The sequence below is a fragment of the Pipra filicauda genome, unplaced genomic scaffold, assembly GCF_003945595.2.
Source record: "Pipra filicauda isolate LSUMZ 115617 unplaced genomic scaffold, ASM394559v2 scaffold50_size3627746_pilon, whole genome shotgun sequence".
NCBI lineage: Eukaryota > Metazoa > Chordata > Aves > Passeriformes > Pipridae > Pipra > Pipra filicauda.
In genome coordinates, this window is record NW_024104654.1 from 1,106,623 (window position 1) to 1,394,980 (window position 288,358).

The following is a 288,358-nucleotide window of genomic DNA, read 5'->3' on the forward strand; positions in this document are numbered from 1 at the left end:
ACACTTGAATGGTCTTTCTCAAATGCACTGTGAACATTTAAAGACATCATCCCTACCAGCTCTTCTATAGCCCCTCTCTTGCTGGCCCCTTGAAGTTTATAAAGCAATGCATTTATAAAGATGGTGAGGAATCATACAAAGAAAGTATTTCACATCACAGCAGTTCCAGGGATTTGAGGATTCTCCAGTCCTTAAAGGCTCCATACAGAGTTTGGATGATTGAATTATATGATTTTAACTATATTACCTTAGAATTGAACTAAATTGATGTAATTATGGAGTCTAATGTGTAAGTGGTTGTATTAACTAACACTTATTTACTTACACAGGTATTAAGCCACTGTTCCCAGTATAACTGTTTCCCCTTACTTCAGTTTTTATACACAAGTATAGTCTTATCTTTTCCTAAAGCAGTTCAGTTGATAGAAAAGCTCCAGGTAGCTAATACCCGAGTAATGGAACAATGGGGATACTCAGACCTCTTAATACCGGTAAAGACTTCTCAGAGATGCAATTTCCTGCATCCTCTCCTCAGCTCTCTGTGGGACACCCAGTTAATCTGGGCTTTGTCAGTTTCCCAAACCCCGTTTTTCTTCTTTTAAGACGATGATCAGAATGAGCTGAAAGCGAGCAGGCTTTCCTTCACTATGAAGGCCATGGTTGCCCCAGCTATGGCTGAATTACATCTATTCATCATTACAGGGCAAGACAAGCCTTGCCATCAGCCCTCCCTCCCCCAGCTGATCCCAATTTCCCTATCAATTAGCAACCATTAGCTCCCCAGATAAGATAAAGGCGGGACAGGACAACGGGCAGGCCTAACCTTTCTAGGGCTATGATTATGGAGAGCTTTGTCTGTTCCCCCTTCAGCACGTACCAGGGCTTCAGGGGCAGCCCCGCGCCCGGCCGCGGCCAGGACCCGTCGGCTAAGCAGCCTAGCTGGAAGCAGAGCAAGAGCGGCGGCATCAGCCCGTTCCTCGGGGGGCCCCTCACGCCGCTGCCCTCCGAGTACCTGGACAGCTACCGGCGGGCGCAGCTGCAGGCGCTGCTCTCGCAGGTGAGCCCCGGGCTGGCGCCGCTGCCGCGCCGGGCCAGCACGAAGGAGGCTGCGGTGCAGGTGAGCCTGCGGGCCGACAAGGCCGTGCAGTGCTCGCTGGGGCCACGCACGCTGCCGCCCGCCCGCGCCTTCGGTTCCGCCGCCCTACGCGCCCCGGGGCGCCTCGCCGTCTACTCGCCCGCGCCCGACCGCCGCCCCTTCGCGCTGCCCGAGGCCAGGGCGTCCCCGAAGAAGGCAGCGCCGTCGGTAGCGCCGGCCCAGGAGACACCCACGGCGGCGGACAGCAGAGAGAAGCAGGAGAAGGGCCCGGCGGGGGCTGCGCTGCCGCCGCGCCGGGAGCCGACGGGGACGCGGCGGAAGGAGAACGCGGCTCCCGGGCAGCAAGCGACTTTCCAGGTGCGCGGAGATAGGGCTTGGCGCTGCCCACGGGGGGCCAACCCTGAAGAAGGGGGGCCAGAAATCCCCTCTTGAGCAGCACGGTGGTCCCCGGACAGGCTTTGTCTCCCCAGCAGCAGCAGAGAGCCTCCAGCCTCTGAAAACCCACAGGGGTGTATCATAGGACCACAAAACGGTTTGGGTTGGAAGGGCCTTAAAGATTACCCAGTTCCAGCCCCCTTGCCGTGGGCAGGGATGCCACCCACTAGATCATGTTGTTCAGAGCCTCATCCAACATGGCTTTGAACGCTTCCAGCAATGGGGCGTCCATGACTTTTATGGGCAGCCTGTTTCAGTGTCTCCCCACCCTCAGGGAGTATAACAAGGGAGCTGAGCTGGATGTTCTCAAGGTGCTGGAGGATGCTCAGTATACTCTGTCTCTGCAGTTCTTGGAGCAGAAGTATGGCTATTTCCACTGCAAAGACTGCAAGACCAGATGGGAGAGTGCTTATGTGTGGTGCATTTCTGGAAGCAACAAGGTAGTTAACAAAGTCATTTTCTTTTGTTCCTGAAACTTGTAAGAATGGCACCAGATCTGGTGTTTTGGTGCAAATTTAGGTACCTGTACTTAACACCTTGAATAAGTTGCTACAGTAACTGAAAACTTGCCTTCTTTTCAGGTGTACTTCAAGCAGCTGTGTCGAAAATGCCAAAAGGGTTTCAATCCTTATCGAGTGGAAGCAATCCAGTGCCAGGTAAGTTAACATATGGCAGGATGCAGTTGTTATATGCTCTAATAGTTAACAGTTGTTGAACTTGATATTGACTTTATCTGGAAGAAAAACTTGATTTCATCAAAATACTAGGAAATGGTATTTGGAAAAAGTGTGATGGGTACGCCTCCCTCCTCCTGTGGATGGCTTACATGAACAATTTTCTGATCATACAGTATTATGGCTCCCGACAGATAGGGTAGGGTTTTGTTCTTCTAGGTGAGAAGGTTCTTACAGCTTAATTCCGCAGGGTTTTTACCACAAGAGCTCTTAAGTCTATCAGTCCAAATGTGTTACTATGATTAAGGAAAACTAAATGTCAGTCTGTTAGCACAGGCATGAAGTAAGACCTTTAATCCACTTCCAATAACATGTCTTGTTTCTTAAGATCTGTTCAAGGACTCGTTGCTCCTGCCCTCAGAAGAAAAGACACATTGATCTCAAGAGACCACATCGCCAAGAACTTTGTGGCCGCTGCAAAGGGAAGAGGCTATCCTGTGATAACACTTACAGCTTCAAATACATTGTCTGATCTGTGTACCCTCTTCTGTTTTGTGCTTTGCACTTTGTCAGTCTTTTGCAGTGTTTTGACTTAAGGCTTTTGACCTGGCATTGGATAATGGACAAAGACATTTGTATTATTTATAAAGTATGTAACTTCACTGTATATATGCTGTAAATAAAGTTGAAGAAAAGTTTGCACTAGTTTGATACCCCTTACCCCTTAGTTTCATCTTGTGTAGATGAAAGAGGAAAATATATCTGGAAGGAAAAAACCTATTTGATTTCCTGAAAAAAGTAGACTTTGTTTTTAGTCTGCCTTGAAGGAGTGTTAAGATTTAAAGCTGCAAGAGCAAGTTTTTCCTTCAGTCACTCAAACTGAACTAGGATGGAACATGCAAATGTTCTGGAGTGTAAAGTCTGGTGTGTCTTCCCACTGCCTCTGTCAAATGTATATTCAAAAAAATCACAGCTGTTTGATAATCAAAGACTATCTGCTGGAAGACTATGTCTGTAAGATAACAAGGGAAAAACCTCTTGAGTGGGAGCATCTGTGAGGGAGTGTAACAAATTGTCTAGACTTGATGAGTCTCCAGAGTAGTAGAACAAGTCCCAGTGCTCCTGGTTTAAACACAGGCTCATGCCTCAGAAGCTTCCCAGTCATGTAAGGTGTCTCCAGGGTAGGTGGCTTAAATATAACTGAAGAAAGTACCTGAATGTGCTTTCAGGGAGACAAAATGCAGTGAACCAGAAGAATCCTGTTTAAAGTACTGGTGTGGTAGAAGCACAGTGGAGTATTGTTGCAGTTCATGCTGTCTTAGGATATTAGCGAGGCTTTGTTGGGAATAGTCTGATTTCTCCTCTACCTAAAGTTTAGAAATGATGCTAAAAAGCTAGATGGTTACATCATGGGTTATTTTGTATGTATCTGTGAAGAATCAGGATACTTCAGGGAGGAAGGAACTTCTGAAGGTCTTCACTGTCAGTGGAAGATTAATGAAACTGCTTTTGTCACTGTGCTTTTCAAAGTTGAGTTGTAACTACAGCCTGACAAAAAAAATCCTTATATTTCTGGCTGTTTTCTGTCAGTACAGTGAATGGTTTTGGCATAAACGGTGAGAAAGGTGTCTTTTGGGGGCTGCTGATCATGGATACCCTCTGCAACAGTATGGATTTAGACAAGAACATAATTTCACAACAAGCACATACTCTGTTGTGATTATATATGACTTTTATGTTTTAGTTAAATGGATGTACTAATCCAAATTTCAAAGTTACTTCACAAAAACGGTAAGTGTATTTACAGTGTGAATAAGTTACACAGTCAGAATAAAAGTATCTCAGGTGTGCAACAGATTTACATGCATACATTTAACACTGGACAGCAGTTAAATGTAAGAAAAAAACCATATAGTTATGACTTTTATATATACATTACAAATAAAATAAGACATCTCTTTAAAGAAACTTAACATGAGAACTTGCATTTCACGTTAATATTTTCACTTTTTATACTCAAAATTTATATTAAATAAAAATATGCATGCTTAACAATCAAATCAAAAAGATTTGACTCTGTGATGGGACTTTCTCCTATAAAATGGCAAGTTAAATTAGATCAACCATCCTTTAATAGTATAAATATATTCATAAAAGCAACCTTCTAGTAAAAAGCAGCCAAGGTCCTTAAAAAAAAAAAAAAATCTACCAAGACCATTCATGATCCTTGGGGGGGCCTAAGAACAGACCTCTGCAATATGATCCAGTACCTTCAGAGACAGTAGCCTAGTAACATTAGGAAATGTACTTCATAGCAGCTTGTTGTTTTAAGATACAGTAATCATATTCAAATTACAGTGTACATTAAACTGTAGTCCATTTACAATTTGTTTCATATACACAGGCTCTCAGCTTTTGACCAACAAGTTTGCAAGATTCCGTGGCCAGCTTCATTCTGCCCATCTTTCACTCAACTAAATAAGAGAAAAAAGGAAAAAATGTACAAGGGTTTGTTTTGTTTTTTTTTTTTTTTTAACAAAAAATACTATTTTGTGAAGGAAACATTGCACTTTTACCAACCTAAAATTAATTTGCTATAAAGGAAGTATTGTTCATGTAATAGGCTTTGGTATGCAATGGAAGTCACTTCTTCAGTAGTGAGTTGCAGTTGCTCAGTGAAATGCTAACTGATTTTTGTGCAACACAGAACAGAGGATGTTTTCCTGGGTGCTCTATGCTACCTCTGTCCTTACAGTATTGCTACACATTTGAAGTTCAGCCCATCGCTTTTTAGAAGAAATCCTAAATGTAACAAGAGCGAGTACAGTTTGACCAAACCTTTGTAAGGCTGAGAAGACATTGAGCCACCTCACTCCCACAGGGCAGCATTCCCAGCTTGAAAGAGGACACAAGGGTCCTGTCAGAGACTTGTGCCAGAAACGCTGGAGTCTGGAAGAAAAGTATTGATGACCCGGTAACTCTGAGCTCTGCGAATCATGTCGCGGATCTCTATGTTCAGTTCCATTAATTTGGTACAGATTTCAGTCAGGCTCTGGTTGGAGCCCACCAGTGCATAGGTGCCTGTCTGGCCCAAGGTTTGGTGGCGGAAGTAAATGTTCAGCAGTGTCTGGACTTCATCGTCAGAGCTACTTCCAAAGATATCATTGGGCCACAAAATCCTGCAATGAAACAGGAAAAGAACATGTGTATCACTATGGGTTTATCAACACAGACAGAAGCTATGTGATAGAGATCTCTAAAAGGAGAATGGACTTGCACGCGCTTATAAAACAAAAGCAACTCACTGTTTTACACTACTGTTAGTCAGCCTCTGGTATCAGGCACTGAAATCACATAAAAGCCCAATTCCTATCATCTAAAAAAATGCTTAAGAGAACTCATTCAAATAAGTGGAAGTGAAACTGGACTGAACGTTAGCTGATGTCAGGACATGCACCTGTAAGGAATTACCTCTATAAAAAGATTCTTAAAAGCCTCACAGGACTTTTGATCTACACAATGTAATTAAACATCTTAATAGTAGCAAGCATACATGTTTGATAGCTACTGGTGACACACCCCTGCAAAAGTTAATATCAATGCCCCCATGTACCTTGTTGAAACATATTAATTAACTATGCTGAATCAGTGCATTACATTTAGTATAAATTTAGGATGATAATAAATGCATAATTTTCTAATAACATGAAAGTCTAACGTGAACCATGTAGCAAAACTTGCCTGCATTCTCTTATTTGTCGGATGGCTTTAACAAGTTCATTGTTCTTCAAGCACTCCAGCATGGACTGAATAGCTGCTTCAGTAGAATTGAATGAGGGCTCAGATTCTGTTGTCAGAGGCTCAGCTGCGATTGCAGCAGTAGCATCCTTCAGATTTTTCTTCAGTTCACTCAGTTCTCTTGACATATTTAACAGCTGTTCCAAGGAGAAAGATGAGAGATGGGTATTTTCATTTTCCATAGGCCCCAAAAGGAGTAGATATTTCAAGTATGTTCTTACTACTACATTGAATGCACACATGGAAAAGACCTCATTTTAACACAAGGACATTTCTTGATCTCTGTACATTTTATGGGGAAAACACAAACTACAGATCTTTAAACTTTGTGCTTCCTTTAACCTTATGCTGTAGTTTTGGCTTGCTACAATGCAAGAGCACATCTAAACAAGCTTTTATTCTTCACCTCTTCCAATTTTTTTCATATCATAGCAGAAAACTTTAAGAAATCATACTTCTCCTGGAAGATGTTATTTACAAAACATATGCAGGATCCGATATGATTAACAGATGGACAGGAATTGTATAACCCTTTGTCAGGCTGAAAAGTTAATATGCAACAAGATTAATAAATAATTAATAAGTTAATTAATTTCTAAGGATCTACTTCTTCATGCTCACACATGCTAAAAATAACCAGTGTCACATGTACTAACAACGGAACCTCCTTTAAATAATAGCCTATGGCTCCAGCAAAATATGCAAATTTCATGGTGAAACAGCTCCTCATACAATTGTTCCCCAGTTCCACAGGCTGCATTATTTATAAAAATCCCACAAAGTCATAACTGTGTAATACAGTTACAGAAATCAATTATAAGGAACACAAAATATTCTAAAACTTAAGACTATTCTAGTAGTAGTGGGCTAGATGCCTACTGTCCTGTCTTCTCTTAAAAGTGAACAGCCCAGTCACATTCTGAGCCAGCCTTCAGAATAGTTCCTTAAGATACAGTAAGCATTCAAATTCTTTGTACTACTCCAGCACATAAACCAAACCATTTCCATTTATAGACCATCTCTAAACTACTAAAATCTGTCATAAATACATAGCTTCAAATTTTACTTCACAAAGCAAAATACAGTAACTTATTCTACTCAATAGTTTAAAATACATAAACCTTACTAAGAGAAAAATACATATGGAATGGCAAGTTAAGTCTTTCCTTAAATTATGATCATTCAACTTAAAGTTATCACCTCAAAGGTATTTCAAAGTATTTCATATTTTAAGCAATTGCTGAAAATAAAGCTGACAAACAGTATTGTTCTTGTGACATTTTTTTTAAAGTAGGATACATAGATTTATCTAAAAACAAAAGGCTATTTGGGTCAAAAGTGAGAGTGTGCTGTGTCAAAAATATTTGAAGAAAAAAGCTTGTAAACATAACAGAATTAGAAAGACATGACATTAATGTACTAAGCTGATTATGTATGCCTGCAGACATAATAGTGAAATAGTGTAATCTTTGGTGCTAAGTTCATAGAAGGAAAAATAAGAACATGAAAATAAAGTGGAATTTTCAGTATAAGACTTTGTAATTTGTTACATACCTCTGGCATGGAACTCACTTCGTGCACTTGTCCAATAAGTTTACAGTAGGACTGAAAAAGCAACAGCAGCTGGAAGTGCAGTTTATATAATCTCTGACAGAGTTCCAATTGCTAAGGAAAGATTTGTAGGAGAAGAAATAATTAATAAATATTAGTGAGTTTAGGTAATTTTGGATAACTAACAAAACACATGGATATAGTTCTGTTCTTAAAAACCATTATTTCACTGAAGTATGATCCTATACTATTTCAGAAAATAAGTAATGATTTTTCTTCTGCAGGTAAGTCAAATATGACATTGAAAATCAAAATTATGATGACTAGCTCTCATGTAGCACATGTCAGCATCAGTCTTAAAACATATTTGTTAGCTTCACTGTCTCCAGTTTGCAGCTGGAAAGCAGAGGCAGAATACAGAGGAAGTGACTTTGCTGCCTAGAACATGAAACTCTAAAACTTGAGATATGGACGAAGACCTCTTCTCAGGGATGGAAATCCAAGAGAGAAGCCATAAAATACTTGTCCAAGAGGGTCAAAGCTCCTGCCTGCTTCTCTGATGAGAGAGGAAGAGTAGCAATAAATCCAGCTAGGAGTGAGAAGGAGGAAAGGCCAGCTCTGGAACTTAAAACTCTGCTCATGGATTTTCCACCATCTTAAAGAAACTATACAACAGATGGATGGAGTTTAATGTGTAAGAGGATATTTGGCTTCTATGATGTATTATCCCAGATTATGTAGATACTGCTCTATGAATATTCACTTGTTTCTTCCAGTGTAATGTGCAGCACAACACAAAGGGTGTCAGACACATCGAAGAGTCAAGTTAACATGGTTGTGGTCCCAGTATTCTTGTGTGTATTAGGAAGGGGAATCTCATAGTTCCACAGCTGGATCATGCTGAAGAAGGGAGGAACATTTAATCTTTGGCAAATTATGAAGGAAGTGAAAAATCTGCAAGTACAAGTCCTGACCTTGTACTGACTCTTTGGCAGGAAAGCTTTACAGGTTTCAAACCATATTTGATTTGTCTGCTGTTACAGACAGAGTGATCAAGGATGGGCTCAATGCTCTTTCCATCTGTTTGGAGCAACTAGAGCAAAGTTTCATGCCAAACATGGTAGAAAAGAAGAAGCTATTAATGACTTTGCTTCTTTAAAGCACTTCTTATATGCTTAGCTACCAGCATGTACTACAACTCTTTGATGAACTGAGGTCTGTGCAAATGCCAGCACAAATTCTAATAAAGTTCTTTAAGAACATTTTAAATGTTGATTTGACTGAGGTGTTTATTTACATATGGTTCAATATTTAAGTGCCATGTTTTTTATTAACAAGCCAAAATTATAACCATAGCCTTTGCATTTCAGTTCCCAAAATTTCTGTATCAGCCAGAAAAGGCTGAGGTCAAAAGCAAATTGCAGCTTTGTTCATCAGAGTGAGGAGGTCACCAGGTACCCATCTCAGGTAGTGTTCAAGGCCAGGTTGAATGGAGCTTTGAGCTACCTGGTCTAGTGGAAGATGTCCCTGCCCATGGCAGAGGGATTGGAACTATGTGATCTTTTAAGTGCCTTCCAACTCAAACCATTCTATGATCCCACCAGATCTGATACAACAAAGACCCACAGGAGCTGAAAGAGGGCCCAGCAGATTCATGGTGAGAAAAAAAGTGGAGTGGAACAGATGTGCTAGGACAGAACTGGCTTGTGGACAGGGACAAAACCTATCAGTGGCCAAGAGAACAAAGAGATAGGGCCTGAGGGACACTGCCAGTGAGTGAAATAAACCTGCCCAGAGGCCATTCTCTGTAACTGAGGGCACAGAGCACTGCCAAGTTTGCATTTGTGTGGCTAACCATTCTCCTCCCAAAATAAAGACTGACTGTTTAGATATAACGTCCTGGCTTCTGTCTTTCCTTGAAATGTGCTCCGGCATGTCAGGGGCTGGCTGGTGGCCCAGCTAGGGAAGTGCTAACTGCTCACCCTGAGTGCCAGCCCAGGGACACACACTTCCTCCCTCATCCTGTTTAGTTTACAGGTAGGGACACAGCCTCAGGTTCTCCATCAGAGATCAAATTCATTCTATTCAAATTTTGGAGACCTAGCAACATTACATAGCAGTTACATCCATGTACACTTGAAGTTGTCAGGGAGTTAAAAATTAATTGAAAACCAGGACACATTGTTAAAAAAAAATAATCTCATGATAGCTTGGCATGTAACACCTGGGTTTTTTCAGTCCTTGGAGAACAATAATTCAGTTTCACCCTTCTGGTTGCTAACCTGAATGAAGACAAACTAAGGTCAAATTGATGATTCTAGTTTGACTCACTCAACATTTAGTTACCGTATCAAGCAGCTCAATTTTTGTTCTTCCTGAACAAGTATTTGAAACCAACAGTGGTGAAACTGTTCATCAACATATAAACAAAACCCGTTTGAAACATAACTGCCAACTATAAATTGTAGTTTTCCATTAGGAAAAAATGAAAATTATTAATTTAAAGTAAGAAAAAAATGTTGTTTTCCAATCCGGCATATTACATCCATTCAAAGGCTTGATTTTTAAAAATGTATGTAAATGACCATTTGAAACAGCATTATGAAGGTGCCAGAATTTTAGCACGATATTTTCAGATTTCACAAAACACGTTAGTAAATTATTTTTGTCACTGCATTTAGAACCACGTATTCTATAGGAAAACTATAACAAAAAAGGAAAGCATGCTTAGAAGTAAAACAGTAAGATTGGGGTGTATTAGTCCATCTATAGATGGACAAAAAATATGAAAGAACTTCAACTTACTGCAAGAGATTCCATTTGCTACACAGCAAGCATGGCACAGGAGAAAAGGAAAGGAAAGAAAGTATAATGTCAGTGTAATGCATGCAATAGGAAGCACAGCCCATCTGTAATAGCATAACTTGTCAGCAGTATTAGCAATGCTTGCCTCAACCTGATAATTGGTTGGAAATATCACATACAACATGCACAGCATTCTTAATAAAATCAAGCTTTAATTCTAATTGTAAATTCCAGTCTAAATATCCTCAGTTAGATCTTCAGATTTATTAGTTTGAACGTATCCCACTAAATAGCTCAGGAACTTACAGTGAAATTGTGCTACAAAACTCTTGAAATAATACTTTTATTTATTTAAATTTTCTTTCTTTTTTATTAAAAAGAGCTCATATTGCAAAGTACTAAAAAAATTAGGAAGGGTTTTCAAGTCATGAATAAAACTGACCTTTGGTATTTGTAAAAAATTTCTTATTTATAAAAACTTCTATTTTTTGGACTTAATAGATCTAAGGAAATTTGCAGGGTAAGCTTTGTGACTGCTGGGCCTATTACTTGGCACATTACAGGGGAAACATTTTGCATATAACTTTTAAATTATGACTATCATAAGGAAAAAAATCCATGGAAAATGCCAGTTTTGTTTAACTACATGGCAATGCCACAAGTTGAGACAGCTTTTGTTCCTTCCTCTCATCAGTAATGATTCACTGGTTTGTAATTCTGGAGCTACTAAAATGTCAGTGTAAGTCCTGTCGCAATAGTAATAAAAATTCTAATTGACCTACATTAACATTTCAAAGATTAGGGGACTAAGTACTCTCTTCCAAAAAAAAGTGTTCCTCTTTTCTTTGCCAAGAGCTAACATTTCCACTCTGTGTACATCTTATGCAGTTTTCCTTATTTTGTAAATATTGCAATCTCATATTTTACATGAACAGAGTCATCACGTAAATGCTGTAAGTAACAAACACAACATCTGCCCAGCTACAGTCTGATGTCAGTGCATATGCACAGAATGTTAATAAACATCTGGAATTCTTATTAAAATTATTTACCTTACCATCCATACAAAGGCAGAAAACAAGAAATATGAAATAATGCTAACTTTGAGGAGCCTAACAAAGTGTTTCAGCCTGTCTTCTTTCCATTGGCCTTATTATTAAAAGGTATATGAAAAGTATTGTCCCAAATGCTTTTCTGTAAAATCATGACAAACTAAGCTTTAAGGTCTTATGATGTTTAATTTTATGCCTTTAACATTGCTTGAATAGTTTTTACTCCTACTTAGTACTCTTCAAAAAAACCTCTTTCTATCTTGGCTTCCATGCAGTTCACGTAAATGAAGCTTTATGAAGCTAAATTCAAGATAAGAAGAGGACAAGAGCAGACAGATCACTGTGTTCCAGTAAATTCACAGGTGTGCTGGCTTGAGTTTTTCAAATGTCTCCTCTGTACTACTTCCAAATCCAGGCAGGCCAAAAAATGGGCAAGGAAAAACCCAGCAGCAAGGGCTCAGGAGGAATGCTCACAGCCTTTACAGTTTAATCCCTATAGTAAGGGAAGTGTTGTAGATTAGTTGATAGACTTTACAGAAATAATGGTTTTGGCAGCTGAAAATACCAAATGTTTAGAGTATTTGGATCATTTGCACAGTTCTTTATGCAGCTAGTAAATGCAGCATCTAAGAAGGACACATTCCTTAGCAGCAATGCTTTGATTTAGTTTTTTATTCCTAGAATTGCTGTTTTGTACTGTTAGCAGACCAGGAATAGAGCAAAACACTAATTTTTAGATCACAGATCTTCTTGCTTTTTCAAGGAATCATTTTTAGATACTGAAAGGAAAAGACAGTTACATAATTATTCCTTAAGACATTAACACTTTGATGGCAACACAGTCTTCAGTCATTTATTGGCACAAGAGTGCCAGCATATTAAAGTAACTACTGTGACCAAGTGTCCAAACTGCAAGTGCATTTTCTTAGGTTATCCTATTTGACTTGGCATGTCAGCAGACAGAACCTTTTCTCATGATCTAGGAAACTGAGTATATACACAAACTTGTATATATATCAGAGATAGAACAGCATATGCTGTGCATTCTTAAATATCCACTGGACTTGAAGGATAACAGAAACTATTCTATCTGGAGAAATCAATAAGCAGCTGTGTTCCTCCTTTGGAAAAGCAACCTACCTTGGCCCATTTCACCTCATTGTCAATCCATGGAACTGTCAAACAGTAGTCAATAATTGATTATTGATTATTAAGAATTTATAGCTGAACAATGGACTCACTGTGTCTTGAGCTGTACTGTATCTAACTCACTCCAGATGACTATGGTGCCAAGAGGTACACCTCCAGTCTTATTGGTGGCTTAGAGTGATTGAACCTTTAGCCCCAGGGAAACTCATAACAACAGGTACATTCTGACTTTTTGGAGCAAATTTTTATGGATTACAGGATGTTTTAAATATCCATTAACAGTTTGAGTTCGCAAAGCCCACATCCATTAGTTTGTGGTGAACTTTGGGATGAGGAAGGTTTGAGAAAGGTGTATACTGACTTTAGGGGCCTCTGGTGGTCTAGTGGTTGGAGTGCCTGACTCTCACTGCTGCGACCTGGGTTCGATTCCCAGCCCCCTGGGCAGGTGGAGCTCGTCAGCCTTGGTAGGCAATCCACCTAAGAGAAGGTCACTCTAAACAAACCTACATCCTGGGGACCTCACTGCCACTGTCCAAGCTTTGCTCGGCCCCGGCAGATGAACCTCAGGACTAAAGGGTGGGTTCAGTTCAGCGCACGCTGTGTCTCACCTAAAAATCCACTGCGCAGGCTGGAAGGGTTAATGACCTTTCCCAAAATCTTCGCTCGCGAAGACTGGCCATTATATATTATATATATATATATTATATATATACTGACTTTGGACTTCTAGAGTAAACAGAACATCTCATTAGGAGATAAATACTTATTTGATTAGCAGTGTTAATTGACAAGAAAAAGAAGATCTTCCAGTATCTCTTTTCCAAAAAAGCAAACAAAGAAACAAACAAACGCAGTTTTTGACTAGATTAAAAAAATCCCTGCTTAATAAGGCTGAAGTATGTACGAATAACTGTACTTATCTAAGACTGTTACACCTGGACAGATAGCACAATAGTAGGTGCAGTTATCTTTCTCCATAAATTGATTCCTATGTCACTGACACTCTGTTTTTCAAAGTAGCATCAAAGCTTAAAAATCACACACATCCAAATCATCTAATATATTGCAATAATAAGCAGGGGAAAGACATTCTGGAACATTAAACTTTTACCCAAATTTCATACAAGTTGCTAGCTCTAGCAGCTGACCTAGAAAACTTCTATTTCAAGCTTCTTTAATGCCAGAATAAGCAATTTTTGCCTTTGCCCGTTTTCAGTAACAGCAACAACGGTCAACAAATCATATGCAATTATTTTGAAATAAGATCTGATTAGAGAAACTGGTGCCAAATCACTTACCAGCATCAGCAGCCCTTTGTGATGCAACTACTTGTGATAATGCTGAATTTGGTCTCATGTCTGTCTCATCTGTAGAAGGGACTATTTTAATCTCAAGCTTTCTACCTTCTGTAGAGTAATGTGTTGCTTTTTCTTCCTTACAATTACTTCTGAACCTTTTCCAGAAGTGGCCTGGTTGTGTGCTTAGCTATGCAATTTTTTTTTTAGGCCAGAAGTTTTCGGAAGACTTTCAGGCTCTAGACTAAACCTCAATGAGTTTAAGAGTTTAGGCAGGTCCCCTTGTGACTACAACTGCAAGACAGATTTTTCCCCCCCCTACAATTATTTGATTCTTTAGCCTTTCATGTCGAGGGAGAAGTGGAGAGAAAAGATAAGAAAACAAATACTTGCCACTCTGTGATTAATTTTTCCTTGTCCCTTCCTAATCACATTTCCTCAGTTTCTCTGGCCTCTTCCTCCCATTACACTTTCATTGAATAAACAGATAGTTCCTTTGGGAAAAGCTGCTTCAATTGACATGTTAATGAGTAGGGGAAGAAAAGAAATATGCCTGCTGATCAAAGACCTACCATCCTCTCAAATTCCAAAGAATAATGTATTTTGGGCTGAAGGAATAATGCTGGGGAGAAACCAGGAACTCCTGAAGGAATGAGAAACCCTTCTTTTCAGTCTGTCTGATAAGCAGTATAAATATTAACTCTGGCTTCACAAAACACACAATTCTACAAAAGAGAATGCCTAGTTAAAAAAACCCACACAAGTGGAGTATGACATTTACTGACTTTTAGATGTGTTTAGGCCAGATATATGAGGTCAGTTCACAGTTTGTTCCTTCTCCTCAGCATTCTTTCTCCTCTACTTTTTCAAAAAAGAAAAAATGTGTGTGATTTTATGGGTTTCCAAAAGAGGGATGTAGAGGATAAATTAAGCTGTCTCCAGCAAGATATGTAACACTGGAGTCTGAAGTCACTGTTCAGGGTATTGTGCATCAGAGGGAAGAGAATGCCCATTCATATTCCAATAATGATGAATACTCTATCACCCTCTCCCGATGTGCTTGCAGGAGAGGTAGTAGCATGTATTCCAGGTCTCTCTTTTTTAGATTTGAGAATAGTTCCCTTTTAACTTCCCTGTACACCATTACAATTACAGAACAGACAGTATCTTATTTAAATGCATTGGAAGGTGTCTAACTTCTGCTGGTGCCAATGCTTAGCAGGGGGGAGGAAGATTGAACAGTTTTTCCACTGCCGGTGATTGCAGCCATAGGATTTATTAGCAAATTAGATTTGCTAATAAGGTCAAAGAAGCCAAAATGCAGGTGCGGTAAGGATTCAGGATTCTTGGGAAATGGCATAAAAAAAATAAAAATCAAGGAAGTTCAAATACATAGAGATGGGAAAGAGAGGTTAAGATAAAGACAGAAGAAAATAAAGTTTACTGGAGAAGAAGACAGACAAACTGAAACCAACATAAGAACAAAAGAAGGTATTTGAAAAACATGGTTACAACAGGCAAGTCTGTATTCTGAAAATGTCATAATTATCTTTTATAAGTTAAAATACATGGAAAGAGGATATATCACTTTTCTTTACATGTTGTTGCTGCTTCCTGGTCTTGGCTAATTTTCTTCAGACCCCTCTTTTCCCTATCCCTTCATTCTTTTTTCTCCAAAAGGAAAAAACTACATAAAATAACATTTCTCAATTCATTATACATCACCAAGATATCATCTGTTTCCTATACTTAGTATATCAAATAACGGTAATGACTGCTGATGGTAGTGATTTCTGAAATATAGATTTCTTAACTGGAACCAACAAATATAAACAAACAAACAAATATTCACATACATGGGTGTATGAATTTTTTGTTAAAAATTGATAAAGAGATATTTTGCCTTAGCTCTAAATACTTATCTACAGCATAAATCATTTCACTGGCCATTTCACAGTCATATTTCATAACTACTAATCTAAGTGTATTTCAACCAGGCAAGTCTTGCTGTTGAGCAGACTTGAGTCTGTAACAGCTGTAGATAAAATGGGAGTAATATAGAAGGACAGTACACCAGGAATGATTTTCAGAGACACTCCACTGTGGAAAACTGCTCCTGCAACATCTTTCTAAAAGGGAGAGCACACCCTACCCAGGCAGGGTTAGCTTTGCTTCCTTGTCTAGATGAGGAAGGCAGAAGTACCTCCTCTGAGTATTTCCCATTTCCTATGGCCAGAACTGAGGCAGCAACAATAACTTCAAGCCTCAAGTGTAAAAACTGGATTATGCCCAAGCCCAGCACAGAGTCAAGGAGGAAGTACAGCAGGCTCCTGTGGGTTCCAGGACAAGATATATCACACATGTCACTTTACAAGAGAGAAATAATACTGGCCATTCATTACCTTCTCTTCTGAGTCCCCTGGCTGGCAGGTAATAACTCCATCTCGTGAGCCTCCAGCAAACGTTGCTTTGCAGTTTGCAAGCCACTGTTTTGAGAGAGAAATTAAAGAAGATATGAATAAGACCTACTATTTGATTCAAAGAAAGATAAGCAGTATTTTAGTTTCAAAGCACAGCATGTAAACAAAAGTTTGCAATTGCAATTTTTATTACCACAGACTGCAACAATTTGCTTTGACTGTAATTTAAAAAGTGTAGTCGTGATTTCTATTACTATTTCAGTTGCATAAACTAAGAAAATTAATTAATGAATGAACAGGAGAGAGACTAGGAATATTAAAGATACCAATGTTTCTAATATTAGGGGATACAATAGCTATTTTTTTAGTTCTGGTCCATATGTTCAGGAGGAAACTTTCCATAAATCCAGTATCTGAAACATGTTTTTGTACTGAATGTTAGTCTAAATAGATGTGAGTGGATGTGCAGTTCCCTGACATAGCATAAGTATACAAACATACAAAACCAAGAACATAACATAATTCAGCATACCGAGAGTGTTGCCTCTTTCCTGTTGTTATATGTGTCCAGATACTCCTGCAGCTCTAAAACACTGAACTTCAGCTTTTCAAGAAGGCCACAAGAGAGCAGCTGGAGAAATGAAATCAAAAGGTCTAGTAAATGTTACTATAAAAGAACAAAAATATTAGCATAGTAGAAAGTATAGTAAAGATATTGCAAAAGAACACTTAGATTTACAGATACTAATACTGAAAAATATTTATATTTATGCAAAACCCTAAATAAATAGAATAGTAAGTTGAAAAGTGAATAGCAAAAGTTGCACCTATGATAATGTGGAATTGAAATTTTGTTCTGTGTTTAATGGATTTGCAGAGGACTTCCCTATGGGTCCAGTAGGCACCTGTTTTATATTGGGTTTTGACACACAGTCTCAACCCATCATAACTATCTATGATTCTATGATTTTATATTACTCATCTGTCAGTACTTACCTAATAAAATAATGTGGAAGATAAATGGAAATATGGTTCAGAACAGGAGATAAAACATATAGATAGGAGGGGTGAGTTCCTTTTGACATATCTGTTCAGGAGTTGCTCAAAAGTGAAGCAGCCAGTAAAATAACACACTGCAATGAAGCACATGCCTTTTGAAAGGAATATACTCACTGTTTCTGCATCTACAAAAAGGGTGGGACATTCTGAACATGATGTTAACATCTGAGAAGACCTCACAAACTTGGAGCCTATTCCTCGCAGGTTATCTCCCAAGTAACTAGCTGCATCACAGGTTAGGAAGCAGAATCTTTTCTGAATATTCTGGAAAGCAAAATACAGTTTATTGTATTATTTACTCAACTATGAGCTTCTTTCCTCTGTAAACGAATGGCTTGGTTGTTATTCTTTGCACAATAATGTACAAAAGAGACTATCTCCCTGTGGAGAACTGAATGTCTGCTCTAGGATACTGACTAATAGTTATTATATTGGAGACAGTGTACAGCTGGGCAGCTGTGAAACTAATTACAGAGTTCATCACAATCTACTACTGAAATACATTCTTTCTTGTACAGATGAATCAAACTTTATAAAGCCTTTTACCCACAGGTAGCGTTTTTTCCTTGTCTATGCAGAGTTAACAGAGTTGATCAGCACATTACTTTATCTGTCCATTCCAGGCATTGTTTTGTTAATATTCCATGTCAAGTGGCTAATCACATAACATAATGGACGTTCTAATGCCAAACAGTAGCATGGAAAAATCAGAAAAAAACGTTTGTTTTTCCCTGTGGGAAAAAACTTCTTAGTAAAACTTCACTGCTTCTTGGGAGTACTCTAGAAATACTGCATTGCATCCGGGAATTGTTCTTCTCAGATTTTTTTGGTGTTTTGAGTTCTAAACCAGTCTAGCCTTCCAGAAACATTCTAATGCTTTTCAGTGACTAATATATGAAGTGAATAATAAATAAAAATAATGTATTAATCTTGCAGGAACTGAAATAATGATATTGATAAATACACAGCAGGTTTCACTGCCCAAATATATCTCAGTGAATCCTAGTGCTCAGCAGGTGGGAGTAACATAAAAGCATTTTTAAAAATAAAAGTATGCAACATGTCTATTTGATTCATTCGAAGTTACCATAGGCATTTTTCTGAGGAATGTAAGTTAGGACCCATACTATCATAAGCATGCCTCACTGAAGAGGAGCACTTCCCAAATACCAATCTGGATGATAGACACAGATAACAGATGCCTGTTACTGCTCCTGCACTGGTGCACTGAAGTTAAGTATCTAAAATCAGGTGAGTTGAATTCAGACTTTATTGATAATGGAAGCTGTTGGATTGAATGACTTTTTAAAAAATGCTAGATAAGCCCTCACATTGTACATAGACTGTGCACTATCAGTGATTTATAAAATGGTCAAAGTTCCTCTACTGACCAATTTCATAATTTGTGAATCTCTCTTGAAAGCATCTGAACTGCCCATCAGAACACAGTCAAGATCAGATAGACTGATACTGCTCTTACTATGTGTTTCTACCACCTCACTTCAACACAGAAACAAAGTGCTATACACCTCACTTGGCACATGGTACAGATTCTCTGTTGCACTGAGTCTGTAGTAGAGGCAAGGGTTTAACCAGATAAATGATTATTTTTATAAGCAACTATCAGAATCATCTGAATCATGGGGCTTGGTGACAGTTGGAGATTTACTGAAAAGAGTCAGTCCAAGTCTTAGTGAAACTGTTGCTGATAACCCTTTTGGCAAAGGAAAGAGATCTACATTTGATACTAACCAAGAGAAAAGAGATATCTCAGAACATAGAAATGAAAGGAAATTTGGTAAAACAGATTACAAAAGAGAATCCAAGAAACACTCTTTGAAAGGGACCTGTGGAGAACATCTGATCCAACCTTCAACTGAAAGTGGAACTATTGCTGACCCCAGATCGTGTCAGCCATGCTTTTGACTAGCTGAGTCCTGAAACCTCCAAGCTCAGAGCTTTCTCAAGGCTCTGGGTAGCCTGTTTAGGTGCTGCAATGCCCTTCTGAGTAATTGAGTTTATAAATCTGAGGCAGTGAAGGAGACAGATTACAGAAATAATACAAATAATTTCAATGCATTCAGAATTTGCATGAAAGAGCCCCTTAGAAATAACTTAATGGAGAAAGAAGATAATGAGAGGTAGCGATTCCTTTAGGAAAAAAAATGAAGGCATAAGCACATTCTATACCACTAAAAGATAGAAATATAAATTACAACATACAACTGGCTATATCATAAATATTTCATTTGGGCAAATACTCGTGCAAAAAAAGTACCACAAAAAATGAAACTGCACTGAATTGCTATCTCGGATATCAAAAGTAGTATGGTGATGTAGGCAGAATTATCAGAGAGGGAGATGCCAAATAAACTAGCAAGAGAAAGGACAAATATCAAGAAGTAATCTAGAAATAATTAAGAGGAAGGCCAAGGAATCACAATGGAGAGAAACAGCTACTAACAGATGCTACTGAAAAGACTAATGTGTTTCATGCCTCCTTTTGCCTTATTGCTTCCAGAAAGGGCATCTGTGTACAGGTAGCAATGAGACATCTATGAAAAAGCAGGTGAGAACAGATCTTGCTAGATCTTTTACATCTTTGCAGATTAGGGAAATTAATGCTATGACAGTTATAATACTGGGTAAAGAGGTATAGGAGCCATAACAAATATCTTTGAGAACTCACAGAACACAGCATTATTTATAAAAATAATTTCCTCAGCATAAAAATAATTTAAGTCATGGCTTCATCAAAAGCTGACCAGTCTACTATTTAGATTCAAGACATAATATTCTTTCCTTTCTCCTGTCCTTTTCAGATATTCATAAAAGCAACAATCAATCTACAGCTATGATGATAATGGTCTTGAACAGTGTTTTAAAGTATTTCATGTGAAATTTTGAGGGTCTGTACTTTGCTATCTATGTATAGTATTTCAAATATATTTGTTTTGCAATTACATGGACTAACAGTTCTATAGTAAATTATCATCTCAGCTATGTCCTTCTGGGGTGGAAGATTACAGATTACAGGGGTGGAAATCTATCAAGCAAAGTCTGAATATTCATAAAATATTCTAGGAAAGGGGATTACTGTGAATAATAATGCCAACTGCCAGCATATCATGAATAGGTATACGCCTGCATTCAGTCGCTGTGCTTTGTGTCTATGTAAATAATAACAAAATATTCTCAGATAGTTTTCTTCTTAACCTCAGGTTTCCTCTTCTGGGAAGAGGACTTTCCATAACAGAAGGTCTCAATTGTGGAAACTGCTTGCTAGATCTCCAGTCTACTTGGAACTGTCTGGTCTGCTGGAAGACATTTAATTTAAGGCAATACAAAGAGGCAGCTGCAAAGATAATCCAGAGATCTCTGACCTATGACTTGTTTACAGGAAAAGTACTTCAATAATTTCAGGAATTTTAAACAAGTTTAGCGTGTTGTGGGCAAACATCCAAGATACCATTAACTTGATGCAGACTGAAATGTAGGTGCCCTGGAAAATGCAGTTCTTTCACTTCACCAAGTATTTAGTTGACAAGCTCCTCCAAACAAGGATTTTGTTTCACAGTTAAATATTTTGCAAGCCTAGCACACACTGGGCTTGTTTCTGAAACTTCCTGTTGGTGAGGGTCACAAGTCAAAGCTAGTGAATGAGTAGCAAAGTTTGATGATGCAAACACAATACAGTTCCAGACAAGCTGAGATCTTACAAAAAAAATATGGGAAAATAGTACTCCTATGTTTTAGCCCTGAAAAGAAGAACAAAGCTATTTTTATAAACTAAAAATACAGCTGTGACCCCAGCTAAAAATGGTGGCTTGTTGATATTATTAACACGTTTTTCTTTCTCTTCCAATATCAAGTGAAGAAAATGAATAGGGAAGATTCTGAATACAGGGCAAGCACAAGAGCAAATGTAGTGTGTGCATACTAGGATTTCAAGTTAAACAGGTACTCTTCAAGTAATGTTTAGGTCTTTCATTACGCAGTATTATTTGTTTAGTCTTCAGAAGTGTGACACCAGTTCCTTTTCACTTCTTCAAAGAGAAGAAAAAGGAACAAATAACTCTCAGAACACTTAAACAGGGCAATTAACCTCTAGGACTGAGGTAAGGGCAGAAAAGCTGACATCATGAAGAAACATAGGACTAACATGAAAGTCAGCAGTGGGTTTTATTCCTTCCAAATGATTATTTATCAGTGTTTAAAAGAATGCTTATAAAACACTCATATTTACAGTGGTGTAATGTTTAAAGGAGGACAATGTGCAGCTAGTAAAGACATTCAACTCCAGTGGAGCATAGAGGAAACATGATGAAGAGATTCTTAGTGTATGATACTTCTTTCTTATAAGGACAATCTTAGAGATATCAAAATATCTTGCAACTGTACATTAATTAACAGTGTAATAATTGTATTAATTGTTCATTGTTCATTCAGTCGCATACTCTGAGATCATGGGTACTTAAACTCTGCACAAAATTACCTGGCTGCTATGTATGCTGCTGGAGCATGCTAAACATCCTGCAGCTGCAGGAGAAACCATTAAAAAGGCTTTAAAACTAATTATGGGTAAAACCAGACAGTCACTCTTAGAACATCTTGTGCATTTGACTCCTTTTTTCTCATTATCTTTTTGCAAGATTGTTATCTTTGCAAGCATACAGTTTTAGAAAGGAGAAATGTATTTGTAGTCTTCAGACTCAATCTCTGGAATTTATGTTATATGATGGCAGCTGGATATTTCTATTCAGATGAGTAGGTACAAAACATTTCACAGGGGCATGTGCAGATTTCAAGAGTTGGAGATAAAAGAACAGATTAACAATACTTTGAGATTAAAAAGGTTATTTCCTTGTCTCTTGCATTTATTGTTTCAGACTATTTGTAAAGTACTGAAGAAAACACTCTTTAAAGTGGATCCATATTCTATAATGTTACCTCCAAACTTGGAAGTATGAGATATATACTCTTTTTATGACAAAACAGGTCATAGAAGACAGTTCTGCATGAAAATGTAGTATGCCAATTCCACAGTATGCAAAATTACTATCTAGTAGTTCATTACTGGTACTGTTTTCAAGAACTACTAATTGCCACACACAGTTTAAACATTTTGATTTTGTATCTTAAACTTGTTTTCTCACCTTAAACAGGGAAGAGAACACATGAAATGTATAAACTGCACAGGAACCATCAGAGTCGCACATGAGCTGGTTGATATGGCTACGCCAGGCTTCTTCTGCATCATCACATGCTGCTGGCTGAAATGCAGCCAGGATGGCAGAAAAAAATGGTGAGGGAGGAGGGGAGGTGTTTCGGTCAACATCTCCAAAACTGAAGGATTAAAAAAAAAAGGTGATAAAAGGAGAATACCAAGAAGGTGGCAGATAAACTATGCTATAACAGAGACATATAATCACAGGACCAATTATATCACCTTTCTAAAAATATTCATGAACTTTCAAATTACTTTTGAAGGTTGACAAGATGTTGGTTACAATGAGGAAAACTCCAAATCAGAATCCCTATTTTCAGGCCATTGTCATCTATTTTCCTCCATCCCAGAACACCTAAATTGTTTTATTGTACCGTCATTTGGAGGAAGAAGGCTGAAACTTCACAGGAGTGAAGTTTCCTCTCATCTCCTCTCCCCCCCTTGTTCCCCTCTCCCCCTCTCATCTCCTTAAATACAGGCTAATTGCAGTCTAACTCAACATCCAAAATGTGATAGATATGTCATGGAAAAAATCCTGATGCCTATAACATATACTGAGGTCTAGTCACACCCACCAGCAGCCTTAAGAGTATATAGTTGAGATCTTTGACAACACTCAGACTTCCTTTCATGAGAAATCAGAAGGATGAATACCTGCCTGATCTGTTGAACAGGTAGTTAAGTCACATCTCCATTACTGTAAATCTTTAAAAATCCTTCTTTTTATTTTGATTAAATATATTACATACATAATGACTAACTGCATCATAAATTTGTTTTTCCTAGAAGCACAAGCTTGGGTTTGATTTTGGTTTTTTTTTCAGTTGTGTGATAATTATGCAGGTAATTAGGGCATTGTCTTCTCATTGCTCCAAAATCATGAGAATTTTATAACTCCTGTGGCCAGAACAGTCATTCCATTAACCATCACCTTGTTACCACTTTTGTTGTACAGTGTAAAAGAACTTGCATGAATAATAGCATATACAAGTACCTAGCAAACTGTTCCAGCCTGCCAACTTTCTCTTCAGTTTCTGTCATATCCAGACTAAGACTATCACTGCATTCAAATGCTCCAGGAAGTTCATTTGTAGACCCTGAAAGGTCATCCTCATGGACTGGTATATCTTGTTCTTCATGTACAGCTTCAGCCTAGGGGAGTGAATGATGATGTCTTAGAAAACAGCAAATTAGTAAGTTAATTCCACTAATAAATAGAAGCATTTTATGAAAAAAACTCACCTGACAACATGTTAAACTGCACAGATATAAAGCCAAAAATTATAAATTACATGAATCAAGTTACACTTCTTGAACAATGCTCTATTTGCTTAACTCACTGTCTTGGATAAATATTATTTTTAAGGCATTTCTTCAACTTGTCTAGCAAAGAATTTCAGATTTCAATGCATTTGGCAACATAGCAGGGAAGTAATTTTTCAGGAAAAACAATAGGGTTCTTTTTACTGTCAGACTGTCCTTGTCACTTAACACTTGATGGTGTCCAAGAGGGTATTAAAGCCTCTCAAAATTGATTTGAAACAACTGAAAACAATCACCATCTGGAAGACTATATGAATGTTTAGAATTGAGAATTAATTTTAATACATCATTTACATTCAAGAAGAATCCAAAACATTTTACATTAAAAGGACTATGCTTCTCTCATTTCCTTCCGTTTTCTTCTATTAGCACCTATAGCTCCTGATTTCATTTTGAAACATTCCAATTTCTCTTGCATTTTTAGTTTGAACAAATTTTGTTTCAGTTTTAATCTTTTGGCTTTTGCCTGCATCATCCATAGCATCCTGCAAAGCAGTTCCTTTAGGGATGACTGCAGTGAATAGCTCAAATGTTTGGGCACATATGCATGTACATACATGTGTTGGCAATTGGTAGAGAGGGAAATCTGTGGCAAGTGGAATTAAAGGAGAAAAGTGGCCCTCTTCAGTTTACCAAATCTGCTTGGATCCCAGATAAAATCTGGGGATTTGCATTTCTAAAAATTAAACAAGACTTATATCAGAAAAGACAGGATCAGAAATTAAGTAGAAGAATGCTTTTTTGGTTTGCTTTATTTTCTAAGCAAAAGAGAGAGGAACAGTCCTGAGTTCAGGGTGAATGAAATCAATTAGCGCACCAGCCATCTTGAAAACAGAAATAAAAGCTATATGGCTGAATTATCAGAATAGGAACCAGATCAGCTGCTAAGAAGTGTAAATGTTTCATGCTTCTTCAAGAAGTAATTAGTATTAACCACTTTCAAATATTAAATATTAGCTTGAAAGAATCATTGGTTTCTTCACTGCAATGACAGTGTTTGTATGAGGAAAATACATTTTGAGAGGATAGGGTAGGGCAGGAAGAAAGAGGAAGCAAACACCTTTCACCCACTGGAGTCCAATATGATGCCCCAAAAGCAAAATAAAAAAGTAGATTCTGAATATTCATGCAGGACTGTAGTATACTTCCAGAAATCTGTAAGTTGAGATAACTTGAAAAATACATAACAGAGCACCATCTGAATCTTTGTATCCCTCATAGCATTATCCATTTGTCTTCTAACAGCTTTTAAGTATTATATTAATTATTGTGATCACTATCTTTAATAGCAAATAAGTTTAACTGATTCCATGCTTTTAACAATATCTGGATTTTAGCACTCAAACATTTGAGAAGAGGCCTATATAATCAGCCTGTTTCTCTCATTTGCTGCATCTATTTAAAGGTTGAGGTGATATTTTTGTTTTTGCTTATGATGCAACAACTAAACATTTTTGTACAGTGCTAAAGAAGTAACAAAAATTTTCCTCTGCACTGCTGACATACCATCACCTCTCTGAAAAGAAGAACTCAGAAGAAAAGAGAAACAGGAAAGTGCTCAGGTTTTGTGTTATCAAATTATGTAAAAATTATTTAGGTGTAAATTTCAAGTTTTCTGACTAAAAACTGGATAACTTATTCCTCAGAATAAATATAAACCCAGACATTTTAATTTTGTTTATATTGACTCCAATGTGTTTAGAGTAAAAATACAGAAGTGTGCACACTAGTAGAAAATAAGTTTGAGGCAAAAAACCACTAAGAAGGCAATCTGTGTTTATCAATTCAAACAACTTTGTAAGACTAGTAACCTGGGTTATGTTTTTCACCAATATCTAAACCTATACGAGGACTAGCTGAATTTGCCTGTCAACCCCACAAGAAACTACTGTGATTTTACATTCTTCACTCATTTTTTCTAAAGTTTTTCATTTTTTGGATGAACATTGGCCCATGGGCCATTAAAGAAATTTTGACAGTAAAGATTCTAAACCCTCAGGCATATATGAGACTCCTGAACTGTGATTTGCAATTCTTAATGTATGTACCAACAGCTACTGCAGCTGGAGATTAGCTGCAGTCACCACCTGCAAACATATCTGTTCTGACTGCTGCTTCCTGAACTGAAATTCTGCCAACTTGTGCTGTTTATGGTTGTTACTTGTCTACTTGTTTTGACAAACAATGAGTTTACCTTCTCCAAAACCACTACTTTCAGAAGTTTCCCTCCTTTCCTATCCTTACCCTCCTTCTGTCCTTTCTTCTTCCTGCAGAGGTTTCTGACACAAACAATTTGTTCAATACTCAGCACAGTTCCAATCTCCTTTTCTATGACCTCTTTAATAAAGTTTCCATTACTTCTGTTATATGCAGTGCTAGCAATACTGTATCAATTTTTTTGTGTGGCTGCATTTGGAGGGGACCAAGGGCAAGAAGTGGAATGACAGCCAATGATTACACAAGACATATTCTTCTCCTGCTCATACACTGCTCTTTCTGCAGAATTTAGACATGACAGAGAAGCTTTACTGACATAAGGCAACAGTATCATAAAGTCACTAATTCACACACAGACCTCACCCCAGATTATATTTCTGGAGGGACACTGAGAAGGGTAGGTTCACCTGGTCTCTCACAAGCAAGTATTATCAAACAAAAAATTAAAGAAGCCATCACCATATTGATAATAATTTACCAGCCTTACTCTGTGTTCATCTTCTGATACAATTCTATGAAATAAACTGTGCTGAACATGGTTGTCATATGCTTGCAAATCCTGCCTTCCCCCCCCGGATAGCTTAATATTGCAGTCATGAATTTAAAATTTCTGAGTGTCTGCCAAAAGGCAAGTACTGAATCCAGTGTACACAACTGTACAATAGGTCCCCACATACAAAAAATGTCAGAGAATACACGCATACACCCACCACATGAGTTGGCATATCATTCTTTTAAATCAGCATGAACGAAAGAATATTCCCTTGGGGCTGTAACTTGTAGCCAGTTCATGAATTTGTCTTCCAATGAGCTTGTACTATTTCGGTGCATATGTAGCACAATATACTTAAGAAACAATAAATAAAATCTTTTAATGAAGAAAGTATAAGTAGAAAGGAAACAGTATGAAAGTGCAAGACTGCCTGAATGTATTGTACTATGATATTTACAGAGGAAGCCAGAATGTATTTGATTTCACAGATCAAATCCTTTATGAAAGTATAAGCAAAAATAATTTGTAAAAGTTTTATATAAAATACAGTCCAGTTGGAAAAGAAAGAAAAAGATGTATTCACCTTAGCTCCTTCAGACACTTGGAGATTATTCATATCAGGCAAAGACACTTCAAAGCTCGATGTTCCTATATTAAAATGATGAGGGTCTGCTGAGGTTGTGTCACATGATGTAGAAAGTGAGTCAATATGATTTGCATCCTCAGATGGGGAAAGATTTATAATCTGTTTAAAAGACAACAGAAGCATGGAAGAACTAAGTATACAGCTACCCTACCACACACTGCTTTCATGAACATGTAAAGGAGACACTGTCTTAAAGAGCAGTGATGATGGCTCTCAGCCTGTACACAGACACAACGCTTTCGATGTTTCTGGCACAAAAATTTTATTTAAAACATCCCTGAAGTGAACAAAGAAAATCTGACACTGTTTACCAACCTGGAGTCTTGTTCTATTTCTTTAAGCATTAAATACATCAGAAAGATTACTGTTGGCCAATTGTGCAAAATTGTCATATAGTAAAAAAGGGGCAAATAATAAGATATGTTTCCTGTGTTTCAAACTTTGCATTAAAATTCCTGTTTACCTTTGCAAATAAGTGAAAATGCACCCACCAATTTCAGCTGATTAGGTTGCCCCTGGGCAGAGGAAACTAAAAGCCCATCTCATTTAAAAACACAACTCCTTTTTTTGTTCTTAAATTTCAAGTTTGCAACTTACTAGGTCTGAGTTCTCCAAGATTTGGCTGGTGGTCAGGTCCTCCTCCTCTGATGACTCATCGGAGTCCTCATGGTTCATTTTGTTCAGGCTGGGCGTGCTCCCCGAGAGCTGGCTCTCTTCCAGCAGCTGCATGTCACACTTGTCCAGGCTGTCCAGGGACCGTCTGCGCACTCCCCAGTTGAAGTTGTCCATGCTTTCACCCTGAAATCAGATATAGGGTCAGCTTTCTTGATTTAAAACTGATCATATACAAAGACCTAATCAAAGTTAGCTCCAGAAATACTTTTATGCAAAAATATAATAAAAACTTGATATAAGCATTATTTTTTTGATCACCTGGAGATAAGAGCAGAAGCGTGGAAATGGTAGTTAAATGAGCATTCACTCTTTTCAGTATTAGATGTTTTTCATGCACTTGCTAATTTAAGAATTTGGTTTTGTAAGTCCATATATACACTCCTCAATACCAGTAGAGCAATGACAGGCAAAAGAAAAGTTTGGAAGCAATTTTAGGGGATTTTTCCATGGTGTTTAAAAGTATTAGGAGCACAGTTCAAAACAATGGTTCAGTTGCAAAACTTATGTTATAGATTTTAGATTATTTGCATTATATACATAACCATAATGGTGAGTAGATTTGAACAAGCCCCTCCTTTACACGTAAAATGTGACACCTAAAGCAGCACACCTTTTAAACTTTTATTATAGGGCCGTATTGCTTATTTTTGTAACTTGAATATATTTGAATTATTCGAAACTATATTTTGAGAGCAGCCTGATAAGCATTGCCTGAGATGGCACATTTTAAAAAGGACACAGTCAAATCGACCAACCATTTTATACTGACTTTCAGTTCTGATCCCACATGCAGTTACATAAAGCTGAGTGCATTAAGCAAATTGTATAACCATTTGTAAGGCTGGTGAACTGATCACTTGATTTCTTTCATGTACAAAAATGACAATTAGTTTTCCACCATTTTTCCATTTTTTTACTTTAGATATTTTCCAGTGGACTGTATGCCTTTTTCCTAATTCTCACTCCCTTCCTATGTCTGGGCAGGTTCCTCTCCAGCAAATGCAGGACCACATCCACAACTGCTCCTGCCACAGACCCACAGAGGCAAAAGGGGCCTCACACATCAAGAAAGGTCTCCCCAAAAGTATACAGCTGCAGTTTTGGGTACTTTATCTAGGTGAAAGCCCTCAATCCAGCATTAAAATGGGAAGGAAATTTATAGAGAAAAATGTTTCTTTTTAAGGTTCAGGGCTGACTGTTTAAAACAAGACTCTCTGTAAGTTGCAACAGTCTTAAACAAGCAAGTCAATTGGTGAAAATTCAAGCTGATAGTGATCTTCTAAATATCAATTTGACAAAAATATAGTTCTGCCTAAAAAACAATCACTGATTATGAGTATTTCCTGGGCTTCTGCAGATCAAAATTATGTGCAATCATAGAGAATGAGGTCTCAGCTGAGTGAGGTCCCTTAAGCAGAGTTGTAATTTTAAACACTTGAGTAACCCCCATTCAGGAGTACTCAGACATTTACTGAATGAGGACCAAACTGCATAAAGTGCAATGAATTACACTGCAATCTTACCTCCTTAACAATCAACAAACTTCCACAAATTGATCTTACTTTTCATCATTACCCTTTAATGCAATGGATCGTGGAATATGAATTGAGGGAGAGGGGAAGTTCAGTTTTGTGACACTAAGCTCACTGTTCACGAACAAACATGATAAAAACAGAAAAAAATATTTTTAAGGAAAAAGGCAACCCAGAAATCCAAGAACTGTAATTCAAAAGAACATTTATAACTAAGGAATGCACTATAATCAAGAACATGAAATTGTCATGAAGCCTGACATATTATTGGAAGAACCCTGTGTTTTCATCCTGGTATCATATGGTAGTTTTGTGTGGAAAGAGAGCAGAACACATCTAAGATTTAAGAAGTTAGGTCTCTTTAAACCATAAAAATGACTGTTCAGTTCCAAGCTATTTATTTTAACAAGTTCTTTGGTTGTCCATCCTACCCCACAATGGCTGTAGGATACATGCAGCAATGAGACATCCTCCACAAACACATCAGTTACAGAATTAACAAATGACAAAATGACACAAATAAGCAAGCAAGAAAAGATGACGGTCATCACACCCTGATCCTCATGATGCCTAGTAAAGCTATCGGTAAACATTGCAACCAATGTCCGGGGGAATATGTCCTGTTGCAGTTTTATTCTGTGATGTCTTAAAGAAGGAAGCCAGCAAAAAGAAGAAAAATGAAAAGGGACACTTCCAGGGCATGCAGTTAGAAGGGGCAGTGAATTAAAAGTGAGGGAAAAATAGAGATGAAACAGTGTAACTCAAATACCTATGGTATTTGGATTAGCATAAGTTTGCTACAGGGGCACTTATAATCATAATGAATTTAAACAAGAGGTCAACATGTGTCTATGAAGATGGAGTTGTTGTTTTTGGAGTCTGTGAAAGCAATCTTTCTTTCATAGTTAACAAGAGCAAAGATGTATTTGAGAAGCTGTTGATTTTTATCTACAGCAGGAGGAAAGCTATCTCCTATCTGGAAAGTCACCAGTGATAAACATCAATTCAGAGGAATACAGCCACATGTTATAAATGTGTCTGGCCAGCAGTGAGCAAGTACCACACAGAACTTCTCACAATCGACACCCTCTGGTAAAGGATCAGATGTGCCCTTTGCAGCTGCTTTAAACTTTACCACAACCCAGTGGAAAAGAGAGACAGCAGCGCAATAAAAAGGGAAGTAATCCTATGTGGGGAACAGCAGTAAAGATCCTCTGTAGAGCCAGTAAGAATCATGCAAAACCTCTTTCACACAAGTTTTCATCCTTACCATGTTGACAAAGTATGCAAAGTTAGTGGAATCGCTCAGATATTGTAGGGTATAGGCATAAGTGTTGTGGAATTGCATAGTAAGGCAGTATTTCCATATGGATACAGCTTTTAGAGCACAGGCAGTTTGAGGCAGACACTTTTTGGGGGCTGTGTTTGCAAAATAACTGATGTACAGACTATCAGAAACCAATATGCAAATTACTGTGGTTGCTGATTTTTTTTTATAATTTGTACAACTCATTAGAATTCTCTATCATTTTAGTTCTCTCTATACATTGATAAACTGCAACTTTAGGTCCCAAACTGGCAACCGGTGATGTGCCTTTTCAGTTTTCTTAAGAAAGTAAATGAGTCCAGCAAAGTTGGTAGGATCACACAGAGGAATTAAATTCAGCTGTAGAAACTAATTCACTTATTCAGTTAAATTCAGTCTGGCATGCACTTTTTTAAGAGGTCTCAGGCATCAGCTTTAGCAAGATGCTAGCAGAAGACAATATACCACAACTGAAAAGCTAGAAATTATATATAATTTGCCCATAGGAACAAAAGGCCCAAACTTTACTCTATTATAAATAATGAAGTTTCTACATATTAATCATGCACAAAGATACCAAAAGGAGAAATGGCTCAATTTGAAAAATACTGATACTAGAAGTAAGATATTTTAAAACTTGTGAAGACTGCTGAACATGTCAAAAGCAAACTTAAAATGAAGCAGAATTTTTGAAAAAACCCTCAAAAATATTTCTAATACAAGACAAAAAATGAAGCACCTGTCAGAAATGCAAGCACACCCCACCCCTCCACGCACACACTGAAGGGGGGAGGTAACAGCAAAACTATGATGTTATTCTACAATACAAATTTGCAAGAAGGCATAACATATGCTGGCACATCTGAGTTCAAGTAGCATTCTTACCTGAAGTTCCTGGGTAGCAGATATAACAGACAGAAAAACAAATAGAAAGAATCTATGTAAAATTACTGTAATAAAGACATCATAGACAAACATTTGCCTACAATTGTAACATATTATCACAGAAACTTCAACTCTTCAGCCTATCTTTTAAGTTTGAAAATAACTATTACTTGCTTTCACATCTTTATCAAATTTCAAACAGGTACATCTTGTGGTCTGGGGATGATTTTTTTGATGTTGCTCTTGCTAGCTTAAGGAAGTAGACTCTTGAACCAGGTCTGAATTGGCTAAAGTATCTATTTAATTTAAAAAAACTAGTAAGTCAGTCTGGACTAAACTGTGGAACGCAAGGCTTCAGATCCATGGCAATTTAAAACCTGTATCAAGTAAAAGGCTACATTTTTCATTTTACTTCATATAAAACTAGAGAAGCTTAGTATCTGTTTCATGACCAATTTAAGACAATTAGGATATCAATTAATTTAGGCCTCAGTCTTGAAATTAGCCACATGTATAAAAGAAATCTTTACAGCGTCACAATCCATGAAGGTAAATTCATTTTGGTAGGAATTCTTCTGCACAATATGCTCTCTGTATGGTTTTAACTGGTGAAGAGAAAGAAGAAATTCCTGAATTTCAGTAGACAAAAAATTATCAAGTTATATTCAGTCAAAATTGCAGTGTCAAATCCTTGTAGTATCTTGAAAGCATTTAAGACACAACAATTACTGCAGCCAGTATATTTTTGACAAAAAACCTGGCGTTGTTTTATCATTTATCATTTTTTGAGCATCAGAGATCCTTCATATTATTTGCCTAATGTATTTTCAATCATTGCTGCCAGCTACCCTTTTATTTTTTTTAGCAAACTCATGGGCAGCTGTGAGCCAAAATTACTATATTTTGATACAGAAATTCAAGACTTGGAAAAATAAGGACTTAGTGACATTTTTTTCCATTCCCTCATCTTTCTCTTCATTGGAAAAGAAAAAGTTCAGATGTACATGAGTTCACACCTGAGGGGTCTGTTTACCTTAAAATTATTTTACTACTGGAATACAAATAGGTAGAAAAATTACTATTTCTACTTGTACACTTGTTCTTCTCAGGGCTAAGAGCAATGCCTGAGAGAATTCTTGTTAACACTGAGTTCAGATTATGACAAGACAATTTATTAAACTGTTCAGTTTGCCGAACATCTGCACCTTAAGTCCTTCAAAAGAGCTAACAATTTCTGAAATTTTAAATACCAACAAAAATGTTAGATTTGTTTGGCAATGGATATTAATTTTTGGGCTTTCCCAACCAAACAGAAAGAAATTAAAGGGTGTACCCCAAAAATTCAGCAGTTCTTCAACTTTTTCCCTTCAGCAGTTTCAGCTCAAGGTGAGCGGATAGGCTTCACCTGTCAAGACTTGATCTGGGCCCTCAGAATTTTGTTTAGCTCCTGCAGGAAATGATGAAATCCCAGACATCTAAGCAGAATGGAAGGTATAGCTCTCTAAACATTAGTGATTTCATCAGCAGTTGCAGGAATAACAGCAGCCTGAAGGCCTGAGTTAGTGTTTTAGAGGGTTACTTATGAACCAACTGATTTGGAATAATTTCATTTTATAGGTTTTTAATAAGCAAACATATTTTTGTTAACAATTTAGATCTTTATAAATTGTATTTAAAATAAATTCACTTAAAAGTAAATTCACTGAAAAGGTACTAGAACAGAGGCTTTATTTTCCAGTAACAGTGTTGCAGTGTTTCCTAAAGTAGATTCAGAAAGGAAGGGTGTGGTAGCCTTTTACTGTTATGCTACTTAAATAAACACTAAGTGAACATTATAAACAGTCCGAACTCAAAATTAAGTTTATAGTTAAACAGTTAAAGTTTTATGTTACAAGAAGAGTAGTGTTTAGTAGAAAGAGTATAAAAGTGTTTTAATAAAAAAGCTGTTTCAAAGAAAATATACTGTACCTCCCCATCTTCCAGCTCAACATCTAGGAAATCAAAGTCCCTAAAGACTCTGAATTGTTGTTCACTGTTTGAATCATCCATGTTCTCCTGCTCCCTTGTTCCGTCTTCTGAAGACACCAAGCTCGTCTGGTGCTCCATCAGATCCAAATCACCACAGGAAGAAAAAATCACCTACAATTTAAAGGATTTCTCTTGTAACAAACTGTTCCCTCTGGTTGTTTCTTCGTAAAAGCTGTAATTGGTTATTCAGAAGTCTTCTTTCCAGTACACACCTAATTCCTTCACTGAGTATTTTTAGAACACTCTTTATTATTTATGTTGGACAGGTGCCTTCAGATTAAACTTGTACAAAGAAACAACTTCATACTGTGGGAACACATCCAAGAATATTACAGCTACCTCTTAATGGCTGCAGACTGATGTTGCCTGGATGTTTGTATACATACATAGGAACAAAATTCAGAGAACTTAGCAGAGAAAATACTGTCAAGGGCATGACAGTAAGTTCATAAAAAAACCCCTCTAGTTAAAAAGATGTTCAAAATATGTCAAGATTAGAAAATACAACAAGTTCTAATTTTTTCTTTCCTACTAAATATACTTATATCTTCAATTTAGTTGCAAAAATTAAACAGTTGCTGTCTTGCAGAAATGAAGGACCTGTTCTCCATAATAAAGTGACATACACCATTTTCAAAAGCATTCAGAAATTTTCCTTTCTCTGTAGAAAATATTTAATAACTATTTTAAGAGCTTCCCACTATGGATGATCTATTGTCCATTTCCTGGCACCAGATAATATTAATTTTTAAAGAGTAACATCAGAACTGCCGTGTAATGGAAAAATCAGACACATACACACCCTCCCCCCATTTCATTTCTTTAATTTATTTTTTTACTTTGTAAAGGTTCTAGATTTGTAATACCAGAGGTCATTACTTTATTCCCACTGAGATGGCATAACTAAAACCTATAGCATCACAGATCTCTCACAGGAAACCCACACATAGCTCTGACAGTAAGTCTGCTTTAAGTGAGAGGGCCATTCACTCACTGGTCCAAATGCTGAGAAACGCAGCCTGGGCCAGTACAAAGGACAGTGATAGTAATGTAACATGAAAACTAAGCAAATGTGGTCAGCAACTCCGGGAAACACAGTTCTTTACTTTTAAAGTAATGAAACACGATGAAACAAAGAAATGGTCAATACAAGGCTACTTACTGAAGGGTTTTTACTCAGCCCAACTTCCTGACCACACAGGGAAAGGACATGCACCAGCTTTTCCTTTGTTCTTTTCTAGAAAACAAGGTGTTTCTCAAGTGAGCATTTTTTTAACCACTCATTCTCCTGGTGGCTAGAAACATACATTAGCAATTTTTAATTAGGAGGAACCAACCAACCAAAGAATTAGTCATTAAGTGCTCAAAGGATTGCTCTCAGAGCAACTATGCATCAAGGAAACAAAAATAGCTGTTAATGATTTTGCTGTTTATTATATTTAAATTAGTCAATGAATTCCATTGAGCATAATAAGGAAATGTTGGATCATATGCATCACTTTAAAAAGACAGTTCAGAAGCTTAAAATTAAGCACATGCATAATTTTCTTTTGGTCACTGCTATATAACCTGGTGTATTAAAAAAAGAAAAGAGTAATAACTACATTTATTCTGCATGGTTTTATTCCAGCTGGCAGATAACCAAAATCAGTAAGGTAATCAAAGATCACTTTTAGGAAAATTGGGTTTTTTACTCAATTTCTCAAGAAAGGAACACTTTCAAAGTTATACATGCTATCTATCTGCTCTCCTTGCTAATATCTGAACTCATTTGTCATTTTTAGTTAAATCGGAGCTAGACTTAACAGGCCTTAAAAAGATACATTTCCTGCAAGTTGAAAGAAAAACAGACATAACTCAGTCCATTTTTGAGTCCAAGAAAGCACACACAGTCAGATATTGTGCTGCCTCTCCCAGCCAGCCAGGAGCACTGCACAGGGCACAAGTATTTAGGAACCTAAGTGTGTGTTAATTCAGCTGCTGTAAATGCAACTTGTTAATGAACAGTGGGATACGTACCTGAGAGTATTGAGGTCTCTTCCAGCTCACAGGAACAAGGACATTGGAGTTAGATCCTGATGAGGTTGAAGAAGTGCTTCGGGTGACAGCCATTGCCCTGGGTTTACCATCTCGTCCAGAAGAACTCTGCAGCTCATCATACCGTCTTCCAATAATTGGAGTCTTAAATAGAGATTAATATTCCCTAGTACTATGCCTCAGGATGAATTTACAAGGGCCATATTGCTTCAGTTGGAGGAAAAGATTACTCTGAAGATTATATACAAGGATAAAACAAGGAGTGCACCAAATTTCATGTCACTTGATATGTTTGTTATTTTCCACTGTGAACGTCTGAGTAACAACTGCCATATTTAGTAGCTACTGCTTATATTCATGGATGGATAATACTCAAAGCAACTGTCACACTAGTTTCTGACATAAGAGCACATAAAACCCCCAGAAAGCATATGAAATTTACTGGAAATCCACATTTCTTGCACATGCTTTTTAATATTTTTTTCCCACGAGTGCTGAACACTTTGGCTCTTTTCCAACAAATACTGAAATTCTCTCTTGGATTGACTGTTGGATGCTCAGTATGTTCTAGAACTGTACCTACATGAACAGCACATAGTACCAGATGCCTTTTTATGTTTATATTTCTTTTTAATCTCAATAGCTCACTATTATCTATATAAAATAAATCTATAATGCTGAAAAAATTCCTACAGCTTCATAACAACAAGTGAGTTGCCCATTAAAGTCAATAGGACCATTCAGTTCTAAAAAGTTATCAGGTGCACAGGATTTGCAGGATAAAGACTGCTGTAAGAGTCCAGTCAGAAGTCAGGCAGTAGTTCCTCAAAGGACATTCTCTGTCTTTAACAGTTACAGAGAACACTGGCATCCAAGTATAAAATGTTTGCAAGGGAAATTTATACATATGGCATGCATATATATATTACAGTTGGCATAACTCAACACAGCTTTTCACCAGATAGTTTTAAATGCAACTAGTAATTCCTTAACAAAAAAAAAAATATAGTAAACATTTGAAAAGAGCCCTCCAACATGGGTCACTAAATATGTCACTTAAAATCAAAAATAATTGAAGAGACTTTCAGTTTGGTAATTTTCCTTTCCTAATTTTTCAGCTTTCTTAAGGAGTTGCAACACATGTTTTAGGATTATCAAATAACTCAATTAAGGTGTTAAGTAGCAAAATTACATGAAGTACCTCTGAAATATCAAAATGAAACTCTAGAGTCTTCCCTGGTAGCTCCTTGGAGGCACTGTTCCACACTCGATGTATTTCCATTTTTGAAAGATCACTATGTTGATAGGAAGGTAGAACTAAACTGGCAGAACGAGAAACTACCAATTTCAGGATATTCAAGGCTTCTCTCCAGTGAATACTCTAGAAATAGGTATATTTAATCAGCAAACAGAAAGTAAGATTCACACATATTCAAGATTGTTTACATTTTACAGTCATATTTTTTACCACATAATAAAAAAATTGAATTGGAATATTCCTGTTCTTTCTTTGTCTTGGCCAGTGACAAGGTACATACTTGCAGAATAATTTCAACAGCAGAGACCAAGACTTGCCCAAGGTGTCACTGTTAGGGAAGTGGCTTGCAGCCTGAGACACCTGTGGGCAAGGTCAACTTGGCAAAGGATTTAAAATCTCCTACCTGAATGCCTTAATCAGTATGAATAAATATAAGGGCCATTGCAGAATCCCCATTTAATAAAAAAGCTGACTTGATACAGGTTCTTTACAACTGTGAATTCCTAGTAGAAACATGTATTTTTCACTTGTCAGGAATTAGGTAATGGAGGTCTTTGAAGGGAAGTGCTTTTGCCTCATCTCCCTCATGCTAATAATTAAAGACTGCTCATCCAGGCTCTTTGTGGTATTAATCTTGCTGCAAGGTTCTGCAGCTGAAGCTTAGCCCTTCCCACACAGTGAACATATAGCTGGGCATCTTATCTGGGAATGCACAGTCTATGAGGCATCAGGATGTCTGTAAACTAGGTCCCACACTAGACAGTTGCAGCCCTCCCTGCTAATCTAGTCTTAAATTCTTATAAAGAAAATCAACTTATGATAGTAAATATGGCTAAGTTCCTATATTAAAATAATAAAAAATACTGTATTTACCTGTACATATTTTTCAATGGTTTTTAGCACTTCCACATTAAACTGTTTCACAGGAATAGCTGACATGTCCATATAACTAAGAAGACTGTAGATCATCTGTAAGAGGGACTGTTGCATACTAGGAAGGCCCTTTTCTAGTAGCTGTTACAAAAAAGAGAAAAGTGAATGTAACTAAATTTTGAGACATTTCTTCTTATGGAAAAAGCTACTAATTTCATGAATACCATTTGTACTGTTAATCTCTCTTCACTCACTGATTTTGCAATGCCATTTTGCAATCATTTCACAACTCATAATGATACAGGTGTGAAGTAAAAAAAAGCTTAAGTTGGAAAAAATGCTAGCCTGTTACATTTTATATATGCCTGCCCTAACTTATCCACAAAACATATTCAGCAGTTAAGTAAACTGGTAGGTAAAATTTACACTGTAATTTGGGAAGGACATCCAATAAAAACAGGAGAGTGTATTTTTATGTCTACATTTGCTGAAAGTCAGTGAGAAAAAAGAAAACATGCTGAAGAAACAAAACTACTACTATTCAGACATCAATAAATATTTATCCAAATATACTTCACTGCCAGTGCTCACCAGCTTAAACTTCCAAAGAAACATCTTCTTTTAAGGAGGAGATGGAGTTTCTGGGCTCTCTTATTGTAGAGACTAATACAAAGAAGGGCTTCATCTAAATCCCGGAATTTTGAGACACCTAGGTGCAGATCCTGTAGTACTACAATGAACCTTGGAAGTGCAGCTGTGCTTATATATATATAAATATGACATATACATGACATATATATGACATATATACATATACATACATATATACATATACATGACAGTAATTTCGGACATGTACGGACATCCGTATACGTGTGAAATGTCTCATTTGAAAATTTCCTGGAAGGCAGCATGTTCTTTCACTGGTGACAGGTACTGTCCCACCCCCCCAAATTTCAGAGGCAATCAAATGTTATTGCTGGAAGTTACCAGAAACTCAGTACTAGATACCATCCTTCATTCAGGCCAGCAAAAAAAGTTCTTCTAACATTGGCTACTATAATTATTAGGATCAAGAAAACAATTACTTATAAAAACTCTGTGCTGCATTATGTCTTCCATCAGAGAAAAATTTCAACTGTTATCCAAGTGGACTTTAGCAGTTTTTTAGATATCCTTGCTGGTCTGAATGACAAGGCTCCTCCTGTTATTGAATGAGAACACTTCATGCCAGTCAAAATGGAATGATCAGGTAGGACATGCCTATCTTATCCCACTGTGTATTTTCTGATTTCTTTCATCAGTAAAGCGAGTGATTCATAAAACAAAGTGGGCAAGTTCCATTAGCAGCACAATAAATGGAACTCACTACGCTTTATCTATTCATCTACAAAATGACAGCATGAATTTTTAAATTAAAGACACTAAATGGCAACATGCTTCAGCCCTTAAACACCTTCAGCCCTTCAGTACCTTTATTGAGAGAGAAAATGTGCGTAGCAAATCTTTTTCAAAACAGGGTTATAGACTTTTTCTTGCCTTCTATTAGGATCAGACAGAAAGAAATATTTTTGTTCTCTGACAGAGGCTACTGCATCAGACAATCTCTTCTGGGATAGCAAAAGGAATTCTTGGGAAATAATGGAGGTTTTGTGCCTCTTGCTGGTTAGAAAGCTGTTGCAGGAACTTTATCTCTATAAGTTTTTAATTATGTTAGTCAAACAAACATTTTGAGGAAATAAAGAAGGATTTTGTCTGATATTCAAGTCACCAGTGGGATAGGGCCTGATCTAGGGAATGCTTCCCCTTGCAATGTTTTAGTCTCTAGTGATTCCTTGGTTTTGAACAGGTTATGAATGCTCATGTTTCTATCACAAACTATCTTATATCTAACAAGGAGGAGGTGGAAAAATCTACCATGAGCATATTACTATGCACTGTGGTTTCTTGTCCCTTGTTCTATATTAATAGCATTAGCTATTTAAGTCCAAGCACGGCCCTGGACTTAATGAGTCACTAGTTTAAAAAGTGACCTATGCCAATTCAGATATGCTCCTAGAATGAGTGTGCTTTCATGATAAAAGGTTGAATTTTAAAAATTAATATACAAAAATCTAACATAAAAAAGTAAGCTTTCAGTAATATGTTTGTATGCTGATTTTGGTAGTGGAGGTTCAAAGTTCTACTGCACCATTAAATAGTGATTTTTCCTCATCTGTAGATTGAGATCACTCCCATATTTTTCTAGAATAAATTATCATTTTTCATGAATGGATCATATGTAAAACTGAGTAAAGAGCACTGCTTGTCACTGCAAGGTTTGGATAATAACACAGTTGAAATGTCTTATTTTATGCTTGAATCATACTCCTTGATTACAAGCAATTACCTGCCACCAAATAGGTTAAATGCAAACTTTTATTTGAATGGCAATAATTGAAACTTCTAACTTCTGCCAAGAGCATTTGTTTTCATAGCCTTAACGTGTGGTACCATGTTTTCTTCTGAAGGTACACCTGTGTGTTCAGAGGGGTCGCTGTTGCAACACAGATTTCCTTTGTTATTCTTAATCACTGCATGTCTTGCAATTTCCCTCCTGCCCAAGCATTGGGGACTGAACCAGGATTGTTAAAGCCCGAGTTTGTGTAACCAATGGCTATAACATTCAACTGCAGATTGCCCAGAGGGGCTGTTAACCTATTTGGCTTTACCTATTGACAGTATATCCCACAGCTAGTTTAGAGAAGACAGGGACACCTTGTTTATCCTGGTTTGGGGGTTAACTAAGATGAAAAGATGAAACATTCTGAATGCTGAAAAAAAATTTTTTTCAGGGCCATAACAGGCTGAACAAGATGGTTTCTTCTTGTCTCCTGCTACTTCACCAGATTGGCAGCTACTCTACGCCCATATGAATGTTCTTCAGACATGACTCAACAGCGATGCAGTCAATGTAAACACAGAAAAAGGAAGTCATGCTTACTACTCTGTCATCCTGCTGCTGATGGTGCTATGTGAGGAATGTCTTAATTATGGTCAAAAACCTGCCTGACTTGTTGTTAATACAGTAGAGTGGTGCCAGTCTACAGGAAGGGGGAACTGCACAGAAGGAGTCTCCACATGTAAGCCCAAACCCGTTTTAAAGGGAGCAAGATCACGAGCAATGGCCTTTGCGGAGATGTTGCAGCAGTAGTGACTGTACGTAGAGCATGGAAGGAAAACAGAGAGGCAAACACTTTCCTAAGGCTGGGAAAGCAAAGGAGAAAGAATTTAAACACTTTAATTTTTATAGCAATTCTTTATTAGGAATATAAGCTTCTGCTGTGAAGGAGAGACTTGGCTCTAGAGGATGGAAAGAGCTAATAGTTCTTCAGAGTCTTTGAACTTGAAAACAGATTGAAAAACCTCAAGGTCCTGTTTTAGTCTCCTTCAGAAGAGTCATGGCTTTCATTATTAGTTACGATTATCATAACTATCATATATGATTGTTAACTTAGAGCCTCCATGTGCAAACCAGGTGAGGAAATGCAGCTTGAGGTAGCAGAGCCTAGTTTGCTCTGAAGTCTTAAGTGATTGTGGGAGCACAGCCTGGCCTTTCAGGCTCTTGAAAAATCTGTCAATAGCCAGTATTAGAGACACCTGAGGAGTTTTTGTAGACCCTTTGGCAGAGGGGGGAAAAAAATCTGCTCCAAAAAATAAAGCTGCTCTAAATAAGCTAGTTAATTTATGTAGAGAGATGGGTGTCAGACTCTTTTCCAGAGTAACAAGTGACAGTATGAGAGGAAATGACCTCAAGTTGCACCAGGGGAGGTTTAGATTGGATATTAGGAAAAATTCCTTAACAAAAAGGATTGCCAAGCATCAGAACCGGCTGACCAGGGAAGTGATGGCATTGACATCCCTGCAAATTTTAAAAAAACGTGTGGATGTGGCACTTGGAGACATGGTTTAGTGGTGGACTTGGCAGTGTTAGGTTTGAGGTTGAACTTGATGATCTTAAAGGTCTTTTCCATCCTAAATGGTTCTGTGATTCTATGAATACAGAACTGTCTTCTCCCTGGATGGGAGGGGAGACTGAAGGCATCTCACTCAGTGGGGAAGTGATAAATCCGAGAACCCTACAAGAAAATGCTGTCCTGATACTGATCTGACACAAGAGGCAGAATATCAAGAAGCCTTATGCTGAAAGCTGAACTGAGCCTTGGATCCCCAGGAACAACACTGTATCAGCTCTATACTCCATGCATGAAAAATGTTAGGAGTAAGCAATGAACACAGAAGAAAACCTTGGCAGCAAGATGATACCATTCAGTATTAGAGGAATGAATATAAATTTGTATCAAGAACCAGATCCTTATATAGCAGATGATATCTTATTATGCTGGTAAAACCCTTGTGGAATTAGTCCTTCCCTTATTCTTAGTGGGATCTAAATAAATGTCCAGTTTCCTCTTGCTTTCACAGTGGAAAATCCAACTGGCTGATGAAGTAAGATGCTTTAAGATGCATCAGCTTTTGTTTTAGTGTTCAATATTGATTTTTTATAGCAATTATGTCTGTTAATTTCTGCTTTTTATTTTTAATTATAAAATAACAGCAGCAGAGAGCCCCCAGAAATCTGCTGGCAGACTTCATCTCTTTGGGCTGTCAGGCAACAGAAGAGTTAAAACAGTAAAAAGTTTTCAAAAACTTACCTCAGCCAAATATGTAACCATACTCAAAGTAATATCAGCAAATGCTTCATGAAGGTAACGGCAAACCACATTTACCCAGGTAGCACAGTCCCTTGTATAGCTGTGTGTTTTATAAAGGGTCATGACATGTGCAAGATTTGATAGCTTGGGGTTCTTCTCCTCCAAACAAACCTAATTAAATATAAATGTCAAAACATATTGAGAACAAGGCAACTGCATTTCCAGTTTTGAGGATGTACAAAACAGTAAATGATTTTGATACCTGAGCAATCCTTTCAGCTATATCTTTACAAAACTGGTTTGGGCCATCAAAATGCTGAATTAAATGGGGCAGGAGACACAAAACATTCAGTGGAAATCCTAGAACAGGAAAATACAGAACAAAATGTGTATTTTGGACAGCAAGAGCCACAGTGATCTTTAAATCTGGTCACAATTTTGATATTACATTAATTATAAACTCACACAGACTCTGTCAAGTTGTTCACACCACTGGCCATTCCACATTTGTCTTAAAGGAGCCTTAATTTGAAAATCCAGTACATCATTTACAATACTGTTGTAAAGTATGAAACTATTTCTGCAAACACTACTGCACATTCCTGTTAGAGATCATGTTTATCTTTTCCACTTAACTGGCTTATTGACAGTCTTAACTAGCGGCATTTTCATTACTGCTGCTAAAACACAAGAAGAAAATCACTGAGTATTGATCAATAAACAACTGTTTTGGTCAGGCTGCCAGGCTCAGCTTCCATTGTTTTATATTGTTCAAGGTAATAATAATAATGATGAATCAAAATTCTGATGTAACAGGTCAGCTAAGACTACTCAACGGGGTGCTTTTGAAGCTGGGTGATGGTTCCTGCAACCAAGTGCTGGCTGCTGTCAATAGCATAAGTACTGTCTGGAACTGTAGTTGATGAACTACAGGCAGCAGCTGTAACAGTGAGCTGTAACAAAAACTGCTCTGGTTCAGGTGGGAGCTCAGAAGTCAAGTAATTGTATCTAGACACCATCTGTTTTTTGAAAAGAAAGAATCTGATCTATGAAAATAATTTTCTAACCATTCATTCCCTCTTGTTCTACACAACTAAACAAGTTGCCTAAATTAGGACCACAGTTTCCCTAGTCTGCCTCTGTACTCAGGGAAAAGAAAAGATACCACCAGATGGTACTGTCACAGCCTATGTGTGAATTGCCCAACAAAGTCTGGAACACAGGCACCACACAGGTGCTTAGAGATGGGCAGGCTGTTCATGGCATTCATCCCTTTATTCTGTGTCTAAGCTTGTTATGACTTAGTTGTTAAGCCTGGACAGTTGTCTTAATATCTGTGTTTCTGACTGAAAGACAGGAGTAAAAATCTGGAAAAATGCAGAAACTCTCTTCAAGACATATATTTAAAGGAAGTGGTCACAACCTCAGCTAAGTAACTGGGAATTTAAAAGTGTTAACTTTATAACCCAGGCCTCTCTCCTCACTCACTATTGTGCTATTGTAGTTTATCTAGACAGTGTACAACAGTTTTAGATATTGGTATTTCTAGGGAAAATTCCATGAAGCGCTAATTTAAAATCAAGTAATTTGACACAGTCTGAAAATAATTCAAGAGAAAAAGTGAGCAAAATAGGCTATAGAAAATTGGACAGTATCTCCTTACATGTGTTTACTTTGTCAGCACTCAGAAACTTTATATACTGCTAAGCCCTAGAAATGAAATGTTAAATAATACATGATTGCTCTCCTCCAAAACCTTATTGTGCAATACAGTCACTTTTTAGAAACATGTTATTGTGGTTACGAAATTTCAAAAAAAGCCCACCCAGCTCAAAGCAAAAGTATATTATGCTATATTAAAAGAGAAAGAAAAATGCCATTTTTGGTTTTGTTCAGACAGCCAAATGAGATCTGTCACCAAATGTCAATGCAACATAAACTGAAAGAGAGGAAAGCATGCTGGTTTTACCTATAGCTTGAGAGGAATCCACCATGGATATTCGAGATACTGGAGTCAGCAAGCTAAAGAGCTGTAGCGTGAGATCAGTGGTAGTAAGGGAGGTGAATCCTTTCAAGAGTAGCTGCTGAAGTCCTGAGAAGTCTGCCCACTTCAGCTGCCCCTGCAACTTCTCTAACTTCTCCCGGTTTTCAGCTTTATCTAGTGGCAAATGAGCCAGAAGTTTATTCAGTAACCGCAATGCCATCAGGTACTCAAACTCAAAATCCGACTCCATCAAAGCCACAGCAACCCAGAAGATGGTGGCCAGTAGGTTGGTTGGATTGTTAATATGGGATGGATCAGTAAGACTGTCCTTTAGAGAGGATGAACTTCTTGTTTTAGAGGACAGGCCTTGTTGTGTGCATGCCTGAATTCTGTCTAGTGTGGCACTGCGTGGTGGGTCTGAGGACTTGTCCACATCTCCAAATTTTTTGGGTACAGAGAAGCTCCTCTGGTGTCTGCTTCGTTCAGCAGTGGCTGTGTTGCCACTTGCAGGATTCACATTCAGCTGTCCTGTGCTCTTCCGATTTGCAGTCAGTTTGGTGTTTGATGTTAAATCTGGTGAAGATGAACTGAAACCAAGATATATAACATACATTACAATGTGTGAATGCACAGCTTGCTCATATTGGATGCAAGCTAAGTATTTATCAAACTGTAAATAAACATTTAAACAGGAAAAGTAAAACACCACACTGTCTGCTGCAGCCTGTCTTTTTTTTCAGAAGTGCCCACAGATATGACAGAAATAAGGTTCTCATGGCACTGCACCAAACCAGAGTAGAATAGCCTACAGTTTAAATAGACAAGAACAACATGGGGATAAGAAATACAGAGCTGTGAAGTGACTTGTGGAAATGCCCATACAATGGGACAGTGGCAGAACTGAAAATAACTTTGGTCTTTAAAATGCCCTCATCAGTGAAGCAAGCCCTGAACTTGGCATGTCTTGGCAGGCAAAATGCACAATTGCTTACTGGTTAATGTGAGAACTGTGGACAGAAAAAACAGCATATCTTAAAAAATACACCAGATTATCCTCAAGAAACCTATCATGTGACTGCCTGCCAGTACAGGTCCTTCAGAAACCTTGCTGTCATTGCATCCTCTCCTGCCTGTATCCTGAGATTTCTTCAAGGTAGTTCACAGAAAGTGTAGGTGTTTCAATTTCAATGACTAATGCCTCCTCATGGATTACCAGGTGATGATCCAGACAATACCTATCAATGATCTGTACAGATGAACACGTTGTGCTGATACATGCAAGGGAAGTTTGTTCTCCGGGAACAGCTAATTCCTGACTCTACTATGAGCCCCTGCTGTCTATAGTAATTGAAGAGAATCTAATTATGGAATCAAGTGTCAGGGTAAAGTATATTGCATCCCACTGCTTACTGGAGTGTTTTCTATTCTCTGTTCCATCTTATTCTTTCCTGAAATGTGCACTAAAGAAAGATAAATAGCTCTTAGTTTAGAAAGCAGAAGCATATTTCCCCCTCTTTACTCTGTCACGAGGCACTACTTGTGTTCTGGCATTACACAGCACCCTGCCTACCATCGTCAAAAAACACAGCCCCTGTATTTTTGTGCTGCATGTAAAGCATGGTAACTTATGGACATTTTTTAAAAAAGTTACCTATTTTGTTGTTACTATTAATTACCCTCACTACTGTCAACAGCCATATTACAGAAGGAGCCTGCAATATTCCTCCATATACAAAGGTCGTCTTTCAGGCCATGGGTTTCAGAAAGATGGTCTACACATCCAGCAAAATCCACGTATACATGGGACAAAATTCTCCCTAGTTTTATTGAGGAGAAGAAACCATGATCATTTACTTCTTGGGGAAAATTTCATCTGAGAATGACAGATTATATGAAACCAGTATTACAAAAACCATGTTCCTTTCCAGATATGTTTTCGGGTATATGATACAAAGGTGCAAAAATACAATATTTTTAAAGGATGTTAAAGTAGGTTATAGCTAAGTGGCAGCAAGGCAGAATTTATAATACATTGTAAAGTTCCATTAGTTGTATCAACATTATTTCAACTATGGCAAAATTTGGCTGAATGTGCTCATATCTAGCTCTCTGTAGGTTACAAATGAGCTCAGTCTTATCAAAATTATTTTTTCCTGTTAGGCTGCATAACTGCACACTTAATATCATGAGATATTGAAAAAAAATTAGTTAGAACAGCCTCTTACCGTGATAACACCGTCAAAAGATCACTGTTCTTCAAACAGTCAGACAGATTATCCACTGCAGCTTCCAAAGTAAGTAGTGCCTCCATTACATACCCCTATCAATGCATGAGATTAACCATTACAACAAAGACATTCAAAAAAGTAACATTTAAAAATCTTCAGTTCATAAAAGGAATAGGCACCTACTGAAACCCCATAATTTCTCTTGAAAAAGAACAACATTCACATCAAAGCCACTGCCCTGAACATTAAAATGTCACTACAAATGTGTTTTATTTTCTGCCTCTAAATGCTCTATGAAGGTATGCAAGAAGAGCACATATCTCATCAGGGTATTGGCAATGGCCCACCAAACCTCTGACTTGCAGGTTAGTGATTTACACTCTACACAAGCAATTGTGACAGAATATTACTGTCATCTTGTGGCAGTTTCATTACCTAAGTAAAATATGAAGGTGATGTCAGTCTATTTCTTACTAAGAGCAAGTATTTTTCTTTATTAAGTCTTGAATCTTGCAATAAACAGTCTCTGATGGTAAAATTTCAGTCTGTTTAGCTAAACTGAATGAACATCACAGTTCAGTGAAAGGTGAAAGGTCTGTATCAAACTAAGTCAGTGCAGGCTCTGTATTATTACAGATGGGGTGGATTTCTTTATTTCAAAAGATGTTAACATTTAAGGAATGAGATGGTGTCTACTTCATCTCGTCAGATTAGATCAGCAGGTAGATGATGGATTCCTTAAGCTCAAATTAATAGCGTTGAAAGGGAAAAATGGTCATCATGAAGATTTCAGTTTGAGTGACAAATACTAGATATTTTCTAGCTGTTCTCTTTAGAGGTATGTAAGACTGTAACAGCCTGACGAAGGTTTAGGTAATGCACATGTGAATTCAGTAAACTCAGAGGTAACCTTTTCTAAGGCCACATTATACTCTTCATCATTCGACTCCAGAACACCCTTGCTAAAATGCTAATTTTAAATTAAGTATACATTGAATCAACAGTACTAAGAAGCATTATGTACATATGCATACCTGAATCTCATCTCCATGCTCTCCAATAACTTCCACCAATCTTGACAGGAGGTCAGACAACGCATGTGCAGAAAGGGGCTGCTTTAGGGCCCTGAATATCTGGAAAGAGCGACCTGCATAATGTCTGGAAGAGCTTGAAAGAGCTGTTTGTAAAGCAACTTCACTCAGATGCTGCTCCAAATGAAAACCTAAGCAAAAGAATAGGATGTCAATTTTTTTTTTATGACAGACTTTGCTGTGGGTCATAAACAGCTGAACCTACTCTGTGAGGAGGATATGCATGTTAGCATATCCCGCAAACCCTGTGAGAAATGGAGGTGCAGAAATGTCTGTGTTTTGGAGAATTTCTCACTGCTTACATTTATTTCACACAGAATGTAAGAAAATGAACTGCAAAACAAAATTCTGAGTCTAAAATTAGTAATCTGATTTATTTTTTTTTACAGTTCATGGACAAACTTTCAAGCCAATCACTAATCTTGCTGGCAGAAAGAGAGTAACTTCTGAAGACTCCCAAACTGAAAGCAAAGTTATATTAGGAGTCTTTCTATTAGCTTCAGAAGGCTTTGGATAAGATCTTTAATATAAATACTGATGCTGCATTCTGCTTTGATCTTTGAAGATATTTAATTAGCAACTGTGTTGGTTTTCAAAATACAATCAGTGCATTTCCTAAGTTCTAAAAACATAATAAGTGAAAACTAAACTTTTATTGCCTGAAGAACTTTACTGAAGTACATTTACTGAGTAGCTGTGATGTATTTACCAACAGATAAATACATAGAGGAGATTTTATCTGGCAGAATCAATCAAAAGGCTTTCTACCAACAGCCTTGAAGAAGTACTCAATTTAACATTTAGCCACAGTTTAATCTAACATGAATTTTTTTAAAGTAATTCTTTCATATGTTATGCATCCTTGTTAAGACATATGTGTTCTGTTTCTGCATAAGCAGATCTACTAAGTCACAGAATAAATATTAAGTGTGACCGTGAGGGAATATTTCTTTAGTTATAAAAGCAAAAAGATTTACTACCTGACTTGGAATCTTTAAATACAGATACAACATGGCGCAGAAAATTAGTGAGCTGTTCAGCACTCTTGGTGTTCTGATTTTTGGGAGTGATATCTTCATGGCACCAAAGTGGACCAAATGCCCTTAAAGAAATACATAACAAAGTGCAAGATTTCTTTGAGTTATCTGAAATAAATGTAATCGGTTAAAAGATATAATCTGTAAAGGCAGTTAGATATTTACAGGGTCATGACCTGGAAAACATGCAACTGAACAGAATTTTAAATACAAGTAAATAAATACTCCTACGCTGTATTTTACAAAGTCTCTCTCTTAAATATAAGCTATACCATTTAGAGAGCAGGATAAACAAATCCCTGTTCTTTAATTTAACAGTGTGTGCCTAGAATCTGCTGGCTGTAGTTGGTAGTTAATACTAGTCTCACTATGGCCTTTCACTATGCCCTGTACATTTTCTATCTTCTTTTATAATAATAAAACTGTCTTCTTCCACTAGTTCATTGCTGAACATAATAATATCAGTCAATTAAACACTTCATTTCTGTCGGACAAGATTCTTTTCTGCTTTTCCTGACACTGAAGTGTTTTTAAGTACCCACCTACTAAAATTAGTATCAATAACAGAGGAATGGGAGTTTGTAATTACTATATAAGCTCAGTAATTTTCCTTAGAGTCTTTTAAGTTGTTACATGAAAGTATGCATTTCGAGTACAAACATATCCTCTGCTTATCTCCATTACCTGGTTGTCAGGAACTCAATTAATTTGTTTGCTTTCTCATCTGATTCAGCAGCAGTGTCCATGTCCTCAACTTCTTGTGTAATCTGTGGCAGATTTCCACTACTGCCTCCCAGACTGATACTGGAAGAGGTGGAGCTGGAGCTCAAGCCGGAGTCTGGCACCGGAGATGACTGGTATTCCCGCAGAAAGTCAAAGCCACCTGCCAGCCAAAAGGGAGGAGATAAAGATGGAATGCACTGTTGGGCCAGTGTTACAGATTAAAGTGTCTGCCAAGCAACTATTTTCAGAGTCAGCAACAGAAACGTTCTACTGGGAAATGGGGAAAACCTGCGGAATACAACAACCTCAAACGCTGATGGGAGTGAAAATGGTACTGTGTTTTTAAAGGTGTAGAACTCAACATAAAATGAAAAATATTTAAGTTTTTTACATTCAGAAGTGTTACTTTTTGTAAAGTGAATTTAGAAGTTGGCAAAGTGCATATAAAGATCAGCTCAATTTTCTGGACTGGTCTGATGAAGAAAAAAAACTCTGCAAGGTGGAATTATTAGGACAATTATGTTGCCCTAATTTTACAAATGTAATGGAAACCAAGACACAAATGTTTAAGGCTTCTGTTCACCTTTAGTAACTGTAACCACTGGACTACTCATACTAAATTTTTTCTACATTAGGATTAACCATCTGAGTAAGTGTTCTGCTAGATCAAAACCTTGACACACAGTTTCAGAGCTGAAATTAGAAACTAAGGTTAGACTGCTAGTCATCTTAGGCTGTATCTACAACAGAAAAAAAGGCCTTGTGAGAAGAATGAGAGCAGGACAAAACCCATTGCAGATCATGACACTCTTAATTTAGTTGCCTGACATACCTCAGCTTAAGTATTTTCAATTAGGATTCTTTGCTATAGCTACTCAGCCACACTTTCACTCTTTATATTAGTTGCTCAAAAGAGAGTCCAAAGACCAAGTTTTGACACTTTCTTGGACTTAAGAGGCCCATACTCAGGGTACCAATTATGTTTTTCAGACACAGGAATAAAAACAGTTTTTCATTTTGGCATAAAAGCAGTAATATAATTTTAATGTAAGAATTTTATTCTGTATTTAATAATCCACAGACATGCACTGGAAAAGAAATCTACCTAACTTGAGACAGGAAATTCGTGTGAGGTAATTTTGCATAGACGTTATTCAGAATGAAACCTCTTTGGCAAAACATTCATTAATCTGAAGTACCTATCCTGTCTACACATCATTTTAAAATAACTTCGTTGTGTCTCAGAAAAAAAAAGTTATCACATAATATTCTTTATAAAGCCAAATTACTTATTACTTATATTCCTAAAGAACCATGGAAATGCCACTTATTTGATAATATTTCCTTTTCATTTTTCAGTGTATGGTGAAGCTCCTCACTCTCTCCCAGACAAGTAATCCTACATCCATAACTCTATATTGGCTCTATGACCCTTCAAATTTCAATAGTACACTTGCCTTTGGTATTATTATGACAACAACAAATCTAGCTAGCAGCTTTCTACAGACTGTTCCCAACCAACCCCTTAAAAAAAGGTAAATTGGTAAAAGTTAACAGAACACTGATCTCAGCAGAAGTCTGAAGTAAGCCTCCTAATCTAGAAACAGATTTCAGGACAGAAATTAAGTTTATCTGTGATACAAAGGAGGGTGTGTATCATGTTAAATTTAACTTAATGGAAAATCTGAGCTGCATATCCCTGTCTCTTTCTGTGTTGGAATTATTTACTAATTTCTTTAGAAGGTTGAGGAATGATTGCCCTCATTTAAAGTAGTCTTGGCTCCCTGAGGGGGGAGTCGAGAAGTTATTAGGCCTATTCATTTTAAAATACTACATTATATATTATGCCTTACATTAGATAAATTTCCTGCTATCATGAAAAGTTATCTAATAATAAATAGCATTCACATGGAGTTAATATTACTGTTCGTATTTTCCACTTTACTACTTCGATTTATCAAAACTGTTGTATTTTAGAAAAGTAATCCTACTTTCAAAAACCTGACAGTATAATGCAATGTTCTCTTATTTTTCTTGCTTTGTTACCTGTGTAAAGATATTCAGGTAAGTATGCCGGTTGTACTGTCAGAGTCTTGGTCTCATTCATCTCTCTGGTCTGAAGCAGCACTGATGCAATGGCTTGATAGTTGTTATTGCAAGATAATGCAATCAAAAGGTGAAGCAGTAACTTTTTACTGTGTTCAAAGACCTCCGGGCGGTAATGGTCAAGGCCTAAATGAAAAGGTTACAGCAACCTCTGAATATGAAGTAATAATAAACAAGTTCACATTCCAGAAATAGTGAAAATTACAAGGCAAGTCCATGACAACAGTACAAACAAACAAAAGATGTAGTATTTTCAGACACAGTTACTATTGTTGTTACTTGTGTATAATCAGTTTCCAGACTGAGGTCCCATACAGGAGGTACAAACAATGAGTGGCAATACAACTTTATACATTCTGTCTCGGTGCAGTGTTAATTTGCCAGGTTTGGCAAACCTCTAAAGGTAAGGAATTAATGATGGTGATTGTAATTACATTGCTTACCACAGTATGTGGCTTTCTTGCACAGACATCAGGTTTAGAATGAGTGCAAACTGTAAGAGGTAGATACTGATTTATTAAGAAAGGAACTGACAGACAAATCACTTAAAAATGAATTTCAGCTACCAGTGAGTAGCATGAGATATTAGCCCCTAGCAGAGGGTGCAGAACTGAAACTGAAGGTTAGCACTGAAAGACTGATCTGGTTTACACTACTGCTGTTTGTAAGATTTTAAAACAGCCTGAATAATTCACAAATTACAAATATGAGGGAAACTTGTATGTTTGTAAAATGAAGTTTGTAAAATAAACTGCATTCTATTGTAGTAAACTCTTTTTGATTCTCTTTCAGTACCTTCCAAGATATTTAAAGTACTTTTTTCTGTTTAGGAGTAGTTTAAGTGCTGAAAAGTTATTTTTTTAACTTCTTCAGCTCCTCTCTTCTCAGGATATATTCCTCTTTAAAAAGCAGCTCCTTCATTACTTTATTTTTCAAGTCAGGTGTTTTCTAATATACTCCAGTCATGCTGGTTCTTGCTGGCCTGCAAAAATAGTTGCTCATGCTGCCTGAACAGCGTGCCTTTGGCTCCTAAGGGCAGTTCTTTGGAGGTCCTGTGATTCTTGGTCTCTTACTCCTCTGCCCATAGCCTCTACAAAAAAAAAATGCAGGCATCCTCTCCATCCTCTTTTTCAGCTTCTTCAGGTTTCTGCTCCTATTCTCCTTTCTCCATTTCCTTCCACCTACCAGGAGACAATGAACTCATCCTACCCTAAAATACATCAGAAAGGATGTAAAAAGTTCTTCTAGTTGAAGATAAATTCTATATTGGCAACACTTGTGACTGAAATCCTATGAAACCCCAGGGCTGTATGAAAGTCTTGGCACAGATCTTCTAACTATAAGAGAAGGACAGTTCAGTCTTTGTGCTTGTCCAGTGCTGGGCCCTTCTTTACTTTGGAAGCGTTCCTGAGAGGGTAAACTTCTGTGACGTGGAAACATTTCCATGGGGAAAAAGTCTAGCTGCTCAACTCATTTCACATTGGTTGCAAAAGAGATTTTATACAGCAGTGATTTTCATGCCCTTCTGACATAGGCAGGTTCACACCAGCACTATGCCTCTCCACTATCACTACTACAAACCATCTGTTAGGCTATTAAACACACATAAATTGCAAAATTCTTTCATTTAAGTATTTTCTCATTCCAATAAATGAAAGGATATTGGCTCTCCAGCTAGCCACTATACTAGTTTCCAGTTTCCTTTTTAGTCAGAGGTATCTGTCTGTCTATTGACATACCAACAGGACAGAAATACTTGATTTTCAATCACAGTCATACCTTTGGCTAACATATAACATAACATCCTTAAAACATCACAAGAACTCTACTACAAAACATAGAAGAATTTTCCACAGGAGGTTTAACAGCTCTAGAGAAATTTACTTTAAAGCCTTTAAGCTGTGATCTCACTCTAGTCACCACTAAACCAGTTACACTTAGTTACCAGTTATATTTAGCTTTAATTTCACATTTTAGAATTGAGAGTTCTTAATGAAGAGGTTGTTTCAAATGCTATTTATAAATTTCTATTTGTTTCTTATTAAAAAAATGTAATGTTGAAACCTTATTGCGCAAACAAATAACTAAAGACATTTTTATAATGGATTACTAGTGTCTTAACTATTTTTGCATATGTTTGTTTGCATGGCTCCCTGATGGCTCCTTAAAGCTGCCTTAACTAAAGTGGTCATGCTGCTGCATGACCACTTCTGTCTTGTTATTCCTGTATTCTTGTGAGAATTTCTAACTGTAAGCACCAGTTTTCTCACACTTGTTACAAATCACATTAAAGATGTTTGATCAGTTAATGGTTATTGATTTGATCCATAAACTTGATCCAGTTTTCTTTCAGCTCCCTCTTACACTTGGAAAGTTCACAGACACATAAAAAAAGAAGGAAAAAATTGTTATGGGCAGCCACAAAATAAATTTAAATTTTAAGTGAAGAATATATGCGAAATATCCTATTGAAACTGACTCTGAAAGTCCCATCCAACACAGTCCTGGTTATTAGTCCTGCATTTAATCAGTAGTTTGTGAAATAAATATACTGATATAAAAAAATCCTATTTCATAAAAAAATTCAAACAGAACAGTTAGTGACAGAGTAGCATAAAAGGAGAATGAATTATCTTCTTCAACTTACACTGTTACTGTGCTGTAACCTCCCAGTTTAATCTCTTTTTGTCTGCTGAACAGCAGACTCTTTCCAGACTGACCATGAATAGACTTAGTGGTAACTATGCTGTCTGAATGAGAAGTGAACTGCGATCTCAGCTGTAATAAATTTATTTCACAACTGTCTGGCTGTGGGTTTTTGTGAACACTATTATTTATCAACTGTGAAAGTTAAGGAATGGCTTTATAATGCTAAATACTCTTGCGTGCTAAAAAATTAGACCACTCACTTTTCGTAATGTTAAACAGGAGAACAGGAAAGCTAACACCTTCCAGCTGAACTGTGTTACAATCAGGAGCAGACACAGCAGTGGGGAAAAAGCAGTGCCTCTATGCTCAGGTACATAAGAGATAAAGTATTCCATTAGCAATGCAATTAATAAAGCTTGCTTTCCAGCGGTCTGTGTCCTACTCCACTACCTCTGCAGTACAGTAATCTTGGATCTCTTACAGAGTATTTTTGCAAAGGCAAGAGACAGCACCAATGTGTGTAGTCCAGGCCTAAGGCATATGTAGACTGCTATCACAAACCAAACTGTACTAGGGCCTGAGTTTCACCTGCTATGTGTTTTTAGAGATATTTTAGGAAGTCAATCATTTTTGAATTTCTACACATCTCTCAAATTTGGGTGAAATTGGCCAAAATATTCAAAAGCTTCAAAGTTTTGAGACTAATTCATGTACCATAATTCCCTTGGGCTTTTTTTAAGTGGAGGGGGAGGTCATAATCAAAACATGTAAGAAACACAGCTCTATAGCTTCAGCAAAACTAAAGGAAAAGGATGGGAGTACATTTATACTTTGTTTCTTGTTCTGTTGGTTTTACCTAAAAAGAGAGCATGTAGCAACAAAGGGAGGTGAAGAGCCCAATCTTCTCTCACACTGTGATCCACTACCATCTCAGTCATGAAGATGACAGCAATATTGCACCTAGAAATTAAATCACATTATCAGTTTCAAATGTCTTGGAAATGGGAAAGCAGTACAATGATGCCTATTTCTGAAGAAATAAACAATCTCTAAATTTTCAAATTTATTGCATTTCTTCCCAACATGATTAATGCTGAAGCACCTTAGTTATGGTATTAAGCAGATAAGTACCCATTACTGAAAAAACCCCTATTATTGTCAATGCAAATTATGTAAAAAAGGAATTTCAGAATACACATAGCCTACTTAGAATAAAAGATCAAAGCCCTATGAATAACAGGCACAAAGGCTTTGGAGAGAGAAATTTTCCTTTCCGTTTTAGTTGTTTCTTCAGTCTGATTCTTACCAGCAATGTCCTACATTGTAAATAGGCTTTCTGGTAGAAATCTGGTAGAGTTGAGAGCTTTCATTGCAAGTTAGTTTTTGCACTGGAAATCAGCAGAAATTTAATGTATGATTTTCAGATGTTCTGAGTGGTGGGACAGTTGAATTGGTGTTGGTCAACTAGTAAGAGGAAGCATCACACTGTGTGAAATGTCAGAATGAGAAACTGCTCACCTATGAAGGGGGCCCCGGGGTGTGATAGTTTCTGGGAGGTAATCCACAAGTGGTGCCCAACATCCTCCATTGTAAGGCATAGGCAGGGGATGTGGCTGTTTGGTTTCCACAATATTCAATAACCAGCTTGTATATGGAGAAACAGGATCGTCTGCATGGAAAATCATTAAAACAGAGTGTATAAAACCCAAGTCTGGTCATCCATTTTTGAGAAATACTAAAATAGATTTTATGCTAACGTATCAGTTCAGCTGTTTGGAATAATGTGATAAGATGCCATGACGTTTGCAAATTCCTGTGTTCAATAACAAGTGATGCATTTTTAATCCCTCTTTCATGCTGATGGAAATTAAAGAGATTCTAAGCAGACAGCACTGAATGGTAGGAGCGGCAGCTGAATGCCTGCTGTCCCTTAGTAGCTTTGGATCCAGATCACAAAGCACCAAGCAACGGACTTTCTCTTCAAAAATGAGAGAAAAGTTCAGCCAACAAAGCTGCTGTCAGAAGCCATCTGCTGCAAGGAGCAGAGTACCAGTGACACATTCTTGCAACTCCTCGCCAGTGCCCTGCTGAGCAATGCTACAAAGGCAAAGTTAAATGTCCTGAATTAGCAAAGAGGCATAAGGAATGCAAAAAACATCTTCAGGGCAATTTTGTTTCAACAGGGAAGAATTATCTCTTGAATTTCTCATATTTAACTTTGCTTCACTATGACAGCTGCTGTTTGTTAATGAGCATTAGGGTTTTTTCTTCCACCTGCTTATCTGCAATGATGTGGGTCAAGTAAGTTATGTCCAACAATTTCTGTCTTCTCTCAGCTGCACAGTTTTGTTAATCTCTTCTGTGTTTTGTTCCCTCTCACTCCTTTTGATTTTCCCACTGGTCAGTTTTTATTTCTGAGGTCTAGCAGTTTGCAATACACTGCTGTGGAAAGTAACTTTTCCAGGTCTGTTCTTGACATACACCCAAACGTTGCCTTTTATGAATTTTTAATTAGTGTTATTTTTTGCTCTGCTTTGTTTGTTTTTGTTTGGGGTTTTGTGGGCTTCTGTTTGCTTGTTTGTTTTGGTTTTATTTTGTTTCCCTTTTGTATTTTAGGTAGATTTGAAACTCTCAGCACTTTCTTCTTTTTTTTTTTAACAGCATGCATCTGATGCTTGTCAGCTTTCCCACGGGAAAAGAAATTGTTTTGATGCCTACAAAAGTATCAGAGCTAGCTATTTCTAATGCACATCAATTCTTAGTTTTGAAAAAACATCTTCAGCCCAGATCTTCAGGAGACCTTTAATGCAGTAGCTGCTCCTCCAATTATTTCTAAAATGCAACTTTATAATTACCATTCTTCAGTGCTGGTCTTTCAAGGAACATTTTAGGCCTTTATGATTTAGACCTCTACTTAGATCCTCATCTGGAGGATGATTGCTTAGTTACAGATAAAGAATAAACCAACCTAATAATGTATCAAAGTACAGCATTTTTGCATATTCATCTTCTAAGAATTAACCAGATAATGTTTGCCAGATGCTTTTCACAGGCACAACTTATTTAAGTGTTTAACAGCATAGTGCTTCATGAAGTTCATACTGAGACTTAGATCCTCACTCATGTTTTCACAGGTTTATGTACAGACTGAAAAAGGAACAAAGAAGCACTTTGAAGTTTAACATGCAATCCTTATCCAAACAAAATGTTTTCTGTGCTGCAGAGTTATGTTCCCTGTTTATATCCTCAGCAATACGTGTATGTTCAAGTAGACTGGAGAAAAGAGAGAAGCCATACAAGCAACTCCTTTGCAGCTTAATGGAATTTGCATTATGTATCTTGTAGAATGATGAATGGTATAAGAATTGCTCTTTCTTATTAGAATTTTATATACATGTCAGCAGCTAAGTAAAATGCATTTTATTTTACATCTAGGTATTCATATATTTGCTAAAGGAACCCCTAGGCGAAGCACACTTTGCATAAATATTCATGGTACTATGAAGCTTGCATGTACATGCAGGAAAAAAACAGTTGGGCACTGGTTTGAGGAGACATTCCAAAAGAGCAAAGAAAATTTCAGTATTTTTTAACCTTTTATTACTCTAAGCTCTTGTCAAAACCACCAACTTTTGAAGGTTGTTCTGATAGTATAAATATTGTTCTGTTTTGAAAGATTGTTAATGCAGATCAGATTAGCACCAGTGTTCCAGTTAACATCTGGCGAAGAATTTTTAGTAGCTGCAGCACTAGAAACCCACAAAAAACCCAAGACAAGTGTACTAAGACCTACTGAGTTTAAGATGTTACAGACTTTTTTGTGTATTTAAATACTCAAGTTTGTACATACACAATATTTTGTAAATATTGTGCTTCATAATTATGAATAATAGTTTCTAATATACATTTAATTATCCCATTGTATTGTATTTGACAGTGTTTGCATATTTTGCAGAAGAGTATTGCCAAAAATTACTTAGATTAAAGCATATTTAAAATCTTTACTTCTTATGTCAAAATACTGTTCCAAAATGCTGTCTGTAGCACCAAACCAAGATATTATGGCCTATATATTATTTGACCTGGCTTTAACAAGCCAGAGATGAAAGTCAATAACAAGGTCTTGCCTTATTTACATTCGGTTAGGGCCTAACTGAAATCTCTAAATTGCCTTCTTTACAATTCAATCAAAAAATGAAGCCAAGCAATCCAACTCATAAATTTTACACTGTTGTTCAATAGTTGACACTGTTTTTCTTTGGAATATCTGCTGAGCACCAAGTGTCTATTTATAGTCCATTTTGCAGAAATACATATAGAACAACAAGAGTGCTCAGGAGCCCTATCTCAATCTGTTCACTAGTACACATTTGCACAGTGTAGCCAGAAACTAGTTGCAGAGGGCATATAAAAGCTAAAGAGGAGATAAGATCTCATATTTGGAAATTCCTGAATCTCTTTTCATGCTCTTGTAACAGCACTTGATTTGGAGGGATATACTGGCAAATGACACAATTCAAAGCACTTGATATAATGCTCTTAGTTGGCTTTGCCGTGTACAAAAGGCTCAATGTGCTACTGTCCAGAGGATTCTTTGCTGCTGCCTTTTGTGAAGTTCTCTGGCCTTCAAATAGGTTTGACTGAGCCCAGATTAAACAAAGTAAACTAATTAAATGAGGTGTGAAGGTAAAATAAGGACACTCCCTGTATGGTAAAGCTACATTTGTTACATTTCTATTTATAAAGAATTTAAACAGAGAGCCTCCGCCAGACATCAGAATGTTTTCCTCTCCCACCAAAACACCAGAAATTTCATCAAATTGAATAATAAAACTTACTTTTGTCATCATCGTAAGATCCTCCGGAGCTATTACTGTACCTTGATTCTAGTCGGGTATGTGCTCTGATTACATTACTGAACCTTCAAATACAAGGAAAAAATCTTCATTATAAACATAGACTGACATCAAACATCTGGACTATATGCTTACTCTAAAAACAGAAAAAGCATTTCCTTAAGTATGCACTTTTATACAGGAGTTGACAGCTGCGCTTTTACACAAGAGTAGATAGCAATGTGAATACAATGCTGTTTCTTTCCACGAAAGATTTTGCAGTCAGTTTCTGAGAAGTTCTAACAGCTTTTAAAATTTAGCAAAGGGAAATTCTTATGCTGCAAACACGTGGTTTTCTTGAAGCAAGAAACTGCTAAGGCTGAACTGAATCCACAGCTAGTATTTTGTCACAGATCATGTTCATGGGTAAAATTCTCCCAACTTGCTAAAGCAGTAACTGACTGGATAGTCCAAAGCCAAACCCACACCAGGTATCAAGCAGGAAAAGCTTCAGTAGATCCCCTTCCCACAGGAGAATCCAGCAACTGCCAGAGCAGACCTAATAGAGAAGTTAAGGGCTATGAGAGCCAGAACAAACTGCTCACAGCTGTCCTCAAATCTGCCACAGATCTTTTACTTTTTGCCAGCTAACTTTTATTTGTGATCTCCTTTGACTTCCTCCACCTTGTGCTGTCAGGGTAACTAGGCCTGAAGTGGAGCGAGAGGAGCCATACTGAGGTCTCCACACACTAGTGATGATCTAAAAACATCACCACTTCTGCAAAGCTAGGAAACTAATTACAAATAACCATATGTCAAATGAAACAAAACTGAAGGTTTTCTAGACAACATTCAATTCAATTTTTTACCAATGTGCATACATCTTAGTGCAGGGTATTTCACTATACATCGATGTATTACACTGTTTCTGAAGCACGTCTGTCTCGTAAGGACACAATAAATTCCTTGTGTGAGTTACAAAAATGCATAATTAGGCATCTTAATACACGATATTCTATCTATGACCTTCATTATTTCATATGTCTTGATGCATGAAGTCAATATTAATGGACATTCTAAGACTGACACATTGTTTTTGAAATGCAGATGCACTTACAGCTTCCAGTTTCTTTGGTAACATAAATATCAGCAATGAATTCAGGTAAATTATTTTCCATTTTTTTCTGAGGTGTCTTTCAGCAGGAACCAGAATGCCAGAACTTTGTAATTTTCCTTTCATTTTTATCATATGGTCTCTGATAAATCTGAATGCTAAGAACGTTTTTGGAGTCACATTTAAAACTTACATAAGACAAGAAACCCTGAAAACACAGTTAGATTGAAAGTACAGTAGGAGATGTTTGCTCAACTTGCCTGAAAATCAACTAAATAAAAATCTAACTTAAAACTATATAGCCATAAAATTTAGCTAAAGAATAATAAAAAAATAATTCAGAGGAAAAATGTTTTTATTTTCCTTTCTAGTGCATATGCTGAAAACATCATTCACAGTAAAATCTGCTTTATTATCAATTTGAAACCTTACTTAGTACTGAGTGCTATTTTTTACTGACATTTAAATTAGCAGACACATAAAACTAACCTGACAAAATGCTACTCATGTTTGTAACATGTAAAAGGCAAGTAATTAAAAAGGTTCTGAAGTATAGAAAGGTTTGCCCACATAATTGTCTCTGTGCTCGGAGCCTATGGAAGGTGAGTTGGACCACTGAAGTGATACTAGTGACTATTAGCAACAACAGATTAATGTAATACTAATGCACTTACTGATGAATGCTATTATAAGCCGTTCGAAGTTCTCTTACAAAACTAAGAGGGTTTCTGTGAGAGAAACAATATATATGTCTGTGCTCGAGGATCTGACGACCCTTAGGCTTTGCATTTATTCATTCATCATTTTTCAGTATGTATCATAAGAAGCCAAAGTCTAAATTGAATATATGATTTCTAAGCAAAGTATTTTACATAGCTTTCCTCTGTAAGATATTTTATCCAGACAAAAGAGGTGTCCTTGTGGTCATGGATACAAAACTGCAAACTAAATTTTATTCACTGTCCATGAAATCGAAAGGTGTGATCAAAACTGATTTTTCATAAAGATTTGAGCAGTCACTATTTGATACACACTTTTGATTTTCTTTTTCCTTTGTAGATAATCCCTAAAAACCCATGATCTACTTAGCATGATTCAATCAATGTAGGTTCAACAGTTGTTTCTTTACAATGTATTATTAAACAACAGTCAGGAACTAGAATCCTGTGAATAGGTTTTTTAAAAAAACTTATACATACTAGGATGTATCACCATTTAGGATCAGCTTGAGCATCACAGTTACTCACAATACAATGCAGACTTTTATTCAACATCTCACCCTTAGCCTAGGAAAACACATACATTTTGGAGAAAAAAACAAACCCAAACCACAAACCTTTCATCAGTCTCTTTCACCATTCTGTTCTCCTCCGCATCAGGAAAACTATCTTGGCCAGCTACAACAGTGTTACTGCTAGAGGTGGTTCCTGTGTATGAGATGTCAGTAAGAACACCTGTTACACACAGCGGACATTATTTGCAAAGCAATAAAAGACCATAACTTAAAGGGTTTTTTAGCAGCTACAGTCAAAGTGATCATCCTGCAAGTACTTGCACATATGAATGAACACTGTCACCTCTACAAACTAGGACCTGCTTGCATGGCTGAATGGTGTAAAGTTTATATGCTTTGAGGAGTAGATTAACGTAGTAATGTTCTTCCGCTCCTTAAACTATGCTCATTCCAAAGTGACATAACCTATTGTTTTTCAAGAATTTGGCAAAAACTAACAAGGGTAAATATGGGGTTGGTTCTTAAGCATATTTGGCTACTGCAGAGCGTAACAGAAAACACATTGAGGTCATACCAGAAGCTGCAGCTGAGGCTTTGTTGCTGGCAGCAAAACGGTAAAATGGAGGATTATCGCAGTGTTGGACTATCGGGTTCACTGGGTCGGTTTGCTGCAGCTCAAAAAGAAGCTCTTCCATTGTCTGAATAGTGTTATTGCGACACAGATATATAGCAACCTTTTTTATCTAGAGAAAAAGACAACAGTTATTAAATTCTGACTAAAGTGAATTTCCAAAGAAACCAATAAATGTTACACTGCAGTACTGAAAGGATCCAGAATGCAAGTGTTGCTCCTGGACAGATATCAAAACCACATACAGTTCACACAGAAATAAAGCTTTTCACCTTGACATCAACATCATTTTTCCAGCAGAGTCAATCTGTGATCTAATTACCTCAAAGTTTTTGCTTACCATTCACAATGAGCTGTTTAGGTATATAACTATATAACATACACATCTACAAAACTATAGCTGTAGCCACAAACAATAAGCCAGGCTCTAAGTAGCTACTTATATCTGTAAGCAAAGTAATAGCAAATGGAAGAAAGGCAGAGCAATTATGTACACAGACTTCATGTATCTGGATTTGAAAAATCTGAGAGTATCATTAACAGAAATTCTGGAAATTTCTATAAATCTTTTAACAAGACCTCAAAAGTTATTGTATGCATTGCAACAATAAGGGCTGTTGAGATACTGAGATCAAAATAGGCTGAATTCTTGAGGAAGAAAACCCTGATGGCTATTAAAAGCAGACACTCTCTCCAACTCAAACCCATTTGATTCACTAAGTGCTGGAGCTCGTGGACCATATGGGGAAGCATCCCTCTGTGCTTGCCTGCTTGTTTTTAAAGATGGTCCTAAATAGATGCTTATAGGGGAGCTAAAATACTGGACTGAACTGCCTGTTGGCCTCACCAAGTATAACTGTTCTTATACTCTTAAATACTTCCATTAAAATAACTTCCTAATTGCTTAATTTTCCTCTTTCTCTCTCTCTTTTTTTTTTTTTTTTTTTGCCTAAACTAGAGAAAATGCACATATTCCATGTCTCTTTTACTCTACTGTGCTAAAAATTTCCCAGGGACTTTCTAGATACAAATCCATCTCCTTTCTGAGGCTCATTTCTGGTTGGGTTCACAGTGCCCTTTTCAGCTTCTCTCACCCCTGAAGGGGTCACACTAAGTCTTTGCTGAAGAAGTTTCTGAACTATAAATATTCTAAGAAATCTTTCAGTACATAATGTGAAAGAATGGACTGCTCAGCAATTTGTACTGGGGCACTGGGAAAAAATTCTTAAAGGAAACATAAGAGACAAAGCAATTAATTTAGTTGATGAAGAAAAAGATTAAAAATAAAGTGAGTCAGGCATGCTTTTGGCTTGAACCCATACAGGCAGAACAGATGGCTGAAGGCACAAAGCAGCTGGTGACTGCCTTGGGGTACAGGGGGCTCCAAAAGGAGATGGGTAAACTGGCAATCTTGCAACTCTGTGGTCTTTTGAGCCCAGGTGACCTGCATAAACTGTCCAAATGATCTTTATTTGCTAGCATTATCTAGCAATCTGTATCTGTTATCTAATGGATAACATGGTAATGGAAGACACAAGTTTATGGTATCAGCAGTCTTGTGTAGTTAGCAGACTTAGGTATGATTTCTTATCTGTAAACTCCAGGGCATTAGCAAAACATTGAGCAGATGTGTGTGATAAGCCCAGTGTATTTTCCTACTCCAGACAAAGCTATCAGTGAAGGGGTGACTCATAGGCACAGTCAGGCTTCCTACGGAAGCTGAAATTTTTTTCAGATTTTGCAAAATATGAGAATCAGACTTTTAACTCAACATCACAAAACACGGACTAACTGTGTGGCAGAAAACACAGGAACCTTGTCACCTGCCGCCATCAATGAAGACCTGAGTGTCTTGTTAACAGCCACTGGAAGCCTGGGAGGGAGGCCAGAAAAGTCCCACAGGCAAAACAGGAGATGCTGAGCAGATGAAGCTGGATATGCCAAAACAGATTGCTCTACTGTCCTGGAGGAGGACAGAGCTGTGAGAGCCAAGATGTTGAGGCAAGGAAAGAATTTGAAGAAAGAAGTGCTCTGGGTAGGAGGGGGTTTGAGGTTGGCTGCTCAGAGCTGTGGGATGGCAACAGTTTTGGAAAAAGGAGGTGCTGAAAGCTTTGGGTTGGCAAGTATCTAGAGGGGAGGATAACGTATGTGAGGGGCTCCTGGGCAAGACACGACAGGGTTAGCAGGCACCAGCCTGCTATTTAGGAGTCAGGCTACAAATTTAGGTGTTAGACATACACTCAGCACAGGACTACTCCTTCCTCTTAGAAAACTGCCCCTATTCCTTTTGTAAGCTGACAGAAATTTAACAACCCTCATTTTGTGTCTTATCTCTGTGCTTTCCACTTGTTCTCTGCCAACACAGCTCCTCCTGATGGAGACTACCTTTGGGCCTAATGCCAAGTCTGTCACAGAGTGTAGGATCAGTCAGGTTGGAAAGAACCTGGGAGGTCTCTCGTCTAACCTCCTGTTCAAAGCATGGTCAACACTGAATGGAGAGCCTCTGTCACAACTGATGGAAAGATCTTAATTACCCTCAAGATATTTGGGATCAATCCCTTTGTCTTCCTCTCATACAAACCTTGAGCTTGTTCTTACATCAACTCCACTGTCAAATTTTTCCTCTTTTGATTAGTGAGGTATATACATACACTGATTTGAGACTATAGAACAGTAAACTCTACAAATAAAAGGAAACAAACAGGATGCCTATGGTACAATAACAACATCTTGAAAATTTGTATGGGCTTCCATATTTTCTTTATTTCATTATGTATAGCAGTCATCTTAAGCACTTTAAGCAAACTATTATTTCAGCAACTCTAAATGAAGTATGTTTATGAGGATTTTTAGACAAGTTTCATCCCATTAATAGAATTTTGAATGTAATTCAGGGAAATCAATAGAAAGAGGCTAACTTATAAAACAGCATATTGTAATTGTGCTGGAAAATTTACTAAATTTAGATTCTGTTTCACCCAGCAACTGAGCAATAGGGAACATGGGAATGGAACCATCCTGCTTTTCTCAGACAGCCCTCATTTTATTTTAACTGGAATAACAACAATATCCAACACAGTTTGAGTTGCATATTACAGGAACCATTATATAATTTATGACAGCCATCCAAAGGCAGAAGTTGATATGGTAAGGAGCTTATAAAGGTTAACTATCTTCTTTCTCTTCAGATGTCCCACAGAAAGCCTTACTTGGTTACAGGAGAACAGAATGCATCACTTTCTTAAAATTGCATGCTTTTCTGAAAGAACAGCTAAATATTTACAACAAATAAGCTAATAAGACCATAGCATGTTATGTCCCATTCATGATACAACATTCATTGTTTAATAGACTTTCAAAATTTAACTAATAGCTTTGTAAACTAATTGATTACTGAGAAAAAATATAAGCATTTAGTATTTTTACTTCTCTTCATTTTCCATGCAAGTTATTTAATCACAGAAACAGCCATTCTGTCTTTTTAATAAAAAATTAAATATATATATACAAATTGCATATTTTTATGAAAGTCTGTAATGGAAAAATATCTCTAATATTTTTCTCAATTCATTCGGGCAATTTATGACCCCCGTCTCTGCTACTGTCCCCATACACTGACATGCAAAGTTGCTCTTTGCTTGGAAGAAGCCCAGTTCCTACTTGACATAAGGTGTGCTCCACTGCTGAAGACTGAGATTTGAAGTACTCAATTCCTGTCTTTAATTTCAGTTTTTTGGCTCTTTTATTCCTGACATTTAATTTTGTACAATGTGCTAAGCAATATGTTAATATTTCTTATTTTTGATACATAAATCAATTTTCTGCAGGTGATAGTTGTTTTCTTTATTAAAATCTACATAAACAACAGCAAACAAAATAAAGTGCAAACACTTACATAAGGTAAGAGGATGGTATCACTGCTAACACCACACAAACTAATGAGAAACTGCAGCGTTATCCTAAGGTTGTTACTCCATTTTTCATTGTTGGCCAAAGCATTCCAGACATTTTCCATCTCCGGTCCGGGAATTTCATCTCCATACTGTAAAGAATCATAAGCATACATTTCTTGAAATACACAGACTTCCAGACTAAAGCATGCTCTTTTAGAGCATTTTCTAATGCAAAACCTACAGTCAAATGATGTAAAAAGTTACAAAACATTATTTTCAAAATCTATCTGACAGACTTCAGAGTATAAATTCTATTTAATAGCATTTAGGTTCCGATCCACAGAAGGACTTAAATCACAAAAAAAAAGAAAAAAAAATTCTTAAGGAATATAAATTCAAAAAGTGAAAACCAAGCAGTTTATTAAGTTTCATCTTTAGAGTTGTCAAGTAACCAAAGTTCTGCATGTTTGTGCTAAGTGCTTCAGTCTTCACAGTAGTTGACAATTGGGAACCTCTCCTCCCAGTAAATCCTATCAGAATTAAGCATTTAATGGGCTTTTGCTTTCACATTGGAAATGAACAGTTTTTACTCTCTTTTGCAATACACAGTTATAGAAATTACTCCCTTTTGTCCAGTCTATCAAATATTTAGTGCACACATCCAGTTATGTGGGAGTCTAGAATTGAAGCTGTTCTGTTTCCTATGTAAAATTTTTGCCTCCCACTTTGAGAAGTCTGTTTTAACCACTGCCCAGGCTGACATTCTACTAGCAGAGGAGATGCAATCTCCAGGTCATGCTATCCTACTGAAAATGATACAATACATATTAGCTACATCTACACTGTCACTGATATCTACATCTACTGTCATCTACACTGACACTTCCAGGTGCCAGTCCCTTTGTCACAGCCTCAAAACCAGGTCAAACCATATGGTTTGAAGCAAGCATACTTAATCACTCTGGAACCAAGACTTTGTGTGGTTTTGGAAGCAATTTACTCCAAGGACTGCTGCTGACAGGCAGTCAGGATGGGACTGCATCACACTTGTTTTCAACCCATAAAACTCCACTAACAATATCCTAGAGACTCCATACCATCAGATTATTCAAAGCCACTATCGTGCCCTGCATATGCAATGGATACCAAAAAAATATGCTGGTGGGCTGAAGCGCAGTCCCCACATTACTTCAGATGTGGTCATATGACAAAACACACACAAAATAATTGTTATGTTTTCCTTAGAGGCCCTCAGCATGAGGCAAGATTCAGAATCAACTGCTATGTAGTGTGGAACAGTCTGCTTGAGAGAGGATTAACCCTGAGCAGGTTAGGAAATATGAACCACTCTGTCTCATATGACATAGGTACCAGGCATTTCTTTCTAGAGTTTATGTATTTAGCAGTTTAGATGCATCTACTAAATCTGGTAGAAGCAGTGCCAGAGAAGGCATTGCACACTAGTAGGGCAGCCTGCAACTCACCAAAGAGAAGGTAAAAATGGATTCTCAGTATCTTCTCCAACAGCTCCTTGGAGGCATTTTACATTAAAAAGTTACTGGACAAAAGGTCCCTGGTCCTTTATCAGGACCTGTGATGTAAAATACTTTCCGTTATGCAAAAAAAATGCTTTAACCAGCACTTTAGAAATTTATACTCATTTTACCCTTTTCCCTTTTCTAAAAAACATGTAAGTGTTTCCTAGAAAGTACAAGAGTTTCAGTAGGACAAATTCCAGGTGCTTATTCTCACCCCCAAATAAACTTTCATCTGCTGCCTTACACATTAACCCAGGAGGTGATATATGAGGGAACTGAACTTAGAACCCCCATTAGTACTCCTTAATGCTCTCACTATTAAGGTGGGCTTTTTTCAAAGGATGAAACACTCTTTGTCCATGTTTAGAAAGAGAACAGTTTTAGCATTGTCCTTAATAAAACTCTTCCAGTGCAAAATTATTGGTATTGGAGGAAAGGGTTTTACAGGTTGGTTTCTTAGTTTGATTTGCTTTTTTTACCTTGGCTGTCATATACATGAGATTATTAAGGACTAGTGAGGTGGCCTCAGGTGAGCCCCAGCCATTGCCTTTTAGTCCGCCTGTGACTGCTATTTCCCCATCCTTGTCCTTCAGTTCATCTTCTGGAGTGGTAGGACTCGAACCAGGGAGGAGCAGTCTGTTGTCTACAAGTTCAATATTATGAAGCCATGGTAGCAGATACGCAAGCATGATCTGTCTTCCATTTGGATGTGTAGTTGGAAATCGCTGGCTTACCTCTAAAATAGTAAGAGTTGAAAAGGACAACATATTAATTTAAGGAGGAAATCTTAAAAACACTGTTTAAATCACATTTCTGATGTTTGTAAGACTACCTGATGTTTTTTACCTTGCACACCACTAGCATACAAAACCATGTATTTGAGCTTCCTGAAGAGAAACATTGCTTTAATATTCCACAACAGCAAGCAACTGGTCAGGTCTTCTGTCCAAAATAACTAACATAGTCTAAGCTTAGACACAGAAAGTCACCCCTTTTTACTGTGCCATATTATGTATTAAGTGAAGTGGATGTCAATAAAAAGGAAAAAGGGTAATTAAATTACTGGTGGTTATTCTAGAATTCCAAGAACTTCTAGAGAATTAGAATTAACGTACAAAAGTGTTCTGCAGAATTGCAGATGTCCCATTGGCCTCCAGGTTTCCAATCTATAGTTTAAATATTAAGGCATTTATTATACCAAGTTTACAAAAGCCATCTTGCATATATTGGGGTCTTATTTCCTATGGGAAGGCCTATAAAATTCAGTTGGCTGTCAGTCCAGGAGTGCTTGTATACAGCACTTTTATACAGTATATAAAAAAAGAACTGACACTGTAAGGTAAAGGGATTTGGAAAATCTGGGATAAGAAATACAGCTTCCTGCCAAAGTGAACCACATTATCTCTCTTTACCAGAATTCTTCTGTAAAATCAGTACAGTAAACATTTCCTTTCTTTAACTGCTGCCTGGATTTTAAAAATCTTGAAGACACATACTGTTGTATACAGAAAGGGTCTCGGATTGTATAGGAGAGTTTTTTTAAATGATACGGTCACTACAGCAACATGAATAGATGATAACAGTACTAATGAACAACATTTGCTTAAGGATAAATGAGCCATCAGAATTTCCTTACATCAGCTATTTATAACTCATGGTATCTTGGGCACTGAGAAATGGATGATGTGTCTTTACCCTCCCTCCAGCCCCTACAGACTTAGTAAAAAAAACATAAATGGATTTTAAGAGCCAGTAAGAATTCCCATGATTACAGACATTTTTGTTCTGTTACTTAAAAACTAGAGTCATACATTAGATTAATGAAAACAGACAGATATGTCTCAAAACATCATTGTTCCCAGGAATGGTCTCAGAGTGGGCATATTCTGAATTGTGCTCTTGTAGGTCTCATTCTTTAACATTTTTCTCAGTAACTCTGAAAAAAGGTATTTCTGATAAAATTAAAATAATGCTGAGACATGCTTATATGGCAAATAACAGAAGGTAGAGATCACTTAAGAGTCATTCAAATAATTGGTAAAACTGGACACAGGCAATCAATCTGCCCAAAATTAAAGTCATGTTTATATAAAATGAAGAATTATATCCTCACAAGCATCATCTCTATAAATGCATGCATAAGAGGAATCACGAGAACCCATTATAGTAGAGTTTGCCAATGTCATTTTAACTCATTCAGGGCACCTGTAATTTCAAAATTACCCTAAGATCTCATAAGTGGAACAGAATCCCCAAACAGGGTTTCTGTATTTTGCATAAGTACTTCTAGGAAATATATATTGTATTCCTAAATCTGAACCAGAATAAAAACAGGTCAAGTTACATTTATAAACAGAACTGTGGTTCAACATGGTAGCGGTATATCATTTGTACAAACGTGTAAAGCAGATAATATGTCAAATAAATACAGGTACCTGAAAAAAGTGGAAGGGTAAGTTCAGGATACATCCTTGCTAGTTCATATGAAAGAAGGGCAAGTGAGACACTGTAAAGAGGTGGCAGTGGACCATGCGTCCCATACAAGATACTGCCTGGTCTTTGCTCAGCTACCTTTTTTGAATAAACGAAAAGCTTTGATTCAAGGATCTATAAAAGACAAAAAAAAAAAAAAAGGAAATGAGACAAAACTTCATTAATTCACAAAATGTCAGCATTTCAAGTTTAGCTATCAGAGAACATTCTATATGCTTCACAGTATACTCTCCAAATATGAAAGACACCATAACATTCATTTTTATATAAATATTCCCATAAGTATTTATAGCCAAGACAAAACTGATTGTTTATTTTCAAAACAAAACTAAAATGCAAATAAACAGTGCTTTATAAGAATTTCTCAAAACAACCTCCAAAGATAGGAGGACAAAAAAAGTAGCTGATACGTGCCTGCATAAGTTGCATGGAAATTTCATAAATCTCTCTGTTGGTGTCAGATGCCTTGAACAGCACCAAGTTTAAAAGCGTCACTATATCAAAAGGATAGTTCCTAGAAGAATAAACAGTACATTTTTGTGAATGTTGGTGAGGAATGCAGATTATATTCACTCTACTTTACTATGGAATATGGTCTAAAGAAAATGTCATCTTTCTTTTCTCTGTTCTACCATCAGAATATGTGAAAGGGAGCTGTTATGAATACATGCTGCTTGATCAAAGGGCCATCTGGAGAATGGGAAGAAAGAAAGGATTATTTGTAATTACCTTAGACTAATGCTTAGGAATGCATTGAGTTATCCGCAGTGAGAAAGGCAATACCTGTGTCTATAACTGTCAATTTATTTTAATTTATGACATAAACTGTTAACAGAACAGGCCAACACCCATGAAATAAAACGGGTAGCATGAAAACTTCCAGTGATAAAGTACTTCTCTAGACAAGCTGCAATTAAAACAATCCCTCTGGACAAAAGACGATATCTCTGACATGAATATTTTGAGGTGTTAGACAATTCTATCAAAATTGTTTCCAAACATTAAACATGAACTGATTGAAAAAGTCTGCTATCTATAAAGTCAACTTCAATGGTAGGGTTAAACATATCAAAGTGTTAACTTAATGAAAATATTGACAGAAGAAGAATTCCCATGTCACAGCATCTGGATTTTCACTAAAATAATTTTCCTTTTTCTCCTGTTGATTCGTAAATGCACCTGATTCCATTGTGAACCATCAATTTCTCATCCTAGATGTCAGCTCCTGGATGGCTGCAGAATGCCTACTTGGACTTTTTAATATGGCAGATACGTGTGTGGCATGGGACATTCTTGGTAATTCCAAACTAGCTGCAATCCATGCTCTACACCTGTCTCTTTGACCTTCAACTAAGTTTAAAAAGTAAATTTAAAAAAAGAAAAGAAGGGAAGTAGTTTTTATGTAGAAAGTCAGACAGGCATCATCAATGAGATACATTACTGCTCATTTTACTAGTAGTTTACATTTTGATAGATGATAGAGGAAGAACTATTAACAGCTTTCAAATATTAATAAAAATTCTCAACTTGCTTCTATAGAAATAGGACTTTCCCTTCAAGCTAAATCATGCAAATCATACTCTCAATTTTTACTGTAATATGGGAAATTACAGTAATATTTTATTGTAAGTATGGGAAAGATTAATTTTAGGACACAGTGGCATAAGTAACACAATGTGAGGAAAAAAGACTGGCTTAAAACCTGATATTTTTCTGTGTTTCTAAAATAAAAAGCATCCCCTAACATAATTGAATTTGCAAACACAAAAATCCATTCATATTTTAAAAATCTCAGTATAATGCAGTCTCTAGTCTATTTGCTCTTGTAAGAACAGAAGAATTCTGCAGATAATTCTAAAATATTTGATTTGTTTTGATTTGCTATGTGCCAAGTATTTCTGTATTGAACTATGATGATCAGATATCTTGCCAAATTATTTTTGTAGAGAGTAAATTTTCAGACGTATTTTAATTAGATGCAAATTACTGCATTATTGAATTTCTCTATAAATTTTGTCTTAAAAAAATTAAAAAAGGATAGATTTTTATGAAGGCCTGACACAAAAGCAATATTTCTATTCATGTCTTCTTGTAGCTCGTGCTTGTTCTGCATTTGCAGTAATGATACCAGCTGACAGAAAAGTAACTAAACAAATCAACTGAAAGTCAGAAAAAGAACATGACTTTGTAGATAACAAGAAGTCAAAATAATGACTTTAAAGCTATTAACATTTAAAACATTTTTTTCCTTTTATAAATTAAATTAAAAACCATGCCAAATCTTTTGAAACCAGATTTACGACCTTGGCCTTATTAGCCACCAGCGTGCTTGTAACAAATGTGGATAGAGCCTTTCCCAAATCTTTGTTTGTGAAGCCTAGCCATTGGGGGGGGGGGGGGGGGATGAAGATTTATGACCTACATTCATGTGGCTATTTTCTATCTTCCTGAGCAAAACAGCATCAAAACAACACAGATTTCAAATGTATATACAGTAAGAACATCTTCTACCAAACACATCACTTTGTTTTCAGACTCATGAAAATAAAGTGTTACAGTCCCCAAGAATTGTTTGAGAAGATATAACATAAGAGTATGACCAAGAAGCCTTTACAACAGAAGCTGAACCTCCAGTTTTCTTTACATTTGAAAGCATAGATTAATAGATTAATTAATACCTGCTTCCACACACAGTTGCAATGGCTTTGAAACATCCAGAGGCAAGCTGGTACGATCCCGTATAACATCGATCTATAGCCCAGTTGAAGAGATTGATTTGATCAGGATTCAGTTCTAGCAGGAGGACTACAACTTCACAACCAAGCTGATGAACCTGAGCAAATGTTGAAACATGATTAATGGGCTCAGATATGCTCATTCTCTAAATTGTTTAGAGTGACATAGGCAAAATGGGGACAACTGAGAATTCAAACACATAAAAAGAAATCACAAAATTTGTAATAAATTTATTTTAGGGCAGAGTTGAAATGTGACTCAGGTTTCAATACTCCTCACTTGAAATAAAATTCTATGTACAAAGATTACATGAATGAAATAAATTTTCCAAAATTAATATAAAGTTTCCAAAGTACAGCACAGAAAAAAGCAGAGTCTTTGGAAAATCTACGACATTTGATAGGTGTTCTTGGGCAACTTACACTTATATTGATTAACTGACTTAACCGACTTCCTAATTCCTGAGAATTTCACAGTGACACGCCTTCATATTTATTCTTCTTTTGACTAATGCAGAAGCAAGGTAGACAAAGAAAGATACCTTTTGCAAGCCCGGGGGTACGAAACTTGTACGTTTAATCCAACTACACCATACAATCTAACAACTCTCCATAAGGACCTTGTGTCACTTTATCCTACTACCATCACTGCTACAAACACAATACAAGTAAGGTTTGGATTGTATAGGATAGTACTGGAACACTAAACACTAATGCCTATTAATATTTTGTCACTAAGTGTAGCTATGTACTTGTAAAGACTGCAAATGATCCTCATTGTTAATGGACAAGGTAGGATCCTGCTCATCTAAATCTGAACTAGTTGTACAGGCAATGTGGTTTAGTTACAATCCTTCATTACAGGGATTAATCATGAACTGATTAGCTTAGGGGAAAGAAATTTGACCTATTTATCCTAATCAACTACCTATACTAACCTATATCCTCTAGCTGCTTCACACACATTTAGGTTTTGCTGTTTGCCTTTTTTAGCAATCACAGTCGTGTGCTGGTATGAGACTTTTAGGGAGAACAGCAGATCAAAGTGCAAGATACCGCAAAGAGAAAGATTGTTCTCTCTCTCTCCACTTGATGTAAATCTCCAATCTACTCCTTGTTAATCAAAAAGACAGTTCGATTAGATATAAATGCAGAATTATGACTGTGTAGTTACTAAGTCAAAGCCCATCTTCACAGAAATGGAGGAGAAAATGGCAAGAATAATCTATTACATGTTCTTTAAAAAGAAAAAAAACACCTTTCCTTTTCTGAATAATTTTTTCATCACTTATTTGCAAGACCTAACCCACACAGCTTTCACTAAGATTTGTTTCATCAGCATCTATGTTACCAAGCAGTAACAGATTTTTAGAATGCATACAGTCATAGTTCTTACAGTCACAAACTCTTTAGTCACCCAGTACAGACATTAAAGTTATTCATCAGTGTTGTATTTTGGTGAGTACTTACACGTAAATCTTGACAAGCCAGAATGTTATCAAGCCATTTGTAAAGATATCCATCAGGGGAAAGACCAACATTATCAAACACAGGTCCACAGCAGAGCACTGCTGACATGGCCTAGAAACAAACGAAACTTTAGTTGCCCAAAAAAGTAACATAATGCACCTTTCAGAATTATTTTAGCTCAGATCCAGGCTGACAGGACTGCCACTTGTTTTCCATTTTGAGGGAACTATAGTGAAAATGGTAACAGATGACTTTGCTAGAATCCAATAATTATGTTGCTATAGGTGGTATTGGATTCAAGATCACGCTCAGTTTAAGCATTTTGGAGGGAATACTATTGCCCAGCTTCCCAAGATACATTTTGTCATTTTACCCAGTCTTCACAAATCAAGCTACAAAAGCAGTTAAAATATACTCAGATGTTTCAATATGTTTCTGCAAAAATTAAAACTGTTTTACAGGAAGTGAGGCAGCTTATATAAGTACATAAGCTATTTCTTTCCCAGCTTATTTATGCCGGGGAGTTACAACTAGTTTTGTCACAAAAGTATATCATTACTGGACATGTCACCAGGCAAGTATGGGAGAAAGTCCTGAGACGTACACTGGTATAGATTCAGTATGCTGAGATACTGAATTTGGTACTACATTTAATTTCAGAGCCTAAGATCCTCTTGCTGAATCTGATAATCTGTTAATGAACAGCTAAGTAAAATTTGAAAATGCCTTCTGGTTTTGAAAATAGTTAGCCTTGAAAAGTGTTGACAAAGAAAAAAATAGATAACTTCAGTGTTATACTCTATGATACCACTGTACATACACATATGAGCGTACAAGTTTGCATTGAATATGCCAATTCAAATTTCTGTGAAATAAAAGGAAATAAACCCCACAACTGCTTGCATTTTGACTGAAAAACTGCTGTTACCGATTTGGACAGCGAAACTTTATTACCTTTAATGCACAATACTGGTATCTTGTAATCTGATGATTTCTATCACTGTAACGGTCCAGTGGTGTGAACATAATACTGAAAGGCCCTGCCCACTGACTGAATAAGATGAACAGGTGATGCCTCAAGCTCTGCTGAGGGAAGAGAAATCTCCTGTGGTGAACTAAGTGAACAGAAACAGAAACAGTTGTGACTTGTTAATATTGAATATACATTCATGTGGCATAATGATATCAAATGAATATCAAATTTCTACAAAAAGGGAGGTTTTTTATATGTTCAATATACACTTACTCCAAAGTATCCAAGCTCCTTTAAAAATCTAATGAAGGGAGTAAGATGCATCTTATTTCTAAGAGCCTTCAGTTCTGAATTAATGGGTAGTTATACAAACATGTACATCTGACTTTAGAAAAGCGTGCAAGAATCTAATTATAAAATCAGCGGTTTCACTGCCTTTGCATTCCTTTCATGGTAAATATTTACTTGTTTTTTCCAATCCTTTAAATGCAAGCCTAAACAATACATACATCTTATTCTAATACACTAATAGGTAGGGACAATAAATAGAAGAAACCTGGTGCCTGCTTACGACAAAGATGTGGTATATGTTCTGAACAGCCAAATTACCTGAGCAAGTGAAAAAATATCTATGAATTCTTAACCACATGGAGGAAAAAAAAGAGAATTCTTTTAAAGAATAGTTTTAAGTCCCCTCAGCAAAACATGATGTCAGAGGCCCTGCTATGTTTATTGAAGAGACTGGCAAACTGCTACTAGCCAATTATTTTTCACGTGGAAACTGTGGTGGAGGCCAATAAAGTTTAACTAAACAATACTTATGCAAATCAGCATGAACAACGGCTAAAAGTGATAGATCTTGACATGATAAACATTTGTTTGCTAGGAGCTGTTATGGCTTTGTTAGTTATTGATACATTTTAAAGCTGTCTTGTTAGTAGAAATATATCTCTGAATTACTGAAATGCACTAAGTTCTTACTGTAGTCTCTCAAAGCATACAACATGACTTTCATTGTGGAAAATTCATACAACACGCAGTCATCGGTCATGCGCCTTGTAGAACGTCAGAATGAATGCAAAGAGGAAGGGCTTTAAAAAATAAGGGCTCGTGGCAAAGTAACTACTAAAGAAAACTGTATTGGTAATGAACATCATGTAGAAGAGAAATAAAGAAATTCAGTATTCTGTTTGCTGTTGGTAGCTAAGAACTTGACATCATTCAGTTCAAAGAGATTATTTTAGAGAGTAACAGGGATGAAATTTTTTCTTTATTTTGTTCAACTATTATATATTTTCTATGCAACTATACAACTTTGAAAAAATTTACATATTGGAAACTTACATGAAAGCATTTGTACATTATTTATTCCCTCACTTTCCTCTTTTGAATTCCTTTGTATTTGTTGCTACCAATGCTGCTATGTCTTGTCATAGATGATCTGGACATAATGATCTTAGACAGACTGAGTAAGCTGCAGACCTCATCGTTCAGTAATTACATGGAGGCCATTAAAGCAGAGGTGGTTTTTTCTTCTTTGCTAATGGAATTACATTATATTTCTGAAGTGATCTTGCAATATATAAAAAGCATGAATTCAACAGTAGAAATCTTGGTGATACAACTGGACTCAGGTAACATGGTCTCAACACCTTGTGCAAGTTTTTCACTACATTTAATACTGTACATTTTCTGCACCTACCTATATTCTTCAATGCCTGTCAGAGTTTATAAAGTCTGGCAATCAAGTCAGAGGGAAGAAAATAAGGCCTTATTTCAAAGAAATCTGGAGTCATTAAGGGTCACAGACAATTTCTTAGCTGGGCTTTTAAAGAGTTGATTATTATAACTGACTATTACAAGCTTCATCAAGCTTTACTGTTCTTGTTTTTTTTAATTTAACTCTTAGTAGACTTTTGAACACATTTTTGTCTACATTTTCCTTAACATTCGTTACATGACAATTCACAAGCAGTAAAAAAGCATAGAAAAAAAGAAGAAATAAAAAATTACTTCTACAATATCTATATTAAATGCAATTTTATAGTATGTTGAGACAATTCAGCACCATACCTGGAACACACTGAATCAAGTTGGCAATCATTGCACTGAAATGTGCTCTCATATCCTTAAGGATTTCAACTTCTTTATCATTTTCAGCCTCCAAAAGCATGCGAGTCAGATCAACGTACTCTAAGAACAAGGCTCCAAGGGCTAACGTATCTCTTTCTAAGGCTCCATTTGTACTAGCATAAAGGAAAGTTGTACATTAATATAGAGTAACAGTGTAGTTATACTACAGTTTTTTGAAGAAATGCAGAATAATCTTTCCGTATCTGACAGACTACACAATTCTTCAAAGAACATACCAACATAATCTCAGTGTGGAAAACAGTGAAAATTATTTCACTTAAAAGATCAATATTTTTGATGAGTGATAGTCCTACCTGTCACTTATAACACCAGCATCAGCAAGTAGTTCAAAAATTCGCAGTAACTGCAGTCTTAGTAGATCTCGGCGTTCTCGACGTTTCTTGTTCTTGGAAATTAAAATAACAACCATTTTTATATGCCTAGGTGTATACACTAAAAATTAGCAGCTTCAGAAATATCAGTACAGTAGTGAGATTTAGGAATTCCAGTTCAAGAATTTTCTTCCTGAAGGAGTTCGTGTGCTTTTGGATATTTCACCAAAACACTCTGCTTAATGCACCAACAAAGAACTGAGTACAATCAATATTTTGTCTTTGGAACGATTATTGAAAAAAATTGTTAACATCTACCTTAGTATTTACTGAAAATGTGGAAATGAAATAATGAAATACTGGATAAAAAATAACTAATATTCAAGGTTCATATGCCAAAACCCATGCTATCTTCAGGTAACAGGGATGCTGATGCTAACTTAATGTCATCTAGTTTCAGTGCTGAAAGCACTGTAAAGTGCAGAACGTGTATCCACACCCCAGGGAGATATTTTAGCCATTAGCCATGCTTGAAATGGAAATGCTGCAGTGACATGATCACCCATATTCAAGTTAGCTCCTAGCAGACACCACTCCAGTAGACTCTTGGGTATGTTGACTGCAGAGGTTATACACACAGTTAATGTACTCCTCCCATAGGACAGGACTGCATGATTGTTAACTGGTTCATTGTATCTCTTTGTCTTCTAGAAAGCTGTCCTTTCTGTCTTCTATCTTGCATGGAAAGATGTGAATGCAACAAGGCCTGTTCTTTGCTGAAAGGCTACATTGACTTGTTTGCATCCTGCATCTCCAGTAAGCAAAAAAAAACACATGAAGGTCAAAAAGCTGCTATTGCACTCAAAGAAATTTGCAACCGGAACAAGAAAAACTCAGACAAAGCTCAGATTTTCCTCTTCAAAACATAAGAATGAGTCAGATCAGAGGCTTATCTCATGTAGGGCTCTGGCTCTGCCTATGGCCAGCAGTAGATGCACGGGAGAAGAAAACGATGCTTTCCCTGGTATTCTGACCCGGAACTTGCAGTCTGCAGCATCCTAGCCAATGGTTTCATTCAAATCATTATGCCATTTGATTTGTCCTATTCAGAGCCCTGTTTTTATCTTGTTACACCTTAAAGGTTCCAGGAAGCACATGTAGGGATAAAAGCAGTTTTACTGTAACAGTATTTACCCGACACAGATGCCTCCTGCAATAGTGTCAGAGGCGATCTGGCAAGCTCCTTGCCAGCGCCCACAGAGCGGAACTTGTGTAATGTTCATTTTGGTTTACCCCTGCAGTTCTTGGCCATGCTGGTAATTCTCTTCCTAGTCATAGCATATGTCAGTTCAAGGACATTATTTCTGGTGTGTTGGATACCTGCCTGTTGACATGGAGACAGGCCATGTTCTCTACAGTTACATGACCCATACACTCACTCCTGGGTTTACTGGTGACACTGTTTGCAGGAAGGTGGCCCATTTCTTCACATTAGGAACTACACAGGAATTAACACTGTAGCCTCTTGTTCTCATATTCCTCTGTTTTGTATCTCAACTCTGCTACGAAATGTGCTTTTAGCCCAGCTCTGTTACTGAAAGTGAATTTCTAACATAATTAAGTTTCATATCATAAGGTTTCATATTTGACAGGAAATTTTAACTCAGAATGGAGTTCTACATTGTACATTTTATAGAATTTAAATTAACTAAGTTTTAATGGAATTATTTTAAATTATACAATTAATAAAATTCTTGTTGCACACAGAACTTAACTTGTTATTTAGTACAAAAGAGTATATTTGTATTTCAAACAGATAGAATTACTATTTTTAAATGGATTTGTCAGTTTAAACAAACTAGTACATTTCATTTTTGCAACTAACCTCTGGCCTTCTTTCTAGGGCTTCTTTCATTAGTGGGTGAAGTTCTTCTACTAATTCCCTAAATTAAAAAACAAAAATATTTGTTAAAAAAATTTAGTGTACTTTCAAAAGATTCAATATTTTATTCAATATATAAAAACAAATGTCTAAAGTGCAAATAAAAATTTGAATATGTTTAAATTACAACAAAAATAAAGCATTTTGATTAGAGACAAATAATTGAGAATATGATAAAAGGGGAAGTACCTGAAAACAAGGGAATTTGTTCTTCCAAATCCTAATACAAGTGATTCTGTTATTTCTATGCTTTCAAGTCTCATCAAAGGAACTAATTGCTTCAGTAAGACTCCAACAGATGGAGTTCCAATAGCCTAAAATATATTTAGAAATTACTGAAATTTAATTGTCAGGATATCAATAATAAGTAAATACAATTTTTATTTTTTTTACAAACATACATTGTCCAAGAATCAATATGTATTTTAAAAACATGTTGAAATGATTTTACTATTATGGATATCAATACAGCAGTCTAACTGGATGTCTGCCTCTTCATAATCATCTCAATAAGGCCTAACAAATTAATACATCTGGGAAATCTCTTTGCTTTAGTTCAGATTATTGTAATTTACTTAATTGTTGCTTCATTAAAATATTCCAGTAATTGCATTTGAGGAGCTACTGCTCTTCTCAAGTTGCTACTACTTGAAACTGTGTTTCATATATTATTCCTTCTGACAGGCATATGTCCAACAGGAATACAATTTTCATTCCGAAATCTGCCTTACTGCTTCATGATATAAATTTACAAATTGGAGTGCTCTACAAGGAAAGAAAGGGGATGACAAACTAAAGTTGACTTCAAACACATGTCCAGACCTTCTATATTTTGAATATATATCACCCAGAATGTGAAAAAAGAGTAATATTTTGAAAATGCCATGGCTTTTGCCAAATATTTATTCATACATCATGTCATACAGATGTTTTAATTCTTAATTATATGTTAAGTAGTTTACATATATCAAAATAAAATATTCCCCTAACTAAAACACTTCCATTAGGATATGATTTTGCATGGAGATGCAGTTTAAAATTCTCCTAAATAAATAATTTGTTTGAAGCAGGATGCATCACCTTATTATCATAGTTCACTGTTCCATCAGGAGTGGTAGCCATGATCTCTGGTGTTGAAGCACGCAAGTGTCCCGGGCTCATAATACTGGGCTTTGCTACTCCAAAACAGAGAATAAGGTAGTTTCTCCACAAAGTAACATAGTTGTCTCCACTGCTTGCTGTGCTTGTTTTCTTTGCATTAACAGGAATACTAGAATTTAAAAATAAATTAAAAATACTAGAATAATTTCCTAGTCTTAATTGTACAGTATTTTAAAATATTTTAAAAGGGAATAAAACATGCTATGTATCTACCAGCTTCAAATAAACATGAGAAATCAATGGGAGAAACATGGGAGAAATCAGTGAAGGTAGAAAACTAGAGTTTTCCACCTGATAAGTTACAATTATGAAACTCAAAACTGTGTGGTACTAATCTCTGGGTGGCAACTTGCAGGACTTGTTGACTTATACTGACACATGAGACTAAAAAACCTTGTATTAAAATCACACAGCCCATAAAAATGAAAGTTAAATGCAGACTGCCACTTACTTTGGATCCACAAGAGGCATTATCAGTTGTAGCCTCGTGAAAGCGTATGGCCAAGCATAGCTGAGAGCTGTAGGACAATGTTTTGGTAGATTCTCCTGCCTAAGAAAACTGAAGAGGCAGAGAACCCAAGGGTCTTTAACAGACTGTGCAAATATCCAGACATGGGAAGGACTTTTCACATCATAATGGCTATTTACTAGCACAGCATTCCACTCCACCAGCCACTGTAAATCCACACTGTGTGTTAACGGGATTGTTGTCTATGGAGAGAAAAGATAAATTACCACTCCTTGCCAAACTAGGTACATATGCAACACATTTGTTTTACTTCATTATTAATGTGCAGAATGAAAGCACAACATTCAAACCTTTGCTATAGAAATTGCAACAACTGAGCTCAGGTGCTGCTATTTTAGATTAATTTCCTAATCCATGCATTACAGAGTCAGAATGCCTCTTGTTTGCTCAGTTTCTGTTTTTAGCTGCAGAGTGGCCCAACCTCACCACCAGTTTAATGTCCCCTTCTGTGCTGGTTTTGGCTTGGGTAGAGTTAACTTTCTTCACAGTGGCTAGTATGGGGCTATGTTTTGGATCTGTGCTGAACACAGGGTTGATAACACAGAGATGTTTTTGCTATTGTATTGCTCACACAGAGCCAAGGCCCTTTCTGCTTTCCCTACTGCCATGCCGGTGAGGAAGCTGGGGGTGCATGGGAGGTTGGGAGGAGACACAGCCGAGACAGATGACCCCAACCAGAATGTCCAAAGGGATATTCCAGACCATATGACACTATGCTCGGTATATAAAGTGAGGGGAAGTAGAAGGAACGGGGGGACGTTTGGAGTGATGGCATTTGTCTTCTCATGTAACCATTATGCATGATGGGGCCTTGCTTCCCTGGGGATGTCTGAACACCTGCCTGACCATGGGAAGCAGTGAATTAATTCTTTGTTTTGCTTTGCTTGTGTGCGTGGCTTCTGCTTTTCCTATTAAACTCTCTTTACCTCAACCCACCAGTTTTCTAGCTTTTACTCCTTCTGATTCTCTCCCTCATTCTGCTGTTGGGGGAGCAAGTAAGTGACTGCATGGAGCCTGGCTGCTGGCTGGGGTTAAACCACCAACAGTCCTTTTTCGCATCCAGTGTGGGGCTCTAACCCACGACCCTGAAAAGGGCACTCACGTGGCAAGGACCATTTGTTGCTTTAAACCTAATCAGGCTGAAAAGAGCCCCAGAGTGTTTCTGCTCTTTAGAAGAGAGATAGAGAGATAATCTCTAATAGAGCAGGCAAAAAAAGTTGTCTTACATTCCAGTTTTCTACTGATACTTTTTCATGCAAAATGCTTAATTTCTGCCACTTCTAGTGCATGTTAGACACATGAGGCCCATGGGAGAAAGAAAGCAGAGATTCAGCCCAGCTGGGAATTGCTTCAGAGCTTAGACTCAGGTTTGCAAGTAGAGAACACACAAGGAAGCTAAAGTTTATTCCCTTCTCATACAATAGCAGTGAGTGACTTCCAAGTGCCTCAAGGATTTGGTGGTGCTGGCAATAAGACTTTTTCAACAGGTCCAGAATCCAGGTAGTTTTGATTATAAATTTCGTTTATTGTTGTACGTATTAACATCTATATCCATAGTACCACTATTTTCATGGAACAGATTGTCTGGGACATTGTGGAGCCTTGGAGCTCTTGGGTAGATGGCTGGAGCCTTAAAGCTGTATGATTTCTCAGTTTTACTTCTGGTATTTCGTGTCTGATATTTGTTATGTAAACACTAGCAGTAACAATAGAGTAGTACTTACTGAATCCGAAACAGCCACATGAATAAAACTTTCAAGAATAGAAGAACTCAACTGATCCATGACATCAATCATAGGTCTGTCATCATCCTGCATAGCACAGAGAACACAAGTTAACTGCTTCTTGTTTTTCTGGTACATGAAACAGAACCATCTAAAAATTATGACATGAATCTAAAATAGCTAAAAATATTCACTGGCAATGATAGGTATATTTTTTCTTTTCCATATTAATCTCAGAACCATGTCCAGGCTGTGGTTTGAAATGAAGTTAATTTGCAGCTATAGCTCACTGCTTAGCGAACAAAAGCACATATCAGAAAATCCCAAATGACTTTGGATAACTGGTATCAAAAGACTGAAAAATTAGCTTACTGTTTATTGAAGCATTCCTTTGCCATGAACGCACATATTTGTGTTCTTAGGCATTTAGATGGCTCACTGGGCTGTGACTGCCCGTACACAACATGATTGTCCATATTTCTATATCCATAAAAAAGACTTATAGGTCTTTACTATAGAAGGAAAATGTATGTGAATAAAGTCAAATGTGTCTTGTGCTGTGTTTTTTACAAAATGGTATGCTACAGGAATGAGTTTAATTTCCAATATAAATTTATAATCCTGACAATACAAAAATGATCCCTGCAGTAAAAAAGATTTTACAGTGTATTTTACGTTCACATCACGCCAAGAGAAAACATTAAGTGGCTGTACATTTTTCCGTTCAAATTCTTAAACAGGGCATATGTCATTAATGCTACATTGTTGAGTACACAGAAAGGTTTGCAGTGTTCAGGCAAATAGAAACAGTAAGATGAGATCAAATGCTTTATTAAGTGCATAGCTGCTACACTGCAGCAATCATGTTAAAAGCAACTATAACAGCAGTTTTGAATTTATCTTTGGAAAATTTTAATTCAAAGTTCCAGTCGAAAAAAATCATACCTCTGCTTGGCCAAGGGCCAGGAATAAAGAGCGGATTTCTCTGAGGATTAAAACAGCCAGTTTACGTGTAGCAACCTGGAAACTACACAGTAGAACCAGTGCAAATCCTTCGACTGCATGCAGTACGTTAGAATAGGGGCTTCTTTCAGACTGTATCCTGTGGCTGGATCCATTTGGTATCAACTGTAGAACAGTGCAAGAGAAAAAATGCAGTGGTGGTGTTTGAAAACCAGGTCTCCAAGCAATATTCTATTTAACTAGGACATATAAAGAAACAAAATGCACAGGTCACGTAAATACTGGACTAGAAAATTGACAGTACACTCTCAAACAACCAAGTTTTGTTGCTTTACGTTACCTTGTTCCACAAAAGCAATGTATGAGTCAAGTCCGTTGACTAAACACTTCCCTCTAATTTTCAATTAATCTACACACTTCTTCCATCCTCCACTAGAAAGTGAATTAATAAGTCAGACTGTGAACACTTCATACTTTTTCTACTCCAGATAGCAGGTCCTCAGGTCCTTGTTTGATACTGTAGCAGCCAACACCTTAGGTGGGTGGCTTCTAGAACCTAATCCCATCAGTGAAGTGTAACCATATTTAATGAAAAGTATGTGAGGATTTATCTTTTCTACATTTTTTGGTACTGTTATTATTACCTATTAATTAACGGTCCTCTGTGACATAAAGCAGACCTCATGCTTGCCCAAAGGAATGCATTTACAATATGATTAGTTTAGCAGATAAGACGACTAAAAATCATTTCTCATAATGAAAATATTTATGGGACAGTGCAGATGGGAGGAGCAGGAGAAAAGCTGTTCAGTTCCCAGAAATATTTGTAACAAATGGAGACAGTAGGCTATTGTAACAATCAGGTTCTTTGATGTTTCTGATTCAACCAAATGAAATGGCTATGAAAAAAGAAGATCTATTTCCCTCTTCACAGCATTCCCACTAGCATTATCAATCTGTTTCAGTCCTGGGAAAATGTCCTTCTGCTGTAACTACATACACATATTTCACTTGATGTGCTTTTGTTGATGTGCATATTTTAGTTTGACATGCATTCTCTTATGTTGCTCAACAACATCTGCTGTATTACACGAGGATGTAGCTGTCCTCCAAAGACATGTGAACTAATTACCTAAAAAATTTTTACACAGTAAATTCTTCTCAGGTGAGTAAATACAAAACACACAAACCACAGCAATATAAAGGAATATAATTTCTGCCTTCAATTAATATAAATGTTAGGATACAGATGTCTTGATTTCGTACCTCTCCAGACCTGGTTTTTGCCTGTTCAGAAGCTTTTCCTGGAGTGTGTATTACAAGCTTCCATTGTGTAAGCAATTGTAGCAGCAACTTCAGTGAAGTATCAAGAAGGGTATGATGCATATCATTCACTTCGCGTAGCAGAAAATTAGTAAAACCAAAGAGTACATCCTCCCGCCAGTCAACAAAGTCAACAAGTAGACCCTGAAGAGAATTCTGTGCAATGTGTCGAAGTTCATCATCCATATGGATAGACAGTCTGTAAGTAAAAGTAAATGCCAGATAACAACAAATCTAAGAAGTGTTTATCATAGCACGAAGCATATGTTTCTCAGTAACATAACACTGATAGAAGACTCCCACTGACAATGTAAATTCCAATGATGCTATCATAGTTTCATTATTAGTGACCACAATTAACATCCTTGACTTGTTTTTATATTGTAATTCATGCTATAACAGTGCCTGAAGATATTCAAGGATCCAAAAGAAGTGTGGTCCACTCCTAAAATATAGTATCTCTAAAGTACATGCTTTGGCGACTTTGCTGTCTCCTCAAACCAAGTAAATTTTTTATTTACTCACTTATAAAATAACTTCTATTTAGTTATGATAGCAAAAGGCTTACAAATTAGTATATTATTTCATAATGTATGTATTTATTTGTTAAATTTAAATATAAAAATAAAAGAATCGCAACACCTCAGCTGCCTAACAGTTAAAATGAATCTTTAGCCCAGAGGCAAATCTTTACTGAAAGCAAATCTTCAAGAGAATTAAAAAGAAGCATTTGAATTTAAAAAACTGCTTTATATTGTAAATAAATTAGGATAGGCAAAAGGGAAAAACAGCCTCAGGACTTTCTATACTTTTAGAAACACGCTAAACACCCCCAAAGTTCTTCCTAAAGATGGTGACATTTCTGGTCCCATTTTAAAATTTTATTTCCTTCTGTATTTTCATCATGTTGAAGTTCTTTCCAACATGAATTCTTTATACTTTCTTCTGATACAGAAATCATAAAATCACTTCTGTGTTGGTAGTTGGCAGAATAAAGTAAATTCAGATTAGCATGTTCTGCATGTTTTGGTTCATTGCCTTTATGATGTATTTTGTTTTAATTACCCATGAGACTGTAATTTTCTGTAGTGTGTTAGAACTCATTTTTAAAGTATTTTATCTACATTTAATCTACATAGTTGAAAATGAGGACTCATTATAACAAAATGGACAGAAAGCTAGGAAAAAAAAACAAAATAGCAAATGGAGTGGAACCGAATTCCATTCAGTTGGAAGAGTATGATGAGATGTGGTTCGTAGAAAATTTGATTCATTATAGCTGCCTAATTTGGAGGCAGGGGACATTTCACTGAAGTGAAATGAAAACAACTGCCATGAAACTTCACCCCTGGAGAATATGACTCCAAAAATAACTGTTATGCTTTAATAACCATGTGACTTTCTATATAAATTTAGAAACAAAGTATTTTGTTGTGCTAAGAAAGGATCGTTTTTGTCTCCTCTTCAGAACGCCAAAACCAGACAACCAAGCAAAACTTTTGAGACTACGATTAAGTTGTCCTTGAAATGACTTCCACAATGACACAAAGTTATAACAGAAAAGAGGATACAAAAGATATACATCTCCTAAACCCAAATTACAGCATTAACTAATGAGATGAAATTCAAAGTGAGCATAAGAATGCATCTATGTATTACCACTACATGACAGGCAGACGAGGAAGCAAGTACAAGTTTGTTTGTTTGCACTTGAGTCAGTTAAATTTAAGACCTACTTGAGAGTTTGTAATGAACGGTTGCAGTGGGCAGTGAAAGGGCAAAAGATACAGTATATACTTGACATCTGCTCTATGGTTTATAATTTGAATATAGCTGTCCTGGAAGAAAGTCTAACTGCTCCTTCTGGAAACTGCCAAAAGACACATGTGTTGTAAGGATGAAAAACTTAAACCAAACTGTGAATAGAAGAACGGATTAACCCAAAGATGTTACTTTATCTTTAGTGAAAAGAAAATATTTAACAGCTTTTAAATCCCAACAACACAGTCCCACTAGCAGAACAGTTTCTAAGGTTCTTTTGAAAAACAGAGAGGAACTGAAACCTCACCTCTTCAAAGTTTTTTATCCCTGCATTGAATTTAGTCTCTGACCCAGAAAAGACACAATATTGTAATGCAGTGTTCTCTAGAACAGCAAAGACTTACTTCCTGGGCCTACTTTTTCATAACTGGGAGAAGCAGTCAGTCTGGACTCAAATAAACATGTGGCAGTATATAAAATGTAGAAACAGCTCTGGTGCTGGAGCATTCTGGTGACTTACATTAAGACTAGGCCAAGTATTAATTCCTTAAACACTTTATTACTTTCTTCTCTGAAGGTATGTTTTTATAGACAAGTTTTCAGTTCATGGAGTACCAGGCTAAACAGATCTAATTTTTTCAACTCACTGATCTTTTTTTCCCCTTATTCTCTGGTCAGTCTCTTCTTCAACTACAGTGCCCCAGCTTGTACACTGTTCTCCAAATCAGGCATCCTTGATAGGCATTAGATCAGAAGAACTTTTACAAATCTCTTATAGACTTATTCCTATTTATATATGTGAATGAGGTTTGTCCTTTCATAAGAACTTCGCTTCTTTGTATCTGTTCAGTTTTTGATCCTGCTCAGCAATACTGAGACCTTACTCAATTATGTGAACACCACTCCTGAATCATCAACTATTTTTAATTGCTTTCCAACCTATTATGTACCTACTTATTTAACCAAAATTGTGTTTCCCTTGCTTATACATAACAATCTGATTTAAAACAGTATCAATGTCTCAAAGATGTTGTAGCATGAGTACATGTAGAAGAGGAGAAGACTCTCAAAGGTCCCCTTGTTAGGGAAAGGCTGAGCACATAATTGCTTCTGAAGTTGCTCTAGAGATGCTTTCCTCAGTTTCTCTTGATGTCTCACTTCTTCTCACAGAGGCAGATAACTCAGCAAACTTACTGCTTGCATTGTCCCAGCACGACAACTACCCAAGAAATGCTTAGAATCATGACTGATCTTTTCTGCATGAAGTTTGATGAGAGAATAAAGACCAGTGTTATATTGACAGTTGTGAGACTTAAGGGGGGAGCACTAATTTATAACGAAATCCACATTAGTCTCCAAACCTTCTTAAGAGAAGTAACAGGTCTGACCTGGACAATTCTCTGAGATTGAAGAGCTGTGACCTGAATAGTTATGTGCTTTCTGCCAGTTCAGTTAAAGCCATTAATAAGGATAGAACGCTAGTTAAAATATCGGATTAAAGGAAAACATGTCCTTCTAAATTTCCCTTAAGCAGAATTGATGCAACTGTGTAAATGGTATCTATATAATTTGATAATGTGATGATTTAAAACAACATCCAACTGATTTACACCAAACAATGTAAACACAAGGAAATCAAGCTGCACTGCAGCACAGCTACCATTGGCTGATGATTTGGCTTGTTTGGCCATTTGTGCTCTCTACTACTAGCAGAATTAATTGTTTCACTGCTTTAGCACATCCCTGGGAGTTGATTGCTCAAGGAGCAGAAAAAACTCCTTTTGCATGTAACCCTCTGGCTCCCGCATCTGCCATTCCTCACAGATGTTAGAAAAGCAAGAACAGGGTGGCAAAGATTGCTTTGCCACAGTTACCTGAGAGCAATATACTGCAAAGGTCTAATGGTTCAATTTAATATCACAATCCACTTACATAAATAACACAAGCTGGAACCTTGGATACTTGAACTGAAGTATCAGAGTCTTGGATACTTGAACTGAAATTTAACAGACTGACAGTACCTGTTATCATAATTATTTGCCATAAGTCACTCATTTGATGTCCTGAAACCTAACTGGAATCGTGTTGTAGGCTACCTTATTCCGTGAAGTCCATCTACACAAATTAAATGAAAGGAGATCATATTTAAACTTATCTTTTTCTTTATGTCTAATAATAATAATAATAATAATAATAATAATAATAATAATAATTTAAAAACTTTTTTTTGTAAGATACCACATCTGGTATCTGTTTTACCAAAGATGGGGGGATCATAAAACTAAACAGGTATCTCCATGTTTTTCCACTAAAAAGAAAAGATGTTCTCTCTTCTTAATCAGAATGCTGTGATGGTTAGAAAAAGGTAATAAATTGTGACTACAATGAAGAACAGTGAATATCATGTAACCTATGTACTGACGGAAAAGAGTTTTGGATGACATACTGACTCTTTTATAAAAATAGAAGTCTATAATATAAACACAAAAATTGTAAAAACATGCTAGGACTCCTATGTCTTATTCATTAAGAGCTATTTACTTTTTACAAACATATGGTTTTGTCTAAGAAACAGTTTATAAATTCTGTGGCTTGGTTTTTCATATCGTTCCCCTTAATGCTTGAACAGCTTACCTTGCCAGCAAGTCGATCAACTCGAGTTTTGACATTCCATCAGGAAGCAATCGAGGAATAGCAGCAACACATGTTCTGAACAGATCGATTTTTGGTTTTCTTTCACCACTGAAAAATTAAAACGGAATTTTAACTAATCTTAAGAAAGAACTATGTTAAATGAAACACCTCCAGTTTATCAGAAAAGGACTGGGCATAATGAAATTCCAGAGGCCTACTAAGAACATCTGGATGGAAAGCTAGACACTATAATGAAATAAGAAGGAAACAAGAATACATTTTTCTTTTGAATGAATGGTTTTGATTTTGACATTTTTCATGCATTGTATCTATACAGTACTTGAAAAATCAATTATTAATGATTCATTTGTTTCTTTCTGAGAGGAACTGGAAGATATATAAAGAATGGCAGTATAATGTAGGAAGATTCCTCCATCAAGATCAGCATTTATACGATGAAAGCTTCGGATGAGGCAATGAGGAAAGAGTTGGGGTGTTCTCCATCATAGTGCAGCTGTATTACACTGGTTGTATAAATCAAATACCAGATATGTAACAAGTTCAAATAACATGACTGAAGATCCAGACAGTTGCCCCCAATAGGGCACAGACCTATGGAAAACCATCACAATACATTATTACACTGAAAAAGGTACACAATTTAGAGGTAGGTATGGCCAGAGAGTTTCTGTTGATCACTGCCAGAGACAGCAGCCCTTTGGCAACTCTTATCAGCTAAAACATGTTTTAGCTGCCCCAAGACTGTTCTAGTCTGTGGAATGGCTCAACTGCTTCCTAACAGCCTGGGAAAGTCATTGAGCCTAAAGTTCAGCATGAACCAAACACTAGGTTGGAAGTCTACAAGTCTTCTAAAAGTAGCTCAAGTTTCAGCTGTTGATTATTTTCAAAACAGACGCAGTTGTTTTCTGACTAGTTTCCTACGCTTTTTGGGTAAGTATGCAGATCAAATTTGTCCTTCAGATAGACTCCAAAATACGGATTTTTTTATTTGCTCATTTTTATCTCAATGATCTATTATTTGATCATGGAGCATAGAGGAAATTACCAAAGTGTAACAGCATTTCAAACTGTGCAGTCTTTCCCACAATATTATTACTTATTAGTCTGTAATATGCTTTGGAGGGATCAAAACCAGCAAGGTCCTATTTAGGGATCATACTATTAACAGGCAGAGAAAGACTGTTCCTCTTTTAATATGCTTCTGATAAAACTAGAAAAGGATGAGGGTGAAAAGAGAGACACCAGGCATTGTAAACTCCATAACACCACACTGAAATAGAGCGACAAAACAAAACATGAACTTCGTTTTCCTGTACACCAGTCCGCTGCCCTGATTACTAAACTACTCTATTCCTCCATCCAACAGAGGACATTGCATTTGCATACGTTACTTCTGTGTTCAGTCACAGAGAAAATCTGGATTCAATACAGTCTAAAATAAGATTTATGGAGTAACATTGACCATTCACTGAAACAATGGGCACTGAAAAGGCATAAACTGACATTAGACTTACTTAATTCAAAGACTAAATACAGTTTTGTAGTGAATACCATTCTGTCTCTTAACACCCTATAGACTTATCTGCTTGGATATATACTACATTAATAAAATGTTGATATTGTTTTAATCAACTGTCTTAAATTGTACAGTTAGGGAAACTATTTTCATAATGAATTACCTCTGTCTCACTGTATCTATATTCCAACAGATAGAACTTGAAAGGTGTCAGCAACTGACTGGAAAAAGAGTAAAATACAACATCTCACTGAGAATTTGGTTACAAACAAAACCCTTTCAACTACTATTGTTAATGCAAATACTATTTGGATTAATAACTAGTGCAAAAACTACATATTTATAGTTGTAAATATTAAAGTGCCATTGGTAGTTTTATCTGCAGGCAAATCAAGTAGTCCTTGCTGACTTGAAATGGAAAATGAACTTTGCAGGGTTTTCTTACTATCAGTCTCCAGCCAGGGTAAACAGTTTGTGCATTTCAAATGGAGACTTGTAAAATAATAGTCTGAGAGGAAACTCTTCTGAAGGCAAATAAGTAATTATTTATAAATACAAAATTTGTGGGTGTTCTGTGGCTTATCAGCTGCTCAAAAGAGTGGCAGGGGAAGATCCAAATCTGAGGCTCAAGTTCCCAGCTTATCATCTGAGCTACCAGGCACAGCATGCGAAGTGTCTGGCAAGGGGGGTCTCACAGAGCCCTGCCATCATCTCCGGCTGACTGAGGATACAACAGGACGAGCTCTGGATGAACACAGTGACAGCAGTCCTCACCTGGACACGTGTGTTTCCATACCAGCAGTACTGGATTTTAGTCAGGTATTGTCAGCAAAAACCTTTGAAGTACTTCCAAGGACAGGTTTGTATATTAGAAAAATGGATGTCCTATTCTGACTAGACGTTGGAAAGTAATTATAACAAGTACTGAAATTCATATTCCAGTGCAGGATGCAAAGGATGCTCCATACTCAAGATTTTAGTAAGACTTTCCATTTATTATTTCAACAATAAATGCTTAAAAGATCAGTCATTAAATATGGTAGCAAGTCTAACACTGCCAAAGAAAATTCCACGATCTGTATATTTTAAAATGTGATGTCTATTAATTGCCTAGCTACTTCCCTCTGATTCCTATTTTGTTTGTTATTAAAAATACCACTATGATATTCAGTTTATACATGAACTATATGTAACAATGACAAAAGCAGTAACTTTATAATGTACATAAATGTAGTGTGGTATCTGTGAATTAAAGCCCATAAGAATTCAAAATAAATATGTAAATCTAATGAAGCACGGAGTTCTGAGAATAAAATGGTAAGCAATTACACAAAAACAATATGTTGGCTTTTCCACGTATCCACAATACAGGTTTTGAAAGAATCATTTTAAATGCTGATAGTAACAGCTAATGATGTTCTTGTGAGTTCACATAATTTTAGATTGACTGATAATTAAGCATCTCAGATATTTTTTTCCTTGGAAGAACAAGTAAAAATGTGTTATAATGTGGTTTGCCTTTCAAATGTATATATTAAATCAGAGATCATCTGGATATAAAGTACAACACAAAATACAGAAACTTACACATATAGATCTTCCAACCTTTATATTTCTGACAATAGTTACTACCAAACCATAAGACTTTCTGAAATTTAAAACTCTTTTAAATTTATTTGTTCACTGACTCTAAAAATAAACAGTACTTTGGTGATGCTGAGAAACCATCAAAAGCATATTTATAGCTAAGGTTAAGCAGACTTCTTATCTAAGTGCTCAAGGTTTTACTATGCAATTATCTTTTGAGAATAAAATGTGAGTTTCAAAACTCACTTTCTCTGCCACAAAAGCCTGGATACCTGAAATGGTTATGAAAACTGGCTGTGAGTACTGAAAAGGATGCGGGGTAGGACTATAAGAAAAATATGAAATATTATTGGATAGTAATATTAGCATTGACTATAAATAAATAAGACTACACTGGTAACACAGCTTACAGCCTCATCTAAAGTCACTGCAAAAAACAAGGGCAGAGGAATGATATTAAAACACAAAGACTCTATCAGTTCTAAGAGGTAGTTGAATTTGGCCAGTCATTGCAGTCTGTCTATCACTCCCAATATTCTTAACAAGTTGATTTTTTGGCAGTAAATAAAAAAACAATCTCAAAGTGACCAGTGTTCTTGTCATTGCAGGGTCTTCTCACAGTTGAGAACTCTACAATCTGTGCTTTGCACGTGTCAAATGATGTCTCTGTGTCACTAGAACTCTCTCCAGGAAACTTCCTTCATTAACAATTTTAGATAAGGGTGTAAAATGCTGCTGTTCAAAACAGCTTGAAACGTACTGGTTTGATTCCAGTGGGGTACTGCTTAAATCCAAGACTTCTCAAAGAATTACTTGGGCTTTTAATTAAGATTTGATTTTGATTACAGGTATGAATAATAATGGGAATTTTGAAAGATTATTATTAATAAGGATTTATGGAATTTTTTGCATTTATTTTGAAGTTCAGTGATGCAAATATACCCTGAGACAGTGTTCTGAAGCATAGACTGCCAGGTTTTCCACTTGAGCTTTCAATTTCTACCATGCCATAGGACTCACACATTATTTTGCCTACATCAAGAACATCTGTTCAATTCCAAACATTGCAACAGGCAAAGAAGCACAATCAACTTGTCATAAACACTTTTTCAAAGTACACACTAACTAAGCTAAATGTTCCAGTTTCTTGCTTATTCTCTGATGACTCATGATAGACAGCAATAAAGTTCCAAAATTACATCTCAATAGTTCATAGGATTTACTGTTCCTTAGCACTCACGTAATCATGTCTTCAGGTTCTTTGTTAAGCATCTGTATGTTGGTGAGCATCATGCACCGACCCACTTCCTTGTCAAGGTGTCTGAGTATGTTGTCCACGGCTTTCCTTACTTGAGAATAATATAATGACATACCTGAAATTATATGCATTTTTGTATAATTTGGGATATTTATAGGTACATGTATTTCAAAAAACAAAGCTGCTTACTCATGCTGTGCTGCATGAAGTAAGATCAATGTTTTCCTCATGAGATAGCATATTCCACTAGGAATTATATTCTGATTCAAACACAGAATATGTTGCCTGCTCCAAAAGGAATGCTTACGTATTATACATGGAAACTAGAATATTGTATCATAAACAGCAAAAAATGGCTGATACAAACTAAGAATTTAACAGTGCAAACATTTGTTATCAAATACTACGTTGCGCATTTCAACAGCAGTGGGTCTTACATTGCTTATTTCTTGATATTACTACAATAATCTAGCACAGTACAACACAGGTCTTTGCCACTTGTTTAGACTTGGTTTCATTCACATAATTTTGGGGACTTAATGAAGTGTGAAGTTGAGCAGCCAAATTGTGTTTTTTGACAACAGAAACAGGGCATGATACAGAGGCTCTTCTCCTACAGAACAGGGTTCCCTCTACACATTGCCTACGAAGGAAGCTCAGATAACAGTGCTAATAACTTAGGCACTTCAGTACAACTTTATTTTGAATTTAAAAGTTTTGCCCTTTTGAAAGTTTCACTTTGCGTGAGATACTGCATGTAAAATGAGGATATCAAGGGAATCTTTAACGGTTTTCAAAGCTGGTACATTTTCTGAGCACAGGCACTGTTTCTAACAGGATGAATATCCACGAATAAACAAATGTGGGAGGCGTGTCCAAGGCACAGGGTATGTGCCGGGGCAGAGGAGCCCAGGGGAGCATGCGCCGACATAGGTAACCTCATTGGTCAAGAAGTCACATGGTGTTAAAGGATAAAACAGCGCGGATTTTAAAATAAAGGCTCTTTGTCTCACCACCTCACGAGGAGCTGTTTTTCCTTATTATATAAGGACTTTGCGTCCCCTACAATTCAACGATGAAAGAAGCTAATCCTTAACTATCTGTGTATTTAATCCATCCCAGAACACCGCATTGCTACCACTTGTGGAGCATGACTGAGGACTTTTCAGAAAAATTTAAGAAGAGCAGCATTTGTCAAACTAAACCATACATTTCAATAGAAGGCACAATAAAATAAATGCTTACAATAAAGAAATCAATGGAATACTTAAAAATAATAAACTATTCTGCTCAAGCGCTGAAGACTTTTTCACATCCATTCTCATCCAAGTTTCTACTTTGTCCATTATCTTACTGACCTATCATTTTAGCTTCTTCCTCTGTAAGAGTTTTGCTCAAGTATGTTTTCTTCACTCTGAGAGTGTTTCCGGAGGGAAGGACAGCTCCAGTCACTGGCATTGGAGGTTCACCATCTTTTTGCTGCAAGCTATCAGCAATCACCAAGAAAGCTCTCAGACCGATATTCATTCTCTGTAAAGTTCAGAAGATGGATGAGTATCATAATCAAATAATCACATTCTATTCATATTCTTCATTCACTTTGAAATTTTGAGTATGCACTTGCCAGCATTTTTTTTCTGTATCTTCACTACATTACCTAGTCTAATATACTTCACAAAAAATGCCCATGAAATACATAGTGAATTCATATCTCCACTATGAGTAGTGCTCTCCCCTCTTAGAACTTTATTTCTAACTATTTGCATTAGTACATTATGTTTTTATCTTCAGGATAAAACACACGAATATGATCTGAGATTTAGTAATGCGCTGTAAGTGGACCTTCAGTTAAACACAATGTCCTACGTGGTCCACTATGAAAAAAGATCAGTAATTGTCTTGAAAGGCCTCTGGGTTGATCATACTGAGAGAAAAGTCTGTAATGATGCTCAGTGTCAAACTACAACGCGAAAACATCAGTAAGATGAGTCTAAGTGACCTGAATGCCTTCTGGGAATTCACCAGAGGAAAACTTTCAGGCTTTGCATTGCAATGACTAAAAGACAGAATGTTTTCCATTTTTCAGGAATATGTTCCAAAAACTCAAAGGCTGTTCTACTGACAGTCTCCCAGAGACATGTTTACATAAATTATGGGCTTTTTTTTGAAGAATGCTAAAATCAACGTACATAAAAAGTGGCTCTATAGTTTCACTATTTTCAGATTTACAATGTTGTTGAGAAAAAGTAAAATTTCAGATGTTGATTCATGAAGGAGCTAAGGACTATGTCCACCCCCTATCAGCTTGAGTATATGCAATGCTAGCACACAATGTCCTTTGCAGGACCCTCCTCAGTCAATAATGCAGGTGACTGATTCAGAGCATGGCGGGTACTACCTGCTCAAAAATTCTGTTTCATTTTTGTCTATTCTACTGCGGAAAGATGAAAGCTGTGCTCAAAGTAAAGCCTGTTTTTCACTTTTGCTGCTTTTGACAGTGAAAGGTTTAATCTACTTTTCCACATTTTTTGTATCAAATATAATTTTGGTAAGGTAACTCATTCTATTTTAACACCTTAGTGAATAGATATGACTGTTTAATATTGCAAGATTAATACTGACATGTGTTATGAGATGATCACAAATTATTTTTATTTTTCATGTGTTTATTCCTAATTTTCAAATGAAATATTTTCAAAATTTTAAGTAAATGCATTATTTTTAAGAGAATTTTTAATTCTTTTATTATTTATTTATATATATATTTTTTTTTTAAGTTTTTCAAATTTCTGTTTACTTTCTCTAGGAAAAGCACTAGGAAGCTGACTCATGACACCAGCTCCAGTGGAGCTTTCCTGGCCAGAGTGGTAAACTTTATTAGAATGTTTTCTTTTTTTGTCATCTTCAATTCTTCTTGCACCATGTACTCTTTTTCAGTAAAACTGTTTTGAAAAACATTGGAATTCTTACAGAAAAATTACTGTTATATTGAAATAGTTTAAGCCATTGTATGTAATAGCAGCAGAGTGATATGGACATCAATATGTTTATTTATTTATTTATTTGTTTATATTTTTATACAGTTGCTCTACTTCACATTTGATATTCTTCACTGAGAAAACATGGGATAGGCATAAACAATGTGACATTTTACAGGTAAAAGTCCACAGATGTATTTCAGCAATGAATCAAATTCAAGATTTGGCCTGAAAAATGGACAAAGGTGAAAGCATGCTTAGAATGGAACCAGGAAGTACATGTAGCACAACACAATACATATTAACTCAGAAAAAGAAAAAAGAGCAGATGTACATCATACCTCAGGGTTGAGACTGAAAGCTTTTGCTGGTTTTCCAACACAAAGGAAGTCAAAGATAATTTCTTTCATTGCAAAATCTAAACGCTCCTAAAACAGTAAAAATACTGCAAATCATTAGCTGCCCACTTCTGCTACTTATTTTATTTAAGGCAAAAGAATGCTGAAAGCCAGTTTAATCAGGATTTATTTAAATATATGAAAAAACAGATTATCAGAAGTATGTAGAACATATTATCAGATCTAAGCTTTTAACACTGCTTTATGTTGACAAAGTAAAAAATTTCTAGCATTTAAATAGGAAATTATCCATTTCAGAAATAAGGCTTTTAATTATTTCATTTAAGCTGTGGTAATTATGGTACTAACACAGTATTTTACATAAAAGGAACTTGTTCACAGATGGTACAGTTCAGGGAAGATTTTAAGCATCTGTTTGATTCATTCCTATTCAGAGACTTTTAAGTATGTGCTTAAGTGCTCTGCTCAATGGGAATGTTTTCTGAATCTTAGTCATAAAAGAGATGAAGCTTCCAGCACTACAGGTTAGTTTATTTTAGCGATTCCCATCTGAACCGATGAAAACTAAATGCTGAACTTCATCTGACTTACTGCTTGGAAAGCAGTGCAACTTATTGTCCTATACAGTAGGAATGATTCGGTACCAAGATAAAACATGGCTTACTATTTTGAACTTTACTGACAGTCAGAGCCTGTCAACAAATGCATTTTCTGACTTACTGGAAATTAAAGAAACTGACAAAAATTACATTTGAGTTGAAGTGAACTGATTTTTATTTATTCTCAGTAGAACTTGCTGTTCAAAAGAAGTTTGCCCCAGCTCAGTCTATAATTTCATCATTGCCTAGATGAAAGATACTGACAACAGTGTTGCAAAAAATTCAGCCATTAGAAGAAAATTAGAAAATTCAGTCATCATTTGTTAATTTGTTACTGGGAAAAGAAGTTGTTCAATATATGGAAAGATATATGCAATGGTTCTCCCATACCTGTGCAATAAACTGTATTATCTTCACAAAAATGTTTAGAGGCATATCTCTTGGCACAACACCACGGGACCCTTTTGGGAAAAGTGTTGTGACAATAGTAATAAGTCGACTGCAAAAGAAAAAAAACAATTAGACGTTTCTGGACCTTGCAGACCTTCACTTACCATGACACTCCATTTAGAATGACCAGAAAGTATTTCCTTTGAAATGAAAATGTAATGGAGTATCTTGTTCTGATCCTTTGCTACAAATTCAATGTCATTATTTTATTTCATTACTACATTACAAGGAACAATAATCAGTCAATGGCCACTACAAAAATATTTTTAACTTTCCCCAGGCAAAGACTGATTTTTAGTTTTTCTAAAAGCAGAAACCCTTTATACAGTAATTTTAATAGGTGGCAGAATAACTGACAGCGCCACAAGAGGGAATATTTTGTTGTGTACAATCGAGTTTCTCATTTCACAACACAAATAGGTTCAATTCAAAGGAATTCAGGAGAACTATAAAATCTCTTCACTGGCAACATCCACTCTACAAGGGATTTTCATCACAAATAAAGCATTTTACCTTTGGGTAGCTGTGTTGCTTTCACATTTAATTCTGATCATGTAAACCCACAGTAGTCTGTACAGAGATTCCAGTGCAACTCGAGCCATTTTGGGGTCCTTGTTCTAGAGAAATATATAACATAAGAATAAACTTCAGGAACAGATTAGAAAGGAAGTCCCACACTTAACAGATGTTAAGGTTCAGAGTTTTGATAATTAAACTACAAAAAAGATACACCCTAACAGCTGCTCAGTGTTCCATTTCTGTAGCTGCAGGATGCTTATGCATCTGACCTACTTTTCCTGTTACTACTTAAGTTGTTGAAAAACCCAAGTATCAAGTTAGTTAAATTAGACACATGCTGCAATCTAAAATCTCAGTTTGAAACCCACCTCAATTTGACTCTGAAAACCTCATATTCATTAGATTCCATCAATTCAAAAGCTGTTGCCCTATAGTGGAGACCTGGCATGAAGAACACAGCAGATAAAGAAATGTACCATACATATTCAAATGTGAAAGGATAAAAATCTGAGGATGCTTAGGCTGGCCTAATTAACATGGCATCTAGGACCAGCTGGACTGAATTGGATTATCTAATTTTGGAAACTTCTGAACTAGTACAAGACTTATCTTTGGGTTTTTTCGGTCGTATGCCATTTTCTGTTTCTGTGGCAGTTTTAAGGGCTTTCTGTGTAGTGACAAGTTTATGCAGTCCAATCAGATGGTCTCCCACATGCTGGGCCATCTGCTGGGTTAAACTTTGAAGGAGTTCAGTACACTTTGACCCGAGATAAGATTTGCCTGGCCCACAGTGCAAATCTCCATGGCAAAGATCTGAGATACTGTCTGCATACAAATGTTGAGTCATAGATCAAAGACTGTGGTTTGATCAAAGAACCTGCAAATGATGCCGTCAGTAATTATTGAATGTGTATTGGTCTGGGTTCTGCAAAATTGAGGGAAGGCAATTTGCCAGTGATATGGGAGATAACTTCAACTTTCAGCATGGCATCTGTCACAAGTCTAGGAATAGAAACACTTTCCTTGGGTTGCAATTCCCATTTAACTCCTTGACAACACATTTTATGCAATAAAGCTTTATGTGGACAGAAAACTGAATATCATTTTTGTTTATTTTAGCAGCATACAATGGTTGTCACACATGATTAGAATAAGTGGTAAGAAGAATGCTGAAGTTTACTTGGTTCATCAATCTTTGCAGAATATCCAAATTGTAACATCTGTTACAATCAATTTTTTTATTAACCTCTTTCCTTTCAATCCATTTTTCATCAAGTATAATCATGTCAGTCCTTGTAAACTTCAGACCTAAAAATTTGATTTCTTCAACAGGTGGTAAAGTACATTTATCAAAGTTTATTTTTACCCCAATGCTTTCAAGAACACAGCAGACTGTGGCTAACTGAGATAAGGTAACAAGAGGTTATGTAGCAGAGGAGGAAGTTATCTCTGTTAGCAAATGTCCAAACATTCTTGCGATGAGATAGTTCAGCTGTGACGGCAGTTGAGAAGAGATGCAAGAGAAAAGGGCTGAGACCACTATCATTGGAGTTTTCCAAAAATAGTAGACTAGTTTTCCATCAGGAACAGTAAGTGGCGTAGAAGAAGTAGGATTAAGAGGAATTATAAAAAGTCCAAGAAACATCCAGGGAAATCATGGGCATGTCCATGAGCAAAATCTTTCCAAGTTCACAGTGGTACTCTGGAAATTCCCAGTACTTTGGAGAGCATGCAGCGTGTCACCCTTTGGAAAACAAAGTGAAGTCCACCACCAATTCAGTCTCTTTAATATTTCAAGATTTTTGTCAACAAGAAAAACCCAGCCAGTAACCCTATTAGGAGTATTTGGCCTAATGTATCTGACATCTTCTTCACTTTCCCAACAGGACAGATTGGCATTGGATGTGGTTCCTTTACCACTGCTGGCAGTGCCAAACTCACTGCTGGTGCCGAAGAATTTGTCAAAGCTGAGGTAGGCCTTTTGAGCACAGTAGCACTTGGTGACTGAGCTCTACCAGGATCTGCTCTCTTTCTTGACTGATAAGTGCTGCTGGCTTTTATCCATTGCTGTTGCTCTTCTAGAAATTTCTTTCTCAATGCTTCTGCCTCTTCTGCTGTGATGGGCGGAGGAGCAACTGGAGTTCTAGGCGTGAGGCCAATTTTCTTTAATTCATCCACCTCTGTTGTCCAATAATATGATGTTAAATCTGGCCCATTCAGACCGAAGGGATATTGTTTTGGTACCCATGGATTCATCCCTGACATAGGCATTGTTTGACCCATTCTTTGTAAAGTAAGTTCTGCACTCTTGGCTGAAATTGTACTGAAGCTTTCTCCTTGTCCCAGGAGGTTTGGAGACAAGGAACTATTGTTCCCTCTGAACAATTTTGCTTCTAAATGAAACACAGAGCTTTGACTCTCTCCTATACAGAATTCTTGTCTTGAACAGTTTTTTGCAAATAAAGTTTAGTTAACAATAAACATTCAATTTCAAAAACGGGATACTTATTAACTTTTACACCACTTTCAACAGTATAATAGGAAATGTCCTTTGGCCAGAATGCGGCCATGGTCAAATATTTCCATGTTCCGGCAGAAATCTCCTTTATAAATTCAAGAGAAAAGTTTACAGAGAAATCTCTGTAAAATCAGAGATTTGCTAGTTTATATTAAAATCAGAAATATTATTAGAATATAAAACTTCTATCTTTCCCAGTGTATGCTTGACCTTATTTTGGGAAGGAGATTGTGCTCTGTGGAGTGTAGAGGCTCCTGAGAAACCTGATACATTATGTAGTTTGAGGCAGCCCACACATCATGAAGTTCTATATATTGTGTTGGTGTGCACAACTGTCCTTCTAACAGAGGTATTTCTAGCTCTTCCTCCAGCAATGTGAGTTTGGCTTGGGTTTTGAGATGCCAAACTTCACTGTCTGATGAAGTGATTGCTTCAATGACTGGGGGATCTCTTTATGCAGAGAAAGAGCGGCCAACCATTTTCTTAATTTAGCCACGTATTCAGCTACCTTACCTTCTCCCCAAACTAGAGATTGAATGTGCCCCCACATTAATCTATGAGCCGTATAAATAGAAGTATATCAAAGAATTACATGTTGCAAGACAAATTCCAATTTTATTTCCAATCAGTAAAGTAGGAGCAACTTTATTTATATTTTCGGTAATTGTTTCAATAATTTGTCAGGATCTCCTTGAATTTCAGAAAAATCTATATTTCCAGCTGGCTCCTCAGAAATCTTACAGCTGTAGCTGCCTTTTCTGAAGCTTTTACAACTGCATAAACCCCCCAAAATTAATTTCAATAACAACATGTTTATTCTGAATCAATTTGCAAATAAGATTCTAATACATCTTCACCAAAAGTAAGGAATTCAGGGACAGGTGGAAAGAAATCTTCAGGCAGACTGAACATTTTGAAGAGCTATTCTAACAGTTGGATCCATATGAAGAGAGTCAATATAAATTGTTTCATTAAGACAGAGAGGAAGTACAGCAAGAAAGCAACAGCAATAAAGGATGTAATATAGACCTTTCTGAAAAGCTTGTGAATTCAACTTTTGGAGAACAGATATTTGACTCTGAGCTGAGAAAGTGGCTGCATGTTCTACCTGAGCTGTTTGCAGAACCCTCGTAACCACTAGTTCAACAAGTCAAAAGTTTGGAGGCCCTTGATTTGACCTAACCACTTCACTATGCTTCTTATATTGCTCTTTTCAGGTAAGAACAGGGCCATCCTTCCACACAGATGCATTTTTAGCATGGTACGGGACATGAGTTTTTGCACAAAATAGTTTAGGGTTTCTGTAATGCAACTTCACAGAGTGAAACAGCAATGAATCAATGTCCTACAAGTAATACCATTTTGAAAAAGTAATAAGTTCTTTGTTTTGAATGCTTTTGTGAAAAAAAGAAAATTACTATTGGTTCAGTTTAGGTATGCCACTCAAGCTAATAACTTTCATCAGCAATCTTGTCTGTTTTCATTGCTGTTTGACTTGAGCTTAGTTTGAGTTAGAGAAATAATAGAAATTCAAACTAGGCCCAAGAATATCTTTTTGCTATTGAAAAAATCTGAACAGCTAAGAAACTTGTCCTGTAAGGAATAAAATTATGTATAGAATCACGTAATAGCAATAATTCAGCATATTTACCTAAAAAGGATTTGCAAGAGATCAATAGTGCATACTGAAGTTTTAATGCAATATTAAAAACCAAAAGATACTAACCTTCAGATTGGATAGGCAGTTGTTGAGGAAAATATGCCATCTGTTTAAAAAGAACTGCTTCTGACTGACACAAAGCAGGCATGTTACCAAAGGGTACAAAGCCTAAACAGGAAATGGATGTCAATACAGTGTTATTTGCGTGTCTACGCAACACAAAAGTAACTTATGAGAGCTACTGTAAACCCGAAGTTCTAACTCCTCCATTTTGTGCAATACAAGTTACCCAACATTAACACATTGGTAAGTAGCACAATTTAAAAGGAACCTTCTCTATTAAAAAGCTATTTTTTTAAAAGAGAAGGAAACTTCTCTATTAAAACAGCTACACATATGTTTTATGGATGAACTAAAACCAACCAAATGTGTACTTATGGTAGTATAATAAATCCAAAGATAAGGCACAATTTTACAGCCTCTCAAGGCTAAGTTTTGTCACTTAACTGAGAAATGATAGCATGGAAATAACTAAACTCTATTATTATAACAGGTGTCTCGCCCTCACAGAAACCAACCCACTACAAGGACTCAGAGAGATTGTTGGAAGTTATGAATTCTCAGATGCCTATTACTCCTCAAAATCTGCAGGCACGATATGTACTGAGAGACATGTCAAACACCCTAAAGAATTGTGTTAAAATACAGGGAATGCCTGGGTCTGCTGGGAGTTAGAATCATAGAATCATAGAATCGATTGGGTTGGAAAAGACCTCCGAGATCATCGAAATGTGATCTTGTGAAGGGAAAAATAAAAATAAGCAAAGCAAAACACAGAAGGTCAAATACTGGAACCCAGTCTCTTTGTCAACACTTATTTTGACACTGATATTGTAAATGTTACACTAAAAAATAAGCTAAAATGCACCCATTTATTTTGAAACTGACTTTGCTATTTCAACAAGACTTTAAGATTTTAGCTGTCATGCTAATATATCCAGTCAGGACTTAAAAGTTATTAGTCAAAACCAAGGTAGCTTCATTTTTGAGATCAATGACTCTCAAAATTAACTCTAAAATTCTAACTTCAGCCACAGCTCAAAGTATAAACACATCATAAATCCCAGCTTTTGTTCCTGTAATATGTTACATAAATTGTTTATAGCTAGGTTAGACCTGATTTCTTGAGCAAATGACAAATGTACATTAATTTTTATTTTTATAATCTTCACATCCAAAATACATATGGGAGAGGATAACTGAAGTCTTCTCATAGAAGACTTTCTTATCATACAGTTGAGTACTTGATGGGATCCTAGAGTTCAGTAACATCCCAAGAGTGTTACAACCCATCCTAAGGAAGAGTCCTAGGAGGGAAGGTACAAACCATCTCCTGGAATTTCCTAATTCTCTCCCAAGAGAACACCAATGACTAGCTCATGCGAGATACTTTTGGACAGTGAATGAAGCAAGATGAATGCCCCCATCCTGCCTGTATAGTGAGCGCATCGATTCACAAAACACTGATCTTGGTCCTGGTTCAGACTTTAAAGAGTGTGCTTTCTTCCTGGAAGCCTGGAAATATGCACGGCAGTTATTTCTGTCAACTGTTTGCCTTTCCCCTCCTCCTCCTCCTCCTCGCAATGTTTGTATTTCTAATCACACCCTCACAAGAATCTATTCTGTCACTTTTAACTATGTAGCCTTCAGTGTGGTATGTGTAGACAAGCAATCAAATGCAAAGCCCCAGCTGTGCAATCATTTCTCAAGCATGTAGTATCAACTTTGGCAAGTATGGCCATCAGTTTGACAAGTTCTACTTAGTGTAAAAACTGTACAGCAAAGCTCCAGCCTGCTGCAGTCTCAACAATGTTTTACTAACTCCGCAGAGTGGAACAGAGCCACACAAACACAAGCAGAGTGAGATCAGAAATCCATCTCAAAACTTCCACTAATTCAAATTGGATCAGGACTGTGCCCCAGGGATGCTCTGACTCTCCCCTGGGAATGCTGTAACAGGCACAGAGATCAAGCACAGTCCTGCAGTCCTCCCAGCAGATTCGCTAGTGCTAGTGACCAGAATTTGCTGAGGGAACTGGGAACAGGGAAGCCTTTTTGACTTTCCCAAAGAATGAGGGAGGACAAATGACAACTTTCTTCACTTGAAAGGTCCAACACTTCAAAATGGATTAGCTAATACCACATTGCTGACATGCGCTGACCCAGTTGGAGAGACAGACTGCTTAAGGCGGCCAGCATCAAACTGACTCAGATCCTCATTTAATTCAGATTAACTCATGATTCCAAAAATACACTGCAGTGCCACTTTTCATCTTACAGGAAAAAAATGAAATAGGGAGCTGCACAGTAGCCAAGTTATGGATTTAAAAGGGCATATGTCATACATTTTTCCTTTCCTATAATGTATTATTTAAGCCCCGTGAAAGGGTTGTTCCCACATGCCTCATTTATTGCTGCTTGACAAGAAGTGACCTCTATTCTTCCTCCTCTTTTCCTAATGTTTACACATACTAAGTATGAGAAAACCTAACCATTTAATAATCACAGAGCCAGAAGCCGAAAACATCTCTTTGATTCAGACTAATTTAGATCATATTCTGAATAAAATAAATACAGTTATTTTCCGTGAACACAATAACCTTCCCTGCAAATAGAAATGTATCAGTCATAGCCAAATGCAGAAAAAAAGTTTTGCAATTTCCCAAGAGTCTTGCTAAGAAATATTTATGATAAAGAATTTTGAGCTCTGCTTCTCTAGGGTTACTAACCAAAGAGTGCTTCTTTCGTGATGAAAGTTCAAGCGTTGTATCATACAGGCTTTCAACAAAGTTCCTCAGACAGGGGACATTCACTTCATTTTTAACAGCCTGAAAGAAAATTTCATGTTAATAAAATATTATTTCTCAAGCTTTTTAATCTAATTTAGAGAAATTATGGAAACAACAAGAAAAATAAACTCACAGCAGCTACGGGGACAAGAATTTCGACAAACAGTCCTGCCAGTGCATGCTTGATATCTTTGTCTTTAACTTCAAGGAAATAATGTGCACATTCCTAAAACAAAACAAACAAGAAACATAAATTGCACATCAACTGGAATAAAGACCTCTAAATGTTTGCTGAATGCACATCAAGAGTCAGTGACTATTTTTATCCTGCAAATCCCACTGAAAACATTTGCCTATTAACTTCTAAATCTGCATTCTGTAGCAAGCGGGAAGTGGGATATAAGTCACGATCAAGGATCTGTTACTTTAATCCAGAAACTCTCCACTGACTCCAGCTGTGCCTGGTGGTTTTTTGGGGCTGGAAATGGAGTTGGAAGGCCAGGGTCTGGCCTTATGCCTTCCCCGTGTATATCTTCAAGGAGCAGGACTACTAGACAACATGGACTGCTTTACACAATGCTTTGACAGGCCAAGAGGAATGTAATTCTCCGGTAAGATACTCAAGGCAAGTAACAATCTTACTTGTAAATATTTTTGGATAAATTTCATTGATGAGATTCTTGCATATTAAGGGTCAATATAGAACAGTGCTATGTGAGAGAAGAACCACTACAATTTCCAGCCTGCAATTGGGGCTTAAGACAGAAAGTAAAAATATAAACACATAGCAAACTACTATCCACACAGCTGTGTTTCTCAGGAAGTGAAGGAGGGGAGATAAGCATCCACCCACTTGTGTGTTTCTGAACAACTTCTCTGAGGATGACAAATCCTATTGCTCCAGTTACTTCTCCGGGTCCAAGGACCAAACAGCCACTGACTTTACAAGGAAGGTCCTCACTGACCTTTTTTCCTGAATATGCGTGCAGAGTGGTTTACACCTTAGATTATGCATCTTTTTTCCTGTGTGCAATCAGGAATATACACAACTTAGCTTTAATCGCTCAAACCAGCGTTCCTGCACTGCTTATGCACTCTTTGGGGGAAGACAGGCTCTTCTGGAGCTCACTCCTGAAATTAGCTCACCCTTTGCAAGTGTCTCTTCCTACTACAGCAGCACAGGTGGGACAGAGATTTTAGATGAAACACTGCATGTAGATATTGAAACTAACAGACAAACTGCTCAAAGAATCAAAATGTATTTCACCAAAATGAGTAAAACTGGTTTTCCCCCCCATACACACTGCATCTTATGTCACACAGCAATACATATAAGAATTAATTTAGTGCTGAGATATTGTGGTAGAGGGAGGTAGAGATCATTTGCATCCAAATTTTCAGTTCTACTATGCGGGAGTTTTACCAGAGATCTCGACAGCAGTGATCACTAGATCCCAGCAGTGCTGTGTCATAAAGCTGTACCACAAACTCATTCACTCATATTAGTCATGTGCACTGAACACACACTAATTTGATATTTTGCCAGCTCTGGATAACTCACTTTAAGTCGACACATACTAATATGTGTCTATATAATTAAGAGTAAAGGAAGAAGAAAAATGACCCGTTTCTGTGGTGTTAAGTATGTTTTAAATATGTTATTAAATATGGTTTAAAATATATTGCAAAGCTGAAATAGAATGTGTTTCCAGTTCAGGCTTTAAAGAAATGGTTCAATGTGTCTGTATGCCTGTGTATTAGTATTCCACTGTCAAATCCTTACTCATGGGCATCTAACATTGATTTTTTTCTCCATCTACTCTATCAATAAGGTGATCTTTACATGGAGGTTTACATAAAACATGTATTTTACTGGAGTGGCTACAAACTCTGCAACCATGAGAGTGATCCTGAATAAAAACAGGAGAATAGAAAGGTTAAGCTAAATAAACCTGCTAATGGGAACAGAACCAATTGTACATTACCAGCGAGAATGCTGCAACATGAAATAGTTTCTTGCCTTTTACAAAATTATGTAATCTCTTAATTTAAAGCATTCATTATAACCAAACTATGCTCTGTACTAGTGACTCTCAAACCAGGAGGATACAGAATGTACCCTACAGGAAGCAGGGTGAAGGTGTGGTGGAAGCAGACAACACATCCAAGGGAAATTCCATCCAGCTTTTGCCTCAATTCTTTGTCTCTTGCTCAGTGTTTTTCTCCATCAGAAATTTCTCTCTTTTCTGGCAACTACATCAATGTTGGCAGATTCCTTCTGGAGGCAGTGAGCAGCTAGGGAGACATAGCTAGGCAGGGACACAGGGCAAGGGGCAGCTGTGGGATGGCAGGGTGGAAGGTCTGGGATCTACAGAACAAAATCACTTTTAGCTGGAGGGCAAGATGTAGGGACTAGAGTCATATGACTGATGAAAAGTGGTATGGAATGACACACTCCAGAGACTGGAGACTGGAGCACTGAGGTTCAGAACGAGTAGAAAGTAGCTGCACATACATTTATGTGGGAATGACATATGGAAGATCTCCTGGAACATTACAGGAAAGCTAAAGGCTAGCCCATTCAAAAAGGTCTGGAAACCACAATTATATACTTAAGAATTTTACCTGCATAAACTGAAGAGAAGCTTCAAAGTCCTCCACAGGATACATCTTAATGCGAAAGAATTTCATTCCCATTATAAGACTGATAATGCTTTGAACGACGTACGGGCTTTGTTCTTTATGCCGCAACTCTTTTAACTCTGCCATAAATTTCTTCTTTACAGCAGGAAATCTATGAATTCAGATTGGTTAGTTCCAAAAAGTTCAAAATTAGTATTTGAAATGTATTGTAAGGCATATGAATTGGGAAAAACCTAAAGGAGATTTAAACACGGGTTGTAAAATACCATTTCACTCAGTATGTGAATAGATTTCTTTTTGTTTAGTTTTCTTTCACTTCTAGTAAACTCATAAGATGAAGCATCTCAGTCCCTTCAGAGAACCACCTCATCTAAATTGTTTTATTACCATGCACCTCTTTTATATGAGAGCTAATAATATCATTACAAATAACCCCCTCACATATTTTTCAAAAATCCATGATGAAAGATAATTTTCTAGCAAATACATGTAATGCTTTCAAAAGAAAATGTTTAAATTATAACCATGAAAACATTCAGATAAGCAGCTTCTCAGTTCAGGTTTTTTATCTAACAGCCATTACAGTAACACTTATGCATTAATAACTACAACAGCTTTGGACGGAGGAGACTACGATAATTTTAATCTCCCCCACAAATCTATTGAAGGTGTCTTTTGAGACATACTGTCCATAAAAATAACATACAGAAAGATCATCCAACAGGACCTCCTCTCCTTTTTGAGAGGAAATCAAAAGAATGTCATTTTCATGGGCAGGTGTAGTTTGTAGTAACCTTTTGTTATCACCTTTGATAGACAACATAAGTGAATTGAAAGAAACAGGTTGGCAGGAAGAAAACCTTTAGTGGCAGAAACATCTTAGCAAGGCCCTTCAGAACCGGAGAAGAAAGGCAGTATTTATGGAGATCATGTATATTTTGACAGTCAAACTGAGGCTTTGGATCCAGATGCCACTTTTGCATTTGACCCAGATAATTTAGAAGCTCAGGTAAGGCCTTACCCGAAATTATATGATTTCCGGAAATTCAAACTATTTTGTCTACATCAAGCTAAGCTGACTGGTTTTGTAGAGCAGACTCTCTCTCAGCAACACCAAAAAGTCAGGAGACAGGTAGCATTATGTCGGGGCAGTAAATTCTATCCTTTGCTTAGTTTGTGGCGTAAGAGTATGATGAGAGGCTATATTGGGTACACAAGCTTCTGAATTTGTCTGTTTCCAGATCCAAAAAGTGTTTTATGTCATCTGTTTTAAGAAGGATGAAGGGTTCAGAAGCAGTTACATTAAGTTCTAGGCCTAAATAATGGCAGAGAGACTTAGAATTGTTTCTATGTAGGAGGATAGCCATTTATAGGTTTGCTCAGCTAAAGAAAAAATAGTATATATAAAAAAAATTAATTAAAATAGCTGTCTTCAGCCCTTTGGGCTTTCCACAGACGTCATTGCTGAGATAAGAAAAATAATGCTGCTGTAGTCAAGTTGAATTTATTCAGTATCACTGGACTAGATGCAGAAAGCCTCTGATTCCCTAGAGGTCAATGCTACAGAACACCTAGACAAATAGAGGGCCAATGAACTGAAATAACTTATTCATACAGTATTTTTAAAGAAAGTGAGAAAATCAGAATATTCACATGCTAAGCAAGTAGAACTTGTCAGATTCATGGGGGAAATAAGATATTCCATTTTGCTTACTTTGCTTGAGCTAGAACACCTATTACTTCTGCATACAAATCTGCAACAATGTGCATATTTCCAGTGTTAGGACCAAGGTACCTAGCAAGAGACAAAGAAAGAATTCTCAGCTGAGAAAGCATGCTGTTTGAACCACAAATATTAAAAAAATAAGCAAGCATTTTTTTTCATAGAATTTTTGTACGAAAAAGAGCCTTACCCTTCTTTGTACTTAAAGTGCTTGAAAGCCAAGTTAATAACATCATTTACCAAACTGTCTATTACAGGATGAAGTGGAATCTGAAAACACAAAATAAAACATAACAAGGACATATATGTTACACTTCAATACCTCAGAGTATTACTCATGGGTATCATCCATACAGAAATATGGTATCAGCTGAAATAGGATGTAGCTAGAAAAATAGCTGGAATAAGCCAGCCACTTGATGTTTATTTAATATGGAAGAGAAATACTTTAGCTCTTAAGACTTGGCAAAGTAAAGTCTGTACAAGCACAGAGTACTATGTCCTGCAGGTGCAAGAAAGACAGCAATGAACAAGCGTGCAGAATGTACTTCATGTTTTTATTATACTTTTAAAAATGTAAATAGAAAGAAGAATCCCAAAACTCACTTTACATTGGAAATTACATTGGTAAATTCCATCATTTATTAGTTAATGGATAATTTAAAAACTCATACCTGTTTCAAAACTTCTATTAATACTAAAGAAAAAATAAAATCAATAGCCAGATCTCTTCTCTCCATTAAATAGTCCCTCTGCTGTTCATCACTGCAAAATCAAACCAAGAAACACAATATTTCAGAGATGTGTCATAGTACATATTATATACCTTCTTCAGTTACACAAATACAGATAACAGGGGATTGTGTTCTACTTTTTAAATTGCAGTCCAGCATTTCAGAAAGTAATGTACTGTTGTGCTCTTAAAATCTGAGATAAACAGACCAAATCTAACTTGCTTCAAATGCTTAAATATCACTATCCATTTCCTCCCTCTTTTTTCCTGTTTAAGATCTACACAAAAAAACCCAAATCAAAACACAACTAAGGAAATGTGTGTATGTATGGCCAGTCTTCGCGAGCGAAGATTTGGGAAAGGTCATTACCCTTCGAGCCTGCGCAGTGGATTTTTTAGGTGAGACACAGTGTGCGCTGAACTGAGCCCACCCTTTAATCCTGAGGTTCATCTGCCGGGGCCGAGCGAGCTTGGATGGTGGCAGCGAGGTCCTCAGGACGTAGGTTTGTTAAGAGTGACCTTCTCTTAGATGGATGGCCTTACAGGGCTGACGAGATCCATCTGCCCGGGGGAGTTTCCCTTGACCGGGTATCGAACCCGGGCCGTGGTGGTGAGAGTGCTGCATCCTAACCACTAGACCACCAGGGGTCCCCTGGTGGTATGTATGGATATGGATTCTGTATTCTAACAAATGGATTTAATCTCAAATTCCTTGCTGATCCCACCATTTAGACTATTCTTAATTACACTTTGGTGGCAAATGTAATAAATTACATTGTGCTATCAAATTCATATTTAGAATTGTGATGAATTTTGGAAAATGCCTTAAAAGCACTGACGGAGAATTCATAACCAAACTCCATTCTCTTTTAAAAACTGTTCCAATGTTAATTTTTTAACTTTGGCAACACTTGTCAAATGTTCAAACACATTCTTCGTGTAGAATGACACAGAGGAATAAAAGTCTAAGGTGAGTAGCCTGCAATACAAGAACAAAAAAATACCCATTTGGATCACCCGATCAGAGTTTCAAGGTATATTGAAAAGATAACATGAAACATACGTTTTGTAAAAATGTACTTTTTGAAAAATTAAACATTAAAGGAACAGTTCTGGAGTCCATTTGAAGCATTTAACACTGATTTCAGTGAGATTTTTGTGTAAATTCAGCACAATTCTTATAAACATTAAGAATTTCAGTGATTTCAATTGTACTCACGCACTCATAATAAAATATTTAAGAGTACTACTTGATTGATGATGAAATAAATTATTTGCATTTTGGCTTTCTTGGTTTCATATTAACTGGAGACAGGACTGGTAATAATATTGTTTCTGCAACACTACCAATTGACATACTGGCCTTGTTCCACTGCTAAACTGACTTTCAACTAAATTTTAGGTGGAGTTCCTGAAGACATCTATTTATGAGCAGGTAGTCCGGCAACTAGCTGAGAGAAAGAAGGAATTCAAGGCAAGTATTCATCTCATCCAAAAGTAGACATCTAATTGATGAATCATGTCTTCATACTGCCTACTTCTACTGACATAAAGGGTCTGAAAGATTCTGATTCAGGTTCATATCTAAAACTAGCTCCTACTCCTTCATTCCAGCAAGTATCGCTTTCTGTAGTTACTGGATTATAACGTAACCCTAATGCGAAGAATTGCCTATGCATTTCCAAATACCAGGCCTGACAGTGTTGATTCTCCTGCTGCTTCATTAAAGTGTGTTAATGTACTACCAAAGTATTCAGAAAAACTGTAAGTCTGAAGAATATATCTGTACCAAACTACTAGACCTCAATATAACCAAGACCAATCTAGTGCCTTATCACTGATGAACTACTGATATCTTTATTTTTATGTGCTTGTTTCTTTAAAGAGTTAGGTCAATGTTGTTAAAAACTCTTTGACTGATTCTCAAGGTTTTGGATTGAGGATAGGTGCATATGAAATTTCTATGTCCAAGCAGAACACTATATTAAAAAAGTTCTTTCAAGTGTCATAGAATTACTGCCTCATCACGTAAGTAAAGAAGACACATCAATATTTACATGACATTAAAGCTTTCAAAACAGCAGCAAGACAAACGTAACAGCAATGCTGTGCTTGAACTATCAGGAATATAACTTTAAAGACACAATTATTGCATCCATCAAGAAGCCAAGAGAAGAGTTCCAGGAACAAGCAGAAAAAAAGATACAACAACTTTAAGACAACTGTTACCTCACAGAAGCCAATTTTACCTTAGAATTTATAAATTATGTATGTATGCAGATTCAAAATCATACCTTTTGGATTTAGTGCTTGTTCTTGGTCTGTACTCATGAGATTCATCTTCTATGCCATTCTGTCTTTTATACCAATCAAACAAAGTGCGCAGGATAGAGGGTAGACAATATTCTGAAAGTGAGCTCATTGAGCTTATAACCTATGGGGAAAACATAACAAATCAACAAATCAAATACTGTTGAAGTTTCCCCTCCTCCTTAAAAAAAGTACTAATTCAATGGTTATATATGTTCTTTCTTGTCTTCATCTAATTTTTGAGAACTATGGGACAAGCAGTGACACAATATTCTGCATTTTCTATCTTTAAAAGACATGCAGATGTGGCACATAGGACATGGTTTAGTGGTGGACTTGGTAGTGTTGGGATTGTGGTTGAATTTGATGATCTCAAAGGTCTTTTCCAACCTGAGGGACTCTAGTATTCTATAAAACATAAGCAGAAATACAACAGTGGAGTCTATATAGGTAGTGTCTTTATATTGATGATATTAAAATCCATTCAAATTGAGTATCATATCTTACTACATACCAGAACTATCTAGTTCTTCAAGGGGGTTATTTTGATTTGTTCCATAATGCTGATTTGAGTTTGAGCATATTTTAAGGAAAGAAAAAGCAATGAATCAGAAGCACTGTCTTTGGGGGTTGTATCTGACTGCTGGATGCCCCTCCTGAAACTCAGAACATATAAGCTCTGCAATAATTTTAATCAACTGACCATACAGATGCATCCGTCTTACTCTTAGGCTCACACACCTGAAAACTTAGACTTCTCTTTTATATACAGGAAAATATTTACAGTTTCTTGTGTCTTTGTGTGCACAAATAAACAAAACATAGTTTAAAATTATTCCTTAGAAGTTCCTGATTAAACAGCTCTAGTGGCATACTGGAAAAGATTACTGCTCACTCAGTATTAACTGTGTCACCAATTACAGAAATGTTATTGAACATATTATTACTGAACTATTTCTTGAACTTCCTATTACTGGAAACCATAAAGCTACAAAACATGAGAAGATAGAAAAAACACTCCATTATTATACAAGAGGATATTATATGTACTGCAACAGAATGTTCACAGCCACAGTATTTGTGGACATTCTAAGAAAATAGAAACCAATTATTTAAAATAGGAAGAAATTACTGATCTAGAGATTTACCACCACCTCATGATCATGCAGGGCTTGATCCTGTGAAGTGCTGAGCATCAGGAGTGAAGAGTGTGTACTTCATGTCAAGCACACAGATTATGTCAACTATGTCAGGTTTATCTACCTGCTTAAACTTAAACCAGCACGTTTCAGTGCTTGTGGAAAAACAACAGCATTTAATGTCCCATGTAAGACCAAGCTTGTGCGAACACTGTGACTAAGACAAGAGTAAAACTGCAGACCGAGTATCTTACACACAATTTCCAAGTATTACGATAGATTTAAATGAGAACTTTTGTGGATAACAGTTAGTCTAGATTAATAACTCTGACCTCTTTAGAGGTTTTCAGCCTTAGGATTTAACTAACTCACACTGACATTGTGGTCTAAAGCTAATGAGACACTTTGAGAATGAAGTATTATTGCTCAGGTATTATGGCCTAAAATTAAACATGGTTCATCAGAAAGCTGTCACAACTGCTCCTGTAAAATTAAAAGTTTCTATAAAAACATGGTGTTATGAAAGCTTTCAATCCAGTGTTTGCAATACATTCTATTACCTGAAATATGAAACAAGCTGCTGTGGAAGATGGCACTAAGGCACTGCTTGCAGCAGTGACAGGAGACCTTTCACAACAAATTACTACAGCACTTCAGGCTCAATTATACCAAAGCCTTCTACCCTAAGGCTTCAGATAAATACTCAGAAGACATGAATGACCTGGTGTCAGGGCAAAGCATTCATTACCAACTCACTTCTCTATTGTTTTCCAAAACTTTTTCTGAAGCTGACAGAACACTGGTTGTTAATTATGAGATGGAATGAAAAAGGGTTTACTAGGGAAGACAAGAACAGAATCAAAGAATCATAGAATGGTTTGGGTTGGAAGGGACATTAAAGATGATCTAGTTCCAACCCCCTGCCATGGGCAGGGACACCTTCCACTAAACCAGTTTGATGAAAGCCTTGTCCAACCTGGCCTTGAACACTTCCAGGGATGGGGCATCCACAACTTCTCCGGGCAATCTTTTGCAGTGTTTCACCAGCATCATAATAAAAAATATCTTCCTTCTATTTAGTCTGAACCGAGTCTCTTTTAGTTTAAAATTCTTACCCTTTGTCCTATTGCAACAGGCCCTACTAAAAAGTCTGTCTCCAAATAGACCTAAATATCTTGAAAGAAATCACGATATGTAACTACAAATGAAAAGTTGTTTCAGTCATGACTTATTTATCACTGCTGTTCTTTAAATCCCAGCTATACAATTTCACTAGAAAAAGTCAAAGGGATTCCTGTTAAATCTTTTCTGCTGAATTTACAGTGCGTGTCTTTAGTAGGGATAAAAGGTCAATATAATTTTGTTTTGGTTTTTTTTTTTTTTTTTTTTTTATCTTTCTGTCATTGCACTTTTAAGACAGGAAGGAAGGGTGGACTGGGCAAAGACCTGGCTCTCAGGGAACAGGAAGGGAGGGAAGTCTAACCAGCTTGCCAGCATGCCTGTTTCTCAACCCTTTCATTTTCTGGAAGTAAGTCCAGGAGTGAGATGAATTCTAGCTCTGTGCTGCTCCTGAAAGGGAGTGCACAGATGTACAAATATCTCCTTGTTGGACAAATGATCATGTTCTTCCATCATAAATGAACTACCTACTGTATACCTTAAGGATAAGAAAGCTGCACAAGTAGGGAGCTGTTTAAAACCTGTGTTCACAGAGCATTAAATATACTTTATGCAAATGCTTAATATTTATTTTGGACTAAAATGCAAGAGGAAATTCAATGAAATTCTGCCCAGATAGTTTGCTACAATTTATACACTTTCATAAAAGTCTAGCTATATTATCAAAATACAAATATAAGAAATGTTTCTGCTAACAGCAGATAGATGTGATTACCCTTTTCATTTCACTTATGAATTTATACATGCTTTAACAGCAAATATATTCAAAATTGCATCCAATTCTCAAGAGTATCACTAATTTCTTGGCTCTGCATTTTTTTCATATACCATATATGTCAGTGCGTATGTTGAATGGGCATTTTCTTGCCATTTTAATAATGCAGAATTGCAGTACTTCAATTTTGCATAGGGTTGGTTTATTTTTTCTAAATCTGTTACTCGAACAGTGTCTGCATATTTTGTCTTCAAATTCCTGTTGTGTAGATTCTAAATAATTGACTTTACTTCTAAATAATTGATTTTACACCTTCTATCAATGCTACTGAAAGCAGAATTTGGTAAACACTCTTTTAGCTACGTTTAGGATACCCATAGACATGCAATAATGTCTTCCCTTCTTTCAATATTTGTAACACTTCATGCATATCTGTAGCAAAGCCCCAGAACTACAAACGATATGGATTCAAGGAAAATAACAGCTGTAGTTAAATCCTTGCTCCTTCAAATCAACAGCAAAACTCTTACGGACCACAGTAAGATCAGGATTTCATATATGCAAGATACGAAATTGCAGACATAAAGTTAACAATTCCTGTTCCATATATTCCAGACTAGAGGAGAGGGAAGGTGGAGAGATGAACTGCTTTAAGCTCTAATCAAAGCAGCTAATGCACTAATTCTGTTGGACCGTTTGAGACAAAAAATTTTTTTCTGCTAATGAGAGGTTTCTAGACAAGCTAACTAATTCAAAAATCTGTAAAACGACATATTAGCAGCAAGTAGTGCAGTTGTGTTTGTGAAGATCTCCTTTCATTCACATCTTTGTTATAAGCATGTTTTGGGACAGTGCTATAAAGCTAAATCTCTCTGGAAATGGTTAAAACTGATAACTATTCAAGTTGGGCTAGTTTTTATTTATGACCTTGGCTTTGTTAGTAAAAAAGAAACAGGATTTTTTAGTATTGTAATTTTGTAGATGGTTAATTTCACCTAGCTTGCTTATACATTATCAATGTTTATAGCTATTTTACTGCCAGCATAACATTATACGTGAAAATCCATTTATTTTTAGTGGGCAGTAAGTTCAGTTCTGAAGGTACTACCTTTAATTTTGCCTTCAGATGTACTTTTTTACACAGTACTTGAACCCAAACCTCTTATCAGGAGCCAACGGTTGTTTCACGACCCCATCACCACCATCTTATCCTTCCTCTACCATGTGCCCTTTGCTGGTGAAGAAGGACAACGTGTAAAACTCAGGGAAAGACAAAACACAAAAGGAACCAATCACAGTGCTATGGCAATGATGATGATACCAGTATTCACTTACTGTATCTAACAAATATAATATTGGATAAGAATAATTATCAGCCTATCATTAATCACATTTAGGTTGTTATGAAAAAGGAAAAAATTAATCATTAGTATGCTGCTTATTGTCTATTTATATTTACATTTTCCACTTTTTTATTCTTATTCGTTTTTAGTTTCCTTTTTTTACCTTTATCTATTTTTGTTGGTTTTGTCTCCTAAAAGTATATAAAACATTAAATGAAGTATATAAAACATTAAATGCTTTTGCTTTCCAATCTGTATTCTCCAACCTAGTGCACTTCTAGAAAGAGAACAGTATAACTGAAACAAGGACAAGTTTTTGTGCAGTTTATGCTGAAACTCCTTCAACAGGCACCTCATAGAGATAGCTTCATATAAAAAGTAAGCCTTGTTGTTAAGTTTTCACTTCCGTGGCCAAAATGTCACATTTATTCTGTAATTTTATATGGAAAACTGTCTGTAGCTCAGTCCAAGATTACACAGTGCCCTTTTTCTGCCTCCAGTGTTGTTCGTGAACATTTATATACTGTGGTAAGAACAGAAGATGCATTAGTAGAGGCTGAGAAAAGAGTAATAAAAGTGTTTCCTTAGGTGAGGATAAGCCTCTTGGAGAATTATGAGTTTTTGCACCCTAGCTTTTGATCTTTTCATGTACTGCAATTTTATGGTTTCCTGTAATAGGAAGTTTAAGTCATAGTTCACTAGTACAATGTTTAATAACATTTCTCTAATTGGGAACACAGAGTATGCTAATGCTGGAGCAGTAATGGTCTTTGCCAATAGGCAACTAGAGTTGTCTAATCCAGAACTTTTAAAACATGATTTTAAACATACTGTAAGATTACTTAAAAACATATGCCAAAACCTACATAATGTCCTGTATCTATTTTCTTTATATACATGCACACCTAAAAAGGAAAATACAGTCAGTATAAGGAATCCAGTTTGTTAGGCTAATGGTGAAACACTCTGCAAGTCAGGATAAGTACAATCACTTCATACATTGCTCAAGATACTATTATGAGTTTGAGGAGGGTGATGCAATTGGCAGTCAGACGTACTGTCTGCCTCACAGGAGCCACTGACCACACCTATGTGGAGAGAAACAGCTCTGCTTTTGCACAGACTCTTGATGTTGGATCCATCAACACCATCAAAACTAGCACTTCTAAAAGGGTGTTGGAGAATGCGCAGGAAAAAGCACTGGTTCTCAGAGAGACACAGATAGAGCTATTTAGGGGTAGTAAGCAATGCTTTCATGACCATCTTTTGGGGGATTCAGTGTTAAACAATGCTGATTACAGTTCCAGTCTGCATACTGTGAGTTAGTGTAAAGGGTTTTTTTGGGCTGGTCTTTCCACCTCTGAAGCTGACTTGCAAAAAGCAAATTTTAAATCAGGTCATGCCTTACCTTTGATGCTTTTTAATCTACAGTTAAAAGAGGCAGCTCAGATATTTTAAAGTGACAAGTGGCTAGTAACCTACTCACTTCAGCATTACCTATCAATTTCACTCAAACTGAATAGAGATAATTTTGATAACAGCAAGATTAGAAAATTAGGTTCCTCTGACAGTGTGTCACTTTTTATAACTTAAAATTGTAAGTAAAAATTATTAGACACCCCTTGAGAATGTTTGTTCATGGGGATTCTCTCTGTTTTCCTCCTTCATTTCTGTAGTAAAAATGTCAGGAATGTCATGTGTGGCCTTTTTTTGTTTTGCTAGATGACTTAATGTGTTTCAGGAATAAATACCAAAGCTTTTCATACCTTACCTGGAAGGGAAAAGTAAGGGATTATCAACCTGGTCTTCCTGCATCCCATAGACTCTTTAAATATTTGAGTATCATGTGAAATCATGATCTTCCAGGTTTCCTAAGTAGTCCATACCTTAATTTTCAATATCAGTAAAATTATTCTTATTTTCATGACAACTTTATCATACTGACATATTATGATTTGAAAAATGGCTTTATAATGAGATGTACTTACTAATCTACTGAGTGAAATATGTCAAGCAACGAAAGACTTTTTCCTCTATTTTCTTATCTCTACTCCAGCTCAGCTCTATCCAACTACTACCATGCATCACAAAATTTTGTATGATTGTATGAATTTAGCCAAACTAAAATTATTTTGGTAAGGATGAACCATGTTCTCGTAAATGGGCTCATAAGCCAGGTTCAGGTCCCATCTGCCAATCACAGGTGTACATCAATCTCAGGAGCACTATAACATCTCAAAATGATAATGCTTTTTAAGTGGAAAACATGAATGGGAAACATGAAAACGGAAACATTGCCAACAATCTGGGCTGAGGCTGACAAATGATTTTGAAAATTTCAGTTTAAATAGTTTGTTTTGAAAATTTCAAGGAACTGAAAGGAAGGTTTTCTGACAAGACTTCTAAGGCAATCTCAGCTCTGTACTTTTCTATCAACTCTCCCCACAGGTAGGACTCTAGATACGCAGATAGAGATACATGAATGACCTACATAACAGAATTTACCTTTGTTTTCTGACTACATCTGTTTTTTTTTCCCCCAGCACTCAGAGTAAATTGCTATAGTAGTAAATACACAGTTGTTTCACTCTAGGAAGCATTTGCTGTTCTCATTAAATGATTTTGACTAAATTATTCAATTTTCTGTCTATTTACCAATAAGCAGGAGAAGCATCAGTCTTCCAATTCTTCCTTGTAAAGGGCCACAACTTGCTTAACCATGAATATTTAATCAAATCATGGCTGCCCATTATGTGTTTGTTTAATACACTGCAGGAACAGTATCAAAAGGTTTGCATCTGGGTGGCTTAATTTGTTTTACCTTCCCATTTGCATGTGACACTCTTCCCACAGGAAGAAAAAAACCTATAAAATTAAGGTCAGAATACCACAAAGAATTTCATTAGGCAGGTACGGAGTACTCACAAAGCAACCTCCTTCAGCTGGTTCCCCTGGGTTTCTCTGCGGTCAGCAAGGCAGACAGGGAGCTCCCAAGTACAGAGCAGAAGTGTTGCCTCCTCTGTTTATCTCCTGCTCTGAACAGCCGTCCAAGCAGGCTACCTCGCCCGAAAAAGCAGCTACAGAACAATCTAGAATGTGTCACTTTGTCAAGCTAAAATTACGAAGTGAATCTTAGTGAATGCCAGTGGAATCTCAAAAGGCATCTTTGCTTCTGGTGTAATGTCCCAGAACACCGAATAAATGTTCATCTGAGGTTCTGAAGTTCTACTTATACCTATCTCCTCTCCCAAAGTTAAGTTAATCAATATGGTACCTGCAGCTTATGCCATTAGTTACAGCTGCTTTCAGAGTTGTCACTATTGCTGGTGCTTTTGCTCTGTCTTTCTGTCCTGTGTTTCTGGCCTTGCTGGTGGCACAGTGCTGTGGGCAGATGTGGAATCAGCAGCAATGGTGACAGCAATGACAGCTGAGGCAGGAATGGAGGAGCAGCAAATAACTTTTATTGTTTATGATACACCTATGGTTTATCATTCCTCTTCATTGGGAGTGAGTTTTGTGAGTTTTGGCATCCTTTACGCAATTTAAATTCTTTACCACCTATCTTTCTTTATTTCAAAATAGGTTACTTATGTGGGAATTATTTCTAGGTGGTTTTTTTTTAAAGAAAGACAGTTGGCGAAAATTAATTGCTTTATACCATTATTAAGAAGTGTGTATATTGCTGTTGGTTTTATTTTTATATTTTTCCCATTTACCTTACATAATAAACGTATTATAATCTAATGACAGATATAAATTTCATTTTATTAATTACAATTTTATTGTTCTACTAAATGAAATCTAATTAATTATATAAGTTCTATTTTATTTTTAATACTTTTTCATAATAACTATAAGAGAAACCCCATTAAAAAAAAGATTGAGGGCCGTGCACCTGTTTCAAAAACCAGATATTCTGAAAATATAAAAAGTTTGCTTCAAAATGTCCATTGGGGAAACAGCCAGGAAATAATACATGTACCTAATACACTGTAAAAAGCGAGAAGTTCTATGGCAGAAAAATGTTGATCTTAAAAACAGTGGAAAAATCCTTCCAATTTAAACCCAAGAATGGTTAGGCAAAGCATTTGTCATTCTACTAAAGTACATTGAGACATATTGCTTTTGCAGTATGCAACCACAGAATAAAGACACTAGAATGCCTTCCAAGCATTTATCTTTTAGCCTGAGGAATGGAAATAATATAATTTTAAGTGTCTTACTTGATCAAACTGGGGATCTTCTCCTCGTTGCAGAGATTTGGTCAGTGGCTTCTCCTAAAAGAAAATATATTAAATACGTATTACTTTAGATCAATACTTTAGATCAATAGATCTACTATTATTTTTCTGTTAGATTTTTTTACTCACATAGTGTGTCTCCTGATCTCATCCAGGAGATACTATTTGTTTCATATGCAAAGGAGACCTCTGCATATGTATCGGCCAATACTGACACTGTGTCTTTAGTGACTTTGGTGTCTTTTCACAAAAGAGAAGGATTGACCACATATTACATCTGAGTTGCTGCTCACACTGATGATAAATTCTTTCAATATTATAAAAAGCATCTAGTATTTCCTCTAATACATAACCAAGGGGGTCTATTTAGTTACATGATATACCTTCTTGTTATAATACTACCAGGCTACACAAACATGTCCATAGATATAGTGCATCATTTAGAGCATACTGAAAGAAAGGTGATTTTAGAAGAATCAAAGACCATAGAATTCATCTTTGAGGAAGACAATTGTGGAAAAATTATTACTCATTAAAAAAAAAGGCATTTTTGGAATGGAAGCAAATTTTCCAGACGTTCTCAGAGTAAGTGGGAAAGCCAAAGAGAACTGCCCAGCTCAGAAAGAGTCATCGTGTGTGAACATCCATTCACCTTTATGGCTCTTTTGTCAAGCAGGCTGAATTCCTGAGACACGTAGAAGTACACAGGCCAGTATTCTAGATACACACAACAATACACAAAACATGAATCTCCCAAACCACAATGAAAATAAACAATACATGAGGGCAGATGACAGTCTGAAAAACACATCACTTGTCACCATCACAATTCTGTACTGAATTACACCACTGTTGCTAGTGTCTGAAATGTGCCAGTGCTTTATTCTTCTGTAAATCATGAATCTTTCTTCTCCTACAGCTGAAAGACTGAGGCTATCCCACCAGCTCAGAATGAGATTTCTGTTCAGCTTTTAGCAAACTATTAACACTCATCAGTATCCACTAATGTATCAGGCCAAATACCATCACTGCCAGGGCATATGAGATGCAAACCAAAGAAATCTGTAAAGCTGCTGAGATATGGGAATGGAGAGACCTTAGGTAGACCAAAGATTTCTATTATTTAATGTTTTTCTCTGAAGAAAATGTTGCCCAGTTTAATCTGCTGACTGATTTTGAAATTAATTATGCTGATCCACTTGTAATGCCAGCTGGCAAGGAGGCCAAGTGTGGGGTGACTGCAGTATCCCCTGACTACCTACCAAATACAAAAATCAACAAAATGTTTTCTACTGAGTCACTGATTTATCCAGAACAGCCATCAATATTTTTCATTGTTTTCTCAAATATCTAAAGTGACTCCTCCAGGTTACATTACGGGCACAACAGCTATTAATTACAACTTCATGACAACTTACTGGTGATGAAAAGATGCAGTAAAACTTTGCAGCCCAGAGAAAAACAAAGGACACTACCCTACCCACAGTCCTCCTCCTCCAGACAATCAGATATGTCCCATGGGAGGACAATACTTCTTTTGTCTGTTGCTGTACACTGAAAAGGACAGCAGATAATCGTTCAAAAATAGCAGTCAACTTATTTAAAAGAAAAAGATTCTTACATTTCCGTGAGTCCTGAACAAATTAGCATATTAAGAATTAGTGCAGTTTAGGGAAAAAACCAACAAGCCTTTTTTTTTTTAATTATGAAATTTCTGATTCTGTTACAGAAGACTTGTGTTACCATGGCAAAGCTTCTTAAGGTCTGTTTCAACAAAAAGGGCTTCAGTATGTAGAAGCTTTGTGTTTCCATGCCCAACACTGCAATGTTTGGCTTTCAGAGTGTGGTGTTTTAGGCAGAAACGAGGTATGGGATTCCTCATCACATGCTATCTGTAAGAGGGACACAAGAAAATGAGACAAACCATGCTCTGGGAACCCAGATCTGAAACTGCAATCCTGAAAATGTCCTTATCACCTGCAACCTATCTCTGGAAGCACACACACCTCCCAGTTTCTGATGACAATGCTCCCCATGGAATGTGCTTCTGAGTTAGTGAAGATCCCTTGATTTTGACAAGGTAAAACAAGTCATCTCTTGCCCTCTTACAGCGGACTACACCAGGGCTTCCAAACTATGGTAAAGTGACCTAAAGAAACCATTCACAGGCCATGCAGCAGTCTTGGTTGCAGCAGAAGGCAGTCCTGGGACAGAGAACTGCCAAGGATATCTACCAAAAGCCATGAAGGCTTCTGCTGCCATTACTTCTCAATGTTTCCAGTCTAAAGCTTCAACTGAGGCCTTTTCTTCCCCTCTGTCCCATCCTGCACCTACTCACACTCTTGCCCGGCAGCAGCTGCTGCTGCAGCTGTCTCTGCCTCTTCTTTGTCCCCCTGTTCAGATTGCTGCTGTTGCTGGATCTTCCTCGACTCTTTCCAAGTACGGTGTTGCCGCTGACACTGCCTGCAGCCACTGCAGTGATGGCTCAGTCTGGATGGACCCAAGCTGACCCCATGAAGACAAGTATCTTTGCACAATATCCCCCTCCCTCCACCCAGTTCTGGTAGCAGGGTGCACATGCCAAAGCCACTCATTGTACCCCTGCATTGAATGGCAACAACCACAGAAAATTTTATTTAGGGCTTGGAGGTTTGAGAAAACTCAAAGTAGTGGTTATTACTATTTACTTTATTACTAGTGATGAGTGCTGAACAGATAATGAACTGAATAAAAATGAAGGGCCAGATACAAATGTGGGTTTTGTTGTCTAAGGACTCCTAAAACATAAAAGGATGACTGCTTGCATCATGACAGTAATGAGCGACCATGTCAGGAAGACACTGCCGAGTAAATTCAAAGACTGCTTGCAGGTGCTTATCCTTTAAAACCAGCAATTTTTCTTCATGCAATAGATAATATCTTTTCAACTATTGTAAACAACTTGCCTATTCTATATCACGTGGTTCTAATATCCTTACGAATCTTACCATTTTCTTTTATGCAGTATTTTCAACATTGCTGTTACAGCAGCTACTAGATAAGATATAATTATTCTCATGGTAGACTTCTTCACTATATGCCAAGCGTTCAGGACTTGTAAAGACAAGGTTAATATGTATAATAAAGTGAAACAGCCTCTGAGCAAGAGATTCCATAGTAGTCTATTTACTCTAGAGATACATTAATTTTAAAGTTTTTAAAAATTCTTAAAACTGTTTTCTAGCCTCAAGGAACTATTTAGTTTTATTAATTTTACTGCCCAGCCAATTTGGAAATGGCAAAGAGGCCATTTTATATTACCCATTAACTTTTTTGAGTCTCTGTAGCTAAACTACATCTTGGATGAATAGGTAGGCTGAATTTGGAGCCAAAGCCTACAACCAAAAAACATGAAAAAAAAAATTTGATCAATGTAAAAGAGCCTATAGCTTTCTGAACTACAAAAAAAATCAGAAAATTTCAGATGAATGGACTCTCAATAATAACATTTCCATTTTTAATCACTAAGTTAAACATCCTTATTTCTTGTTTGAAGTGCTGCCTACAATTGTATACTCTGTATTTGTTCATGCTGGAAATTCCCATGATTGAAACACATTAGAGATAAGTGGTAAAGATCAGCAAAGACAGCTTTGGATTTAATATTTGAAATTACTGTTTTTCAATAAAACCATCAAAAAGTTTTGTGTTGTCAGTGCTTACAAAACAAAATGCTCACCTAAAAATTAATTTCCTATATTCTATGGATAGAATATAATAAAATAGAATATGTTATATATGCAATGAAAAATGTATATTTTATCCTATTTGCACGCATCAACTAAATATAATATTTATAATTTACCTAAAAACCCCCTATTATTCAAACCTTCTATTCACACAGACACACTAAAACATTTCTCCAAAGACTGTCAGTTACTTTTAGTGGTTAATATATTAATGCTTTTTCAGGGCTGTTACACAAACATAATTGGGTAAATTTATACAGGAATAGCCACCTGTCACAGAACTGAGTGTTCATGGAACACATGTTTCAGGGAAACATAAAAACAGAAGGATGTTGTAGCGCCTATTAAGCTTCACTACGTCACCATGTTATAATGATATATAATAGCCCTTAAAGCTATTTCTAATCTCAGCAATCATTAGGCATATTACTCTTAGTGAACTGTGACAGGCTACTGTCACTGTACTACTGATTGAGATAAAACCCATCGGTCTGTTAGGTTTTTTTAAAGCATAGAGGATGAAAGAACCTTTTTATACAAATTTTAACTTTTGCACTGCATGCTAAAAAGCAGCCACACGTACTCTACTGAGTAGTCTGCTGGGGTGGAAGACATCGAAAAGAAGGAGCAGAAGAATGGACCTTTTCACACAAAATGGAGCAGATATAGACCACATTCCACTGCTACACCACAATATTTACAAAATGAATGTAAGCACAATCTTAAGAATCAAAAAATCCCCAAGTGTACTTCTTTCCTGCTTACAATGAATCACCACATAAGCCCCTCCACCCCAAATGAAAATCTTTGTCTTACACACTTTTCAGCAGGAAAGAAAACTGGTGATTATAGGAAAAGGTCTGCTCAAAAATATGCAATTTTTTTTTTTGGCCATTGATTATTTTGTATATACAAAAATCACAAAACATACCGCTCTCAATCTTGTGCTCACATGATGTGTAAACCATGTTCTGTACCATCTAGGAGAAAATGCAATGATGCCAATTCGCATCTAAAGGCTGGGCATGCAAAACTTCATTCCACAGAGGTGCACCTACCCTTCAGGTGCAGCTGACCTGCCAGCCAGCTGCCTCTGAAATGAACAGTTTGTCTGTCTGGTCCTGGCCTCCTCTCCAGGTGTGTGTCCTGCCTCTGCCCTCCCAGAATGGATCTGTGCTGATCCTGCATTGAGCAGGTTCATGAAACTGAACTTGTGAGTATTTATATCAGTTTTGCCATTTCAAAAATGAATAGAGAACAGCCTATGGTCCCATAAAAAAAAAGCTCTTGCACTGAAAATAGCTCTGAATTTCTTTGGAAATAATTTTCATCTCTTATATACCTTTTTACTACCTGGGAATTCCTACCACCATCCCACGAAGCCTAGTTAATTTATACCTAAGCAATGAAGAGAGTCAAGCTTTTGGTGTTTGTAGGAAAGGATAATCTATTTGCTCTGATAGTCTCCCAAACATCTCCCACCTGGAACTTCTATGAAACAGGCAATTAGTGTCCTCTTTTCATTAACAGTTCTTCGCAAGTCAGCAGGTCCTCATGCATAAATGCGTAAATTGTCTGTTCAGTGGATGACAACAGAATCTTTGATTTCTCTTGTTGCTCTGCTCATCATCAATTAGCTGTTAGGCACTTCTTTTAAGAAACTGCATGAGTGAGCATGGTACACAGATAATAAAATAAAGAGAAAAGGAGATTTCCCTTATTAACCTCTGAAATTCTACACATACAGCAACAGGAGATTCTAAACGCAAACATAATAGAAAATATATAATAATATAGCTTCAAGAAAACAACTTTGCATAAGACAAAATTATAGACTCACAAATGTTAACAAAAACTCTGATGGACTTCATTTAACTTAATTGAAAATTTGGCAAAAAGTAATGTTAATTGTACATAGTATTTTATTTGGAGGAAATAAGCATACTTGAGTGGCTATGAAAAACATGTAAAAATATGCTATATTTTAAAAAAAAATTATTTTAGCAAACTCAGGTCAAAAACCCACTTGTCATTATAGTTAATGCACAAAAATAATGAAAGGTGCATGTTTAGAAGACAGGCTCAGTATTATCAGCCTTTTTTTAATTCATGTAATTGCTCTGGTTTTTTTGTAATGGCTCTTCTGTTTCGTTCATGTGGAAAAGAATGTACCCAGTACTGCTGGACTGTAAGAAAACATCAGTTCAGCTTCAAACACAGGTTTTCACTCACTGGCTCTTTGGCAAGAATCTGATTCGGTGATAGCTTATGTCATCACATCAGGTATTACAGGCTAATTTTTGTCTGATTACCACATTCTCTGCAAAAGGCATCTTTTACCTATGCTGTCTACCAAGAAACACTCACGAGAGTGTTAATTCTGAAGTAACTGATATATCAGGAAAAAAGGGCCAAACAGGCCAAAAAAATAGCAAATTGGTTTTCAGAAGCAATACTCCATAGAAGTAAATTTCAAGCAGCCTGAAGAGACAAGCAGACCCACTGAATCAGAGATTGCTATTAGATGCATAGTGCGAAATTTGTCACTGTAACTTTCCCAAAATAACACGCGAAAAAAGAAAACTCACAAAAAAAGAAAACAAAAGTTTTCTTTCTTTCATTTGCCTTGAGCAAACAACTCAAGGGCTCTGACATTCTTACCTGAGCAGTAAAAAAAATTCCCAGGTATGTCCTCAACTCAATGTTGACAATAAAGAGTCACAAACTTTAAACAGAGGTTAAGTGCTGTTACAGATATACAGGTAACAGCAACAAAACCTATCATATCAACCCAAAACAAACAAAAAAAACCCCAAAACCCCAAACAACAAACCTACTACTCTCAGCATTTATATCTTCTCTAATATTTTCTGTTACAAAGTAAAGTTCTTTATTGCAGATAGAAAGTAAAACAGTTTCTTTTACTATGGCATTTTAAACCCCCAAAAAGCTGATGGCTACTAGTGGATCAGTTCCAAAAGAAATATTTTAAATACATGCTTTTGTAAAACCTGTAAAGTTGAAAAGAGTACTAAGTTTACTGAAATGTGAGGTAGATTCTAGCACAACTGAGAAAGGAAATTTTGTTGACTGTTTGTTTTCAGAGCTTTGTTCTAATAGGAATGCCTTTTCAAAATTTTAACTGTGAACACATTAAAATCCTCTGTCTGAGCACAGGTAAGTTGTAAGGTGGGCTAGTATCATAACACTGTCCCTTGGTTTTCTCTGATTTTATTTACTCCAATACTACAGTGTACAGAAACAGAGGTGAATTTTACAACTGCTAAGTTTGATAAATTTAAAAAGAGCATCTAAAAACAATGTGTGGACACTTAATGTTGATAATAATTCAATCACAGACTTGTATTAGCAGATTGCGTGATTCTGACTTTAAAAATTCCAATATAAGAGAATAAAATTTTTTTAATTGGAACCTAATTTGTTGGGACAGGGAATATATTAAGTTTTAGTGGCATTTGTATTTAAGATCAAAATTCATGAAGGACCACGATGTACAGCTTGGAAAAGGAATATGAATTTAATTTAATGGATTAACTAAAACAGGGTTAATGGAATTTTAGGTACAGGATTGAGTTTTTTTAGTAGTCCCAAGTCCAAATAATGATTTACATGGGTTAAGTTCAACACTATCAATATTCCCAATTTCTACACTGATAATCAATTACTAGAGGTTCAGTGATTTACATGCCTAAAAGAGTTATTGGCTAAAGTGGTATTTGATTGTAAATCTGAATATTCAAAAAAATCCTAAACCATTTTTAGTTGCTCACTGCTAAACTGAACTGGTATTAATGAAATGAAAAAGGCCAGTTATAGGAAGCAGCAGCAATAGCGGAGCTGAAAAACAACACAGCTATTAAATTGCAATGCCTGACTGCAGCAAGACAGATATACACACATAAAAACATTCTTTTTTTTGCTTATATGATGCATTTTCTTCAAGGTGAGCAAGATTTATAGGATTTCCTTCTCCAAACCTTTTGGAAGTAAATACAGATTTCTTCTTCTGTTCTTTGTGCTGAGAGCCATTACAATGTATTTTCATAAAAATGCTCCTCCATAATAGAAATAAGAACATGCTCCAAATACAGACATCAAAATGAAGGTATGCTCCATAAAACCACTATTTCCACCTTGCTCTCAATATGAAGTCAGGAAGAAGGCTTTCTGGAGTCATATTCTAATAATTAATGAAACTTTATATAAAATCTAAGTCAAGAATGGTGTCCTAGGATGCAGCATGAGAGTCCAAGATCTTTCATTTATGAGTCTGTTGGGCTGGAATAAACATGATGCTCTGAAAAAGCACTTGATACAGTGATTTCCATGTAACAATAAAAACAATAGACAATGCAGATCTAGACTTCCAAGTCCATGTTAAGACTTCTGCCTGAAACTGCTATTCAAAGTCCTGTTTCAACTGTTTTTTAAGGTGGTTCAGGTACGTGATCAACATCAGTCAATACATATATATTAAAAAAAAAATACGAGGATATGCATATAATAATTACTTCTGTGAAGAGAAGGTTTTTGTGACAGCAGACTGCTGTGAAATAAAAACACTGGAAGATACAGTGGTGAATTAAATAGAATTAGGGAAGAAAGTCACTGCAGTCAAAAGTGTGTAACTTGAATAGTGCTGTTCCCTCTCTTTCATCTCTGACACTACTTTTGAGAGCTGGCAAAGAGGGTGAAAGGATGCTCTTCCCTGACCTTAATATACTCTGGTCATTTGGCACATCTTTGTTTCCCAAAAGAGAGAAGTTAACTGACACCTCAGTCCTATATGCAAAGAGTTTTACACCAACTGATTTATGAGGAGCCAAGCTACTTCTTTTATGCAAGAGGACATAAATGGTAGAAAAATGCAGGAAGCTTTTCTTTCCTGCAGTGAATGGGGAAAGTACATCTTCCCTCTTGAGCTCAACTGATTCCCTGAGTTATTATGAGAGTGCTGTCCTCACTTTCAGTCAGACTTCCTGCCCATAGTGAGAGCAATGCTACGAGGACGTAGAGGATCTCCATGTTCCAAGCAGTGGATGAGATTCCTTCTTTTAATGTATTTTTATGTGGGTGGAATCGGCTTGGCAAGGCCCATGGCAGGGCAGCACTGTGGGAGAAGGAGACCAGCTCAGCTGCAGCGGGGACTGATGGCCCCAAAACCTGGGAATGGGTCCTGGGCTGTGGGGCAGGGGTGGGTGAGAGTCAGAGGAGGCCATTACTGCTTATTAGTGTCCAAAGGACCCTGACCACTGGTTATCCACTCAGAATAACGTGACCTAATTTAATCAAAGCTATAGGAAGCCCTTATGATTTGCATAAATTTAGAGTTGTAATTGCAGAGCTGCTCTAGGCATAGTGGAGAGCTCTGTAAACAGAAACCACACTTCTTTCAAGCCTCAGACAGCCAAGGGTAATAAATGACAGCACATGACTCTGGCCATGGTTTGCTGTCTGGCAGTCAGTGCTGCTTTAATGTCAGGTAGCTACTTACACCAACTACGCATCTATTTTCATAGAATAGACCAAGAAATTAAGAAAGTGCATTTTTAAAGTGAACTTGAGAACTACTGCCAGCAGTTTTCTTTAAAATTCCTGTATTTGTGGCTTTATTGGCTATATGTTTATCTCAAAAACTGTAACTGTACCATAACAGACATATTCCCAGGTAACTTGATGTGAAGCCTTTTCCTCCTGTTACTGGTACCGATTTGATAGACTTTCAAGGAGGACGCTGGGTGCCCTTGCAGAGCTAACATCAGCTTTCACTGCTCTTTTGGCTACAAGAATGTTGGCCATAAAAACCATAGTTTCTGCCTGTACTGATTGCCCATCTAGTGAAACAAGATCTTATTGCGTGGATTTCCATACTGGGAAGGTCGTTAGGTGAAGTATTTAAGTTTTACTCATATTTGTCATGTCACCAGATATGAAGGGTCAAATATGGAATAATTCTAGCTGTCTGATGTGTAAACTGTACCATGTCAGACTCAGGCCCAGAGAAGAGAACATAAATTAAAAAACATACAGCACTCCTGATGAAGCAGTGCCTCATTGACTTCAAATGTGACTCTGAAAGCATGCAAAGGATGAAGCTGTGTGAAGCTATCAAAAGATACCCTGTTAATTAATTGTTTCTTATCTGGCAAGAATGCTACCAAAGTGTATACATGATTTTCTTCTGTCCTTCATGATGATGATAAGACTGGCCTGAAATGACTGTAATACGACTTTCATTTTCTGGAAAGTGGAATTAACCAATATCCTTAAATGACACAAAAATGTGATTAACGGCATGTGGTAGATTCTCTGCTGTATTTTGCAAGCACTGGCCAATGTGTGATCTAGTGTGACAGCCTCAGTGACCTTGGATTGAATCTGTCTTCCAGTGTTAAATCCTCTTAGTGATTTGAACCATCACATGCGCCACTGACTATCCTCCAACTATATCCATGCAGTAATGAGGCCCAGGGACAGTGAGCATCCTGGAGAGTCTTGCCATTGAAATGAGCTCTGCAGCCTCCAATTGCATTCTGCCCACATGCTCAGCTGTGGAAACCCTGAGATCACTGAGAAAGTGCCTGCTGACATTGCCTGACTCTGAAATGTATGAAGGTGTTTTTATGGACCTGTATCTAACTGCAGTGTCTATGCAAAAATATGTCCTTTTCCTTTCTGCCTTGCTAAAATGGCATGAAGTTTCCCTCTCAATCTCATATGGATGCTGGAATCAGACCACACTGAATCCTGTCTCTATTCTCTTGCACTCCTCGTGATTACTTCTGAAACCCTGCATTTGTCTCTTCCTCTAACTCTTTTTCTCAACTGCATCTTTCATACTTTTTCCCTCAACGTCTGTGTTTGAATTCTACGATACATCCTCCTGAACTACACAGGGGCCACTGCTTCGATCACACAAACTTTTCTAGGTCTTACTGGAAGATACCTGTCCTGAAGTTCAAGATTAGCCACCCTAGCTCTATACTGTTCAGTGCCTGACTTCTGCTACAGGTCTCAGCCTGAGATACATAATGAGGTAACTGGAGGAGGATATTATTTCTGAGGTGATGAGTGGAAATGGAAGTAAAGGATCATTATCATTGGACTTGTCTTTGTTATATTTGATTGCCCTTCATCTTTAGTACAGAAGGTTGATTTTTCCTCTGTTTTTCTGCCTTCACATCCTTTGACTTCATGAGTAGAGCTTGCTTATTTCATGGATAGTATCTCCCAGGCTTAGCTGTTTTTCTGTCTGCTGGGGAAAAGAACACACTGACCTGACCCAGCTTGAGCTTCATTATCACTGGTGGACTGGACTATCCTTGGAAAGCCAGTGAACTCCCAAGATAAGTTGATTAGTGAAAGAGGAAAGAGTGATGACTGAGATTGTTCTTTTTAACTGATTTCTAAAAACAGAGAAGTTGGTTGCTGGAAAGTCTGAGTAAAAAGAAATGAAGGGGACAATCACAAAGAAATTAAACTTAGAATCATAGAATCACCAAATGGTTTGGGTTGGAAGGCCCCTTTAAGATCTAGTTTCAACCCCCTTGCCATGGGCAGGGACACCTTTGACTAAATTGGGTTGCTTTAGCTTGGCCTTGAATACTTTCAGGGATTGAGCGTTCACAACTTCTCTGGGCAACAAGAAGTCCTCAGACACGGCTAGGAGCTGAATAAAACACTGAGACCAACTATCAGTCTAAAAAGTAGACCCAGGATCAAGTCAGTGACCTGCAGGAAAGAAACTCTGCTGACCTGACGCTTACTGGGAGCACTAGGAGATAGACCTCCTCCTGAGATGAATTACTGTTCTTGGTCCTTCAGACTATCCTATGACCGACTGACATAGATATGCCCATTCAACAAGCCACTTAATGCATCCACTGTAACAGATCTGTAAGGCTCCATAAAATAAAAGTTGTAAGTTCAGGTTACATATGGAGTACTTACAGTAAGATGTTGTGCAGATGCTTTCACTTTCTTATGAATAGGTGAGAAGACAGTCCTCAGCATGGTATAATAATTTAATAAAGAATTTAATAAAGAAGCATTAAATTAAAGAACTATGCGACACAAGATACAGAGCCACAGCATCATGAACCATGAGGTCCTTAAAGCTGGGATGGACTGCCACATGCTTCACAGAATTTTGACTACCACAAACACTAGTGGAATAATTAGATTTTAATCCTTGAGTGAGACAGAGGTAGACAGGGATATATGACAATGGGAAGCTGGCATGCTGGTAGCTTTTATAGAGGAAGGTCCTAGGGATGATAGTTTTTGTATGAGAAAAGAGAACAGCATTTTCAATATATACTTTCAGAAAGTTCTTCTCAATTTTTCTGGGCATAGATAAACTGAGTGAAGAGTTAGAACAGAGCTAGACAGTTTGCCTTTCCTCTTTTCCATGAAATTACTTGTTCCTTATAATAACTACTGTACGTGCACAGTGAAAAAACAGGGGTCTGAAGTACCCATGTATGCCAAACTATTCATTAGGTCTTCAAACATAAAAAATGTGTAATGGTAACGTGTCTCAGGTGACATCTCATGTGATGCAGCTGGAATTTTAGTTCATGTAAAACAGAAAATCCTACATTACAGCTGTGGGATAAAACTGCTTGGTATTATCATAGCCTACATAAATCTTACTAGTTATCACAGCCCAGTAGTCCTCAGAGAAAAGAAAACCCTTCTACTTCCTTTTCTTCCAAGTCTGTCCTTAGCATATTTCTTCTCTTGCCCAAAAAAATTTAAGCCTAGACTAAAGCTAATCAGACACCAGCGCCATTACATGTGTTGGTTGGTCAATCTTTCCAATTTGCATATTTTTTCTCTTTCAGAGGCTTCTTAACCACCTGCTGGGCTGTTACAACAGCCCTGTTTTGAAACAGATCTATATTTTAACATCATCGAGCTTCTACGAAATAGAAGTAATAAATACACTAGTATCAACCACATCACCACTTTCAGAGTTTTTTTCAATGCTGAGATGAAACCTACCTAATAAAAGGAGAAAATTATAGGCAGAATACATGAACATGCTTATGGTCCTAATCCTATAATCAGTAAATTCTGTCCTTGAGTTCAGTATTCAGACAGATCCTGAATTTAGATAAGCTCAGTAAAAGAAGATGCTTGCAGGAGAAAAGCATAATGAAAGTTTACCAACAGCTAAATTAACCATTAACCACTGTCAATGCCTGTAGCTCACTATGTTTTATCAATGTCTACAGCTGTGGCTAAGTACTGCTGAAAGCCGTATTTAAAGATCAGCCTGCTCAGTATGCACAGGATGAATTACTACCCAAAGTGATAATCAACACTCCTAAAAAGGAAACTATTTTCTGGGTTTTCTCCTCACATTGCTATGAAATATATTCTTTCATTTGAATTGGCAAGAATATTTCCCTGTCTTCTCCTTTCTAGCTTCATTGTAAGGTCATCACTGCTTGAAAAAAATCAGCAGTAATAAAATATCAAATTATGTTTGGAAGTGAAGCAATGCAGAGAAGATTTAAAATGTAAAGTGATAAAAATCAGATATGAATTAAATAAGCTGTGAAAAAAGGTCTGCAGAAAAAAATCTTAATATTTGTAACAAAGAAGAACAATTATCTACAGAAAAGAATCAGGAAACTATTAAAGGTTATCAGAAAGAAATTATTTACATTTCATTTATGTGAATTTAATTTTATAAGCTGGACAAGCCATTTTAATGAAGTCTGCTGTCAAATGCTTTTAATTTGGATTAATATAATGACGATCTGGGTACAGTAGTTAATCATTAAAAATTAGCCCCATGATTGTGAATTTAATGCAATTATTGAATCATTTGCTTAATATCAGAGATCTTAAAAGGGGAAAAAATTTGCCTGAAATTCCAAAAAGAAATAGTCTCCAGACAAAGTAAAAAAAAAAAAAAAAAAGAAAAATCAAATCTGGAAACAAAAGTTTTCCATTTTTACTTATTAAAGATTTAGCAGTGCATAGTTGACATTAGATTTATGTCTAGAAAATACTTTAACTGAGGAGTGCATTTTTATGATGATCACTGCCAGATCCAGTAACCAAAATATCAAATGATACTCGGTTGACAGCCAAGACAGCAGTAGGAGTAGGTGACATTGCTCTCTGCTTTCTCTGCCACTGGCATCTTGTTATTCCAGCTGAGATTTCATGGGGCTGCAGGAGGGGGTGGGTGCTGTGCCCTTCACTGATGCCCCAGAAAACAGCAAAAACTTCTAGTGCCTTGCTAGCATCTGCAACTCATGCTGGGACGCAAACATGGTTTTTCAACATAGTTGTCAGAACATGGTAATTTACAGTCAGGTTCTGTGTACATCACAAAAGAAAGAGATGGATATATCATACAGGCATATGGAACCCAAAGAAACTGAGAGAAAAATTCATAAAAACAACAGTAATGATAATCAGAAAGGATAAGCAGGCAAAATAGAAGTATCTAGGTAAAAAATATATCAGTAAGTCTTTAATTTAATCATAGTAACTTCAGAGCTTCAATGTGAGCTAGACTTTGTGATAAAAGACAATGATATTATAAGCAGATCATTTTAGCTTCTCTAAAAGATATCGTAAGTATTCATCACTCATTATAAAACTGTCATATCTTCTAATGACTTAGAGAATTCAAACTAGAAACAATCCAGTGTTGAGCACTTTGCAAGTGTGACTTTCTTTGAAGTATATTTGAGTTTAATTGGACCAGAACCTTCAAAGAGTTCACTGTTGGACTACCTATTGTGAAAAAAGGCCAAAAGGTAGCTCTTGGCACCATCAGTTTATAAACTTCGTCTCCCAAATCCCTGGAACTTCCTGGTCACAATTCTAATCAGTAGAGTAGAAATGTGGGAACAATGATGCTAAACATCCAACAGCTACCACACAAAAAGGTGGACTTAAATTCTTAGCCAGTATTCCAGAATAATTTTTGCAATTTTCTCTTGTCACTTCTTTCATTACAACCTAATTATTTCAGATCATTTTGACTGAATGTCTACAGAATCCTGCCTACTCATTTGTCACAGTGACCCTCAAAGAACAGCATGCCATGACTTGTAAGTCATATTAGTATTAATGAGATGTGAATATATAATTGAATTATTGTTAGTGTCTCGTGGTCAGACTCCCGTAAAAAATAAGTTCTGAAAATGATGACCAGAAGAAGGTGACATTCTGGCCTTTGGTCATATTTTTACATTCTATGTTGAATCTCCCAAATAAAATTTCACTGAACAACCTCTAGAATAAGATCAACATTCAGATATTCATAGTTTCTCCAAGTGACAAAAATAACATCTTACCATACAGCAACTCAAAATCATCCTAACACAAGGTGAAATGGGAATAAATCAGGGTCATCAGTTCATATCTATGCCTGAAATCTTACATGAAAATGTAGAGATTAGTGTTTAAGAGTAACAGAGAAGCTTCAAGGAAACTATGTCCTCAGTCCTGGTCTTTCTGTTGTTTTTCTGATCTTGCCAAGCCATTCTACATATATTTTGTTTTAAAATTTTAAAGACGTTCACTGTGCGTCACATGAAGACTGGATGATAATGAATAGCTCCTGGTACTTTATTTTTTTAAAGGACCTACACTATGATTGTCAGTTTATGCTACTTTTTGTGACTGGGAGGGGACTCATCAAAGAAGAAAAAAATGGATTTTTTACCAAAATATTCCTTAGTGTTAGCTTTCTTTGTGTTATTTCCAAATTATGTAAGATAGTCCTGTCATCACGTATCTACCTAATGTTTCAGAAGAAAGCCTGGTAAAACTTTCCAAGCATCAAATGCTTCTGAATCTAAATCAAAGCTAAACAGATGCCATCAGAATCAAGAAGATCTTAATTTTGCTCTTCAAAATATACAAACCTGAAAGTGAGGAACTGAACTAAACATTCTACACTGGGCTTTGCAACAAAAACATTATAAGGTTTTATAAAAATTCCCCTAGAGCACAGAAATAAAGGTTTCTGGTTATTTTTAGGTTTTGGTTTTGTTTGTTTTACCTCATCAGAACTAAAATATAAGTTATAGAAGTATTCTTCCTTAATCAAAAAACCAAGAATGTATATAAAATGTAGTCTCAAGTTAAAACAGCAAAATACCAGAAGTTCAGCTACATAAGACAAACCGCAACAGACATACCTGTGTGTCAAATTTGCCTAAAATACAAATAACAATGGCTCTCTCACTGTGCAAGACCTTGTAATGTAGCTGCTTTTTCAAATGCTCCATGCCTTTTCATATATGGAAAATAGGTGCTATAGCACTTTGTTAGATTATAAAATCTACTACTATCAGAACTAAAATAGGAGCCAGCAGTGCTATTAATTTTCATGTTTTAGCTGAAAACCCATAATACTCAGAAATACTTGTATAATGTTTCAGCATTTTCTAATCTATTTTGACTCAAGGAACCACTCTCCCAGCTGTGAAATCTATGCTGGCTGACACCCCTTCTGTCTCTCAATTTCATTAACATGTGCCCATATTGCAAACAGAAATCAAATATTAATTCCTTCTCATGTCACCCCTTTGGCATATCTTGCATACCTCTGCCCTCTCCCACAATGTTCTAATTGCCATAGCAGCATATCTTACAGTTTGAGAAACACTATCAAACTCCAACGCAGATTACAAGCAAAATATTCTTCATTGCACAGTAAGCAAGCCTGATTTTAAAAAAAATTCAAAGCACTGTACATATATACTTGTATTTTCTTTTTACTCACAAGAGGTTCTGCCATGATGATGCGAATCTTGCGTTCAGCCAGGGTAGTAAAGTTAACAAACAAGCTCTTCAGGACATATTCGCCTGGTTTGCTGTCTGGGTCAACATTGATAGGCAACATGGCTGGAGGTCCTTTTTCTCTCTGTGTACCAGAAACAGGTGGGACAGGTGGCTTGATATATCCGTTACCAACTGGAGAAGCTGAAATGCAGAAAAGACACATTTACTTTTGGGTAATTCAACATGTCTTAACATTTCCAGAGCACCTCAATAGCCCTCTATACTATCAAAGTATAAAATTGGAGATTAGTTGCTAATCAAAGGAACACACAATACATAAATACAACTTGCATGGTACCATAGGTAAAATCTAACTGGAAGAGGAAATAAAAGATGAAATCTTATGTATTAAAATGGAGTGGTGCTTACTACACAGTCCATGTTCAATCCTCTTTTTTTTTTTTTTCCCCCCATGGTAAGACTTGCTGGTACTTTACTATTTGAATAACATCCTCATTTCTTATCCTTTGCTTGCAGGTCAGATCAGTAACTCAGTTGTTAAGTAACAAGAATTTATTCTTAATTGCTACTCAAACCAGCCAACCCTTGCAAAAGTCAGGAGTCTGGTCTTTTGATGATGGTGAGTTGTAAAGGGCCTCATTCTCTTATTATTTATACCGAGATTAGTCAAGAATGACTCCTTAAAAAACAATACACATGTCATCAGTATAAATCTTAAATGAAGAGTCAGACATGGAACGTATTCCACGGCCAAAAAATATTCATTATGTGTTAGTTTTCCTGAAAGTACTGAACCCTACAGTTCCATCTGGCACTTTTGAGATCACATCTGTTGTATTGTGTCCAGTTTTGTGCTCTCCCATACAAGAATGACATTTCTGCTATTTCGAAGCAAGGCCAAGGGAAGACCATGAAGTGCTGGGGCTTAAGCACTTGCTAGATTAGCACAGGCTGAGAGTGCTGGACTGGTTCAACCTTAAGAAGAGAAGGCTAAGGGTTGATCTTATTGCAGTCTTCAGCTATCTATTGGAGTATAGCAAATATGCCAATGGAGTATAGCAAATATGCCAATGGAGTATAGCAAATATGCCAAGGAACCAGCCTCTTCTTTGAGCATGGTGACAGGACAACAGGCAACAGACCCTAGTTTGAATGTGGGAAATTTCAATTAGATAGATGGAAAAATCTTCCACTGTCAGGGGGTGATTGAAGATTGATACACGTTGTCCACAGATACAGCAGAAACTTCACTCTTGGATACACCTGAAACCTGACTAGCGAAGGCCCTAAGAAACATTCTCTAGTTCGCAAGCGAGCAGAGGTTGGACTAATTATCTGCCAGGGATACCTTCCAATCTAAATTATCCTGTGAGCCTGCGAATTCCCCAGTATCAAGATATTGCGTACTAGACTGAGCTCTACTTACTGTTTTTCTGGGAACTGAAGGAAAAATAAATTGAAACAATACAAAACAAAATCTTGTTAATCCACATATTGCCATTTTACATATAAAATTGCCAACCCCAAATCGTCAGGCTCAGCTCTCATTGGCAATAAAAGTCTTCAGGCAGGTACTGGTAGCATCCTCTCTCTGTTAGCTTTGCCAGAAACTTCAAAGTAGCACTGTCAAGAGCAGCCACCATCCACTCCGAATGTAATACAAGTGTCACAATGCCCGTGAGTACTGCTAGTGACTGGGACAGAGGTGTTTTAACTCAATACAATCCATGGAAATATTGTGAACTAATACCATTATAGCATTTCCCCATAGCATTGCATTCCAGAGTGTTACATTATATGTCGCATCCAAGTTGAAAAGAAAGAAAGAACTACAATGATTGTTGCCTCACATCTAATGCCTTTAGCCTTTCCTTTGAGGAACAGAATTGCAACTACTATTGAATGTAATTGTCAATTATTGACACGTGACTGTAATAAATGAGATTATTGCTCTTTCCTAAGTACTTTAACACTTCATGGCTGAAAAAAAACCAAAACAAACCCAAACCTCCAAAAGACTACTGTTTAAGAGTATTCAAGATGTAGCAAAATCAGACCCCAAAATCATGCATGGAAAAATAAAAAAAGATGCACTGGAGAAAAGAGAACATATTTTACTTTAGGAGAATCACTTTATAAGTTCACTATATAACTGAAGATCAAAATGCTTTTCTTCATGTATCTATTATTCTGCAATTGTAACACATCCATATTTTTCTTTGAAAATAACCCCCAATTGACAACTCTTCTAGATTCGTTTCCGGCAAAGTTTCATTTGATTTTTTTAGGGCAAAAGAATAATCATGGAATCTTCTTGGCATTATGACTCTTTGCAAAAATTAAAGTGTATAAAACAGTCATACATTTATATCACACAAAACTGGTTCTAAAAATACACTGTTGTTCTGAATAATAACCTACTTCAAAGTACTGAAAAAGAGCCACAAGAGAAGAGTGTAAATTCCACTGTTCTTCGGTCACCACCCAGGCTCTCCTAAAATTTAAGCATGAAGACAGTGGGATGCAAAGGATCAGATGCAAATTTTTATGGACTATTGAATACACTAGGCAATGGAAATATCTCCATTGAGATATTTATAAATAGCTTTAGGAAGGAGTCAGACAATATTTTTACAATTACAAATATATTTGCCAAATGTGTGGTTTTGACTGGCTCACATCTATCCATGAAATCAGTTTGATTGCCAAGTGCTCAGTCAGGAAATTTTTTTTTGTGAGCAGTGAAACCAATCTTCTTAAGGATTTGTGTCCTTTGTGCAGTAAAAGCCCTGTCCTCCCCTCTGTCCTCATCCCAGCCGTTCCCAAGCTCCCTCCCAAGTGCTGTGCCCGGGTTGGGCAGGCAGGCTGCTCGCCAGCCAGCCTCTGCCAAGCACAACACACCCAGGCTGGGCTGCCTGCTGCTCTGATGGCCAGGCAGCAATCCCAGACTCCCTCTTGAAGGAATCTTCAGGAATCTAATCAAACACAAACTTGTCTTCTGTTCCTTAGGCAATTTTGGTTTAAACTGTCTCTAAGTTCAAAATTTGCTATGAAGGGTCACATAGGAGGGATGGAAGGAAGGAAGGCAGGCAGGCAGGCGGTGTGTGAGGTCATGTACACTATTTCACATCCTTATGAATAAGTTTAAGAAACCTTAGGCACCCTACCTGGGAGCTGCCACCCTTATCTTCAATCACTGCGACATTCAGCCAGGATTTTGAGACTGAAATTTAAATCCATATAGTCATTGCTAGTAGGAGGCCTTTTAACAATGACTTTTCAGATTTGTGACACGGTTTGATCTAATTTTTTTTTTCCAGACATCTAATTGAAAAATCACTTATTTGCATACCGTAATAGAGAAATGGAATTATCTGTGAGATTTGCCAGTGCACCACAAATTTTTATTCTGGCTCTTCTCCGAAATATAGGACTGTACAGCCTTTCACTCAAATATAGAAAAAGCATATCCTGGGGGTTAACATCTATCATTGCTACAGCAATTACGGCAGCTAGAGAAATGACTGACATATGACACCGACTTAGTTCAAAATTTTAGAAGACCATTTTGTAGCTGTTAACTGCATTTATGCATCTTCAGCGTGAAAATCAACATTTCCAACAGTATGAAGGTTTTGAGTTGATTGTGAGTTGGTCATGAAATATTATATACAGGTTTGGCTTTCTAATGCATCTTTTCAGCTCCATTTTCTCAAGCATTTGCATATGCTTGATATTTGCATTGCAAATATGTGACAAGACTATCATTGACACCTATATTGATAATGTATGAGCTTTAACAGAATATAGTTTTTATTCCTAGACTGAGAGCCCTATAGAACTCACTAAAAAAAAAAAAGTTGCCTCTGAGACATAAAACTGCAAATCAAGGACTCAAAATTTAAGAAATAGCTGCATTAAAGTCATCCCTGATTGGTCCCCTTATGTTGACACATAATAATGTGGGCCTTAAAAAAAAGCAAAAAAAAAGGATGCGCCCAGTTTTGCCATCTATGCCAGTGAAACACTGCCCCATTAAACAGGCATAATTTTTAACATGAGAAATCACCACATATAGTTTGCATGGGTTTGTGCAGAAGATGTGTGGGGCGGGGTGGGTGGAAAGAATGAGTTATACTTGATTCGAGACACTGATTGCCTTGACAGATTTAGATTTTACTACCTGATTTCAAAATAATAAATGTTATTCAAACAGAGGTGCCAGAACAGACCACAGAAGCACTTAGTTTGAAAGTGTACATATTGTAGGGTACTGCTTACCACACAAGTACTGCACTAAGCTAAACCCTTCACCTAGAAAAAAGTAGCTCATTTCCCAGGAGAATGAGTCGTGAAGCACATGCAGGAAACCATGATAAACCTGATGCCCGAGGACTCTGCAATAGCAGGGAATCTACAGACCAATTTTAGAAAGTTGTATACATATTAAAAGCTCCTATCCTAGGAAAATCTCTAACAAAGATTTAACTATGCTTGATCAACTATAAGATATCTGTACCATTTCGGGGTGAAATTCTGTCTGAAACACATTTTCTTGTTTCCAATGTTCCCTATTTTTCTACTATATGTGCAATAAGCAGTATTTTGAATTATACTCTTTTCCTAAAGAATATTTTCATTTAGTTCAGGTTATAATCATATTATTTTCTCAATGTTATGTGTTTTTAAAAATTAAAAACAAGGAATAAATATCAAAGTAGCAATGCAATATCACACATGGTTGTTGTCACAACTATATACTATTGCTGCAGAAAGGTTTATTGACATAAAATCTCTGCTGAATTTTTCCACGTATTGATCATTTCACGATCCAAGAAACAGCTGTAAAAATGTAGGGTAGTTTTAGTGTACACACATGGTCAAAAGCTGATAACGGGGATGATAAACAGAGTCTCTGCTATGATCTGCACTATAAATATTTTTCTTAAAGCTGTAAGAGGAACCAAAACAACGATATTATCATAATGCACAAGCCAAGAGTCTGTGCTAAACTGGATACAACTTCAGCCATACACAGTTAGTGAATTTTCAGTATCTTTAAAAGCAGGAAAAACAGAGGCTGCATTTTTTTTAGTAAACTATGTCAAACTTACACTTTAGCAACAATGAACAAACTAATAACACAAATGCAAACATCTATTTGCAGTATTTTCATACCTACCGAGCCCCTTTATAAAGCTGATCACACTGGATTTTCTCCAACATGCTACTGTAATATCCATGAGCCTGTGAATACCTGAAATGTTCCACTCCTTTAGTTAGAAAAGTTAGAATCCTTTTCTAACTAAAATCAAAAAATAAACGAGCTGCTTCATAATCCTATTGAGAAAGACATTTCTTTCCATTTCTCAGTTTTGTTTTTCAACAGACAAAAGCTGAAGACCTACAATGTGTGAGCTAGAGCAGGCCTCCTGATCAGCTCAGCCTTTCCATAACCAAAGGGGTAATTTTTAGCTTCAGCATATGATGATGACCACTCACAGAGTGGCTACATGTCTATATTTATCCACAAGTACATACTATGCTGACAGATTAGTGAAACTACTTCAGGCACTCCAAGAACATGAGACAGGATAATGGAGTTCGACATAAACAAATCACGCATATCAAACACACGTATTATCACACAATTCAAGCTGAAACCAATTAGTATAGAAATGCAAAGCACACATAGAACAGAGGATGGGTTTTGTTTTGTAACTAAAGTCTTTTGGCCAAAAGTACGCACAGTTAAAATTCCTTGTGATAAAACCAACTCAGTATCTCTTCTTTTCCCATGTCAAGGATATGAGAAACCACATAACCTTAAGTATAAATATATATCTGCTGCATTGACTCTTCAGAAAATTTGCTTTGTTTTAAAACTGCAATTATAATATTAAAAGGAGAACAGATTATTAAATAAAGCATGAAGAATTTGATTTACAAGGATATGGTTAAGTGCCACAAAAGGTGGTTTTTTCCACCTTTGAAAAAGAATATTTCCAATAAATTCAAAACTGACAGACAGAGAATAAAAGAGGAAATTTTTGCTGAAAATAAAAATCTAGCAGATCCATTTTTATCTTGGTGAAATACACAGTAAGATTCCCAAGGAAAATGTTATTCCAGCATACTAGTAAGATGCAATAATAGCACTAATTTAGTGTAAGCATTATTTTCATAATTAAATTGCTACTAACGTCTGCTCTTTTTTGTGTTTCTGATTCCTTCTTAGGAGGATTTAATAGTAAAACATGAAGACAAGGAAGAATTCAGTGCACATCTGAGTCCCACATTCAGACTATTTGGAAAGTAAAAGTGTAAATTATTGTGCTATTGGTGTTGGCCTCACTCTTTACAGGGAATGAATTTCATGCAATATAAATATTTGCCTATATGTTTTGTTTACTGCTTCTTTTTCATTGTTTATTAAAAGAGTTGATACACCAGGAAGTAAATATGCCCCTTTTAAGATACTTCTCCCTGTTCTACAACTAAGTGGAAGGAGGTTATAGCAATGTGGGGGTCACCCTCGTCTCCCAGGCAACTAGCAACAGGTCAGGAGGACATGGCCTCAAGCTGTGCCAGGAGCGGTTCAGGCTGGACATCAGCAGGAATTTCTTCACAGAAAGGGTTGTTAAACACTGGAATGGACTGCCCAGGGAGGTGGTGGAGTCACTAGAAACAACTGGACATGGCACTTGGTGCCATGATCTAGTTGACTTGATGGTGTTTGGTCATAGGTTGAACTCAGTGATCTTAGACATCCAAACTAAATGATTCTCTGACTCTGTGATTCTGTTCTCAACTGCATGCTTATCTCAATACAGTTTAAACTAATTATTAAAAAGAATGCAAGAAAGTCTGATTGTGTGGCCTATAGTGATTTCTAAGGTCCATATACAAGCTGCTGTACGAATCTACCACAAGCAACAGCACTGCAGACAGAGATTTCCTTTTCTAGTGCTAGAAATCATTTATGCTTCCAGCTGTAGTGAGGCTGGCACGCATTCACTCAGGGATGGAGAGATCTGTAATAACGTTTTGCATGTGCATGTCCCAGGTAGAGAGTATCAACTGTGGAGCTTTGAAACTACACTTAACTGAATGTACTACTGCAAAGCTTCCTCTATTTTAATAAAAAATGTAAAATAAGCAGTAAACAAAACGCACAGGCAAATACCCATATTGCATGAAACTGATTCCCTGTGAAGGCTCATTTCCCTCAAGGTGAGGGAATTCTTTGAGTGAAAAATTCCCTCAATGACAGCAATATGTAAACACGGACAATAGATACAGGTACGTACAGATAAGAAGAACATATGAGACAGTCTATATGAAAAAAAGCTCAAACATATTTTCCCTCTTAGTAGAACAAGGTTGTTTCCAAAAATTGGAAATCTCAGCAAACATGTATTTGAAAACTCCAGACATTGAAGACTCTGTCTAAAACTGTTCAAGGAACTATTGGGAGAAGACAGTTATTCGGTGCAGCTGTCTTGACACAAGAACACGACATAAAACTATCCCACCTCACGCTGACTATCAAAAGCCTATGCAGTAAAAATACAAGATTCTTTGAGAAGAGTTACTTGGTTGACCAATCGGACAGATGGTCTGCAATGCAACAAAGATGAAACCCAAACGATTACATGCAAAACAAAAGTCTGGAAGTCCCTATGCCAGAGGAAATACTATCTAGTCTAAAAGACAAAATGGAAGAGGCAGTGAGGTCAGTGGGGAAAAGTACAAAAGAAGTTCAAGACTCTGGAGCTGTTTTGCGCAGCTCATTTTCTGAAAACAAGTGCAAAGGAATAACAGATTTGGGAGGACATCCAATAAAGTGTTGAGATGACCTCAGCTCTCCTAAATGGATACCTTAAATACTTGATTATGCTGAAACTATAAGGGAGAAAAGGCTAATTTATAAATTTCAGAGTCCTTAATTTCTTTAAAGACACATGCCTCAGGAGAGTCCTTAGTGTATGGGGAAGAGAAAGGAAGGAGATATTTTCAGTGATAAAGATACTCCAGGACTTGGTCACTGATTTAACTGAGATTAGACCAGCATTTTAAATTATTTCTGTCTGAAGACTTAGTGAAAAAATGCTGTTGCCAGGTTTAGATATATTTATTTCACTCTTTTCAGAATACTTGTGGAACTACAGAACACAATTCCAAATCCTGTAGACTTGGTTGAGCAATCTTTGTCCAAACTTTCTGTTTCTTTTACATTAACAAGAGAGTGCAGATTTTATGTGAATTCAAGGAACAGCAAAGTCAAAAAACAGGAGACAAATAACTTAGTGCATCCACTAAGAAGTGGCAGAGTTGCCAATAAAGTATAAACTTTGGCCAACCCAACTACTCTATCCAACTTTTTGTGTGTGTGTGCAAGTGCACATGCTTGCTATTCTTCAATTAATTTTCGGTATCTTCAGGGATGCTATAAAAAAGTAAGCCTAAAACAGACCGTGTGGTATCCTCAGTGAGACTGAACATTTCAGATCATAATGCTAAGTAACTCCTTGTAGTAAACCCATTCAGCCCTCCCCCAAATCCAGGGGTGGACAACAATTTGCCTAAGAACACGTACCAGATGTGGTCATTTCTTCCCAATCAGATCCAATCCTCTGCAGGATAGAAACAAAATGCAGCATCCATAAAAATAAGCATATGGCCACTTAGTAGGCCTTATGGATGCTAAAATACCACTTGTATGGTATGCTCTCCTCCGCACGTCTATAAGGAGTTCAAATGTTCATTCCACTCAGGTGCTTAAGAAGCAGCCGTCTTCTGAGCAGAACACCTTTAGGAAATAACCAGTTTAATACAGATATCTTTGCCCAAGCTTAGAGAAACATCAGAACAGTCCTTACACAAACTGACGGGTCTTATCTAAGATGGATGTGGTGAAGTGCCTGTTAGATTTGAAGCCAAGGATCTTGTTCAGCCTGGTACCTTGGAAAGGGTAAAACTGTTGGTTTGGCTTTATTAGTCACTAGCAACCTTCTGGCCCTGACATCCCAGCTGCTGGCAGGTAGGTTTGTAATCCTCAGAGACACACTGCAATTCTGTGCAGTAAAATGATGTGAGAGCCTGTAGAGGAAAGCAGTGAGTGGAACACATTTTCTCCTCTTGCATATGCAAGGGATTCAAGAATGACGACTGCCAAAACAAACAAATAAACAGGAAATCCTGTCATATGTGTCCATCCACTGTCTAAAGGCCTTTTCACTGACTTGGCAAAGCTCCTAGTAACTATGATCCTGTAAGATGTAGACCTTCCCTCTCTCTTTCTCCTAAGTGGCAGGTCAGGGGTTGAGCAGCTTAACAATGTTCCCCAGGTTCTTATCTCAGAACTTTGCAAGACATCTGAGTGAGGTAGGAAAGCAATTGTCCTTACTGCCCATTCTCTTTGCTTACCATTTATTTTTCTACTCCTTTTCCTCTAAATCATTATTTTCTTGTTTACATATATCACTGTGCTGAGGATCTAGGGGAATCTAGGCATGTAACATAAAGATTTTTAGCTGCACCAATTCTAGAATTTGCTTGGTTTATTATGAAATTAAAACCTGAAAAAGCTAAATGACATGGAAAATCTTGTGGAAAATCTAAAACAATTTTCACATTTGAGTGCTTCATTTAGGGGTGACTTCTTACTAAAGGAAATATCTGTGTTGCTTCTGATGGGATGCAAATCAAACAAAAATACCTTTTGGTTTCCGTGTTTTATATGGTAATGACATGCTGCCTCTTTGAAGGCTGACTTGAGATTAACAATATACTTCCAAAAGATTTCAAAATCCTGGTATCCTTTCTATGTAACTTCAGAAGGTTTTTTTGGTTTGGTTGTTTGTTTTTTTTTTTTCCTGGTCTTTTCCAGTTATTCCAAAAGTAAAAACTTCAAATAAGGGTGAAAAGACAATTTCAGTTGAATAGATGGTTTTTGGTTTAAAAAAAAAAAACAACAAAAAAACAACAAAACAAAACAGAGAAAAGGTTTATTTCTGAAACTACATTGGAATTTTTTTTTGTTCAAATAGAGCTTAAAAACCATTTTACTTTAAATAAAGACATTCATACTCTTCCTTTACACTTTTTCAGGTACTACGGGCAAAGGCTACCTCCGGTTTGGTTTTGTTGGATCAGAAAATAGCTTCCTATAAAATTTTTAGACAGATGTTTTGTTGCATTTGCTTTTTCTTTCAGAGACAGGGAGATGGAGGTATTCTTGTCATTTTGTGGTTGATGGGTGTTAGCAGAAGTATTTTTAGGGAACTTGGAAAAGTGCCAAGGATGCACAAGGCTAAAAGAGTCTAAAGGAGAAGGAATAGTTACTTACAGAAGAGGGACTGACTAGGAAGCAGGGAGGATGTGATCTGCATCTTCCTTCCCTACTGTGCTGATTTTGGTTGGGGTAGAGTTAATTTTCTCCACAGTAGCTGATATGAGGCCGTGTTTTGGATTTTTGCTGGAAACAGTGTTGATAACACAGGGATGTTTTAGATGTTGCTGAGCAGCACTTACACAGAGCCAAGGCCTTTTCTGCTTCTCACCCCACCAGCAAGTGGGCTGGGGGTGCACAAGAAGTTAGGAGGGGACACAGCTGGGTCAGCTGACTCCAAGTGACCCAAGGGATATCCCAGACCATGTGGTGTCATGCTCCGCATACAAAGCTGGAGGAAGAAGGAGAAAGGGGGGTACATTCAGAGTGATGCTCTCTGTCTTCTCAAGTCACTGTTAGGTAGAATGGAGACCCATTTTCCTGGGGATGGCTGAACACCTGCCTGCCCACAGGAGTGAGCAAGTGGCTGGGTGGTGCTTAGTTGCCAGCTGGGTTTAAGCCATGACATCTATACATTTTCTCTTTGATGCAATATACTTTTCCTTTTCTCCTTAAATGTTTTCCAATAAAACTGTCAGAGTCCGGATAAGATGGAATTTTAAAAATATATTTAAACTGTTTATTTTTTACTATAAAAAGACATTAAATGTTTGCATCTTCCTATTCAATTTCAATAGATGTTAGAACTGGAAACTATCTCTGAATTTTTGTTGTCTGTTTGTTCACACTTGCTCTTGCAAACCACTAACATGTTGGTTCATGCTGTTAAAAACTCCTGTCTTTCACTGGAACGAAAACAGCATATCCAATTGTGGATGATGTGTCTTCTGTGCAATGTACACAAGTGTATGAAAACCTGAGCATGTTGTAATGCACATGTGCAAACAAGTATATTTTACTACTGATGCACAAAAAGAAACAGACTGTAGCACATTTACCTCTGAAATTGCATGGTCTGAACAGTTCTAGCGACATAACACTGTTCAGTGTCTAAGAGTTGATTTCCTAGAGTTTTGCTTATTTCATGCCATAATAAAGGCGTTGTGTCTAGTTATGTTTCAATGTGCAGTACTAAGAAAAATCCTCAAAACTGTAGTTGTTTTCCTGACCTCATCTTCTGATACACCTGATCTACTCTATGGCTGCCTTTTAGGGAAAGTTACAAATTTAGCCACCTACAGACCAAATATCAAATTTAATCTAACCATCCAGTCTCCGGGTAGAGTAAACGAAAAGAGACTGACGTTTCCAGGTGATCCATCATACTCTTCTTAGATTCTTAGTTTACGACAGAAAAAATCACTTTCTAGAGGTGCCTATTACTCATCAGTGATTACTGAAGGGGAACCAACAACAAAGATATACAGCTGAGTTATAAGTGATGACTTTCACTTTTAAATCTGTAGACTATTCAAAAGCACCTCATACGCACTAAACTGCATTGTGGTGCATTTCAGCTGTTGCTGGCTACAATTCTTACCCTTGCTTGTGTGGTTGGAAAATGGCACAACACCAGGAATAAACCAAGCCACAAGCTGGATCTGTGAACTGGCAAGTTAAACCTTCACAAACCAAGAAGACTTTAACCAAAATGTTGTGAAGCTTTCTGGGATGAAACCACAAGAGAGATTTCTGTGAATAAAGACTAACATGAGATAGACATTCATTCATGTTTCCCTCTGCAGTGGAGCATACAAAATAACATCTATACCAAGAAAAATGAGAGAAAAAATTTTGCAGCCAAAATCTGGATTAATAATTATCAGTATTGATCCCCTACTCTATGTCTGATTGAATCATTATTGTCATTACATAATACTGGCTGCAGCAGCACATTGTCTACCTTCTATACTAAATGTTATTTGGCCTCTTCGTTTAGCCGTCTTTTATTAGCCACAGACTATTATGATATGGTACAATCTAATAACCCTTTATTACATTACATTAACAATTCTTTGAAAGTGGGTTCATTTGTGTCTTAGCCATAAGCCTAAATGCAAATGTAAATGTTTGCCGCTTCACTAGACTGAGAGTCCGGGACATAAATACTTCCTGTGGTGATTCTGAACACAAGACAATGACTTTTACCATCCATATGAGCTCAGCAAAGGTTTTTGAAAGTTTGGCTCGAGTACAGCTGCCCACTGAAAAACTTTCCCTTGAACAGGTAAGCAGAGTTCATGGAATTTAGCTGCTGTCCAAGGGACCTTCTGCATGATGAAACAGTTGCAAATACCTAACACAGCACAGACAGGACGTCACTCTCATGCTGGTCAAAAGGCCATGACAGAAAACTTCTTCCATATATTGAAATGTCTAAATGTTTTGGAATAAATGACTGCCAGAAATATGTTATTAAATTTGGAGGGGAACAGGCACCTATAGAGATGAACTCAGCATTATTTTGAAAATAAAGAAAGAACCCTAGGGTTAACATTGGATTTTTCAAATAAACAGTTTAAACCCTGTGAAAACAGAGTAACTAATTAAAAAAAAACCAAAGAACCTAATTACATCTGAAAATAATGAAAAAGACTCCTTTTTAGGGTATTCAAAGGGAAATTCAGTATTTCTGAGGGCTGGGATAATATTGTATCAGATTTTCTCAAGTGTCAGCAAGGGCAATCCAGGCAACCAGAGCACAGTTGGCCTGATAATCGTTCAGGAATGGTTGCATTTGACTAATAAAGAACCAAAGTATAATAATACAGTGTCATAAGCATAGGTTTATGGAAAGCAGATTTTATTAAATTAACTGTATTTTTTTACAAGATTATAAATTTGGCTAACAAGGTTGAAAGTGTAGTCTTATATTTCTGCTTGGCAATTGGGTTAGCATCTTACCAAATTGTAAAATGAGAACCAAAAGATCAATGTTCACAACAAAAAAAGATTAAAATGTAGGTTACAGGTACTTCTCAATTTGGATTAAGGGATAATCATATCCTAATGAATGTACTTCTAGTGGAGGTACAAAGAGTAGTTCTTGGTCCTGTATTATTTATCCTTATTGCTAATGAGATAAAACAAAAAGAAAAACACAAATTAAGAGTGATAGAAAAAACAGCAGAGGTCCTTCTACTCTGTTTCAATAGCATTTTGAGAATTAAATGCAAGCAAATGATATACAAGATATTAATTCTAACCTATGGAGAATTGCACAGACAGAGACAAGGCCACACAGACAGAATAAGGCTTTCTATTCCTGGGAAACACTGATTATGAAAAAAGGCCTGAGACCAGGATGACTAATGTGTTGAAAACAGGCTGCTATTCTTGTGACCTGAAGAGCTATGGAGAGCCTTTTCAAGCAGTATAAATGAAAGCAAAAGCAGGAAAGCTCTACTGCTTCACTGTCAGTGTCTCTGCAACCACTGCGGGAGGATCAGTCCTGTTCTGACGTCTGCAACTTGAGAAAAGATGCTGATGAATTAGAGGACATTCAGGAAAGATAACTATAACTAATGACTGCCTTCAGTTTTCATATTTTAAAGAAAGAGTACATTGTCTTAAAGTTTAGGTTAGTTTGACCATGAGAAAGTTACATAGTCATATCCTCTAATGGCAGGAATTTGCACTTATTGCACCTACAAGGGCATCTATTTGTAAAACATATTTACATGGAGCCACTCAACCCAAAACACCTTTTTTAAACAACAAAAGGACTCAGGCACTTCTGAGGTGATTCATTACAATAAATACATCTCAAGCAGCCCATCTGAACTGTACCCTGAAAATACACATATTTTTCTTCACTGGCTATCAGAAAAGCCAGGTTTGCCTATGTCAGGTGTAATATAAACATTAAGAATGCCTGAAAGTTAGGTGAGATGACTTCCATGCCCTTTAAGCATGAATACTGGAAATAGAAATTTGCTAAGAGACAGTTTTTCATTCAGTAACATTCAATGTCTGCAATTTTAAACTAGACAAACACTTTGAAGAAGTTAAACACAAAGGGAGGGAAATTAACCGACAGAATGCTATTAAGTCTGGTGCTGATTCTTCCATTATTGGAAATTTTAAATTACCATTTTTTTAAAGACATGCTTTGTCTCAAACAGAAATTAATTCACAGAAGCCATAAAGCCTGTTCTATGAGAAGCACAGATTGGATGACATAATGTTTTTCTGGTTGTATAATTTATGACTTGTTGAATGTATTAGTAGAAAACATAGTGCTGAGAACAATCTGTCATTGGTAAAAGTACAATACAGATGTTTTAAGAAGGATTCTTCTTTCTCTAGTCTTGATAATACTAAGAAGCAGAAGTCTGAATGCCTATCAGTACTTGATTTCTCTTTGTACATACAGGTAAAAATATAAATTGTGTGATCAGAATATCTTTGTGATACATGTAATAATCTCCTGCCCTGGTGGTTCGCTTGTTGAACATGATTTGCCAAAACAGAAGCTGATTGTAAGGGTTGTTTTGCAGAATATACCTCAAGAGAACATGAAAGTAAAGGCAACTTATTGGGATGATTCAGTTTTCATATTTTAAAGAAAGAGTACATCGCTGGAATAATTTATAAATATGACTTACAAGTTAAAGTGATAACCATGCAAACTAGTGGTTTGCCTTAAGAGAATGCTTATATAGAAAAGTGAAGCTCTCTGAAGGTGCAGTGATGTGCAGGGATGGAGCCCTGTGGAACTCTCCACTAGTGACAGGTCACCAGTCTGATGTTACCCCACCATCCACTATTACCCTCTGTGCTCAACCCGTGAGCCAATTGCTCACTCAGCACATGATGTGTTTATCCAACTGTGTGCTGGACATTTTGTCCAGAAGGATCCTGTGAGAGACAGTATTGAAAGCATTACTGATATCCAAAAAGATATCATCAACTGGCTTCCCTTGATCAACTACGAGGGTTACCTTGTCATAAAGGAAATCAAGTTTGATAAGCAGGACTTTCATGATGCTGTCCTGGCTGAAGGACAGCATTGCCCTTCAGCTTTTTTTCAATACCTCCCAGAATAATCTTCTCCATAACTTTACCAGGCACTGAAGTGAGACTGACAGGCCTGTACTTTACAGGGTTCTCCTTCTTGCCCTTCTTGAAAATTGGAACAATGTTCGCCAGCTTCCAGTCAGCTGAGACCTCTCTGGATTCCCAAGACCACTCAAAAATCACCTAGAGAGGTTTTGCAATGACATCAGCCAGCTCTTTGAGGATTCTAGAATGAATCCCATAAGGTCCCATATATCCCATATATCCGTAGGGATCCAGCTGGAGCAGCAGATCCCACACAATTTCAGGGTCATCTGGGAGCTGATCATTCTCACAGTCTTGGTCCTCCAGCTCAGGGCACTGAGATCCCCTTGGTCTGTCAGCCATGTTGAAGACAGAGGCAAAGAAAGTGTTGAACACCTCTGCCTTGTCTTTGTCTCTGTTTGTGAGGTGATAATCCTCATCCCGTAAAGGCCAATGATATTTCTATACTGCCTGTTGCCATTAATATATTTGAAAAAACTCTTTTTATTGCCCCCCACACTTCTGGCCGGCTTCAACTCCAGTTGAGCTTTGGCCACATGCATTTTCTCCCTACAGCAGCAAGCAGCATCTCTGAATTCTTCCCATGTCACTTGACCTTAATTCTACTGCAAGTATATTCAGAGGCACACGAAGGTAGACTATCCTGAGAATCTGGAAAAGGCTAAAGTGCATGTTACAGATCACCAACAAATGCCTGGTATTCTGCTACAGAACCAAGCTGAATAAATACAAAAATTCAAGTCTTCTTTGTATAGTAGCACAGTACGAAATAAAATTGTGTAAGAAAATTGTATATTGTATAAGAAAGGATGTGGTAATGCATTACAGAATTTTGTATTCCAACTATCGGACATAATTCTTTCATTCTTTCCTTGTGGCATCTAAGAAATTCACCAAATGCAGTCAATTATCCTGCCTCTGTCCCAAAAGGAACTTTACAACACTAAGTTGAGCCTTCAAGAGGGGCAGCAGAGCTCAGAAGAAAACCACATATTTCTAGCATTAAACAAATAAGTCAGAATTATTCTGTTAGAACCCCCCAATTTTCACTGAACAAAGAAATTAAAACAAGAAAAATATTGACCTAAAAATGCACATTTGGTTTTGTTGATAAGTACGCAGTCAAACAGAGAATTCAAAGTGAAGAGGGTAGGCAATGTGTGCCAACGCTGTTCCATAAACTGTGATCTTACCAAAAATTGCATTAGTTACAAGCATCAGATGTTGTTATGGGACATCACTGTGCATCAAACACAATGACAAGCTATATTAGCATAATGGGTTATTATTCCCTGATCCATGTGATCAGTACTCCATGACAACCCAATGATAATGAACGTCTTTGTCAGTTAGAAAGCATGTACAGAACTATATGAAGCACAAACCTCAGGCACCTGAAATGGTACATAAGGCTGTTAATATATTAAGAATTTAAACACCAGCATTGCCATTTCTTTCCATATACACACAGAAATTTTCCCCATGTTCTCAGCCAACCCTCGCCTTTGTGGGGACATTGCATTTTGAGGACAGTTTCACTCAGGGCTCATCAACTGAGAAGTTGGATGCTTAAACCCAGCCTGTGGAACAGACACCATAAAAATGATCCAAATGATTGGGTAAATCAGGGAGCAGCTCACAACAGGATCAGGCTCCACAACAGCCAACCTGGGTTCAACACTGCCTTAGAAACATCCTCACAGGGACCTCACATTGTTGGGCTGTTCAAAGCAGAGCAGAGAAGCAGCTCCTGTCCTTTTCAACTGCTTTTTATGTAGCAGCTTAACGGCTAAAAAACTCACCTAGAATGTGGTAATTTTGGGTTAAATCCTTAATTAAACTTCAAGGTTTTGAACTCCCATCTCCCACCTTCTTGGGGAGCACTCTTCTTTTCTGGCTACTGGCCAGAATGGTAAGGTTTACCCACATCCTGCTTGTTCGAGATCTGATAAATTTAAAGATAGAATTCAATGTGCTTTAAATTAGAGATGAAATGTAACAGCAAGCATAGCTCTAGCTCAGTTGTTGCTACTTACTTAACCAATGAATGGGAACTACTAAAAACAATGTTGTAGTGAAATTATAATAAAAAGTAATATTGAAAGTAAAAGTATCTGGGCAAGGAAATGCCTATATTGGCATTTCCTTTTGTTCTCGTCACTGTGTGTTAGACAGGCTTCACAAATTCCTCCAAATCAGATCCTTCAGATATTTCTACCTATTTTCTGCCTGAGTCATGTTAAATAACTTATATAATATTTATCCTCATCCTAGGCTTTTTTTGAATCCTAGTTTATTGTCTCACAAAGCAGAGCAGTAGACAGGACAAGGATCAGCCTCCAAAGCAAGAATCCCCAGTAAAAGATATCCTGGGTTGGGCACAGAGTATCCTTATGATACTAAATGCCACTAAGTAAAAGCTGCACAAAAAACATATGAACTTTTAAATGCTATCAAGTGTACCCAGTCCGGACCAGTCAGGATCAAGCTATTAAACAAAATAAGTCAGTCTTTCTAAAAAGATGCCAGCATAACGACCAATAAAATGAATGTCCACTGAACACTGATTTTCTTCTACTACATTCTAACCAACAATAAATGCTGCACTTGTAACAGTAATATTTGTTGCTGTTTATTGGTGTTGTTAACATCTTTTAACAAGATAAATGAAAATGTGAAAGGATTACAGTTAATCAGATTACTCTGGAGACTCCAGGGTATGTTAAACGTGACCCTCACAAATACTAGGCACTTAAACAGAACCAGATGGATGGATGCTGTCTCCTGCAGCCAGGCCCAGGCCACTGGCTCCTTTGGTGGAGGCACAGTGAAAAGATCGGGACTTCACACACTGTTCATGGACCCACACTGGTAGATTTTACGTGTTGGGCAGATGAACATTTGACTTTAAGACATGACAGAAAATTAAACCCTCCCGAGGAAGTGGAAGGACAGAAGAGAAAAGTCACTGTTTAAAGAAGCATGATTACCTTGTTAATATGTTTAGACAAATCTCAGGCATGTCTGTGAGCTACTGGCTCATAACACTTGATTTATGTACTAAAATCTGAATGCTCTTGGCCACCTTAGCTGCTCAGTAGACCTAAGCTATTCTGAATTACTTAGACTTGACCAACACAAGAGCACAGAGATCCAACCAAATGAGCTGTTCCGTGGCAGCTGTCTATCAAAAAGGTAAAACAATTAATGAATTAATTTAAAATATATCCTTAAAGGTAAAGCTGGATAACCATCCTGAAATGCTGCAATCTATAGAGTAATCTTTTATTCAGTATTACAGAACAGATGATGTCACAGAAGTGAGTTACATAACATGAAATTGCAAACACTGGGCACAAGGACTGATAAAAAATTGTATTATGTGTTGTTTTTTTAAAAAAACTTTATAATGCATTTTGATTTTGTGAGTCTGGAAAAAGAAATCAAAGATAACTTTCTTTTCCTGAAAAAAGGATTGCCTAAAACTTTACGTGGAATAACTAATACGGTAATTTCAAAATACAGTTCATATGTTTTTAAAAACCACGCATTAAATCAGTCTAACTCCAATTCTACTGATGTAAACAGTTAAATACTCTCTAGTCTTCACTGAAAAAGCCTTAAGACAATGCTCAGCTTTCTGAAAATGCTGCTCAATATATCTTACTTAAATTATCAATGCAGATATTCATCACTGTGCCAGTTCTTCTATAGGTTATGGAAAATCATAGCTATAATTTGAATCCACAATGCACGTGATTGTATGATTCAAAACAAAAAAAAAGAGATTGAAAAAGATTGTCATGGATCACACTGACACTTGTGTCAAAAGAAGTTTAATTCCTGAAGACCATTTTCTGTATTAATTAGAAAGACATAATTATTTATTGTTACACACACACATGTAACAATAATTTATAGATTTGAACCTTCCAGCAAAATGTTTCAAACTCTGCTTCTATAAAGTGGATAAACACATCCAACCTAATAAATGTAAACTATATCTACTTGAAATGTCTTTTCTGGATTTAATATTATAAAACTGAAAACTTTACAACAAAAAGTCATGCCCCAAAGGCATAATGCAAATGCAATCTTTAAAATGCATGCTATTTCAGTCAGGCAGGCTTTAGGAGAATTTACAATAAGGTTGAAATCTGGTATGTAAAAGTGGCAACTGTGCAAAAGGATCTGAGAAGTATTATACACCTCTTTGTACTTAATTGAGAAAAATGCTTGATTAAAATCAGTGGCAGCAAGTTTGAAGAAACTATCTCATGACTTTGCAGGCATAGGTTCCTTTTTGTAACAAGAAAATTACTGCAGAAATAAATAACAGACTTTATGGTGATCTAAAAAGAATAGCAGTAATATTAGAGAGAAGGCCCTTCTAAGTATCTATTACTAGCATAAGCACCTGATAAATTTAAAAAAATGTCTAACTTGCCAGCAGTGTGATGCTTCCATGTTACTCCTTGATGGACTACTGTTTGTCCTTAAATAAATGAAAAACCCTTACTTGTAAATCCCATTCTCAGAGCTCTGTTGTAGCAGACAGACCCCCAAAATTTCCACTTTGGGCAAAACAGAGCTGGGAATTGGCCCAGAAGCAGCTATGCATGGACCTTCTGTCACTGCAGCTGCAGTGAGAAGCCCTGTTTGTCCCTTTCCAGTGAAGAGAAGAGCTGGCCCTTACATGACAGCTTAAGAATGTAGCCAGTCTTGGTTTTTTATGTTTCCGAAATAAATTCTGTCTTGAAAGACATTTACAGATTCACATGGTAACTACATTTTCAGATTTTTACTCTAAATAATTCCTTATTTCGTTTGATTATTATTTTTTTCTCTTTTTTGTTTGAAAATACTTGCACACTTCAGTGTAAGGATGAACATAAATGTCACTAAATGCTATGTACCTTCTTTCAAATCCCTAATGAGAATATAAAATTAACGCTAGAGTCCATCCCTTCTTAGCTCAACCAGGTACAACTGCTTAGCTCAATCTAATGTGGTAAGAGACAATCAGCAAGGGTACTTTAATATTTACAGTGCCTCATGCCAATTTTTAATGCATTCCTCATAAAACTATTACGCTTGAATGCATGCTGAGTGACACTCAAATATTCCCTAATACCCAAATACATGGTTTGTTTCTTCATTCATTTGAGAACTCTATCAAAAGCCCCCAGTTTTGTCTGATACCCTCCCTTGGGAGTTGCTAAGATAGATTAACTTTTATTAGTATCTTATGCACTGCCTGCTGTATTCGACAAGTGCAGAGGAAGTTACCTGCTACTGCATTACAAGTAATAATTAATAGAATAATAATCTGTCAGGAGTATTTCTTTGTACATCTATATGCTTTCCACTCTGCTGCACTACCTCACTGGACTCAAGCTTTCAGGAGCAAGGTAATATAGAGGACGTATGATAAATCTGATGCCAAATGAACCAACTGTTGACCCAGTTACCTTAACAGCATGCACAAGTCACTTGCTGTTCTCCTCACCTGATAACATTTAACACTTTCTGTCACCTAATCCAAGCACTAGGTAAAGGAACGCATACTCTGTGATGAAAAGATGTGCTATAAAGCAAGGATGTAGGATGGAAATCAGGTCTTCTGCACTGCATTCTGCTCTTGGGAGGGGATTTCTCTGTCTCTCACCTCCCCATCTGCCCAGCTGCTCTTATTCCTCCATCTCTACAATCTGGTGTCTCCTCATGGCTGTGTCTTCCCCACCTCAGGCCCTCTATTCCAGCTCCAGATTCCCATGCAGTTTGCCCAGTTAAACATGGCTAATCTCAATCTTCAGCCTTCTCAACTGCATCCCATCCCTCCTCCCAGTCCTGTCCCTTCACCCCCCCATTCTCCAGTCTCCCCTTGGTTCCATCTCATACCAGTCACTCTCAATTTCACTCCCACTGTCTGGGAAGTATCAGTTCCTCTACTTCTGATTCCTTCTCCCCCGTCTTGTCCCTTCATTCCCGCTGGCTCTTTGCTGGGCTTTTATTGCACATTCACTCCTCTCTGCCCTTGTTTTCTTTGTGCAGTCACTGTACAGAGGCAGCTGGCTGTAAGGTGTCTGTCCTCCACCCATTCCCAACGTCCCCTTCAAGAGAATTTTTAACATGGACAAACAGGGGGCTTTTTGCATTTTCTCATTCTTAGAGAGGGTAAAACCATTTCTGCAGAGAATTCGAAAATTCACCTTCAGGGACATTAAGTTTAGAAGTGCTTTAGCTCAAACTGCAGAGCTCAGGAAAAATTATTTGCAACAAAGAAGAGAGGTTTTACATAAAAAAAGTAGGCACAGCAACATACAAACATATTCATTAACAAATATTATTTTTTCTATATTTTTAAATAAAATTCCAAGTTATCTACATTAACAATTAACTTTTAAATTTAATTAAAACAGTAATTCCAATTGTGTCAGTAATTTCACTTGCCATGGAAATCTGCAGCTCCCTGTAACACTCATTTCTATCCGTCCTCTCTCCCTTACTGCTTAAATAAATGACAGACAAATGAGTAAAAACAATAAACATTTTTAATTTCACATTCCCTTGGAAAATATTTTCATCTTTGCTTTTATGACAAATTTGTTAAAGATTCACTATGGACACACTAAGACTTTGATTAATTTACTACAAACCCTGATGACTTTTGTATTTCAAAAAGTGATACACTCCAACTTCTGATTCCTAGAGAATCCGAACTGCTCTCAATCAAACACTCATCCCAGGAAAGCATACATTGCTCTGCCGCATCTTCCTGCCTATGAGCTATAGAACAAAAATCAAAATAACCACCTAGCTTTGGTTCAGATGGCACACAGACAAAGGGTGGGGTGAGGTTATTTGTTTCAAACATCTGCCTTCAAAGAAGAAGAATCATAGCTAAGTAATTTTCTCCTCATTTAAGACATCACTAGCAACAAATATGCATGCTGTGGAATTCAAAATAATCCTGTGATATTTCCATATTAAAATTACTACTTACTGTCAATTAAAAATCTCTATATATGATAACTGGTTGAGTCATGATTTATAATGCGTCTGCCACTTGGCTACCAAGAAGGTGAAGGAAAAAAGGTTCTTCCATTAAAGAAATAGAAGACAGGGCTTCATTTCCAGATCTAACACAGGTCCTGTGTAATCTTGGGTTTTTCAGTTAATTTCTCTGTTTCAATTTGCCCAGGAATAACACAAAAGCAATCTTACATATTCAGGCAATAATGCTGTAAGAATTTAAGTCTGTAAAGCTTCCAAATGGGAAGCACTATATGAATATTACTATAATGTAGACCATTGTGAACAAGTTATTTGCAGCAGTTTCCCTGCACCTGAATTAATGAGTATCAACCTGTATCTTGTGAATCTATTTTAAAATATGCAACACTATGAGTTTTGTGTGCAATCCTCTCAAAGGTGTGACTAAAGCTTGTTTCAAAGCTGGGGTATTTACAAAGGCTATCACAGCAAGGATTTTCTTATGACTAAGACGACAGCTTATGCTGCCATTTTTCATTATCTGAACTTCCCCCTTCACTACCTCACAGCCTCAACTTACAAATTCTGTAGAAGAATTCTACCCTTCTCTAAATTGTTCTGAATTTGGTTAATGTTCAAAAAAAGGCAGGTAGACTGAATAAGCTTTGCCTCCATTGGAATGCTGACTAAAACCAATTCCAGTTACAAGGGAATGGATTGCCAAACCTGATGTCAGGTAGCTTACACTACTTTCAACATGTTACATCTCAGTAGTATGCATGGAATAAACCTCATTCTGAAAACCATATAACAACACGTTACTGTGAGTATATGCAGAAAGCTACTCTGCAAACTTCTGAAGGAAGAACTGTGGCAAGAACTCTATCCGGGTAACCTTCTGACTAAAAAATGTTAGTATAAAGATCACCCAATTATAGGAGAATTCCTGCAAAACAATACCTTTGGCAGACTTCTGTGCTGAGCCATGTACTACTTAAGAATTCAAGGGAATTAGTCTTTCAAAGTCAAGTGTTTCAAAATAAAACTAAAACTCTGCAACTTCACAATTATAAATAAAGCAAGATCTGTTGCATTCTTTTGATCAGTCCTTGTCTAATACCAATCAATCTAACATCTCTGCATTTTGGCCATACACAAATCATGATTTCTCACCCCATCACTGACTACTGAAAAACCACAGCAGCCTCTCAATTTGTATACATTAGCACTACATGTGATGACAGCAAATTTCTGAAAGCACAGAAAGTACCCAGGATAAAGACTGTATAGCATGTCTCTCAAAAGGGCCCCTCTATTTTTTCATGTGTGAAACTTTTCTGCTAAGGCTCCAATCACCTAATTAAGCTCTTTATCAGCAACGCATTTCCCTGGAGGCACGTGATACTGTCACTAGAGTGATCCCACAGTATTTGCAAAACAACACTCAGATTTCTCTTCAAACGTGGCTTGAAGAGCACCCCAAAATCTCCCTTCTTAAACATTAGAGAGCTGAACCTCTCAGGTGGCTCTGTATCTTATATATAGTGCTCTCTCAGCTGAGAGCAAACTATGAAGCCAGTATTTCTCAAATGTGTTTCACTCAGCTGCTTGTTTTAGCAAGCTCTGCTGTCTGCTGTGAATAGAAAAACTACACCATCTCTCAGTTTTGAATGTGACTATAATTAGCAAAACATAGAACATAAATATGTAAGGAATTGTCAGGTTTCTCAGTAGTTCCTGCAAAGAAGACAGTCTGTGCTCCTGAACTCTGGACTTGAACAAGTTCTATCTTTCCCCTTATAAGAAGTTCCATATCAAGGGACACTCCAGCACCTGGCAGAGAGAGGTCAGAGAGACCTTGTTGGTGAAGGTAGAGCCAAAAATGTCACTTAGTACTTCAGTCCGCTGTCACTAAATTTCCTGCCCCATTCAGCAATGGGTCCACATTTCTCTTGTTCAACCATTTACCACTAATGAAACAAGAGAAACTCTTCTTGTTGACTTTGATATCCCTTGCAAATCCCATCTCCAGCTGAGCTTTGAATTTCCAAGCACTGTCCCTGCATGCCTGGGCAATGTCTATAAATTCCTCCTTTGTAGCCAACTCACACTTCTGCCTCTGATATACTGCCTTTTTTGCACCACAGCCCAGATAAGCCCTGATAAGCCAAGCCAGCCTCCTCCTATGTCTGCTTGTTTCCCTTAGTATTGATGAGTCCCATTCTTGTGCTTGCTTCGAAGATATCGACCTCAAAGACCTGTCAGTTTTCCTGAGTTCCTTTGCCTTTAAAAGTTGCCCCCCATGGGATCCCACCTAATAGCTTCTGAAACCTCACAAACTGAAATCTGCTCTCCTGAAGTCCAGGGTCTATACTCTGCCACTCTCTTTCCCCACTCTTATCAGGATTTTGAGCTCCAATCAGGTCTTCCATGTTAATGGATAACAGACCCAGCTACACTTCACCGATTTGGTCCATTATTAATCAAGAAGTTACTTCCAACACCCTCAAGAAATTCTGACTCCGTGCATCCTACTATTTTGCACTTCCAGCAGACAACAGGAAGTTTAAGTCCCCCATGTGAACTAACATCAACAATTCATGAACTTCCTCAAGTTGTCTGAAGAAGGCTTCCTACACTTCCTCACCCTTACTGATGGTCTGTAAGATTGCCACCATCACCCAGTAATCTTTCAATTCCTCTCTTCTGATCCTGACCCCCAAACTCCCAAGCACACCATCACCCACTCACCTCATAGAAGAGCTCCATACCCATAAGGAGCTCCTTTACAAAGACAGCAAATTCCACTCCTTATCTTCCCTGCAGGCCCTTCCTCAAGAGCTTGTATCCATCTATCCATCAATCACAGCATTCCAACTGTGTGAGCTGTTAACACCAAGGCTGCTACTGCTATGATATTGTAATTTGTGACTGAATGCAACACTTGACTTCCTCCTGCATGTTTTCCAGAATGCCTGTATTTCTATAAATACACTTAAGGTAGGTATAAAATATATATAAGGGTGCAGGTATCTCTTCATCCTGTTTTACATTTCTGAGGTTTCTCTTATTCCCTTTGCCCTGCATCCTTTGCTTTCCACCCCTGTTCACTGCTACCTCACTGAACTATTGGTCATAATCCCCCTCCATTGTCACCCTCAGTTTCCAGCTCTCAGTAGCATGATAAGCCAGCCAGCAAATGTCTTGCCCTGCTTTGTCATACTACTGAACATCTATTTACATTCTTAAAAATATAAACCATACAAGAACTTAAAATATCTGACTGATGAAGCTGCTGTGAAGTTTGAATGCTATGTTTAGTGTTCCTTTTAGCTAATGCAATAGACAAAGGATTGGGTGATTCAGAAGGAAGGATGTTAGAGGACACGGGATTTTCTTTCTATGGACAATTGATTCAAATTTAGTTTAGGTAACTGCAGTGACTGAAAAATTACCAAGTCACAAATGACAGAGCTACCTACCTCTATGAAATCATTCTGCAGTCCAAATTTATCAGGGAAACAATAGCAACAACTTAATTGTTGATGCCCTGAAGCAGAAAAGAGAGGGATGCAAAAGCTAGACTAGTCTGGAGAAGGAACTAGTTCCAATATTTAGAAGCAAGCATGGGTCACTATTCAAGTAAATATGACTTACCATACAGCTCCACTGGTCTAATAGCAGGAATCAGCCAAAACTGCCTCCCACTCCTGGTGGTGTACTCACATCCCCTTTCTCATGCTGACACAAGCATCTACACCATTTTAGGAAGTTTACGTTGCAGGATATTAACTCTATGGGTAATTAGGGTGGGAGAGAAGGTGTAGTAGCTTGAGCATAGGGATAAGAGGCTAGTATGAGACTGTCCCTCCCAGGCACAGCTACTGCAATGCCACATGTGCCATTCATGGTTTCAACACCCTCTGGCATTCAGTCTCTAGGGCTATCAACTCATAGCAAGTTTGCTTAGAAACTCAAGAATGAATACAGAAACTAAAGTTGGACGTGCAAGTGTAATTCTGTAGGTGTGGAGCCTGCTTCCTACTGTTCATAATTCTATATAGAGAAAAGAGTTTAAACTATCAATGAAATGATTGTATCAAAAGTGGATAAAATACAAAAGGATTGCTAAGTAGCACTTTGGTTGGTACACCCTATTACTAAATTTTTAACATTTTTGCACATTTTATACTCCCAAGGTAACCTTTTCATTATCACTTTCCTTGTACTTTTCTATATTCCCTTTTCATATTTATAATTTTTATATTTATATAGATACATAAAAATAAAAGATGCTAGAGCTTATTCAATGGTATTTTATATGCATAGAGGAAACACAAGAAACTGTTCATACTTTCCCTGTTCCTTTTAAATAATAACAAGATATATTGGAAAAAAACAAACTGCTGGTATTTTGATAAAACAAAGGATATCACATATTAATCACTAAAAATGAATACTAATAGTATAACAGAATAGTTTTCTTTCTACCACAAGTAAAATAATTAGAACCTTTATGGAATATCTACTAGTAATTATCTATGCCTAGTTTATGCCTAGTTTCCAGATCATCTTACATTTTGACATTTTGAAGTTTTACCACAAAAACTTATGTACTGTATTGCACTCAAAGTATTTTTCAATTTTACTGCAGTAATTCAAACCTTTTAATGACAAGCAAACTCATTCTATAAATCAACTGAATTTTGCAATAGACTATTTATGATTTTTCTCACCCTTTTTCCTGCCATTATCATAGAAATGATTTTGGAGTGTCCTCAACAGAGCAGTAAACATCAAAATAAAAAACAAATTCTTTGTTAAAGAGTTCTCGGGTTCCCGAAGTCATAAAACTTCCACTTTCCCTTACTTTTAGAAGAACCATGTCAAAATGCAAGTTCTAAAATGGGTACCACAGAACACAAACAGCTGGTTTTCCACCTTTCCCTACAGCTCTTTAGAGAAGAGATCTGCATACAAATATAAAGAAAGCTCCTGGGAGACAACAGTCACCATTATCATCAAGTCACTTTACTGCTGACAATCGTAGACTACTTAGAGCTGAAGAATACACTAAGCACTGGAACTTCAGGGCTCAATGGACAGTGCAATCAATCCCCCTCAGGTAACAGTTTGAATTAATGGCATCCTTTTCCCAGGAAGACTCACATGCCAAGACATGAGCTAACCTTTGGGCCCTTAAAGGTGGAGGCTGTGGAAGTGGCCAGCTCCCTGCAGGTGTATTAGGTTGAGACCTCAGTAGCAAGCACAAGGGGCAGGTCCAAGCATGGCCCCTGCCCAGGCTCCAGTTTGTATGTCAGTGCCAGGCTGCTCACTGCAGCCGCATGACCCTGTCCCTTCCCCGGCCGCTTCAGGCAAGAACTGATCCTCTCCCCGCGGGGTGAGTTTGCAGCACATCAGCTTCTGGAATCAGTTCTCTTTGGGTCTGGAATGTTAAAGCAAGAGAGATGGCAGGAAAGGATAGGTTCCTCTTGTTCAGTCAATGTGTTTGTCTAAGTGGGCACTGAGAAAAGGGAATGAGCCTCTTTCCTTGACTGGTATCTTGCTACAATCACTAAGTCTGATAGCATGGTCTTTAGCTATTTAGCTTTAAACAGGTCTGTCTTCGCCTGCAGATAAGGGAACCTGCAACACAGCTGTTATCAACCTTCTGCACAATAAAATCTTCCTAGAATATTTTCCTTTTCTCGTGATCATCAACACAAGAATATTCTCTATAAAAAGTTGAATTTTATTGCTTCATGCATTATACTCATTTAATGAAGGACTAAAGTTCTTAATTTCTGTTCCTGACATGGTAGAAAAATATCTTCAAGAGAAAAACAGAATGTGGCTGACCACATGGCAACCAGTAACCCCTCAGGCTTCACGTTGGCCACTGAGAAGTTTCTCTGGCACCTGATGCTCTACTGACCACAGAAGTTGTTTTGATGCTAGCCCCATGTTCAACTTAGTACATGACCAGTAATCCATGGAGGAGCCAGAGATCCTCCTGGGAGTGTTGTGGGATGCTGCTGTGTTTGAGGAAAGCGAGCGGTAGCTGAGCTGAGGTAGGTGTCTCTATACCTGGATTAGGCTGTCTCTTATGTTACCACGACAAGCAAACAAGGAATGGCTTTTGCTAGCCACTGCTACAGGGACCGGGCACACAGGAGCACACAGAGAACAGTGTGTAGTAGGAGGACAGACCAATGGGCTTTGTACAGCACAAAGCTAAAGAGGATAATGATATGAGGATTTTGATGTGGACAGTGACTATTAACGGAAGAACATAAGGAAGTATGGGCCATGGGAAAGAGCCCTGAAGTCCTTATACTTAAAAAAGCCCTTATTCTGAGTTTGAATTAAATGCAAGTCCACAGAAAAAAACATCTTGCTATTTAAAGGTAGATAAACAAGCATTGCAATCCTTCAAATACTGCCCTGAAGATAACTCTGTTCTATGAGAAGCGGCAAATAAAATATTCAGTATGCAAAATGTGCACTTTCATTTCACTACACAAAAAGACACCTAGAAAATCTGTCTCTAGTAGATCTATCTATCTGGGAGACAATGAAATGCTGTTTCTACTCGCCCACAGAAGAGCTGACTTGTGAGATGACAAGTGAGCCATCTACCTGTGCCATTCAGATTCTTCCACACAATCCTTTTCTCCAATAAATTTAATTGCTGATCTGATCTAGAAACCACAAAAGATGGAATTTATAAACTCCAATTTCTTGTAGCTTGATTTCAAAATTTCTACTCAAGATTTTTTTTTAAACGATGAATTTGAAAAAAGCAATTGGAAATTAAATTCAGAATAAATCTATCAGATTAATTCAAAAAAGTAAAAAAAAAATCTAAGGAAAGATCAGGTTTCAAATTCTTAACATTTGTATTCATATATTAGGCTTGAATAAATTAGAAGTACTTAGTTACAGAACTGCATTTTGTAATATTTCCATAACTAAACTGAGGAAAAGCCTCTTAATCCTCCTACTTTTGGTGAGCTCTATTTTATTCTATTTATCTTACTAACCTCAGTGGGCCAAATGAGTAGCACTCTGAGCAAACATAGCCATTTTAGCAGTGCTTTCAAAAAGTAATGCAAATGATTAATGCAGTTGTTGAATAATGCAGCATTGATCAAAAATACTTGAATATTTAAGAAAACATCAGAACACAAATGAGATTGGAAAAAAAAATTAAATGATTATTCTTATTTTCCAACCAGAGAATTCTGGGTCTAATCCCATCTCCAACAAGCTACAGGAATATTTTTCAGACAGCATGATGTACATGGTATCTTATTGACACATGCAGAGCAAAGGAGTATTTTGAGGTCTCTCAGTTTGATGGTATGACTTGAAGGCCAGACTGTGACTTGGCTTTTTTGTCCCTTAGTAAAAAGAGCGCACACTCACTGAGAACACCCACTGACTGTATCATTCTGACTACAATAGTTAAAATGAACCAAATCCATTGCCCATAAATTACCTGCCTCCTTAGCTGGGTGATGAAAATAAAAATGCAAGCAGCTTGCTAGGTGAACACCTCGACAAGTGCTGTGTGACACTGAACTGAAATCCTGCCTGGCATGTCAAGAATGCTAGATACGAAAATCAGAGAAAATTGGCAACCCAAGAAGAATAACTGAGTATATTTCATGGTATGGGCAATGGATATGGTTGGCATTCTGTCAGAAAACTATGTTCTGTGTAAGCCGAAACACAAATCAGGGGAAAGGCCTGGTTTTGGTGGGGCTATAAAACTGCTCTTTTAAAGTGCCAATCTGCAGAAACATATATGGACAGCACCTCTGCACTATTATTGTGTGAGCAAAATATATACTGTTGGAACCAAAGTTACTTTTCTTTCAAAACTGTATGATAGACCTCTTGCTGCTACATAAATGTCCTGGCATAATTTATAGCCTACTGCTTCTGCCCTTGGGTAGGCAGGCACAGCAGCTATTCTCTGAAAAACATATTCCTGTGCATGCATGTGCAGGCTTCCCAGCAGTTTCTCAAGCAAGGGAACTGTTTTCCTCTGCTCCACCCATCACATAGCAGAGCTGAAGAAAGCCCTAGGTTTTTTGAACTCCCTACTGTCTTCTTACCAAACTTTGTTTTTCAGCTAGGAAGGGTATGTTCAGATTTATGAATATACCCTTCTACACTGAAAGCAAAGAACTCCCCAAGTTTAAGGCAACCTGGGTTAATTTACTCAATTTCCTCTTATTGTTTCTTCAAATACAGTAGAAGGTGTGTTTATCCACTAAAAGAATGTCGGAAGTATCAATTATTCATATATTATTTTCATTTCCCTAGAACAGAATTTAGGGACTTCTAATTTCAGACTAGAATTATCTTTCCTGTTTTCAAATACTTTCAATACACTTCAACATAGAGGAAAAAGAAAAAAAAATAAAATATTACATTTAATTCCATAATGCAGTCATTTTTTCATTCTTAAGTGCTAGCCTTACTTAGTATTCAAGTTACAGTAGGCTATTGCAAAAATAATGCCAGAACTGATTTGATTTCTGCACCATAAACTGATTTGTTTTTCTTCTGTCATATACTGTGACTGGCTTGTTATAAAATGTGTTGTCACAATACACACTTATTTTCTCAGTATTTGATTAATGTTAGTCCAAGAAGGTAACTAAATCAAAATTCTCTTCTAGTCCTTGAAGGATCACTGATTTGAATGAATATGCACTAAATATTTCGGAAGGAGGGCAGATAAGCAATGCTGTTTAGGTAATACCACTATTCCCTGGTGGCTTCACACTTGTGGTAGAAAAACAGTATCAAACAAGCACTCCAGTGTTACTGAGGTTACAAATGACCTGGAAAAATACAGTTTCTATGGATATCATTTAATGAAGACAAGTCTTGCATGTGCCATATCTAATATAGTGTTATTTTTATTTCTTTGCATGTATAAAGGCACTCTCATTGTATTGAGTAGATTTTGCAATATTTGTATAGCACAGAATTTAAAAATACTAGTCTTTTATGCAGAAATTATATATTATAGATAGTAGGATGATCAGCACCTTATTAAATACATAGCCAAGTTGGATTTTTCAAGAGACATTGTGTTCTATCTTTTAAAAACAGTTAAATATGGAGATTTAGCACTGTTAATACAACCTTCTATAGAAAAGGAATATACCGTTCATGTATTTTAAGTTGAAAAGCAATTTCTGCCAGAGTTATCTCATGGCCTTACCTAATCTGAATATATTTGCAAGAACTAATTTTTACTATGATATCTTCATTACATAATATAGCTAAAAAATCTGAAGAGTGATTGATTTAAACATCAATGGAAATCAGGAGCAGCAATACTGAAAAGACCAAGGAAGACTAAAATGCTATTTGTTTACATTCTGCAAAACTCAGCCTGGATCAGATAAACAGATGGATTCTTTCTGGAGGGAAATATTGCATAAGATTCTGAAATCAAACACAGAGAGTGGGAAGTGCAGCTACAAGCAACTGATGTTTTGCTTTTCATCACATTAAAATGACTTTCAGACCTGAAGTAGAATAATTATAATTTTGTCCTCGGTGCACAATTAACAAAAAATAACTTCTGAGCTATGCCACACCCTTGTGATTAAACAGCATTTTCAAAAATATTTAGATAAAGTCTGAACAAATCAAACAAACATGTAGACAGGAAACGCTGTTTGGAATGCACTCTCTGAAATGTACTATTATAGCCAGAAAGCAGCCTAACTTCAGAATTCAATCAAGCAAAATCTAGTATAATCTCATTACAGTCTTTGCAGTTAATGAAACCTATTTAAATCTCTGACATTTTGATTTTTAGAGCTGATGAAAGCAAAAATTACTTGGTTTATATAACACAAACATATATAAAGATAAGATTTTATCCTTTAGGTTATCCTCGCTATTTACCAAGCAATGCATAATATGAAAAGATTACTCTTCCACTACTCACTATTGCTCCAGGATTTCAGTAAATATTTGATACTGATTTCAAAGAAGCCAGAATCCTGCTGGCTAGCCATGTCTGCTGCATACAAAGAGGCTTCTGTAATTCTGAGCAGCTGAAGTGGCAGGTACTATGTATGTAGATGTGACTGTCACCAGTCAGTGATGTAAACGAGGGGTCAGAGGAGGAAATGAAGTCTCCACAGATCCACTTCTTCCGTTCATGGTAGGTAAGCTCATTAAAAAAAAAAAAAAAATCTCAACAACAGCAACAACAAAAACACACCATGAGATTTTTGTCCTTTGCTCTTCCTTCGGGGCTTGTCCTTAATTATATCTGAAGAGTATTTTATTCCCTCACCCCCTCAGTATGTATTTTCATTTATTCCATTCCACAATTGGGCAAATTTCTTCTGGTTGGTTAAGGGATAAGCAGTACCACAGCACTTGTTCCATAAGAACAGTTAGAGTATCTTCCCGAAGGGTGTCTGAGCTGTGCTTTTAATAACATGCAGTCTTGCCTGTCTGAAGCTTTTTTCCCATCAGAAGCTGTCAGCCCGAGCGTATGCACCTCCTCTTGCAAACCGAGTATCAACTTGAAGCCCCACTGACACCGTCTCTTCTGCAGCTGGAAGAATCTCACACGTACTGTTTAGCTTTAGCAAAAAAAAAGGCACTCTAATGAATATCCTCTGCATGCTCTGGTCAGCTGCTCTCCTTCCGCCTGTTCCCAAGAAGAGCACGCTGAACTATACACAACTGCATCATGCTGCGGTAAAGCAGAGCTGCACCCATATATCTGATTGCAGTGACGCTGGGGAAAAAAAAAGGCTCTCCCTCAGCCCAGTTGCACAACAGAAGCACTTCCAGAGCGCTAAACCCACGGCATTCAGACTGGCTGCTTCTGCTTTTCTTTCACTGCTACAGAAAAACGTGCTGTCATTTTTTTCTTGGCACTTTTTTTTTTTTCCTTCCCTTAACAAAGATGAGAGACAGCAGGCTGAATTTGTAACGGCAAATAACCCAGAGAGCTTACTGCTTGGCATTCACCTCTGAAAGAGTCACAGAAAATTCTCAGTTTGATATATTTTTTATCTTGAATAATGGTTTCTAAAAAGAAACTGAATTCACATAAGAAAACAAGGCAGAAGCAATTCACTGCTCGTTAATTTCTCTGTATTTTCAACAAATATACTTAATTGCTAGGTACAATTTCCATATTCCTAAGGTTTTATTTCATATAATCATACTACATCACTATGCATATTTTAATGGTACTGAAGAAAAAGAAGAAGAATCAGTTTCCAAAATATTTTTTGTTTCATATGTTCTTGGTATCATCCTTCCAGATATTATTTCCTGGGAATAACAGTACTCTTTTCACACTCAGTGGAATAAATTTCCTGCAGCATTTCATAATTATAGTATCTGAGCCAAAAAAGAGCTTGTCTGCTGCTGATTCTTCTAAAAACTTTGTCAGCAATTACATTCGCACATTATTTTTAGTTTCAGTATGTGGAATATTTGGTTTGGATTGGAAACTGAGGAACACAAGGGTCATTGAGATCAAGCTCCTGCAGTTCTCACTGAAAATATGCTGAATGTCTTCTGTAAACATACCTCATCTAGAGATAAGGTTTTGTGACCTCACTAATGGAAGGCTGTTGTAGAAACTCGCTTTTGAAACCTTCTTTCAGTTCCTAAATGAAATTGACTCAAAACCTGTTTACTCCCTTTCACGAACATGGACTACCAGAAATGTTCAGAGTATCTCAGGTTTGACCTCACCAACTACATCAATGAGAGCTGCTCACCTCTTCCTCCCTATATGGGTAATTATCATCCTATTGCTACCACTCTGGGCCCCCAATTTATGTTCTGAGACCTCACTGTCCCATCTGTTCCCCCACCTGCCCCACTGACAATGTCTCCTCTTTGTACCATCTTGTTTTAACCGGCATACTCCAGCTTTTTATAATTAAAGTTAAATTTAATACCAAATTAGGCAAGCCCCAAGGTCTAGGACTGATGACTTCCTACCATCCCACTAATTGATTTTTCAGCAGAGACAATGCCAGGTAGGTTTGGAAGTCCTTATTCACCCTCAAAAATGTTGCATTAATTCCTATGTTCAAGGATTTAAGTAATAATTTTTCCCGTGGTGCTACATCAAGTGCTTTTAAGAAAATGACTAATATATTAATTTTATCATAATCCTCTTGTTGATAATAAAAATATAAGGTTAATTTGCAAATAGTTGTATTTCCTAAATCCATATTGGATTTTATCTAATTTTCAGTTAAATCCATACCTTTAAATACAATCTCCCACCAAAGTTTGTTTCACTCAAAGTCTTGAGTGACAAGCAGCCTCTCTGTTGATACAGATCATTTTCCCCCTATAAATTCTTACTCCATCTCTCTTCTTCATGGGATATTGCACTCTTTAAAATCAATGTTCTTGTTTCAAAGTTGTAAAGGAGTAAGGATGTTTAACCATTTGCTTGTAATTCCTTCACCTATTCTTACTCAGCTAAACTCTTGATAGTGCTCACTTTAAATTGACACTCTCTAACCTCCAAGCCACAGCTGCACATTATCAATGCAATGGGGATTCTTCCAATAATTCTTTAGTCCTTTTCCATAAGAATGTTGGAGCATTCACTGAAATGGCTGGTGAGCTTCTGGAACTTGTTGCTGCTGGAGATTGTGGAGGTAGATAGCATTAGCAGCTTCAAAATGGTGATAATAAATACAAACTTAGATCTCTAAAGGACACTTAAACATACCTCTAACATCCCTAACATTGCAATAACTTGCTGGGGCATATGAGAGGGATGGGCTGCAGGAAGTGGCTACACCTGTGTGAGCTCTTCCCAAACAGTGCCTTCTACTGCTGCTGTTGGGAGAATACCAGGTGAGGTGGGTGACCAGTGGGCCCCATGGGATGCTCCTGAGGGTCTCACATCTCCCTCACAGGCAGAATGAAAAGTTTAAGGGTTTGTTGGTTGGTCGGTTTTGGTGCTTTCAAAATAAAGAAATTTCAGACATCCCTGTTTTCTTAACTCTCATTAACCAGTTCCTTTTATTTCTCAAGTTTGTCTTCTCAAAACTGCAGATCTATCCTTGCTTATCCTGACTCAGCTTGTGTGAACATGATCCAGTAATGTTCTTGTCACTTGTCCTTGGTCTTCACCAGTTATCAGATCTAACCAGCACAATCTTTCTTGACTTTATGATCATTTGGTAAAGAAATAAATGAGCTATCACATCCAAGGATATCTGGATTTGACTACCATAAGTAGAGTTTGTATCTGGGATGTTAAAGTATTACTTAATGCCTACTTGCACTTCCTTGCAGAATAACATTAAAATGGCTACAGCTACATTCAGCCATCTGTCTAGGAGTAGCAGATCCCCTAGCACTGTTTTTACTGACTTTCTTCAAAGTGATTTGGAACCAAAATTTCATGTATAGTAGGTCTTTTTTTAAACTTTGCATCACAATATTAATATACAACACAGAATCTCACTGCTTTCACCTTTTAGTATATGCTTCAGAATTTAACTTTAGCCTTTTTAAAAGTATAACCAATTAAAATCTCAATAACTTCTATCATTAATCTTAAATTATTTTTAAAAAATTTAAATGCTAAATTAAATTTAAATATTTCCCAGTCTAAATTTGCTCAAATAAAACATTCTCCAGTTATCATGGTTTTACTCACATTTTAGAAACACTCCTAAACAGGAATAACATACTGAAATGGCAGAACCAGCAGCATTTTAACCTAGTGTTCTGAACTTATTTTTGGGAGGCTCAAAAGACTAAGGAGTTTTGAAGATATAGAGCTTCTACTTCCATTCTTGCTGACTATATGATATTTACAATTTAATTACACATTCCAGGCTGTGAAAGATAGACAGGCATAAGCACACAAAATCTGTCAGTGAAAGTAAGCTGTCTGATGATGGATATTGCAGACTTACATTCTTACAAATGAAGTGGGCTTCTCTTTTATAATATTACTACATGGGAGTTGACAAAAAGAATGTAACTTTTTTTTTCACAGTTAAGAAACCATTGATCTAAAATGGAAGGCTTCTCATAGGTCTACCATGATGAAGCACCTGCTGATTACCATGATAATACAAACATTGCTTAAATTATAAATATTTGTGTGTAACTCACACTCCACATTTGTGACATGTAGTGCACCTTCTCTCATCTGCCTTCTGAGATCAGAGGTATCCTGGTAGATATGTATCCAGGAGCCTTGGGTACCTGGCTTATACTCTTCTCTATCTGAACAAAGTCTGCAGCTGTGGAGTTTCCATGCTCCAACTTTGGACAAAAGAAAGTGGGTGATGCTGTTCATCAGCAGGGTCAGAACTGTTCTCATAAGCAGAACATTGCATGAACAGCTATTCTAATCACAAAACATCTGAAAAATAGACTTCAAAACCTTAACTCAGTAAAGGAAAAAGAATAACAAAAACACATACTGCTGGAGGTATTCACGATATCTATCTTGAGGCATCCAGTTCAGATGCCTACACTGGGAGGTGAGTGCCTTCAGCATGACACAATAGTTCCAAAGCGTTCCAGTACAGAGCACAATTATTTGTCCAAAGCAGCCTGGTTTTCCTCGCTATATACACACGATGCTTAGAGTAACTACTTTTGCCAATTGGGTATTTAGATTTTTAATATTTAGTAGTATAGGTAGCAATTCTGTTTACAGTTTTAATGTCTACAATTTATAACAGTCATACAGGTAGTTTAGTCCTCTATGTTCTGAGCGATGCTTGCAGGAATTCTTAAAAAAGCACATGGAGATTTGAATATAGCACAGTCTTGCACAATCTTCCAGGGCTCATTTTAGCTTGGTATGAAAGGACCTATTTGTATTTCGCAATCTTAACTCTTCAGAATCTGAGGCTAAACGCAAAGAGTAGCTGAAAGTCTCTAACGGATGACAACAGTGAAAAAGCAAGTATAAACACTGGATTCAAATTTTGTCCTCCAAGTAGTGATGTGGACACAGATCCCAAAGCCAAAAGTAGCTTTGCTGAACTACTGAAAGTTTAACATATTATTTTTATTATTATTATTATTATTATTATTATTATTTTCTATGCCTTCATATAGCTCTTCCTCCTTAACTTGGGTCAATGCTATGTCCCTTTAGCCAAATAATGTTGTATGTTGAATTATTCCCGTGTGTCTGATTTCCATGGAATCAGCTTGGATTTATAGTGGTACGGTTTCTATAAAAGTTTAGCTGTCTGGAGTTTTTCACCCCAGGAGTAAGCAAAGGCTGCTTACTAAGGTCTTCGTCTTTTGATACAATCTAGTCCTCCTGGGCAAAATAAAGCAACCCTACAAAGAATGATTCCCAGGTCTCTTTGATACCAGTGCAGAACACACCTAAGAGGAAAAGAAAAAGGACCTAAGATACTGTCATTATCCCAGAACAGATTGCACTGTGTTCATGATTTCACATTCCCTTCTCTGGGAACCTCTAGCTTTCAGATGGATACTGGTCATAGTTGAACAGTATTCAGGTGCCTAAATATAGGTGTCTAGGGTGATTATAGATATCCTAAGGTGAGTTATTCACAGAGACTGGCAGATATGACATAAGACATACATTAGATCCACAGCCTTCTGAAGCGTTTGGAGGCTTTGTTTTAGACACTTATGTTTAGGTATCTGATTTTCTTCCTATGGTTTCAGGAGGAAAAAACAAATCCCTGTGTAAGCCAGCAACAAAAAAAGGAATAATATTTTTACTTTTAAGCAGAAAAAAACCAGAGTATTTATATGTATGTAGTGAGTTTATCTTTTTCAACTTGGCATTTGTTGAGTTTATGTGCTTATTTCCTTATATTAAAATATTTTAAAGTGGGCTTTTTGCTTTTCTTGTTATAGTTTGCCTAACACAAAACAATTCGAGCTAAGTATTAGCAAAGCAGCTTATACACATGCTTTACTAATGTCCTCTTAAAATGAAGATCAAAGTTGTTATCTAAATCAATTGAATTCTATGTACTATAATGTCCCTTGATTTACAAGGTAAAATAAACACGATGCTAGGATCCAAATTAAAAGTACAGTGACAGAAAGCACTGCAGAAAATAAGATTTCATTAGGCAAACCTGATTTCATGTGCTAAGCTCTAAATAAAGCAACAGAAATCCTTCTTAGTTAACGTCTCACTAGTTTTGCCGCACCATTTTGTTTTCCCTCCTGTTTGTAAGTGACTGTTCAGCTATTGCCACCTAGTGATGAGAAGCAAAACAGGCAGAAGCAGAACAGTAAATAACGGACAGGGAATGCATGTTTACATTGTAAACTGTGTCAAAATGGAAGACAGCAGCATAGAAATGAAGAGCATGTCTATATTTCCAGAGCAAGGATATCAGGCAATTTGGGTACAGTTATATAAAATATTTAAATAGAAGCCTATTAAATGGAATCTAATAGAGTAAAATTAACTTATTTTCATAGACACATGACAGATTCATGCACCACCCAGCTCTCATCATCAGCTTATTCAGTGAATTCACTACAGTAATTAAACAGGTTTTAAGGGGGTTGTGCCTTATCTATAAATAATAAATGATAACTAGGCATTTTGCAGAGGATTTATTGGTTAATGTTGGAATTATGCCTTCAAGATTCAAAATACAATTATCCTTCCCTTGACTTTGCTTTGGAGCTGTTAAACTGACATGTCCTGTTAGGACTCTGACATTCACTTCTGAGTTTCTCCCAGCTGAACGGTGTCTGGAAGCATCAGCCAGCCAGGAACAAATTTTGTTTGCCCAGACCTACCATACATATGCTAAAAATATACCATCCTATAAGCCAATATGAAATCTGCACCACTACCACTGGGGCACAGACTCAGGCAACACTGACGCAAGAATACTGCTGTGCAAGTCAAAATGCAGCCTGTGTCCCACAAGCACAGCCCACAGGCATCAGCAGGCATGAAGAATAACTTCAGCAGTATTTTCTTCCTGCTCTTCACCAGAGTTTCCAGGGATGATCCCTATACGAGCTGTTTTCCATTACTGGTATCCTATAAACTTATTTCCTTCTCAGTTTTGTGACAAACCCTTATTCTGTATTTTAGAAACAAGGTTACATAGCATATTCTCCAAACGTCCCAGCATGATGTGTCAGAACTTCCTCATAGCAGGAAATTTCCAAACAGCCCCTGATTGTGACCCTAATTCTGGGTGCTTTTTCAGAGACAAGATGAAGTAACTGAACCCTACCCACTTCCCAAAGTATAATTTCTATTTGCTAATTTACTCCTAAGAGATCCGTACCAGGTCACGCAGAGCCTAGGACAGAGGGAACACAGATGTTGTGGCTGTCCCTCTTTTCCTCAAGTTATTATTTTCTCATTACACACTGCACAGACTGAACCTCTCAGTCATATACTCAAAAATTTAGGACCGTATATATGTCGTAAATCCCCCCTTCCTCTTCCCTTCTGTGATGTAGTTGTATCTCTTCTACCCTCCTGACAGGAAACTCTATAGGAGGGCAGAGAAGCAGAAGCCAGGGAGGGGAAGGGCTGGAGCATGCCCATCACTAGATATTCATAGAGTCATAGAACAGTTTGAGTTGGAAGGGACCTTTGAAGATCTCCTAGTCTGAACATCTGCCATGGGCCAGGACACCTTTCATTTCATCACATTGTTCAAAGAAGCCTGTTTTGTTTCTACAGCGTCTCTAGGGACAGCTAACAATTACTGTATGTGACTATAGCTGAGATACAAGAGTTCTCAGCTTTTCTTCTCATTCTTGTGCTCGCCATTACCAGGCACACCCTGAGATTCAGGCAGGTTTCCCCCTCTTTTACCAGGGCCACAGAGCTGGGGCAAACTCGTCTCTCCCTTCTATCCCCAGGCATATAGGAGGCAGCCAGCTGGGAACCTGCCTTGGGAAAGGAAAAGCTCTTGACTATTCAGAGAGGTGCCTGAGATGCGATGGAAAGCAGAGCAAGACAGACAAGGATGGGGGTGTACCCACTCAGAGTGGTGAGCTGATGCCAAAACCAAGGCATCCCTGGCCCAAACACAAATCACATCACACACCTTAGTTTTCCTGACTTTGTCTCTGTTGTCGGATGACATGTTCAAAATACTCATCTTCCACAAGATACCACCCTGTAACATGCTGCAAGTGTATGACATTTTCATTGATTACCCAATTAGGAGGTGGAATCTTCAGTGTAATAGCTCAAATTTGCTCTCTCATACTAGCACATCCCTCAGACAGATCTTATCTCAATGTAGGCACTCATTAGTGTGATTTTCAACACAAATGTTTTCCTGAATCTCAAATACATTTACAGATACATATTCTCTCTCTTAATTCTGCCACAGCAGTTCTTAAAGCTTTTCCTGACTTTAAACAAGATGCTCTTGTGACAAGCTATTTGCTTACTTGTTCTTTTTTTAACTTTCCTTTCCATTCTCTAGTTTTGTCTTTAATTATTAACACTTCTTCCTTTCTGGTTGACCTATTTGGATACTCACACCTCAACGTTTTCATTACTCTGTAGAAAGGTATCCTTCTGCTTATGTCCCTTTGCTCCACCAGAAACATCAACCTTAGAAAGTAAGTTGATTTTTCACTTCTCTCATAAAATGGGAACACGTGTTGGAAGGGTTTCAACCAACTTCCATCTAGTATAGATCAAGATGGGACGGACATGGAATCAGGCTGTACTACATTTACTGCCTTACACCTTCCTATCAGGCATCATGCTCTGCCAGCCATCAGAGAGATATCAGAGAGGCCATCAGACCAGCCCTTGTAACACCTCCACAGTTCCCTCAGATGGGTCTTATGCATACAGCACTCACTGTGAATGAATCAAAAAACTGCTACCTCTTGCAACACCTGCGTAAGAATTACCTGGCTGAAACAGGATACTGAGCACCATCAGAATTAGTTGATCCGAGGTAACTAACAGTTAGTTATCTACAGTTATCTACAGTTATCTACCAGTTTTTCAAATTATGAAAGATATTGTATGTATCACTGTATTGATTTGCCACCTTCCCTGACATGTACTGCCACAAACAAGACTGTACATCCTTCAGAGTAGGACTCAGATCTTTCCTGTGAGTGAAGTGCTTGGCATAGCTGGAGCCTGGCTCATTACAGGATGAGCTTTTTTTCTCATTTTACTCAAAAGTGCTAACAAAAAATTCAAGTTCAGGTAGCTCAGACCAGTGCTACTTCCAGTTAGACCAAGAACCTAATGACTCAGCTGGATAGCATCTACAATTTTAAAACTGCTTTTTTGTTTCAAAGCGGGAAGAAGTAATGTTTCAAAAATCAGGATTACCCAAGAAGTCATGCCAGGTGGTAAACCAAAAAATTTTTCTTTCCCTCCCTGCAGTTTATGAACAGGACATGCACACAAACATACACTTCTTAGCTCACTTGATACCTTTAATAGCTAGGCTGTCAATCACTATGCCCTTCATCCCTTTAAAAATAATTCTAAATATCCAAAGTAAACATAAATAAGTGTCAACAAAAATCTTCATGAATCAGGCCACTGGCCAGGAACTTTACATAAATGACTGCTGTGAGGCAGTGTCAGGAAAAATCAGGCCATACGATTTTACAATGAAATTTCTGTTCCTCATGGTTGCTTTTCCCTCACATTCCTCATTACGTGCAGATGACCCTCCAGTTACAGCTTCTGCCTTAGCGCTCTCCTGTTACTACTCAAAATTATTTTTTCCATTCTTTGAAGAACTGATGTCAGTAAACAATCTCAGTCCTAATCAGTTGTTGAATGGAATGTCTTGTTTTATGTAGTTTTGAACTCACGTTCTATATAACCCTCCCAAGCAAGCACTGGTGAGACACAGCATATGGAGCTTACTATGTAATATCCTTAACTTGCAGAACAGTGTGTTTAGATGTTAGCTAGATAGGAGACAACAATTTGGTTTAAAAAAAAAATCTCACTGATCTTATGTAAGAACACCTGATCTGAACTTGCAAAATCTTTTCTATAATATTTTTTTAAGCATTGGGAAGGAAACCTTTTTTCTAAATTAAAACATTACCTATAAGTATACCTATTATTTCACCTTTTGAAGTAACCTGTGGCAGTTGAGATCTCAATTTCAGAGAGAGTCTTTCTTTGCTGCTTTTTTTTCCTCAATATAGTACTTTTTAACTGATGAGCACTTGTTTGAGGACTCTCCCTTGCTGTGGGGAAGGTTTTGCAACATCAACTCTCTGATCTAGGCACAGGCAATAAACAGAGCTCCAGCATCCTCCAACTTACTGCTTTTCTACAGAAGCACAAGCATCCTCACACAGGCCAAGTTAAATATATGTGCATTCTTTGTAACTGGGTCTTTTATACCCTCCAGAGTTCATCTCTTTCTGCTAAAAAAAAAATGTCTTGGTTCTCCAACAGCTACGAGGTCCAACACAGCTGATTGTTTATGTCAGAAAAAGGTAAATTACCCTCTTCTATGTTACTCAAGGTTTCTCTCAGGCTACATTTGAATGGAAGCTGCAGTTTAGTGAAAAAATGTACAATTTACAATCTGCTTTTTATGAACTAAAAGAAAAATATTTTAGGCTTAGTACACAAGGAAGAAAGCACAAAAAGATGTCACATTTAAAATTGAGTGATTTCCTAGTAAAGGCAGTAATTATAGTTGCTTTAACTACACTTAAAATGATTAATGATCTTGAGTCAGTACAGTCTAGATTTTCAAAGGCATTTAGCTTCTGAAACATCTAACAGTTGCTTTGTAGATTATTAAGTGTCTAATCTGGTTAAGTATCAAACTCCCATGTTTGTACTTGTTTGTCCACTGCAGCATTAAAGACTCTGAAAATCTAAACTAATTTTTTAAAAAACTTATTAAAATTAGCAGATCTTATTCTCCCCCATGTCTTTTTTTTTTTTCACCAGACCAGAAGAGGAAAATAGGTTCTTTCTTTTTGATCTCTGGATTGGCTCCTCAGCTGTGAGATCTAACATACAGGGTATATAACAAAAAAAAAAAATCCACTGAGATAGAATACTTTTATTTGAGTATGATACTTAGATCTGGAGAAAATCCAGTTAACTTCTTTAGCAACCTAATTCAAAAGGGATGGGTGATCATAAAAAATAACAACTGGGATTCACCTGTTTTGAAAGCTTTCAGTGGACCTGCAGGCGGTGTTGGGTGTGGAACTTGAGCTCATGCTCAGTCGGGTACTGGTGCTCAGTGACACCGTATCCTCCCGACTCACACAGGGCTCTAACGCACGAACCTTGCCTGAACTCTTCCACAGATCAAGGGAGGTCATCGCTACCTACTGACTAATTCAGTGAACTAAGAACATAGCACCAGCACAGGCAGAATCCTTTATAAACTGGAAACTTCTCCAAGAACATAAGGATACTCCTACCCCATCTGATAATACAACAGATTTGATGTGGAGTGTGTTTTCTGGTTTGACTTAAGTTAATCTAAGATTCTGCTACTGTTGGAAAAGCTGTGAAGTTCTTCTGTCCTCTCTTATTTCTCCATAATTTCCATCAGGTTGCCTTGTGGTGGCACTAGTTAGGAGCAGCAATTTAATTTGGGTAGTGTGTGTGTCTTGGGGCTAAAGTGTTACCTTCATTAGCTCCAATTGTGAATGAGGTTATGAGTATCCCCACAGAAGCACATGATCACTATGGTCAACACAAGGGACGCTGATGGGTGTTTAGGTGGGGAAAGGCAGAAAAGGAAAATTATGTTTCTAAATTGCAAAAAAATTGTTTAAAAAAATCAAAGACATGCTTTTCATAGGTATTACATGGTTAAACAGCTTTCCCAACTGCTCATATGCATCTACAAACATCTATAACAGGCACTGCATTTTATAGTAAGAAAATTCTTCAAACCCACTTTTCTGGCTGAGCCGTTATTGAACTTCGGCTGTCGCAGGAACAGATACATTTTAGGTTCAATTGCAAGAAACATGGCCAGAAAATGAGCCTGAAGATTTAAAAAGCCAGCAAGCAGGTCAGGTCAGAGAATGTATTTATTTCTGGTCCATGTACATTGATTCAAAGTAGCAAGAAAAGAACCAGAAAAACCTTCTTCCAAAGCTATTACAGGTAATGCTAGATCCAGGTTAATCTGCAAATGCGAAAACAAGTACTTATGGATTCAGCTATGAGACAAAAAGGTAATATTTCACATATATATGCAACACTACTAATTCTCAATAATATAGAATCAGAACAAAATAATTAATCTAGACAATCATCTATGTGGACAACAGCCTGCATGCTGTTATTATAAAACAACTAATGCTACTCATATTTGTTTCTATGAGGTTTCATCAGCAGATTACAATATTAAACAGATACAGAACCTTAACTTGCCTACTTCATATATAACACAAAGAAAGGCAGACGGAAAATTACGTCAAAAGAAAAATAATGAAATTATTTTCACAAAATTCATAGAAAATCAATAACACTTTATTAAAAATAAAGTAAAATAAGTGTTCATAAATATGGACCATTTAATCCAAAAGTTCTTTATAAAAGACAACAGTAACTTATGACTGATAAACACACAAGCCCCATGCTTCATTATTTTAAAACCTGAGGTTTCAGAAACAATCATGTCAAAATTTTGAAAGCTTGGCTTTTGAATCACCAATGTGGGAGCAAGCAATATTGTTTGCACAGAAGAAATACTTGGTCATATAAAACTATGAAAAAATGGAAGCAATGAAGAATTCATTGGTAACTTGCTTCGCTAGAAGGGAGAAGCTAAAGGTAGGCTACAGATGCGGGACTTATTCAACTTAATGCAGGTGTTTCCATTTCAGCTTCTCAGATTGGATGTCTTATAATCAATGTAAAAAAAAAAATAAGAGCTGGTTCATCCCATTTTAATACTAACATCTACAGCAAATCACCCAGAATAAATGGTTATAATACCTATATTTCCCCAGTGTCTCTAAAGGGAACTTGACGTGACTAGCGTGTTCAGCAAACGTCTGAGTTTGGAAAGATGACACCCCAGTTATCCAGATAAGAAAATGCTCATAGTGAAAACCCCCAAAACAGTGATGCTGACTTTGTCCACAGGCTTTTTTTCTCCATAATTCTCTTTTGAGACTAGCAAGCCTTGTAAGATGCAAAGCCACTAGGAGAACACAAAGCCGTTTCTTACCACCTCCAGCTTGAAGGACAATCTATTTCTGTTTATGAATACAGACAATTTATTTCCCTAAAAACTGTTTTAAATAATAAATTTAGCCACGTATAGCTAAAATCAGGATCGAAGTGAAAAATCTGAAAATACCTTATAAAAAGGAAGACAAATCTGCTAAAGTTACTGCACCTGTTCCTTCTAGACCTCTTGTGTGAGAAAGGGGCAATGATAATGCTCATGGAAGTTCCTTCTGCTATTTCTCCTGAAAGTATCAGAGTGGAGGAAAGCAAAGGAGATTAGAAAAGAAAGGTGTCTGCAACTCCTGCAACAATGGACATTGCTTATAGGCAATACACAATGAAGTAGGTTTATAGGATTGCTTAACAGTTTTATCATTTATCTATCACAAAAAGCAAGAAAAAAAAAGTAGATTCCATTTTCTGTTAATATTTCGTAGGGAAGGTTATCAATTTAAATACTAATAAGGAAATGCCTAAACAATTATAATAATCTTGGAAAGTAGAGTAAGAGAATTGCTAAGATTTTCAGCAATACTGGGTGGATTATAAACTCAAGTACTTGTAGAAGTACTTGTAGTAGTAGAGGAAATACTGAACAAAACTCTGTTAAAATCATTAACTGTATTAATATCATATGATAACACATATTAAACTGTGTTAAAATATTTAACAAAACTGTGTTAAATCATGAAATCATACTGAACTTCATGAGATTCCATTAAACAGTACCGACTCCAGCATCAATCGCTGGGCTACACTGTTAGTGACTGACTTCCAGCAAGGCTTCATGCTGCTAATCACAACACAGTCAGTCTGGTAGCTCAGTTTTCAACTCACCTCACTGTTCATAAATCTGTTTTGTATTTCATCATTTTGTCTATGATGATGCTACAGCAGATATTGTCAAAAGGCTTTCTAAAGTTTAAACAAATGGCATCCTTTGATCTCCCATCATCAACCATGCCAGTTACCTTGTTTTTGAACGCTATTGAGTTGGTAAAGCATGATTTCCCCTTTGCCCCATCACTTCCACAGGGTTATGGTGAGGATTACCATGCAGTAGTTCCTGGATCCTCTTTCTTCCGCTTCCTGAAGAAAGGAGTCACATTTGCTCTCCCCTAGTGGCCATGAGCTTTCAAAGACTACCAGGTCAGACCATGATGCCAGCCAGCTTCCTCAGCTTGTGGTTGCATCCTGCCAGGTCCTATGGACCCAAGCACGTCCAGTTTGTTTCAAATGTTCCCTAACCTGTTATCCCTGTACCAAGGGTAAGGCCCTAGTTCAGGTCTTCCCAGTTGGTCTCTGGGAAACAGGATTCCTGAAGGCCTCCTGAAGGTAAAGATGGAGGTAAAGGCAGTATTAACTACTTGGGTCTTTTCCATCTCCATCACCATCATTCCCCTTTCTGCTGAGTGAAGTTTACACAGTCACTGAGCCCTCTTTCAGAATGGGCTTTCTAGTTGGAGGAATAAAAATATAACAATAGATTACACAGAAGCATTCTTAACCTTGAAAGCAGATAAAGGACAAACCGTAACACTACTTTTACTTAAGAGGCCCATAGCATTTAGTATGACAAATCTAAACTTAAATTACATTATTACTAGCTTCTAAAGAGAGAACTGCTGATTTTCTCGTTCCAGAATGGATTTAGAATTGGACTTGTATACATACATTTTGTTTATCCTCAATTCACTGGGCAGAAAATTACATTTCAGACCCTGAAATTCCATCTTCTGAGCTTAATTTAGTTTCTGGTATTTTCCTTTTCTTGTCGTCCTTCTTTCACCCTTGCATCTTTATGTGATAGTACCTCTGCTGCAGATTAGACTTTTTACTTCGGAATGGAAGACTCAGCAACTAGTAGAAATTTAATGCTCAAATGATTGTCCATAGAGGAGTCAGTAACTGACCATGATAATCCTAAACAAGTCTTATCAGAGGTACTTAATTGAACATTGGACAAACTGGTACTGAGTTTTAATGACTATTATGGTAATTAAAGTTATGTCTTGCTGGACAGACTGGCAATTCAACTACACTGGACCATGAATGCCATGCCTACATTAATACCTGGGGCTGTTCTCTGGCCACAAGGCCAGATGTGATGAAAGAGGCTACAAGTGCATCATAAAACATTATCTAAATGCAACATCCAGTTCTCTCTCAATTCCTCAGCTCTTGTCAACTTCTGAACCATGCCTGAGAATTGTTAGGGGGGTTATCCAGGCAAAATGAGGAAGAAATGGAGCAGCTCTGCTAGACAGGGATTTCTCTGACTTGCATACAAGGAACAGGAGAGAACAGACAGGCCAGCAAGAGACTGACTAGCTTAAAGATCCTAAACAAATTAGGAACTACAGGACAAATGAGATCACAGCTAGAAAGATGACACTTGTTGACTGTCCCTCTCCTTACCATTACACAGACTAAACATCATGCTTAAAAATTATTTTGCCAACCTTTTTTTGCATGCAGCACAAATTAGCCCAGAAAAGGTTTACTCAGAAGAGCAGACAATTCACAACAAACCTAGCACAGAGATGGCTCAGTCTCTGGCATATTCTGCAACTAAAGCATGTTGCCATTACAGCCAACATGAAACAGTAACTCCAAAGACACAGAGGAAAACCCCACAGAAAGTCACAGCAACACCCTCAGACAGTTCTAAAACAAATAAATAAACAAAAACCCCACTACCCAAGCAGGTTGTTGTAAGAGGAGCCACTACACTGTATCAAACACAACATACACTGCTTAACTATGTACATTTTTCCCTGCAAACAGTGATGTCTTCCTGTAATCGATGGGAAGGATTTCCTCTTTTAATAAATTTTAAGTGCAACTTTAAGTATAGGATTACAAAGCATGAACGGACATATGTCAGGTCTTCAAAATTGTATATGAATATAATACTGCATTTTAACTTTGTGTAGCAGCTATACATTAGTATATCCTGTGCAAAGAAGAATTTATATTGATCTCATATTGTGAAGCACTGTGCAATTTCAATTTCCCAGAAACCTCAATAAAGAAAGTTTTGAGCTACTCGAATCAGGCTCCTAATTTGAGATCCAATCCCCAAAATGCATAAAAACCACATTCCAAATTAACCACTCTTAATTAGTAACAATAAAGAAAATTCATATGAGAGCTACAGTTGACTAATTTTTTTCTTTATCAGAAAGGATTTCATTCAAAAGGGCATCTTTTATCATGAGAAGCAGTAAAAAAAAAAAACAAACTTCCAGACAATTCTTGTTGTGTTCAAAGTGTTTTCAATAGGTAGTCTTTTGTAACTAGGATGAATTACACTATTTACACCCATCCTCAGGCGAACAGTCTCTGAATCCAAAAAGATTAATAAAATACCGATTTTTAAAAATTATTGAAATTAAGCAAATATTTTCAGAATCTCCTAAACTCGTTGTTTAACTTCAGGTACAGTAAGACAGCAAAGAAATTAAAATTAAGAAAACATTGAGATTTTTTATTTCAGAGATTCCAAGATTATTGGGTGCTTTGGATATAGTATGCTCCAATAAATATGTAAGGCTACTTATAAATAGCTGAAAGTTGGTTACCTACCAAATGCACCCAGCAAGTCTACTACAGTTTCTGAAAGTAAACAAGCACTATAAAAGGAATATATTTTGAGTGATTTATACACAGTGCATAGACCCATCTGACTGCCAAGAGAACATACTTCAATGTCATTACCTACATTAACTTATGTGAAGATTGCTCTTCAGAAGAGGAATAAAATATACATCAGCAAGAAGGTTAAATCAAAGCTACTTAGATAACTTTTAAGTCTAATTCTTTTAAAACACTTTGCTGATAAGCTTTTGATTACAGCAGATGCACTACTGTAAGACTTTAAAAGTAATGTCTGTCTTTCATGTAATAAAATGATATGTATTTCACAACTCTCTGAAAAAAATTATTGGCAATCTATCCAATCCATTAGCACAAAAATATTTCTTTATGGGTCAAAGGTGGGCATATTTTTACGGTGATTCCGCTATTCAAGTTGTATCTTAAATCAGATAAAGAGAATAAAATATCCTGCTGTGTCTTGATGGCCAAAGAAAGACTTACTCAGAAATAATGTCAACAAACCCTCACAGACTTACTGCACGTGGAATATAGTTAAAACTACTACCATTTGATGTAAAGAGTGACTGGCTTGTTCTTTATTATTTTAAAAGATTTTTGTGTGTTTCCTATTTTGCTAACATTTGTTAGGACTCTGATTTTTTATTTATAAAATTCAATACATTTTATATTGATATACTTTTTTGTAGATACAACCAGTATCATATTCATATTCATATGAATTCAATGTTGCTTCTTGAAAATTATATAAACATACAAAAAAACCCCCTGTTATGTTTCCCAGAGATGAGCATTCAGCACAAGTTCGAAGATTTCACTCTACGCTTTAATCACTATCCTCTAGAAAGGACACAGAAAGCCAAAGGGTCAAACTGGCAAACTATGTTGCTAATCCAGATTCTTTTTTCACGTCCTATTTCTAAGGCAGCACACACAGAAACTTGTGCTGAACTCAGGACACAAGTGCTATAATTGCTTCACAAGATCTTTCAGCAGAGTGAGGTCTACAAACCCTTAGACATGTTAAGATTTGAAGTATATTACTATGTGTACAATGGGGTTTGTTTACTTGGACACTGGAGCCTTTGCTTTAAAGAGGAGTCTTAACACTTATAACAACTGATAGTGGCAATCAAAATCTAGGAAACAACTAAACAGTTTTTAAAACAAACAAAAAACAAATCAGAAAACAAAAATCCAAGCCACAATATCAGAAGGAGCCTTCTCTATCTTAACTTCACCTTCCTCCCTATCTTCCCCCTCATTTTCATGTTCAAGTCACACTCCAATGGACATAGAGCTCCCTTTATGTCCCAGATACAACTTAAAGATGAGGCAGCATCTTCATCACTTGCATACAAGAACATTTGGTAATCATTCTCCCCGGTCCACAAAATACCAATAAACCCAAGAAGAACACAAGTCTGACAATATGCATCTATGGCATCAGACTTCAAAATGCAGAATCCAGAGCTTTTCTATGAATCATCAACCTATCCTTCCTGAAGAAAACAACACTTTAATAGAAACATTCAAGAACTAAAATTCTGAAGAGTATACTAAATAATATATGTAGAAATATGCAAGAGAGCGTAAAAATACAGAAGGCCACATCAAAGCAAGATATTATCAATTTTATAATTTCTATTAATAAAGCAGTGGTCACTCACCCAGATCAGTGGGTGAATACATACCCAATCAGCAATGTACTAATGACATATCTTAACAAAAGGCTCAATAAAAATCAGTAGCATACAGAACCAACCTCAGTTTGCAATATGAACAGCAAATAAAAAAATGCTACACCTCCCTCCCCCTGCATTTTCAATCAGCAGAAGGTCTTGGTAGCAGTATTAAAGGGAAACCAAGCCAATTTTTTCAAGTCAGAAAGGAAAGAGAAGGAACTTTTGGACAAGCCAGTTTTGCCTCCCCTTCTGCTCGATCATACTTGTAAAATGCAGCACCATCACAGGCCAATCTCCCAAATGTCTCCAAACTGTGCAAGGTGCCACTAGGGGTACCATAAGTGAACAGCAATTATCATATGCAGATTGCAAGCATGCATTATTATCACGCAGTACAATTTATTCAGAGAGGAGGTAGGATATTCAAATCTTCACCAAATTAAAATACTGAACACAGATAATTATAAATCAAGACACATACCGTACCCATAATTTTAAGCATCCTTATTAAAAGTAATTAGATTTTGGCAAGTCTTTCTCAATTAACATGACCAGTCAAAAGAAAAAAATAAGTCATACATACTGGCTGTTTTATCTCCATGATTCACGAAACATTAAATAGTTTATTCACATCACTGTTGAACAACTTTTGAGTGGGTTTTTTACATACAACCCCCTTCTTTCCTTTACTATTTTCATCATTATAATTTACATGCAAATATAGTGTCAAATCAACTTACTTATTTTAGAAAGTGACTTTGCTAGACTGTACGCTGGTCTGAACTCCAGAAATGCTTTGAGAGAGTATCTCAAGACTTCTAACTGCGATAATATGTTCACTGGGGGGAAAAAAAAAAGGCAGTGAATTTGTTACAGAATACTAGCTATTCTGTTGTAAAATCAGACTAGCAACCTACATTCTTACTTTGAGTAGCTGTGTAAAGTACTGTTAACCACTGACCCTTATTACATTAGTTTATAGCAACACCACACTGCTTTTACAAAAGTAGAGATAACATTTTGTCCCACAGAATACACAGAACTTATTTTGGCTGGGAAGACAACAGCTGAGGCACAGGCATACCGCTGTGAAATGGAGGTGTGCCTGGTCCTCGGAGAAGCAGAAAAACCAAAGTATTTTTCTCACCTTCTGTTCTTAAAAACTGACACATCAGTGAACAAGCATTATTCAACAATGATACAGACTACCTGCATACGAAAATGATGCAGGAGAAGAAAAAAAAACCTACAAGACACTAATAATAGTACTGGAATTGGATTTTCAGTGGTACTTAAACAAACATCCCCAATTCACAATATGAATGGCTTCCAACTAAAACTTAAACATTATATTTTGACCTTTTCAATTTCTGTATTGTTTATTCTATTTTCTACAGAAAATTAACATTCCCAGGCAAAATCTCATGTCTTTGCTATGCATAAAGAAGAAACTCAAAAAACAACATCAGCAGCCTTCCAAAAAGAAATAGGAGTAAAAACTCACCCTACACTTCCCTAAATTAAAATTAATAAATACAGACTAATTTTCTTTTGTGCTTTTGAACATGTTAGCGTAGACATTTAATGATGTTTAGCTAATGCATTTTAATTTTGTGCCCCTTCAGTTAGTTCAATTTACCTTTCCTAGGTAGCTCTCTCAAGACATGGTCTCCTAAGACGCCTTCATTGCCCACTCTGTCTTTATACAATTCTTTCTTTTCTCATTAAAGAGGTTTATCATGGAGATTACTCAGGTTAAGAAAAGACACTGTTCACTTTTGCATGGTCCTGCCAGGGTAAAGTTCAGTCATGGCTACGATAGTATGCTGAGCTGAAGGCATGTCAGCAGATACGTATAAACTCCACTAATTAAGATGATGAATCTCTCCACTGACAATAAATGGCCCTATAATGTTGATTTCTCCCTTGTGCCTGTGTTGGTTTTTTTTCTTTTTAAAGATAACCATGAAATAGTAAAAACTAAGACTTGGATATCAGCAGTTGAAATTAACCAAGCCTTGAAGCATGCAACAGATCTAAACATTTCAAATTTAAAGAACAAAAAGAAATTAAGTGCTTTGTGGAAGAAGAAAAAGGTATATCTGTGCAGCATATTCCTTTGGCAATGGCATGGTTTCTCCATTCAGTCATAGTTTCTGTCCTCCCCTTGCCATGTGGGAGTGAACACTGACATGTATGGTATCCCCAGGGATACCATTCTCTGATTAGTCCTGCCTAGGCATATGTGAATGACTGATTTCATGACAGCAGGACAGACAGATGTGTCATGTTTCTCACATTGCTGCTTTCATTTCTAAAGAGTGAGCTTCTAACTATCACAGTTAAGAAAAAGTTGTAAAACAAGCCTATGGCATGCAAGATGCCTTCCCAAGGCTGCACCAAGTCTGAAACAAAAGTCCCAATGTATGAACTGACATATATCCTTGCACATAGATGCCTTGATGTGTCACTATTCACTATATTATTAGTTAAGCTCTTTAGGACAGAATAAAAGGAAAGAAAACATGAGGTGCATGACTTCAGACTAAATTGCAACCATGTCCTAAACACGAGACAGGTTAATGGTGATATAAAAGACTTAGCAGAGATACGGGGATTAGAAGAATGTAGAGTAGACAAAACGATAAAGATTTAAAATATTTCTATTAAGAGACAACTAGGCTGAAACAAGGAAGTAAGAATTACCATATTCTTCAGAGGGCTTCATCACTGATGCAAAAGACTGCAGACAAAGTCTGTCTATACTTCTATTTACTATCTGTCTGTCTGTCTGTCTATCTATGTATCTATCTATCTATCTATCTAACTATCTATCTAACTATCTCAAGTGCTCAAGATCAGGTTGGATAGGGCTTTGAGCAACCTAACATAGCGGAACATGTCCTTGCCCACAGTAGGGTGGTTGGAGTATATGGATTTTAGAGGTCCCTTCCAACTCACACTCTGATTCTATGATACAGCTCTGTTTCCATTCTAACATTCATTTACAGCATGAAAGACAACGGTTTAGAGGACTTCAGGCTTACTTTGTTAACCTGTTTTCAAAAGCAAATCAAGTAAAGCTTCTCCCATGCTGACCTACCAAATGAAAGACTATACCCATCTTTCCATCATGCTCCATCAATTGCTTATAGGAAGCAATTTGCATTACCTTTAAGTGTTCTTGAGTGTACAGTAATACATCTGCCTTGGATTTTGTAAGCATAATGGCTGTGTTCCAGACACACAAACTACATGAAAGTGCTTATATCTGACACAGCACAAATAATGGAGTATTACTGCTAATGTGGTAATTTGGGAGGGTGGAAAGAGAGAAGAAAGAAGAACTGCATTAAAAAAAAAATCACAGAATAAAGGAGACATCTGGCTGGACACAACAGAGTACAGGTGTTGGAGATCACACAAAAGGCTAATATTTAATACGTTTTTTCTAAAAAAAATGTTGATGTACAGGAAAAAAAGCAAAAAGTTACAGGAGGGGAAAAAAAAATCAAAAAACCCAAACACAGAAGTAATTAAGGAGCAGAAAAAGTAGTTCAAAGATAAAAGGCAGCAACTGAGATACAGACAAGCTACAGAGGCAGATAAGATACAGAGGGTTTATCCTGTCCAAAATAACGTGCTTTGACAGTCACCAACAGACCACATCACCTTAGGAGGAACTTGTTCAGACACTGGGAAGCCCAGGAGCCTTGGGCATATCTGAGTCACATGACATAAGATCTGATAAGGTTTTTTGCATTTTTTAAGTTGGGAAGTAAAATAGGAAGGAAGAGAAAAACTCTATTTCCTAAGGAGTTGAACTATTTCAACAACCTTAATAAAGGTACAATAGAGGTTCTAAATCCCACACAAACAGTGCTGGCCTGTGTTCTCTTTTAACATTGTATTCATATTCCTTCACCAGCGTTTCAGCTCTTGAAAAGGTACCCATGTAAGTTTAGCTGTCAGTAAGGAATATAAAATTAATATTTAAATAATCAATAACACTTTTTTATATACTTCCCAGCTCTTCAAAGATCTGTACGATTGCACTATTTCCCCTTGGAAATGTGAAAATCCTAATTTTTGTCTGGAAAAGAAGAAATCTAAATTTAAAAACCAGTATATTTTTGTTTCTATAAAGGATTTCATTTCCTCTGATCACTCACAGAAACACATCTTCAGTTTCAGTAGGGATGAGCTGATATTGATTTTTTCCCCCCCTAGAACCTTTTAAGTCCTCCTAGTACAGATGACCTGATTGTTTTCCAACAAATCCTTTGTCCTCATGCTAATCCGTTGCCTATTTTTAGGCATATTTCAAATAATAAAAAAACCAAACACAACAAAATATTCCAGACTTGCCATCAGCTTGACTGAAATCCACTCTTACACCTTGTTCCTACTTCTTAACAACTAGAGAGTTAAACTAAATTATTAACTCCTGACATTACAGGCTCCAGTGCAAACCAGGAATTCAAAGCACGCATTTGACTATTTAGTAATGTTAATTTCTGGCTACCACAAAAAATAAAATAAATAAATCAGCTAGACTGAAAAAGTCTGCATATCTCCAAACCACTCTCCTCCAGAAAAGCAATGAGAGAAAGTATTAGAGCAGCAAGAGAGACTCTTATACTGTTTTTAAGTGGGAGTTAGGAAAAATGCAGTTTAAAGTTCTAGAGAAACAACTGGCTTTCTTTAAATGCAAAGTATTTAAAAAAAACTCCTCAAGCAAGCAACGTGAAATCAAAAATATGAAGTCTCTCTTTTTGGTTCCATCACTTAAACTCTAGTGGCTGACATAATTTAACATGAAAGGGCACTTGATTAAATCCATCTGTGAAAACTGTCTTAGGTTTTAAACCAGAATAAGTTCTGACTGGAATCAATTACCAAAAAGGTTAAAATATATTGCATCAACAAACGATTAAAATAGCATTTCCTACCTGAAAATATAGACGGTCTTTTCTTAGGACGCCTTGGATGTATAGGGTCTATATTCCTAATATTTCTTTGAAACTTTCCTTTAAAATCATTTTCTAGCAGGATGTCTGGTGGCAGGCTTCTCCGTCTTGTTGTTTTATAACGAGTCTGATAGGAATTCAATTTACTATTAGTCCTGGAGTACAAGCTGCTGTCATCAACTGCCATTATAGAGCACTAACTGTTAGAGTCAGCCCAGGAAAGCAAAGGCAGCCTGGAGATCCAGAAGTATTTGGACTAGTGGTTACAGAGCTGAGCAATCTCAGATGTTCTCATGCTCAACTTACTTGTTGGGGAAGTTGAGCAGGTGGATAGGCATGTGCTGAGACAGGTGTAGAGTTACTGCATCGCCCCTCCTTGCATCAGTGAAATAGCACAGGGAGGAGACAGGCTGAAATAATTTGTTTGAAAGTTTTGAGGTAATTAGGAAGTTCAACAAACCTGAGCTCAGCAGCACAATCTCAGCAAAGGGGGAACTACAGTTTAACATGAGGCAGTGTCTAGGGTTGTATGGTTTATATTATACCCACAGCATTTCTCAGATCAGTTCATTAATACTTCGTTAACTTGGCAAGCTAAACAGGTGATGCTAAACCTTTTGGAAGGAATGGGAGAAATTATATATCTTGATATATATCTGTGTAGCTTTTTAAGTATTTTATTGTGTTAGAAATGCAGAAGGATGCAAAGTCTGCTAGATTTTGTCTTGCTCCTCTTAGAATTGTATTGAATTTGGCTGAAAGTTGAAATTATGAATGGAAGGATCCAGTCTAAAATACACTGGACTCAGAAATCACACCTTCAATTCAGAAAAGCTGATAAATTAAACCAAAGTGATTTAAACTAAATGAACATTAAATTAAATATTTAACATTAGATAGCAAAGTGACCATCTATAACGCTGCTGCTTCCTTTGAGAACGCACGCAGGATCACTCTCGAGGAGAAAAGACAACGCAGAAAGAATCGTGTCTTGCAGAATGTACCACCTAAGGAGTCTTTCTGCTGTGCCTTTTGCAATCAGACATTATCTCATATAGGCCTCATTAGCCACCAGCGTGCTTGTAACAAATGTGGATAGAGCCTTTCCCAAATCTTCATTCGTGAAGCATAGCCATGATGATTATTTCTAATCTTACCGAGTATTCAAAAGATCATGAGCTCTGTTTATATGTGGAAATAAGCTTTTGAAAATTCTACTGGACTCCAAAGGAGGTTTAGGTGGTGGGAATTAGGTTATAACCAAAGGGAATCATATGTCTAAATTGCTCAGTTACATTTTAAAAATTCCTCTAGACACTGGTCTTCATCACTGGAGACCAAAACACTTTGTTCAAGTCCTTCAAATCTATAGCAGCTGTGGATCTCATCCTCTGTTTTTCCCAGCTAATAACTCCTCCCTCCCAAGAAAAAAAAAAGGTCCAAGAAGTTTTCCTTGCTTCTCCTTCTCTTCCAACTCCACTTGCTTTTTCAGCTTTGACTGAACCAACACAAAAATATTCACTTCATTCGTGATAACACAACTAAACCAAAATAGATAAAAAAAAACCTTTTCAAACCAACAGAAAATGCTTAAATCTGAGCAAATAAATATCTCTGAACCATGTGTGAAGACTGAGAAATAAGAAATATCAAATGCAGGAATTGACATTTGAGGAGCTTTAAACTGAAATTTGACAGAAGCTTTATATAAAATTTCAGTATCTTCAATAAGTGACCTAAGCATCAAGCTACAGGATATTCTGGAGACAGCTCTTAACTTTTCCTGCTGAAAGTACTCCAACACATATAAATAATTAAATATTCATTAGAAGAGTGACTTGAAAGAGACTGTCCCATATTCTAGCTGAGTGATACAATCGCTGCACAATCTTACCTTCTGCAGCCCAATGAATATTCATGCCAAGTGGAACATTTCCAGTAGGAGAAATGGCCGCTGAGACACTCAAATATGAGATAGTGGTCACACTCTATCAGATGGGGAAAACCTGTCAAGAGCACAAATCCCTGATCCAGCAACAGTACACAGAAATCTAAGAACAGTTTACCCCCGAGTGGCCTTCAGGTGGAAATCCAGAAGACAAATGAAGACCCCAAACATCTCATCACTAAATTAATTGCCTTTTACAGGATCTGCTCTGGAACACACACTTGAAAATTCATTCAGAACTAGAAATCAAGACAGGCAAATAAATACTTGTTCTGAAAACTGAAAATCCTAAGCAGATAAAGCAAAGGAGTATGCAGCGGTAAAACAGAAACTGAGGGTGCTGGTGGTGTCTGAAAGTTGTTGAGAATGAGGTGCCTAAGTGTCATTTTAGTAGACTAACTCTATTATTTATCCCATCAAAGGTTTACACAAGATCCTTCAGAAGAGATTACTACAAGAAAGTAATCCTTGTGTTACATTCAGAACTAATCGTGAAAGTGCTCAAAGTATGAAAAGCAAAGCACAGGAATCATAATTTGGCTAAATTTTAAGGCTGGCAAAGGTTCATAAGACTTTAGGCTTCTCTGGTAGGTTCTGTGTAGTTCAGTACTTTCTTACAATTTTAAAAGGTCAGTACAATAATCATTGGGTTTATCCATTACAGTCAAAGGCTAAATCAGAACATCATACCCCTTGCCTCCAACAGACTACTCAGTTGTAGTGTCTGCAGTTTCTATTATGAATTCTTTCGATCAAAATTTGATAAATAAATGCTAAAAGTAACTGATGTTTGATAACTGATTTGTGTTTGGATGTCTGTACTGCAGAAACACAGAGTTGATGTTACAAAATCAGCCTGGTCCAGGTCATAAAAAAGCCAATTTTCTCATAGGGGAAATTATCATTAGCTTTTTGTTTAATAATACAGCAGCAAATCTTGTTATATTTTATGTGCAGTAAGCCAAGTGTTATTATGACCGCATTAGAGCTGCCGTTCTCATTTTCAGCTGCAGAAATATTTGTGCTTATCAACAGCAGAAAAAGTTTCCTAAAAAGTGTTCTCAATGTGTCACCTTGTGCAGGCTGGCTCAGAAAATCTGTATTATGGAAGAAGAAAACCAACACCACAATGAATTCCTGTATGGTTTGGTAAAGTAACTTCTGTATCAGTGTACATGAATTCATGGCCCTTCCCACCATGCTGTACATAGCAGAATAAAGTGGTATGTAAATACCTCCAAGGGAGGAGATGGCCTCTTAGCCATATAAGTTGGAGGAACTGCAATGGCAGGAGAGGAAAGTTCGAGCTTTACTAACATTTTAAGCCAGCACGGTTCAATAAATCAAGCCTCATCCTTCTTGCCTGTGTCCCATGGAGCTTCTGTCCTTGGTTCATTACCATCCACTTTGTGAGGCTGCATAGTAAACTATGGCAGAAACCTAGGTTACCTTTTGTTTATTTATTCATTTTTAGTCATGCTGCCACAAAGGACAAAAATACAAGAGTAAGCATCCAGGACAGGGATATATGAATTGCTTCTTTTAGTGACTGTGCCCGGTTACCCTTAGTTAAAATATTTGTAAAACTAAGGTTACAAAGGCAATGTTCAGGCTACTTAATTAATTTGTCTGTGTTTTACAGGTTTTAGACATATTTAAAGAAATCAAGTTGTTACCAATCAAGTTGAATATTCTTGGGTACCTGCTTGCCCAGGAGACTGTTGAACAGAACTTACCAATTTAGAAAGCCAATTCTGTTCTTTTGTTCAATGTAAGGACTTACTACCCAGCTCTCATTTCCTATACACATCAGAACAGTCACAGATCTGCCAAGTTATCTGTGCCATGAAGTCTCTAACCTCTTTTGCTTTGCATCTCAAATACAAAAGCTAAACAATGCAAGAAAGGAAAACTGGGTATCAAAAAGTGAGGAAAATATACAGCTGTTTAAATCCTCCAACTGTTACATAAGAAATTATTTGTTTAATTTTCTGGAATAACCTGGTTGTCTTAATCCATAGGATGTGAACATCTGACATGTTCTCTGCTTGAATTATCCCATTTCTTCCAGCCTAATGCTGTTATAAGAAGAGTCTGGATTAGGTCCAACTTCAGCATCCAAAAACCCTCTCCTTAGTCAAGCATCATTTTTCAGAAGTGAGTATAAGAGAAAAAGGTCAGTAAACAACCAGTCATGGTCATCCTGTTAAAGACAGCAAAGAGATTAGGTTCACATTAATTTCTACCCTTGTAGCAAACACTTGGCTTGTAGAATTGTGCAATTAGGGCTTAGTTTCCTACTACACCTGACCTTCGAGAAACTAAATAAGAGTATTAGATGTTAGTCATATCATGCACTACATTTACAGTTTTAATTTGCAATAGGTAACTTAACATTGAATTGCAGTCACAGAAAAGAGAAACAGACTTTCAGCCCAGACAATTCTTCACCTCTCTCAAACACTAACAGATAAAACATCAAGAAAAGATAGAGCTTTTACAGAGTTACTTTCTATGTTGGTATGTTGATTTTAACAGATGAATATTGACAAGAGATTTGGCTAAGTGTTTCAGCTGCATTGTCCTTCAGCTGAAAGAAGATAAGAACCTTTAAATGGAAATCATATTCTTGCTTGCTAACAACAAACAAAATATATGGTAAAAGCTGTAATCTGATTCTAAGATATTAGTTCCTTACTGTTTGATCCAGAATGTGCACTTCCCATATTAAGTAGGAAAGCTGACTTATATCGCAGCATTTCAAAAGCAAAAAAAATCATTTTCTAATGTCCATTTGTAATAATTTTATTTCACACTAATGTTCCCGTTACATGATAGCTGCCGCAGCCTTATTTTCATGAGAACTTGAAAGCTGATCCTTCTCCAACAGGAAAGCATCGCAAACCCTGAGAACAGGCATTTTCTGGCAGGGTAGAGTGTAGAGGCAGAGCACAGGAACCCAGCCAGCTGACAGGGCTCCTCACAGATGGCCTCAGAGCTGTCGGCACCCGAGTGGCAGCCCAGTGGCTGGGCATCTTCCAAAGATCACAGGCTGAGGGTGGAACTTGCCAGAATCTACACAATGGTAATGCTTGATATTATTCCACTGCAATCTGGGACATTAAGCCTATGCTCTAGGTACAATGGTTAGAGAAAGACCTGGGGCTACGCAGGAATTTTACTTAGTAAGAGGTAGTATTAGTCTGGAATAAACACGGCAGATGTTCCTGTTTTTCCTATTGTGTTCTGTGTAGAAAGTGAATACTGTTAGCAACTACAAACACTAAGGTTAAAGATTTCAGAGACAATTTTCTATTTTAAACCACTTTTAAGTGTTCAGTATTCTACATAAATTAAATTTTGTTAGCGCATATGTGTGAGGTAATAACAGCACTTCAGCTTCTGTAAAAAGTGTTAAATATATAGAGGAAAAAAATTCATCATGTTTGAAACTTGTATGTATTTCTTAGAGAGGATCAATGAATGAAATTTTTCATAAATTACAAAGAGTTTATGCTACACTTAATGTTAAGTGAGGCCACTGCCCAAGGTGATCACATAGATATAGGAAATCCAGCCTTCTTCCTTTCCTTGCCATGAAAACTAAAGGGTAATGAAAATTCTGATTTTTATGGATGAGCAAATATCTATGTGGTCTATTAATAACATTGACTTTTATAAATTCCAACTTATCAAAGTTGCACTGATTCAGTGCTGGATGAGATTCAAAACAGATAGAGCAGGCTGCCCTGTGGCAGAAATAGTCCCTTGCCCAAGACTGAATTGATTGTGTTACATGAATTTTGTTAATGAAGAGGAAAGAAGAAAGGCAGACAAAACTCATCTCACCCTTCAGTACACCTGTCCTTTGCAATGTAATGGGACAGACCTAAATTAGATTTCACATGTCTTTCTAATGTTGCAAGAAAAAGAAAAACAACAAAAAAACCAAAACATGGAACAGTGTATCAGAAAACACTCTGAAATAAGTACCACACAGAAAAGAGAGGAGGAGAGAAAATTCAGCTATATAGTTCTCTTAGATCCTTGTGAAGATGTATCTTTTCCCACCCTTCACATCTTCCTAAAACATCACACTCTAGTTAATGCAGGGTCACTCCATCCCATCCTCCTTGAATATCCATGCCTTCAGTCTTAACAGATTGTGGGTTACAACCTGATGCAAGGGTTCGATCTCAAACCACTGGGCTAGTATTTGCTGAGTGTTATGTCATTATCCATACAAAGAGAAGGTAACAACTATCACCAGCCTTTGAAAACAGTAACAGCATTTAACTCTTTAATAGGTGTTTCCTGTTCTCAATCTAGACACTACTTCGACATCCACATAACATAATGAAACATATTTTGCATCATCTATTGCTAATTAAAGGTGAGATTCAGATCATTCAGTGTTGACTTCAGTTCACATCTGAGTGAAATCTATGTGCCCAAATCTTAGGGATCAAGAGTGCCTTCTCTCCAGCACCATTTAATTTCTGAATGAAGACTGTCATGATCCCACATGCCATGCTCGTCAGGAGCTCTAAAATGCTTGTGGTTTTGGGATTAAAAAAAAAACTAAATATTTTGAGCCTCTGAAGAATATGACCTTTCTTTGTCAAATGGGGGAGAATCCATTTTGTGCTGCCTCTAGTGGGTTTAGAACAGCAGAAAGCACTACTGCCCAGGCTCCTACTGGTATAAATTTCATCTGTACCCTCATATTGGGGCAAACTGTTTCCTAGATCCTCAACAGTGACATCTGCTCATTTCAGAAGTGTAGTAGTCAGAACAGCCAGGTATAGCTTGTTTTTCATGTAAACAAATATAACCTGGAGAAAAGGAGGCCTTTTCACTCCTTACCACTCTCTAAAACTGCCTGAAAGGAGGTCGCAGCAAGGTGGGGGTCAGGCTCATTTCCCAGGTAATAACTGATAGAATGAGAGGAAATGGCCTCAAGTCACACCAGGGGAGGTTTAGATTGGGTATTAAGAAAAATTTCTTCACCAAAAGGGTGGTCAGGCATTGGAGCAGGCTGTCCAGGGAAGTGATGAAGTCAGCATCCTAGAAGGTATTTAAAAGACATGTAGATGTGGCACTGAGGGACATGGCTGAGTGGTGGACTTGACAGTGCTGGGTTAATGGCTAGATTTGACGATCTTAGAGCTCTTTTCCAACCTAAATGAAAGTACCTATATTTTGCCTGACTCCTAGACAGAGGGATCTCATATATGTACTCAGGTCATACCTATATCATAGTGTTCTCAGGAAAAAAGTGTACTGGTAACTACTGTTAAAGGAATTGGAGCATAGAATTTTTTATTGTTTTTACTTTTCAGTATCAGCTCAGAATATGCTTGATTATATGCTGAGCCTGTAGCTTTCCAGCTTCTCCATGTTCTCCCCAAAAACCCATTTCATTTTCACACAAAGCATGTTGAACTGAATAGAAGAGCCACATTCAGCTACCATAATTCTGGAGTTTTAGTAACAATATAATAAATGTAGATTAATTTCATATAGTGAAAGATAACCCAGGTTTATTCAACTGATTCTCCAAATTAGTGCTCTCAGTTTCATCTAGTGATCATAAAGGTATCTATTAAAGCAACAAAGGAGCACACAAACTGCAAGGTGTGAGTCTACCCTTCAGTTTTCTCCAGAGACAAAAGTGGTCTTTACAAAAGCATCTTAAATTTTTGTCTAAGATGGAAAATGCATTCCATCTCCCTCAATCTGCAAAATATCCTCCTTCCTAGCTGTCACACTCCCAGGAGAATCAGAACCACATGCATATTCTTGATGTCTGCCACACAGAAATGGATTTAAAGTGAGTTGTCTGGCATGATTTAAGCACATTCCCTTTCATGGGAAGTGCGATTTACAGACTTATATACAGTTTGACTTAATTTTATCCTCTCTCTAGTACCAGTGAAACATTCAATTTGCTCTCTATATCACTGGCTGTGTTTCAGCTTCCTTAGAACTACCTATAAAACTGTTCCAAGTGCAAGAGCAATCAATATGAAAATGAAGGTATTCCATCTGAGGCCAAAGCTCTAGAAACATCAGAACACATCCTTACCAGCTACTCTGAATGCCTGAATGCGTAAATAATCTTTAAAATCTCCAGTTACAAACAAAAACTCCATAACTGATTTGCCTGATTTATTTAATTGTACAACACCAAACTTCTGTATCATAGAATCAACCAGGTTGGAAAAGACCTCAGAGATCATCAAGTCCAACTCTTGATCCAACACCACCGTGGTTACTAGACCATGGCACTGAGTGCCACATCCAGTTTCACTTTAAAAATCTCCAGGGATGGTGAATTCACCACCTCCCTGGGCAGCCCATTCCAATGTCCAATTACTCTCTCTGTAAATATTTGCTTCCTAATATCCAACCTAAACCTCCCCTGGCACAGTTTAAGACTGTGCCCTCCTGTCCTGATTGCCTGAGAGAAGAGACCAATCCACACCTGGCTACAACCTCCTTTCAGGGAGTTGTGGAGAGTGATGAGGTCTCCCCTGAGCCTCCTCTTCTCCAGACTAAACAACCCCAGCTCCCTCAGCCTCTCCTCATAGGATTTGTGCTCGAGTCCCTTCACCAGCCTCACTGCTCTTCTCTGGACCTGTTCCAGCACCTCAATATCCTTCCTGAACTGAGGGGCCCAGAGCTGGACACAGTACTCCAGGTGTGGCCTCACCAGCACTGAGTACAGGGGAAGAACTGTACTTTTATTATACATACTTATTTTGTATTTGAACAGTACTAATAAGGCCCACTTATTGCATCTAACACTGCAATACAGTAGGATACTTCTTTCATAATAGAAGCATTTTTCTGTGTAGAGACTTACTCCCTCTCTCTGTATGCCTCTCTTCTCCCCCTCTCCCTTTCCCATCTGCAGTAAGGAAAGCATTGCCTGGGCAAAATAAGAATGGCTTAGGCAAACTTCCTCTACACAAGTTCATAAATGTGGATTTAGAAGCAGACTGGAGCTCCTCTTGCAGTGTCACGGAAACAGAGAGAGCAAGGAAAGGAACAGTTACCTGAATATAACGTGTAAATTTCTCCCCCCTACTCCTGCCATACTCAGAGATAAAAGTTGACAACCAGTACAAATGTCAAAAAAATCAGCAAATGGAAAGGATGTGAGGAAACTCAAGGTCTCCAAACCACAGGAAGTAGTTGCCAACAGTAAGTAACTGAGACATGGTGCTGCCTCAAATAACAGCAAGCACTGCTCGGCAAGGACAAGCAAGGGATGACTCCTAAAGCAAGCTTTAAGGTAAGTGAAAAATTCCAAGTGCTTAAAGAATAAAAAAGAGGGGAAAAACCCACAAAACACAAAAGAAAGAATAAGAGACACAGTATAGACTTATTTGAAGTCAGAGATATTTTAAGGTACTCCTTTGTCCACCTTGTTTCTTGAAGATGAGAACCTAACTAGTGAAAAAGCATTACATTTTTAACCAATGACATCAAAAGTTCCCAATTTTACTGATTATTTTTCTCCAACTTCTTAAAGCATCACCTGCATGACAAGATGGCTTCTACATCATGCCCAAAACATTGTTCCTGCACAGGACTGGAAAAACATCATGTTCTATTACACTGCTATAAATACGACACAATTTATATAGCCTATACAACAATGTTAGATTTAAGGGAGCATGCCTGTGCATTTTGCATAGATATATAGATATTTAATGTGATTAATAAAACAGTACATATGTATACTGATTATTCAATTTTCCAGTAATATTCAGATTAGGATCTCAGTGGACACAGTTACTATTAACACAAGTAGAACAAGAACAAATTAGAAAAACATTTAAAAATTCCAATGAGATTATTTGTGACCACGTGCTGGCATGAGTTAAGTACAGTTTAGACTAATTTGACAATTAATTTGCAAGAACAACAGTAAATGCATTCAAAACAGTATTAGCAGAAGAGAGTAATTGTGTCCCCTTTGCAAGCTCCCTAATACAGGCAAAATGACAAAAGAGGTCGTGCTTAACAGATGCTCCCTTTAGGGGTTGTGTTGCTGAAAGTGCTGCAGTGGCCCAAGGCTCTCCAGATAAACACCAAATATATATATATATATATATACATATACATGCATACATATATACACACACAGAGACTATTGTACACAATGGAAATAAGAAATAAAGATAATCTGCAACAACAGAACAGAAAAGGAGAGTTACTTTGCTGAGTGTCAGCTGTGCAACTGGTAAAAGACAACACAACCTTATTCTGAGCAGTAACACATATGAAAACAACTGAGAAACACACAGTGTTAGTGTTAAATAAAACGGTGCAGTAACCTAGTGTAAAATAGTCACCGTAGCAAGTATATATTTTGAGACAACTGTTTGCCCACTGACTGTGAACATTAATCGACATATTTCAGCTTTCTCAAGAAAAGGAAACACCCTTCCACTCCTTAATGTCTTCTACTGTTATCTCTATAGAGAGCATCAGAAACAGAGAATTTATTTCACAGAAAGTCAATTAAGAGCTTAGTTAGCGAGGAAGAAAGCTTGCCAAGGGAGATAAATCCTGCAATGCACCCAAAACTTAGGGAGACTCCCACTGAACTCTTCCAGTACTTCATTCCACAGTCAAAGGAGGTATGTGAAACAGTATCATCTTCCTGCTTCTTCCAAGTTTAGCTCCAGGCTTTATAACCCCAAAATTAGAATAAGTGACAAAATATTGAGGAGCAATAAATTTTTCAGCTGGACTGTATGTAGGCTAATTAGGACTTTGAGGACTCAGGATGATAATCCTGAAATTAATCCAGATTCAAAGATACTCAAACAAAAGACCGTGCAGCCCTGTTGCAGTATCCTCACATAGCTTGGATAACCTCTAATTTCCTGACATTTTGCATTAGTTTCAAGAGGAATTTGAAGAATTAATGCCTGTGATAGCATAGAATATTATGTTCTGGCTTATCTCTGGGAAGTCAAGTTGTTACCAGTCTCTAGAACAGGCAAATACGTTGTTGAACACTTCTGCAATTACGCATACATCCAAGAAAAAGTGGTAATAGTATAGAAACTAATTATTTTCAGGAAGACATATATCAGTAAGGTAAGTCCTTCAATCAGTTTGCTTACATTTTCTGTAGTTGAGCACTACTGTCATGTTAGCAGTATAAATTTAGCTGATAAAGGGACTCTGCACCTGAGAACGAGTTACAGCTATGGAAGTGAAAAAGTACCAGAGCAAGGATCAGACTTACTCATGGCACTTGACACTGCTGGTCACATAATTTCTGTCTTTCTTAGGTGGAGGAAATTATTTGGGGGCTATCTATCCAAGTCTTGACTCCAAAAGCAGAGTATTAAGAAAACAGCTCTTTTGGCATAGTGTGCAAATGTAAGAAATATTTCTGTGGAGGATAAAAACTAGTAGTGGGTCCCAAAGGGACCTAAGGAAATCCCCTTCATTCCTACACAGATTGGAAGCATGTGGAGAAACGGGTGCAGTTCAGATCGAACTTCAGCAGAAATGAGATTTCCAGATATGTTTCTCAAGTCTAACAAGCAGGACACATCTTCCATGGGAAAGAATACAGCACGAGCACATAAAAACCAAGAGATTAGTGTAAGGGAGGGTCATCTGACCAACTGTATACAGAAGCTGCAGAGATCTTCCTGCTAGCTAAAGACAGGCTTTTGGAAAGTACTGGGGACTCACAGGAATTAAATAACAAAGCCCAGTTTCAGCTTGGGAGCCTAGTCTCCAATACCTCTTTTACAGCCCGTGGAGAGAGCCATTGATTCAGGGCTGGGAATACTCTCTGCCTCTCCACTAACTATACTGAATAGTGGCAAAGACAAAGTTAGCTTTTGGGAGTTCCTGTTCCACAATGATAGGAATATCCCTCTTTCTTTGGTAGAAGATGCTACAACTCATCTATTTCCATGTTAATATTCCCTTCTTGTGAGAAAATTTGGGTTTGGACGGAGCTAGTTCAGTTTCAACATTCAAGTGCCTTTATTTATAAAGCTGAGAAATCCCTTGCTTTGAGAGATGGCCTTTTAAAATACAGAAATTTGTGGATGATGATCAAGTCATCTTGCAAAATTCTGTTCTATAAATTTAAACAAATGAATTCTTGAGGACTCACAGTACAAAAGCTAGATACAAGGACCTCGAAAAATTCCACAGGCCTCTTTTTTGAACTCTTTCCCTTATTCATACCTCTTTGTTAAGTGGAAATATCAAGGCACCAGATACAGCAGTTTAGTACCACAATAGGGGAAACTGTCTTTTCCCCTTAACTGCAGACTTTTATTGACAGTTACAGATGCTTACACTTTGAATGCTCATACAGGATAGATGAGAGGACCTTCTACACTACAGCAATCGTGAGTGAAGCACAGTAAACTAAAAAGGATTTTCTTGCACCAGGCAGAGCTGCTCTGCTGGGAAGAGCTCAGATGTGAGTGCAGACTTGCCAAGACTGATAAATTTTTTCTGCCCTAAGCAGAGGGCAGGAGCAGGCTTCATCTCTCATTATTTGTTCTCTCCTAATTTGCTCATACAATTCCCAAGCTTTATGTATCATTACTTTAATTGGGAATGGTAAACTAATGGGCTGAATTTTCTTTGATGGTCAGAGTGCTATATAAAGAGATGCACAGAGTCAAAGTGAAAGATTCAAAGGGGCTTTATCTTCCGGTGTCTAAGACAATGCTGAAGAAACTGAAAAAATATAATAACAAGATTCTTACAGCAATTCTTACAGCAATTTTTGATGTTTCTACTTAGGTATCAAATTTATTCAAAGTTGGGAACTGAAAACTTCCTATATTATGACATAACCCTAAATAAGGGCACCACTAGATTGGAAATATCTTCCTGTCAAATCATCTAAAGGAAGGTGTCTAGCAGCAGATTTCGGCTGCTATTACTGTTGAAATTGTACCTAAATTGGCAATCTTGATTTGCTACTGTACATCAACCTCCACATTAGCCAATGTGTGTGTGTGTGTGCGCGCATATCTATGTGAAAGTATGTACAAAAACACACTGAAAAATAAATCACAGTCTGCAACCTAAGCTAAAATTTTTCAGCTCACTTTCTGGAAACACAGAAAGTAGGTCAGCACATATTCCAAAATAGCACATCAGCACTAAAAGCAAAAGGACTTTTTAGCTCATCTCTCTATAGGGGAAAACGGAGAATAAAAGCCTTTTCCTTATTCTGCTATACAGAGGAACATGTACAAGAAAAAATTGCTTATACTTTAAAAAGCCTCCAAATGAGCCACCTATATGGGTTAAAATGTTGTCTGTTTTAATCAAAGCAAAATAACATTAAGTGGAACTATTTAAGCTTTATCTAAATATAACCAAGGGAAAAGCCTGAATGTTTAAAATGTGTTTAAAATGTTGTGCTGGATATGTATCACATCCTGTTCCTTGCACATCTTCTTCCTTGTATCAAAAACCTATTTGGTAAAATATTTACTTTGGAAATAACGGGATACGGTCTGTGATTTTGTTGTTCATCTTGTGATTTATTTTTGAAGTATTTGGTGTTGCAATAAGAATTGCTGCCTATTTTGTGATAACTTTCATGCTAGGCATACTTTTAAAAAAATATTTTTTTTAATACCTGATGCAGGTCTCCCACTTCTATATTTGTTCTTCTTCTATTAAGGAAATAAAAAGGTTAAGCTAAAACCAAATTATTTAAGCACTCACATATCTTATAAAGATTCTTAGGAATTCTTCTGGAATTAATATTGATAACTCCTTTCATGAACTATTACAGTACTTTAATATGAAAAGAAAAGCAAAATCCATTCTTAGGCAATATTAAATAATGCTTATCAGCCCTAAAATGTTATTACCTGATTCAAGTCAATATTAATACCGTTGGCTGCAACACAATGAATGATGCTTCCCAGCATCTGTTTCCCAGAACAGATTTCAAGCTAGAACACTGATATTTTTAATTAGGAAAAAATTATATTGCCTCCCCCAAATTCCAAGTGTCAGCTTCATTTGGATCTCTGTGCTAGACTAAAATGAATGAATGCTTGAAAGTTACTGAGCAGTGGTAGTATGACCTTTAAGTTCAGCGATTTCTATGCAATCAGCAGGAATTCCTAAAAATAACAAAACAAGTCTATTTTTAGCCTCATTCTCTGGGGGTTTTTTCTTTTTCTTTTTTTTTTTTTTTAACTACTGGTATACTTGTGTTCCATCTCAGTTCTTGGTCATATAGCTCTCATTTATTTTCCTGCATCAATATCTCATCCAGCAGTTTGTGAAGTACTATAATCCATGTACATATGTACAAAATTCAGGCAGATATACAATTGGACTCTTCCAAGAGCCACGCTCCCCAAGAAGGGAGATTAAAATGGAAAACAACTTCCTGAACCCACAGCTGCTGGGATCTGCACTTTTCTTTGACACTCAAACCAACACTTGCTATCATAACTTAAGTAAAAATCAGGAACTTCCTATGTAACACAGGCTACACAATTAACTAAGTGAAGAAACCACAGAGTTTCTCAAACTCTGATAAATGAAGTCAAAATACTAAAATAAAATAAAATGGTTGAATTTTTATGTCCTGTGAGGTCTCCACCTTGCTAAATTTTAAAACCGTAGCCTAGCAAATAAAACGCATAATTAAACATGTTTAATTGCATTCCTAGATTACTGCCAGATAGCTTGTCACATGCCTTGCTGGGTCTAAATAGAAGTTTTCATTTGTTACTTCTAAAAGCCAAAGGCGCAGAAGTAATTGAGTTCAATTTACAGCTGGACAAATATACTATTAAAACATCATCAGATCAAATAAATAAAATAGTATAAATTTACAGTGAAGTGTTCAAATAAATAAGGGAAAATAAGACAGTTGTGTTTATGAGTAGCAAGAGATATGATCTCCCCTCTCTCTAGCATTCTCTCACTGATGCCAGCAATGTCATCCTCCAAAACCTGAGAGATCTATGAAAAGATAATAGGTCATACATTCATCAGACTTCAGTTCTGCTAATTCTGACATGCCACCAGTGTAATTAAAAAGCAACACTGCTCTAGTGAAATGGAACTAAATCATTCCCTCTGTTCCCTGGGATCTTTTCTAAACTGTAAAAGACAAGAGATTTCACAATAGCTCATTATATAATTTGGTTTGGTATTAGAAAATAAATGCCCACAAATATACCTGTAAATTCACATAGTTCCATCTCTGAGTTCAAGGACATTTACAAGACACCTGCTAATATGCCAAATTTGTATTCACTGGAGTGGGAAGACTGCTATCATGAGATACTGTTTTCACTCAGAAGCCACTAGCTTAACTGCTGAGAGATTGTATCTTCTTAAACTGCTTCTGAAGGAGAAACGTTAGTATAATCAGTTGCTTGAAGGCACAGTAAAACAGGTAAACTAACCCAGAAGTGGTCAGATCTAGTATTTTCTGAGCTTGCTTAACCAGGATGTAGGAGGTCCTAGAATTACAGTTGCAAGGTAGTCTAGGAAACAGCTCCTACATTTCCCAGTTTACAGGCTGTTACTACATATAGTTGTACTTTTCCAGACCAGAGTCATCAGGCATTCCCTCCCAGCTCATGTGGTGCAACACTACATGCTCAATCTTGTGTCTAGAGCACTAGAGATTGTGCTGTAGACTCCCGTGGCTGCAGTGCTCTACATAGGGTAGACGTCTGCCTTACACCCTTCAGTGACTGACATGGGAATTTCAGCAAGTTCCAACTGTACACGGGGTTGAAATTGCACATGCTGCCAGGGAGACGTGTCCTAGAGCCCTAACTCAAACTGAACTTACAGACTCAGCCATATGGAGCCCTTTTCATGGCAGCTGTAAGGTACACATCTCTGGTGTACAGAACAGCTTATCTCTAGGCAATGAAAATCACCATTTTCATAGTGATCACACAGGTCTAGAATATATATCACACACTTACAGATCATTGTGCTCTACAGTATAAATACTTCCTCTACTTGTTTTGATCTGCACTGTCTTGGGTAAAAAATACCAAAATAAAATAAACACCGAATAATAAATCGTATAATAATAATTGTCCCACTGTACTGAAAACCATCACTGAAAAATTTAGAAAAGCTGAAACAGAAAAATCTGTATTTAAATGATCAACAAAGAAAATAAAATAAACTACTCAGAAAAGTCTGTGACCTCGTTAAGAGCCTTTATAGTACTGCTCTTTAAAAGCAAAAGAAAATATGTCACTCCCCAGTGGAGTAGAATTGAGAGCACTATGGAAGCCAGTACTACAGGAGAAACACTGCTAAGAATATAATTTGGAGGGACTTACAGTCAATTACACTGTACCTGTTTAATTGTCTACAAGAAATCTTATTTTTATGGCAGAAGGACTAAATAAAGAATAATAATGGTTGGTTAAAACCCATTGAACCTTTTTTTGGTAGGAAAAAAATGTTTTGTTTTGTTAAAGAGGACAGTGATGTACTCACATTGCTATTTTTCCCCTGGTTGCTATTTTTCCCCTGGTTCCTTGACATATAAATGCACGGTAGCAATTGAAGCTATTTTAGATACTTAACTTAGTACACATGCAAAATGTTTTTTCATCTGTTTTCAAACAACGTATCAGCATTTACAAAACCAAATATAGACAACTCTCTTCTGTAAGGAATTGCAGTCCAAGGAAGACTTTAACTAAACACTTGCACTGTATTAGATTAGCTAAAACCCACGTTTCTTCAGCTTCTGGTAATGGTTTGCCAGCTTTCACTAACATTAAGACAGAGTCCATAAATACTCATAGTAAAGTATGTGCACGATCTCAAATCACATGTGATGGCCTAAATATAGCTTTGCAATTAATATTTAAAGTGAGACCATAAGAAACCAAAACCTGTCATTGCCAAATATTTAAATTCACGCACACAATCCTTTTCAGTAAAAACTACATAAACATGAGCTTCCAAATACCAATTTGCATGTTTTACATTTTTCACCTATGCAAAAGACCGAACTATTTACTAAAAAAAGGGTAACAGTTGCCACACTTATTCAATAAAAACATGCATTATTACATAAAATTCATCATTATTCTTAACAGAAAAATCTGTAAATCTATAATGACTAGATAATTAATTCAAAGTCTTACCTTTCCCTGAAGCAACAGATTCCAGTAGTGATCTCTCTAAATACTTTGATTTTGCAATGTAATTTTCATAAATAGTTTTCTAGTTCAGACAGAGATGCGTTAACTGCAAGCAGACTGGATGCTATCTTCTTTGTTTCCTGGAGATCACTGTTTTGCATTGTGAGCCATCACAACTACCTAGGAAAAATAACAGTCAACCTTCAGTCACCTGGACAACATGATATATTACTGCTCCCAAATTAAACAAAATATTAAACAAAAGCCAAGTCTTAAAACATCATGTCAAAATTTGTATTTATTTATCAAACAGTTTGTAATAGAAGCTGTTAAAAGAATTACTGCATAGTTTCTTACCAGGAGTTCATGCTCTTGGAAAGAGACATAAAACAAGTGGGAAAAAATTATATATAAATCTTAATTTTTTTAATTACAACTTGTCTTTTCATTGACAATATGAACTAGAGTATTTTTTTTTCCCAGATTTTTGGTCAGAAGCTATATGCAACAATGAAAACTGAATTATTCCTTAAGTAGAAGTACACAGAATGGGTGTCAACAGAAAAAATCATGCTGAGAGCAGGAATCTACTTTTACAATTTGGGTATAACTGCAAGGTCCCAATTAAAAGAAGAAATATATTTCTATTTAGTACTAATACAGTCACGGGGCAGACAGTTTTTTAATTCAGTCCAATAACAGCTGCAGGCCCAGAAACAGAAGTTATTCACCCATAGCTGTTCTTTGAGACAGGCTATGCACATTTGTTCTTATGTTGTATGGAAGCAGCACAGAGTTAGCATTGCAACATTTCCACACCCAGACGGGCTGAAATCTTCTCCGTCCAAAAAATCCCAAAGACGTGAGATGGCTTTTGAATGGCAGGACTGTTCTTATTGTGTATCAAGTTTATGTCCTGTATTCCCATGTCATCGTAGTAAAGGAGCTTGAAGCTGTCTCTGGTTCTCCTCCTCTGAGCAACTTGCTTATTATATGATGCCATGTTACTGTCACTGTGTCCTAGGTTTTAATATCTTTCCAAAAGGTGGTGATACAAAAGAAGTTGAATATTTTGAGCAGATCCCAACCTGCACAAAGGCTTTGAAGTTGAGACTGCCATGTCTGTGTTAAAACCACTGGCAGCAGATGTGGGTACTACACTTTGGAGGGAGAGTGCTGTCCCATGATGGATATGACCAGAGGCCCATAATACCAAATTATCAAATTCAATTTGAATTTTGTTACTATGAGGACAGTTTGAAATGTTCTCTGTGAGCTCGAGGAGTGATGATGCTACATAGATCTGTGACATGAGTAAAATGCCTTGCTTGCTAACTTGAATATGAGATGAAGTTGTTCAGGGCCTTGTCCAACCAAAGTGCTGAATACCTCCAAGGACAGAGAGAAAACCTGTCTGGACAACCACAGTGCTGTCGGAGTAGCCTCTTGAGCAGTATATCTCAATCTGAATACTCTAGATCCCCAGCAGCAAACAGGACAGTCCAACTCCAACCTAACTTGTTCAGCTCCATGAAATGTTTCATAGGGCACATAATTAAAAGATCTACAGAGTTGATATTAGCAAATGATACTCAGTAGTATTCTATCTCCTAAGGGGTTGTTTTACAACCTGTCTCCTCTTCCTATCCTTCCCATGACAACAGGAACTACCCTTGCCACTTTTATGTATTATTAAACGGCTTATACATTTTGATTTCTCATTTTTCAGTGCTTTTATCCTTCTGGATAGCCCTTTGCAGCTGATGTCCATAAAAAACACAATAGTACTTCTGTCCACACTTTAAGAAACACTACTCTCAGTCTGGGTAATTCTCTTCTATCATGTTTATGCAAGAGTTCAGTTTTGTGAACATTAAGAGAATACTGAACGGTGGCATGAGTCAAAAGTCATTGAGAGAGACTGAGCAGTTCTGGCTCAGATCTGCTCCTTCAAAATTTTTGCAAACTTGGGTATCCTTTTGCATCTATACCATTTTAAAGATAAGGCCCCACTTTTTTAGATACTTTTTGGTTTGGAAAATGAGAAGTGACAGACAGCAGATCTGACCGGTTCCTGAAACCACCCTAGTTTTTCATCTCCCTGCTGAGAAGTCTGCTTATGCCTGTGAGATGCTGTAAGAGAAGTATAAGATTTTTGAACAAAAATGGATTATGAAGTTTTAAACTCATAAAAGTCAGTCCCAATTACATGAAATACTTCAGTTTATCATCATCAGTACAAGAGAGTGGATTTTGTCTGTCATACATGACATCTGTGCAGTATTGAGAGACTGAAGCTTAGAAGTAATCACCTAGTTTTGCATATCCATGTGAAAAACTGCACTTTTCAATCTCTGGTAACCTGAAGTCATTATCCTTTGCTCTGGGGACAGGGGGTGGAGGGGGAGGATGGTCAGAAGGAGAAGAAGGGAGTGCTTTCCATAACAGACTCTGAGGCCACAGTGTAAACCCTGACTTTCATGGACATACTTTACTTCAAAGAACAGCAGTAAGCTGAATCAAGCAGTCGGTCTGAAGCCAAACGTTAAAAATTTTTGCAGACACACCACCTTTTCAGTCCAGTATAAAAAGGGCATAGTCTCCTCTATAACCTGAGCAGAAACCAGACCTTGAACAAGGATAAAAAGGAGGAACCTGAAATAAAGTACAGTATGGATACAACTAGTTTAACTGTCAAGTGTTACACAATGATTTGTCATATGCTATCTAACTTCTTATTCTTCCTCTCTGAACCACTTTGTGGTAAGTATGTTATTTCTACACAGGTATTATTTACACCAAACTATGACTTTCACAGATCTGTGCTTTGTTACATCAGTCTCACTACATGTGCAATACTACATATATGTCAGAGAAATAATTGACACTTCCACTGTGTCAATTCTTCTGAAAAAGCTGGATTTTTATTTTAATCTCTTTTTAGCAGTAAAGAAAATTAATAAATGCCCTAAGTAGGTACACATTGTTCTTGTAAATATTACTGCTTAATGTGCCTTTCTGAAATAATCTTCATAACAGAAAATAATTTTAAAGTATGAAAATTATAATATTAAATGTAAAAAAAAATGCAGTAACTTCATAGCTGTACAGTAAGACGTCTCAAAATAAGGTTTGTCAAAATACACATTGTTCTACAGAAACCAACGAAAACTAATGAAGGTAAGAGCTGCATCACTCCAGCACCCTCTGTTGGCCTTCCTGCACCACGTTACTTCGTGTACTCATTTAAGAGCATTATTTGTTGGGTCCTGAAGCTATGACTAAGATTCCATTATACACAAACATAAACGAAAAGCAAAAATAAACCCATCCCTCAACTCAGTCCTATGCATAGCACCTTGAGCTATATAGGACAACACAGCTTAATATCAGAGTACTCAGTACTGCTGCATCTGCCATGCATTAGCCCATCTTTGCAGGTATTCAGAATTGATCTGTCTAATTACAAGGGCAAAATGTTCTTTACAAGCACTCTCTGTGTCTGATATTTCTAACAGACACGAATAATAAATGGCATCTCAAGGTCAGCTCTCACCAACAGAAGAAACAGTTTTACAGAAAGAATAACTATTTTTATGGAGCATCATGCATTGTGGCAACTGAGAAGTAACAATGCATACACTATGTAGAACATCATCCGACAAAGAAAGTGCTCAAATCAGGTCTCATCAAGCATGCAGAAAAAAAAGTCCAGATGCCAGATACAAGGTGAACTAAATATAAACTCCATATATTGTGCACAGCCAGATGGTGTAATTTCCAGAAGCAAAGGCCCTTAACCCAGTGATTCTGGCAGCTGCTTTGCAAAGCCTGCTCAGAGCTTTGCAAAGGCAGATGCGAAGCTGCAGTGGTTAGTGGAGAGGAAGAGGGAGGAGGAAGCAGGAGGCCTGAAATGGAGAAGCAGGCATGCTTTCATGGCACTGAGGGAGGTAAGGGTGGTAAGGCTGCTGCTGAGAAAAACTGCCGAGGGTGTTATCAAGGCTGCCCTGACCTTTCTGGCCCCTCGGCAGGTGACAACAGTGGAGAAGCAGCCTGTGCCCAGCTCTACAGCAGGAGGCAAAGACCTGCTGCCTGGCCATCTCACAGTCCTTGAACCACCACTCAAGAAAAGCCACAAGCAAAGAAAAGGCAGGACACAAGCAGGTCTTACTGAGCTGTCTGGCTGCTTCCACCAGACAAATGGTTGAGTAACTGCCTACTTTATCTACCTACAGCTAAGCCAACACTGGCCAGAACCCAAAGAACCAACAAAAGAGCTTTTCTTAGCTGATTTAATGACACGGGGAAATTTAGTCTCAAAAATGTCATCAGCCATTGCAAACCTGCTCCCTTCACTGCCTCTTAATTTTGCACCTTTAAGCTCTATACAGCGTTATATCTGCTTAGTTTTGTTTTCACAATATCCTGTCTGCTCACCTGAAATTCATGCCCACTATCTCCCCACCCTTTCAGGCTCTGCTCTCTGCTTCTCTTCTTTCCCACATGCATCTTCACATTATTCTCTCTAATATTTCTATGTTTATCAACTTTAGGATTGTCCTAATAAAGACTGATCCATCAAATAACAATCTCCAGAACATGATGAAATGCATACAAACTTTTGCCAAACAAATTTGTAGTACTATTTGACAGAAAGCATAACTACCCTATTTCAAATATTTACACAAATGCTTCTACTTTGGGTAATTTATATTTTACCACTTAACTGGGATGGAGAAATCAGTTTGATTTGGAATGTCATGATCGGAATTATTAGAGTCAAATATTTATTGCACAGAACAAGCCAGAAACCATCTCATGAAATCTGTGAAGTTCATTTGAGGTCACTGACTAACCAGTCCAGAAGCCAGAGGTGGGCCCAAAATGAATCCATATCTCCAAACCTCAAAATTGAAAAAAAAAAAAAAAGAGCACTTGCATTTTCAGGAGTTACTATTTTGACAGTTATTTTCTGGCATTTACATTCTGTTTTGTTATTTTAATACAAATTCAACACTTCATTTTTTCCATGTTTGAAAGGTCTAGTTCCAAACAGTAAATGGTAGACGTTATTTCCTTTAAGACTTGGCTGTTATTAGGTGGCTGGTTAGGGCTGTAGTAGCCTGTTCAGTAACAGGTTACTTACGCAATGAAGTTCCTCAGCCTAGCAACCCCAAGGGTGGGGTCCAAAACAGCAACTGCACCAGTCAGATTTTGCAACTAAAAGTGAGGGAAAAAAGAAAAAGAAAGGCAGGAATGGAAAGTGCAGATGGAAAAAAACCACTTTTGTTCATGAGAAATGTAACTTTCTAAGAAAAGCAGGTAACAACAACATAGAAGAACGAACCAAAAGCAGCTGAACTATTTTCCACTCAAAGTGGTAATTAATTCTGAGATCATAATATAATAATGCTTATTAAGGAAATAATTCATGCAGAAAACACAATCTCTGCAAAAGATCATGTAAATACTTCTCTATTCTTGCACTAATCTTCCCTTTCCATTGAATGCAGAAACAATCTTTTCACTTACAATAAAAGCTTACTAAAAAAAGTTACTGGTAAAATAACTGGATATTTTGAATACTTACAGAGAAAGGTTCAGTATTAATATCTTTGTGTTGAGTTGTTAAATTATAAAAAAAATTGAAAGCAAACATTAAAGTTATTGTTGACAGCTTTAGGAGTAACATTAACTTTATTAATTTCATTTACTAAGTTTGTGCTGGTTAACGCTAGAAAAATTAAAAGATAAAATATATTATTTTGAAGATTTATAAATAAATATTCTGTAAAAGAATCAAGGAAACCAGCACTTTAAACATCAGTTGTATGAAAAAAAGAGACTCAAACCCACAAAACAACCCAAAACTATTTGGCCATGTATCACTTTATTGTTCATAAAAAATTCTTCTATGTAACGATTTTCCCACCCTCCACAATTTCAAAGTCTTTCCCTTTCTCAACTCGCCCAGAAACCGGTCAAGTATCGCAGAGAGAATAAGCTTGCGATGAGAGAATAAGCTGGGGATGTTGACCATTTATATTCACACATAACTTACATTTTTCATTTTTTAAAGTATTCAATGCAGAGGGGAGAAGCACACCTCCCAAGCAGCAAGGATCCACTCAGCCAGCTCACGGAGTACAATGCCACACCAGGAACACCTACGCTTGCTTCAGACCAGCTACTGCTGTGTGGCACAACGTAAAGCTTTTGGTTTGGGGGCTGGAAGGAGCAGAGCTCTATCTGTTGCCCACATCTACCCAACTAACTGCACTTCTCATTTTGTTTTGCCTGGCCAGGCCTGAGCAGCCTATGGCTCTGAATTGGTGCAAAAAGCTCAGAAGGGTTCCTCATGCTTTCTCTTCATGCTCTCCCAGACAACTAGTACTGCCCTTTATTTATACTTCAACTCTCATCTCAACATACTGGTCTCTTATACAGGAGCCTTTTCTGGTAACTGTGTTGCTTTAAACAGTAAGTAAAAACTTATTTAGTATTATTTACTCACTTAGTAAATACACTAAATGCATTTACTAAATAAAGAGTCCTAGATGCATCTTTCATGCTGTGAAACAGATTCATAAACACATCAGCACTTGGAAGGCACTACTCTCTGATGTGTTATTACACAGTCCTTAGAGCCTAACTTGGCAGATCATTTCTTACCAAACACACATAAGGTCACGTGTTTAACATTTACCTAATTTGTGACAGAATGTTCACCTTACCGACTGACTGTACACCCACACGACCTGATTACTATTAGCAAAGGCTGTTCGCTAATAAACATTCTGTGACCCTAAAAACATTTGCTTAATTTCTCGGTAGAAAAGAAGACAGAGTGATAAAAAATAAACACTTCAACTACATAATAATGGCTAAGTTAAGGCCAGGATGAACCTTGTTTGCCAGGTAGTACATGTATTATTACCCACTACTGTGGTCACTGGCAGCTCCATGCTGGCTCCCTGGAGAGCTCCACATTGATGCATACTTTGAGAATTAGTATCTATAAATGCCATCCCATCTAGTTTTAAACTCTCATGTCTCTGGCTCTTTAATAAGAGAAGTTTTCAAAACACAACAGTTCTGCATACATTTCAAAACTGCCTGTGAGTCTTGAATAACTGGTACTTGACAAGGGTTTCAGGAGTGATAAGGACCGAAATCAGACAGTACTTTAAAAAGACCCTAATGACTATGACAGAGGATTAAAAAAACCCAAAACACAAACTAAAAACCCCAACCCTTCCTCTACTTCACATTAACTTTTTTGGGAAGAATTGAGCAGAGCCAACACAAGAGAGCTGCTGAGACAGAGCAGAATGTAGGATGAAGGGATCTCATTTTCCAGCATCAGACCTGATTTTCTCCTGATGAAAATGATCACATAAGCCATGGCTTATAGTTGGAACTCAAAGTAAAAAGGAGAAATCACTTAATTGCTTAAAAGGTAAGGAATTTCCTCTACATAACTAGCAAATTTACAACTGCAAGTATCTCTAATGGTGTATCAGGTGTTCATTTGGTGACTGCAGCAAGAGTGGAGGTCCACTCTTTTTTTTAATATGAAAAATAATCCTCTTGTAACAACACTCAGGTTTTTTATTAGGGTCAAAAATCTGATATGTGTTTTAGCAGGCTTCTATGATGTGGCTGGCTGCAATAGTTTTAAGAGAGGGACTACTGGTTTTGTTTTGCTAATTTTAACTAAATTTGGTCTCTAAAATGGCATTTCATTAAATAGTTATTTCTGATCTTCCTTCCCATTCTATTTTGATTAATCAGATATGGAAGCAAATTCAGTGCAGTGACCCACACATTGCAATTTTCAGTAAATAAACTCTGGATGAAACTCTTATATGCAGTCTGTACAAAGCATCATGAACAATTTAAGACCTGAACTTTTCCAGCTTTACTTATAGGCATGAGCAGGAAAAACAATTTGAAAGGTGTGTACCGAAAAGGGTAGAACAAAAACCTACAGTGTGAGACCGGTCACAGAAAGTGCACCTCTGTTGCCAACACCATGACCCTGCCTCAGTGCAGCACACGAGGAACTCCAACAATCAGAGGGAAACCTTTGCAGCCCTCAGACTTTCATTTCAAAGGGACAAACAGGAAAGCAAGGACCAGACAACAGCTGCCATTCGCTAAAGAGTCTCCCATTAATGATGGGGCCATCCTAAAAGATAACTGCTTTTTAATTTTGAGGTTAATTATGGTTATGAGCTTTTAATCTGTATCATTTTCACTTCTATCTTAATTGGCCAGCCAGAAGCCCCCTCTCTCACAAAATAACCTTCACAAGTCTGTTCTCAAAGGTACTTTTATCAAGTTCACAGTCCCCAGTGACATGTATATCCAAGACCTCCAAGGTACTGGAAAATCCTACCCTTTTTTGCAATTAATAAGGCTGTTTTCAAATACTGAATGTAATGTTGACTGAAGAATGCAGGAAGAAACACAACCATTCCACCAAGCAACTACATCAAGATCTTTTTGAAGAGAGCACAAAGTATTACTATTACATATACATGGATCATTGCTTCAGACACAAAGCCTCTTTCCTTTTCAGAATGAATCCATTTTTAAAGCATTGTAAGTATGCACACAAGTATGAAAAGCATACAATTTTGGAATACAGTTTCTTCTACACAGACCATGGTTGGTCTACATTAAACATTCAATTTATAAAACACCAATGCATTTGATTCAGTTCTGGGACAGGCAACAAAAATCTCGTCTGAAACCCCAAACTTTAAATACATCAATCTGTGGAAAATAAGAATATTTAGGCATACTACAAATCAGCTGACAAAAAAGTCCCAATCACTTTCATATATATCAAGTACCTCTATGAACCTCTATCCCTACTATGCTTAAGGAAGTCAACCCCTCTCCTTTTTCTCTCAGCTTGTATGTCTTGATTAATTTATAATCATTAGTGGCAGTTTGTCTATTTTTTAGCAGAAAAATGCACAGGAAGCCTGTGCAGCTTCAGAAGTTAAGGAAGGAAATCGAGTGCCTCACCATGTAATACAAATCTGAACTTTTTGTTACGTGCTGTATGCTACTTCCTACTTATTCTAAGCAATAAATTACTAAAGTTGAACTTGATACTAATACATTCTTTAAGGCATCTCTCAATTCTTGATAATTGCCATCACTATTTCACAATAACTATTGAACTAGTTTCAGTATATGATCATAACTGGGCCATAACTTAACTTATGCTAGAGAACATGAAGAGATGTTTGCTTTAATGCTTACATAAGATGGTCTGCAAACTTGAGGCACCAAAAAAGTGGAAAAAAAATTAATCACCCAATATTTATACAGAGATTATTCCATATTAGTCAGTCTTTTCCCATAAGAAATTTCATTCAGCTTGCAAGCACAAAAAACCAACATCCTCAACCTCAGGATTGTTCTGTGCAAGCCAACTGCATATATCTCATTTATCTTCAAGGGCTAATTAATAATGAAAAATAGCTCTTGCTACTGAGATTTCTAAAAAGGAATTTATGACAAGTAAAGTTTGCTCCAGGGCAGATGGACTGTATTTAGAACTATTGTGTATGTTCACTGATTTCCATCATACATTTATAAAAATAAATGACACATTTATTAAGCAAAACTGTTTATAAAGGCATGATGCCTGCAGTGCTTTGCTCCAGCAGATCTCCATGTTTATCCCAGAAAAAAGCTTTCCATTACTTTACTCAGAGATACCTTTGCAACAAATTTTTATCCATTTTGAAAAAGTTTGTTTTTAAGCTTTATCAGGACACTTGTAAGTACTGTTTCTTAATTCAAGATGGCTTAGAATATCTTACTAAATTACTTCTAAACTAAAGCTTTAAAAATTAAATAATAACTATTTTATATGACTAAACCCAGAGGGAGATAAGCATGTAGGTGAAAAGTTACAACTTATCTTACTGAATTTTATGATAATAATTCTTATTTATTTCTGTTCAGTGTTAAAGAAATACAGTAATACATGCAGCCTGGCCAAATATATCCCACGCTTAAAGCTTTCCATTTGGGAACTTTTTGGTTTATGCCCAAATTCTCGATCTTAGCTCTGCAGTTACTGTGTATTTGTGCGTTCTTGCACACGTAAGCCATTGGTACTTCACTTAAAAGTTTATGCAAAAATCTGTCACAGTCTATGCTAATGTGTTTCTCTGGGTTTTTTTAAAGTAAAAAGCATGCATGAACATCAAAGTACACACTGTAAGTGATTGTTTCTAATCTCAGACGTATCAATTATTCACTAGCTTGTTCGTCTTGTGCTTCATCATATATACTTCACCATGGCAACACTATTCTTCACTTCCTAGACTTAATCAGTGAATCTGTAAACTAACATTAGATCTAGCTGTTGGATTACTTGACAGTCTACTTATTGCACTGTGAACAATACATAGCTTCCAAGATACCAATAAACTTTCATTTGCCTAGAAATAATGAGATGGTAATTTTATATGAACTAGCTAGTTCCTCTAGCTAGTATACTTACTGCTAAGTATAAATATGTAGCTTTGAATTACAACTAGCAAAATTCAGAATGGAATTTAATGCCTGGATGTACAAACTGGGAAATGGTTGACCTTCCAAACCCCCAAAATTTTAAAATCACTGTTATGTTTTAGAACTATTTCACTTGTTTTCAGCAAGTACCTTAGCTTAAAAACATCTTTATAGCTGACAAATATGTGACAATTTTCTTGACATGATTTCCCTTCTTCATGTTTTCCAGCATTGTTAAACATATATAAATATAAATGCATCTTTTTCTAGCACATTTTGACCCAGTTATTTTGTCCTTTTCAGTAAGTTTTTTCTCTCTAATTTCTCTCCTTTTCATGTCTAATTAGCTTTTTCTTCACCCCTTCTTTCTGTGTTTCTCCAATAGTCTTGATACCATTAATTCTTGCCTTCTTTTAGCTGTTCCACCACACAGCCATACTTCCGTTCCCTTCCAGACCACGAGGACTGTTTATGCAGCTCATTAATCCAGAAGAGACATCTTTAACACCTTAAAGCTGCACCATTTTTTCCCCTCAACTTGTAAAGCAGAACAGCCAACACTTCTTGTTTCTTCACTCTTATACAGGCTTTTTCACAAAGGTGTTCAACTTGTGATACCTCTGCTGGGGTCTCTAGGAAACACTGATTCAAGTTGTGCTTTTGACTATCTCATTAATTATCATCCTGAAAGCAATTTCTAAGGTTTTTATCATATATAAAAATCTTAAGGGATCTTTTAACACGTAAAAATCTAACTACAGTATTATCAGCACAGAAACTGTGATGTACACAAAGAGCTCATGTCCCTTCCCAGTAAGTCCTTAATATTGTTCCCATACTGTTCTTTGTTAAAATTATGAACTGCACGGTATTTCCCTTAAACGTAAATTATCTTCAACAACATCTCAAAAAAAATTTTTTTTAAAAAGTCAGACATTTCAGAGTTTCGTAATAGGATGAATATTACTTAGAAAGAAAAACTGTTAGTGGTTTACGCTTGGCTGGGACCCCACCGTTCTTTGTGGATCTGCAAGCCTTGGTGAGCATTCCCTAAAGGGAATGCCTCTTGAGAGTAGAAATTATCAGCCTTGTACTGAGTGCATGTCAGTTGTCCTGTGACAGCTGCACAAGTCACACTGGTTTCCTTGTGCTACTCTTTCCCCTTCAAATCTCGCCTTGCGGAGTCTCACAGGGATTCACTTTCTTCCCACCCAGCTCAATATGTACGAAGGTAACAGGGGAAACTGTGAAGCAAATTGGATCAGAAGTTTATTAATATTTTTACAGCCTCACAGTTTCAATGAGTATGTCAAAGAACACAAGAAAGCACAGCTGACTGAAGTTACCTCCTCTGGGCAGAGCTGATACTCAAAGGTCAGTCAGGGCCCTCTGCACTACGTCTTTGCCCATTCCCAGGGGGTTAGCCAGCTGTGCTTAAGGACAGCTCTGATGCATGGGAAAGCTATGAAAAGCCTTGTTCGGGATTTCTCTCTTTTGCTTAGGAGCTACTGAAGCTCAGAATCTTGCCCTTGGTCCTTGCCTGTGCCATGCTCCAAATATGCCTGTGCCTGGCCACATGCCCTGACCAGCGGAACTGACCTTGGAGTTGTTTCATGACTGGAGTTGTTTGCCTGACTGGCAAAGAGGACTGTTTGTTGGCTGTCACTGGATACTGTCACGACTGCTCCATTCTTCTTGTTTGGGTAGTGTGGGACTACACTCTTTGTGTCATCTCTGACTGCTAGCAGTTTCCCTCTGTCTTCATTTCAGTTGAGATACAGTAAATTTTCTTCTTAGTAGCTGCTACAGTGCTGTGTTTTGGATTCAGTACGAGTATAACGTTGATAACGCAGTGATGTTTTGGTTGTTGCTAAGTAGTGCTTACCCTAAGTCAAGGACCTTTCAGCTTCCTAGGCTTTGCCAGTGAGGAGCTGCACAAAAAGCTGGAAGGGAGCATGGCCAGGATAGCTGGCTGAACTGACTAAAGAGATATTCCATACCACAGAATGTCATGCTCAGTATATGAACTGGGAAAATTGGCTGGGGGAAGTGGGGGTGGCAATCGCTGTTCGTGGATGGGCTGGGCATCAGTCAGTGGGTCATGAGCAACTGTATTGTGCATCACTTGTTTATTTCCTTGAGTTTTATTCCTCTCCCTTTTGTTATCTCCCTTTTCATCACAAATATTTTTATTATAACTGTTACTATTATTACATTTTATTTTATTTCAATTAATAAATTGTTTCTATCTCAACCCACAGGCTTTACCTTTTTTTCTGATGCTCCTCTCCATCCTACTGGTGGTGGTGGGGAGCAAGCCAGTGGCTGCATGGTAGTTGCTGACTTGGGTTAAATCATTACACTCTTGCAGAGTAATTTCATCCTGCTGTTCCCTGACAACTGATCTCAGACACAGCAAAATGTTAAGCTCCCAGTAAGGGATGATGTTAATAACCTGCCTAAAAATGCTGCAGACTCAAATACCACTGAAAAATGCATGTAGTTACATTTTTTATAATACTTTTTCCTATCGGTCAGTGACCAGGTCACCACATCTCCATATTGTATTTTGAGTCAGCACCAGCAATGCACACACTCACAATACACACCATAATGCTTCGTATGTGGATATAAAAAGTACCTTGCGCATCTTTCAGGCAACAGAAGCTGCTCCACCAGCAACAGAGGGCACTAGGACAGTTCTGCTCAGCTTGAACAGTGTAACTCCTCCAGCTTTTTGTTCCTGCTCAAACACTGCCAGTCACTAATTTTCAGTGATCTCCTCAGAGCTTGCTCAGGAACTGCACGATCCTGACCACACACAGGGCAAAACTTACAATCTTGATTCAATATCATCATTAATATGCTAGATAGCATGTACACCAAATGATCTCAGGAGCCAATTCTTAGCCCTTACACATAAACTATGCAATTTGCACTATGCAGAAACATAGACTACAACCCCAGCAATGAAGTGTAGTATTCTTAGACTGTAATACAATTTGCTATGACTACAAGAGTTTGAAGAGATGGTCTCACAGTCAGTCAAGCTCACTTGGCAAACAGATCAAACAAAGCTAATAGCTGCAGCAGGGAGGTTCTTGATGTGGTACCTCTGCTCTAGAGACTACTACATGAACCCCAGCGCCTTGCAGCCATCAGAGAGACTTCACAAGTGATATCACAGGAAAAAATTATCATACACTAATGTGAGAATGCCTCCCATTACACTTTTGTAGAAACATTGCTGCAAGTTTATCACTAGAATTAAACTAGCACCTGTGTGCATGCTGTCCTCTTTCCATGAATATGATTGGCAACCAGCATGTTCACATTTGCACTCAATATTTGGTACCAGTCATAACATGGATACCACACAAAAGACAAAGCTTTCTTTCTCAAGCTTCAGTCATTTTCCTAAATACAAGCAATGAACAACTCCCTAAATAGGGCACAAATAAAGAAGCACTTGCCTTAATTCACTTTTTATAGAACAAAATTAAGACAATAAGGCTTCAGAACTTGAACTTGCAATTGTCTAGACTCATGTTCTAACTCTGATTCAAAGGAGAATAGTACAAGTCTACCTACACAAATTATACTTCCTAATTGAATTATAATGGTAAAGTAAATATTCAAACGAATAAGCAGGATTTTTTTAATGAAAGCCTAACCACAGGCACTGACAATACTAAGTACTGGAAGTACTATCAGCATCCTGAAATGAGACATTATTGTTAAGCTTCACTGAACAAATTTGGCTATTTTCACATTGTTATGATAAAAATACTATGTTTGTTATCTTTCACTTTGACCACCACAGGACTATCTGAATTATATGTACTATGATCAAGACTCACTATTGGCATTCTTTTGTTCAAATTGTAAAGCACTATTCTACAGCTGATATTCAGAAGTGTGGTCATATCAAGCAAGCTAGAGTGGATTTATTTTCAAACTTTATTTAAAAAAAAATTCAGATCAACAACGTACCCACCACAATCTGCACTATACACACTAATTAAAACTTAATTGAGCTTTCAGATCTTTTAGAAAAGAAATGGACAGTTACTGGATGCAGTACCTCCTGGTTCTGACTGATAAGATTAAATGGAAGTTAAATAAAAATAAAATAGTTGAAACAAAAATAGAAACACTACCTATTTAAAGATAGATATGACTACACTCCAAATTTTAAGATGGTTTTAATCTAAAAGATTACTTGTCATGGTAATTGGACCTGGCCCAAATTGCTATTAAAGCTTAATGCACTCAGTGATGCTGAGCAGGATTGCTATTTCCAGTAGTGAGGATACAGACAAATTGAGAAGACTTACATTAGAGCAGCCTGTATCTTAAAAGTTCATTTAATGATGCTCCTAGTCTCATTAAAAGCATCTAATGCCATAAAATTTCTGACCTTAATATTTTTTCCTCAAGTTTTTCTGAAGACTTATGTCAAAAATTAATAGGATTTTGTAGCTCTTGGATACTGTAACAGTTTTATAGCCTCTTACATGGCATTAAGGTCTTGATTCAGTTTCCCACACACAAGCATCCACTACTGCTTGAGATGCTGCAGCAAATCCTGGTCCACAAGTCTCAGGTCTCACAGGATGTATCACAGGATACAGGTCTCACATGGGTGAAACTAGACTTATCCTTTCATGGTCTTGCTTGGGACAGAAAATGGAAGAGACAGATCCTTAAATCTGTTACCCTCCCCTCAAATACTGAAGGAATTTGAATATGCTTCAGGAAGTGCCAATGTTTTTAAAGTATCTAAGCTGGTAAATAAACAGAGAGAGAGAACAAGGAAAAAGGAATTTGAACAGGCCTTAGCTCATTTGGTTATATGCTGTGTAAAAATTAAGGAGACTCCCTACAGAATTGCATTACACAATATTACGCTCTAGGTAGTCACCAGAATGCGCATGATTAGTGTCATGTCAACTTTAGTTTCAGAGCTTAATTGACATCCCCACAGACAAAAGAATAAAAATAAGTATTTACACAGAGATGTCAGAGCCTTTTCAGTTATGAAACGGAGATCACATGCCAGTAACATTAAGTACAGGGAGTCCACAAATCTACTTTTAACTTCCATGGATTTATGCACAGCTATGGGAGATGAGGAATGACAAATGAACTGCAATGGCTCCTGCCCTCTTTGAGAGTTATGTAAACTAAGTTGATCAGTTTATTGAAAGTAGGCACACTGAAAATGTGAAGTCACTCAAGTTATGCTAGGATAGAAACTATGGACTGAAATAGGTTGATCTATCAGTTATACCCACAGTGCTTTTTTTGGGTTGTGCACTATCTATATACAACTTTCTGCATTAGGGAAGTTCATTAAATACATCAAAGATAATAGGCTGAATATCAGACAGGGAAAAAAATTAATTAGTTCCAAGGATTGGTTATTAACACAATGCATGTGGGCATAATGCACAGATTTTTCTAGTATGTCCATAATGGTTTTTCACTTTGTGGATCTTCTCGCAGGGGCATAAATGACAGGTCATAGCTGATCTGGTAAAAATTTTAAGCCACCAGAACTGATGCTAGCCAAGAAACACCTAAGGTGTTGAGGAACACCTGGGCATGCTCACTCTTCAACCCTTAATCAAAAACAACAGTCAAACAAAAGAAAAGAACTGCATTGTTGATCTACATGCAAAATGCCAATCATGTTGAATCAAATATTATTGCATAAAGAGAGCAAATACTATGGCAAAAGATTACAGCAAGGAGTCTTGATAGGCCAGAGTCAGTCCAGCTGCTTGTAACACTGGTTTAGGCAGCATAAAGGATGCTCTTCCTGCAGCTACCATACTGTCGGAAGAGAGCATCCTTTGCTTCCCTGCTCTTTTGTTCTTAGAGCAGCCCACCCATCTTCAGTGACAGGCTTCTGCTTTGATCACGAGCAGGTTTAGAGACTGGAAAGCCACCAGCAGTGCTGATGACTTTGATGGTAATACACTGGGACACCGGTCACTTCCATTCGGCTATTGTTGGTACTGGATCTCTGATGCTTACAAGCAGCTTCTATTGCAATGGTAATCATAGGAAGGACTAAACAGTGACCAAATGACATCATTAAACCTTTTTTTTAATCCTGACAAATGCAAGACTGACTGAGTTGCAAAGTAAAATTGGATCCCTCACAAACAGTCCTATGAAGTACATCTAAGAATACTTCAAAAGGGCATGTGTTGGAATTAAAGAAGTCAATAATTTCTCTGCTAGTCTGTATACAGCTTCAAACACATCTGTGTCTGCCGCTGGCAGAAAAATAATATTTGTGTGTGCTGGGAGGAATGGATTAAAATGCAGAAGACTAGTGAGGAAGACTGTAAATCGCTCAAGTGAACTTGCAGCTGGGAATAACCCTTGATAAATTTGCGTAAACAGCAGGCCAGTGATTCCATAGCATTGGACCAAAACATAACAGTGCCTGCATCTCCACTTGTCTACCTCTGCCTGGGTACTGCTTCAGGGATCCCCCAGTTTACTCTTTACGTTCTAGCTGCAGGTTTGTGGTTGTTCCAGCTGCCTGCCAATGTCGGCTTATACTGTGTGGCATCACGTTCAGAGCCACAGCAGAAAGAAACTCTAAGAGGTGATGATGGTGACTCCTCACAGACAGACGTCTGAAATGAAGTTGGTATTTGTTCTAGCTAGGCTGTAGCTCCAGAGCTGATGTCTGCTGTGTACTACGGAGTGATGTATGACGTATGGAACTATGAAAATCTACCAGCCCAAAAGGGGCACAACTCTGCACTCCTCTCAACTCAGTCATTACTTCCCATGGGCATTTGACAGAGGTTACCGAGATGTTTTTTTGCTAAATGAAGGCTTATAAGACAACAGTGAAACATGCTTCAAAAACAGCGATGTGGGTTCATTACTCCTCTCTGTCAACAGCATCCTGCAGTGCGGAAGCTCACAGAAAGAGTACTTTGCCCACCCCTGCCCTCAAAAATTTAACTCTAAGCTTCACTAATCAGAGAGTTCCTAATGAAAGGAACACGGGAGCTATCAAAATAGCTCATACAAGTGCTACATCTAATCCAGCATGCTGTCTGTTCATTAGCCTGTAGCAGATGGTTTGACAGAAGGTGCAAGAAATTAGTCAGTGGACAGTTCTGGATTGGGAAAGAGTCTTTTGAATTGTTCCAACTAGTTTGCTTATCTTTTGAAGTGCAAGGATTTACAGCAGAAAGCACTTCAACAATGCTGAAGTAATTTATATATCATATGCATATATTACATTTAAGCATCTAATCCTTTGTTGTAGAAATAACAGCATCGTCTCACTGTTCTGATATTTTTGTCAGTTAATTAGACAAACTAATGACACATCTAAAACGAACTTCTTGCATCCTTGAAGTTTTTTGACTTTATTACACAGCCTTTAGTCTTTCATCAAAAAGGGTAGACAGAACACACAATTCCCTTTCCTCATAAAGCCTACTATTCTGTACACAGTTCTAAGTGGAATAATTTGAAAAGTGCCAATATTCTCAATCTTACTCTACATGGTAGGTTTTCCAAAGTCTATTTATCATTGCTGCCAATCTCTGACTTCAATTTCTACACTCTTTCTCGACTGCAAATAGATGCATGTAAACAGAGATCTTCATGTCTTTTCTGACAACTTATTCATATGGTTGGGTCAGGAAAAAAGTAATTTTGGGGCCTAGCTTATCTATCAAGTCATCAACAGAGATGAATATTTACTCTGATGTCCCAACAGTGTATATGTATTTTATTTTATTCCCTTTTCTGACAAAGTAGATCCTAATATGTGTCAACATTGAATTTCACACAACACAAACTTAATCAGAATCTTCTGTAATTTCCACTAAGCAAAGTAACCTGCCATCTGCAATCATATCAACATTAACTTTTCATCCAGCACAGTATCACAGTACTCTATCAACAGGCAGTAGTTTAACTATTGCCTTTTGCACTCTTTTTCAAACACAGTTTTTATGATAATAAAATATTAATCTATAGTTTTAATCTACTCTAGACACTACTGTAATAAATACAGCCCCACAAACTGTATACAAAGAACTACCTACCACAGCAATGCTTGAATATGGCTTACACGGCATATTAAGGATTAACAACAATCACCTATGTGATTTACATAAGCCTTTGAAAACAACAGACAATCAGCTCAGCCATTTCCTCCTTTCCCTCACCTTTTATTAGTAGCAGAAATTAGGAGTAATAATATTACAGATTGTTTCTGACATCATTTACATGCTGCCCCTTCTCAGGTGGATTCAGTGGCCTAAGGACCGTCAGACTTTCATCAGTCACAAATTGATTCTAGAGTCCTGGAGGCAGCACTGTGGATCCTCCCAAGAGATGGGGAACAAAATCAGATTGTTCAGAGAATGGAGACTCATTTGTGAATAGCTGGACTGTATATCCTCTTACTATATATTTCAAAGCTACGTATTAGCATGTGAATTATTAGACAAGAATTATTAAGGGAAAAAGGACTCCACAACAACACTTACAAGGCAAAGGAAAAAGTAGCGATAGGAAAAAGACAGCATAGGAATCACTCAAGACAATGAAAAATAGCCAGCCTCAGCCTTCTCCTTTTGCAGTGTTTGTTTCCACTGGTAGGTTTGACCATATGAACTAAGGAAATCTTAAGTCTTTTCCATTTTTATAATAATCAAATGCAATAACAAAACCACCCACAGTCTTAAAATATGCTTATAAATTTAAACTGTAATTTCGCTCAAAAATTCAGTGGAAAGCTGGCAAAAGCCAATCATGTCATCATATTAAATACCTGTACTTACGGAGAACTTTGTGCACTGTGCAATCTGTCAGAGATAAGAATATGATCTTGACTGTTCCTTTTGGCCTCTTATTTGTGTAAATTGCATTAGCACTTGCAGCTAAAATCCAGTGAAGAATTCAGATTAAGACAGTCTTGCTTCCCCATCCCCCCAAAAAAGAGAGAAAATAAGAAGACCCCCCCCCCCCCCCCAAACTATAGCTTTGGTCTCTGAGGTTGTATTTTATTAAAATACAAAAATAGGAATCTTAAGCAATATATGCACAAGAATTCAAGCTGGTTTGTTGCCAGTTGATGCTATTAAAAAAGCTCAAAACCAAATCTAACCCATAACTATGTCCCTGCGGGAAGTATTTCTTCCTCCAGACCTTACTTCCAGCCCAGCAATCTTCAGCCGTTTCCTCAGGACAAAAATATCTACACAGTCTCCTCTGAGGACCAATAATCTTCTAAATAACATCACTAACAAACTGGTATTTGCATAAGCCTGTACAGCTTTAGCTCCCTAAAAACCTTTTACCAGAGAACAAAAGACTGCACAAGAAGCTAGGCCAAGCACCAAACCCCAGCTCTCCATACTGCTCACCACTCATCTTGCCCTTGGACCTGAATTAAGTCTCTCTACAACAGAGCTGCTCCAGACTGAGGTCAGCTTAGCAACATGTCCAGGTCCAGACCTGTGGACATAGTGGTACAGAAGTAGCCACTGAGGACTGACTTCTGCTGGAGGCAGACCTACACTTCTCCATCTACCAACCTTTACCTGCACTGCACCTTCTGACTTGCTGTCTCCTTCCTCCTCTTTGTTATATCTCAAAAACTGCTCCAGTTGGATCATAGTTTCCTTGAGGGTAACTGAGGCTCTCTCCTCTTTTCGGAAATGTTCAGTCTGACCCAAAAGACAACAGTCAGGGCTAAATATATAGGTAGCTGTTCTCTCATCCTTTTATGATGGCAGTGTTTTCACACAAGATACAGTAAGTATACAAAGATGGGAAAAAAATTACGTATTTTTACATTCTGAGATGATATTAGTAAGCATTTTATGAACTGCAAGAGCAACATAAAGTAATTATTTTTGTTCTGAAGGGCATCTGCCTGTGTTGTCATTAGACTACTGTAAACAGTAGTCTAGCAAGTCCTTTTGCTTGCCATGCTTAGACGGGGGAAGAAATACCACTGCGGCATTACTAAGCTATGTGGTGATAGAAAGTCCTTGTTGTATAAATCTTCCAGTATTGTTCCTAAGCAGGGAAAAGGATATACAAAATTCTCACGTGGTTTTGACACTGCTTGGATGTACTTCCAAAGTTTTTTTCTTCTCAAGAGACAAACTTTGAGAAGTGAAGATTCAGGCCTAGGTAATTTACACCTAACAAATTAGTTACAGCTAACAAATCATACAATAAAATGAAAGAAGATTATTAATAAAGTCAGCTTGACACCAAATAGAATAATGCAGACTTTTTTGAAGAATGTATTCAAATGACTAGATGCAGAGGTATATGCTGTACTTCTACTGGGACACTCATGATTTTCAAAAGGTTTTACCTGCCTTCATTTCTCTTTTCCCATAAATGGTAATTTCTCCTCCTTTATGCTTTATTATACTCTTCTTTCATCTTGTCTCTATCCAAATCTCACCCCTCCAATACCTTCATATCAAACTATCAATTTTCCTTAAATTAGAAATTACATTTATTTTTACTATCTTTGCTTTTCTTTTTCTCTTTCTCTTCAGGATTTCACTTCTCATATCCTGTTTTTACAGTAAGACTAAACTCTTGAGAATGTTCAGCACGTACAATAGCATACTTCAAAGTACTGCAAGGCTTAATTGTGATTAATCATTATTGACAGAAAATAATTTTCAATTCTTCTTTCTGCAACTGAAGAAACAATATATTGACTTTTAATTTGTTATAGGATAATTTCCTATTTGCATGGTATGGATTAATTTCAAGATGACTTCTGTAATATGACTTTCAGACAAGATTGCCAAATGACACTGCAACAGGCCAGAACTGAAATAACATATCATAAAAACCACCCCTACTTAAACTGAGTCAAACATTCTGTTCGAGTATGTGACTCCACAAGTATTTCTAGTAGGGTAAGCAGGAGCTTTATATTTACAGTATATGTTAAAGCTATTATTCTTGACAGGTGACGCAATCCTACATGTGACTCCACACTCCTTGTACAAACTCTTGCAGACATTAAGCTGTAAAATATACACTCATCAAAATGTCTTGTCTGAATAAACTGTAGCTATTACTGCTTTCAAAATATCCATGAAACCTTAGATTTTATGAGGGGGAAATAAGTGGGTCTGATACTCATTAAAAATAGGCCAGTACTTTTAGGAGTCTCCTACTGACACTAGGCATTACAAGAAATATTATCTAGTTTCAGCACATGTTTTAAACTTTTCATACACAAGTAATTTTCTTTTTTGAGATTTATCTCTTTAAGGAGAGCATCAGAATCCCAAGTGCTGCAGAATAATTAAAATACAGATTTCAGGTCTGCTTTGCTAAAGCTAAGAAGCTTATGTGATCACGAGGTTTGCGAACATCTCTCTCTTCCCCTCCCAATAGTTTTCAACCACTTGGCAGATATTACTGATTTTTGACAGGATAGCAACCTCAAAGGTAGTTAAATTGCTACATGCTTTACAGAAACAGATGGCCAAGTGAAGAACATGTTTCTGACAAACAGCTCCAATAAATGCTCTGAATGAGATAAAGGGGTGGAATGTGGATTCACATCATATTACGCATTAGCAGAGCCTGCATGGAGAGAAACCTTACCACTCCTTCAACATCATAAAACCATTGATCATAACCATCAGATGAACCGTAAGATAAAAATTCAGAAGAAAATGAGCTTTACTAACTCCAGGTTTCACAAAAGGACACACTTGCTGTTAATGGTGACCACAGCTAATCAGGAGACAGAAGAAATAGGCAAATACAATATGAAAAATGCAGATGATGTTATTTTATTTTTAATTTTAAATCTTCCAATAAAGATTGCCTAATGAAAATATTAATAGCCAAAAAACCCTCTCTCTCAGAACACGTATTGCTACAAATATCTCAAAAGAGCAATGCATACAACTTTTTATGTATATACAATGTACAGTTTTAAGGTACTAAAAATGTTCATTTAATAGTAACAAAGTTGAAAGTGCATCTATAAACTAACCAGATCCATTAAGTAATTTCTGAACAATTTTTAGCATACAGCTTTCCTTCTAACTCGGTCAGAGCTCATCAGGCTGTGAAGGAATTAAAAAAAAGTGAGACTGATGAATTTGGTGAAGTCTGTTAAAATTACTTATTAAGCAGCAATGTATGGAACTACCCATCTAAGAACAGTCTACGCAGCTATATTACAAACAATAATGTTACTTATTGTCTCTCATTTTATCCTCAGTGCCAACACTTAACTGCAGCATCATTTGGGGTATTTCATCACATGTAGAGAGGCTGAAGTCACGCTCTTGCCCAGTAATACTAAGGTTGTCAGTCTCAACAAGCAATTCTGTTTCTACTGCAGAAGAAAATTAGCTTGCTTTCTGAAAGTATCAGTTTTTATTTTCTTTATCCTAAGTACAAAAGTATGCAGCACTTTTTCCAAAGAACAATAGAATCTATTAAAAATATTTTTGTTTTTGCATGGAATTAGATTTTTAGTAAAGACATTTGAAGGAAAATACTAAACAATACAAAGGATGTAGTAGCTGCTTTCATAAATTGAAAAAAACCCCAAACTACCAAAACTCCACTGTGTTGATTTTCATGCAGTTTGACAGGTATATATACAATGATCACAGTGAAAGTCCTGCAGTTAATGAATATAGGTGTTCTGTCTCCAAATAAAGCCTTCCACAAGTTGAGACAAAGATTCTTTATCAGGGATCTATTGTGCAAAAAGCCTATCTTTGAAAACCAATTTCTATCTAAATAAGAATACAGCTATTATTTAATTTAGAAGACAGCAATATCCTATAGCACTGATGAATGTCTTCCACTCCCTTACATACATAGCATCCAGAAGAGTTCCAATCCTAGTACAGAGAGGTGCCCCAGCTTGGAATCCCATGCTACATTCATATGCCCTGTCATGGCCTGGTATGAAGATCTTGCAATTGCTGCTCCAAGAAAACCATGTACTGTGATGCAAAAAATAAAATAAATCCACATCCTAACAATCACTCATTTACAATGATGACTGACACTTGTATTTAAACTCCTTTCAAAGCACTCTAATTATCTGTGCTCTTACACAACTGAAAGAAAACAAAAAGCTAGCATGGGCTAATATTTTATAGATACTAGTAACACTATTTGTAATATCATACATATGCTTTGCTCCAGCTCATTTAAAAATATGAGAGATTTATGAGAATCTTTTTTCTTAAGTACAAATTTCCAAGAATTGAGTCTTAAGTATAAGAGTAAACACCTACTATGTTTTTATCTCTGCTTTTAGACGTTTGCCTAAAACATCTAAGGAGATTTCTTGGTTGACATAGATCATATAACAAAAAGTCAATGAAAGCTATGATTTTTACCAAGGCTATATTGGGAAAGCAGCTTCAATTACCAGGGACAGAAATCCAGGTTTTAAATTTAGTTCTCACCTCCTGTGACTGTAGTCACCAGAAGTTCTCCAGCCTCACACTGCCATCTATAGCAGTCTCATGCTTGCAGCAATGATGCAAGCAGTGATGAGAACAGAATGTGTGGTCATGTTGCAAATACAAAGCATTCTGTGAAAAATGGGTTTGGATCATACATTAGTACAAATATTAGCAACCAATCACTTAAACTAGTTGAGTTGTCATCAGATTAACACAGTAGCCTTCTGGCTTCTAGTCTAAGAGAGGTAAGCCTCGAGCAGGAGCAATAGCACTCCTTTCAGGGCCAGTCTGGATACATATGTAAATCATGGATTTCTTTATTGAAAAAAAAAAAATGTAGAGGCATCCATCTCACACAGAAGCTGAAGGAACACTGATTTGGAACAGCACTATCTGCAATTTCAATCAATGTTAAAACACCTAAGTTCCCAAACATAGTGTGGAGCCTGCCGGGAGCTCATGGTAGGTACTGCAGAATTTCACCATTTCAAAACCCTCCACAGAGCTGCATGGGAAATCTACAAAGTTCAGAAAAAATTCGTAAGCAATAATATAATGAAATTTATGCTTAGACTCTCAGATATTCACTGAATAATACTGAATGGTGCCATTCTACCACACAACGACAAGTTCATAAATACATACTCACACAACACGTAACTTATTCTTACCAGAAGCCATCAATATAAAGAATCTAACAGTATTTAGATGCAGACTCTTATAATAAATGGGAAATGATAAGCATCCCACATTCAAGATGATACTGATACTGGGATTGAGCAATATTCAGAAACAGACTGTACTACAACAATGCTATTTTTCCCCCCACTTTAAAGTCAAGCCCATAGCTCAGGAGACTCAAGTAAGAATGTATCATGCTAGAGGGTCATTTCAGATGTCTTTGTTGTTTGTTCATGCGGTTTATACATAAGAGTGTGTATATATATATATATATATATATATATATATATATATATATGTACACTTGAGTACTCACTGGGACAGTTGTTTAGCTGTTGGAACACAAAACTTCACAAGTTTTCCTAGTCCAAAACTGAAAGGCCTAACTAGCAAGTACAGGCACGGTTTCCATGTCCATTTCACCGAAGCTGAGAGATACACACCCCAGACTATCCTCCAAACTGGTGATAATGGCATTCTCTGAGAAGCAGTCTCTGTTCCAGACCTTGCTCCAACACAAACATAAAAGGAATCTGCAACTGGGCAGGTTTCACATCCAGATGAGTGTTGTCACCACCACAGTTCAAATTATAAACATGTGCGCAGAAGCACCTCTTTTTCCTGAATGTCACATTAGCCCCACCATCTATAACGCAGCTGTCTCCTTTGAGAACGCACGCAGGATCACTCTCGAGGAAAAAAGGCAACGCAGAAAGAACCATGTATTGCAGAATACACCATCTAAGGAGTCTTTCTAATGTGCCTTTTGCAATCGGATATGTCTGTCACGTATTGGCCTCATAAGCCACCAGTGTGCCTGTAGCAAATGTGGATAGAGCCTTCCCAAATCTTCATTCGCGAAGCCTGGCCTTGATGATGACATTAGCCCCATTCCTTGAAACTGGTGGAACATATTTGTCCTGATTCTGTAAACAGTCTGGCAACAAGCAAGCAAATAAGACACCTGCATAAACTAGATGCCCCCCAAATTAGCCACAGATCTAAACTGGTTACTTATGTCAGCAACAAGTATGTCCATAATTATGCATAATAACATCGGAAGAGGCTATTAAATATTATGCAGATTTTAAGCCAATTCCAAACAACAAAGCACCAGATTCACCTTGAACATGGGATGCAAATTATCTCACATTTGTTCTTACAGTTCCCTCTGAAGCATCTTTTATTAGTCATTGTCACAGATCCCAGGTTTAACTTAGCACAGCTATTCCAACATTCAGTCCTCTGGGCCATAAAACTAAAAGCGTATGAGCTGCATTATGAAATTCTGTCCTATAACAATAAAGTTCAAGCTAGTGATAGCCTTTCTGTATGCACTACACTAAGCAAACCATTCATGAGTCTAACAAGTGCATTCCCGTTTTTTTGTCCAAATTCAAACTGAAATTTATTATACTAATCACAGCTACCAATATCTGCTTGCAGACATATGATGATCTCCTCTTCTGAGATTTTGATCTTAACAATCTAAGATAAACTGTCATTCTCAAATACTGTCAAATCAAATAAAAGCCTTTATACTCCCCCAATAAAGGTTTACTTTATAGAAGAGTAATGTGACGTTAATTTATTTATTTTACCATATGACATGCTAACAGGAAATGCTAACTGAGAAAAACATAAATGGACTAAACACTTCACTTTTGAAACAGAAAATATCATTTTTAAAGCCCTAAAATGTTTGTAGTGGTAAAATTTAAAATCTCAAATACATAATCTGGAGTTCAATGAGCCTGCAGAAGAGATTTATAAATGTCAGGAATATCTAAGACTCACACAGGCATTACAGGACTAAATAAAATACTATAAAACCACACCATAAAAAAACCCCAACCCCCCAAAAAACGCCAAACATACGATTGATTTCTTCCTGAATGGAAGCCCACCACAATTAATACAAGACAATGAGTGTAAGTACATCAGGTGTTCCCATCATTATAAAATAGCAGCTGTTATTTGAAAAAGCAAGTTAAATTATTTATCAAACAATTCTAAATATCATCAAATTCAGTGCAGCCAGTCATTCAAATGGCCTCTAATAAATTATTTGATATGGCTCTAATGAAAACCATCAGTTATTCAGAAGCATTAGCTATTAAGCAGCATCATACTAATGTTTTGAAATTTTACTCAGACACATCTAGAAGTGACATACTATAAGCCACACTACAAATGCTTTTGAGATATTATCAGCAACATCCAAGAATTTATGCAAATTAAAAACCAAATAATTTTGTCAGTCATATGTCATGGTGGATAACATGCAAATTTTTATTCTGCACAGCCCAAAATTTGCCTGCTGGACAAAAAAAAAAAAAAAAAAAAAAAGGTGCTCACATAATTTCCCACATCAACAGCATCATAAATATAAACCTAGGCTTCTCTAGACCATTAAACAATACCTACACATAGTACAAAGGCAACTTCTCAGTAATAACAGGTTGCACTGTATTGTTCAAGGCACATCCCTTCTCTAGGAAAATCTATTTCAAGACTAAAGCCATAAAGCTTTCCTTCTACTAAAATGAGTAGACACACTGTCATTCCAAGAGCCTATATGACACTGTTGATGGTGAAAAGACTCTAGAAAAAGTTGGGAGCAAACTGTCTCAAATTGAGAGATGGGTAAATTATTTGAGACATTTTTGTGATTTTAGAAAAACACCAACAAATAGTTTTCATGAGGTGTTTATACATTTTAAATTAATATGCTAATGCGCTATATACCACATTCAAATAAAAAGGAAATGTTAAGCAAATGCTTGGGAAGAATAAATTTCCAATTTATGAGAATAAAATCTAGCAACCATACTTAAAATGATGTCATTAAACAATCAGTTATTTGGTCCAAAACACTAGCATGGTTTCTGCTAGCTTCTAGAACTACAGATGTACATGACTATGATCACCTGTGGATGGATGTGAGGTGCACAGTGGCAGGATAAGAGCAAACACAAATTGCAAAACAGGAAATTGCCAACAGATTTAAAAACAAATCACCACAAAGGTGGTCAGACACTGGCACCACCACAATCACAGAGACTGCGTAATCTTCATTCTTGGAGATACTCAAAATTCACCTGGACAAGGTCTGAGCAACATTATACAACTGGACCTGCTTTGATTGTTGGGGCAGGACTAGATGACATCCAGAGGTCCTTTCCAATCTAAAACACTCTATGACTCAGTGCTTTTTCCTTAAAGTTCCTTTCCTTATTGGAGATGTAATTTTCCATTTGCATTTACAGTTAATTTTACACAAGTTTCCCATATATCTGTAGTGGCTTTAAAATAAAAATCAGAATTCGCCTTTAGACACTTGGTACAATAAGACCCATTTGTTTTATGGTAGTTCTGCCACCAGAGTCAGCTGAGATACAATAGCTAAAACAAAAGCAAAATATTTATTTACAAAATAATAAACAGTTCTGATAGTTGCAGCTCATTATTACTCCTTCAGTCTGCATCACCCACATGTTGCAGGCATTCCAGAGAGAAGTGACCGGGCAGAAAATGAAGGAAACGGCAGATCAAAGAAGCTCGAGTGACTCTATAAAAAGTATTGCATGAATTAGGTGGGCACGTACATAAGACCTCGCGTCTCACACTGAAGACACACTGCGGAGGACAACGCCATGAGTACCTTTGTTGACATGCTTAAGGGGTGACCTTAATGAAGATACCGTGAAAGCATCCTGTGTGCACCTGTGGATATTAACCGTCCCGCAGCTGCCTGTACCACTGAAACATTTTTTTTTCTCTAAAAAATGGCTTAAAAAACCCGATCCCCAAACCACATCACAACACGAGGCCTCCAGAACCAGTTTCTTCCCCACTCCTTAAATAAGAACCGTGCTATTTTTAAAACGCATTGTGATGGGAGGCACATCTAAAAATAAGTTCGTTGGCGCTCGGCGGGCCAGTGTCGCTCCCCACGCCCGTCCCCGGCAGGGCAGCCGGCCCGGTCCCCGTGGCCGCCGCGGGCGGGGAGGGGGCCGGGGCGGCAGGTGGGGCGGCGGCTTTGTCTGCGATCGGGCGCTGAGCGGCGGCGGCGTCAGGGCGTGCGGCCGCCGGCTGGCGACTGGGCTCCGCGAGGGAGGCGGAGAGGGGGGCGGCGGAGGGAAAGGGGGAGCCTCCACCTCACCAGCATCCCCGAAACTTTCCTCCGGGCCGCCGCGACGGAAGAGGCGCCGCCGCCACAGCGAACCCCCGGAGCGGAGCCGGGGACCGCCCGGTGTCCCCGCCTCTCTCTTCGCCCGCCGGGGCGCGGCCGAGCGCCGCCTCCCCTCTCCGGCCGTCCGCCATCCGTCGGGGACACGCCGAGCTCAGCTGCCCGCTCCGCTCCCCTCCCCGCGCCGCCGCCGCCCGCTCACTCACTCACCCGCGCCCGGCGAGCGCAGCCACCGGCGCCTCCTTCTCTCGCGCCCTCCCTCCTGTCAAGTTGAGCCCGGCCTCCCTCCCTCCCTCTGGCCCCTCCTTCGCCACCGGGAGCCGCCGCCACCGGCTGCGCCCTCCCCCAGTACAGCCGGGCACCGCCCCGCTCTCACCTGGGTCCTGCCGCCGCCGCTGCCGCCGGGGGAGCGGGGGAAGAAGGGGAAGGCGGAGGCGGCTTCGGGCAGTCCCAGCCAGCGGCGAGATCGCGCCGCCCCGCCCGGCGCTCCTTGGGCTCCTCCCCGCAGGGACGCCCCGGGAGGCGAGGGGGGCGGTGGGCTGGGCTGTGCCGGGCCGGGCGCGGGGCGGGCACGGCGGGCGCGGCTGCGTTCTGCCCCTCGCTGACACACGGAGCGACCTCGGCGTCGCGACAGGAAAGCGAGGCAGCTTTCCCGGGAGAGCCGGCCGGGATCACGCCGCTCTCTGGGGAGGAGATGGCAGGAGCCCGGCGGTGGGGCTGTGGAGCCCGACTGGCAGCGCCCGGAGCGGCCGCAGGCCGGACGAGTTCCCCTCTGTCACACGATCCCAGCGCCGCTCTCCGCAGCGAGTGTCCCGGGTCGGATAACCCCGCCCGGCAGGAGAGATGCTCGGTGTGCGAAACAGAAAAGAGGGTATAAAACAGAGGTTTTTCGGCGAAAAGGCAGTGCCGGTATCACCTGACAGCAGAGAGGTCTTAAACTGAAGTCCTGGTTGGAGTGCGGGTCTAAAATGAGCCAGAAAGGGTTAAGCAAAATCCGAAAAAGGAGAAGCTGCAATGAGTGCCCTGCGCTGTGATCGGGAGGAGCAGAAACGCGGTTTCGCTGCTGAGAGGCATCCCGGGGGGACAGCACTCCATTAGCTGCTCGCTGAGGGGCTGGTAAAGGATGGTGTCAGATAACTTGCAAGGTGACAGTATATGTGAAAGAAGTCAACGAGGAAAGACTTAAACCTGTTCATGTTTCTTTAGATCATTTGTAACAATACTGAGGAATAAAGGTAGGAGTGCAGACAAGTTGTATGTTGTTCTTATAAGGGTGAATGTGTTTGCTTGGGAAATAAAAAGTTTATCAGCTGTAAGATACCAAGACATATATATCAACTTCCACTCGGCTTTAGGCAAATAGGCTTGTTAAAGCAGCTTGGTCTTTTTCCTATGAGAAACACACTGTTCTTTAAGCAGCATAGCTGATGAGGCCTGGTTGCTTAGGGAGGGATATTTGTTCTCCCTATTTACTTCCATTGAATCTTCTGCATCTCCTCCTCCTGCCAAAGTCACCTCTAGTTTTTACCAACTGTGTCTGTGCTGGGCTGACAGCCATGTACAGAGCTGTCAAGAGACATGTCATTACTCTTTCCGAATTAGTAAGAGGCTCAAGTAAAACTGTAAAATTAGTGGAGAGACTAATTGGGATGTCTCTTCTACTCTGAGTTCTCATGAAATTTCAAAGCATATAGTGTCTTTGAGATTTGTATCACAATTCTCTGCTTGACTTGTGAAACTGGTAAAGGCTTCAAAATTTGTGAGGAGCTTTTGCTGACAGGCAAAAGGACAGAATAACAAAATAGTCAGATAAGCCCTGCATTGTTTTGAGTTGATTCCAGGCTAAAACTGGACCATGTATCACTCATGTTAGTTTGTTGTCCACTATAAAGCATATGTTATATTGTAGTTAGACACCTGTGTGGAAACTAAATTATTGTGTGAAATAAAACATATAACTCAAAGCAATTAGTTTTGCATTTAAAACACTTGAATCTCAGTAATTATGAATGGGAATTCTTTATCCAACAAGGATATATCTAACAGGGTGTCACAGGCTGGTGAAAAAGTGGGTATTGTTGTCTATATATCATCCGTACACCATCTGTGCTGTGCATTAACTGCCAGGCAGCACAGAGCCATTAGGGGAGAGTGGGGTAACAGACCTCCACCTGCCTTTTAGTGCTCTTGGCATTCTGCAGTGCAAGCTCTTAAATGCTTTGGGTCAATGTCAGAGTGTTCAGAGTGAGGAGGTAACACTGTTTTCTGTACCATCAGCTACTTCACTGCTTCAGCCTTCCCTAAAATCTCATCTTTGATGTTCTGTAGGAAAACTGTGTGATAAATACCTGAGAATCAGTATTACTGTCGGTTCACGTTTTCTGTTCCTTTTCGTGATTAATCAGCTTTATGATGTTCCTCATTGCATCCCTCTACTCTGCACAAGGTCAGTTGTTTGGTCTGGAGGCATCTCATCTACAGCGACTCGTATATTGGGGATTATTTTATGAGGAAAATCAGAATCTTCATTTTAGATTTTGACCTTTATAACAATTCATTAATGAAGGTAGGTTATGATTAACAGAAACTGAAGGGCATTCTGAGGAGATACAGGAAAAGCTGTGCCATCTTATAGGTTGAGACTAAGCTCTTAGAAGGCATCTTGAAATTTTGTAGGGGTGTAACATTGCATGAGAACCCCAATTAAATCTCTACACACAACTTTTAAAAGCTACTGGGAACCAAGAATTTAAAGGCTATATACACAGTATTCATCTCCTAGAGGGCAAGAAATTAAATCTTGTCTGATTCCCTGGAGTACACTAGCCAATAGAGCTGAGCCACTACGTGACTGATGGGGAGTGTGCATGCTGGGACGAAATTTCTACCATTCAAGGGAAAAAAGGAACAGAGTGAAAATTGTTACTTAAAAAGGACTGGGAGAGCCCCTTTGTCTTCAGAGTAGCTAGATTTTGTGATTATATTTAATTAGGATAGTTCTTAAAACCACAGATTAAACAAAATCTGGTTTTCTAATGTTTGTAGAAATCAGTTTTGAGAACCAATGACTTCCTATAGAAGGCAATTCTATCACACCTCTCCTTTGGGTGTAGAAGGAGGGGGCTGTGACAATGTAATGCTTTATTTATCTATTACTCTTTGAATACTTAATTTTATTAAAAAAGGCTGAAACCCATGATGTCCTATGTCCCTTTGTCCCATATTTGACAAATACTAGAAGTAGACAAAAGTAGGGAGTTGACAGTGAAGTTGTGATGTGTTTGACAGTGACTGGAAAAGGGCCAGCATTAATTATGTGTTACTCAAGTGCCATTCCCCTACCCCCCAGTGTTTTCACACCAATAATGTTTTAAACGATTTCAGCAGGATATAGCTGATAGGAAGAGGAGGCTGCTTTGGGAAGAGATTGGAATGATAGGGAGGATGGAGACAGGTGAGCTGAGAAAAGACTGTGTGGGGCAAGAAAAGGAATAAAAATGTGTTGAAGGAGAAGCAAGAAAGGGAGTTGAAGAACGTTCTATGGGGGTATGCTGGGAAAAAGTATTGGTTTGCTGAATGTGAGGACCAGTATCAGAGGGGATTAAGTGGAAAGTCGAAGGACACTGTAAAGGAGACAAGCTGATGTGGAGGAAATATTGAACTGGAATCTGTGCACAAAAGGCCACTGCATGGAAGAGGAAGGAAATGGACTATATCTGAACTCTTTTGGCCTTATTTTCTATAATTTATATAATAACAATGGTAGCTCTTCATAATAGTAAATAACAATACTTAAGTCCCTTGCAAGAAAATTAGAATCCCTTTGTTCCTACAAGGATACCAAAGGCTGAATTTCCAGCTTGAAATGATTACTCACGAGGTGTGCATGCTGGCTGCAGGGCTGAGAGCTGGACTGTCACTTAATGAAGTGGCCTGCACACTTGTAAAGGTCACGTGGTTTGTCTGGAAGCTCTCTAAAGCTCAGTATATTTTAGAGTAGGAAGCTGAATATTTTTACAATTTGATCTCTGCATCATTTGTCTTTAAAAATGCCTATTTTGATGACTTAACAGATATTTGGAAACCACACATAACAGAAATTTTATAGGACAACTTTTAACGAGACAGAATTTTGTACACTGACATAGAGTGATACGCAAGGGCAATTTGGATTCATTTGGTTTCTTCATTTCTCAGTTTCCAAGGAAACAAGGAAACAGGCTTAAAATGAATGTCTGGAAAAATCCTTCAGAGTTGCAAATGATAATTTACTCATTTGATTATATTAATAACAAATAGTTTTCTTAGTTTGGGCCTTTTCATACACCTGAGAACAGAATATTGTCACAGTGTCTTTTGTAAGAGAGAGCAACGCTCCGAGCAGCTAACATGACTTTCTTGACCCAACTTTTCTGCTTCTTCTCATTTCTTCAGTTAATGACCTATCAACAATGAAGGACGAGGGAATCTTTCAGAAAATTTCAAGCTTATCAAATTTGAATTATTTGATATGATGGCAGGGAAAAGGTATTAAGCACTTTTCTGCTTGACGCTTCCCTGCTTTTTTGAAGTGTACAGAGAACAAGTGCTCTTCAACTGTTGCATTACACTTTGGTCAACTCTTTTTGCTCAGTTATGACAAGTTCTGTTAAATATATGATTTTGCAAATTCCTTTTCCTATGTTAACAAATGCTACAGTAGCAGAGAGACAAAAGAGGAATTTGTTAGTGCTAAAAGCTGATACTTCTTTTGTCTCCTGATATTGAGAACTATTTTTAAATGAAGTATAAATATCTACAATTACATCATTTTATACTAAGCAGAACTTGTCCATTTTTTTTTTTTTATTTAGATTCAAGAAAATCCTGTTTCCATTCACTGAAGGCCAGGATCATGGGAATGCATAGAAACTGCATTCTTAAATACAGTCTTAGTTGTTTCCAATATCTGGAACAGATCTTACCTTTTAAAAATTTGTATTTCTTTGCAGAGTCTTTAGTCCAGAAGTGTCTTATTCCAGCAATGAGATTTCAGGCAGGACTCTGGCAACTAACTCATGAGATCTGTGAACTGAGCTCTGCCAGTCTCCATTAGTTGGAATAAGGTTGGACAGACTGAATGGGAGGTGATGGTGGAGGTACTTTGGCATCTGTCAGAAGTGAGGACGGGAGTATGCTCAATGACTTCAAAACACCAACTGCAAAACGTGCCACATGGAGATTCGTCCTTGGGGAATAATGGAGGAATAATTTGGAATTTAATCTTTTCATGGAGGGTGGCACTGTCTTGAGGTACTTGCATTCACCATCCTTCAGATGCCTACGCACCCTTCAGATGCCTTCCTCAAACTGCATTCTGTGCACTTGCATCTAATTATACTGATTTTTCTGGCAGGGGAACCAAAAGGTAGAAATCGGTTGCCAAAGTCTGAATAGATAAAACTGTAATTGCTTGTCCCCTCTAAAGGACTCAAGCATTCAGTGCAGTTCTCTGTGGCTACTTGCCTTTCTTTGTCATTTTTACTAGTGCAAAGGGAGTGCAAAACCATGATGATTTATGAGACTTTGCACAAGTGACTTCTCTAATAGCATGATTTGATTCAGAGCAACTGTGAATAGGATCATAGCTGATTGGGAAGTAACAGGAACTACAATACTAGACCAAGCACTGAAATTATTTTCCCTATATTAGGATATTTGACAGAGCATAAGGAAGAAGATGTTACTCGCTAAATATGTACTACACCAGCTTCATCTGTATGCTGCTTCCCTGTTCTGCACTGGTGAATGACATAGCTGTGCCTTGAACAAGACATATGGGAATCTAACTTTAGTCTGCTTGACTGGATTTGTGTGTAGCAGCATGACCAAGATAATGACACACAAATGCAGCATGTTTTCACCTATTAAGATTTTTGTGGCAACGGAGATCCTAATTTTAGAAGTAAGACTTCTCATGCTCACCTGTCAACAGTGGTAATAAGCCTAGAATGTGTTAACACATGGGCTCTTTGAAACTCATAGAAACAAATGCTGTCTCTTACTTTTACTATGTCTCATATCAAATGTTCTGCCGTCTCAGTAGTGTGAGGGCTGGCTAGATATTACTACATAATGAGTCAAATAGCAGTTAAGAGACCTTTTTCACTTTCATTTCACAGCATTTACTGCTTGTTTTTCATAGGTGTTACATCCGTGGAAACAAAACTTTTAAAAAATGGGAGGTGAGACCTTCTTAATGAATTAAAGACCTTAATAAAAAATACAGGACTGAGATGACATGATGAGGCATGAGCTACTCAAGGAAGAGTGGATGAGAAGGTAACTGTATGTATGCGTGTGCTGCTCATGTAAAACTAGTTCCCTTTGCTGCCTGAAACATCATCACATTTCTGGAAACTCTAGAAAGAAAATAGGATATGATTAGACCCTGCTTTCAATGTCTGTGCTTAGAATCCAGGTGACTTAAGCAACTTGCCCTTTGCTTTTTTTTTTTTTAATTTATTAAGAATGATGAAACTGTTTTGCCAATGTACTAAATAGTTAAGGAATACACAGGAGAGGCTTTTCATCTGAGGGCAAAACATTTATCCCAATGAATCAGTTGGACAAATAGGTGGAAGTTGTAAAAGTAGCATAAGGTGGACAGGCTTCACCCCTAGACCCTGATGTCTTTGAAATATGTTGGTTGCATGTATCATGGGCACGTGCGTTTACACAGCCGTGTGTATTTTCAGCCTTTTTCTCTAACTATGCTGGTGGTGAGCTGTAACACAAAGCACCAGATTACCAGATCCTGCTTTGCGCTTTGGAGTCCTCTGGGCTGGAAGGAAGGTGAAGGTCTAATATGCTCTGCTTCAGCAGCTGCTGTAGCTTTTGTTTCTCTTTTATCTGGGTGAAAATCAATTCTACAACCCCCTGTGTCCTACTCCGTCCTGTTCATCTACATCTCTACTGTGCAAAGAAGTAAAAGAATTACTTCTTTGCACAGTACCTTTTGGTGTAAAGCAGATGGCAGTGAATCTCATCTCTGCCAAGTGTGAGCTAGTGATTTTAAGTGCAAGGATGAAGCAGTACAATCAACAGGCAGTTTTTTAACCTTTATGAGCAGGTAAAGATGGACAGGAGTGCATATGCTTCTTTGGAAATTGTCACAAAGTCCTATTTCTTCCTCAAACTGAAACTTGCAGCATAATTTTCTAGCCTGTCTTTCTGATGTCTTTTAATTCTATACCTGAAGTCACAAACTGATGCACAAGGCTGTAATAATCTCATCTTCCCTGTTGCTTATGCTCATTTCACATAAATGCTCTGTGTGTCACCATCCTAAATTAAAACTAGTTATTATCAAAGGCTCTGTTTTCTTATGCAATGCAATCTTTGTAATAGGAGTCATAATTTTTAGGACTATTGGGAGAAAATATAAGTCTAAAACTCACAAGTGTGCTTAGATAGACTGAAAGGGTTGAGTTTTTAAACAAGGAGTTAGGGCAGCATCCTTTATAGAGTGTTTTTGTGGGATAGAATTAGTACTTAACAATAGCTACCTCTTTCATTCCAGACCCTCCTAAAGTTGTTCTTAATTGCATGATAGACATTGGGTGGGATTCAGTACAGACATCTGGTGCCCTTTGAGAAGCCCTGTGGCAGCCAAGGTGTCTGTGGAGTTGGCAGATATAGGTAGGGATCTGTGGAGATGCCTGCTTTCCCAGAGACAATACCTCAGCTTCTCAAATGGCACTAGACACCTATGTTTAGACAGCTGAATTTCCACCTTCCTGACAAGGACTTGCTTGGCAGAATTCCCCATGTACACATTTCCAGGCTTTAGAAGTCCTAATGCTTATTTGAGGTTTAACTTCAGTGGGAGGTTGCCATAGTTAATACAAAAGAAGTGGAGCCGCATAGCTGGGCATTGAAGAGAAAGAAGGGCAGGGAAGCAGCAAGGGCAAGACATTCCACTTTGGCAAATTCATGATAAAGTCAGCTGCTTGTGTAACCACAACCAAAATTCACAACTGGAATTCACAACCAGGAAATGGGGGTATCACTGTTACCCTTAGCTCATGGCCAAAATAGGTGCTGGGCCATGGATTTAGTGAGCAGTTAGTATGGATCTGTACAAAACCACGTTGCCTGAAGGAGCCAGTGAAGGTATATAATTAATCAGGTGGTCAGTCTGGATTAATAAGAACTTCCTGTTTACTGTTTTACATTGTAATCTTAAAATATTAATACTGAAAGAGAACTTATTTTTATGTGGCTGCTTAGTTACTATTTGCATTTCACTAGGTTTACATGATGAAACAATGTTTTCCAGTCTGTTTCCAAGGATCTTGTATGAATACTCAGTTTTAATTGTGATCTACCAGATGAATATTTGAATTAAAAAAAATGTAATGACTTTCAGATATACAGACAAAGAGTAACATGTAGGAAGCATGAAATTTTTTTATTATTTTCATATTAAATACATCTATTCTTTCTTCATGCTTTTTAAGTTATTTGTTAGGGATGTTTTGACTGGAAGAGAGGTTTTTGTCTGGGGCTCTCCTTTCTCCCTTATTTACAAATAGTAGAGCAACTAATGAAACTTCTGTTAGTGCAGCTCCAAGGAGAATTACCCAAGTCTCCACATGTGGTCTCATGACCTGTTTTAGCTGATTTAAATATTGTCAGCCACTAAAAGTGGCACCACTCTCTCCTTGGACACTGGTTGCTGATTCTTGACCTCTCCCATGAAGCAATGCTGGTTTTTTCTGTTTATTCAGTGAGCTGAATGAGAGTAGTGAAATGGCTGAGGGGCAGCCCTGCAAGAAAACCTGTCTTAGCACCAGACTAGGGTGTGGGCAAGAAGAGAAAACAGCATTTCAGCACAGAGTAGTGGAGACATGGTGCAGGAAGCACCTTGGCCAAAGTTACTCCTTCAGGACATGTTTTTGTGATGGCACAGCCTGTCTTCCACAGCTGTGCACTGATGACATGATCTGACTGTTTGTGAGTGCCAAAAGATCAGTAAAACTGTTCCAGCAAATCTTGGTGACAGAACTCCAGCGCTTGCAGAGCTGGAGCTGAACTTATCAGGCAGTGGACTTCGATTCTTTACCATATTCTCTATATGCCCAAAGCTGATTTATACAAGCGGTATAAAAAGATCTCAGGAAATCAGAGCAGAGGAGTTTTATACCGCTAAAGAAGACTGCAAACTTGTTTGTAGGCATGAAAAAAACGGAGATTCATTTGGTGTATGATCTTAGCTCCTGTGTTTGGATATTTCTGTGCTGGGATAACATTTCTCTCATGCTGAGTGGAGCTGATTTTAGAGAGCTGAGGAGTAGTTTTATGGCAGTGAGCAATAGGAGGAGATTTCTTTATTTGTCTGCTTTCTTTCCCAAGGGGTACAACTGATTCAAAGAGGGGAAATGAAATGTGAGAGAGAGTTAAAATACTTCTGCCATGTGCCAACAAGAGCTATACTATTGCATCCGTGTCCCTTTTGGATTTCTCATAGAGTCTCACAGGTCCTACCTCATCCTACTTACTTGGGAGACTATATCTCATCAAGGATCACCCAGCATTGAAAAGCTAAGCTGAGGGACTCCTTCCCTTTGAATAAGTATTTTGTAACAAAAGTGTCAGAGAACATTTGTATGATCTGGAAAAAGGGCACTTTACTCTGACATAACCCCCTAATTGGCTGTTAGAGTGGAAAGAGAGTTGGATTCTGGGTAGTTATATATGGGTGATTTATAAGACTTATGATATTAATGGTTTTTGCCACCACGATACATACTGATAAATGCAGCATTCAATAACTCTTTTGCACTCAAATTGTATATTGTTTCATCTATATACATAATTTTTAAAATCACTGCCTGCATATTAGTTTCTTCTTGTCTCCTATGATTTTTGTAAGTCAAATGGTTTAGGTTTAATACTGCTTGTTTTGAAAAGCAAGACAACAAGCAGTTCCTGGGTAGCTGGATCTTTTCTGACCAGCACAGTCCTGTGGGGAGAGGTCAGATGTAGCAAAGCTATCTTGAACCCTGGAGGTCCATAGGGATGTCATGCTGTATCAGGGCTTCATTAAACGCTGATACTTTTGGTCTGTGTTTGGCCCAGCCACCTGTGAGAGTTTATCTTTTTCCTGCCAAGTTATGAGAAAACAAGCACTGAGAAATGGGGACTTCGTCCTTCAAGGGCACTTGAAAGGCAAAGCGAAGAAGAAGGAGATGAAGTAAAACCCCTAGACTCAATTAGAAAAGACCCCTCAGGTATCAGACACATGCGCAAGGGGAATCCCAAGTTACTCATGTATGTGCAGAAGGGATCCCACTTGCATAACCAGGGGGTGGGACTGAGGGCCTCTAGCTGGGCAGTGCTGGCCACACCTGCCCAGGTAGACGCCATTCAGTTAATTGTATAAAAAAGCAGATAGCTCATTTTGGGGGAGCAAGCTTCACGTCAAGGACAACGTTGGCTTTCACGGGGACACCTGCTATTTTGTGAGCCTGCTGACTCTCCAGGAATGCAGCTTCTGCTATGGGTAATTCTAGGCATTCTGGGTCAGTAAGATAACTTTATAAGCAACATCTGGGTAACAGGGGGAGTTGTACCAAGGGCTTATTTTCCTCCTCCTTCCTCTCTTTCGGATTTGTTTGGTTTCGTTGGCCACTTCTTGGTAATAAATATTAGTTCTTGTTGAACTTTCAATGGTGTTATGGTTTCAGTTTCAGTATCCTCCAAACTCTCCCTGTTACACATGCTGTGGTCACAGATCCCCTTCCCTTTGAATAGGTACAGTGTGAACTCTCCTTGCTGTTTGGCCGACTGCTGCTGATTGATATAAAAACATTAAAGCTTTACAGGCTGTGTCTGCAGTCTTATTATATTGCTTATGCCACTTCCTTAATGAATAAATTCCCTGCCTCTCCCCTTTGCCTAGTAGCCCTTGGATAACCCTTGGGCATGCTCCCAAAGCTTGGGGAAATACCCAATCCTAAAATGTGACTGGTGTCGGTTTTGGTGGCATGATTCCTTGGTTGTTCTATGCATCTGGCATTGCACAATGACAGATGGTGCTTTGTCCAGTGCCCGAAGTTGTCTGAAGCACCCAGCTCTCCTCTTTTCCATAGGTATGTCACATGAGGACTGCTGGAGTCAATGTGGATGCTGAAACACTGCAGCAGAAGCAGTTTATTACCTGGAACTGTATGAAGGCACCCCTGGATGTGATGGGGAAAATATGAGTTAGGACCAAGGTCAGCAGTGATTTCTTATGGCGGCATTTTTTTAGTGTCAGAGGGTCTCTGAAGGAGTATATGGTAGATTTGCTCCGGGTAGTTGATGTGGAGGTGCTTGAAACAGTCTTAGAGGTGTGGGCTCTGGGAGTGTATATGAGACATTTAAGTCGAAATAAGAGACTATTAAGTGGAAATAAAATCCAAGGACTGCTGTTATCTTTAATAGTGCTATCAAGAAGGCCAAAAATATCTCTAGTAAAAGTGAACTCCTCTCTTGGGATACCTTTTCCCTTGCAATGAAAGTCTCCCACATGTTAGAGAAATGATTAAAGAGCTAAAGAGCTGCCATGAACATCTTGTTAATTCCTTTGTGCTATGCTGCTTGGTGAACCTTTACAAATGAGATTATTTACTCTCCAAATCCTCCATTGTCATTCCCTTGCCCCTTTCTATGTGCGGTAGCAGAAACAAAGCAAAAGTAACTAAAATGTCAGCTCCTGAAAAGCAGCATTTCATTCAGTTACATGATGTTACTATCAGTGCACACAAAACAGAGCTAAAAAATGATACAGAAATAAAATTAGATGGTGAAAAGACAGCAAACGGCAGGGAGCATAAAAAAAAGGATAACAAACCTTGAAAAAGTAGAGCACCTTCCTTCTTCACATTGAACTCTTTAGTTTTCTGGCTTGACTTGCAGTAAGGTTATGAAATAGTGCCAAGCATTACAATTGCACTGTGCTTCAGGAAGTGCAGGACTGGTTGCAATCCCTAAAACTCTGATTTTAGGTGCAGGCAAAATTCCCAGAATATTTTTGGGGGTTCCTAGCATTTTCAAGGAAAGAGAGGTGTCGTGTAGGAGATACTTGCATTACATACTCCTTTGGTTTTATTAATGAGTTTCAAATTTGAAAGAAAGACATTAGATTAAAAATTAATTTTCAACTAGTGTGTCCACCCAACATTGTAGTATTTTATCTTAATGCAATGGGCATTTCAGTGGTTGTTTCTTGTACATTATTAGGCTTCAGAACAGATAACATTGAAATACTACTCATACCAATGAACAAACCATCTTGTTTGACCTTTCAGAAAGTGTTGATATTGATTTCTAATGAGTAGAATAATAAAAAATATTAGCCCAAGCCATAAAGATGTTTTGCTGCAGCCTTTTTTTAGAATTAAGAGGCTCTCTTTTGAAACATAATTTATTTAAGGCATCTCTGTGCTTGAATTCAGAGATGTAGTTCAACATTCAGTCCACTATCACCACCATCTATCATACTGAAATACTTTTTATAGATTTATGCAGATAGGAAGGTGTCTAACTTCACTTTCTGTTCCATTATTCATGTGTTGTCCTGAGATCACCTTTGTTGATATTACAGTGTGCCTGCTGAGCAACCTTTGTTCAGAGTAGGAAAACCAAGTGTGTTTATTCTAGACAAACAATGAATAATGCACAGTATTTTAGAACTATCCTAAGGGCACATACTTATTGTAAAACACTAAACATTGAAAATGCTGAATAATATGGATTTCTGCAAGAGTTTTAAAATACCTGTTTTAAAATACATCATCCTCTGGACAGTTTCGTATCACTGCAGCTAGTCCTGTCTGATCCATTTTATCTTTTCTTTCAGTTAGGGAGATAATATAAGAGATTTCCTTTTAAAAGATCTGTCTCTTTGTTAGATCATCTCCTGTTAGGATTTCTAAGGCTGAAGTGTTTTTTGTTCAGCTGTTCACTGATAAAAGGTACAGGGGAATGTTCTCTGCTGCCATCAGGCTGTTAATGACCTTAAAAAACTTCCCTGCATTGCAGACAATTGAACTGCACTTGGGATTGTCACTGTTCACCTTCAGTTCCTGCCCCTGTGTTTCATTTGTCATTGATCACGTACTAGTTCTGAGGGACAAGAAATTATTTTATTCATAATTATGTTCTGTCAAAAAGTTATGTTGTAAAGCCAAATTAGTTTTTTATACATTTGTTTGTTAAACAGACCCCAATACCAACAGAGTACAAATGTTTAGCATAGTAAAAAGGCAACTCTTCTTTTAGTTCTTTATGACAGGCAATTATCTGAACAACATTTGTTCAGGTGCAGCTGTTTGTTCTGGTCTTATTTTCTTTTATTTTAATTAAAAATTAGGTAAATAGCCATGGAAATGCTTATAAAGAATTACAGCCATTAGAGGCAAGAAAAAGCCCCATGAATGTTTTTAACACCCCCAATATTTTATATATTAGGAAGCTTTGTAACATCATGTGAGGGAACATTCCTGAGGACTGAAAGAAAGAAAATGTCACTTTCTGTATTCAGGAAGGTCAACAAAGAAGATCCAGGGAACCACACATCAGTCAACTTCACCTTGGTACTTGGAAAGGTAATGGAAAAAATAATCCTATAAACCATTTCCAAACATATATGAAGGACAAATAGATGACTGGGAACAGTCAGCATGTTTTTGTGAAAGGGAAATCATACTTGACCAACTTGATAGCCTTCTACAGTGATGTGACTGCCTTGGTGGATGAAGGGAGAGTAGTGGACACAGTTTGTCTCAACTTTAGTAAGTCTTTTGACACTGTCTCCCACAATATTCCATAGGCAACCTGATGAAATAAGAACAGTCAGTACGGACAGTAAGGTGGACTGAAAACCGAACTGTTCAGAGGCTGAGAGGCAAACAGGCCAGCTGGAGGCCAGCCACTAGTGAAGTACTCTAGAGGTTGATATTGGATTCAACACTGTTTAACAACTTCATTAATGACCTGGACAGTGGGACAGAGCTTGCAGAGGATATAGAACAGGGAGGAGGGGTCGATGCACCAGTTGGTTGTATTGCCATTCAGGGAGATTTTAACAGGCTGGAGAGATGGGCTAACAGGGATTTCAGTAGGTTCAACAAAGGGAAAAGCCAAGCCCTACACCTGTGGAGGAATCATGCCATGCACCAGTACACACTGGAGACCCATCAACTGGAAGGCAGCTCTGAAGGACTTGGGGGTCCTGATAGAGAACAAATAGGGAACAAATAGGTCATGAGCCAGTAATGTGTCTTTGTAGTAAGAAAGACTAAAGTCTTCTGGGCTGCGTTAGGAAGAGTGTTTCCACAAGGTCAAGGGAGGTGATAATTTCTCTCTGCTCAGCCCTGGTAAGACACATCTGGAGTGCTGGGTCCACATCAGGGCTTTGCAGCAAAGGAGAGATGTACATGCTGAAGTGTGACCAAGGAAGATGTCCATGAAGATCATTCAGGGACTGGAGCATCTGACATAAGGAGAGGATGAGAGAGCTGGGGCAGTTCATCACGGAGAAGAGAAAGCTCAGTGAGAATCTTACCAACAAAGGAGCAAGGAAGGCAGAGACAGACTTTTCTCTTGTCATGCCCAATGCCAGAACAGGAGGCTGTGGGCATGAACTTAAATACAGGAAATTCTGTTTAAATGTAAACAAAATAAAAATTCTTTAGTGTACAGATATCAAACATTGGAAAAGGCAACCCAGAGATCTTGTGGCATCTTCATTCTTGGGAGATGATCAAAATCAAGATGGACATGATCCTGGAAGACCTTCGTTTTTTTGGGGTTCTGTGATTCTGTAATCTCTGATTCTGTGTATAATTCCTCCTTTTTTGCTTTTTAACAATTTGTCTTTCATTTTTTTTATGTTATTAGGGGAGGACAGGGCCATCAAGGTGTACAACTTAGAGAAAAAAAGAGTAGTAGTGTTGCAAAAAGTAAATAGCTTTTAAGAATTAACAGTGAGACTTAGATGTTTGAGATATTTTAGTCAGAAAAAGCAAAGCTTTTTTCTTCTTCCATGTTCATATGCAATTCAATAACTGCAAGTGGAAAACCAGAAAACACAAATTTGCATGAATTTGTTTATTTTAATAAATTAAATGCTTTAAATATTAATCTGTTGGAACAGATTGCAAATTAATGTGAAAAAGTGTCCTTCTGTCTCATATAAATCAAATTTGGGTGGGCATACAAGGCTGGATAAAGCTCAATTTCTACTTTATACTAAAGTTCAAGTGAAAGAACCACTTAAAGTGAAGTATTTTTCAAGGAGAGGAAAACATGACAAGTCTTGTCTACGTTATCCTAGGGAAGTGCCCAGAGTGGTGTATTCAAGACCAGTTTCCCAACCCATCCCCACTATTTAGCCAGTGCAGTGCACGTGGGTTGCTGCAGGGGTGCAGCAGTGAGTAAATCAGGAGAGGGTGCAAGGAAGCAAATTGCCTCTTCAGGGCAGGCAAATGAATTCTGGATGATAGGTAGCTGCCAGCACATCTGTTTGCAGAGGCAACATGTATTTTAGGTGTTAGAGCAGTCTTGCTGGGGTACTGCCTTTTGACTTTTGCCTCAAAATGCAACCACCCCTTCTGCAGTAACAACAGTGGATCTGCTTTGCTCCTCCCCTGGCATCCCCATCCATCGTGGTAGCGTGGTTGTAGCCAAAGTCCTGCTGTGTCTGAGGAAGGACACTTCCTATAGGACCTACAACAACCAGAACCTATTTCACCTTCACAACTACAAGCAGATAAACCACTGATATGAACCATCAAGCTGCTATGGCTACTCTGCCCCTGTACTCCTGCTCTGCTGTGACCAGGCACATGCTGAATCCAGGAGGCTCCAAGGGACCTTGCAGGCCAAGTAGGACAGTGTCTACCAAATTAAGGCACCCAGTGGGTTGGTCAGTACTGGAAAGTAGGTCAACCACGTCACTAACAGAGAGCATCTTCTGATACCTAAATGGAAATATAGATTTCTTCAGATGGAATCCCACGCTGAAGTGTGTCCTGTGTGAACACTTGGATCGAAACCTCCCAGTTGGGCTCATTGCCATAGTACAATGAACTTACTATTGACTTCCTGCCTTCATGGCGGTTTGAATATATCCATCATGTTTCTGAGTCTGGGTGGGCCTAAAGCACATACTCAGTCGCACCATCTCAGCTGAGAAATGTTAACTCTTCAGGCTCCTCCTTAGTTTCAGTGATTTGCCCGCACACTTGGGGGTTTCTTTCCATTTCTGGATCTTCCTCACTTCCAAACCCCTTTGATGACACTTCAGAATGATTTATGAACTTGAACTTCTGAAACATTTTCTGTGTCTTTGTGAAATATTAAAACAAAGTAAAAGTTTGCTGAAAGTCTTGCTTTATTCTCTTTGTAAGAGTTTGATTTGTCTGTTTATAACAGGTCAGCAGCTCATATGCGATAAAGTCAATATATAGCTAAGGCGGTTATGAAAACATAAGCAATAGTGGGGACTTGTTCTTCCTTAAGAGTGCCTCAGTCCCATAAATACTCCCCCAAGCATGTACTTGCCCATGCTGCCCGGATGCCTATGCTTCATAAAACCTGATGCAATGAAAACTGAATTGACTGCTTTCAAGGGTCGTTCTGAGAGCTTCATTATTTAATTCTTATTTCAGCCTGGGCTCTGTTGCTTACACAGGAAGTTTCACTTGACTTTTAGTACCTTAAAAATATAGTAATAACACTGCTTGGGTCTTGCAGTCCTGAGTAGTGATTTTATGTGCACAAAGAGACATTCACCACTCTGCAGAGCTCACAAACTACTTAAATCTTACAAGATTAATATAGATTTACACATTGCATAGACTGTTCTGGCCTTGTCCCACCAAGGACTTCCAACCCTGGCACAAACACCTTGCCACAAGGATATATCCCGAAACAGGTAGTACAGACCAAATGAGACAAAGATCCTTTCCCTTACTCTATATCTATTATATGAAGATTATAGCTAGCAGGTACAGGTGAACTGACTCTCTGGGGCAGAGGGATGAATAGTAGACAAGTATTGCTGGTTTTAGCCCTTCTGTGCAGTCTGCTTGTGCTTCAATCTGCAATACAAATCTACCCTGATAAAAGCAACAGTTGTGATTTTTTTTTTCTGGGAAGATGGATACAGAGATGATAATGGCCAAAAAGGGTCTACATATGAATCTCAAATAGATAATGCAGCTGTAAGGCAGTTAGGGCCTGTTTCTGGTATCTCGCTAAGAAACAACCACTTGTAATTGATAAATAAAAGTTAATGCTATCTTCAGAAGTTATTTTTTAAAACTCCAAAAAGAGATGAAGAGCTCCGGGTGAGAAGATTGTCTTTCCACATGACTGAAGTGACCAAAATTATGTAATTTTTGAAAATTGCCCTCCTTCAAGTCCGGTGACTGCTTCAAATTCTCCTTGATGAAGGTAGTTGTGACAGTACAGAAAATAGGGTTCAAGGCACTGTGTATTGGCAGAACAAATATCACTATGCAGGAAGTGTCTAGGGTGAACAGGTAAAATACTTTGTATGTTTTGTTGTAGGAATGCTAAGGAAGTGAATGTGTCTTTAAGTAATTTTTACTTTATGTCCTTTATTTTACTCTATGTCACATCATTTAATCTGATTTTGTCTGGAATTATAGTATTAGTTTTACAAGAAAGGGGGTTGAATTCAGCATTGCTCTCTGCAGTTTTCATTGAGTTCACCATTGGTTTTCATGAGAAAGGGGAAAAGTTTTTCAGCAGAGAATGTTTTTATCTACTGGAATTTAATAAAAACAGTAAACATGAGCTGAAGCCCATTTTTCATTAGGATGGTATTTAATATAAAGCCAAGTCCCATACTTATTTTTTACATGGCAATTTTCATCAGTAGGTTTCAAAATGCCTTACAAAATCTTCATTATTATTTTACAGAGGGGAATCTGGAGTACTTTTTTCAGAGAACCATAAGAGCCTCACCATCATAGACCCCACACCAGTCAAAGTCATACATCTTTGGGATGATAGCCATGTTTTATTTCTAACAATCTACATCCAATCACTTCTCTTGTGGTTATGCAAATGAAATTCAGTGCACCCAATGAGGCTAAATAGGTTTTGTGATAAAACCATTGACAATTTACTATGTATCTTTAGTGTCTTTCATATTATGGAGGATTACTATGAATACTATTGAAAAAAATATCGATTGGTAACAGCAACACCCTGTGTATGTTACTCCTTACCTCTGATGCCTGAAAAGCAGTTTTTTTAATGGAACAAAACATGCTAACCTGTGAAAACACGATGATGATGGAGGCTAGCAGGGTCATACCTGTGGGGAAATAAGACTCAAAACTAAGAGGACTGAAATGGTCTTTCCTCTCTTCCCTTTCTCCCAACCACTTCTCTTTTTCATTCTTTTTCTTTATTTTGTTATAATTTTAATGTATCTGTAGTATATAGATACCAATTTTATTTTAGAAACAGCTCCTCGATATCTACTGTCACACAGCCTGCTCCAATGTCATATATCACGTGTTCCCATCTGTTACACAGGAAGATGTGAATAAGTTATAAGAAGTAACTATAGAAACAATTAATGCACAGCACTGGTGGGCACGTGATTCCATAGAGATCTGGTCTCCTGACTAGAAATGCTGCAGTAAATCTGAAGCAGAAGCCACCTGCAGAATTCTCACATAGTATGGAAAGAACGACATATTCCTCAGCATTGTGACAGACTGATCTGAGGCATGTGTTCATTTCAGACTGGCTTCCTCAGTTCTGTATAGATATCTGTCCCAAAGTACTGATGGAAGAACATGTGCAGCACAAGATGTGCAACTTGAAAGTTAATTGCATTGTGCAGTGCTGGAGAGCAAGGCCTTTAACTGTTCATTAGATGGCAACTCCATGGAGTGGAGAACTGCAGTAAGTAGCTGAGTGCCATTGAAAGAGCCATTTATGTCAAGATCCCAGCACCTGTGTATTGGGTTTGTGTGGCAAGGTTTTGGCACTGGAGGGGCTACAAGGGTAGGAGAGATTCCCATACAGCCCATGGGGAACACCATGGTGAGGCAGGCTGTCCACCTGCAGCCCATGGAGGTCCATGGTGGAGTAGATATCCACTGCAATCCTGAGAGGAGGACCTCTTGCCACAGCAGGTGGATGCCTGAACGAGCCTGTGACCCTGTGAGAAGCCTGTACTATAACAGGCTCCTGGTAGGACCTGTGGCCCTGTGGAAAGAGAAGCCTACACTGAAGCAGAAGTGTGAAGTGTACTCCCTCTGAGGAAGAAGCAGTGGCAAAGACAATGTGTGATGAACTGACCACAGCCCCCATTCTCTGTCCCCCTGAGCCACTGGGGGAGGAGGAGGGAGAGACAACTGGGACTAAAGCTGACCCTGAAAAAAGGGGAGGGGTCAGAGGAAGGTGTTTTTTTAAAGATTTGATTAATTTCTCATTATCCTATTCTGATTTGATTGGTAATAAATTCAGCTAGTTTTCCAAGTCAAGCCTGCTTTGCCCATGATAGTAATTGCTGACTGATCTCTCTCTGTCCTTTCCTCAACCCACGAGCCTTTTGTTTTCTCTCCCTTTCCAGCTGAGAAGGGGAATGATAGACCAACTTTGATGCGCACCTGGTGTCCAGCCAAGGTCAGCCCTCCACAACCTGAAAATAGGCTCTTCTTGAACAGAAGTATGGATTGAAACAAACAATCCAACAATCCATACAGATATAAGAACCACTACTGTCTGTTGCTTTCCAGGATGGATATTACTGAAGGGAAAGACAATCACGAAATACTTTTCCAAGATCAGATATGTCAACAATAGGACTGACACCTCTGTAGATAGCATGGCAATGAACCCCATGATCTGGCATGGTAAACTTTCAACCCAAAGCATAATTTTTATATTGTCCATGATATTTAATATCAAAAATTACATGAGCATGTATTGCTGCTGGTTAAACATAAACCAGTGTCACTGCCAATTACACCAGTAATGCAATTAGGTACAAGGAGCTGGAAGAGAAGAAATTTTAACGAAATAATTCCTAGTGCATATAAGGGACATATTGTGACAGATATAAAATCAAAGGAGGATTTACTCAGACATTTGTTTGCAGCCCATGTCCTTTCAGTCCCCAGTAATAATGCTGCTGAAAATGGCCACAATCACCAGTGATTTCCTTCAAGTCGCTGTAATATGCCCTAATAAGAACTGGTATGTGTTTCTGTTTTCACAAACCTTGTAAGGACTTTGCTTTACTACTCTTCATATGTCATCAATGTGCAGATGCATATTCTTCATGCTAAAGTGCTTCAAAAACAGAGTATTTTTACTGTCCCTGGCTGAAGGATTTTACTCGTCTTAACAGATTGTGGAATGTCTGTGGAATGACTTAAATTTGGTAATGAAGATTATCACATCTTAAATGTTTCAGTTTCTTGACCATCATTCAAATAAATAGTTGCCTGCTTCAGTGGTAGTGCTCTCATAAAGATTGCTTGTGGGATAGGACATAAAGGCTCTAATACAGGAAAGCGTGCAAGAGCAGATTTGTTTTGAAATGTATGAACAATGATATGTCAGATTTTGCATGTTTATGTGGTCTTATTGATTGTATCCACTATCTGCTGGTAAGTAAGTGGACAGGAGCTGACTTAAATTTTATTTTTCAAGGGACAGGAAAAAGTAGAGTAAAGAGTGTAATATGAGTTCTTTAGCAATAAAGTAAGAAAGACGATGCTTGAAAAAGTCAGTTGAAGATAATGATTACATTCATGATGTAGAAGAAGCAAATATAAGTATTTGAGAGTGATTCTAGACTGAAAGAGCAAAATCAAAAGGAAAAACTAAGTTTAAAGATTTCTCATCAAGAAGGACATTTTAACTATTTAGACAGGCAAGAAATATTTGAGTAAATATCCTGGCTGGCATTAACAGTGAAAGCATGACACTCCTAAAGCCCTTTGCCTTTAGCTCAGAGATTGTAGTTCAGAGTCATCTGGTGTCACTGGCCTGTAGCTGTGGCATACTGTGAAGGAAAAGGGCCTGCTTTATGACAGCTAATTAAGATGTCTGTACAACACACATTCTATCTTTTCCATGAACATATTCATGTCCAAAATATAATCAATTTTCTGTTTCTTAACTCACTTCCCAATTTCAGGTGAACATGAATGAGGTATTCTACTTCTGCCTGCTAAGCATAAGGCTACAGTAACTCTCAAGTAAGCGAACAATTTTATTTATTCCACTTCAGCCAGAAAAAAAAGTAAAGTGATATCTAAAAATGAGGGAACAAAATGAGGAGCATGTTTCCTTTCTCTGCTTGATATAGTGCAATATTTAATCTATTTTTCTAGAAATTAATATGAAAAGCAACACCCTGGGATGGTTTTGGACATTTTTTATATGGACCTCCCACCCCCTTAATTATCCCTTCTTTTATTTTGCATATATATATGTGGAAGAGGTTCCTCCTATGTTGAAACATTCTTCCGTTTATATTTAGACTCTCAATAATTTCTAGGTATCTGTGAAATATATAAGTATTATGATCCGTAAATAAATTATACAAAATGGGGATTTCTGTAGTTACCAATTTTTGAAGTACAGAAGCAAGCCTTTTCTTAAATGATAGGTCTTAAAGAAAGTATCTTATGGAAAAAATCCTGACTTCATTCAGTAGGAATTATGATTATTTGTCACACTGAGCTGTTCATTGAAAGATTGTGTTGTAAGGCGGTGCATTTAGCCTGAACTCCCTTTGTAGTTATGCCATTCAGCAACCGATGCATTATCCATTAAGGGAAGCACAAGAAGTGATTGCACAGGTTTTTGTCTCTTTCCCTCAGTGCTAAGCTCAGCTGCTCACAGCAGTGTGATTTTAAATCTTATTGTTATAAACCTTGGCCAGAGGGCCTTCTGACTAACAAAGGAGTGACAACTGAAAGCACTAATAAGCCCAGAACAGGCAGGGAAAAAAGATAGCTTCTGCTATGAGAACCAGAGGAGAGGAGGACATAAGACAAGAAAACAAGGTTTGTATAACATTACAAGCATGCAAGCAGAACCAGTACTGGCACTGAGAGCCTTAAAAGTGTTCAACTTGGTAAAAATCCTGATAGTGATAGAGTCATGAAAGGACACTTTGTGTACTGAGTATATTCATTAAGCATTTCCTGAAGCATCTGAAAGCAAAGCTTCATTCTACAGCATCCCAATAGACCTTCAGTCTGCACATTCAATGTCAGGAGTGCATGTGCTGGAGGATTAGCAATCCAAGCAAGTCCAGAAAAAGTGTCAGAACATCATTATTTTGCACATTTGGCTATACTGGAGAAAGAAGACATGGTAATAGTTCGTTTGATTAGCTGTAATCCAAACAGGAGAAGAAACTCCTGGCATACTCAAAGCCAGCTGTAGCCAACTGCCAGAGGCAATAATACTAACAGAAACCTGTAGTACTGAGTCCATTGCAGTGGACACTGAGTGCAGGTATTGGCATATCCAGACTGGCATATGCTTCGGGTAGGCAATAGTATTTCAAGGGATTTGATAGAATATCTGCACAGATGATACTTCAGGGAGAGGTGTGTGAAATAACAGAAGAGTGACAGGAACTGAAATCCTGTCAATGACACTAGTAACAAGAAAAACAAAACCCATGCTATTCACACAATTTGGTTGGTATAACTTGAAATTGGTTCACAGCAATGGCAAGACAGTGCACAAAAGATATACTTTGATCACATTTTAGAAAAGGAAAACATCAAAATTGAATCAAAAAGAAAAATAAGATCACCAAGTCAGGTGATCTGCTTAGACAGATGGCACTTGGGTTTTGTCCCTTTGAAATTACTTTGATGAAAGGAGAAAAATAACTGATCCCAAGGATTCCAAATGTGGTTTTGGAAGAACATGTGAACCTGGTATGATGGGAAAGGAAAGCCTGAATTTGAAAACGCTAGTAAAAGAGGCGAGTAATAACTTCTGTATTTGTGAAGTGTATCAGAATCAGAACTGAAGGGAATCTCTTGACACATGACAATGCGTGTGTAGCATCTATCCAGGCCTTACTACCAATGCAGTGTTACTGCTATGGCTGTATCAAGGGTGTCCAGAGAGGTTGCGGAAGCCCTGTCCCTGGAAACATTCAAGGTCTGGCTGGCTGGGGCTCTGAACAATTGGATCTAGTTGAAGATGTCCCTGCTCATTGCAAGGGGATTGGACTAGATGAGCTTTAGACGTCCCTTCCATCCCAAACCATTCTATGATTCTAGGAATAAGACACTAGAGTGCTCATGTCTGTTATATGAAAAGATTAAATCCCAAATTGTAAACTCCAGAGCTTTGGTGCTAGGGCAAACATCCCTTCAATATCTAATCCAGGATCAGAGATTCCTGTATTTCCAAAGAACCTAGTAGATGTTCCTGACTCAGCTATTCCCAGCTCTATTGTCTGTTTCACTTCTCGGAAGACACAGGGGAGATTCTTTTTGCTGAGAATTTCTAACTTTATTTGAGGATTTGGTCTGTCTTTTGTCCTGACCTGAGCTAAAAGATATTATGCCCCCCCTACCCCCCTAAGATTTTAAACTTTAAACTCTTTTTTTGGATTACATACTGTCTCTCCCATGAAATAAAATGCCTGTCATCTTGTCAGCAAGGCTTCTGGAAAAATGAATGATTACTGAATCACTTTGTTCTGGTTAATTCTAGCCCAGTTAGATTGGGGGTGTGTGACATTATGTCTGTCTTATATTCTTTGTTTCTGTGCTGCATGTTCTCAGTTGGAAATGTAGATCAGACAATCATTTGACAGGCAGGCAGGTGGTACTATTACATTGGCAGTACCATATCTGTCATGGTTAATGTGCTCTCACATTGAAGTAGCTACACTTTCCCTTGCTGGTCAAGGTTTATATAGCAGCAGAGCATGTCTCCATCCATGGATCAAAACAATTTTCTGTCTTATGATTACTGCCTTGTTCCTGTGGTGGCTTATGGACTAGAATATTGATACTTGCTGCATCTAGTCCTGTGAATAATAATGAAACTAATCTGTAAGGTAACTTCACAAAGAATCTAAAAGGAAATTATTCTGGCACAGTTGCTGCATAATTGACTCAGTTATCCATCAAAAACCATTTCAGGTGTCCTGGAGACACCCATTTGAGATGCCCATGTAGAGCTGTCTGATAAGACACATGACATACAAGGGACCTGTGGTCTTATGAATTAGCAGGTGACAATCCAGTGGGGTAGATACTCAAGGGCATCTCTGATGGCACCTGTACATGGGCAACAGAATCAAGCAGTGGTGAACACAGCCACAGGGATTTGTACAGTCTTATTCAACCTAGACTGGCTTTTGGGTGCAGTATGGCTCTCCAGACTCCATCCAGTATTTTTTGGCATCTCCTATGCTGACCAAGACATCTATGTGGGCAGGCAGACATGACACAGGACCCATGAGAGACCAAAGATTTTCTGGAGTGGGGACGCTGTAGGGATGTCAAATAGCACTAGACATCTGAACTGTGAGCAACTGAATCAATTGCCTAAATTTTGCCCTTACTGTAATGACTTAAGTCACGTGGATCACTTGGCTACCCTTGGGCATTTATGGGGAGTCTACAGTAAGGAACTGAATATTCCCCTCTGTGTTGACTTCCTCACAGTGTTTTTACCATGTAGCACAAGAGAAAAATAACAAACAATGAGTTGCAGAAAAGCTTTTCAGATTAATTCAGGATGTTTTTCTTTTCCTTAGTGAAAAATATGGTAAATTTAAAAATAACCTCTGGTTCTTCTTTGGGACACCTTTGTAAGAAAAAGCCAATACAGCGCAGAGTGGCATTTTTTTTAAAAAATGCTATAGGCTTGTTTTTCAACCTTGAATCCAATGAAATGATAAGAGGACTTTTAGATGAGGGTAAATCTTTGCAAATTAAAGAGGAAATAAAAATTAAAAATTCAAGCTTTGTGTAAAATTCTTAATTAAAAAAAACCAAAATATGGCTGTATTCTCAGCCCTGAGAAGTGAGTATTTTATAAACTACCCCAAAGGAGAGTTTTTAGAAGTTCTAAAACACTTGTTACCATTTATTTATGTCCTTATCTTCCCCAGTGCCGTGGTTGTACTTTTTGTGTAATTTATTCTTAATTTATATGTTTTGCTTGCTTCTAGACTTATAATTTGTGAATAGCAGTAAAATTGAGCAAACTGCATGGCTGTAATTTGTGCATTCTGACCTGTTACCTTAGTGTGTTGAAGGAGGACAAATTACAAGTTCATTCAGTGTCTTATAGAATAGCAATCAATACTTCACATGCCTATAGTAATTAATTAATATTTCTCCTGGAAAGAAAGCATTTCATTTAATATACTATGTTAGTAAAATGTTTCAGGTTTTATTTACAAAAACTGAAGCTGCTGAAGACTTTCAGTGTGATTCTCAGAGAGGTGAGAAGATGGACTTAAAGGATTACTAGAAGAAAGAAAACCTGTTTCTTATTTTATTTCAGGAAAAAGTCAAGCTAAAATTAGTACATTTTTAAATTCATTTGGGATTCTCATTTATAACTCACAGCTTTTGTAACTACTTCATGTCTTTGAAGAGATAACATGGTGATTCCGTAATCGTGTTGCTGGAGAGATCCCTTTGAGAGAACAAAAGCAGCCAGATTCATCCTTAGTATTCAACCCATCTCTTTCAATACACCAACCTTTAGTACTCTAAGATCGAAATTTTCTCCTTTTTATCATGAGGAGGCATGCTATCTTACTTAAAATTGTAGTAGCAGCAAAATTAGCCTTTATTGTCACTTCAGTTCATCCAATACTTCCTTTCTCTGATTTTATCCATAAATCGCTTTGAAACCAGTTGGTACAGGTACTGATGTTTGGCAATTGCTAAACATGGATCATTTCAGCTCTGATTCATCATAACTAATTCAGCTGAGGTATCTAATTTGGGAACCTGGTTGCCTGAGGGTCTGTCTATAATTTATGAACTTAATAATTGCTAAGAGGTGAGATGTATCAAAGCCTAATTACATAGGTGTGAAGCTTTCACATTTAATATAGGTAGAACAAGGAAAAAACAAGCAAAAAAAATTTAAAAATCCCACAGTAAATTCACCTCTGAAGATTGCTATTAGTGAATGAGTTTTAATCACGCCAGCAAATCAGTGTCTTCAACAAATAACATATGTTGCTGCTCTCGTTCCACAGCCAGTAGCAGCCTGTTTCAATCACTCATGTCAGTCCAGTCACTGACAGCTCCCCTTCTCCTTCAAGCTTTCCCTTCTCTTTTCTGCTTCTACACTTTCTACAGCTGTTTTACATTTCTGCCTAAACATGTCATGTCAGATAATGAGGCAACCAAAACCCAGATGCAGCTTGCCTACTTTATATGCAGATGAGCCTAATACATACACACTTATCCCCAGGGTTAGTGAAGGTCTCAAATCTTAAAGTAGGTGTCTGGGTTCCCCAGACAGCTCCTGGGAGAGGTTGAATCAACTCTAAAGCACAGAGATTCTGCCCTAGCAATCTTTCTATAGACTTCACAGGGAACATAGGTACCCTCAGTGTGTGTGCTGAAGCAACTGAAAAATGTCTTAAGGACTCCAGAGGACTGAGGTGAAGTACTGGTGAAGCACACAGTGGGCACTTGTATGACTGACAGTCACTGGGATAGAGGGAGACCCTGTTGTTCAGCCCATACAACTATGTCTGTTGTAAAACCCAAAAAGTCTTGGAATTTTCTCCTTTCCTCATGATGCTGCCCTAAGCAATGCCTGAAGATCCCTCTTGCCCTCTCCCTTCTGCTTTCGATTCTGCGTGGCTTCCTGCCTCACCTCTGGCAGGAAAGGTGCAGTACACTCACAGATTACAGGTACCAAAGAGTTCACACTCCATAATTTAAAAAGAAATTTTAGAAAGTTCATGATTCCCCCCAGTCTTTTAATGAGGAAAAGGTATTTTCAGGTAGCAAGTGAATTTGATTTCCAGGAACAAACCTGCAAAATAAAATATATATTAGAATAAGTACTCAATGATTCAATTTAATATTGGGTGCTACTTTCATGTTTTAGTATGATTACTTGACCCTTTTTTTTCTGGTTGTGTTAGAAGTTACACAGGATTCCAGTTAATCTTTCCAAGCTGCAGCAAGGTTTGTTACTGTAGTTAGTGCAAAAGAAAACCACAAAAGACTAAGTAGTTTTTAAACTAAAACTTTCTTTAGTATTAATTAAAAACAAGCAAACTGAAAAGACAAATATGGATTTTTGTTTGATTAAGGGCTTTCCTGTTCAGATAGAAATGCTACATGCACAAATTTAGCTTGTTTTGCTTTTGCTCTCACTGTGATTACCACAGCCCCAATTCCTGTTCGTTACTGGTAAGATACCACATGAATAACAACAAGGAGCATTTTATATTTCTTAAGCTGTAGAATATCTATTCATAAACATAATCCTCCTTCAGATGCTGCTTTTCTCATCCTATGATATGAAATATAGCTGAATATTAAAAAAAATAAAAATTAATATGTGAGTCATTACCTTACACCAATATATTTAATTTTAGCAGCAACAAAAGGTTTTGCTTGGGTCTTCTGCAAAGGGAAAACCCTTTCTGAAAGAGGAATGGATTCTACAACAGAAAATATCTGTATGCTGAGATACAGGGATACTATACAGTTTCTGCTTCGTGATCAGATTGCAAGTCCCAGGATTTACTGGAGTTTAAAAAGTACCCTGGTGCTCATTATCTGATCACAAGGCAAAAATAATACAGTTGGCCTGTTTCTTATTCAGTTTGTTGAAACAAGTGATTGTGACAATTGCCAAAATGTGCCATGTGACTACGCATACAATAGTGCAATTAATCATAAAGAACACCTCCTTGACAATAGCACAGCTGTCTCGATGAGGCTTTATACATTGAGACAAATCCTATGTTGAGAACTGAGAGTCACGCATATTCAAAAGGGTTTTGTTGCCTTATTTTCATACTTTTTATCTCTTACAACACAGCAAGCACATCACCTTCTAGGAAGGTGGGATTAATTAAGGCCTTAATATGATTGCCCTCAACATCCCTGAACAACAATAAGGGAAGTGATTTTTTGCATGTGTTGTGTAATAGTTTTGCAGGAGGGAGTTTAAGCTCTGGGCTCTTGTTCTTTATTCTGACCTTCCTTTATTTATTTATTTATTTTAAAAATAGCCTAGATTTATTACCTAGTTTTGAATGTGAATGTAAATATCAAATAAAGCAAATAATACCCTTTTCTTCAGTTTTATTTCATATCTATTTATGGGCTGACCAGTCCTTTCAGCAATAATAGGCTAATATATTGGCATTTCTTACATGTAATCTGAGTACCACAACAGAGACCACTAGGTGGAGATTTTACATTGCAACATGTATCTGTATATTCTAAGTTATACTTAGGATAAACATACATTCACAGTAATAGATTTCATTTTCACTGGGAAATTAAAGTGAAGGCAGAATTTTGCTAAACTCATGATAGTCATGAAACAAGAAGCAGCTCTAAAGATTTATGCTGGCAAAGGACTGGTATTTTTTAGACAGTCAGTGAGGTTCAACTTTGGCAAGGTTACATTTTTTTCTGAATGTCACACTTTAAAAATGGCTTGGTATAACTGAATAAACAAATTATGGATTTTTACCTTCACAGAAAAAGATATATTCATTTATCAAATGAAACTTTTGCATCATTTACTTATATCCAGTCAATAAAGAGGCATTTGAATACAGATCTTCTTGGGAAGAATCTCAAGCGTACTGTTTATCATTGCTCTTCATAAACTAAATCATCGTTAGAAAACAAGATGTTTTATCATATTTCATAACACAATATGTAAGTGTAAGAAAGATATGCAAATGTAAACTTTTGAGAGAATCCAAGTTTAGATTCAATTACATTGCTTTGAAATTTAAAGTAGATTTTACAGAAACTACACAAGAGAAAAGATTTTTTTTAAGTTACCAGTAGCAAGACATAGCAGAAATAGTACTTTTGATACTAACTCATTAATTTTTTTTGATTTATAGGTAGTAGATTCATTGATTGACAGAGAAATATGCTAAATTGAACAACTAAAAAAAACTCCTGTGTTTATTAAATAATTTACATTTGCAGTATGATTACTGTAGTTTTCCATACAGGCTATGACCTTCTTTTCCATCTTAATGTTTCCTGTGGGAGCTGGTAAGAGTGGAAAGGTATCGTAGCTCCTGCTTCATCCATTGCTTCAGCACTCACTCTGTGAAGCCTGGTACAAAGGCTACTGGTGCCAGCTCTGATGCCAGCAGCTGCCTACCGTGAACTTGGCTGAAACAGCTGAGTCAATGAATCATTAAAGACACAAAGTTCTTAATTTTCTTTGCCCTGAGCCAAAGGAATAGCAGCAAAACCTTAATTTTCTTCTTGCAAAATCAAATAATGTATTTCCCTGGAAACAGCTTTCATAAGAAATCAAGATTGTACTTTTCAGGGCTGGTGATGGAAAATGCTTATAGGACTTCATGTCTCCCTTCCACACACTGTAAGTTCTGTCAGATATGGAATTTTCTGTTACAGTCATCACAGTGATATCTGCATGGGAAATTGTTCAAGTACCTAAATGCTATTTCAGTTTTCTAGAAGGAGATGTAAGGTTGCATCCAAGGATTTTCAATTTACACCGTGAGGTCCCAGTAGGCATTCTGAGAAGAGATATAATTATAAAAAATTTTACAACTTCAGGGATGTGCTTTAGATTTAACAGAAACATAGCAAAGATAGTCCTAGCATGGAAGACACCTATGAGAAACCTGGATCCCAGTTTTAATCCAGACATGGTTAACATGGGGTATTGACAAGCATGATTCATTCATGAAGATGTCTGGAAGTCTTAAAGAAAGAAAGGATCTTAAAGAAAGGAAAAACAAAAAGATTGTTTCATGGTGAACATGGTGGTTGTGGTTAGACTTGATGATCTTAAAGGTCTCATCCAACTTTAACACTTTTATGGAGCTAAGAAAAGCTACTTGGATATTGAACAATACCAATATGAAAATATGCAAGAGGAATACTTGCTCTCCCTGCAAAAAAAAAAAAAAAAAAAAAAAAAGAAAACCTGGTAGATAGGTGCTGTGAGATTCTTGCTATGGGGTTATAATCTACAATTATGGAAAAAAATAATAGTTTACTACAACACCAATCCTTATAAAAAACAATGAAAAAATGGCTGCGATGAGCAAATCGTGAGGGAACTTTTCTTCTGCAAATCCAAAATAACTAGACCTAGGTACTATCTCCAGAAACTGAACTGTAACTTGTTTGATAAGGAGTTGTAAGCTTCAGCAGTCATTCCAAGTTAGTTGTGCAGAATAAAATCATAGAATCATTAATGTTGGAAAAGACCTCTAACTTCATTGAGTTCAACTATTAACGCAGAACCACCATGTTCACCGATAAACCATATCTACAAGTGTCACATCCACATGTTTTTTGAGTGCTTCCAGGGATGGTGATTCAGGTGGACAGCCTGTTCCAATTCTTTGCTTCACAATTTCTGAAGTTTTATAGTCTAAATAATGCTTTCTGTAACATTGTCTGAAGGCAGTTGTGTTGTAGAAATCTGATACAGGTAAGTAAGGCAAGAAAGCCAGTGTAATCATGATTCATTAACTTCTTAGAAATGCAAATATTTTATAATCTCATATTTATCCCCTTCTGCCATTTTAAGCAAACTGCTAAATTAATGCCTATTGTAGTTCTACTGAAGTCAGATTCAGTATTTTCTTCCAGTACAGAACTTTCTAATGACTTTTTTGAGGCTATTTTGTTTGGGTCTTTCTCCGGGTTGCATCATGTCCTATTTCTTGATCATGTTTTTGGCACAGAAGGTCATAGGGTATAAAAAAACCAATAGAAAATAGAAAGCACTGGAGACTGGGCCAAAAAACCAACACTGTTCCAGGCTACAGGTGTATTATTTTGAATTTTATTAAATGTAAACCATCACTAGCCATCCTTCTTGTAACACTTATGTTAACATATATTGCATCTGCTAATGCACCTCAGCTGAAAATTAGTGGCATATATATTTTGTTTATGTAATTGGTTATAGCACTCTACCCACTCTTGAAATGATAGTCCTTTCACATGGTGGTTGTTCTCGCAGTCTGCTAAACACTATTGGATGGAAGTTAGAGCTCTTATTAGGAATTCCTCAATAAAAGGCATACAGCATTCAGTTAGAAATAAGAGCTGAACTGTGCACTGAGGGATTTTATGAGGATTTATCTTAAGTTTGTTATATTAATTTCTAAGTTTAGAACTGTCCCTATTTTCTTATGTAGACTTCTTACATGATAGCTTCGTATGTATCCTTAACTGTCTAAGAATTTATCTGAGATGTAAGGTTGATGACTGACTTTTTTTTGTTATTAACGACAGCCATAATTACAAAGGACACAAGTCATTCAACCTGACAATGTAATATATATGAATGCCTTCCTTCTTCATAACTTGATGAGGGTTAGAATAGTTCCTACAGGAACTTGGAGGAAGCCGTATTAAAAGGTCTCCAACTCAAATTCCCATAAAAAAATCTATCCTACTATGTAAAGAACATCGAAGATACCATACAGCTTGAAAAAAAAAGAACTAGTGGTCTGCGAAATGATTGACTACACTGGAGAACTTGCCACATGTACAGCTAGTTGCATAGTTTTGTAATTGGTTTCCATCATAGCTTAGAATCAAAAATAAAAGAAAAAAATTGGGAAAATTAAAAAATATATTTTTTTAACCTTTTAAAAGAGTAAGGTGCAGTTTCATGACAAAATTACTTATTAGACAGACTTATTTTCTGCTTGCCTAGTTATCTGTGGCAGGGAGCAAGATTAGATCTCTGTGTATTACATACAAAACTGCCTGAACCTGTGTGTGTCTGGTACATCTGACCAACATGATCAAATCATGAATTTCAAAGGCAAATACTGTGCTATATTGTTAAAAAAGTGATCACAAAGGTGACTGTATATTGATTTTGTTCATTCTTTGTATTCCAAAACTCATGTAATAATTTAAGAAACTATCAAGATACATTTTTTTTTTTACCTTTGTACACTTGCTGAACACTTCATCTGGAAGAGAATGGATCTGGTTGTGTGCGAGTGACCTGAAATTGTTGATGAGTGATGTTTAAATTAGGTCTTAACTGGTCAGTTAAATTAGGTCGTAACTGTCAAAAATCAGACCTTAGAGCTGGGTGAGCTGACAGAGGGTCAGAGACTGGAAAGGACTTTGAGCACATTTCATTTACAATATGCCGGGTACAGTACCTTGGGTGAGTTGCCTTGCCTGTGAAGCCTAAGTTCTTTGTCATCTGTCCTTATTGTTTAATTCCAAGATGAAGTTTGAATGGCCTCCTGGGATTAGCTGTGAGAAGACAGGCCTCCATTGGGTCTGTTTGGGAAGTAAATGTACTTGACTACTTGAAAAAACTAGATGAAAGCCAGGGAACTTCATTGTTGAGTTTTAAGACCAGCCTCTTTTAACTATTTTCCTTCCATGAGTCAGGTAGATCTTTGAGAATTTCTCATATTAACAAGTATTCTGACATATATAAATTTTGACAACTTGTAGGACTGGAACTGGCAAAACGAAATAGGGAGCTGTCAGTCATCATTAAGTACCACTAATCCTGAAATTCCCGATTTGGTAACTTCAACTTTGGTAATTTGGTGGGTGTTCATTACCTCAATGCAGGCTGCACAACCAATGATCTTCAGTAAGTGGCCTGGGGCTGTCAGGCTTTAAGCAGTGGGAATGATGAACCCAAAAAGCATTCAGCTCACCTAATTACAAACATCTACAGTGCAAAATGCACATCGTGGCTAACAACCCAAGCTCTCTGTAAAGGAGACATGTAAACATGTTCTGTGTGCAATCCTTATGGCTTGTATTAGTTGACCAGTTTACAGTGTTGATGCTACTTTGTCAGATAAATTCCACACTGAAGTGGGCCTTGCAGAAAAATGCTCACAGCATTCACTACATACTAGTAAATCACCTAGTAATTATCTATAGTGGCTCAATCTTTTCTGCAGTCACTTAATGCAGAGTGTGTTTAGGCATTTCTTTGCTTGTAAAAGAGCTTTATACTGGAGACCAAAGGGAACTCTGCTCACAGGAGGGTTCTATTACTTGAAACAAGTTTGTTTGATCAGATGGAGAGTCATTTTGACACTTCTTTTTAGAAAGGGATTGGATATCTAGATGCAACACCCCCAAATTACCTTAGTAAGGTTCACGCATCAGGAAGGCTCTAAAACACTGAAAGTTCCTAGGACTGCAGTACTTTACATTCAGTGAAAGTAAATGTAATTAACACGTAAATCAAGTTTAATATCCTGCTGTCTATAAGCTACAATATGGGTAACTGAAACACAACATGTTTTTGATGTACATATTAATTGATACATGTGCACAAATGAAAACATGTGAGAAACTTCCAGTGGAATAGTTTTCAGTAGAGGATGCAGATTTGTTCAAGTCACTACACTTCTCTGAGAAATTGGATGTAATAGAGTGAGATTTCTAAATCACAGAATCATAGAACCACATTTTAGTGCAGATCAGAGGAAACATAACATCTAAACTTACCTCTTGCTTGCCAAGACAAGCCCCTTGTTTTCTGGGGCTTAAGGGAAGGGCTTTTTGGATACCTCAACTTGGCAGTCCATCTAGAGCTTTCCCAGTGCTCTAATACTTTGACTCAGCTGAGGCTTTTGCTTTTATGAATCCTGATCAGTAGACAGGAAGAAATATTTTCAAAGGGATCAATGTGAAACATTTCAAGATTTAATTTTTTTTAGTGTCCCACAGAGAATTCTTTCTTTTTTCTTTTGTTCCAGGGTGGTATGAAAACTATACCCACTTTTCAAAAGTTTCCAGAAATATAATTGCCATTTTCCTGCAACTTTATATAGCTGCAGTATAGTACTAGCAGCTGAGTTCCACATTGCATTACTCTGCTCCGCTCCGCTCTGCATGCAAAAAGCTCTGGAAGAATAAAGGAATTCCCTGAGTGCATTTATAATTATAGATATCTCTATAATTATAGTAAATATATGCATGTAGTGAAAAGACATAGAAGTGTAAAATACTTTAAGGATATCAATAAGGACATTAGGATCAAGTTGGAATTCTTCTGATAAATCAAGATAATAAGACTTTCCATGAACCATATCAAAGATACCTGTTCATCTACTTTATTTCCTATAAAAAGTAGTAATATTTGTCAATGGTAGATTTTCTATCAGATTTTAATGAAAACTGGAATATTAGTGTCTGTTCATCTGTGGGGTGCATGTGTTTTATTAATATGGGATGCAAATTTTTATTGTCTTTTCTGCTGATTCTCAGTAGCAATTATAAGCCCACATTAAGGAATCTCATACAAATGGAATATCAGAAGAGTAACAGACTATAAGCTTGAGAGTGAGATAGAGAAATAAAGAGAGAAATCTAATATTGATGCAAATTATTATTAGAAGATGTGTTTATAAAAATAACTGAATGCTAAAGTGGAATGATTTATGTAGTGGAGAAACTCATACCGAGGTACATGGTATAGCATGGAGAGTTACAAACTGTTTACAGTGAAAATCTATACATCATAATGGAAATGTTCTAGGACAAGACTGAAAGTCAAAAAATGACTGCAAAAACTAGAAAGCTTACATCAATTTTGGTAAATGGATATATTTGGTCATCTCAGATTTCAGGCAAAACCATGGAAGATGACGAGAACAGATCATTACTGACCATCTAAATGTATAGCCAATTGTTATATTAAATTTTATAGAAAATCAGATTTATTTTTTTTTAAAAGATTGGCAGAAGGTAGGAATCTTTCTTACATATAGAGACTTTTCTATATGTAAGAATCTTTCTTACATATAGAGATAGTCAGTGCTAGGACACCAGTGTGCAGTTTGGCACTGACCCATGGGTGAACTATAAACATAAAAGGTGCAATGTGGGAAGTCGTAAACACAAATGACCACATCCAAAGATGGTAGCTGAGGACTGATCGTAATGAAACAGGAAAGAGGCACAGGAGGATGATTTAAAATACCTAGAAAGAAGAAAAGGAAGTGAAAGAGATGCAAGAACTTCACTAGAAGGCAGACAAGGAGAGAAGATACAAAGCAGGAGATGATAGTGGAGTTGACATATTATCTTCTGACCCAACATGCTTCAGAGTCACAGAAGAAGTCAAATGTGATATAGAAGGCATCATACTCCAAAATAGGGATTGTTTATTAGCCAGAAAGGGAGATTGGTCTCACTGATCTGACTTCCTCATTACTGTTTGGATTGACAGTGGGCATGGAGACCAACAAGACAGGGAGGAACGATAGTGTGATCACTACCAAACACGTATGTGTGTGTGCGCACGTACCAACATATATATAGGTCTAAGACTTACAACACTTGAAATCATCATAGCATAAGAATTCTTCATTTCTACTGGTAGAAAGCCCTACTGAGTACCCCTACCTATGTGTGGGCTTTCATGCACTCACTTTAAAGAACTCAGCGCACAAATATGCAGTGATTACCCATTGTCCACAGCAGAGGATATTATAAGAGGGATTCTACAGGAATCTCACCGACTGGAGTTTATCTGAGGCCTGCCTTAGAGCCCCTGTCAGTTTTCTTTGCATGGTGTAATTTCCTCATTCATTGAAGTAAAGAAAATATTAATTTACACTGAAAACTGTGGATTTGTCAGGCTTGTGGATCACCTACTGACTATTAGTAATTGAGTGTGTATTAGCTAGAGAAGTACATCTCACAACCAGATTTTGTTGCTGTGTACTTACAGATGTTGCAGTACTCACCACAGTTCTTTTCATCTGCCCCATTCTCTCAGTCATTTATCCTATCCCAATGAAATGCCCATGGGAGGTTTGTCATATGATTACTGCATGGAAAAAACCCCTTTTGATAGAAATCACCAACTGAAATGTTTTCCATCAGCCAGAGTTCTGAGAAAATATGGGAAAACATTTCCTCCATAGCTGAGTAACTTTCAAATTAGACAGGTCTGATTAAACTACAAGCACCGTGTGTGAATATTTCACTTTTACTTTAACGTGCATTGTATGCCATTATAATTCAGACTTTTGCATTACAGTGTCAGCTGCAAATGGCTTACCACCACTGAAATTTGGAATAGACAGCTTAAAATTTCTGTTTATTTTTCTTCTTTCTTTTCTGTCATCTGCAGAACACATTGCTGGCCAGAATATCAACGTACTTTCCTGGTAGATTGACTCCTCGAAGGTATAAGCATTAAGTAGGCAGAACTCTGTAGCATGGCTGGGGATGGACAGGGAAGTTGTACATGGGTGCTCATGGCTGGGGGAAATGGAAGTCTCATGTGAAGAGAGAAATTCCAGCTGAAGCATGTGGAAAGCCACTTTCCGTGCTGAAGGCAACTGACCAGCAAGGAAGTGTTCACTTACACATCAGAGAGGTACAACTACCTAGAGCACTTACTGCACGCAATTACAGTAAAATCTTTGAGCAATTGGCAGGTCAAATCATGGTGTGAATTTGCAGAGTTGGCCTCAGATTCATGGCTTTTCTTTTGGGATTCTTTTTTTTTTTGCAATAATGAAATTGCATTTATACCCTTGTAAATCACTCATTTAGTGATGTTCAAAGCAAGAGAATAGTTTTTATTTTCTCTATTGGTGCACATTACAAATGACTGATTTTCTGCAGAACATTTGTAGGAAATCCGCTCTATTGTTTCATTACAGGTATGGAGCATATGTCAATTTGCAAAAACACTTTTTTTCTTTCAAAAAGTTTACAGGAACCAAGAAAAACTAATGAAAAAATGCTAAAAAGCAAAAAAAAAGGCAAAACAAACCAAACAGGAAAGTTCTTTGTATCATACAGAGCTGATTCTATTTTTACTATTTTTACTCATTAGCCATATCTTTCAAAAGTGAAGTTCAAATTTGACAGAGCAAATTTGATTATAATATTAGTTGGAGAGGTAAAAATGTCTATGAACTCAGCTTGCAAAGACAGATGTGCTGACTGTAGACACAGGAGATTCCTATAGGATATAGACCAGATTAAAATGAAACACGGGATAAAATTATGAGGAGGAATGACAGAAACAAAGTGAAATCATCTAGTTCCTATGAGGTAAATGGAAAGCATCTACAAGGATGGAAAGAACAAAAATTCAGTTAATGGTAATCTTTAAAAAAGTAAGTATGTTTTGGTCTTATCTAACTATGTCCCAATAGAACTGCTTTTGTATGAGGCAAAGAATTGAATTTGAGATACATAGTTGATTCCAAACTCAGACTTGAATTCTCAATTCAATGAATTTTGGATATCTCAACAAGAAATTCCTTGCCTTCTAAGTGAGATATCTCTAACAGTCTCTTGCTACAGAACTTAAAAGGTGGATGAAGTGGTTTAGACTAGCTTTTTTGAAGGCTTTTGTAGGGATTCATTATGTGGAGAAAAACACGTAATTTAGACTGGTTAAACTATAGATCTTTGTATATCAGTATTTTAACAATTAGACTCTGCTTGTTCTCTGTTTTCATGGAAGTTCTTATGGTAGCACCGCTATTTGTAGTTCTAACTTATTTTTTCACGTATCAGATGTTGCACAAAGGTTGGACTGGAAATAGCTTACTTTCTGTATTCATTCAAGGACAGAAAAAGCATTTCTTCAAAGTACGTGTATATGTTCAGTATGGCCTCACAGTCTCTTTTAAAGAACTGTGTCCATGACCTCTTGAGAGAAGCAAAGCTGCAACAGAATGCATGTGGTGTAGCAGAGCTGAAAATGAACCCTAAGTCTCTGTTCGCTCTAAGCATTCAGTTAATTGCCCTGGCAGACAAGAAACCACCTATTATCCAAACAGATAGGGCTTACTCTCTTACTTTTTCTCTTTGAGTCTCTAAATTCATTTTAACTTGCCTTAATTTGCTTTTCTATCAAGCATAATGCATTTAGTGCTCTGAAGGCTGCCTCTGTTCCTGACACACTTTCCAGTAATGCTGACACACAAACAACGGTGTCATCTGCTGAGTATCCACATCCATTCTCATCAATGTCTGCAGTATTATGTGGAGCAGGTCCCCAAGACTCATGATTTACTACCCCATGGACAGCATTTTGGCTGATGAATAGATACAAATAAAGCAGAAGCTTCTCTTTCAAAGCAATAATGCCATTAACTCACCATGTGATAAAATTCAGTCATCAAATTTCTGCCTATGATTAAATTGCTCCTCCTCTACTTACTGTTAAATTTCCCCTATTTCTCACAATGAATTTCTGAGGGGCAAAAATCAACCAAACCATAGCATTACATTCACGCAACATGTGCACAGTTCTCAATCATGTCATTGTTATTCAATATACTTTAATGAAATAAGTCTATAAATGATTGCAAACTTGGTAGTGCAAACAAGGAATGTTGACTTTTTCAGTGACTGTGGTTCTAAGAACAGTTTTGTTTGAAGCAGAAAAACTGAAAGGTTCTCTGCAGATGTCCAAGTTGTGCAAAAGCTCTCCTTTGCAATAAGACAGATCCAGAGATTTCAGCACTAGTTAAAATTGGTTTAGTGAAAGCCCCTAGTGGAATCAACACTTCTTGAAGCAGTTGTAACACACATAATTAAGGCACATTTCAGGTGATAACAGAATATTTTTTTTTTATCTTATTATTACTGCTCCCAGGTCACTGAGAGATGACTTGCTTTACTTAGCTTCAAAATCACTAAAATATTACTTCCTGAGAGCTCAGTGGGAGCACAGCTGTTGTTCACATATTGCATAAGAAGGAAGAGATGAAAAGAAAAAAACCAAGTCAAATGAATCACAAGCACTCAGTATTAGTAAAAAATTTTGGAAAATAAAAAAAAGAAGTCTTTACATTTCTGGATCCCATTTCAATGAACACACAGAGCAAAACATACACAAAGTTATTTACTTGCACACAGATCTAAGTTTTCATAACTAATCTTTTCCATCAATGCATCTTTTCTAGTTGTGAAAATAAAAATTTGGGTTTATATCAGATTTTACATAGAAAAAACCTGGACAGATTCAGACTACATGTCAAAGAGTTATTTGATGAACTACAAGAACTGTTGTCATAAAATTTTGAACATGCTGTGGACTGTCCACATGAACCATCCATGACTGAACAGTGAGCAGGATTAAAGCAACACTGCAAATTAGATACTGTCCACTTGTGAAATTTATAAAATCTACCAAAAAATGGCACTGTCATAAGGTTTTCACATTAATCTAAAATGTGCTTAATTTAGGATTCCTGTATCTACCATAGGGACAGATTCTTCATCCGTGGTGTTCCACAGGAAAACAGCATCCCTGAATTCTCTTTTTGAAATGAATGGATCCTTTACAAGGTTATTCTTTTCCCTGGCAGAAAAATGACTCACACTATATTTTACACTGAGTAGTTGTATGACACTTAAATAGGATTGATTGTGTGATTTATAATAGGTGGGGGGTTTCTATTGTCATTGGTACTCTTATTAAGGACTGGACTGTAAATTCCTTCCTGACACCAAGAAACAGCTACTCACTGAAGGGGTCCTACAGCTCCTGGGAACAGTTGTTCATCATAAAAAAAGAAAAGGCTGCATTTAAATATTTTATCCTTAAATTTGTCTTTAATAGAATCTCTAGGCAGTGACACAAAAAGTCTGAAACTGCTGTCAAAGATACCTGTTCTATCAGCTACATCAGATGATCCTTCTGGGCTTATCAATTCAAACTTATAAGACTTATTCAAATGTTGAAATTTCAGTCATTAGTGTTTTAGTCACTAGTTTGTCTAACTACCATCAATTACAAAGTTACAGCTCTGGTTTGAAGAACCTTTTTTCCACTTAGTAGGATGCCAGTTTTATTTCTCCAACATGTCCCAGATGCTGTATAGTTACCTTCCACAGGTCTTGGCATGTAAGGATAACTATGTGAGGTTCATTCTGGCTGAAAGTCTTTGTGTCTCAGTGGCCTATTGGGGAGAGCTTTTGGGGGAATAAATGCAAAAAAAGGGAGCTGGTTATTGCCTGCCATTAGAGGGCAGTAAAACACTATCTTTTTATACAGTATTAGTTTATTCACACTAATTACTAAGGGCAGTTTTTGAAGGTTAACCAGCCATTTAGATATCAACAGTATTTATAATCAAGTGATGTTTTCCACTCTTCTGAAGTAGACTCACGTATTTGTTCTGGGAAGCAAAGTACGTACCTAGTGAAGCCTAAATAGCCTGTAATCAATACCCATTTTACACCACAGATGTTTTCCTCAGAAACATGGCACAGATGAGGGTTTCCCAGGCATAACTGCATCCTATGACATTCCCGAAGCTGCTATGCTGAACATATAAATTCGTAGACACATTTAAGAGGAGGAAGAAAGTCAGGAGCTGATCAGGCATTCTCTGTGGTATTTCTGTATCACTTAGAACACAGTTATGTGAGGGCTGTGAGGATTTGTCCACACAAGAAAAATCTCTCTGATACATATCTCCTTCCCTATGCTTTTTCCTTCCACCTGTGATTAGCCAAGGCTTTTAAGCTGGGATCTGTTTAGTATGGAGTGTGCACTGCCTTGGGGTGCCCAAGTGTCATCTTGAGTTCAGTCCCTCAGTGGAGCCATCAGAACTAGTCTGGTTTGGCTAAAGGGAACAGAGATTATACTGTTAAACCAAGATAATTGGCAATATTGGTTCAAGCCTTATAGTCTATTCTTGATGGGGAGCATGTGGAAAAAGAATTTGAAAGAATGGTAAGGTGGATATTTGTATTTTTTCTAATAGTTCAAAATAAACAAAGACATAGGAAAAAAAGTAAGAGTTGCTTTGGTAACAAATTATTTTCAACTTTTATTTCTTCAATAAAATTTGTAGTAATGAAAGCAGTATGTTAACTTATGTAATGAAAAAGTGAGTTATTTTATGATTTTTATGAACCACATTATCTTAAACCAAATGTTGAAAACATAATAAAATTTATGTTAAAAATAAAACTTTACATGAGTAGAATTTCCTTCATCAATAATTAAACATAGTTAAAAATAGCAGTTTTTAAGTAAAATTCAGTACATTAAAACACTGCATATTCCACTCTTTTTGTAAGAGGGTGTCTACAGAACAAATAAACACATTCTCTAATACTTATTTTCTGGCTCTAACAGGCTGGCAACTTTGAAAACTTATTTTTTTGTTTGCAATATATTTTCTGTTTCAATTCTTATTTTGATTACAATATAGCCTGTCCTATGTGTATTAACAGAAAAAAAAAGATATTTTCTTAAAGAATTTTTCACAAGCTGAGAAATTATAATGCATGAGCTAATTGCAGTGAGAACCATTTATTCACTTCTCTGTGATGCTTCAGGAATTACTAAGAACAAGAGAATAGTTTATCATTAAAAAATAAGTTGTGCAGGAACTGAAAAATCTTAATTTTGGAAAATTTGTGTAAATTAAATACTCTAAGTTCTAATTGTATTTTGTTAAGAACTTTTCTCATAGAAGCAATTTCTGAGGCAATAATTTCTGAGATCCAAAGTGCTCTATCAAGTGTTTAATTTTAATATGCTGATACTGAGAGGATTTACTTGACCAAATTATCACAATTTTGTTGCAATAGAGAAATATTTATTAAAACTCAGTTGCTAGGTTAAATGCTTATTTTTTTAACCTAGAAAATGTGTTATGACACCAGTGTGAAGCTTTCTGTTTACAATAATGATTTATTATGTCAAGCACTTTTCCAAAAAGTATCAGTTTATCCTGTATTCATACATTCAATGAATTTAATTTCCTCAGAATTTAGAGTAACTTGGTTGGACAGTTCTGTCATTTTATGAAATCAAATTTCCTCATGTGCTGTGAGCACTTTTTCCCCTAAAAATATGTTTTTTTCAAAATCATGTAAGTTAAAATTCCTTACTGATTCCTTACTTTAGATGAAATGCCTTGATTATTCCTTAATGTGAAAGAAAATTTGTTACTGTGTCCCAAAAGGCGGTCGGCTTTATAAAGAATTAAGAATGAAACAACTTTACCTTGCATTTCTAGAGGAATAAATATAGAGGAACAATACGGAGCAGAAATAGCATTGCTGACAGTCTGAAGTCAATAAGATTAAGAGAAGGGCAGTAGGATGTTTATGGCCATTGAGCAGTACTTAGGCTCTGGACACCTTTGTAGCTTTCTCATAAAGAAAGCTCCAGTTCAGCTTCCTGTGGCATTGAGCATGCCCACAATCTGCTGATTCCTACTTCTGAAGGAGAAATTATTTAAACCATTGGAGCAGTTTTGGTCTGGCTTTGGGATTACTACTGCTCTCATCTGAGAAAGAGTGTAAGGGATTTTAATTTTACTGGATTCATGAGTGATTTCTGACAAGGTAATTTGACATTATGGGATAGGTTTCTTTTATAAAAATAGTAAGCTACTTTATAAGGGAGATGAAAATTTCAAGTTTGCTGTTATTATATTGCAGCTAGGATTACAAAAATGTCAGTTTGATTTTTCAGATTGTGTAAGTTTGGAGCTGGCTGTCCGCCAAATTGCCGAGACCCAGTTAAAAAGCCTACTGCCCAGAGAGGGAGGAAAAAAAACCCGAACAGCCAAAGCTATACCACAAATACATATTTACAATTATATATACAATTTGAATATATTGTACACATGATAGGGAGCTACCGAGGAGGAAAAAAGGGAAAAGGGAAGAGGAAACAGGTATTAAAAACAACCCACTAAAACAAATATCCTCCAAATATACACTGTTACTATAGAGCTAGCGAATAAATACAAAAACCCGAATTAAATACTTCCCTGAACGAGACAGGGAAGACTTAAAGACTTCCCAAAACTGTGTGAAGCACCAACCAACTCCCTCACGCCTCCCCGAGGGACCAGAGATAACAGCAGGTCCAAGCAGGCAGGCCCTGACCTATACAAGCAAAGACCATCTGTGGAGGGACCTGTTGTCTTCAGCCACTGGAAGAGGGAAGAGAACGAGCTCTCTTATCTGCGCCTTTTTATGTGTTGTGTTATGGAAGGGGATGATATGGAATACTTCCTTAGATTTCTGACCTCGTTGCTAAGGAAGGCCTAAAAAATCCAAAAAACCAACCCACTACACAGATACAATGCCATCTAAATTCAAATATCCAAATACTTAAATGTGTAATCAAACAATTCGTGGAGTTGGCCTGTGGAATTCAATTGCTTAGTTGTCTCCCAGAATGATTTGTGAAATGACAGTTTCACAAAGAAAAATCATTACCTCTTTGCTTTAATTATTACTCTGGAAAGTTAATAATCTTCTGCCCCATGTTATGGCAGCCTTATATATGTTCCTCCCTTAATAAAAACCCTTTTTCCCCAGAAAGAGGATGTAATGGTTTTGAGTCTTAAGCCTTCCTTCCTGGTAACCGAGGAAATATTCCACCCTATCCCTTTACGTTAACAGAGGTATAAATAAGACGGAGAGAGAGGCCTCTTCCTCTCTTCTGGTGAACTTGGGAGACAGCAGGTCCCTGCAGTTGGTCTCACTTATCTGGGAGTTGAGGCCTGCTCAGGCTTGTTGTTTGCCACGCGGGAGGTGGAGTGTGCTGGCCGTGTCTGGTGCGATCCTGCTTTTTCAAGGAACGTATTGAGATTTCATTTCGCTAGTTCTTTATTTTGCTAGTTCCCGGGTTTCGATTATGCATATCCGTTTTATTTTTGTTCCTTTTTGTCCCTTTTCCCTCTTTCCTTTTCCCTTTCCCTTTTTACGGGTTGTACATAGTATTCTCACCGTATATGACTGTGATATATGTAAAAATATATATATATATTGGTATAATTTGGTTGGTTTTGGTTTCTTTCAGTTTCTATAGTTTTTTTTCTTTTGCCCAAAGAGGAAGGGAGGGAAAAGGCTTTTGCTGGGTCTCAGAGATTTGGCAGGAAGCCACCTCCAAACTTACACAGTTTTTTTTTTTGGTAGCAGAGGATGGTTTGTTTTGGTTAGCTTGGTTTGTTTTGAGAACAAAGACATGTAGAAGATCTTTGATTACACCACTATCTGCGTTTAAAATTATACAGGACAGACACATTGTATTAACACGAATATATCATTTGTTGTAGGTTTTCAGTGCATTTAACTAATGTGTCGCTAGTGGCACTGCGGTTAATCATGGTATATTTTGATTTAAATGGGGAAATCAAATGCAAAAGGACCACAATGCATTCGTATAAAATCTCTCAAAAAATCACTGGTAAATTTTGTCTAAAATACTTCAGAATACATGACTAACAGAGCTAAAAGGATGAATGCAAAATGCTCAGAAACATGGACTTCAAAATACAATGTATATGTGTCCACTCCATAAGATTCTGAATATAAATGTTTTGAGCCATGTACATACTTAGATACATTTTTAAGCACTGCATAGTACTAAGTAGATAACACGTTCAGGCTACGTGCTTGTCTCTGCACAGATGAAAAAAGTAACCTACTTACAGCGAGCTGCAGTAGAGACCTCAGACTTTTTATGTGGTTTTTTTGTGTGGCCAGATTCTCATGACTGCCGACATTTCTCTTGATTCCGTGTGATCTTCCTTTTCTCCTTTTCAAAGCCACATGTAGGCAGGGAACAAGAAAAAAAGCTACTAAGGACTGAAAAGACCTCTACTTTTGTGTTCTGGGAGAGCTGTTGTTCAGAGTGGGATGCAAAATAACAACACAGTGCCAAGGAATACAGAGATGCGACTTCTGAGGTCAGTAGTTCTTCAGCTAAAACCTGTATATGAGGGAAAGGTGTGGGCTGAAGCCAGCTCACAGAGGAAATGCAGAGGAAGCCTTTCCCCCACTTGATGGGCCATCTAGGTTGCAAAGAGTGCTTCTAGAAAGCTCAGCGACTAGAATCACAGAATCACAGAATCACAGAATCACAGATTATGCTGAGTTGGAAGGAGCACACAAGGAGCATCAAGTCCAACCTTTAGTCCTGCACAGGACCCTCCTTGAGTGCCTGTGAGTATGTCCAAACACTTCTTGAACGCTGTCAGGCTTGGTGCTGTGACCACTTCCCTGGGAAGTCTGTTCCAGTGCCCAACCACCCTCTGGGGGAAGACCCTTTTTCTGTTATCTAATCTAAACCTCCCCTGACATGACTTCAGGCCATTCCCTTGGGTTCTGTCACTGGTCACCACCTAAGAAGAGATCAGTGCCTGCCGCTCCTCTTCCCCTCATGAGGAAGCTGTAGACTGAGATGAGGTCTCCCCTCAGTCTCCTCTTCTCCAGTCTGTACAGACCAAGTGACCTCAGCCACTCCTCACATGGCTTCCCCTCAAGGCCCTTCACCATCTTCGTTGCCCTCCTTTGGATGCTCTCTGAGAGCTCAATATCTTTCTTATGTTGCAGCGCCCAAAGCTACACACAATATTCAAGGTGAGGCTGCACCAGTGCAGAGCCGAGCGGGATAATCACCTTTCTCGCCCTTCTGGCCTGATGCCCCCCAGGACACAGTTGGCCTTCCTGGCTGCCAGGGCACTGCTGGCTCATATTCAACTTGCTGGTGACCAGGACCCCCAGGTCCCTTTCTGTGGCACTACTTTCCAGGATCTCATTCTCCAGTCTGTACAACCCAGGAACAGAATATGGTACTTCCCCTTGTTGAAATTCATATGGTTGGTGCTTACCCAGTCCTCTAATTTGTCGAGGTCTCTCTGCAGGGCCTCCCTGCCTTCAGGGGAGTCAACAGCTCCTCATAGTTTTGTATCGGCTGCAAACTTGCATAGCATCCTGTCCACTGCTAGCACAGAAGAGAGAGTTACGATGGTTGAAATGATGTGGCGTCCTGAATTGGAGAAGGCAGACGTAAAAATTTAGCCAATTAAAACTGAAGAACAGGAATCCAGTCCACCATTTAGGTTATCAACAAACACAGTGCTCCAACACTTTCAACACCTATCAGACTTGCAGGTAATGCCTCAGAAGAAAACACATTTTCCCTATAGTTAAAATCCTATCTCTTAACATTGTATGAACTCCATTCTGAGTTAATGAGTACACTATCATCTCAGCACTCCTTGCAAAAGACATTTCACAGTGCTGTCATCAGGTACTTTTCTTGCTCAGATAGTACAAGACTGGCCTGAGGCCTGCTATGGCACTATGTTGTCTTCAGTGTCTTGGTTTACCATTTTAATAACTCTCCATGTGCAGGGAAGAGTGACTTGTTTTCATGCTTCACTATAACCTGAGCAATGTCACTTTAAAACAATGTTTGTTTTCTCCATTCAGTTGAAGTTGCATTTATCTAGTAAAAATTGTTTGAGACACAAAATATAGCACTGTTTAAAGTAAAAGGAAAAGTAGAATAATACTGTGCTGAAAATGACACATATATGAGTGATTTCTGAGGAAGTTTAATTTTCATTCATTGTTTTCAGGAGTTTTGTGTTGGGGACCCTTTTTTTTTTCTGAGATGTCAGGAATACACTCTAAGAACTGCTCACCAGCCACAGAAGGACAATTATCGAGTCATTATTTCCATGAAAGCCAATACAAAATTCTAGAGAAAGCCTTTGTAACATCAGGCAAATGAACAAATGAACCCTCTGTCTCCCCAAATGCTGAAGTAGCTAACTTCATTGACTGTCCTGTCAAAGCATTTTGAAACCTCAATTATTGGAAATAAGAAAAAAAAATGGTTTTACCTTCAGATAAAAACAAAAGCAAGAGGTTATAAAAGTGAATTTGTTGCATGTTGAAAATGCCTATTCATTTTTGATATATCCAAGTAAGCTGTAAGAGACACAATGCCATAGGGACTTCTATGGACCTTTTTTAGTCCTTTGTAACTGACAACAGGTGTTGTAGAAAAGTGAAGTCTCTGTTGAGATTATTACTGGTTTACATGCTGTATTTTATCTTAGTACAAATTCAGTATTGCTTCACAGCCTGAGTTGTTCCAGATTGAACTGCTGCTTCATCCCTTAACTAGAATTCCCATGTGATTACACTCCTATATGCAATTCCTGCAATTCCAAACATCAGCATCAGTGTTTGAAGCTGCGTTTTAGTGTATCACTGTTTCAGTGATAATGCTGGAGAAGTGTTCCTCCTGTCTTCTGCAGTTGCTTATTCCTTCCTTCATTTCAATGTGCAGCTGCAGCAGTCGCCTGGAGGCTGCACAGTACCAGTGAATTGTTCAGCACCGCTGTTCTATGGCACCCTGGCAGAGGCCTCTGTCAGTGAAGCAATGGTAAGCGTCACAGTTTCACACTGCATGTCTAAACCTTCTGGGTGTTGTGCAGAGTGGCACTCAGGACAAAGGGAATTCTCTAGAATTCATGTACATGGCTGTACCAGACCACTGCTTATAATGGCACAGCAAATTGTAGATAAATACTTCTCAGTAGACTATTAATTCAACCCATAGTTCAGCCTCTTTGGAATATAGAATATCCCGAGTTGGAAGGGCCTCACGAGGATCATCAAGTCCAATTTTAAGTCTTTCTTATAATTGACTGAAGAAATAGCACGTGGAGATGAGGGGTAACTTGCATAAGAAAGTGGAAGGAAACATCAGTCTGAGAAGGTTGTTACTGTAAAGGATGCACACAGTGCAGGGAGGGTGTGGCTGCCCACTGCCCCTTGGTTGT

At 37.4% G+C, this 288,358-nt stretch overlaps 2 protein-coding genes across 9 annotated transcripts; one reads left to right on the forward strand and one right to left on the reverse strand.

Annotated features, from left to right (window-relative positions):
• The first annotated feature begins 490 nt into the window (after positions 1-490).
• Positions 491-2,918, forward strand: ZAR1L (zygote arrest 1 like). 2 transcript variants are annotated; one of them, XM_027728950.2, is made up of 4 exons: positions 491-1,453; positions 1,879-1,971; positions 2,113-2,187; positions 2,594-2,918. In XM_027728950.2, exons 1-4 carry the CDS (start codon positions 836-838, stop codon positions 2,735-2,737), a joined length of 930 nt encoding a protein of 309 aa, XP_027584751.1. In that variant the 5' UTR covers positions 491-835; the 3' UTR covers positions 2,738-2,918. The 2 variants fall into 2 exon arrangements, with proteins under 2 accessions (XP_027584751.1, XP_027584752.1); XM_027728951.2 differs by lacking the exon at positions 1,879-1,971.
• Positions 2,919-3,915: 997 nt separating this feature from the next.
• FRY (FRY microtubule binding protein) lies at positions 3,916-211,776 on the reverse strand. 7 transcript variants are annotated; one of them, XM_039386873.1, is made up of 64 exons: positions 211,600-211,776; positions 196,370-196,481; positions 138,617-138,816; positions 122,087-122,140; positions 113,472-113,611; positions 111,119-111,209; positions 110,635-110,714; positions 110,436-110,516; positions 108,704-108,872; positions 106,212-106,304; positions 106,019-106,117; positions 103,296-103,397; positions 99,046-99,149; positions 98,473-98,581; positions 97,466-97,552; positions 95,505-95,676; positions 94,129-94,261; positions 89,765-89,872; positions 85,313-85,568; positions 84,029-84,211; positions 83,084-83,170; positions 81,282-81,541; positions 80,750-80,939; positions 79,859-79,983; positions 79,613-79,670; positions 77,710-77,801; positions 77,336-77,508; positions 75,244-75,404; positions 74,290-74,400; positions 72,763-72,917; positions 70,499-70,598; positions 70,027-70,198; positions 68,071-68,327; positions 66,056-66,202; positions 62,104-62,272; positions 61,632-61,722; positions 59,185-59,267; positions 55,865-56,015; positions 55,203-55,306; positions 51,638-51,823; positions 49,553-49,751; positions 48,812-48,933; positions 47,775-47,962; positions 46,738-46,832; positions 44,498-45,099; positions 42,791-42,888; positions 42,529-42,699; positions 37,835-37,975; positions 36,905-37,084; positions 35,686-35,847; positions 34,829-34,903; positions 33,607-33,777; positions 31,639-31,647; positions 27,838-28,038; positions 27,178-27,339; positions 23,556-23,713; positions 22,491-22,680; positions 17,449-17,598; positions 16,808-16,906; positions 16,258-16,341; positions 10,360-10,377; positions 7,558-7,668; positions 5,947-6,140; positions 3,916-5,384 (listed from the first exon to the last, which is right to left on the reverse strand). In XM_039386873.1, exons 2-64 carry the CDS (start codon positions 196,392-196,394, stop codon positions 5,126-5,128), a joined length of 8,997 nt encoding a protein of 2,998 aa, XP_039242807.1. In that variant the 5' UTR covers positions 196,395-196,481; positions 211,600-211,776; the 3' UTR covers positions 3,916-5,125. The 7 variants fall into 7 exon arrangements, with proteins under 7 accessions (XP_039242807.1, XP_027584719.1, XP_027584714.1 ...); XM_027728918.2 differs by lacking the exon at positions 196,370-196,481 and adding an exon at positions 190,246-190,344 and having other exon boundaries at positions 211,600-211,677; XM_027728913.2 differs by lacking the exons at positions 196,370-196,481; positions 211,600-211,776 and adding exons at positions 190,246-190,344; positions 194,458-194,662.
• Positions 211,777-288,358: the final 76,582 nt, after the last annotated feature.

Excerpts from the sequence above, each read along its gene's own strand:
- ZAR1L (XM_027728950.2), top strand. The coding sequence starts at position 836 with ATGATTATGGAGAGCTTTGTCTGTTCCCCCTTCAGCACGTACCAGGGC. Across the intron at positions 1,454-1,878 it reads GGCAGCAAGCGACTTTCCAG|TTCTTGGAGCAGAAGTATGG; the intron begins GTGCGCGGAGAT and ends CTGTCTCTGCAG. Across the intron at positions 1,972-2,112 it reads GCATTTCTGGAAGCAACAAG|GTGTACTTCAAGCAGCTGTG; the intron begins GTAGTTAACAAA and ends CCTTCTTTTCAG.
- FRY (XM_027728913.2), bottom strand. The coding sequence starts at position 194,662 with ATGGCAGTTGATGACAGCAGCTTGTACTCCAGGACTAATAGTAAATTG. Across the intron at positions 42,700-42,790 it reads TAGCTGAAAGGATTGCTCAG|GTTTGTTTGGAGGAGAAGAA; the intron begins GTATCAAAATCA and ends ATATTTAATTAG. Across the intron at positions 37,976-42,528 it reads TGGTTACATATTTGGCTGAG|CTACTAGAAAAGGGCCTTCC; the intron begins GTAAGTTTTTGA and ends TTTTTGTAACAG.